Genomic DNA, 239,722 nt, shown 5'->3' with positions numbered 1-239,722 from the left:
GGGGAACTCCAGCCTTAGGGCCCACTCTCCCCAGCTTAGACTTGGAACTCCTTCTGGGAGAGGCGCGCCCGGTGGCTGGGACCCGCCTTCCAGGTTCCAGAGCGACCCCGCCTGCCCGGGCCGCGTCCCTGCGCGCTGGGCGGCGGCGACTTCAGGGCAGGAGCCGGCGGAGCAGGTGGGGGCGGCGGCCCCGCCTCCGCGTCCCGGCAGCCCCAGAGCTGGCGGCCGGGAGGGAGCGACGCTCGCCGAGCTCAGCACCCGGCGCAGCGCGGCCGCAGCAGCGCCGCCTGAAGCACCGGTGCTGCGGGACGGAGCCCGGAGCCTAGAGGCGGCGGCGGCGGCGGCGGCGGTGGGGAAGCCGGCCAGAGACGAGTCCTGTCCCGTCCTGTCCTCCGCACGGCTGGCGGCAGGTAGCGGCTCCGCGAGCGTGCCCGGGTCGGCGCCGGAGGGACAGGGGATAAGCTGTCGCGGGGGGCGCTCGGGCCAGTCCCGGGGCGGAGTGAACCCCTGGCGGGGCCAGGGGTGCTGCGCGCATGCTCGTGTCCGGGGCTCCCCGCCCGCGGCGCTGCGCTGCCCTGGAGCCCCTCGCTCGCTGCCCGCCGCGCGGTGCCTCCCGGGCCCGGCTGTCACGGGACCGCGGAGAGAAGGAGGTCACCCCGGGGTTGCCTGGTTGTCTTCCCCCGACCCGACTCTCCAGGGAGCGGCCCCAGGCGCCAAGGCCGCCCCGGCCTGGTCGCCAAGCTCTCCCTTCCCCGCTTCACCCCCGGAACAAAAGGCTGGGGTCTCGTTGGGGAAGGGGCTATCGCGGGATGAGCCGGGATGAGTAAAGAGCAACTAGGAAATTGCCCAACTGAAGGTGGCTTGGGGGATATATTGATAGACGCCCCGGATGAGGAGGCCAATCTCGGAGATGGGAATTGACTCGCGTAAGGTCACCCAGCTCGTGGTGACTCCTTTAGTCTCCGGACTCCCTTCCCAGTGCTCATCTCCAAGCCCCTGAAGCCAGTCGTGTGTGCTCCAGCGACTTAGGTTTGTCCACACATGGGTTTTTAAATCTCCTTTGGAGGAACCAGGGAGAAGGTGGCAGAGTCTGTTGCACCCTCCCTCAATACACACCGGAGGCGAGAAGGAGCGGGGATGGGGGAGCAGGGTTGGAGAAGAGGCCACTCCGGATCTCCGGGTGGGAGGTGGAGCACGGGGAGCCCAGCCCTGTCCCCGTGGGCAGCGGGCACAGGCTCTCAGGAACAGAGCCTTCTGAGCATGGCTTGCCAGCCGTGTGGGTGTGCCCGCGACGGGAGCGGGGGCCGCGTGGGGCCCCAGTACGCTCTGCTCCCTGGAAAGAAGTTTTGTAGGGAGAGGCTGGGGGAGCCGTCCTGACGCTCTGGGACGCGCGCAAAGCATCCCCATCCCTGAAGCTCGGAGTGCTTTGTAATGGGCTCTATTTGGAAGGAAAGTTTCTCTGTAGCAGGAAGATGGGCTATCACTTCCCCTCTCCGAGCTTGGGGGTCACTGGCTGCAAAATGAGGGCTTTGTTTTGCATGATCTGTCTGATTTAGAAAGTTGGTGCCTCTCTCCTCCTTTCCAGAATCTTTATCTCTTTAGAGGAAAGATTGGTCGTACATTTCTTGTGGTCAGCAATAGTCATTATCACAGGGACTCCAGCCTTCCCTGAAAAAAAAAAACTTTTTCTGTTAACTTTAGCAAAGCTATCCATGGAGATGAAGCATAGATGAGGGGCTGCCTTTGGGCCTGATAATGGCCTGGACAGAAAGGGATGGAGGCTTCAGAGATGCTGGAAATGCTCCCCACCTTGACCTAAGTAGTGATAACACAGGGGCACACATTTAGATATTTGTAAAGTTATTTCTGTGTGATTTATGCACTTATGAAAAGTGAAAGTCACTTGGTTGTGTTGGACTCTGCAATCCCGTGGACTGCAGCCCACCAGGCTCCTCTGTCCTGAAATTCTCCAGGCAAGAATACTGGAGTGGGCTGCCATGCCCTTCTTCAGGGGATCTTCCCAAGACAGGAATCGAACCTGGGTCTCCTACATTGCAGGCAGATTCTTTACCATCTGAGCTACCAGGGAAGCTCTTGACTTACACACTTGACTTATGTTTTACCTCAATAAAAAATAAATAAGAATTTAATGCTGAAAATCCACTCACTGTGGTAGCACACAGACTGGTATAGTTTTCTATATCTAAGGCATTTTAGAGATACATTTAAAAACCACAAAAACTAAATCAGAAAAATTAATGAATAATAATAATATAAAAGGGACAGGGAGCAAAGAAAGTTTAGCCATAATGAGAAATGAAATACAGACTGCAGAATGCCTTACCAAATGCCTTTACATGAACGACCTCATATGACTCACAGTTCTTTAAGGGCAATATTGTTATTGTGCCTTTTTTATGGAGGAGAAAATAAAAGGTCACAGAGGTTAAATACCTTACTCAGGGGAGTGGAGGGTCGAGAACTTGGGTACACAGATCTCAAATTCTGTACATGCAACCACAGATAGGCAATTTTCAGCCACTAGAATCAGGGCAGAACTATCAGGGTGACAGATACTTGAAGGCTGGCTTCCCGCCGTTCCCCCTTTTGGTTCCTTTCCAGGAGTTGCTGTTGTTTTCATATAATTGTGAGTGTGAGATCATGTCACCAACTGAAGCTAGCCAGCAGCAGACGGGATGAAGGAAGTGTGTGTGTATCTAAGAACGTACAGTTTTAGGAATAGGAGAAAGCCAGCTGGGCTAGCCTGGCAACACTGTTTTCAGGATTTATTGTTCAGAAATCATAAAGTACAGGTTGTGATTTTGAAAGTGAGTTAAATACACACAAAGAATAAACAATACAACCTAGAAAAGATCTGAAAACCAAAACATAATTCACTCTAGAAAAAAACATGTAGGATTTTCACTAGGGAAGAATAGCCAACTTCCCTACAGTCTAGAATTTATAGATATATGTTTATTAATGCTTAAGTTTAAAAAAAAACCTACAAAAATAACTCAGCAGAAGGACAGAAATTTGTTTTCCAGCAAACGTGTTATAAACATACTTACACTTGGTGTGGAAATATTTGAACCTTGAGGGTACAGGAACATTTTATCTAGAAAATGATTTTGAGAAACTGTCCTCAAATGTGTTCTTCTAGTGATTTTATACTTCTGCCTAAAATGCAGAACCCAAAGGAGTAGAATCGTGTTCGTCTTACCAGCCAATACCACATTGCAGAGTTGAATGTGTCTTGCTTTTGGAACTGGAAAGTTTTGGTTTGAAGAAGCTGGATTAAGTTGGGCAGCTAAAGAGGTATCTGGATGGATCTGCTTTGCCGAGTGCCATCCAGCGTGATTATGCATCACCAAGTTATCTTTAGGCAAGTTTTGCCACGTCACAGTTAGTGTTCCTGCCATCTGGCTGCGGGAATATTTAGAAAGGAATCGTAGTGTTTGACTGACTCTGCTGAGAGCATGACAAAACAGACTTTGAGAGGGAACTATTAAATATGAGTTAGGGTTGGTGAGAAAATGATTAATTGCTTCTTATTTAGCCATAGTGCAAAACCGAAGAGACAGACGATTCCCAGCTGATGCCGAGCAGGTGCAGCACATATGTTTTCTCACTGACTTCAGCCAAGAGTGCACTTGAAACGTCCCCTTTGCAATTCTAGTTGGGTCTTTCCTTCGACCTGCCCAAGCAGGAACCCGATCCATTTTGCAGCAGGGGAATCATGTGGTGAACTGCCTTGCTGAAGTGCCAAAGAGATAAGTGATGCAGAGCAAATGTGGCAAAAATGCCTGGGGAGCATTTTGTGGGCCAGACACTGTGAAAGATTTTCAAGTGCATCTTGAAGAAATATTCATCCTGTGTGGGCGATGTACTTCGGCGAGACACTGAACGTGAGATGGCCGCATGCAGAAAGGAAGCGCCAGGCCTGTCCATGGACTGTAAGCCTTCGGTGCTGCGGAGTAGCTAAGTAGAGAGCTTGTGAGAACTTGTGTCCAAATGAGGGCAGGTGTGTGTCAGAACAAGATGCCCAGGCTGCCATCCACTATGCCTTAAGAGCCAAAGGCTGCCTTGTCCTGGAGGCTTTTGTGTGTGGCTAGGCTAAGAGCTTTCTACATATGAAATCAATCCAACAGTCCTGTAAGGGAGCTGATTCTTCCTACTCCCATTATCCGGCTTTGCAGTGGTAAAGAATCCACCTGCCAATGCAGGAAATTAAGGAAACTAGGAGACACCGGTTCAATCCCTGAGTCAGGACAATCCCCTGAAGGAGGAAATGGAAACCCACTCCAGTATTCTTGCCTGGAAAATCCCATGGACAGAGGAGCCTGGTGAGCTACAATCTACGGCGTCGCAAAGAGTTGGACACAACTGAGCGACTGAGCACTCCCGTTATCAGATGGACACAGGGGCCAAGAGCTAAACTGCTCTGGGAATGATCATGCCACGCCCTGCTCTGGTTCTGTCAGCCAGCTCATAAGTCCAAGATGCCCTTTACCTGTCTGACTCTCCTTTATTGCACCTGTGCTCCTGGAGGGCAGGGACTATGTCTGCTTCACCTCTTCCCAGCACCTGCATTGTTGGTGGCAGGTGATGAATAGTGAATGAGGGAGTGAATGAATGGATATATTCATATTTAAAGACCAAAAGCCAATTTGGATTAACCGTCCTTTTGACTTTTAACGTCTTATTCCTCTCTATAAATATGGATCATCAGGCATGATTGTACAATTGACATCTCCTTTAAAGCTGAAGAATGTTAAGCTCAGCCTATAAGATCAGAATGTCTCTGCTTCTTTTAGAAATTAAATATAATTATTTCTTCTTTTGTAAAATGTTTGTAATTCAAAATACCTGGGTTTGAATCTTGCATTCATCACTTGGTTGTATGACATTGGACAAATTACTTCACCTTTCTGTGTCTCAGTTTTTTCATCTGTAGAGTGGACCTAGTAATAATACTACTTATCGCCTATTTAGGGTAAATAACCTAAGTTAAGCCTAAGACAGTGCTTGGTTCATAGCAATGTCAATAAATTAGCTATTATTATTATTGTCGTTATCATCTGATGTTTTTAAAAAAATTTTGCCTGAAATGCTCTTCGTTCCATAAAGCATTAAAGGAGTTAACAACATCAGATTAATAGATAATGAAACAGCAGTAAAGAAAACACACAGATTAAAAAGCAACATAAAATTAGAAGGGGGCTTCCCTGGTGGCTCAGTGGGAAAGAATCCACCCCAGAATTCAGGACACATGGGTTCAATCCCTGATCTGGGAAGATTCCACATGCCATAGAGCAACTAATTCCATGTGCCACAACTACTGAGCCTGTGCTCTGGAGCCCAGGAGCCACAGCTACTGAGCCCACGTGCCCTAGAGCTCATGAAGAAGCCACTGCAATGAGAAGTCCTTGCGCTGCAACAAGGAAGACCCAGCACAGCCAAAACTAAATAAATACAATTATTTTGAAAAAGGTAAAATTAGAGGTAGTTTAGTGAACAAGATTATGTTATAAGGTGCAGGTAATTTCTAGAGATGAGTTTAAGGTTTGGTGTAGTTTCTGGAGATGGGATTAAAAATTTGTCAGAGCTTCCCAGTAGCCAAAACAAAGAGGGAAACACGAATAGTTACCTGATCCACAGTGACCATGAGATAAAAAGAGATCAGTTACACAGCTTTTCCTGGTCCTGGAACCTGGGATGGCTTTCTCCTGGTGAGTCCTCAAAGTCTCTGTTGCCATAGAGACCAAAGTCTTCAACATGGTTCCTGCCATGAAGACAATGGAAATTTTGTGGTAGAAGGTAATAATAATAAGGTGTTTCCTAGAACGTTACTGACTGCAGTTCTGGAGACATGCTCCCAGAGCACAACCCTATAGAAGCTCTTCTGTGAAGGGCCAGAACACAGTGGTTGGGGGATGTACTGTTTCCTTAGCTGTGCTTACTGAGTTCCTGGGAGAGTAGAAAGATTCTTTCTCCCAAACATTATAGTTCTTGTAAGAATCAGGTGAACAGTCCTATCTTTAAGAACATTGGTTCTGATAGAACCTATATAAATGAGCCAGATCAGTTTACTTTATCCAGAAAAAGTCCAAAGGTGTCATCATGCATGTATACTCATTAATAGATGTGTTCATGAATTTTCTTAATACTGGTAATCCCATAATCTCCCTTTAGCTACTGTTTGGAAAAATAAATATCCAGTGCTCTGTACTATCTTTTAGGCCCCTTAAGGCATTTATTACCTCTTGGTAGTAAGAATAAGTGATATTTGATTTTTAAACTTTTTTTTTTAGTACTTGAAATAATGGACATGTCTTTTTAGTCTCATGTTTTATATATATACAATGTATTATTATATGTATAATGTATATATTAATGTATATATTAGCCCAAATATGATTTGTATCAGTTAGGATTACATTCAGCAGCCAAAACAAACAAAACAAAAAGCAATGCACACATGAGAATCTGGCTTAACCAGATAGAAGTGTGTCTTGTAGAAATAGACTCCCAAGAAAGAAAGTCCAGGGCTGATCAGTTCAGTTCAGTTGCTCAGTCGTATCCGACTTTTTGCAACCCCATGGACTGCAGCACGCTAAGCCTCCCTGTCCATCACTAACTCTCAGAGTTTACTCAAACTCATGTCCATTGAGCCCGTGATGCCAATCCAACCATCTCATCCTCTGTCATCCCCTTCTCCTCCCACCTTCAATCGTTCTCAGGGTCAGGGTCTTTTCAAACCAGTCAGTTCTTCACATCAGATGACCAAAGTATTGGAGTTTCAGCTTCTGCATCAGTCCTTCCAATGAATATTCAGGACTGATTTTCTTTAGGATGGACTGGTTGGATCTCCCTGCTGTCCAAGGGACTCTCAAGAGTCTTCTCCAACACCACAGTTCAAAATCATCAATTCTTCAGTGCTCAGCTTTCTTTATAGTCCAACTCTCACATCCATACATGACTACTGGGAAAACCATAGCTTTGACTAGATGGACCTTGGTTGGCAAAATAATGTCTCTGCTTTTTAATATGCTGTCTAGGTTGGTCATAACTTTTCTTCCAAGGAGCAAGTGTCTTTTAATTTCATGGCTGCAGTCTTGGCTGAAGAAGGAGCTCAAACAGTGCTATCAGAGAATCAGCCTCTTTCCATCTTCCTGCTTCACTATCCTCACCATGTAGTACATCATCTGAAATCCAGTTGCTTCGTGGTCGCAATATGGCTGCCGTATCTCTAGGCTTACATCTTTAGGCAAGAAGAAAGTGTGTGTTAGTCGCTCAGTCGTGTCCAACTCTTTGCGGTCCCATGGACTCTAGCCCACCAGATTCCTCTGTCCATAGAATTCTCCAGGCATGAATACTGTAGTGGGTGGCCATTTCCTTCTCCAGGGGGACTTCCCGACCCAGGGATTGAACCTGGGTCTCCTGTATTCCAGGCAGATTCTTAACCGTCTGAGCCACCAGGGAAGCCCCAGGTGAGAAGAAAAGAAAGGTATAAATACCTAAAGAATGAGAGCCCTTCTCTTAGGGAGGCTTTGCCTTTTTATATAGAAAGTGCTGGCCTCCCCAGCTACTTCTGGCTACATCTCATTGGCCAAAATGGTGTCACAGTGCTGCTCTAAAATGTAAAATCTGAAAAATCAAATAGTTTTAGCTAGGTAAACTGCAACTGCTACCCCAACCCCACCCCCCTCCAGCTAGGGCAGTTGCTCTAAGGAAGAAGAGGAAATGGTTATTGAGTAGGCAACTAAAATTATCAACCACTTGACATAACCTCCATTATTAGCCTGTCTAATTATGTCCTTGACTTAATTAGAAACTACAAAACCTGACTCAGTAATTTAAAGTGTTACACTTTTTTAGTTTTTCATGCAATTAACATTAGAAAATGAAACACACCCAGCTGTCTTATGTAGATTCCTAAATCTCTGTTACCAGCCTTGCTTCTTTTCTAAATTTCAGATCCAAATTTCCATTTGCCAAAAGGACCTCATATGCTTCAAATTAAACTCACTTCTCCCCACCTGTGCACCACCCCCAACACCCACACATTTGTTCCTGCCTTCCTTAATTAATACTAGATTGTCTTGGCAAGGAGCCGTGGGGTTATCCTAGGATCTTCTCTCCCCACCCATCTCCAACATCCAAATTTTTATCCTCCTTGGCTCTACCCCACTGCAGTTACTCTAATTCAAATAAATATCCATCCTTGCTTGTGTGAATCCCCAGATTGATATACCTACTTGCTACTTCTTCTCCCTATAATTCTTTTTCCCCAATGGCCCCTAGAGTGCTATATGTAAAACATGCTGCATCTAACATGTCTCCTTTTTAAAAAAATTAAAATAAAGCTCAGACTCCTGAACAACCTAGCTCTGTGAGCACCATGCTCCCTGGGACTGTTTGCCCCACACCCCATACATGCCTACATGGCAAAGCTTTGCTCATCCCCTCCCCACTCCTTTCAGTCACCGAAGACCTGACTCAGAGGTTTCTTATGCTTTTCATGGTCCATAAGCCATGGAAGCAATTAATTATCTTTTCATTTATATTTCCAGAACACTTGATATTTCTATGTATATGTTTTTCCCCTGGATTCTGCTTTGCCTGGTATTAATCATGCTGAACAACTTTAAAAAAAAAAAAAAAGCAGCCTTATTACAATATAATTCACATACCATAAAATTCACTCTTTTAAAGTATTCAATTCAGTGGTTGTTAGAATATTCACACAGTCACACAACTAACACCATCATCTTAATTCCAGAACATTTTTATCATCCCCGAAAGAAACCCATTGGACGTCCCTTCCCATACCCCTCTCCTCAGCCCTGACAACTACTAATCTACTTTTTTTTTTTATTTATCCATTCTGAAATTTCATATGAATGGAATCATACAGTATATGATTGACTTCTTAGCATGCTGTCTTTTGCATTTATCCATGCTATAGCATGTATCAGTACTTCATTCCTTTTTATTGCTAAATAATAGCACAGCCATACTACATTTTGTTTATCCACTCATAAGTTGATTGATGTTTGGGCTGTTTCTACACTTTGGCTATATTAAGCAATGCTATTATAAACTTTCATGTATAAGTTTTTGTGTAGGCAAATGTTTTCATTTCTCTTGGAGATATGTTGGAGTGCAGTTGCTGATCTTATGGTAATTCTGTTTAATGTTGTGAGGAACTTACAGACACTTCCAAAGTGGCTGCTCCATTTTACATTTTCACCAGCAAAGTATGAGGGTTCTGTACCAATTTTTAGTGTCTACTTGAGTATTGTTTTCATTGTTTTATTTTCAAAGTTTTAAACATCACTTTGTTTTAGCTGTGTTTCTTGTAAAGGAAATACAGTTAATTTTTAAATCAATTTGAATATCTTTGTCCTTTAGTAGGAGAAGCTAATAATCTGTTTATAGTTATTATGATTACTGATATATTGGAATTTATTTTGTGCCTTTTATATACCATATGCTTTATTGTTACCTCTTTTTTTCCCCTTTTTTTCTGCCTTTCTAGCGAAGTGCCTGGCACATAGTAGCTTTCAATACGTAAATATTATAGGGCTTCCCAGGTGGCTCAGTGGTAAAGAATCTGCCTGCCAATGCAGGAGACCTGATTTGATCCCTGAGTTGGGAAGATCCCCCGGAGAAGGAAATGGCAGCTCACTCCAGTATTCTTACCTGGGAAATCCCATGGACAGAGAAGCCTGGTGGGCTACAGTCCACGGGGTCATAAAAGAGTTGCACATGACTTAGCAACTAAACAGCAGCTGCAAGTGTTATGAGCTATCATTCCTGGATAGCAGCCATGTATCTATAGATTTATCTTTTTGTCAAGTATTCATTAATTACCTGATATTCATGTTTATAGTTTCACTCAGTGGCTATCATAGTGCCTAACACATGGAAGAAGCTCAGTAAATACTTTCTGCATTGACTGTGCAAAGGCCGAGATGCTTGTCAGAAGCTGGGTGAAGTAGTGGAGAGTGCACACGCTTAGGAGCAGTTCACTTGGGGTGAATGTGGCTTTGTCAAGTTCCAACTATTTGATCTCGGGCTATGACTTTACATCTTTGAGCCTTTGTTTCCTTATCTGTGAAATGGGAATTAGTATCTGTCATACAGAGTTACTTGGGGGGATGAAAGATAATTATGTAAATAACAATCAGAATTGTTAACGCAAGAAATCTGCTTCGTACATGTGAGCTATTGTTTTTTTAATGAATTGTTTAACAAAGAGCTCTCCCAGCCAGGCACATCAGTATGAAATCATCAACTATATCTGCCCGGTGAATAAACATAGTAAAAAAAAAAAGACTGGCCCCTTTGCTATGTGTCTGACATACATAATTATGACCCTAGTAGAAGAGGAGACATTTTTTTCTTCTCATATGGTAGAACCAAGAAAAAAGACCAGAGATGTAGTTGTATTTCCTTTTAATGATGTAGAGATAGATTTTAAGTCTGCTGTATTCCTTAGAGCTGTTTTTTGTTCTAATATTCTTCTAAACTTTTGAATGCAACATTTTTGTTCATCATGTTGCTCCCCAGTATTTCAGAGGAAGAATAAAGAAGCTTCACAAACAGGTGAGATAACTGCCTAAAACAGGATGAGCAAGTGAACATTTTTTCCTACATTTTAACAGCTTGTGCGTGACTTTTTTTCTGGTTTTCACACAAATGTGTATGTCCTAAGGTTTTAGAAATTCACCTGCAGACTCGTAGAAGGAAGAAGGCTAAATCAAATCTGGCTTTATGTCTGATGTGCATTCCTGGTGGTCATGGATGGTCATTGAGTTTTGAGTAATGGTTTTAAGTAATGGTGGTTGACCTGTAGTCATTTTGATGTTGTCTATGTAAATTACAAATGCCTTAAATTATGAATCCTGAAGAATGACGGGTCCAGATACCTGTCTGTAAGATCTAGCAGTGCATTATTTGGGGACTGGAGAAAGAAAGCCACCTACTGTCTTTTCAGACCTGTGCCCCCCTCCCAATTATGGTGCTCTCTTTTTTACTCCCATTTAACGAATGACTAGTTACACGAATGACTAGTTACAAATGGAACCAACTCACAAATGATTCATGCCTAATGGGCAATCATGTTTTAGAACTCTTCCTCATTGTATAATAACCATGTATTAACAGAAGAATTAAACCTTAGGGGTTATGGATTAGTTTGAGGAAAATTATTTTACTCTATTCTTGATTGTCTTCTGAGCCCACTTGGTCAGTCACTTTGATGTTAGTGACTGGTTATAGGAGTGGCTACAGCTTTTGTGGAGGTCTGCATGCAGGACCTGGCCAGCAAAGCCCACAGTCAGCTCACAGTATTGTTCTTTGTGGATCCAGCTTACTTAGACCAAATGGTCAAGACAAATGTATGTTTTTCTTTACTCATTTATTCATTTATATTTACCTTTTAGATGTAGAGGGGTCTCTTAAGATAATGCAAAACATTTTAAAAAAATTACTTCTCCACAATTGTCCTAAGTAAAGAAAGCAATCCAAAACTTTCTTTTTTAAATTAGTTTTTGCAGTGGGTAGTAATGCCCAAGATGTGGGCATATATGTGCTCAGTCATGTCTGACTCTTTTGCAACCTGATGGCCTGTAGCCTGACAGACATCTCTGTCCATGGAATTTTCCAGACAGGAATACTGGAGTGGGTTGTCGTGCCCTCCTCCAACGGATCTTTCTGACCCAGGAATCAAACCTGTGTCTCCTGTGTCTCCTGCATTGGCAGGTGGATTCTTTACCATTGCGCCACCTGGGAAGCAATGCCCAAGATACATACTTCAAAAAGTATAAAAATGTAAAAACAATATACAGTATAAATTGAGTCTTTCTCACAGCTAGTCTCATAAAATTCTTCCAGTTGATTGTTTTATGCCTCGTCACTGTTTTCATCTGTTCACAGCAGTGTGTTTTCTTGTGTTTTTCATCTGTCATCTATCCTTTGTCCTATTCCTTTCCCTACTTTTTCTTTCTAGTTTTTTTTCTGTAGTTCTTGTGCTGGTTCTCTAATGGTTCCTTGTTGAGTATTCATTGTAGAATAAATTGTATGCTTTCTGTGTTTGTGTCAGTCACTCAGTCATGTCCGACTCTTTGAGACCCTGTGGACTATAGCCTGCCAGACTCCTCTGTCCATGGAACTCTCCAGGCAGGAATACTAGAGTGGGTCGCTATTCCTTTCGCCAGGGGATCTTCTCAGCCCAGGGATTGAACCCAGGTCTCCTGTATTGCAGCAGATTCTTTACCATCTGAGTCACCAGGGAAGTCTAGACCAACTATTTGCAGGATAATTATGTGAGGAGAAGACCAGGGCAGGTTCTAGACCAGGCAGAGTTCTCTTTGGGTCAGAGAAGCACTCCTTATGACAGAGCGTGAGGGCAGGGAGAGAGGAGAAGAAAGAGAGAGAGGGGCTTTAGATAGCTCGTGATTTACTCTCTCCCTCGCCCTCCCTCATTTCTAGCAGTGCACCTGCTGGAATGGCTTGTCTTTGCCTCCTTCCATGTTCCCCAGTGTGTCTAGGGTCCAAGATCACCCCTGTGCTGTCCTATACACCCTTTTCCATTGTTCTAAACAAGTGTTGCTGCGACTTCCTCACCAGCTTCCTTGTAGGAGCCAGCGCTTCTCATTTTGGAGAATGACACTGTAAGGCCCGCAGCCACGGGCCTGCCCTCTACATTGTAGGCTACACCACCTTACGTGTACTCTGTATTTGGCTGTTCTGAGCATCAGGCAGCTCTGTCTCATTTACTGAATTTCAGGGTGACAGAAATCTAGTTTTTCCTCCCCACAATCGAGATTATATTTCTGAGATTCCCCTTCCTTCCAATTTTGAAACAGTTTCCAAGAAAAGGAAGGAACAGAGATGTTTTCACTCTACGATCTGAAAACCAGAAGACCTCCTTGAACTCAATGTTGTTTTGGAAAAGTGTTTTCTAATTTAAAAGACTAAAGTCTCATCTCTGCTGCCCTGTAGGCCAAGTGTCTCCTTTGCCAAGAAGCCACCATATCCTTAATTTAAAAATAACATTTGAAAGAGTATTGCTTTTTAGAGAGGACTATAGACTATTTTTTATTTGTTTAATGCTTATCTCAAAGTACTTATTTGGTCCTTACACTTATGCAAATCAGGGAAGAAGGAACACGCTTTACATTTTTATAGAAGGGGAAATGGATGACCATTAAAACCAGAACTAGAGACCTGTTCTCCCAACTGTTAAGCTATTCTTCTCTGATGACAGCATTTCTAACATGCCAGGTGAAGCTTTTCCAGTGAGCACTGTAAACTTTGAGAATCCCACATGCAGAAGATATTTTATTCCCGTACCATAATAAGGCCTGAACTTCTCTTGAGGCTCAGCTGGTAAAGAATCCGCCAGTAATGCAGGAGACCTGGGTTCGATTCCTGGGTTGGGAAGATCCCCTGGAGAAGGGAAAGGCTACCCACTCCAGTAACAGTTGGACAGAAATTTCTCCTGCCCTTTTCTTCCCTTCCTATTTTAGTTGGTAATATTTTTCTCAAAGTGTCAAGATAATGATTTCATCCGTAGACACAATAAATATGCTGCTGCCAAGCCATGTCTCCATCTTTTGCTTGAGCAGTTGGCATGACCCCTGATATGTATGTTTTCTATTTCCTCCCCATAGCAACACCAAAACAATGGTATTCAGCATTACCTTTGGCCTTGGAAATACCAAGATACCTAAGACGTAGTTCCTATCTTTGAAACTTCAAGGAGCCCATGGTCCAGTGAAGGGGGACACATCGACATGTGTAAGAAAATTGCCAGAGTCCCCAATGCTGTAATAAAATTGTGAACAAAGTACTATTGGAGCAGTTAGCTCTGACAAAGGGAGAAGAAAATCTGTGCAGAGAAGTTGGCACCTGAGTGTGTTTTAAAGGATTGGTGGGCATTTTCCAGGTGGCGAAAGCCATCACATGCAGCCTGCATAGCATGGGCAAACACACAGAGATATAAAGGATATGTAACAATGTCACAAATGCAGTGTGAGCAAAGGGTAGGATTCGTAGAACTGATTGGAGGATGAGATGGAGAACTGGACTCCATAGCAAAGAGCCTTTAGGAAAGGAGCCTGTGTGAATCAGGGAGTGATGCCGTGTCGTCTGAGAGGTGAGACTTCCAGTGAGTGTATCAGGCTTGGCTGTCAGTGAAGTGTGCTCGCTGCCGTGGGACAGGATGTGCCAGGTGACAGAGCTGATGATGCCTCCTGGCTGCAGGTTGTTTGAGATTCGAGCAGAACTTCAAGCTGGACAGGGAACTAGAGGCGCCAGAACTTGAACCAGGCATCCTTATCTGGCCCAAGTTGCAGCAGTTATTCCTACTGTGAAAATCCTTTAACTCATCTGAAGTCTCAGAAGCAAAACTAGATCAGAAAGGATGTGTCTTGTAGACTTGTTCCCTGTGGCCCTCTCTAGTCGGTACATTATTTCCTCAGTGATTCTCAGAACAGCATTTTAAGAGTATTCACAGTCCCAGGGGAAAAGTGACCACCTCAGCCTTAGAAAGTAAGAAACATCCTCCTTATAAAATCTCTTGTTGTTTGTTGTTGTTCAGTCGCTAGGTCATGTCTGAGTTTTTGCCACCTGGTGGACTGCAGCAAGCTGGGTTCCTCTGTCCTTCACTATCTCTTAGAATTTGCTCAAATTCATGTCCACTGAGTTGGTGATACTATCTAGACATCTCATCCTCTGCCGCCCCCTTCTCCTTTTGCCTTCAATCTTTCCCAGCATCAAGGTCTTTTCCAGTGATGATATAATAGATTCGAGAGGTGGTAGTTTATTTTATAAAATGACTCGTTATTTTATAACATTGATTATGGATTTCCACTGAATAATAACCTCCTTTTGTATCCTTAAAGCATAGCTCGATTTTTCCAAAATTAGAGATGCCATTTTTCAGAAGCATAGCTGTTATATAAAATGAGGCTTGCTTATAAATGTGTAATTAATATCATGTATTTTTAATTAGCCTCATTCTTCTTTTAGCTAATTCAAGACAGAAAAAAAAAGAAAACATGAAATCAATATTTTCTCCTTTCACTCTTGGGAACCACGCAGACAATGATTTTTGTGGCATTTAGTGATAATTTAAATGCCTGAGTCAGTGATAAATACTACCAATATCTTTATTTATATCCTTTCACCTAATACTGTTCAGTTATTATAATGAATTCAATGATTTGGGAACAAATTTGTGATTCAGTAAGAGTCTTATAGAAGGAAATCAATTTCTGAGCTCATTGTAGATATGACTTAGTAGCTTTCATATGAGGTTGTGGTTAAAGTTTATCTTGGTTTTACAACACTCATGGACCATATGCATTCACCCTTTAAGCATTTCATGTGTGTGCCTGCTAAGTCACTTCAGTCGTGTCTGACTCTTTGCGACCCTATGGTCTGTAGCCCACCAGGCTCCTCTGCCCATGGGATTCTCCAGGCAATACTGGAATGGGTTGTCGTGCCCTCCTCTGGGGGATCTTCCGAACCCAGGGATCGAACCCGAGTCTCTTACATCTCCTGCATTGGCAGGCAGGTTCTTCTGCCACTAGTGCCGCCTGGGAAGCATTTCAGCAGATAATTAACTGTCACATCCAGTCAGACCTGAACAGATTGAGCTTCAGGAGGTGTGGTTGGCACGTGTGTATCTCAGGTGTGGGAAGCCCTTCATGTCACCTGTGTGAAAGGTGAAATGGCGCTCAGCTCCATTTCTGTCTCCTTCGTGTGTCAACTCCAGTCCTAAGTAGAGTGCCATTTTCAGCCTGCTGAGATGAACTGGGTCTACAGAAGAAAGAGCCTTCTCAGTAGAGGACACAACTCCCATCTATGTGGGGCAGGGCATTTCATCATCCTGGTAAAGAACAGGGCTATTCAGACTTCAGTGAGCACAAAATCTCTTGTTGGCAAGAGACTCAAAAATTCCAATTTAGTAGGTCTGAGGTGGAGACCACGCACTCTTAAAACATTCTAGAGCTACTCAAGGTGTGGTTCCCAGATCAGCACTTCAGGCCCCACCTGGAAATTTGTTAGAAATGCAGAATTTCAGGCCCCACCCTAGACCTATTGAATCAGAATCACATTTTAACAGGACCCCTTGGGCAATTTATCCTCCATCACTGTTGGGAAACACTGCTCCAGACCACTGATCCCCAGAGGACCAAGGTTTAGGTATCACTAAGGAAGCCTGAAATGAGTTTGGATGGTATACAGGTGAACATTTTATTTTAATAATCATTAAGTTGATTTTTATTATCACTATCTATTGATGGCAAGTGGTATTGACTTCCATTTATGGTAATAATTTAAAGTTTCTTTTGCAAAGTAACAATTAACTGAAAGTTAATTCAGGTGGTGTGTGGATGTGGTTAAAAACTATAAAAGTCATAGGTTTACAAGTGATTTAAGTTAATATGATGCTTAAGAGCGTGGACTCTGGAGCCTGACACCTCAGATTTGAACGCCAGCTCTTCCAGTAATTCACTCTGTTACTTTAAGCAGGTTTCTTAACCTCTCTGGGCCTCAATTTCCTCATCTGAAAGATAGCAGTAATGGTATTATCCATCTGATTAGGATACTGTGGGGCTTAAACGGGTTTATATGTGAAAAGAGTTAAGGATAGGGCCTGGCACATAGCAAGGGTTGTGTCAGGACTAACTTATCTTACTATAATCTAGAACACCAGTGTTCAAGAATTTATTTTATCCTGTGCTTTTTATTTCCCCCTGCCCTATCCCCTGCTTCCTTTCCTACTCAGATCAACATGCCCCACTACCCCCAAAAGGCTAACTATTCTAGGAATTTTGTACTATTGAGGGTGAGAGCACCAACTTCCACTTGCCCAATAAGTGGGCAGTCTTCACTGAGCAAGGTGGAGGGTGGGGCATGAGAGCTTCCAGGTGGGAAGTCCCAGGAGAGGACTCTGCCCAGAGAATTCGCTCTGAAACAATGAGGAAGTGACAACAGAAAGTGACCACTTGTAAATCATTTTCGCCATTACCTGGAGAGAAGATTTTTTAAAGTTCTTTATTCTTTTACTTATAGCTTTGGCAGTTTTACCACATATTTTTAGAGAACCTCTTTGTGTGTGCCTTATATGCTCATGCACTCGGGTTGTGATTTCCTGGCCGCGAAGCACCTTTGATAAATAAATGACTGATTGATAGTGTCAGGACCCTGCTGAAACCTTGATGTGAGAGATGAATGGCCTCACAGGGTTCTCCCACCTGCATTAGTTCAGAGGTGACAAATCTCTCTTCTCTTTTCCCGACTTCATAACCAAAGAAACAAGGGATTCAGTTGGACAGTGTCAAAACATAAAAAGTTATGAGTGCCCAGAGAACCTTATTTTCAGATTCCTATTCTAATATATTTTTAGAACCAGCAAAAGACACTTTTGTCAAATAGTAGCAGTAATCCTTGCTTATATGTTAAAAAATAGGCACATTTTCTATTTGTGAACAGCTGTGATCTGACAAACTATTCTCGGGGAGAAAAGTGATTATGACAAGATCAACTCGTGTGTAAAATTGTCGACCATGAGTTATTCCTCTCTGAAATAACTCAAAAAGCTCAGCTGGTATACATACATATTTAACTTTTTAATATAAAAACATAGGCAAGTTCAGTCCATCTCTCTCTCTGAATGAGGACAGATTGATCAAGTAGGGAATGAAGGGGAGGGGAGGGGAGGGGTACATGAGAAAGTTCATCACCTGTACAAGCAGGCATCAGTTCTTCTGCCCCAGCCCCACCCCTCACCGGCTCCCTGTAAAGCAGTTGGCTTCTGGCATCTTGTGTGTCCTTGGATGACCTGCAGACATGTTCTGTTGACCCACTGGTTTTCAAAAATGCTTTTATTTGGTTTTACTTCAAAATTGGGTTTCACACGAAAGTCTGGATATGGAGACTTTGGGGGGAAAAAAATGGGAAGATCTGGTCAATACTGGACTTGCATAACCATTGCATATCAAGCAGCCAGAGTTGAGGGAGCGCTCCTGCTTCAGGCCCAGGTCTTCTCTCCCATTGGCCTGGCTTCTCCACACCTTACCTTCCACTGTTTCCTCACCTCTGAGTCCATGGTCACAGTGGTCAGTTCTCTGCGTGCAAGTGGTGCTAGGAACAGGAATTCATGTCTTCTGGCTGAGGGAGGCAGGACTCACAATAGAAGAAATTCCTCAGGCTTAGGAAAAGTGTTCAAAAGATGGTAAACGGCCACATGCCAGATGTCCCACCTCGACCCAAGGAAGGAGACACTTGCAGAATAGTGTCTCGAAGCCCCTCTGTGGTTCCAGCCTTTTCTTATTCTCTTCCAAACATGTGAAGTCTCCCAGCTACTTGCACTCTTTTACTTCTGTTATCTCTGCTGATGTGCTCCTTCTTCAACAGGAACCGACTCTTACAGCCACCTTTCTACCTGTTGAAAAATGCAATAGTTTCTATGAAATGTTTATTTATTGTCCCCCTTCCTTGTGTTTGAATTGATGATAACATTCCTTGGCACTCCACACCTCTCTTGGGGCATTTATTCTCCTCCACCTTTTATTATAGTTATTGTGGCAGTGAAGGAAGGGGTGTGATAAGATAAATGCAGCTTCAGTTAAGTGTCTGCTTTGTGTCAGGACCTGTATTATATTCTTTGTTTTAATTGTGATAACAAACTAAGAATTAAGCATGGTAACTATTTTACAAATAAAGTGAGACGGGTTAAGTATGGGGTTGGCCAAAAGGTCCATTCGGGTTTTTCATAACATTCAATGGGAAAAACCCGAATGAACTTTTTGACCAAGTCAGTAACTTTACTGAAGCCACACAACTGGGAAAAAGCAGTGGCAGAAGTAGAACCCAGGTCTGATTGTAAGACCAGCACTGTCCCCCATAGTCAGAGTCTCATGTGTTGACAGTGCTCTATATTCCATTTGCCACCCTCTCCTCTAACGGTGTTGGACTATCTTACCTACATCTTGATGCTGATTTTCAGGATTATTTCATGAGTTGGGAGAAAATATGAAAGCCTTTGAGAATCTGGCTTTTTTTATCCTAATCACTTTTAATACACTACAGAGCAAAATGACATTTTTTAATGTATTGGGAGAGCGCAAAGCATCAGAGAGCTCAGGGTACAGCTTGTGACTTCCTGGAGCTCTGCATTCTTAACTGTCAGATTTTAACAAATTATGCTCTAGATAATTGCTTAATTATTATATCTGTCAAGAAAAAGCCTTTACCACCATCAAGTGCTAGATGTAAAAAATATGCTTTCATGTTAGAGCTTGAAAAATCATTCCTTTGATTTCAGCGAGACAGAAGCCCAGTGACACCTGGTCACTCTCAGATTTGTAAAGGTAAACCTAGATGGAAAATAAAGGATGCTAAGGTTAGAGGGGGAGCACATGGAAGAGTTATACTTTCCTGTAGAAGGTCCTTTTCACCCGAGGGTCTCAGAAATACTTCAAGATATTTGCAAGATGGAAGCAGAGAAGTAATATGATCTGAATTATATCAAGTTAATAAAACAAATGCAGTTTTGAATCAGAAAGGACAGGGCTCTTATGAAGCTCTGATACTCTTTCTGAAACTTAGTAGATACTACATAAACTCTCTGAGACGAAATTTGGTTCTTTATGGAAATGTCAATGTCTACCACAGAATTGTTGAAAGGATTAAATAAAACAGTCCTGAGTACGTATAGGGCATTCAAAAAGTCACAACAAAAAGGGGTCAGTCCTCATTATCCATGGATTCCACAGTTTGCTAATTACCTATTCTGTACACTTATCCTTCCTGCTTCATCATATCCAGGTTCCCAACTGAAGTTGAACAAGGCAGCACTCTGCCTTCTGGTTACAACTTTCACCCAGTAAACAAGTGTCCTGTTCACATTCTACTTACCACCATGTTTTTCAAAATGTTGTGCATGTTGTTGGTGATTTCGTTTCCGTGTCCCCCCAATTGTAGTGAAGTGATGCTTAGTGCTCCTGAATGCAGGAAGGCTATGATGTGCCTTATGGAGAAAAATATAAAGAGCTTCCCAGGTGGTAGTAGTGAAAAGTAATCTGCCTGCCAATACAGGAGACACACGGGGCATGAGTTTGATCCCTGGGTTGGGAAGATCCCCTGGAGGAGGAAATCGCAACCCACTCCAGTATTCTTGCCTGGGAAATTCCACCGGCAGAGGAGCCTGACAGGCTACAGTCCATGGCCGCAAAGAGTCAGACATGACTGAGCAATTGAACACACACACACACACACACACACACACACACACAGGCAAGAATTATAAAACAGTCTATATGAAACAAGGTATCTTTAATGAGAAACACAAGTATATAAAACAAAGCTATATGTTTATCAGCTGACAAAAATCTTGTTACCAGAGGCTCTCATAAGCCTAATCCTGTATCTTTTCTAGGAGTGGTGGTTCAGGTATTTGCTAACTCAGTCTTCATGGCAACTATACCATGAATAATGAATGAAAATCAGCTCTAAACATGGTTATGGGAGGAAGGTGAAGAAGGAGAGGTAAATAGGAAGGTTGGGATTGACATAAACATACTACTATTCATATATGTAAAATAGATAACTAATAAGGATCATGATGCAAATGGTAAACGCTGTTGGTAAATCAAAAATAAAAGCTAGAATACTATAAATGAATTGGGATTTTACATTGAAGAAACAGAGGCACAGGCCTTGTTCCAGTCTTCCAGTGACTAGAAGGACAGAAAAACAAAATTACGCTTGCTTACGTCTGAGGTTTATTTCTATTTCTAGATTTTAAAACATTCACAGACATATGCATGCAAGCACATGCTACAGAGCAATGCCATATTTATCTGGAGATCAGACATCCTACAATATTAACTCTTTGAAACATAACTATATTTGCAGAATCATACCCCAAAGCCCTCCATGCAGCAAATACTGGATATAAAGCCTTTGGGGAGAAGTGTCAGGCTCCCACCCAGATGATTGTGTAGAGCCAACAACAGAAGAACAGCAGGAAAAGTAAGAGTGACAACAGAAGGAAGCAGGAAAATAACTAATGCCCATGTAAGCCTGGCTGAGGGCTGGCAACCTGAGTGACCATTGAGCCTGCAACATTCAGAAAAAGTTGAATTTCATTCCATTTGCTCTGCTTAGGAAAATGGGAGTATGTGCAGAATACTTTTAAACTGCATCCAAAATGATAGATGTTTAATGCTTAAAGAGGTAGAATCTGTTACTTGAAATAGTTGTTATGGAATGAGTGTTGCTATTTATGTATTAACATGTTCTATTATATTGAGACATAAATAGCTAAATTTTTATCAGTTTTGTTACCTAATTCTGTCTAAAATCTGGCTATTTCTTTCAGTCTCCAGCAGTAGACACAATGCCTGCCTCACAGTGGGTATTCTGTATTTATTGAAAGAAGAGTGAATGGCAAGTGAATCAAACTACCCATAAAATCCGTATGTTTGTGTGACGTGTGCATGAATAAAGACATCCAAGTTTAAAACTCTGCCTTTTCTCCTTTCCAGAGCAGAGACCGTTGTCTTGGGACCATTCGTAAGAAAGAGACACCCACGCCGTGACATATGCCAGTGCCGCCACCTCCTCCTCCTCCTCCTCTGCCTCCACCTCCCCCGCCTCTGGGGGCTCCTCCCCCTCCCCCACCGTCAGCACCCCCGGTAAGACCTGTTTGGGTTTTTTTCTGTCTGTTTTACTGGAATACGCTTGAGCAGGTTTTAAGTGTTCAAAATCAGCCATCACCCAGCTCCTCTAGGGCAGGTGGCATCTTAGGTAGCTAGCTCTATGGTGCCAGGGTCTAACTCCAAACCAGTCTGGCCACGTATTTCCCTCCCAGTTCTTTGGCAGCCCCCACCCTCTACCCTAGCGTCCTCTACAGATGTCTACGTGATTTTTAATTCATGCTGCTCAATATAAGCTTCCTGAATCTCCCTAATCAACTCTTCCATCTCACGGGAAACCTCAGTTGAGAGGCTGCAATGAGTCAAGGAGGCCTGCTCACATCAAGTTCCCGGTTGTGATCTGAATGTTGATAACAGTAGCTTGGGCTTCAGCCGCCCGGTTCTGGGACCAAGTAAGAGAAGTGGCATACGAAATGCCACAACAAAATGTGCGAAGTCATTTCAGTTGTGTCCAACTCTTTGCAACCCCATGGACTTTGCCCACCAGGCTCCCTCTGTCCATGGGATTCTCCAGGCAAGGATACTGGAGTGGGTTGCCATGCCCTTCTCCAGAGGATCTTCCCGAACCTGGAATCGAACCCTTGTCTCTTATGTCTCCTGCGCTGGTAGGCAGGTTCTTTACCACTAGTGCCACCAACATCTCTAAATGAAATCTCCCCTCCTGCACAAGACTGAATTCGGTCTGTTTCAGTGTGTGTTGCTGATACTATCTCTTGGTGTAATAGTTTGCTTTGAGTTTAGAAGGAGAGGCACAGGAAGTGGTTATTGTGTTTTAGAACAGGCCGTCTTACCCTTAGCACTGTGGACACTTGTGGCCAGGTCATTTTGTGGGGGCTCTGTCCTATGCATTGCAGGTTGTTTAGCAGCATTCCTGGCCTCTACCCACTAGTCACACCCCCAATTATGACCATCGAAAATGTCCCTAAATATCGCCAAATGCTCCCTTGAGGGCAAAATCTTCTCACTTCCCTTGCTTTTAGAAGAATGTTCATGCTTAATGCTCATCTCAAGCCCTTCCTCAGAGGAAACCCCAGGGCACTTCTCATGTCCTCATCCTCCAACTCAGAGCCAGGTCTGGCGCAAGAACCGCCGCTCCTGTTTTCAGTGGAAGATGAAAGATACAGATGCCATGGCGATAAGGCGTGCAGAGGCAGGGCTGCCCAGGGGTGATGTGAGCCAAGTCAGCAACAGCCAGGAATACAGCCTTACCTGCCATTCTCTTCCCCCACCCAGGTGCACTCCTCCCCTCAGATCCGCAGATGACATGACCATGGCAGTATAGGTTATGAAGGGAGGGCCTGAGACCCTGCTGCCACAGATACTGGCCATGGTGAGAGCAAGGGTGTGCCTGAGGTCACAGGTCACCCCATGACGTTTGCCTGGCACCTTGACCATATCTGAAGTGCAGGGGCATAGACCTGCCGGAAACTTGGCCCTTGCCCTTGAAGACAGCGGAAAGAAAGCACGAACATACTGTGAGTTGTATCTGAAAGCTCTCTGACCAATACATAGAAAGAATAAGAATGAGTACTGAAGTTCCACTGCTGAATTGGACACAAGGAAAGCATGGAATGGACAGTTTATAAGTGAAAGAAACATAACGTAAAACTATAATATGGGTCTTACACAGACCTGCTGGTCCTGAAGAAGCACAACTTAAAATAACTTCAAGTACCACGATATACCCATAGACTTAGCTAGAATAAATAAACTTACCAAAACCTATATTGTTGGGGATTTGGGAAAATAAGCCCTTTTAAACATGGCTGAAAAGTGAAAGTGTTAGTTGCTCAGTTGCGTCCAACCCTTTGCAGCCCCATGGACTGTAGCCCTCCAGGCTTCTCTGTCCATGGGATTTCCCAGGCAAGAATACTGGAGTGAGTTCCCATTTCCATCTCCAGGGGATCTACCCAATCCAGGGATCAAACCCATGTCTCCTGTGTCTCCTGCACTGCAGGCAGATTCTGTGCTGGTGACATTCAAATACGGGACTCAAATGTTAAATGAGTCCTTCTGGAGTATTCTGACAAAAAACACCAAACCTGAATGTACCCCTTTCTCCTCTGACAATCAAGTAGTTTCATTTTTGAAACTGACTCAAGAATTTAACCCTGAAGGAACCAAGAAAGAATTTATACAAAGGATGTGCACAGCAAAGCTATTTATTCTAGTGAAAAATTAAATCGTAAATGATTTGTGAGAACTAAATGAACTACATTGTCAAGCTGTTAATTAAAAATTACATTATGCCATATTGTTAATTAAAAATTACATTTGTAACTATGCTGATTATAGAAAGTAGATATGGAATGATGAATTAAAAGCAATGCATATGTTGTGCACCATGAATCAGCTATATATATAGTAAATAGAAAAGATCAAGAGAATTTTGAATGTTGATAGTAAAATTTTACTTTTCATTAGGGAATTCTTTTTCTTTTAAGATGGTTAGGTTCTTATAAACAAAAATAATTCCACATTTGGATAATTTTTTGCATTTCCTCTCTCATTTCTAAATTGTTTTTGTTATGCCTCTTATGGAGGAACTAATCAATTTAAGAGGAAACTAGCCAAGTAAACTTAAATATTTTTAAAACACATCTTTTTACAATCTGGGAAAAATATTTATAATGCATATATTAGGCAAAGAATTAACAGCGTTAGCATATAATGGATCTTATAGATCAATATGGAAAGATGAGTAGAAAAATGAGCCCAGGATGTGACCAGGTAGGATAAATACAAATGTTTCAACCTCACTACAATTGAATAAACACAAGTCAAAATAATTAGAAACCATTTCATCCACCAGTTTGGTGATGGAACTTTTTAAATGTTGCCTTGAGTGTTAGGAATCAGGCACTTCTCACTTTTTTTTTAGTGGTTTATTTATTTACTGACCCCCTTCCCACTTATTCACCCCCATCACACACAAGGCTGGATGACTTAAGAAGCCTGTGACATGATGAATGGGCTTTAGGTTCTTTTGGTTCTAATGCTTGTTTTCCAGGTAAGCCACAAAGGCACTTATATATCAGGCACTTATTACTCTTAATAGGAGCAAAAATTGGTATAATTCCCTAAAACACAATTTGTTAATATGGATCAAATCCCTTTAAAAAGTGGATGACCAAGTTTCACTTCAACTAATTTCCTTTAAGTAACTCATCATAGTATACAGAAATATTTATCTATAGCATATTAATGAAAGCAGTACTTATGATAGCAACCAAAAAAATAGAAACAATCTAAATATTTAAAACCAGAAGGTTCACTAAAAAATGATTATGTAATCCACAAAACAGTATTCTAGGTACCCATTGAAAATCATATCAAATTTATTTTGTGACTTCCAATATAATGATTGACTCAGGCAAGGATCATGCATCAAACCTAAAACCACATAGTGGAAGATTTGGGGAACAGAATAAACGGAGGATCCCAAGTATAACTCACAGACTACTTCTCATTACAAAGCGGAAAATGTACCTTTGATATGGATCAAACTTCGTATCACCTGTCATTATCACAAGCCTTTTGCTGTGATGAAGAAATTCACAGCAATACCCTGCAGTAACCTGCCAAAAATGAGTGTTCTTTGAGCAGGCAACTAGACACATCCAGAATGTAGGACCTTCTACAATAGAGGCTGCCATCTAGAGCAGAGCCCGTGGTCAAGTTTTAGTACAGCCCTTGAGCTAAGAATGGTGTTTGCATTTTCCAGTGATTGGGAAAAAATCAAAAGAAAAATAATGTTTCATGACACATGAAAAATATATGAAATTCAAATTTCAGTCAATAAATAAAATTTTATTAGACCACAGCCATGCTTATTAAGTTACATATTGTCTCCGGCTGTTTCTATGCTACAGTGACAGAGCACCAATTAAACAATTTGTTATTCCCCTTAAAAAGATTTCCCTTAAAAAAAAAAGAAGATTTCCCTTTTCCCTAGTTGACCTGTGTTTTTAAAATTATATACAGTTATTATATTTTGAATTCCATCAATAAAAATTTAGTGGAAATGTGTGGAGTTTTTTGTTTTAATACTTACAGAATAGGCTTCCCAGGTGGCACAGTGGTAAAGAATCTGCCTGCCAAGCAGGGGATGCAGGAGACACAGTTTCAATCCCTGGGTTGGGAAGATCCCCTAGAGAAGGGAATGGCAACCCACTCCAGTATTCTTGCCTGGAGAATTCCATGGACCGAGAAGCCTTGCAGGCTACAGCCAATGGGGCTGCAGAGTCAGACACAAGTTAGCGACTAAGCAGGGTTAGGAAATGAAGTTAAACTCTTTGTAGGCAGTGTTCAGGACTTTGAAACATCTATGCTCATGGACCCGCATGGCAGATTTTATTATATGTCATCTTTGCAAGGAGGAGGCATTTTGTGTAATATGTATGATCAGACTTCACCTTAGCTCTGGAAGACCCAGGGATTAGACCAAGGCTAAACATTTAATTTTTTCTCTCCCAACTTCTCATCTTTCCCCTTCACCTCCTCCCCTGGATGTGCATCTATTGGAAATGAGAAAAGGGCTGATGGGGCTTTCTGAAGTCTGGAGCAGGCTCTAACTAAAAACTAGCCCTCATCATCTGTTTTCCCATCTTTTCTTGCCCTGACTTCCCTGTCTTTCGAGCTCCATTCCTTTGTCTCATCCCATTGAAATCCAGTTGTTGTTGTTTAGTTGCTAAGTCATGTCTGACTCTTTGCAAACCCATGGACTGAAGCATGCCAGGCTTCCCTGTCCTTCACTATCTTCTGGAGTTTGCTCAAGCTCATATCCATTGAGTCGTGATGCCACCCAACCATACCATCCTCTGTTGTCCCCTTCTCCTTCTGCCCTCATTCTTTCCCAGCATCAGAATATTTTCCAATGAGTCGACTCTTTGCATCAGGTGGCCTAAGTATTGGAGCTTCAGCTTCAGTATCAGTCCTTCCAATGAATATTCAGGGTTGATTTCTTTTACGATTGACTGGTTTGATCTCCTTGCTGTCCAAAGGACTCTCAGGAGTTTTCTCCAGCACCACAATTCGAAAGCATCCATTCTTTGGTGCTCAGCCTTCTTTATGGTCCAGTTCTCACATCTGTGGGCTTCCCTTGTGGCTCAGCTGGTAAAGAATCCACCTGCAATGTGGGAGATCTGGGTTCAATCCCTGGGTTGGGAAGATCACCTGGAGAAGGGAAAGGCTACCCACTCCAGTATTCTGGCCTAGAGAATTCCATGGACTATATAGTCCATGGGGTCGCAAAGAGTTGGATAGAACTGAGTGACTTTTACTTCACTTCACTTCACTTCTCACATCCATGCATGACAACTGGAAAAACCATAGCTTTGAGTAAATGGACCTTTGTTGGCAAAGTGATGTCTCTGCTTTTTAACATGCTGTCTAGGTTTATCATAGTTTTTCTTCCAAGGAGCAGGCATCTTTTAATTTCATGGTTGCAGTCACTGTCCGCAGTGATTTTGAAGCCCACGAAAATAAGATCTGTCACTGTTTCCACTTTTTCCCCATCTATTTGCCATGAAGTGATGGGACCATATGCTAATCCAGTAACAATATAAAAATTGCCCGCTTGATACCTTGGTCCACTTACAATGGAATTATTGTTGTGTTAGTTAGAGGATGTAACTTTTTAAAAGAGCTAAAGAAAATACAACGGATTTGATTTTTGAAATGCAGCAGAATTTTTAGTGAGCTTTTGTATTCAGATCTACTTTGGCCACTTAGTAGTGTCCAAGAGGTAAGAATGAACTCCTTGAGGGCCTGTAATTTTTTTTTTTTTTTGTCACAATTGTATAACATTGTCTACAAGAGAGAAAAGGACTATACCTGTTTCTGACCAGCTGATAAATTCTTTGGCATGGGGTTGCTGAGACAAAGCCTGACAGTGGGGTCATGGCCACAGCAGTTGTGTTTATTTTAAAAGAAAATTTGCAAATTTTTGTAGCATTGTTTTTAATGTTGTTGTTCCAACTTAAACATTGCAAGGAAGAAACAGTAATCATAGGGGGGACCTGTGTCTTCTTATTTAAAATCAAAAGGGAAATTGGCTTGATAATAATTTAATTTCTATGAAAACCAAAACTCTAAGTAGAAACACATCATGGTGCCAGGTACTCCTCTGCCTGCGTTCCAGGGGGTAACATTTAATACAGTGCTGGAGGGAAATTATATACAAGGAGAAACATATTGTGGCCCCTCACTGTTCTGTCCCCTCGTTACTCTGTGCCAAAGTCTTTATTTGCATTCAGGAGACTCAGTGAGACAATTTTCCTCCTTGTAGTGCGAGGATTGCATGATTCATGGGTGCAGTAGACTTCCCAGTGTCAGAAAATACCAGCTGAGGCTAATATTGGGAGGTTTTCCCACCGTCTCTAGGATGCAGGAGCTCATGTGGTATAAAAAACATGTCAGTCTGTGAAAGGAAATGTGGAAAATGGAGCGATATCTGAAGCCCCAAGGGAGACTCTTTTGGAGTTTTGTTTGCTGTGGTTTAAGAAAAAAGCAGAGGTCGGGGGCCCTAGGTGGAAACAGGCTCAGTAGAATTGCATACCCTATATTCCGGAAAAGGTAATTTGCATGTTGACTGGTGCATTTAGAATAATGAGAGGCTTAAAAATCTTAAATACTGTCACTCAGATTCTCCTGACACTCTGGCACTTTGATTACTGTCATTAATAAGGGATTGAGAACGTTGGTTTACCCAGGGTAGACAGTCACCACTGGGATGAGGAAAAGGCTCGTGCATGAGGCCAAACTATTAGGATAAGATTCAGTTGATGTTCGGTCCCTGCTTAACAGTTTGCAAAAGTGCACGTTTGTCTCCAAGTTATTTTAAGGACATGATTTTCTCTTTCTCCTCTCTGTTTGCACCCTTAAGCAGTAGCACAGCTTCAGTGAAAAACGGAAGCCGTCTGCAGCAGATTTACATGGTCTGCAAGAGAGGTGTGGCAGGACCCGTCACTCATACTTCCAAAGGGCGATTCAGGACAGTATTTAAATATGTTTCTTTTTCACAACTGTCAGGTGGGAGGGGTAGCAAGAAAAAAAGGAGAAGCCCGCAGTGGGGTTCTAGAGGCTGCGATTGTCCATGCAGAATGCCTTGGCGAGAAAAGCCTGCGAGGGTTCGTCAGAGGCCTTTATCAAATGTCACAGGTGCCTAGGAGCCTCAGCCACTGTCACGCAGCATCTGAGCCAGGGTACATGGCAAGAAGCAGCCATGGGCTGTTAGGCCAGAAGGTGGCCCTCAAAACCCTCCACCATCTCAGTAGCAGCAATCACTAGCCTACAAACCGGAGCTTCATTTTATACCTGAAGCTGCTGGCTCTTTGCCTTTGAAATCTTCTACAATTACAGTGTAACCATTCCTAGAAAAACTGCCAGTGAATCACTCCCCCTCCCCGGGGGTGTCTTTTCATACGTGCATTGTTGTATGGAGGAGAGCCACTACGATTTGGTGTACCTGGGCCCTTGGGGGCCATGTACCTCTTTCCCCAAACTGCTCTTTCCTTTCTTGTCATAAAAGGGAAAAAACGACCAATTGCAGGCTGTTGCTGGCAGTCGGATATCCAGCCCTGACCTGGTTGAGAAAGCTGTAAGCCAGTGGCAAGGGATGTTGGGACCCTCCCAGCAAATGGCCAAGCACTCACTTAACGTGGATTGTCTACGTTGGGGGGCTTTCTAGGTGGCGCAGTGGTAAAGAATCTGCCTGCCAATGCTGGAGATGCAAGAGATTTGGGTTCGATCCCTGGGTGGGGAAGATGCTTTGGAGAAGCAATTGGCAACCCACTCCAATATTCTCCTGGAGAATTCCATGGACAGAGGAGCCTGGTGGGCTACAGTCCATGGGGTTGCAAAGTGTTTGACACGACTGAGCACACACATGTTTACAGCAATCCGATGAGATGGGATGATAGCACAGTTTTGCAGATGGGAAAACTGAGGCACAGAGAGATCTCCAAGGTGCCCAGTGTCATATAGCCAGCACGGGGCAGAGGCTGGCTTCTTCCCCAGGCTCTCTGAATGCCTTGCTGCTCCGTGCTCTGCTGCTTCCAAATGTGTATACAGGTGGAATAAGCAGCCCTGATGACTATGGCCTCCAACACTTATGTGGTCTTTACTGTATGCTTTGTGTTGTTCTAAGGTGCTTAGCACCTAATCGAGTTAAGCCTCACAGTAACACGTTGAGGCAGGTACTGGTGTCATTCTCAGAGTTAACTAAGGCGCTGAGGGGAAGTGACTGAGCCTGGATCACACAGCCAGTCACTGGCAGAGCCATTTGCACACCGGCAAAATGGCGCCAGAATCCCTGTTCTGAGCCATGAAACCAGCTGCCTGTGATGTAGACCTTCTCAGGGGTACCACCACCTCTTCAATCTAAGAGCCAGGAAGTCCATGGTCTCCCATTCTCATACCTGAGACAGAGCTCTCACGTTTCTCCCTGTATGCTGAAGCCTCCTCCTAAGATTGCTCTTTTATTTTTTTCTTGCCTTTTCTTTTCTTTATGGTTCCATCATTTCCCCTCACTTGCTTGTTGGTTTCTTTCTTTTTTTTAATAGAAAAAGCATATTGCAAGGTATCCTCTGAGTAAAGCCCATGTAAAAGCAGAGAATCAAGTTTAAAGAGGCAGGTGCAGTGCAAAGGAACTCAGTTTGATCTTGATCTTGTCATTAGTTTACAGCTAGGCTCTTGATGGGCTCGGGAAAGTGGGGTCTCTGCTAATGCTGCTAGGCACACAGTGGGCACACTTAGTTCAGTGACCCAAGACTGTCCTTCACCTTGACCAAGCTGTCATGCAAATTTACTGAGCTTTTGCTGCACAGAATTACTCAGTATCTGCTTCTGAAGAGTTTAGAACCTGAATCTGGAGATGACTCGGCTTTTAGGGCTTCCTTGGTGACTCAGTGGTAAAGAATCTGCCTGCAATGCAAGAGACATGGGTTCGATCCCTGGGTGGGGAAGATCTCCTGGAGACAGGAATGGCTACCCACTCCAGTATTCTTGCCTGGGAAATCCCATGGAGAGAGGAACCTGGTGGGCTACCGTCCAAGGTGTCTCAAAGAATCAGACACGACTTAGCAACTAAACAACAATAACATGTCACAGAAGTGCTGAAAGTACAGTGGATTATTCCCAGACCAAAACTTTGTCCCTTGCATTGATTCTTCACTGTGTATTTTCTGCATATGAGGTCCTTGACGTCTCATCTTTAAAGAGCCCTTGTGCCCTCTGCATTAGTCACCATTTTCCTAAGCTTACTTCTCTGAGCATCAGGCACTGGATGGGTTTTGCTAATGCTTTGGGATCTCTCCTGAACAGATGAGTCTAGGGATGAAAGGAGCCAGTGAGCAATTAGTGAGTGATTCTGAGACAGGGAGTCTGTGCCATGGTCAGTTCAAGGCACATAGTAAGCACTCAATATCTACCATAACTTCCTGAACTAGTGAGTTGAGTGAAGATATTGTAATTCACAAAGCAAACTCACTGTGAACTAACCACCCAACACGACATCTTCCACCTGTGTAAGCCTTCAAAGCCAGATGCATTCTATGTTGTGTCCTGTCAGAACACTGTCAACACATTCACATGTTACCAAGAATATTTTGTAAAGCAAACTCAGTTAGATCAGAAGTAACACATTCAGGGCTAGCACAAGTTAACACCTGGGTTTTATTTCTAAAATCATAAAATGTCCTTTGGCACAATCCGCCCCATTCTAATTTGTTATTGTTTTTAAAAGAATAGACTTTGGACCTTGGCTTTACATAAAGACTTTTTTTAAAAACCCAGGGAAAGCAACACAGTGTACCCAATCTTGTACATGGTAATAATAGATTCCTATTTGAATAAGGTCTGTTCCCAGTGCAGGAGTGTGAATGTGTTTTCAAGCTGGTGAAAGCAGGACTCCACCTGTACCACAGACGGCATTTAAGACACAAAGGTGAAAAGCATGTCAGTTCCTGTGTCTTCATCCATTCAGCCTCTAGTGTGCCAGGCTGTCAGTTTCAATAGGGATCATGCAATGGTGCAGTGTGGTGTGTTCCTTCAAGCACAGAAACAAAGGCCTGTGGGCTGTAGAGTCCTATAGCTTGGAAACTGAATCTGTGTTATGTCATTTATTAGCTCTGTGGTGTCTAGCAAATTATCAAGCAACTCAGAACCTCAGTTTCCTCATCTGCAAATGGAATAATAACTGCTGCTTCCTAGGGAACAGCCCCTAGAGTGGAAGCTTCAGAAAGGGAGGGATTTTTGTCTGTTTTGCTCAGTATATCGTTAACCCCTGAGCAATGCCTGCATGTAGTAGGCAGTCATCATGTATGTGTTGAATGCACAAATCTGGGGTTGTTGTGAGGTTCTAATGAGATAACAAGAGAAGCTGTTGTTTACCTGCTTAATAAACGGCATCTACTCTTATCTCAGGGACCAGGAAACAGCTGGGTAAGTAATCAAATCTGGGACAAAGTTGAGGGCAGAGGCTCCTGTGGTTAGTGCTGCAGGAGGTCAGAGACCAGCCGTCAAGATCAAGGCTGGAAGCCTGAGCTTTTCAAAGTGAGGAGTCAGGCCAGCAGTCTGAAAAAAGTCCCCAAATTGGAAGGCCAAGGTTACTGCTTCTAGGTTTAAGGGGTTCCAAGTCCACGGTGCCTGGTACATACCCTTATAGCATGATCTGAAGAGCTAGCTCAGTGCTCTGCCTCCTTTCCTCTCACGGGCTCACACTGCATTGAGTGGCCTGAGTCCATAGGGTCCCAGCGTGAGGCACCTGGACACACCCACAGATTAGAGCAGTGAGCCCTTGGCGATGGAATTGCAGCTCTGATCACAGCATTCGTTGTGATCAGGTGTGTGTGGAGACCCGAGCGGTGGAGGATGTGTCTTATAGGAGCCACTCTAGTGAAATAAATGGCAGCCTGATTCAAATATTTTAAACATTTAGAGGAGGCTCTGTTTTCTCAGCTGCTGTTTGGTTTGTCATTTTATTAGCAGCCTTCGTAGTAGCAGGCCAAGAGGCTGCCTAAGGGTAGGGCACACGTTTCCCTGGAAGGTTTAATGGTGATGCTTGTGCAGGAATTCTAGATGCCCTGGCTCTGAGCACCTCTCTAAAGCAAACAAAGATGTTCTTTGGGCTTTGGGGCGCCTCAGGGATGCTGAGATTCAAATGATATGGCTTGGCCTTTCTCTTTGTGGCCCAAACTTTCATTTAAAACTCTATTGAAATATTAATATGTCTCACTATGATTATATATTTTTTATTTTCCCTTTTATATCTTGTGATTTTCGCTTTATGTATCTTTGTTTCTTTGTTGTTAAGGTGTCTAATGGTTTATGATGTCTATCTTCTTTGTGAATTGAACCTTTTATCATTAAAAATATTCATCTTTGTTTCACTTTTTAAAAATAAGTAAATTAAAAAAAAAAAAACTCTATTCTGGTTTCTCTTCAGCTCATATAAATCTGTCATCTTTATAAAATTCTACTGTTAGACCAGGAGAATTTGGACACTGGTGGGATATTGTTTGATATGAAGAAATTATAATTAATTTTATTTAATAATATTGTTGCATTTTAAAGAGCATTTTTCTTTGATATCATACAATGTTGGATATATATTTTTAAAATTTATTTAGAATGTATGTTTTTTTAACAAGCGGGGATTTGGAGGGTAAAAGCAGGTTAGGATACAGACAGAACGAGACTGGCTGTGAGTTGATAACTGTTGAAGCTGGATGATGGTACATGGGGACTCATTCTATGACTCAGATTTTGTATATGCTAATGTTCCATAATAAAAAAAATTTTAATGAACATCAGCAACCTCAAAATATGCAAAGTAGAGGTGATTTAACAGAACCAAGCAGGGAATTATGTAGCATGCTTTCACTAATTCCATTGGATGTTTGAGACCAAATAGAACATGGTTTTTAAAAAATATTTATTCATTTATTTATTTGGCTGCATCAGGTCTTTGTTGCATCATGTGGGATCTTTTGTTGGGGCACATGACCTCTAGTTGTGGCACCCTGCTGCTCCAGGGTGTGGGATCCTGGTTCCCTAACCAGTGATCAAACATGACCTCCAGTTGTGGCACCCTGCTGCTCCAGGGTGTGTGGGATCCTGGTTCCCTAACCAGTGATCGAATCTGCATTGCAAGGCAGATTCCCAACCACTGGCAAGTCCCAGCTGTTTAATTTTAAACAGCACATGCTGTTTAATTTTTAAAAAGTAAGACTTATGAAGGCATAGAATCTGCTTAAAATTGCCTATGTTGCCTCCTTCTGCCATATAATCTGGTTCCTGGTTTTCTAGAGATTCATGTTAAGGCTTTTAGCACCACTACCAGCAGAGGTGTCACCTCTAATCATTGAGTTGATTTATGGAATTTTTTTTCCTTCTGAGATTTAGAATTGCAACAGGTGACTTTTAAAAAAAAATCTTCTTTCAAATTACTTTTATTTTTGTATTTATTTTTAATTGGAGGATAATTGCAATATTGCTTGGTTTCTGCCACACATCATCATGAATCAGCCATAGCTATACATATGCCCCCTCCCTCTTGAACCTCCCTCCCCATCCCACCCCAACATGTAACTTTGAATTGGAATGTCAGGGAAGCTGTGAGGCTGGCAGCTACTATCTCCCTTGCTACTTTTTATTGAAATAAGCCTTGAGACCTAACTCAAACACCAGATAACTAACAATGGTTTGTAAAACTATTGCATGTACTGTCCTCTGCCCGGGTGCAAGGACACCCAGTATTCAGCTGCTGTTTCCTCCTCAGACAAAGCACAGAGGATGTGGTGGGAATTACTGAAGCAAAACTTTCCCAGGTGGCAACTCTTCCTAACACGGAGGTCACCCAGATAGGGGAAAATGTTCACCTTCAGCATTCTCTTCGCTCTAACGCAGTGGTTGTCTGCAGAAGGATTGCAGAGGATGGTGAGGGAAAATGACCTTTAAAACCCACTCTGAGGCAAAACCTTTGGCTTTGGAGACAGCTTGGAAAGTGTGTTATGGTTTAAAAAAAAAAAAAAACACAAATCTTGTGGGTTCCTGAGTAGGTGACCAGCTATTCTCAAGAGATCAGATCCTAGGCACTCAGGGACTATCTTAAACCTTACATCTGTGAAATACAGATTCTCTTTTTTACCCTTTTGGCATTGCAGACTGTCAGATTTTCTGGCAGATATTATTGGTTTGACTGGAAGCAGGGAAAGTACAATAATGCTGGGACTCAGATCTGTAACAGGGAGGAAGGCTCAGTGCACAGGGCACAACCCACTCCTGTAGCTCAGGGGCCCTCCCGCAAAGACGACTGAGGGCTGGTAAATGAGTTGTGCTTTTTGACCACTAACTCACAACTACCGCTAAAAATGCTCACCAAAAGTACATTGTTGTATACAATAGTAAGGATTTAAAAAAGAAGAAGCTGGTTATTAAGGGAGAAAGACTCACTGGAAACGTGCTCTGTCTTTGCTCACTTCTTCAAAGGCCATCATGGAGATCTGGACCCACCCCTGGGAGCACATCACCCTCCTTCCCCACCTGGAGAATCACTGCAGACAGCTAGGGTGGAGTTGGGGAAAAGTGGAAAATCACCAGCAATAATAGTGATGATTCCAGGTGGGGGTTAGAACACAGGCTCTAGGGAGAATATGAGGAACCATTGAGATCACATATGAAAACTCGAAGCACACAACAGCGCATGCATCCTTGTTTAGCTCTTAGATGGAATGAATGGACATATGGCAGCTGTGTTTGGATGCATTGTTCTGGAACGAGTAACTTTAAGGCCAGGAGAACCAGGACCAGCAAGGATCACCCAAGCACCCAGTTCCCCAACCCTCTGTTTGACGTCCAGAGTACTAACCCTCGCCCCACCCACCACCTGCTGTAACTTTTTGGGTGTTGTCACTTTCTAGGTGATGGGTCCCTTACCTTCTTGATTTCAGGAATCAGTGCATTTCACCAAACCTCTGGTTCTCTTTCCTGCCAAATGTAGTTGTCCATTATCACATACTTGGGGTTTCTGCCTTAAGGTTAGGACAGGCCTGGAAAAAAAGAGTACGTTCAAACTCACTTTTTGGCATGGACGCTTTCCCAATTGCAATTAAAATCGTGCGTGCGTGCTCAGTCGCTTCTGTCGTGACTCTTTGCGACCCTATTGACTGTAGCCCACCAGACTCCTCTGTTCATGGCATTCTTCAGGCAAGAATACTGGAGTGTGCCCTCAGGGGATCTTCCCAACTCAAGGACTGAACCCACATTTCCTGTGTCTCCTGCCACTGCGCTCGATCTTCACCGCTGAGCCACCAGGGAAGCCCAATTAAAACAGTGAAGGTGAAAGTCACTCAGTCTTGTCTGACTCTTTGCGACCCCATGGACTATATACAGTCCATGGAATTCTCAAGGCCAGAATACTGGAGAGGGTAGCCTTTCCCTGCTCCAGGGGATCTTCCCAACCCAGGGATCAAACCCAGGTCTCCACAAGGGAATTAAAACTGTGCTTGTGTATTATTATCCAAAACAGTGATCTTCTAACGTACTACTGCAAACAGGTTGACAACTGAATGAAGACCTTCCCATGGAGTCACTCTTTCCACACCCTCTGTGAGAAAGAGAAGATCACAGTCTAATTTGAGGTTTCCCTAAAAGCAGACTTGGAGACAAAGGTTTGGGTCTCAAGTAGTTTATTTAGAAGGTGATTCCCGGAAGCTCTGGCAAGGGAGTAGGAAGCGAGGTAGTGGAAGGAAGAAAACTGTGGAGAGTGTGTGGGAAATCAGACTGCCTCCTGGCAAGAAAACATGCCAGCCTTGCCCTGTTTATTCTCTCATGGAATAAGCAGTGCCTGTGTGATGCCTGGGCTTGGGTGCTGCTTCAGAAATTCATGTTCAGTGAATGAGAGTGCACCCTCTCTGGTGCTTGCTGGTGACACCAAAGCTCATATTAAACAGCCAGGCCACCCCTGCTGGTGGTGACATCAACATAAGAGGAATTTTCAAGGTTGCACCAGAGATGTGCTTTTCCCAGAAATTTCTCTGTATTTATAGAACACTATTCTGAGGCCCTCAAAAGAATTCTCAGCTGTGGCTCAGTTCTTTGGTCCTCAGTGAGATGAAATTAGAAGCTAAAATATGCAGTGTGGCATTCCCATGTGCATTATTAACATTTACCAGTAATTATCAGTATGAATGTTTCATTATAGATAATACTGTGTGACAACAAGTGGGCTAATTTTAATACCTGTTTGACCTTGACGCACTGTTATCATGAGTCAGGGTCAAATTCGGTGTCCTGTTTTACAAACAAGCTCAGGCCCTCTAAGATGTGCAGAAGACCTCGAAGCAGATGAAGCAACTAAGCTGTGTTGCTCGTTCACACTTACAAAGTTCTTTTTGGTAAATGTCAGAGACACTCAGTAGTAGGAAGTGGTTGATGGTTAAACAGCCTCGACATCAAGTCATACCCAACATGTTATGGGCTGAATTGTGTCCCCCTCCAAACTCACATGTGACTGATGGGTGGGCTTCCCAGGTGGCGCTAGTGGTAAAGAACCCGCCTACCAATGCGGGAGACTCAAGTTCGATCCCTGGGTGGGGAAGATCCCCTGGAGAAGGGATTTTTCCAGTATTCTTGTCTGAAGACTCCCATGGACAGGGGAGCCTGGCGGGCTACAGTCCATACAGTCACAGAGTCGGACATGACTGAAGCAACTTAGCAGGCATGCATGCAAGGTTAAAAAGGTGATTAAGGTGGTCTTAATCCAACATGATGTCTTTATAAGAAGAGGTTAGGACACAGACACAAACATGGGGAGACCAAGTGAAGATACAGGAGGACATGCTCATCTGCAAGCAGAAGAAATCAAGCCTGCCCACACCTTGACCTTGAATTCTAGCCTCCAGGACTGTGAGAAAGTAAATTTCTATTGTTTAAGTTGCCCAGGCTGTGGTTCTTTGTTATGGCAGCCCCAGGAAACAAGTACACATGGTTTGTGTTAATAGGAAGGGACAGAAACTGCTCACTGGCTCCCTCAGTTCAGGGACGCCCAACCTCTATCCTCTCCGCTCCTCCACCATGCTAGGAGGAAAGGTCATTTAGGGCTAATCTAGTTTCTGAGTCAGCCCTCCCCAGACAGAGGGCTGCATCTTGCATCTTCACTCCGTGCTGTGTAGGCACATCCTTTCCCCCAAGGTTTTGCGCTTTTTTTGGTCAATTTTGTTCTAACTTTTTCTGTTTTGTCTTATTTTGTCTACTATTTAGAAAACGCAAAATTTCTGATTAGCAGGGGCCTTCTGCTTCTAAGACCTTGTTTAAAGACCTTTGCGCCTAATGACATTAAACTGCTGAGTGGACTGCAGGAGTGATGCATTTCAGAATCAATGAGCAGATAACTTCTATTTGTAGAAGCTTATATGGAGAGTGGTATCTAGCCCTTACCCCTTTAGATTGTTTTAGCAATCCATTATAGGACTGTATTTCAACCATCATAAAGTAAATCGCTCTGTTCGAAGGCCACACAGCAGCTGTTGACTCCCTTCTTGGGACCTTGTTGTTACTGATTCTTGCTGGAATAATGGGGCTCAGTTATGGCTGGAGTGGATGGGTAGACCCAGGGTAAGCCCTGCCAGCTCTTAATAGAAAATGGGTTTGTCCCCTTGGACAGAAGATAGATGAAGTGGGATTCATACCATGTAAGAATCTCATAGTCAGTGTTATAAGTTTGAGAAATGCTTTTTTTTTTTTTTAACTTTAGTTACATTTCATTAGTAAATCTTAAAATCTACCGGTAAAAAAAAAAAAAAACTACCAGTCAGTAGGCATAAATTACTCTAATGTCTGGGATGTGTTTTTGTTTTTTGCAGATCATTGTGCTAGGCTGTGAGATCCCCCAAATCAGTCGAGTCCTTTGGTCTCTACCGTCAGATAAAACACATGAAAAGATAAGAGCACAAAGTAATTTGTTTCACTGCAGCAAGGACAAAAGAGTGTAGGTTAACCAGAACTGAGTGATAACAGACCATAATCATTAAGAGATTGGGTTAAAATAGCTGCCTTTCTCATCAGAGTGGAAAACAGCGCAGGCGATGCCCAGGCACTCACTCCAGGTACTTCCACACCCCTCAGTTTTGCATCCTGGGAGCCTCCCTTGCTTCACCCTTGTCCTTGCTCCATGACAGAGTGCAATTAAACTTCACTTCCTCATAACCCAGCATTTCAGAAGCTAAATCAAGTTGTTTCTGTTTTAAAAAGAATTGTGACACCATTTTCCCCCATTATTTGAGAAAAACATAAATGAATTTCTTTTTCTTGATTCTTATTTCATCATGTTCTACCTCATTCCACAAAAAGTTGACACAGCCATTGTTCAAAATTCTGCTTTCACTGACGTTTTTTTAAACCCTTCCCACAGTACTTGGGTTCTAAGATTTTTTTTTTCTGATTTATGAGGTATCTAATTCATTTGTTAAACAAATCAAAAAGCTCTGTACAGGCATCCACCAATTCAATGATAAAACACACCTTTCAAGTCTCTCATTCCTATTGACCATTGGTGTCATCTGGATCATCCACTAGTCCCTGACCCCCTCCAGCCTATGACTTTGATGACTAGATTGCTTTAATATTATGATTTTCTTTAGAATGTTTCTGTATAAGCACCAGAGTGTGTCTGTGTGTATATTCATGTGACGGTTTTTTCTCTTTGTGTGTGGGTCTTTCACTTTGTGCTGTGCTGTGTCTTCACCGTTGCGTGTGCTATTCTCTAGCTGTGGTAAGAGGGGGCTACTCTCTAGTTGCGGTGTGCAGGCTTCTCATTGCCGTAGCTGCTCTTGTTGACTCCAGGCCTTGCAGGCTTCAGTAGTTGCGGCACATGGGCTCAGTAGTTGCGGCTCCCAGGCGCTAGGGCACAGGCTCAGTAGTTGTGGGACACAGGCTCTGTGTTGCTTCCCAGCATGTGGCATCTTCCTGAACCAGGGACTGAACCCATGTCTCCTGTATTAGCAGGAAGATTCTTTACCACTGAGCCACCAGGGGAGGCCGTGACTTGATTTTTTAATAGGCTGTTTTTTTTAAGTGGTTTTAGGTTCACAGAAAATACAGAGAATTCCCTTGTCCTGCCTGCCCCTACAGAAGCTCAGCCTCCTCCTCTTTCAACATAAGATTTTTCATCAAAGTTTAAACTCTGTGTTTGGTTAAAGGTTCCTTGTCTTTAAAACCATCCCTCTGATAATGTTGTTACTCAAAATGAACAGCATAAGCACTAAAGACTAGTGGAATTTTAAAACTGTAATTAAAAATGTGTGTTAGTCGCTCAGTCATATCTGACTCTTTGCAACTCCATGGACTATAGCCTGTCCATGGATTTCTCCAAGCAAGAATACTGGAGTGGGTTGCCATTTCCTACTCCAAATTAAAAATAACTTATGTATTAATTTTTTACTGTCTTACATTCATATAATGTAGTCATATTTTCTGCCAGTACAAGTATTATTGGTTCTTAAAATGGAATAAAATGTCCTAGAGATCAGAGAAGTAGCTGGCACATCTACTAAGTGCATCTAAAGGTAGTTCATGTTTGTTGATCCTATTGATACTCTATGCCTGAAAGAGTCTTGTGACTTCCAGATGCTTCATCATCTGAACAGACTTCAGCCTGGAAGAAGAACAGTTGCTATCACTGCTACCAGTAGCCTGGGGGTCTTTAAATAGCCTTTCTCTAAGCAGGACTGGAGCCTCTTCCTTAGGGCGAGGAGTTGACTTCACTGGGATGCTAAGCAGGCAGCAATCCATCAGTGCAAAGGAAGGACAGTAGACAGGGAGATATCTCAGTTCGCAAAAGCAATGGTTGCACTACTCTGATTACATAGAACCTCAATCCACAGGCCTAATTTTAGGAGATGTAAGACCAAAATGCAGTTGAACGAAGTGAACTAAAAATAGCCCCCTACTTTATTCTGTTATAATTCACTTCCTCAGATGATGGGCCTGATCCATTTAAGCAGAATTCTTTCCCTGTCATAATTGTCATAAAGATGTTTTGATGATTATTAAGAACAATGAAAGTCTACATTTCCTCTTGATTCATTGCAGCTGTCATGACCTTCTGTCTATTTCCGTTCTCCTCTAGAATTGCTGGCATTCAGTGAAACAGATGCTACAGTATTTTTAAGGGAGGGTTTGAGGTGGCCCCATTTTATTAAAAATATACAAGGAGTGTCATTAATGAGTATATTGTATGAGTCACACTTGGGTGCCCTGGCAGGCCCCTTTTGTGATTCTCATGACAAAAATAGGTGTTTTATTTTAAATTCACACTGCATTTTCAGATTAAATAACAAATTTTATTTTAGTGAATTTGGGGGAGTGTTTATCATACAAGGCATTGTGCTGAACCCCGGCAGGGTTGATTAAGACGTAATTTCTGCCGAAAGGGACTTAGATGGGTAGGACAGATGCACATCAAGATGTGAAACATGGGACTTCCGTGATGGTTCAGTGGCTAAGACTTGGAGCTCCTGATGCAGGGGGCCTGGGTTCAATCCCTGGCCAGGGAACTAGATCCCACATGCCATAACTAAGAGTTCACATGTTGCAACTAAGACCCAGCACAGCCAAATGAATAAATATTTTTTTAAATGATATGAAACATATGATCTCAGCAACTGGCATCAGAATTTTTCTTAAGGAGAGACCTGTCTTTGGAGACATATCTTTATAGTCTATAAAGAGGTGGGATGGGGTGTGGAACTTGAGGGCAGGAATGAAGCTGAATAAGAATGACTAGAGTGACTAAACAGCACCACACGAAACAAGGAGAAGAATTTGCTTTGTTCTAAGAGGCTGAGCAGAGCGAAGATACAGTTAAGAAGACAGTGAGAGAGAGGAACCAGAACACTGATTTGAGTGGGGGATTCTGAGCCAGTGAATCCTCCTGTATTGGAATGATGAGCGACCATATGAGGCCCAGGGGTGTCCAGTGCTCAATGCAGAGTTGCTGCCTGGAATCTGGAAGCAAGCGTGCCCATGAGGCATACATGGCCTTGAAACTGTAGAACTCTTTGGGAGGCTTTGAGAGTCCCAAGGGCTTCAAGAATGGCTCTGAGCCAGTCTCCTCTAGATCTCCAGGGCTCAGGGAACCTCAGCCAATATTTGCATATCTGGGTTAAACTTCTAAAATGTATGGCTATTATACAGTAGGTAAATGCAAGAATTAGTTCTGACTTGGTTTAATTTAGGCGTCTCTGGAAGCAGCTATGCCTTGAAAGATAGATGAAAGTGATTTTTTTAAAAGAAAGCCTTCCCTTTTAATTAATTTATTCATTTTATATATTTTTTGGCTGTGCTGGGTCTTTGTTGCTTTGCATGGGCTTTTTCTAGTTGTGATGAGTGGGGGTTACTCTTCGTTGTGGTGATCAGCCCTCTGATTGCAGTGGCTTCTCTTGTTACAGAGCACAGGCTCTAGGCACTCAGGCTTCAGTAGTTGTGATGCATGGGCTTAGCTACTCCGTGGCATGTGGAATCTTCCTGGACCAGGGATCAAACCATCCCCTGCATTGACAGGCAGATTCTTATCTACTGCAGCACCATCTTGGGAAGTCCCAAGATGAATGTGATTTTGACTGACAGAGTTGGAAGAAAGGGACATATCATCCAGAGGGAGTGCACAAGTCTTGAACTTGAGATACCAAGTACGTGACCAATACAGGGGACGGAGAACTGGGCCAGGTGGGTGGGATGTAGAATGTGTGGGGTAGAAGGTTGAAGCATGGACTGTACTCAGTGCTCATAATCTTTATTTCGGAGTCAATAAGGGAGGCCATGTGCTGAAAACCCTGCATTTTCCCCTGCAACCAGCAGGAAGGTACGAAAGGAGAATAGGGGGCCTACACTGGGAAAGAAAGAGGTGGACCAGCAGGGTTGGCCCACACAGGCTTCTGTGTTACCTGAAGAGGGAGTTTCAGGTACAGGCTCTTTGCAGCGGAGGGTATCAGCCTCACAGCGTAGAGTTACCCTAAGCAGTTTCCATTTTAAGTGCTCTCCGCCCTCCCCCTGCCAAGACGGCTGCTGGATCACGTTTAATGCAGTAATCAGACTGTTCTCAGGCTCCATCATTCGGCCTTGGCTGTCCTTTCTGGCCGTGGCAAAGGCCTAGCACTTAGCTCCTTGGGCCCCAGCCCCTCCCTTTTCTCTCCCTCCTCCCTTCCTTTTCTTTCTGATGCCCTTCCCTGCCCCTTGCTTTCTACTCTGGCTGTCACACTCTGTTTGACGCAACATCTGTTGTGGTCCCCAGCCAGAAGGCAGGGGGCCCACTGCCCCCACCCAGCTGCAGGCATTCCATGTGTCTCCTGGGTGTTCACCCTTCACAATTTTCCTGAGTGATGTCATTACTAAGATGCAGCATGGTGGATGAGAGACCCTGACTTGCCTGGGCTCACCTCTCAGCTCTCCTCTTACTAGTGGCAGATAGCCTGCTTCCTCTCCGGGCCTCATCTGTAAACTGGATATAATACTCATAACTAGTACCTCCATTATGGGATTGTCCAAATGCCCTGTAAATGAATTAATATACGTACAGTACTTGGAGGACTTCCCTAGTAGCTCAGCTGGTAAAGAATCTACGTGCAATGCAGGAGAGACCGGGTTCAATTTCTGGGTTGGGAAGATCCCCTGGAGAAGAGATAGGCTACCCACTCCAGTATTCTTGGGTTTCCCTGGTGGCTCAGACAGTAAAGAATCTACCTGCAATGTGGGAGACTTGAGTTTGATCCCTGGGTTGGGAAAAATCCCCTGGAGGAGGGCATGGCAGCCCACTCCAGTATTCTTGCCTGGAGTATCCCATGAACGAGGAGGCTGGCAGCCTACAGTCCATGGGGTCTCAAAGAGTCGGACACGACTGAGTGACTAAGCACAGCACAGTACCTGGAACGGTGCCCAGCACACATATGCCTTCCCATTTTCTTTGAGTTATTGCTGTTGCTGTCACCTTTTGCATGCTGCCGTTTCCTTACCCAGACTGCAAAGTCACTTCTGTGTGCATAGTAAAGGGTAGGAACTGGATCTCATTGGAAACTGATTATTTCAAATGAAAGAGAGGAAGGAGTCACAGGTTTAAAGCTTTGAGGAATGGGAGAAAACCTTTAACAGAGACTGAAGTGCTGGGAGGGATGAGCTGGAATTGCCCACAATAGTGTTATTTCTTTGGCTACCTGATATGAAGAACCGACTCATTGGAAAAGACCCTGATGCTGGGAAAGACTGAAGGCAGGAGGAGAAGGGGATGACACAGGATGAGATGGTTGGATGGCATCACCGACCCAGTGGACATGAGTTTGAGCAAATTCCAGGAGATAGGGAATGACAGGAAAGCCTGGTGTGCTGCAGTCCATGGGTTTGCAAAGAATCAAATGCAACCGAGTGACTGAACAACAACATCATTATCTCACTAGCTTGCAAATTAATCTGCTGGGATGGGAACATGTTTCTTTTTGGTAATAATTTTTGACTAAAGTAAATAGAAGATATGAAACCTCAACCAGTTTTTGAGACATTGTTCCAACTAGGTATTATGTATTTCTTAGCAATTCCTAGTGTCAGGCCCTAGACAACCAATGCTGGGCTCTTTTTTGAGTTTACAAGGTTGTTCTTCCACCATAGGTTTTAAAATCAGGCTTTCTCATAATTTAAATTTTAGTCTTAAAAGCCAGGGAATATCGGCATCATCAAATAAGAGAGAATGGTGCTGAATGAATCCCCATTTCTTGGGACAAAGTGACCAAAGGATAAAGGTATGAAACCTTTATCCTTAACCTCAAAGGCATAACTCATAACCTCAAAGGCAGTGACTTCTCTTACCATACCTGCATGTCTTGTTGGAGCAGACAAATGTCAAAAACCCAGGGGCTTACTATGGAAAACAGTGTGGAGATTTCTTAAAAAACTGGAAATAGAACTGCCATATGACCCAGCAATACCACTTCTGGGCATACACACTGAGGAAACCAGATCTGAAAGAGACACGTGCACCCCAATGTTCATCACAGCACTGTTTATAATAGCCAGGCCATGGAAGCAACCTAGATGCCCATCAGCAGACAAATGGATAAGGAAGCTGTGGTACATATATACCATGGAATATTACTCAGCCATTAAAAAGAATTCATTTGAATCAGTTCTAATGAGATGGATGAAACTGGAGCCCATTATACAGAGTGAAGTAAGCCAGAAAGATAAAGAACATTACAGCATACTAACACATATATATGGAATTTAGAAAGATGGTAACGATAACCCTATATGCAAAACAGAAAAAGAGACACAGAAATACAGAACAGACTTTTGAACTCTGTGGGAGAAGGTGAGGGTGGGATGTTTCGAAAGAACAGCATGTATATTATCTATGGTGAAACAGATCACCAGCCCAGGTGGGATGCATGAGACAAGTGCTCGGGCCTGGTGCACTGGGAAGACCCAGAGGAATCGGGTGGAGAGGGAGGTGGAGGGGGGATCGGGATGGGGAATACGTGTAACTCATGGCTGATTCATGTCAATGTATGACAAAACCCACTGAAATGTTGTGAAGTAATTAGCTTCCAACTAATAAAAAAAAAAAAACAAAAACCCAGGGGCTTGAAGTTTATACAGAGTTCATTTCAATAGAATACTGATAATTTGCTCTCAGTTTTTTTTTTTTTAATTGGATATGCTGGTACTAAAAGAGGAACACTTATTTTCTGCATGCTAAGAGTTTCCACTCAAAAATAAGAGGAAAAACAATGCATAATATAAAAGCTATAATATTTGGCAAGAATTACAAATGATGTGCTTTGGAGGGGGTGTGGATCTTATAAGGAAAAGACTAGCTGAAGAGGTTTTGAATAAAAGATCTTATAAAGGAAACAGCTTTTGATGTGGGGCCAATTGGGCTTCCCTGTGGCTCAGACAGTAAATAATCTGCCTGCAGTGCAGGAGACGAGGGTTCCATCCCTGGGTCAGGAAGATCCCCCGGAGAAGGGCATGGCTACCACTCCAATATTCTTGCCTGGAGAATGCCATGGAGAATGACAGAGGAGCATGGTGAGCTACAGTTCATGGGTCACAATGAGTCAGACAGGACTCAGTGACTAAGACTTTCACTTTTCACTTAAGGGAGAAGTAAAAGTTGGGGCAGGCACAGAGTGCTGGGACAATGGGAGCATTCCCATAAGAGGCAGAAGCTTGAACACAGGCTTGGAAGTATAGTTCGTAGATAGGGAGGGATTGCCATACAGTGGAACTGCTTTATAACACCAGTGTGGGGAGGAAAATGTTGGCATTTGCAGGTAAACTCAGCATACAAAATGCAGTCAAGCCCAGTGGGTGATATTAATGAGGACTTTGACTTTTTTTACTCCAAGGGAAATGGGAAACCCTTGCAGGTTTTGAGCAGAGTCACCTGACCTGGCAGGAGCACTGCTAAGGGTAAGCATGTTGTTCTAGGAACAAAACAGAGCTCTTTATCTGGCCTTCCAGGATCAGGAGGCTTCCTGGAAAATAGCCAAGAGACAAGTGTGAAAAGAGCAGAGAGATTAGCTCAAGCTAAGGTCCAGAGGTAAGCTCCAGCATGGAAGGAAAGGTTGGGGCTGGTCACTTGGTTGGGCCTTGTGCAATGTGAAGGGATTTGAACTTGATCCTGAGGACAGTGGGGAGCCAGCAAAAGTTTTTATGGACATGGTAAATAACATGTCCCTTATACAGACCACTCAGGTGGCTGTGTAGAGGAGGGCAAGGCAGGAGGCAGGAAGACCAGCTGAGGGAATCTGGAAGTGCCTGCATTAATACTGGTGGTCTGCATTAAGTCAGCATCGATGGAGAAAAGGAGCCAGTTTCTAGAGTCATCACCAAGGAGAAGTCACCAGGAGCTTGTGATGCAGTGGCTTTTGAGAATGAGGAAGAGAGAAGGGTCTGAGATGGCCTCCAGGTCCTTGGGCATGGAGATAGCTGCCAGCATATGGTGACCAAATTGATGCCCCTGGATGAGATGACTTTGACAAATGGAATTTCTTGGGGACGTAGAGAATAGGCCCAGACTCCCCTATCACCTATAGCCACAGTGAATGGGTCCAAACTCTGCTGCACCTCCTGATAAGGATGTGATGCTGTGGGAAGCAGCTCTGTACTCCAGGTAACAGTCCTGGGTCTGCAGACAGTTGTTTAAGAAACGAAGCTTATAAAAAAGGAGGGTAGCCAGAGGGATGGGATGGAGAGGGAGGCGGAAGCGGGGATCGGGATGGGGAACACATGTAAATCCATGGCTGATTCATGTCAATGTATGGCAAAAACCACTACAATATTGTAAAGTAATTAGCCTCCAACTAATAAAAATAAATGGAAAATAAATAAAAAAGGAGGGTAGGAAGTCCATTTTTAATTGTATACAGTATTTGAACTTCTGAAAATAAGAAAGCTGTTAGATCTCAAAATGCCTCATTATGTAACAGCCTGCCTTGTGCACATTCGGGGTGCAGGGAACATTGTGTCAGGCCTGACAGGGGAGAGTTCACGTTCTCTGAAATTATTTCCTGTGTTTCTGTTGGATCCCAGGCTCTCTCTTCTACATAAAGACGGTAGCAGCAGGAGGAAACGAATGCCAGTTCTGGCTGTTCTTGGAATTCAGATTTAGTAAAAAAATGCAAGTACGCAGGCTACTGATCCCTGTGGCAGGGGGTGGCTGAGAGCTGGGGAGAAACAAGCTGTGTACTGGAAGGCTGAGTGCTAATTTGAGTTTAACAGCCCCACTGGAGAAGTCACCTATAGGAGACTGCAAGGCTGGAATCGTACTGCATTGATTGGGTTAAGATCATCTTTGAGACAAACAACCTGCTCGATTTTGATTAGTGTTTCTGACAGAAACCGATATCAATCAAACAGATGTAGTAATGACATAGGGCAGCAGGGTCACAAGTAGCAGGTCAACATGCTTTTCATTCCATTTGGGCTGGACCGCCATCCTCCTCTCTCAAACTATACTGAACCCTGATCAACTCATTTGCTGGAATGACAAATGATATGCAAAAGCTCTTATAATTTATCAAGACAGGAGGACAGACACCTCATTGTCCTTAGCCCACTTAGTGCTGTTCTAATCTTCCTGGATTACTTCAGTTTTTCAGCCTGTATTTGGAAGGGCCATGGTCTAATTTGCATTACTCTTCTACCACTTTGCATCTTTTTAGGACCTGGGCTATTCCATGGGAAGCTTGCTTTAGAAAAACTGAGTCGACAAAAGCTTTGTGTGGAACTCACAAATTGTCACACTCAATAACAATGTTAAGAAATAACGGAGCAAACATTGAAATGAGTTCAGTTCCTTGTTTTGTATGTAGTGGGGGCAGGCAAGCCTGTTGGGTGGATATATTTGCCAAAGAAAAAGTTTTCAGGAGTGACTCTGTCACTCAATTTTTTCAGTGAAGTTGCCAATAAGCAGGATTTACATAGAGTAAAAGACCCAGTGAATATATGAAAATCTTCCCTTTCCTATTTCTGTATCCAGTAACCACTTTTATTTCTGTATCCTGTAACCACAGTAACCAGACCTCTTAGGCTTGATTTTTAAGAAAGCAAATTATAAATGAACTGTTAATAAATATTGAAGGTGGAGTAGAAACACCCGCCACGGCAAAATATGGTCTTCAATGTGCAGATGAATATGTCCTTAGATGCCCTTTTGTATAAAACCAATTGACCTGCGGTCCCCTTAGCTATGAAGTTATTCGCTCTTTCCTACCTCACAAAAGACTGAGGATAACTTTACTAATACCAGGTGAGGGAGCGCCCTCTAGTGGAAGATCATCAGGGCAGACAGTCAGTTCAGTTCCTTTCAGTCTCTCAGTCACGTCTTTGCAACCCCATGGACTGCAGCACTCCAGGCTTCCCTGTCCATCACCAACTCCCGGAGATTGCTCAAACTCATGTCCATTGAGTCAGTGATGCCATCCAACCATCTCATCCTCTGTTGTCCCCTTCTCCCGCCTTCAATCTTTCCCAGCATCAGGGTCTTTTCCAGTGAGTCAGTTCTTCGCATCAGGTTGCCAAAGTATTGGAGTTTCAGCTTCAGCATCAGTCCTTCCAATGAATATCCAGGGCTGATTTCCTTTAGGATGGACTGATTGGATCTCCTTGCAGTCCAGGGGACTCTCAAGAGTCTTCTCCAACACCACAGTTCAAAAGCATCAATTCTTTGGTGCTCAGCTTTTTTTATAGTCCAACTCTTACATCCATACATGACTACTGGAAAAACCATAGCTTTGACTAGATGGATCTTTGTTGGCAGACAGTGGCACAGGGAAAAAAGGCAGCAAAGAAGAATGTGGGGCTTCGCAGGTGGCACTAGTGGTCAAGAATTCACCTGCCAATGCAGGAGGCCCAGGAGACGTGAGTTGGATCCCCAGATCAGGAAGATCCCCTGGAGGAGGAAATGGCAACCCACTCCAGTATTCTTGCCTGGAGAATCCCATGGGCAGAGGAGCCTGTGGGCTACAGTCCATGGAGTCACAGAGTCGGACACGACTGAGCACATACACACACAGAAGGATGTTGAAACATGATGGGACCTGCCATACCCTCCAACTGATTTGGAAGATGTTTATCAACAAGTCTATCATGTGGAGTTAACAAGAATGTACTGAGGCTTGTGCTCAGTAGAAACACAATTTCACATCATTACTCCAGGGCTTCCCTGGTGGCCAGCTCAGTGGTGGGGAATCCACCTGCCAATGCAGGAAACACAGGTTCAATCCCTGATCCAGGAAGATCCCACATGCCCGTAGATCAACTGTGCCACAACTATTGAACTTGTGCTCTAGAGCCCAGGAGCCACAACTACTGAGCTCACGTGCTGCAGCTACTGAAGCCCACCAGCCCTAGAGCCCCTGCTCTTTAACAAGGGAAGCCACTGCAATGAGAAGCCTGCACACCACAACTAGAGAGTAGCCCCCACTCTCTGCAACTAGAGGAAAGCCTGAGAAGCAACTAAGACCTAGTACAATCCCCCCCAAAATCATATTCCAGGGACGTACCATGTTCTTCATGGCACTCACCTTTAAAGCTTAGGATGGGTAAGGTCAAGGAATGCGGGGTGCATTTGGGTAATCAATTTTAAAATGGCATTTAAAGATGGTAAGATGAACACCCACATCCCCACTCAGGAATTGTTAGAGATATGGTTCCAGTTGCTTCTTTTAACAGAAGAATAGAATTCATTGTGTTGTTTATCTCATAACTAGGAAGAAATTACAAAATACTTTCACCCCCTAATCCTGCAACTGTAATGCTAGATTTTTAAAAAAATGTTCATACTTCTCTTGGCTAGGGTCATGATATTTCTGTTTGCCTTTTATTCCTGTTACTAATTATTTCTAAATACAAGAGTAAACTTTACAAATCTTAAAATTTTGAAGTTTAAAATGACTTATGGGCTAATGGTTTATAGAGAAAGGGTTTAAAGATTGCCTTGTGTGGGAAATATCCTGCTGTACATGTGCATTTGTACATATATTCATAAAAAATGTATATCGTTAGGATTGGGACCTCTGGCTCATAACTCAGTTGTTGACCATCATCAGTGAGCCCTTCTCAAGAGGTCAAAAGCATGTTTTCAGGCAACAAGAAACTGACTTTGAAGCTGTGTCCTTCAAAGCCTGTGTAAGATGCATCACCTCGGCCATGGAGTCAGCTGGTGAAAATGTGGACTCAGCACCTTTTAACTAAAACCACAATTGCCTTCATTTCCAGTCTGTGACACTGGAGAGTCTCTGGTGGTTCTTTTTGGCAAATGGCCATGTGGAGAAAACGGCTATTGTAAGAGCTCGTATAAGTTCTGTCTGTCCTTCAAGGACCATCTAAGGTCTCCTGTCTTCCTCAAAGCCTGCTGAGCCTGATAAATATACCCTTTCTGAACTCTTGGAGTCTTCCTCTCTGTGCGACTCACGTGGACACTCAGTCATATGCTGTGCATGAGTGTACTGTCTCCCTGGTACCTGCTTATGCCCTTGAGAGCAAGAGCAGTGTGTTATGCATCCTGGGTTTAGTTCATTCATTCATTCATCCAGTAAACAGTTTTTGAGCCTATCTAGGGCCAAGTTTTACTCTCTGGAGAGGTATTAGTGAACAAAATGGACAAGATCTCTTTCCTAAGAGTGTCTTGTGGGGGTGGTGAATCTGCAGCTCATAACCACAATTGGAAATTTTCCACAAGGAATGGTAAGTATAAATGCATACACTGTGGCAAACTTGCAGGGGATAAAAGGAATATGGTGCCCTATGAGAGAACCCTGGGTAGCCTTATTTAGGTTAGGGGCCAGAAAAGACCTCCAAAGTGATGTTTAAGCTGAAAACCAAAGACATGGTATTCCCATACAACAGGTGCTAGAAAGTATTTCTCACCTTGAGAAATGTTTAGCCAGATCTTAGGTCATGTAATATAAACCTTCTAATTGTAGAGGGTCCTCCTGGCTACGTCTTCTAGTGTGACCCACCCTCCCTTATTTGCCACCAACCTCTGTATGTTCTTTCTGCTGCTCCCTGGTTCTGACAGCCCATGGAGACCCCACTGTATCAGCACAAGCTCTAGTGGAAGTGAAACAGAGGACCTCAGTGTTACTGGCAGAGGTTATTCTCGTGAACATGTTTACAAAGCATTTTTGTAGTCCAGAGAATACTTGCCCTAACTACAGCACCATGCCCTTGATCTCTGTAGTGCTTCAAAATAAGAAGCACGTGGCCTTTGGAATTCAGCAGATCTGGGTTAGCACCTAGCCCTGTGACCGGGAAGAGATTTCATAGTCCTTTCTCACCTGTAAGATGAGGGTAAACTCACTTGAAACTCACAGGGTTTTGTGAGAATTAAAGTAACACACTCAGACACGGAGAAGAAAGCAGTCACTGAACTTTCATTGCCGTCTCCTGCACTTCTTTCTGAATTTGGTCCAGGAGGGGACCTGGGGACACCGGGCAGGGCAGTTATTCAGAACCTGAGAGCCAGAGTCAGAAACACACAGCCAGAAGCCCAGATAAGTGGATGGGGCTCACCTATGAGGAGGAAAAGGGGCCATGAATTAGGGCTCTTTAAGATTATGGGAGTTTCAGCTCACGAAAGAATCTGTTCTGGGTCCCCAGGGAGAAGGATGTGAGCAGGGCAGGAGGTAAGCCTCCCGCAAGACCTGTGACCCCTAGATGACTGCACTGGTGAGAGTGATGCAGGGGAGAGCAAACAGGGAGGGCAGAAAAGTATGGGAGGGGAAACTCACCTCAGACAGGACATATGGCTTACCTGCAAATGTTATATGTAATTATAATCAAATCCCTCGTATTCCCTTACAGGTAAGTGCAGATGCTTCCAGCTTGAGAAAGGCAGATCCCAAAGGTCGGAGTGCACTGTTGGCTGATATCCAGCAAGGAACTCGCCTCCGAAAAGTCACGCAGATCAATGACCGCAGTGCCCCGCAGATTGAGGGTAAGTGAGCATCCGGCCTGCTAAGAGCCGAGGGCAGGCCATGTGAGGCTCAGCCAGACACTCCTGGCTTGCTCAGGACAGGGCCACAAGTGCTAATCAGGACACACATCTGGCCATCTCAGACCTGCTCAGTGTACAGTCTACATGGGTGAGAGAATCAGAGCTACCTTTCCTGGTCTGCGGATGATGTTTAGCATATCTACCATCAACTTTCAAATGCTTTAAAAAGAAACTTCATGGTAAAGTAATTATTTTAATTGTTTTAAAATACACACAATATAAAACTCACCATTTTGACCATTTTTAAAGTGTCCAATTCAGTGGCATTTATATATTTCATTGTTGTTGCAACCATCACCCTGTCTAGTTCGAGACCATTTCCATCACACCAATAGGAAACCTATACCTATTAGCTGGTGGAGGTGATTGAATTCCAGTTGAGCTATTTCAAATCCTAAAAGATGATGCTGTTAAAGTGCTGCACTCAATATGGCAGCAAATTTGGAAAACTCAGCAGTGGCCACAGGAATGGAAAAGGTCAGCTTTCATTCCAATCCCAAAGAAAGGCAATGCCAAAGAATGTTCAAACTACTGCACAATTGCACTCTCACATGCTGGCAAAGTAATGCTGAAAATTCTCCAAGCGAGGCTTCAACAATAGGTGAACCAAGAACTTGCAGGTGTTCAAGCTGGATTTAGAAAAGGCAGAGGAACCAGAGATCAAATTGCCTACATCTGTTGGATCACAGAAAAAGCAACAGAATTCCAGAAAAACATCTACTTCTGCTTTATCAACTATGCCAAAGCCTTTGACTGTGACTAGATCACAACAAACTGTGGAAAATTCTTAAAGAGATGGGAATTCCAGACCACCTTACCAGCCTCCTGAGAAATCTGTGTGCAGGTTAAGAAACAACACTTAGAACCAGACATGGAACAATGGACTGGTTCCAAATTGGGAAAGGAGTACATCAAAGCTGTATATTGTCACCCTGCTTATTTAACTTCGATGCAGAGTGTATCATGTGAAATGCTGGGATGGATGAAGCACAAATTAGAATCAAGATTGCCAGGAGGAATATCAATAACCTCAGATAGGCAGATGCTGCTGTTGTTGCTAAGTTGCTTCAGTCGTGTCCGACTCTGTGCGACCCCATAGACAGCAGCCCACCAGGCTCCCCCGTCCCTGGGATTCACCAGGCAAGAACACTGGAGTGGGTTGCCACTTCCTTCTCCAATGCATGAAAGTGAAAAGTGAAAGTGAAGTTGCTCAGTCATGTCGGACTCTTAGCAACCCCATGGACTGCAGCCTACCAGGCTCCTCCGTCCATGGAATTTTCCAGGCAAAAGTACTGGAGTGGGGTGCCATTGCCTTCTCCAATATGCAGATGACACCACCCTTATGGCAGAAAGTGAAGAGGAACTAAAGAGCCTCTTAATGAAAATGAAAGAGGAGAGTGAAAAAGCTGGCTTAAAACCTAACATTCAAAAAACGAAGATCATGGCACCCAGTCCCATCACTTCATGGCAAATAGATGGGGAAACAATGGAAACAGTGAGAGACTATTTTCTTGGGCTCCAAAATCACTGCAGATGGTGACTGCAGCCATGAAATTAAAAGATGCTTGGTCCTTGGAAAAAACACTATGACCATCCTAGACAGCATATTAAAAAGCAGAGACATTACTTTGCCAGCAAAGGTCGATATAGTCAAAGCTATGGTTTCTCCAGTAGTCATGTATGGATGTGAGAGTTGGACCATAAAGAAGTCTGAGCACTGAAGAATTGACGCTTTTGAACTGTGGTATTGGAGAAGACTCTTGAGAGTCTCTTGGACTGCACGGAGATCAAACCAGTCAATCCTAAAGGAAATGAACACTGAATATTCATTGGAAGGACTGATGCTGAAGCTGAAACTCCAATACTTCGGTCACCTGATGTGAAGAACTGACTCACTGGAAAAGACCCTGATGCTGGGAAAGATTGAAGGCAGGAGGAGAAGGGGACGACAGAGGATGAGATGGTTGGATGGCATCACTGACTCAATGGACATGAATTTGAGCAAGCTCCAGGAGTTGGTGATGGACAGGGAGGTCTGGCGTGCTATAGTCCATGGAGTCACAAAGAGTCAGACATGACTGCGCGACTGAACTGAACTGAACTGAAGATTTGATCGTATGGATGTTCCACAATGTATTTATCCATTGTGAAGTAACATTTAAAGATCACTTATGCTGTGTCAACATAATCCTCAAATTGAATGAGCAAAAAATTCAAGTCTCAACCCTAACAAATGCAAAAATTTTATTTTCCATAAGGAAAAATATTTCTGCCGAATTCTCTCCCAGGATCACATGACTGTAAGTTTCTATGTCTTCTAGAGTATGATGGAGTAAAAGGAGCCTTGTTCCTGCCATCAGATGACCCATGTTGAGTTCTGATTCTGCCACTCTGCACATCAGGGAACCTCTCTGAGACTCAGTTTGCTCATCTGCAAAATGGGGGGAGATAATAATGCCTGCTCTTTTTTGGTCAAGATTGTTGAAGGCTGAAATAATCTATACAGTGAAAGAAAGTGAACATGAAAGTCACTCAGTTATGTCCAACTCTTTGTGACCCCATGGACTATATAGTCCATGGAATTCTCTAGGCCTGAATACTGGAGTGGGTAGCCTTTCCCTTCTCAAGGGGATCTTTCCAACCCAGGGATCGAACCCAGGTCTTCCACATTGCAGGCAGATTCTTTACCAGCTGAGCCACAAGGGAAGCCCAGTATATACAAAGTATGGCACAAACCAGTACAATATTGTAAAGTAATTAGCTGCCAATTAAAATATAAAAAAAAGAAAACAAAAGTAAAAAAAAGAAATATATTTAAATATAAGGTATTATTATGGCTCCATGTATTTTGCAATGATACATGATGGTAATTCTCAAAGATAGTCCTAAAATATAATTGTATCTAATATCTATAATTATATATGTTAATGTGCATGAATAGGCAAATTATTTTAAGAAACATTTTCAGCATTGGTTACAATAAAAATTAGTTCTGGCTCGACCCACCATCTAATTAGTTAAGCCTGACTCAGTGGACATGAATTTGAGCAAACTCTGGGAGCCATTGGAGGACAGAGGAGCCAGGCATGCTGCAGTCCATGGGATCACAAAGAATTGGACATGACTTAGTGACTGAACAACAACAAACAAGTTAACAGATCAATTCATTTTATTGGGACACTCATTTCTTTATCATTCTAGTGAAGAAGTAATGTTTAATATTAATACTAGGAATAATCTGGCCACATTCCTCCACCAGTAGGCACTGTGCCCTGATTTCTCTGTGCATATTAGCTTCAGGCTGTGAACATTGTCTGCCAAAAATTCTTGTAAGCTCAATGTCTTCTCATTTTATGTAGTTGCTAATCACACACATCTGGAAGGCTGGAATTAGTGACATCTCTCACAAGCTCACGAGCTTTCTTTTCCATAGGGAAAAAAAAAAAAAAAGTGGTGCAGGGAAGAGCACTAGGCCCAGGGAGTGGGAGCTGGGGAGACAGACAATGAAAACCCCAAAGAAGAAATCACTGCAGACCTTTACTTCCTGCTTGCAAATCCTGGACCAGGCTCTGTGGACCAGAAGTTAAAATTATTGCCTAAATTAAATCTTTGGGTTTTCTTCGTCTAGTCCTCCCACAACAGTCAAGTGAAAATGGGGTCAGCTCTTTACCTACAGTGTTTGGGTTTTCTAATTTAAAAGATGACATCTACTAAATGGTCTTCCCAGGTGGCTCAGTGGTAAAGAATCTGCCTGCTAGTGCCGGAGACGCAGGTTCAGTCCCTGGGTTGGGAAGATCGCCTGGAAGAGGAAATGGCGACCCACTCCAATATTCTTGCCTGAAAAAAGTCCATGGCAGAGGAGCCTGGCGGGCTACAGTTCATGGGATTACAAAGAGTTCACAGACTGAGCGTGCACACACATGTCTAATAAATGGCAGTGTAGAGATGCCTTTATTTTGATCCTTTTTCAGAGTGGTTACTACTGATGGCTCTTTGGTAGCCTGGAGAGGGTGGCAGACAGGCCGGGGCACAAGGCAGGGGTCCTTGAGAAAGAGGTTGAGTAGGAGAAGGGTAACACTGGTGGGGGGAGGAGGGAAGGCTGCCAAGGGCAGTGTTAGACCATGGCCAGGGTGAGAGCTGGCCGCTCAGCTCTGCTCACAGGTCCACATCTACTTGCCTCTTCTCTCTACAGGTTCTAAAGGAACCAACAAAGAGGGAGGAGGTCCTGCAAATTCTCGAGGTGGGAGCACACCTCCAGCCCTGGGAGATCTGTTTGCTGGTGGCTTTCCAGTTTTACGACCGGCAGGCCAGAGGGATGCAGCAGGTAAGGAAGAGTTCAAATTGGCTACCTTTGACTCTTATCTCCTTGCCTTGCAGAACCAACAGGGCAGTCCTCACCTGCCCATAAGTGCCATGTTTAGAGTGAATAGTCATGTGGTAGGAGATCACCTCTTTGGAAGCATAAATACTGGAAGTTTTCAAAACACAGACTTGTTTCTAAGGGATCTTTGACATCCTCATCCTCTTTAAATCATCCCATTGTAATCACTGAAGAAGGAGTTGCCATAGTGTGGAGTGTTTAGCAATGGTGTGATCGTGGCCCACACTGCAAAGTATGGATGTAAATCACAGTAGAAGGTCTTCGTGACATCACTGTGGACTCACTGGCAGTGGTGAGTTGTGATGGGTCTCTAGCATCATGTCTGTTAGGTGTTGCTATGTAACAAACCCTAAACATCACTGGCTTGTACAGAATGTGTAATGAGACTTCCATGCAATACGAGGTCTCCTGGAAACATACACAAATGGAAGGAGGAAGACATATTTCATCTTTTGATAAACATCCAGGCTCAAAAGCTAATTCCTTTCATGTCAACAAAGCCCCCTTGATGCTCTCGAACTGGCCTTTCCCTACCTCTTCATGGTCTGCTCTTGTGTTTCTAGTTGGATTTCTAGGGCTTGCATTCATGTGATGAAGGAAAACCTTCCCTTGGTGCTCACTCTCGGAGCCCTCTCTGCTGCCTGGTTTCCTCGCCAGAGCTGACTCTGACTCCTGTGGGTCTCCCCTTGAAATCACGCTGCTCAGCTCTCTGCTTCATCCCAGAATGGGCACGCACATAAGCTGGACAAGGATTTGTGCTATCCTTGCTTCTGCTGCTCACATGATGATACAAACGGGTTTGCCCATCTCTCATTAGGTTGGCCATTTAGTAAGTAGAAGCTCATGTACTTTAACAGACCCACATTAAGGGTTTTGGAATCTCAGATACATGGTGCTCTCAGACACTTAAAAACTTAAGATTAGTTATTCAGGGATTGATTCTGCTACTCAAACTTGTTACCTCTTTAAAGTCATCTGGCCGGTGGGTACAGAGGGAGGCCTTGCCTTGTCTGGAGAGCTGCCTAGGTCCTCCATCTTCATCCCCGTGGACTACTGAAAACAGGCTGGAGCACTTGGAGGCAGGAATCTCTGAGGCTGACACCTACCCTGGACCTCATAGAAAATGCCTCACGCTGGAATCGCAGGATCCTGACCCCGAAAAGGCCAGGTGGGGGCCTCCTGCTCCTGGTCATGGACAGTCAGCCATTCTGGCAATGCTTGCCTTAGCACCCTGGTGGAACCAAGTCTGCCAGGGTGGATGCATATGTGCAAAGATCTTCTCTCTTCCACAGCCATCTAAAAGAAAATTTCAGCAGAGGAATACTGACAGCTCCCCCCTGCCTCCAGAAGAGCATTCCACAGTTGAGACTCATGTCATGAGTCATGTGTCCAGGTAGCTGTCGCATCATAGCCAGAGTAGGGTCATCCGTTTGGAAAGCCAGTTACTGTGATCCTGCTCACTTGGTTTCAGCCCCAGAGTCACCTCTTCCATGCCCTTCCATGACTGGCCTGACTTTTGGCACCAAATACTTTTAGCACCTGGTTCAGTAAACACACTGGTGACTCAGGAACTGAAAAGCTCACAACCACCAACAGCTGCTGGCATTATAATTTGACATGAAACCTGTGTTTCCTATTCTGTAGCACCAGGAAGCTGGAGGTGTGAGAAGCAAACATGTTTTCTAGTGGTTTCCAAATATTTTCATGGAGATTATAAAATATACAGGTGCTGGAATAGGAGAAATATATTCCCAAAAATTCCTTTTAGGGAAAGCCGTATATTTATTTGGAAGAAATGTCTTAATATGCCTCCTAGGTGGAGAGTGATACTCCAAGGACATATTTAAGTGACTGCAGAACTTTTGTGCATTAAACAAGGAGAGGGACTTTTTTCTCTTTGGAATGACATAGGCAAAAAAGGGTGAGAAGTGGCAAGTAGGGTGAAAGGGTGTGCAAAGAGTGAGAAGGCCCCAACCTGGGAGCACCCTCCACCCGAGTCTTCCATGACATCCACCAAACACAAATGCTTACTGTGAGCAAGTTGTTCTTGCTGTTGGCATTGGATTTAAGAGGCACTGGATTTCAAGTTGGGGTTGATGTGGTGAAGGATATACAGGGTAAGAAAGCCAGGAGATCAGGAGACAGCAAGCCGCTTAGAAATGGGCAAAAGCCCTTGGGAAAGGGATCTTTGAGTTTCCAGACGGCATGTAACTAGGAGGTTCAAGGTCATTGGACCTGGATCCCCAAGGCAGGGTGTATTCCCACTGACTTTCCAATCACCTAGTATATTCAGGGAATCTTGAATCTCCTTCTCTCAATACAGAAACAAAGTCCATGTTCACAAAATGCTGGAGTGAGAAAAACCTCCATCAGGAGCTTCTGGTTGGTACAGCCGCAGATGCGGGCTGACTGGCCTAGAGAATAACAGGATGAGTGTGAGGGTGGCCTTGAGAGGAGAGAGGGTGAAGGAGGTCAGGGCAGCCCTACATCCTGGTCAGAGGGTGGAGGTGGGATAGGACAGGGAGCTGGTGCCGCACAGCAGTCTGGCAGCTGGAGCCGGGCTCATCTCACCGGAGGACAGTGTGTTTCTTCAGGCAAGGCCCTTGGGCGGCCCTCTTGTGTGACAGCTGCTACACCTGCAGCCTCCAGGGGCCACTCGGGAAGAGAATGCGCACCATGCGGTTCCCTGAGGTCGTGCTGGACAGAGCCCCTCACGATGGCGCACGCCCTGCGGTTTCTCCCAGTTCTGCCCGCTGAGCTAACCCAGAATTCTTTCACTTCCAGGTGGCAAGACAGGCCAGGGCCCTGGCTCCCGAGCGCCTTCCCCACGGCTTCCCACCAAGATTCTCAGCGGCCCGTTCAACCCCCCGGCGTCTCCCAGGCTAGGCAACGCCTCTGAGGGGCACGGCGCGGCCAGGGCGGTCCCTCCTCGCCCCAGCATGCCCGCCCCACCTCCCCCCACGCCGCCCCCACCGCCCCCGCCCCCGCCCCTGCCCCCGTCCTCCCCTGTCAAAGCTCCGCTGGTGTCCCCACCCGGCCCACCGACCAAAGGTAGCCCCCCGGTGGTTCCACCGCCTCTGCTCTGCACACCGCCCCCGCCGCCCCCGCCGCCTCCGCCGCCCCCGGCCTTGGGTCCCAGTGACAAGGCAGCGAAGCCTCAGCTAGCCCCCTTGCACCTACCGCCCATCCCGCCCCCGCTCCCGCTCCTCCCTCCTTGTGGGCACCCCGGGCTCAACGCGGATGCTGCCAGCCCGGCCCAAGATGTGCGGGAGCCTCCCGCTCCGCCGCCCCCGCCTCCTCCACTCCCCCTTTACGCCTCATGCACCCCCAGATCCTCTTTGCCTGCGCCCCCTTTGCCAAGTGCTAACAGCAGCTGTGAAGTCCCACCCCCGCTGCCCCCCAAGTCCCCCAGCTTCCAGGCCCAGCCACCCAAGCCCAGCGGGCAGGCCTTGCCGGCGCCGCCCGCCCCTCCGGGATCTCAGCCGTTCCTGCAGAAGAAGAGGCCGGGCCGAGGCCCCGGTAAGCACTGCTGTTCTCCAGGGTGGTCGTGTCGGAGGATAATTTTTTTGACCGTTGGCAGCAGCTCTGGAGGTGCTAGGGAAACCCCCAGAGGCCTGCACCTGTGGCCCACTTGGGAAAACCTCAGGACGTCTTAACTCTGAATTTTGTTTTAGATCAGACCTGTTCAGTGCCCTGTGGAGCACAAGAAAAACTTGTTTTATGTGACTTTATGCTGAGGTATTAAGGTTAGAGACAGGAAACTGGGGTGAGGGAGGCCGGAAGACTTGTCCAAGATGGTGCAGACCACAAGCTAGGGATTCTGGCCTTAATCACCTTGCCGTGACTAGCTGCGTGACCCAGGGCGGTTCCTCAGCCTCTTTGTGCTTCCTTTTCATCTGTGAAATGGGCATAGCAATAATTCTCCCCTCATGCAGTTGTCAGAACAGTGAGATCTAGAAAAGTCTATTTGTTTTTACTATCACCATTCCCCAGGGTGGGACAGCTATAAGTGCAATTGTTTCCAGAACCAGCTCTTCGGTGTAATTTTTGTCTGAGTTATTATAGTCTGGCTCCCAGCCAGGATTTTCATTGATCCTGAGTAGATTAGTTTAGTATTCTGCCATATTTTTGGCAGGTTCTCCAGCTGACTCAGGAAAACTGAGGGTCCATATTTTCAGCCAAACTTTAAAAATAATCCCTTCATGTTTCTAGCAGAGATGATCTGGATTGAATATACATGCTCCATGACTATGATTTCCATGAAGTGATTAGCCTTCAGCCACCTTTGGTGTGCTTCTAAATGGAAAGCACACTACACATTCACACACACACACACACATGCACACACACACACACGCACGCATGCTGAGTCTTTGCAAGCATGTAGACTTTGTATAGACTGTAGACTATAGTCCACCAGGCTCCTCTGTCCATGGGAATTCTCTAGGCAAGAATACTGGAGTGGATTGCCATGCCCTCCTCCAGAGGATCTTCCCAACCCAGGGATTGAACTCATGTCTCTTGCAGTTCCTGCATTGCAGGCAGATTCTTTACCGCTGAGCCATAGGGGAAGCACCCTCCACCACACACATACACACACACACACACACACACACTCTCATAAATATATGCACACACTCATCAAAGCCCATATCCACACACATAGGCCAACATATATCCACAATTATACACACAGGCTCATATTCCTTGATTTTTCAGAAAAAAAATGTTTTTGAGAAGACATTCTTTTTATTAATTGAAGTATAATTGATTTACAATGTTATATTAGTTCCAGGTATACAGCATAGTGATTCTATATTTTTATAGAGAATACTTCATTTAAAGTTACTATAAGATATTGGCTATGTTCCCTGAGCTGTACATTACATCCTTGTGTCTTATTTATTTTATACCTTGCAGTGTGTACCTCTTAATCCCTTCCCCTATCTTGCCCTGCTCCCACCCCTCCCTACTAGTAACCACCAGTTTGTTCTCTGTATTTTTGAATCTGCAGAACATCTCTTGATGCAGAAAGTTTCTTAAATATATATCCTTGAATTAAAAATGATACAAGTTCATTGTAGAGCAAATAGAAAAAAATAAAATCACCCATAACATCACCCAGAAGTAAAAACTGTCATATTTGGATGTGTTTCTTTTTTTTTCTTAACATACCTACGTATTTACATGGTTAATATGATTTTGTATATACTATTTTCTATTCTGTTTTCATTTAATATTAAAAGCAATTTTGATGTAATTTGATATTTGTGAAATTGTTAAAATGTACCTGTAAGTATATTAATGTAATTGATATGTACCATATTTCTAGTGTTAGATATTTAAGTTGATTTTTTATTACAAATAATTTTTTTTAACAAATAATATTGCAGGAGATACATTTATAACAATTGTAGTCTATATTTAAAATTTTTTTTTAAAAGGATAAGTCCCTGAAAGGGAGTGCCTGGTACAAAAAGCAAGGATATTTTTAAGGCTTTTGATCACAAGAGATAAGATTTTAATCATTCTCTTCTCAACTGACTGATCATAATGTCCAGCATTAGTATTAGTGAGCCCCTTCTGAGGCTCATGATTCCTAAATGTTTAAGATGGGGTGAAAAAAAATCAGTGCTTTAGATTCAGAGAGATCTGAGTTCAGTTCAAATCCTGCCTTCCCACCCACTTCTGTTTTTAATGTCCTTGAACCTTGCTTTTTTTAATTTGACAAATGGAAATAGTGACAGTAACACCTTTTACAATGGATTGTTCCACGCCAAGTGAGGAAGTACGCCTGGAGTGCTTTGCCTGGGGGTAGCTAGGGGCTCAGCAGCCTGACTTCCTTCTCTCTGACCAAGTGGAGAGGCAGGTCCTCACACAGAAGAGGGGTCCACAGCCCCTTATCCTCTTTAGTCCCCTTTAGGGAACAAGTAAATCCTAGTGGATCCTGGTACAGAGGAAGGGAAGACCAGCAAGGAGGAGGAGGGAGACTGAGAAAGGGAAAGGCCGAGGGCGGAGCTGAGGGGTGGGGTGCGCTGACGGCCGTGGGGAGGCCAGCTTCCGCGCTGGGCCTGCACAGGCCCCAGAGCTGCAAATCTGACTCCAGGAATGGGCGCTTGTCTGGCTTCTTCCACTGTGATTTTGGACGTGAAACTTGGCTTTCCATGAACAACATGAGGGCGATTTCTGCTTCAGGCCAACCACAGGGAAGAGTAGGAGGTTGTACTTGTGAACATCTTGACACAGATACTAATGGTGCAGTTGTCATCACGTCAAGAGCAAAGTGAAGAGTCGAGTACCGAGTTGATGTGCCAAGGCAGCAGGTTATTAACTGCCAAATGAGTCATGCGAAGAAGTCTTGGCAAAGAAAATCATCAGGGAAGAATTGATGAGGTAGATGGGATTTGAGTTGGGCCCTGGGGGCCAGCTAGGTTTTAAATTCACTGGAAGAAGAAACATAGGACTAAAGTGCAGGAGAATCAGTGCGAGCAGAAACGCAGGGGAAGGAGCAAGCCCCCGACAGCCTGCTCATCCAGCCCCACCCGGAGTCTTACCTGTAGAGAGTCCTTCCCTTGCGTAGGATCGTGCAGTATTTTCACTTCTTTGGGCTGTACCATCTGATGACAAGGGTTGATACTGTCATAGCAGCTAATATTCATTGAGCCCCTACTACATGCCACTTTAATTAAATCAACTCGCTTAATACAGTCCATGGAATCCAGGCCAGAATACTGAAGTGAGTAGCCTTTCCCTTCACCAGGGGATCTTCCCAACCCAGGGATTGAACCCATGTCTCCCACATTGCAGGTGGATTCTTTATCAGCTGAGCCACCAAGGAAGTCCAAGAACACTGGAGTGGGTAGCCTATCCTTTCTCCAGCAGATCTTCCCGACCCAGGAATCGAACCTGGGTCTCCTACATTGCAGGTGGATTCTTTACCATCTGAGCTACCAGGGAAGCCCAAGAATGTGTATATATATTATTATTCCCATTTTATGGATGAGGAAACTGAGGCACAAAGAGGTGGTGTTATTACTCCAGCAGGAGGACTGGGATTCAGTCCCAAGAAGGTTGGCTCAAGAGGCTGCCTTTTCATCATTTATCATCTTACACCCAAAGATCTCAATACCTCACCTCTCCCAGAAGGTTATAGCATCTACCATCCTAGCATCTTCTATCTGAAAATCCTGTATCTGAATATACCATCATCTTCTCTGCCAGGAACCGGTGGAGGAAAACTCAACCCACCCCCAGCACCCCCTGCAAGGTCACCCACCACTGAGCTTTCCAGCAGGAGCCAGCAGGCCCCAGCCTGGACCCCGACCCAGCAGCCTGGAGGTCAGCTGCGGAATGGAAACCTGAACATCATTGGTAAGTGGGGTGAAGAACAGCCTACAGGTTGTGTTAAATAGAGTTTCTTTTGAGGCTTTATGGGTAAGGGTTCCAGAATCTACTCCCCAACCTTCTGATTGAGGCTACAGAGAGAGAAGAAAACCAACATTTAAGTTCTATGTGTGTGTGTGTGTGCATGCACACACACATGCACGTGCACACACCTGTCTCCATGGAGAAATCAGACGTAAGCCTGATAGACTGATTTGCACAAGGTGAGAGGATGGATGGAAGGTCCACCAGCAGAGGAACAATTAAGGTAAAGCTGTGGAACTAGGAAGGAAAGTCCTCTGGGGTCAGGTGTGACCAAAAATCTTTGGACCCCTTTGTGGGCTGAGCTACTGTCACACCCAAAACCTAGATCACAAAGCAGGGACTCAACTCATAAAAGAGCCACAGGACCCTTCTCCTCTTGCCCTCAGGGGCTCATGGCAGAACTCGTTTGCTTTGGGAAGCCCTGGTCCCCAACTGGACACAGGCTGGGCTCCTTCCCACCAGCCAGGCTGAGGACTCCTGCTCTGTCCAGCCCTCCCACCTCACCTAGAGTCCTCCTTAGGAGCACAGGAAGGACCGCAGGCCACAGGGACTTGGTTGCTGCCAGGTTCCCCACCTCTGACTCTGGGCCCTGGATAGGCCTGTGGCACTTCTGCTCCCTTTGGAAGCTTCCTTAAGACATTGGTTGAAGGAAGTTGGGTGGATGGTGGGGAGAGTCTGTGACTTCACTTGTCCCGATTCCCCCTTGTCCCAGATAAGTAGTAATAGTAAAAGTTAAGAGGTGAATGGATGTCTTAGAAGGGAACAGCCCTGCCACTAAAACCTTGCACTGAGCAGGGAAACCTGTTTGCTCCTGGAAATTATTAAAACTCGGATCATCATAGTAATGGGAGTGATTTTGCGATTTCCCTTGTGTGCAGATGACTTTGAATCTAAATTCACGTTCCATTCCATGGAAGATTTTCCTCCTCCGGATGAGTATAAAGCATGCCAGAAGATTTACCCCAGCAAGATCCCCAGAAGTGAGTACCCCGCGCTAAGACTCCTGGTTTTCCCTGACCCTCCAGAAGGTGCTTGCGTGCACTAATGGGCCACAGGCTATACAAAGGAACTCTGAGTATCTACCTGGGCCTGGGTGGATGATGTGGCACCAAGAAGGAGCAGGAAAGGAGCTGGTTTCAGGCAGAGACAAGGTTATCAGTCAGGGCAAGCGGACGTGCCTGTAGGGCGGCAAGGTGGAGGTGACTTGGGCCAGGTTGAGCAGGGAGTACTCAGGTCTGAGGCTGAGGGGTAAGGTCAGGAGTGGGAACTAGCTTTGCAGGTCATCAGAGCCTTATCCTAAGCAAGGGATTAGCAAATATTTTCTTTAAAGGGCCAGAGAGGACATGTCTGAGGTTCTGCTGACCATCTGGTCTCTATCACAACAATTCAACTCTGATGTTTTGACATGAAAGCAGCCATAGACAACACATAAAGAAATGGGCATTGCTGTCTGCCAGTAAAATTTTATTTGGGAAGGCAGGCACTGGCTGCATTTGGTCTGCTGGCTGTATTTTGCTAATCTCTGCCCTAAATCACTGCAAAAGAAGAGTTTTAAAAATCTTTCTGTTACATAGCTTTTCTCAGGAAGTGCTGTGTAGTTCTTCAACCTTCAGACTCTAGTATAAATTCTAATCCAAGTTGGCTACATTTGGAGCCCATGGTAACTAGTCTTATCCCGGAGAATAGAAGAAAAGCTTTACCCCACACCGCTCACCGGGGTAGACAGGTGGCAGTCTGTGCTGTGATCCTCTCCTTTCAGAGAAATGTTCAAATCAGTGCCCACACCAGAATAATCTCCTGGTGATCAAGAAGTAGTAGTAGTTAAAATATAAACCCAACCTACTCATGAATGGACATCTTACAGACCAGAAAGGGCATTTGCCATTTCAAAAAGAAGATATGCTTTGGGATTGATGTGGCATTGGTGAGCATTAAATACTCCTAGCATTAAAAAAATGCTAGGAGCCTCCTAGCACAATTAAATGAGCGTGTCCCTGCCATTCCTGGGAGCCGCGAAGAGAACCTTGTTAATTATGTGAGTGTGAGCCTGATACAGTTCATGCTTATCTGATTACATTTCTTCTTACAGTTTTCCTCTTGTATTTCTGCCATTGACCTGTAACCCCAGATTAGAGGTCTTCGTGGTCTGGGAGATGACTTTGGTTCCATCAGATGAGGCTATTTCCCTGCTCTTTTGTGACATTTCTGGAGCTCTGTCTCTGCCTGCTTGCCTGCTTTCTCCCTGTCCTTCTGACGCACAGCACACAAACACCCTCAGGCTTAGTGCTTTCAGGGCTGTCTTCCATGTCTCCACTCTGCAAGTATGAGCCGTTTCTTTCTTTAGTAGATGACTTTGTCCAGTTTTTTAAAATGCATTAGGTTCTTCAATCCACTAAATAGAATTACCATGTCACCTAGCAATTCCACTCCAAAGAATTGAAAGCAAGTGTTCAAACAAGATATCTGACAGATATTCATAACTATTCACAATAGCTAAAAGGTGAAAAGTACCTGAATGCCCATCAAACGGTAAATAGATAAACCAAATGTGGTGGAGCCATGCAGTGAAATATTATTGGACAGTAGAAGGAACGAAGCAATGATACATGCTACTACATGGATGAACCCTGATAACATTATGCTAAGTGAAAGAAGCAGACATAAAGGCCACATATTGTGGGATTCCACTGATACGAAATACCTAAAATAGACAAATCCAAAGACACAGAAAGTGGATTTAGCAGTTGCCAAGGGCAGGAGGGTATAGAGAATGGGGAGTGACTGTTAATGTTGTTAATGTGTATTTTACCACAATAAAAAGAATGTGCAAAACCCTATCACTAGGAATCTTTGGAAAAATGCATAGCTCACAAATATTCATTAACTTTAATGACGATAGTAAGGGTGAAGTCATCATCATATGGACAGATACTTATTAAGGCCCTTAGCACTGGAGAGATTTAGATAAACGATTCCCTTGACCTATCCTTGAGAGAGTCACGTGTTGGTGAAGGAAGAGAGGACAGACAGACACTGAAATATAAAATTTCACTCTGGTGTTCCCAGCCAGACTGTCCTCATCATGGTCAGTTCACTGGGAAAGTGGCTGATTGACTGCATCCCAACTCCTTTTTTCTTTACGTTTAATTGTGGTTTAAAAAATAGATAACATGAAATCTACCATCCTAACCATTTTTGTGTATACAGTCCAGTAGTGTGAAATGCATTTACACTGTTGTACAACCAATTTCCAGAGCTCTTTTCATCTTGCAAAACTGAAACTCTATACCCGTTAAACAATTCCCCATTCTCCCCTCCCCTAGGCCCTCGGCAACCACTGTTGTACTTTCTGGTTCTCTGGTTCTATGAGTTTGACTACTTTTGGTATCTCATATAGTAGAATCATGCTATATTTGACTTTTTGAGAGTGGCTTATTTCATTTAGCATAATGTCCTCAAGGTTCATCCATGCTGTAACATGTCACAATTTCCTTCCTTTTTCAGACTGAATAATATTGCATTGTATGTATATATCACATTTTGTTTATCTGTTTGTCTATCAATAGACACTTGGGTTACTTTCATCTTTTGGCTGTTGTGAACAATGCTGCTATGTACACAAGTGTACCAATAATTCTTTGAAACCTTGCTTTCAGTTCTTTGGTGTATATACTCAGAAATGGAATTGGATGACGTGGTAATTCTATTTTTAATTTTTTGAGGAACTATTATACTGTTTTCCCTTTTACGTTCCTATTAGCATACATAAAGTTTCAGTTTCTCCACATCGTCACCCACACTTGTTATTTTCTGGTCTTGGTATTTTGTTTTGTTTGTAACCATCTTTATGGGTATGAAGCTGTACCTCACTGTGGCCCAACTCATTTTCTAAAATACATTTACTTTATAGAGTAAAACTGTCTACCATTATATCCATTAGCAGAGAAACTTCTCCACCAGACACTTAGTAACTAACAGCTCGATGTGGTTCACACCATAAAATCAAAGAATTGGATGTCCCGATACTAAGAGAATCAGAAGACAATGCCTGTGCCAAGGTATTTCTTTCAGCTTTTATGGAGGGCAGTTAGGTAGTAAGGACCTCTGGCCTAGTATGTTTGTCTTAGCCATGCCTGATTATTACTGGTGACCACGATCCCTTCGTGTGGTCTTCCCTGATGATCACTGCAGATAAAATAGCAGCCCTTCCTGTCATTCTCTTTATGCTGCCTTATCATCTCTTCAAAGCATGCATCACCTCCTGACATGTTATATATTTACCTGTCTCCTGTCTGTCTCCCAAGTACAATGTAAGGCTCTGGAGGGCTAGGATAATATTGATTTTTATTCACTGCTCTATTGTCAGCTCCCAGCATGGGGGCATGCACTTATTTTTGTTTAGTCGCTAAGTCTTGTCTGACTCTTTGCAACCCCATCGACTGTAGCCCACCAGGCTTCTTTGTCCATGGGATTTTCCAGGCAATAATATTGGAGTGGGTTGCCATCTCCTTCTCCAGGGGATCTTCCTGACCCAGGGATCAGACCCACATCTCTTGCATTGGCGGGGGAGTTCTTTACCACCGAGCCACGAGGGCCAGGCACTCACACTCGAGAAATACTTGTTGAATTAATCAATTAAAAAATCCACACACATATATTTTAATATATTGCTGAACAATTTACAGAAGAAATTTGAAAACAACACCAATTTCCAGCAACGAGGTGAAATAAATTAGGGCAGAGCCACCGGGTGGAATGTTCTGCATCTATTATAGTAGTGCTATTGAATATTTAGTGACATGGGAAAATGTCAATGCAACCTTGAGAAGAAAAACAAAACAACCCAGTATACCAAAATTACATTAAGTAAAACCTAGGGGCTTCCCTGGTGATCCAGTGGTTAAGAATTCACCTTCCAATGCAGGGAGTGCAGGTTTGATCCCTGGTCAGTGAGCTAAGATCCCACAGGCCTCACACCAAAAAAAAAAAACAAAAAACAGAATATAAACAACAGAAGCAGTACTGTCACAAATTCAATGAAGGCTTTAAAACATAGTCCACATCAAAACAAAAACTTTTAAGAAAACCTAAATTAATTTAAAAAAGAAATTTCATGAACTTACGTGGAGAGGGAGAAGTGGAAGAAAGAAAGAAAAGAGAAGAAGCTAGAAGTACATCCACTACAGTGTTAGGACTGGTTATCCCTTAGTCCCGAAATGTTGGGTGATTTTTATTTTCCTCATGCTTCACTATTTTGTCCAAGTGTTCTAAAATAAATATACATTACTTTTAAAAATCATTAAAACTAATTTTAAAATTCCAAATTATGGGGTGAGTGTCGATGATTAAGCCCACCCCTGGGCTGAGTGCCCGAGGAGGGAAGTGAGGCCCTGTGGTGTGTAGGGTGACTCTGTAAGTTCTCTAGGTGGGGTGGTGGGTCCCTCAGACCAACGTCACCTGTGGCAGAGACAGCCAGGGAGGAGAGGAGAGGCCAGATGTGCAGTTTCTAAGGCTTAGCTCTGGCAGATACTAGAATTATCATGTCCAGTGAAATGCATCATGTCCTTAGTCAGAGGCTATGAGAGGCTTCCAGCCTTAGAGCAAGGGAAGCCTTGTGAAGTTTTCCGGCCCAGTTCCTTCCAGGTGAGCAGCAGGAACCAAGCAGAAGTAGGGTGACCTGCTCATGGTCACAGCTGGTGGCAAAACCAGGGCTCAAGGTGTGGTACTTTGTTCCACATCATCTAGGAGAGCCTGAGGCTGCTTCTTGACACGGGCGGGCTGCCTGACATACCAGAACAGCATAGACCCAAACCAAGGGTGGGTTCCGTGCCTTCTCAGGTGAGGGGTCTCCATGCAGAGGCCTAGGGAGAACCCCCCGCATGTGCCCTCAGCTCACTTGAGAGGAAAGGATGCACCTGACATTAGAAAGGAAGCTACAGACTCAGTGGCTCTGTATTCAAAAGGGAAAATGATGACTCCAGGTTGCTTTTTAGAGTTCAAACCAACATCTTTCTGGATAAATATATTTTTAATAGCATCTTTTTCTTGCTTTTAAAAGATAGAAAAACAACTACTCCCAGGGAAACCCACTTATTTTGGCTAACCCTCCTGTAAGTAATCATACAACATACAGGTCACAGAACATACAGGCCCCTGGGAAATACATCTGAGGGCACCCTATCTCTGGCCCAGCCCATGTATTCATCCTCACAGGCTGCACTGGAATCATCTAAAAAGAGCATCCTCTTCTGTTTTGCATCTCACTTCATATTTGTTGAGCTGCTTTGAGATAGGAAGGGAAACTACCATTCCATTTAACACCTGTGTCATACAGACAGGCTTCCCCAGTGGCTCAGCCAGTAAAGAATCTGCCTGCAGTACAGGAGACCCACATTCAGTCAGGAAGATCCCCTGGAGATCCCACTCTAGTACTCTTGCCCTGAGAATCCCATGGACAGAGGAGCCTGGCAGGCTACAGTCCATGGAGTTGCAAAGAGTTGGCTAGCATTGCCAGTGGAACATTTCCAGTCACAAAGAGTTGTGCTTTTGATTGCATGTAACCATCTGCCTCTTGTGTCATGGTCCAGTCAGTATTCCTTCTCTGTACATGAGGCTAGTACATGCAGCATCGCATTTGTTTCAGATACACAATGTGATTCTCTGCGCCATAACTGCTACTTTCCACCTGATGCCATGTGGACCCTACCTCAGAGAGATCGAGTTGGCCCAGAGCTGACAGTTAGATCTGCCTCTCCAAGGAGTCTGTTTTCTCCTCACCCAGCCTCTGGAATTGCACTCCAAGACTGGGAAACATTCTGGGAGACCCTCCAAGAGACCCAGCTTTGATGGCCAGCCAAGTTTGTAAATCCTTTCTGGATACTTTCCAAGCCCTGCAGTATTCAGCCTCGTGCTGGTTGGCTACAGAACAAAATTTTTTTTTAACACATGAAAATATCTCTGTGTCTGGGGAAAGGTATAAGGCTGGCCTGATTTACAAATGACAAAAAATAAAGTTGGAAGCCAGCGTGGCCCTCAGGCCACTGCTCCTTCCACCCAGGAGTAGACTTTCTTGTTTAAGCCCCACTGTTCAGAGAAGTCTTTCATAGTCAGCTGCTCTGTAGCCACCAGCTCCAGACACACAGCCGTGTTAATAACTGGAAAAAGAGGTGTCATCTGGTTACCAGGAGGCAGCAACAATGGTCACTCAGGCTGTTCTGTGTACAGCAGACACATGTGATTGGATAGAAATGGAAAAAGTCTCTCGTATTGCACATTGTGGTACCAAAAGTTTGAAAGCCAGTATTTTAGTGAATCTGAAATACTTTCCTGTAGGAAAACAGCCCATGTGAAGGACTATTTCAGGCAGAAGGGCTCTGTTTATTGAATTCTAAGAGATCCTAGTGGCATCTCATAAGGAAATATTTGAGATGCCACCCCCCAAGGAGATATTTGAATTAAAAGAATCTTAGGTAACCCTGGCCACTCTCAGCCACCCTTTTCTAGCAACAGTGAAATTTCTTTTACAAGATGTAGAGTTTTCTTTTCTGTTTTATGAAGAAATTGGTTATCCTTTAGCTCTACTGTTGTTTCCCATCATATTTATAAAAACTAGTGGGCACTGTTTACCTATGGAGAAGTTTGTTTCGTTGCCCAGTTGTTCTTGAAGAGGGGATTTTGCCTCCCAGGGGACATTTGGCACAGTCTGGAGACATTGTTTTGTTGACACAAATGGTCTCTGGGGCGTGGAGGATGTACTGTTGGTGTCTAGTGGGTAGCGACTAAGAAGGCTGTGAGATCACCTACAACCTACAGGCAGCACCCCCCAAAAAAGAATTATCTAGCTCCAAATGTCAGTAGAGCCAACACCCCCCAGAGAATTATCCAGCTCCAAATGTCAGTAGAGCCAAGTTAAGAAACCTTGGTCTAAAGGAAGGCTTTTCTGTAGCAGACTGGAGCAAGTCTAAGAACAGTAGTTTCAGGGCCATACTGCTGCATGGAATTCAGCGTATCAGTGTCTCTACTTTTTACAGGGGCTTCCCTGCAGGCTCAGCAGTAAAGAATCTGCCTTCAATACAGGAGACACAGGAGACACATGTTCAATCCCTGGGTCGAGAGGATACCCTGGAGGAGTATATACCTACTCCAGTATTCTCGCTAGGAAAATTCCCGTGGACAGAAGAGCCTGGTCCGTGGGTTCCCAAAGAGCTGGACACGACTGCAGCAGCTGACCATGCATATTTGGCTAAAAATCTAGTGCTTCCTATGCCATTTGCCCCTCAAAAATCTTTCCTAGAACAGATGCATTCGTTCATTTTAAAAGTCTTGTAATGAAAATTACAGGGCCCATTGGATTAATGTTTTCTTAGTTGTAGAGATCCTTCTATGTGGTAGTTCATTTAAAAAACTATATCGTACCATAACAGATTCTTAAGATGACTTAAATGTTCATTTTGTAGAAAACTTGAAAAGTGTTTTTAAGAGATTTTTAAAGAGCAATAAATCCAAAAGGAATCAATTCAGTATATTATTTACATTTTTAAATGGATTTTTAAATAGTTGAAAGAAAGTGAAAGTCGCTCAGCTGTGTCTGACTCTTTGCAACCCCATGGACTGTACAGTCCATGGAATTCTCCAGGCCAGAATACTGGAGTGGGTAGCATTTCCCTTCTTCAGGGGATCTTCCCAACCCAGGGATTGAACCAGGGTCTCCAGAATTGCAGGCATATTCTTTACCAACTGAGCTATCAGGGAAGCCCTTTAAATAGTTGAGGTGTTGCTATTTATACAATTTCTAGCCTGCTTTTTTCTCCTACATTTCAAACATCAACCCAAATTATTTGAGCCTTTATAGACACTCAGATGGCTGTTTGGTGCTCCATCATATGATAACAAACCCTAGATTTCCTAAACACTATTTTTGAATACAGGTTATTATCAGTATTTTTTACTATCATAATCTGTGATGGGTATTTCTGCTTTTCATGTTAATTTGTAAGTTGCACAGCAGCATGAATTGTTTTAAGGGCTTTGGGACATGGATATTTAATTCCTAGACTGTGATAGAAGTAGACAGGAAAGTTTTGTACCAAATGCAGCAGAGAATGAGACACAGGGACACCATTCAGATTACCTGGCTCACAGAAAAAGTTCTGGAGTTCCTGGGAATATGGATTTAAAACTTGGCTAGATCAACCAAACCACATATCTGCCTATATACATACATATCTGTGTAAGTAAATGCCAAAAAGTAAAACCAAGCTGGAGGGATAAACGCCAAACTTTTAGCAGAGGTGACTCTGGGATAAATAATTGGGATTAGAGAGAAGGGCAAATTCAAATTCAAATTCTTAATTATGAGAATATATGTTCATATATATATAACTTGTGTAATATTTAAACCTAGCATGTTTTAGAGAATGAGCTGGATCCTCACAGGCAGGGCCTGAGCTGTGTCAGCACATACTTTTTACTCCTTTTTTAAACATCGCTAGCACAGCGCCAGCTCATTTGGGGTCAGGACGTACGAGCGAGTCTGTAGCAGGTGGGGTGTTCAGAGCTGAGAGGCTCACCTGCATTTAGATGAGAGCCCTTCATAACTTCTTCTCCTTCAGCACAGTGGACCATGTATCCACGGTCTGTGACAGAGAAGCAGTGGGTGGAAACACAGTCTAGGGCCAGGAGCCTGGGGGGTTCGGGTTGACGGGCTCACGTCACCCTGGGTTCCTGCGCCTCTGCCCTGGGTGCCGGCGCAGCCAGACTGTGAAGCGCACAGCCGGCCCGCGGCCAACAGATGGTGAGATGGTTCCTGTGTCTTTCAGGCCGCACACCTGGTCCCTGGCTCCACGCCGAGGCGGGCGGGCAGAGCTCTGATGACATCAAAGGCAGAAACACTCAGGTAACAGAGCTCTCTGGTCCCTGAGTGTAAAACCGGGAAGCCCCCTCAAGAAGCACACAGTTGCTGAGGTTTGCTTTCCCCTTCACATGAATAGCTTCATGTTTTACCTGGGGGAAGAAGCCACACAGGCACCTGTGTTTCCAGCTGGGGTGAAATGCTCATAATTTCAAAACTTGAGTGAAAGAGGGCTTCTCTGGAATCATCAGTAGCTGCTTTGGCACGTGGGGCCCCTGGGAATCCCTCTGCAGCTATCACCCTGTTCACTGCCATCATTCTTCCCTCATTACCCTGGTCTGAGAAGCCTGAGAGAAAAACTCTGAAACATGCATAAAACATAATTCAGTATCCTCTGTCATCTACAGAGTACCTGGTTTCTTACCACCACCACCCCGCAGTGGGGTGGGGGCGCGGGTTTCCACCATCAACATTGTCATTTAACTTGACCAATTTAGCCTCAAAATTCAAGTGCTGGTGGCTAGGGGAAAGCTGGGGGGAGGGGGAAGCAGAGAGCTGCCCGTGTAAGACAGGCTTCACCCTCAGGCTCACACAAGGCAACTTGAACACAGTGTGTTTTCTAACCTGGGCGGAGATGACGTTTCTCAGGGCACAGGACAGGGTCTCATCTTTAAAGGCCCTTTGTTTCTTTGAAAACAAATCCCCTCCTGGCCTCCAGTTTCAAAACTATATGGCAAAAGGGCAGGACCCATAGGTTAGGTTGGACCTTGAAGGAAAAGGATGTGAGAAGGAATGAACTAGGTTCCTGGAGGCTGGGGGAGGTGAAGGTTCCTTGAAGGAGGACAAGCTCCCTCCTCCCCTTCTAACCACGGCTGATCCAATTTTGAGAACTGCAATAAACATTCTCGGATGATTGTAGGTTTAAAACTGGGTGGGTGTATGATTGTAGTTCAGAGAAGAAGGATATATACAGAGGAAAAAAAAAAGATAGGAAGAATATACACAAAGTTGTTAACAGGCATTCACTCTGCCAGCTTATGACTGAATTTGACTTATTAGTGCATTTATGCAATTTCTGAATTTTCTACAATAAATGCATTACTCCCGTGATTAGAAAAATATGGTAATAATCAAAATAATAGTCCCTACATTATACAACTTTTTATAGTTTAGAGAACTTACATATGCTATTTCATTGGATCCTTTTTAGCAACTCTGTGATATAAGCTGGAGAGATTTATCTTTAATGCCTTTTCTCCATATGAAAAAACCGAGCTCTGAGGGGTTAAGGAACTCACCTGAGGTCACACTTACAGACCTCTGACTCCTTGTCCAGTGCTCCTTCCACTGGACCTCACTGCCTCTTTCCCTGGCACGTCAGAATTGCCAGGACAGGAGTCACCCTCACCTTCAGATGTTATAAGCATGATGGAACATTCCATACTGTCGGGTCCCTAACCTCATGGCAGGCACACATCTGAATCCCCTGAAGCCCATAAAGTCTAGTCAAGGATGGACTGTAGTCTATCTTGGGCATCCCATAGTCAAGAAGATCTTTATGTCTAGGTGGACACCATGTTAATTGATTTTTCACTCCAGTGAGGCAAAAAGAAATTGACCAGAGAAATCACGGGGTTTCAGACATGGTGAACAGTGCCCCGGGGGTGCTGTTCTTTTATGGGCCAGAGCCCAAGTGATCCATGCAAGGCTGGGAGCCCTAAACTGGAAATCTGAAAGCCCAGGGTCCTTTCTCTCTTTCATTGCCTTGTCTTGAGATCGCGACCACGTTCTTAGCTTTTCTTGAGCTTGCCGTCAAGTGGTCTGCTGGTACTTGGTCCCTAAAATGTTTTTTATGACATTCGGTCCCCACCTGAAATAAGCTACACTTTCATTCCTTCTCCACCCATGACCCGCTGGGTGAAGACCAGCACCTTGCACATGATGGAACCATCAGACCCTGGCAAGTTTGCAGGCGTGAGGGATAGCCAGCCCGGGGGGGGGGATGGTTCGTTGACCTTTGACCCCACCTGGTAACACTGTTGTCTTTCCACAGTTAGCCCTTAAGACACTCCGGTGAGAAGACGGATGAAGCCAGCGTCCCGTGGGCCATCTGGAAGTCCACATGGCAGGGTGGGCATCCCCAGAAGGACCTCAGGCCTCACCACTCTCAAGTCGTAGTTCAGCTGACACACGGGCTCTGAATGGAGCGTTTATTTATTGTAAATACATGTTTTGCACAGGCTTTAAATCAGTATTATAGTTGACTATTATCTGAATAATTTAAAACACACAGACATTATTTCTCCATTTCTTAAAGTGCACCTTGGCACAGGTGACAGCCTTGTCCCGCCGCATAGTGTCCATTCCATGACTGTAAATACATCTGCAGGCTGGCCCTCCCTAGACTCGGAACAGTTTTTAGAAGATTCCTTAGTTTCCCAAAGTCATAGTATCCACAACGGCTTCTTATTGGCATGATTTTTCTAGTCTCATCACACAAACTGCAAAATCAAACCAGGTAATGCCTTATGAACGACGCGGCTCCCTGAGAGTAGCGTGTCCCTCACACAGATGCCGCCACATGGCCCCCGGTGGACGAGACGCCGCGTCCCGCTCCCGTCCTGCAGTACAAGGATTCTTTTGCTGCCTCATGTAAATATAACACAGATCAAAAGCAAGAGTGGCCTCAGTCCCTCCAAGGCTGACCACAGGGCCCCTTGTGTAACTGAACAGTCCTGCAAGTAGCCAACGCTCTTACTGTTTACACTGCCCCTCATGTGCATGTTTCTGCAGTGGTCCTTCCTGTCCCTCTGAGCCCTCATTCTGGCAGCCAGGGTGAGGTGAGCTGAAGGAGATTTCAGTATGTTCCCTGCAAATTAGAAACCTGCATAAGTCATCATTAATTCTGTCTCAGAGAGCTTTTCTTTTTCCTCCCCCCCGAGTGCAGGGTTTATCATGGAAAGCATGACATGAAAAAGTATAGACTAAAACATATTCTGAAATACCTGCCTCAAATATCAAGTGTCCCCCGCCCACCCTTAGGGAACCTGGATCCACCCATCAGGCAAACGTTAGCGCCCTTCTGAGCTGGTCTGAGGGTCCCCCAGTCCCTGTGGTGGCACCCCTCTAGAGGGGAGAAGTGTATGGTTCAGCTAGCCCTGAGTATGGATGGGTCGGGACTGGCTGTGACCTGTGGCCGCTCCTCTCGTGCCCTTTTTCTGGGGCTGGCAAGGGAATGAAAGTGTGTTTTTGCTTGCTGCCTGACCTCATCCTTGGAGGGAAAGCTGTGACTGAGGAAGGAGAAAAACAGAAAGAAGCAAACTGACCCCTCATCTGTGCTCAAAATAGCTGCAGATTAAAGGAAATCCAGGAGAGGTGGAAAGAAAACAGTGAAAAATGTTTCCTTTGAAACAGCCCACTCATGCCCTCACACCTTGAGGATGTAATGCCCAGAACATGCCATGCGCAGAAGGCAGACCGTTAGTGGGGTTTTGGCAAACATGTGACTGCATCCACCACCTCCTGTCTGGAATGGAGACTGACCCTGACGTGGTATCCACCATCATTGCATACTTTCCCATTCCAAACAGAAGCCACTGAGAAAATGTCAAGTTCCCTTCCCTGGGGAATAAATCACGTCCAACTGTAACAGCTAAATCAATGAAAAAGAAGCTTTTGCAGGTCATCAGCTGTGCGTATAGCTGATCTGTCTTACTGGTTCTGCAAGGTTTCCAAAAGGTCAGAACTTTTTTTATATAACACTGTCCACTCCACCTCTCTCCCAGTTGTACAAAATAATTACAAGGGTTTTTTAACAATCATGATTAAGAAGGCGCTAGACCAAAACCATTCCACCTTTGGAGTAGACTGCCTGCCCCGATGAGGTGTTTACACACTGATGTTCTGTACCACTGGGATAGAAATTCAAAATAAAACTATTCAAGGTCAGAGGGAAGAAATGTGCAGAAACCAAAAATTGCAATTAGGGAAAAATCTCAGGAATCTAGCATCACATCTCTACTCCAGACCCAGCACTGAATTCCTGCCCTTTGAACTCTTGCGGCAGGACAAATACTTCACCTCTGGACCACAAACTCAAACAGAGTGCCCCTCCCATCCTCGAGTAATCTCCCCAGCGCTGCGGTCTGTGACTCTCCCAGTGTTTCCCATGTATTTTATATTTATTGATCTTCCCTCTGCAGATTCATTTCTTTTATTAATAAACTTTAATAAGTGGGAATGCTTCCAGTTGTTTACTTGTTAAAGCCGACTGAAGGTCGCCAGCACCAATCTAAGCCAACCATCTTTAAGGATTAGAAGGGCTCAGACAGGATACTGACACAGGACCCAGCACTTGCTGTAACATTCTGTGTTAGAAATGGGGCCTTTCTCTTTGGAGCTAAAGTACAGCTAAACTAAACTACAGAATGTTTTCCTGACTTTTGTAGCTAATTAAATAGGTATTTGAGAAAACCAAGCAAGGGAAAAATTCAAATGTATTTTGTAACAAGTAGATAACACTATACTTATTCACTTTTATTAATATCAAACATGCTTACAAACTCTGCTAACTTGTGTTGAAATGGAGCAGCTTTCAACTTGAAGTGTACTTAGCACCACCCCCTCAGCTTAGCAGATGCCTTAAAAAGTCTCCTGTGTGGAGCAGCTTCATTGCGGTCTGCATTATAGTGTCTTCAGGTGCCCTCTTTGGAACCTGGTACAGGGGAGATAAGGTTTACCTGATAGGTATGTTGGCTTCAGGGAAAACATGGATCTGAATCTTGATTCTGCATCTTACAAGTTTAGGAAGTAACAAGTTTAACCAATCTATGCCTCAGTTTCCTCATCTGTAATATAGGGGCATAAATATGTCCTTAAGTGTGTAGCGGTGAAGATGGAGTAACATAACACCTGGGCAAGCCTTTAACCCTCAGGTCACAACAGACCCAGGTATCAGTTTGCACAGACACACACACACACAAACACACACACTGCAGGGTACAAGCAGTTTGCTTATTACACATTCAGTCTCACACTCAGCTCTCACTGGCTGTGTCTCAGGCATTCCATTCAGATGTTCACTGAGCTGCTCAGATCCCTAGCTCTGCTGCTGGATAACAAGGAGACAGCAGTAATTACAATTCATAGATGCTCCTGAAATAAATCTCATCTAGAAACTAATTTCAAAGTTAGCTGCTACACACTTTGCATCTGAATTAGTTAAGGCCCTGACTTGTTTTATCTGCTGTCTTTATTAGTAGAGGCACAGATAAGCTCTCACATGACCAAAAGGGCCCATCTGACTGGAGAAGAAAAGCAATGGCCCAAGATAACTGACAAAATGGATGATGAACTTTAACCATTGACTGTGGAGGTAGGTGAAGTGGCCATAGTTCCAGGCAACCCATGGAGTCCGGGTAGAAGAGGTGGTGCCTAGAAGGGGAAGGGGAGCAACTTAATGGGAAGGGCTGTGGACTCCAGAAGCAAGTTACAGGTTCTCAGACCATGCCCCCGGAGGCCTGACATCCTTCACGAACCTGTTACAAACTGAACTGCATCCTCCAAAACGTCCCATGTTCAACTCCTAACTCCATACCTCAGAAAGTAACCTTACTTAGGAATAGAGTTGTTGCAGATGTAAGTTCAGATGAGGTCCTACTGAAGTACGGTGGACCTTTAATTTAATATGACTGGTATCCTTATAAAAAGAAGAAATTTGGACACAGACATATACACAGTGAGGATGCTGTATGAAGTCAGAGATGAGGGTGATGCTTCTACAAGTCAAGAAATGCTGAAGATTGTCAGCAAACCACCAGAAAGTAGGGAAGAAGTGTGGACAGGTTTTCCCTCACAACCCTCAGAAGGAACCAACTCTGCCAACATCTTGATCTTGGACTTCTAGCCTCCAGGCTGTGAGATAATAAATAGCCACCCAGTTTGTGGTCCTTTATTATGGCAGCCCTAGCAAACTAATACACACTCTGTTACCCTGGAACTTTGCAGGAGTTTATGTTGATGGAAAAAGAGCTGAGAATAAAAATAGAGTCAGCAGTTCCTTGTCATATATATGGGGTCGTCATTTACTCTGACCTTGACATAGGTCATTTGTTGCCAGTGACTAAGTCCTATTTTCAAGAATAAGACATTCGGTTGCATTTCCCTGTCACATGGAGACAGAATCATTGAAGTAACCTGGCATTTCTAGGTCACAAGAGTGGGAAGAGCTGGTTTCTTTCTTAAGTGGCATCCTTTCCCCTAATGGAGTTTCTATGGCTTTAAAATAAAGACGCTTGGCATAGATGGTACCAGGCATTCTGATGATTTTTTTTTAATTTGGTAAAATACCCATTAACCTAAAATTTACCATTTTAGTAATTTTTAAGTGTCCAGTTCAGTTGTGTTAAGCAAATTCACTGCGTTGTGTGACCAGTATCCAGAACTCTTTTATCATCTTGCAAAACTTAATACCCCTTAAACAAAGACTCCCCATTTCCCTCCCCAGCCCTCCAGCACCTGGCAACCACCATTCTACTTTCGGGCTCTATGAGATTGACTACTCTTGGTAATTCATAAAATTGGAATCAAATAATATTTGACTTTTTTTGAGAGTGGTTTCATTTAACATAATGTCCTCGAGGCCCATCTATGTTGTAGCATGTGTCAAGAGTTCCCTTCCTTTATAAGGCTGAATATCCCATTGCTTGGCTATACGTATCATTTATTCATTCACTGATGGATACTTGGCTTGCTTCCACCTTCTGGTTATTATGACTAATGCTAGTATGAATATGGGAATAAAAAAAATCTCTTTGAGATATTCCACCTTCAACTCTTTTGAGTATATACTCAAAAATAAAATTGTTGGCTTATATGGCTTAATTCTTTTTAATTTTTTGAGAAACCTCCATATTGTTTTCCATATCAGCTGTACCATTTTATATCCCCATCAACAGTGCAGAGGGTTACAATTTCTCCACATCCTTACCAACAGCAATTTTCTGTTTTCTTGATAACCATCCTGATGGGTGTGAGGTGGTATGTCATGGTTTTGTGTTTATTTAAAGAGTGAATTTATCCACAACATGGATAAATGAAGAAAACGCTTAACTGATTGGGTTTTCCAAAGATTCCAGTCATAAAATATATCCCCTTTCATACATTTTCTATGTTGTGGCCAATGCTCGCATTTATTAATGAAACACAAGATAGAAGAGGCCAAGGAACATTAATCTCAGTACTTTTTTATTGTATGTTTGATGTATTTAGAGACAGTTCCAAGGGCAAGCACTGGATGGGAAAGTTATCTGGTTTGTAGATACTTGTACAAAAGGCTATTAAGACGACACAGTCAGTTCCCACTGCAGGAAAACAGAAAGGTTCTCCTTTTTTATTATTCCCTGCCCCTAGCGCTTTTCAGCTCGCACATTTAACTTCTCACAACAGGACCGCAAACATATACATATTCATCCCCACGAGAAATCCGCATGTGACATCTTGGGATGTTTGGATTCAATCAGATAAAGCACGTTTGACACAAACCACAGGAGAGGAGCTGGGACTTAAGACCATGTGGAATGAAAGGCCACGACTACAGGCAAGCAAAGGCAGTGCTGGGCTGCGTGACCCGCCGCCCGGCCCTCCCCCGGCCCCTCCCCTCCCTCCCGGGGAAAGCTCAGCTGAAGACCTTCCCCAGAAACGCCTGGACTACCCCTCAGTCAAGAATGCAGTCAGTGGTTTCTCAACAGATACACTGGCCCCATCTGGCTTTCCTGCTGGGCTGGGCAGAACTTTGTAACAACCGGACCCATAGCGGGGAGCAAAGGAGTTTGCCTCCTTGATAATTATTTTTTACACCTAATAAATCCATCCAAAAGTGAAGGAACTTCACTGCTAATATCTAATAGGCACAGACTTGCTCTGTTAGCTTATAAGAATGACTCTTTCTAATAATAACACTGTCTTATGTTACTGGGCACTAAAGAATCACCGTAATTTCAAGTATGTCCTTCTTCTACCTAAAATTCCAAACCATCTCCAAGGATGAAGGAGTACTACTTCTGCTTTGCTAATTTACTTTTACTGCAGCTTCTGCTCCTCCTCAGAGTGAGTGGTAAATCCCATCTACTGCCAAGACTAACTAGCTTATGTGTGGTTACGGGGGGTGAGAACAGGGGAGAGAGTCTGTCCTTCAAGGCCACGTCTTCCTTCTGCACAAGGCGTGCACAGTCCCCTCCCGTCCCCCAGATCGTAATGGATACACAAATGGTATTTTAGGAAGCTATTTACACACTGACCTCTAAACATTAATTTTCATAGTTCACCTTGCATATTTTCATTTTCCCCATACTGCCTTTAGAAAATCAATCCCTGGTCAAGAAATTATCCACGTAATGATAAGCATTTTTCAAAAACAGAGTCTGTTAGGAGCATTTAAAAACAAACATTCCCCCCGAGCAAGTGTCCTCAAAATCCAACAGCATATTTCAAACTGTTACTGTTGCTAGAAGTGAACATCCACATCAGCAGATTCTTTGCTCTCTTCTTGTCTTTTCCCACGCATCCCAATGCACAAAGAATCTCTCCACTGCTATTATTCAAGCTTTAACTGTACACTTCTGTACAAGTCTAATAAAAGCATCCCAGCCTCTTTAACTTCTGCCATGAAAGGGCTGCCCCGCCCTCTAGTGGTAAGACAGTGGCATCACAATTGTGATAATAGCGTTAACCCACACACCTCTTAGCTATAGTTGGCCTTTTTCTGGGTTACTGGACTAAGGTCAATGTCCTTAACAGAAGTGGTCATTGTTGTTTCCCACTGCACAGTGGCTGGGTAATGGCATGAGGCTGGCGGGGTAATCCGTGACCTTTGCTTGGCCCATAATAATGAAAGCTGGGCCTCTGGGTAATTTATTCTCACTAGACTTCTTTTGCTCAAACCCCTAATCACCTTGGGTATCTCAGACATACCACGTCTGAGGAACTGTTTCTATGACAGGGGAAGGGGAGACCAGGTGGTACAATTTTGTAGTGGCTTTTTGCATCATCTTGCTTTAAAGAACCACTCAGCAGGTGGGCTTGGGAGGGGATGAGGTGCCTGTGTCATCCTCAAGGCTTGCCCTTCCCCACTCAGCAGCTGTAGACGCTCTCAGAATGGCCATGCCACCTAAGAGGAGACCCTAAGCTCTCACTGAAAGCTCAGGCCAAACCCGGACAAAATTCAGCAACCACAAGCCGCTGGGAACAGTCACTTAATTTTTTCAGCTCAAATATTGCTCCCATGTCTCATCACTCACAGTGATTTTATATACAGAATTTTCAAAACTTCTGGGCAAAAAAACTCACAGTGCTCTTATGCCTACACTCTTAGAGGGGAGCTAGTAGAAAAAAAGATTTGTTCCAGTAACACCTGTGACCCTGTGTCTACGTCTGTCTGGGGCCCAATTCCTCTCCAGCTCTCATGGCATATGATACATTGCAGCTAGAAAAGGAGTCTAACTGGAAGTCATTTCTGACTCCTGACACTCATAGTATTTCCATTTGCAAATACCTATCACCAGTGAAGGTGACTGGGCCCAGACGGTACAGGTCAGGCTGGAGAAATGAAGCCGCAGCCCTCCCACCCATTGCTATATTAACATGCACACCTCTCCTCCTCATCGCCGCCTCTGTCCATGTCAAGAGTGGCTGAGAGTTTCAATAGCTGGAGGTAAGACCCTGCCACCACCACCTGCCCACTTCAGCTACTAGCCTGAAAGTGGCTACCTGGCCATGTGGGGCGCGAAGAACAAAGGGAAAGATCAGGGCAAGCCAGGTGCTTTCTCCACAGCTTTGTGGGCTGTGACAGGGTTGGGCAGGAAGGGCGGGGGTGGCACTGTCCCCTGGAGCGAAATGCTTCTCCATCCATCTGTCGCCTTCCTGCCCTCTGTCTTCCTATGCTGAGCCCATCTGGTCTTCTTCGCATGCTCTCCTGAGCTCTGCTGGTAAGTTAGATCCTTCATGCGCCCACAACATGGGAAACAAATCAGTTTAATTAAAGTCTCTGCTGAGATAATGGGGTGGCTGCTCAGATTCCAGCTACTTTAACTAGAATCTAAACAGCCAAAAGTTTCTCCTTTTCCTTCCCTCATTAGCTGAGAAATTTGCAGCTTTGTGGGGTGGAACTCTGCCACAGGGCCATTTAATTAATTCTAAACTAGATGGCAGTAACTAGGCCCAGAATCATTTCAAGACACAAGCGCATCTGCGCAGCGGGTGAGCAGCAGAACAGCCCCTCGCCTTGTAGGAGAGCCACACCCGGATCAGGAGTGTTACCTGTGCAGCCGCCCCGGAATCCCTACGGGGGTGGGGGCGGGGTGGGGCAGGTTCCAGCTCACAGAGCAGGTGGAAGCCGTCTGTGTGGATCCACCGCACACGACCACCGTGCACAGGCTCTTTCGGATCAAGAGAATCCGGACGGAGCTGTGCCTGAAGCCAGCGGGGGCCCCCTTCCTTCCTTCCCACTTTTGCATCTCAGAAGACACAGCTGGGGGTATTCCACGCTACTGGCCTGCAACTCAGTGGAAGCCTCCCTCCGGCACACACATAGAAGGCTCAGGGCCAGACAAACGCCTTTTGTTGACCTGAAAGAAACCGCTACTCAAAGAGTAAGACCAAGAGATTTTGCCTTTCCTGCAAACTCGGCGCCAAGGAGCCTGTCTTTCACGGCTTTGATGGACTCTAGTCCTCCCATGAAAAGGCTAATGTGTCCATTGTCACTGAAATACAATAATAGCAGCTTAAAATCCACAGTCAGTCATATGATCGGACAACAGGCAAGGGGATACACATTACACTGCAGAAGGAGGGGATCTACGCTGCAGAAGGGGGCGGCGTTGTGAGGTTCAAGGCAGAACACAAGGGGACAGTGTGACTTTGACACATCTGAACTTTCTCATTTTACTCGGGCAGGAGAGTGGTTTGTTTTGCTGGTAATTTAGTAAGGTGGGAAATTTTAAATAAGAAGGGGAAAGGGAACGCTTACTTCACTTAAAGAACTTAATCTCCGTGTCCACACAGTCATAGAAGAGATCCCCCACTTCGGCGGGGTCCAGGGGGTCACTGCTGGTCAGGATTTCCTCCATGGCTTCCAGGCCTTGCTTCTCTAGTTCCAGCATTGTCTTCCTCAGCTTCTGACCTTGCTCCTGAGAAGGACAAAAAGAGTGGGGGCCACTGCAGAGGATGCTGGAAGCCCCCTGAGGGCCCATCCCCACTCCATTCAGTGCGGGACGGCCACAGGGTGCTTCTAAAGTCCCAATGTGGTGATGTCACTGCTCCGCCTAGAATACTTACAGAGTTCCCACTGCATTCAGGATGCAATCCAGACTCCTGAGTGACAGTGGAAAAGGCCCTGTGCAGTCCATAGGCTTCTGCTTGTCACCTCCTGCCTTGCCTCCTGCATCTCCTTTCTCTGCAGCCAGACTGAATTAGCTGCCTTCCTCCAACCCATGATACTCCTCCTCACCACTGCACAGGCCACCCTGCTCCCTGCCTACACCTGGTCAGCTCGTGCCCACCTTCAGAATGCCCTTCCTCTGGGCTCCCCCATCCAATGCCTTTCCTTCTGCCATGGCTGTTCTCTTCCTGTCTTGTGATGGTCTGTCTACTCGCCTGTGTCCCAGTTAGACCACAATCACCCAGGGAGTAAGAACTAGGTGGATCTCTACGTTCCTCCGTGGGACAGAGGAGACACTGTCAACAATGACTTTTGAATGAACAAATGGATCCATGAATGGCATGTCTATCCCCAATTTACTTTTTCTTCTGAAGGGGTGACATCTCTCCTTCCAAGTGAGAGTCACTCATTCGCAGTGGATGACAGTGAGAAGCTTTCGTTTGTCCAGTTAGTCCCAGAACAGAGAAACAGATGTCACCATTCATCCACCATCTCCCAGTGCTGCCTTAACTCAAACCAATGGTCATTTTCAAATTTCAAAGTCCACCCAGCCTCATCTATCTCATCTCTTGGAAATTTTGTGTAGGATGCCTCAGAACACTCAGGCCTTCCTACCCCTGCCTTCATTTGCCAAATAACCAGAAAACTGCGCATCAGGGAGTGACATTTTCCCCCTACTCAGGTTAACTGTCATCCACCTAAAACATGCACCATCAGAAAGCAGGGCAGGCAGCCCTGGACAGAGCTCCACGCAGTGCAGGGGCAGCATTCCAGTTCCGGGGACACATCTGGCAGGTAGGACAAATATCAAGGAACTGTGTGACTTTTACATGTCAGAACAGTCATTTCTGGGGCACAGAAGAGCAAGTTCTAGAAAGAGTGAGACTACTCTTCTCGGAGATGCTTTCTGAACTCACTTGGATTTACTGTTGATGTTGTCCTTCTTTATAGCCTTTTTAGAAAGTCCACTATACCAGATGGAAGAGAATAAGCTTACCCAGTCCATGCAAAATGTGTGCACCAATTCCCTATAAGATGTCCCTCTTTTCAAGACAAAATGGAACTTTACAAGTTGTTAAATAAATGCTTGGGAAGCAGATAAGCATCTAACAACTACGTTCCTTCCTTCTTTGTCAGCGAAATAGAAGCCTGGAGGGACTTCCCTGGTGGTCCAGTGGTTTAGAATCCCCCTCCCAATGCAGGGGACGCAGGTTCAATCCCTGGTCAGGGAACTAAGATCCCACATGTCATGGGGCAAGAAGCCCGTGTGCCACAACAACTGAGCCTGCACTCTAGAGCCCACATTCCACAGCCAGAGAGAAAAGTGTGATGAAGACCCAGCACAGCCAAAATTGTTTAAAAAATATATAGGCTTCGATTTTACTTGAAAGCCTATCACTAACAGCAGCTATGGGCATATATTGAATATCTCTCTTGTTTGAATTTATGTAACTTTAGTAACCAAAGTTTTGGGTGGAGGAGGGAGGGTTGCACTTTGAAGAATAACTTTTAAAACTGACAATTAATTTTAAAACTTTTTACATGAAAAAAATATACAAAATTTAAAATTTACCATTTTAACCATTTTTAAGCATACAGTTCATGGCATAAATACATTCACACTGATGCAACCATCACCACCAACCATCTCCAGGGATTTTTTTGAAGAATCACTTTAAAAAAAAAAACAACAAAACTATGATTCCATCTTTAAAGTGCTGCCATAATACAACTTTTTATCTCCAAAAGTATACAAAGAATTTCTGACTGCAGAAAACCAGTTCTCCCAACTAGTACTGCACATTTCTGTTATTCCCAAGTGGACAGTAAGTAAAAGAGGGATATTCTTAGGCCACTGCATTTTGAGTAACATCAAAAGTGGAGGCTTGCTTTCACCGGGTTTTGAGAGGCTGGCTGGAACAATTACCACTAGCATTCTAGCGAGGGCCTCGGGAGCCTGGGTTTCTGGAAGCAGACTAGCTGGAGAGGAGGAGAATGATGAGCTTGTTATCCGCTTTCCAATCTCCTTCCTGGTGACCTCACCTGCTCCCAGGGCCCCCAGCCAGGCTCACCTCGTCACTCTCCAGGACGGCACGGGCCCACTCGTGTGCCTTGTACAGCTCATGCCGGCGGTCTGGCTTCTCCTGGAACCGAGGCTCCTTTTTGGCTGGGTCATCGTCCCCAAAACAGGGAGACTGTGCTTTGGGGACTAGTTTTACATCATCAACAAAGATGAAAGGCTTGAATATGGACCTGGAGAGAAAGGAGAGTGCTTCAGCCAAACCACGTTCAGGGCGTGAGGACAGCAAACATTCCCGGGGTCAGTTCCTGGTGGGTGGTGGGCGGGTGCCTCCTGAGAGAGAGAGTGCCAACTGCATATTTTAGTGACTGTTTTAATAAAACTAACTGCCGATTATAAGTTGCAAAGTGTTCTATTTACAGTGAGGAGACATCAACACAGACTAGCTTTGTTCTGGGAAGGCCATTTGAGAGCTCCTTTCACAGTTCCATGAACACACACATGGGGCTTTGAGCAAAGGGCATAATGGGCCACCGATCTGAGTTAGTCTTTCGCCACCATGGTCCACAGAAAGAGGCCCCCTGGAAAGGCAGGGTCTGAGATCACATCTTTATTTCTTTTAGGTTCTACCTTATTTGAAAATGTTTGGAATATCTCTGACAGACCCAAGGAGGGCACAGATGAAGACGGATGACCAAAACAGAATCCCAGGGGCCCCAGAGAGGGCACGCCATAGAGAACAGACGTCTGGTTGTGTGAGAGGGCAGCCGAGGGCATAGTAGGCGGCTGAAGCAAGACCTCTTTGATTCGGCTCTTTTGGCACAAGGGGTGTAACTCAGGGGAAACGGCTCTGCATGCGAGTGCCCATGTGTGTGTGCACATGTATGCGTGTATATACCTGCATACCTGGGCACAGAGCAACACACCCCTCCAGATGTGCACACACCCTGAAACAGCCGGGTATCTAAGAAACTGCATCTTGGGACTCTAGGCCGACGGGGTCTGTGGCGACCGCAGCTGCCTACAACAGCAGGGAGACAGCTTTCCTCTCCCGGCTCTGCACCCACCAAGAACACAGCTGGATCAAAACAGCGTTCTGGGGGAGCACAGGCACCTCTGGGCCCCGAGGGTGGCCTGTTTTCAATCACACCACGGGGGCACCTGCAATAACAGTCGGAGAGAATGAGACATACCCACACCCAGGTGTATGGCTCCATTGGGGTTATTCTCTGTCCTCCTAACTTAGTGCACCTTGACCCACTCTGTGCCTCCAAGGGGTGAGAAGTGAGCTGGGAAGTTGAATCCCCGAGCCCCGAGGTCCCCGGGCTAGAGGCAGCCAAAGCAGCTTTCCCAGTGTGCCACACATTTTCACATACACCACCACCTGCAAAGCACTGGGAACCCGTGACCCTTGCACCTGAACTGTGTCCTTGGACTTGAGCATCAGTATCACCCTCAGGCCCCGTCCTGCTGACCAGACCTGCTTGTTAAGGTCCCCAGGGGACAGATGACATCCAAGTCTGAGGAGCAGGACCAGAGACAAGAGTAACCAGCAGCGACCCCTCACATTAGTTCCCTGAGGTTATCAAGGGACAAGGACTCAGGTGAGATAAAGACCCTGATCACAGCACGAAAGATACTTAAGCTCATCTTAATTTCATTTGAATACTGAAAGCAGTTGCACCCTAAGCTTGTGAAGTGGGTGAAATGAGTTTAGTCGCTCAGTTGTATCCGACTCTTTGTGACCCCATGGATCGTATCCTGCCAGGCTCCTCTGTCCATGGGATTCTCCAGGCAAGAAGTTGCAATGCCCTTCTCCAGGGAATCTTCCTGACCCAGGGATCGAACCCGAGTCTTCTGCATGGCAGGCAGATTCTTTACCATTGAGCCACCAGGGTGGCTACCAGGTGAAGCGGGTGGGACTGGTCAAGTTCTCTTCTCTGCAGGTGATGCCAACACACACAGGAAACGGGCTCTGTCCACCAAAAAGTGTGAGGCATAGGCACATGGGCTGGACCTAATTCCACAAGGCCAAGTCCTCCCAAAATCCTTCCCTCCCTGAGATACCAGGAGCCACCTTACACAGAGGTAACACTCACTACCACTTGCTACTGCCTCCTGAAAATGCAGCACTTCTCTTTCCTCCTCCTGAATGTCAAGTGGGTGAGTGTTCAAAGTGGAAGGAAATAATGCAAAATTTTAAAATGTCTACAAAATTTTGATCCCATAGAGTTGAATTCTCCAACTGGTCATTTGGTTGAGGGCATTTTGAGGGTTTACTGGAAGAGGGTAATGAATGGGGAGGGATAGAAGAGGCGGTGATAAGGCAGAGTCCAGCAGAGAGACATTCAGAACTAACTGCCTCCGGGCCCCTCTGGTCTCAGACAACACAGCAGCCTCAGAGCAGGCAAGCATCCTACCCTTCGGGGCCTGACAGCCCTCGGGGTTTCCTGAAAACTCAGTGCGCATACACCGTCTTCTAGCAGAAGGGAAGCCTCCTGCAGCCTCCTTGGCCTGCACTGAGATCCCTTGAGAGACCCTGCAGCCCAGAGCCTGCATAGTTCACACCTCTTCCCTAGGCCTGGCATTGCACAGACAGGGGTCAGAGCCAGGGCTCCTGTGGGCTTCAGCTTGGACTTGGTGGTGAGGCTGGGGCAGGCTCAACCATGGCGAGGCAGAGGATCGGCAGTGTCCAGCAGAGCTGCCGAGCCTGGGCTGCTGAGGAGACCCCTTGGGACAGGGGCCCTTCACACTGGCCCCAGGCCACACAGACGGTGCTCATTTCTGTATCCCTGTATGGGGACTGTATATCTCCCGAACTGAACCTCTCTTTTCCACCTCTCAAAAGTCCCAGTGAAAGTAATGTTTCATAGGCAAGCCCATCATTTAATTTTTGGAACTCTGTGCTTTACTTACAATGAGCTCAGGACCATCCTGAAACTGGCCCCACGGGGAGAACCATGGCACCGGGTCCTCCTGAGCAACTGTCCAGGTCTGCCTGCCTCACCACAGCAGGGCAGGGAACTAGGCTGGACTCCGAATGCAGGTCTGCATCCCAGCTTGACCTCTGACCAGCTGTGGGGCCCATCATTTTTCCTCTCTGTCTCTCAATGGGCTAAAATGATCTCTCCCTTTCAGATGCTAAAGCTATTGTGCTATTTCTCTTTCTATGTCATGAGGTTTATGAACCTGTGTTTTCAAGAAGCTCATGGTAAGCACAGTTGTGGTTTTCTGCACCCAATACACAAGGTAAGAGCAGAGTTAAAAAAAAAAAAAAGTCAAAACCCTCTGACTGATGGAACCTCAAGCCGGTCCACATTCATTGGCATGTGGAGGTTAGTGAGAGAGTGTCTGGTGGCATTTGTTAAGACAGGAGGGACTATATGTTTATCCCTCCCTCCATCCATTTTAACTTTAAAAATAAGTAAGTTAATAATATGATGAGGTTTCTATAATATTCTAAAGCAGCCAAAGTCCTCCAAGAACTTTTTTTCCAAAGTCTGTAAGGAACTCAGCATCCTCAGCTGCTAAAAACATGAAGTATATATTCGTCAGGTGGTTATGCTCACTTGGTTGTGTCAACTCTTTGCGACCCCATGGACTGTAGCCCGCCAGGCTCCTCTGTCCACGGGATTTTCGAGGTAAGAATACTGGAGTGGGTTGCCATTTCCTCCTCCAGGGGATATTTCTGACCCAAAGACTGAACCTGTGTCCCCTGCACTGGCAGCTGGATTATTTTACCATCAAATGGTTAAAGGGAGATTCTTTTTTGAGACTGAATAAATAAAATTATTGCCATAATAAACTGCAATAATATACCAGAATGTGGGAATCATCTATAATTCCATCCTGATCACTTATGTCTATAGATCCAGAAAAGGGCAACCTGGAAAACTCAGTGGTTTCCAAATGTTTTGATTTCTTACCAAACATTACAGAAAATCACATTAAAAATCCAAGTAGGTGAGAACATACTCTGACATTTTCCCAAAAGTGAACCTCAGATGGTAGCTTCTTAAATGCCACTTGAATGAATGTATGTTCAGAGAGATGAAATGACTTGATTAAGGCCATATATCCAGCCAGCGGCAAAGCTGAACTGCCTGTGGGTCATGACCACCCCTCCCAGCACACCCAGCCAGGGTGGGGCCCAGTTCATCACTCATATCGAGCACCCCAAGAGCGGTTCATGACTGACTCTGACACAGAACTCTAGTATGACTGGCCAGCTCACATTTCTTACTTCAAACATGGCTGTGTTCTTACCGATGATGCAGAAACTCCCAGAGTGATGGGCTTAACTTCTGCCCCAGAGTCCCCAGTGGATCTGCTCACACAAAAACAGCAGCACAAAGGCCCCTGCTTGGATGAATCTGCTAAACTTTAAACCGATCCGATATGGGCCTGGAAGAACCAGTTTCCCTCAATTGCATGTGTCCCTCTGAATGGTTCATCCATGGGTCATCCCAGCTGGGCTGTGAATCACTTAAATCACATAACTAAAGCCACATCTGGCTGACAGCAGAACCTACCTGTGAAGGGCGTTTTCATTTAGAGGGAAAGAAAACTAATACTTCTGGAGCCTGGGACACCCTTTGGGCTGGATCCAGATACCCTGGGAGGTTTTCAAAAGTCAAAACCATGGGGTGGGAGGAGGAAAAAGATACTGTTGGGAGAGTTAGGAATGAAATCAAAGGGCTATTTTAAGCAAGGTCCTCAGCTGGGTATCGTCCATGCAGGCTGCAGCCCTGTATTTACATAAACCACAGTGTCTATAACATTATCTCCAATAATGAAAAGGTTCCACTTGTCTCTGACATTTTAATTAACCAGATGAGACAGTCTCAACTGATGCAATGTAGACTCTCAAGCCTAGTACCTGGGAGAAGAGGAAGCAAACACCACACACACACACACACACACACACCCTGTATCCCTTGCATCTCTCCAGTTCCCTGCCATAAAGTGGGTCAAAGACCCTCTTTTCCTAGAATTTCCTCCCTATTTTCTGTTTTCCAGGCTGAATTACATGGCCTAATGCAATTAAAGGAATGGGTTGGGAAATAGCCATCTAATATTTAAAATGGAAACACTTTTAAATCTTACCTCCACTTGGTTTATCCTCCTGTATCTTGAATATTTGTGTGTTTTCTCAGATGTGAGAGCTTCTAAGTAGTGGAAGCAATAAGCCCTAATTCATAGTGTCTGCTGATTTCCACAGTATAAACACACTCACTGGGGCCCTTTTCAAGCTACCCGTGTGACATTACTGAACACAGGGTTGGGAAGACATGACATCATCAGCTCTCACAAACTCCAGCACAGCAATGGAACTTGGAAATTACAGTGTCTCAAAATGCAAAGCTACCTCTCTGCTCTTTCCCTTCCCAATCTTTCATACCGATGAAGCTTTAACAGATACTGCCTTCCACGAAGCAAATGGTTAGAACTGGTATACTAAAGCCAATCAGTGTCACTATATGGATGATCGAGGCACCAGCTGACTCATCAGAATATATCACATGATGGAATTTGCCTACTCAATAAAATTAAAGTTCTTCTGCATCTCCCTCTATCTCTGAAATTCTGGCTTTTGTATCTGCCTCCAACTCTCAAACTTACATAATACCTGGTACAAATCAGGAGGGAGAGAGAGGGGGGAAGGAGGAAGAAAAAAGGGGACTATGAGAACAAGCTATTTTGAGAAAAGGATCTATAATTAATATAGTGAGCAAAGAGCCAAGAAGTGCTGAAGCGGACAGAACAACAGTAAGATCATGTCCTTTGGTTTCTAACATTAATTGGGAGGATAAATAACAGTCTTCTTTGATCATAATCTTCTGCAAGGCCACTGCTCTGAAACTATTTCCTGCAAACATCTCTCTAATGTTTTTAGCATTAGCAGAAGCCGGCTAAAATTTCCCTAATTTTATTACCTAAAATCCAAGAGTAGGTAATTATGCTTCCTGCTGACAAAATACAAAATGGTGAGGATATCCAATTACAAAGAAACATTGAAATGTTGAATAGAAGAAAAAAAACGAAGACAGTTCTATAGTCACAGTAGGCAATGTAGTCCATTTAACCGTAGATAATAAAAATGAATGTCTTCCAGGAAGCCCTTAATAGCCTTTAAGGTCTGCTCAATTAATTTAACCACGAATAATTTTCTTTTAAAATTACTTGAAATTTTCACTTTTAGATATTAAAAAGCTATTTTTCAGCACATTTTTAGAATTGCATTGGGCTGTGTCCTATAGCCTAGGAAACAGAATTACTTTATCTTCACGTCCTGGCACCACAAAGCTCTCTCTTCTAAGCACAGCTGGAGCAGGTGTCTGAGATGTCAGGAACCAAGGGGGCCGTTGTGGTCACTCTTCAGTTCAACCTGCTCCTTCAAAGGCTCCTGTTCCCTGAAGAACAATGTCTAAAGACCTTGACAGGATGTTCCAGACAGACTCTGAAAGACAACACGTATCCCTGTGGGCCAGCACAGAGTGCTCACAAAAGCCACCAGCAAGCAAGGTCAGCATCCACAAGGGAGAGGAAGGACACCAGGGAGAGGAAGGACAAGCCCCAGATCTGATAGACCGAAAAGGGGGTGGGAGTGGGGTCACAGAACCAGGCATTCCTAACTGGGAGATAAAATCAAGAGAAAGAAGCCAGAGTCAAACAAGAGGCGTGTCCTGAGAGGCTGCCTGGAATACCGGTGAGTGGGTGAGGCTCCTGGTTAGAGGCCAGCAGAGGGCCCACGCTGGGCTCGGGAGGTACTGGGGGAGTGGGGAGAGGGGTGGAAACTCAAACTACAAAAGGATGCACAGCCGCAAGGGGTGCCATGCTGGCTCATGCCTCTGGGCCTCTGCACCTGCTGTTCCCTCCCACCCAGAATGTCATTCCCGCTCTCAGCACCTAAGAAGCCCCTCCTCTCACGACACCAGTGCTCAGGAGTTCTTCCTCTGCGGAGTTTCGCCTTCACTGTCGCCTCTGTGCCACCTCTTATCCTGTAAACAGTTAGTCTCTAGCATGCAATAAGCATAATATTAGGTATGCAGCAGGTGCCTAACAAGTGCTTATTCAATGAATAAACAAGTGAATGAAAAGCTAAGGATAGTTTACGCAGGATTTAATAGGTCCTGCTAGAAAGATCTACCTTTATTGGGACAGTGAGGCCAAAGGGCGGGAGGAGAAGGGGACGACAGAGGATGAGATGGCTGGATGGCATCACCAACTCGATGGACGTGAGTTTGAGTAAACTCCAGGAGTTGGTGATGGACAGGGGGGCCTGGCGTGCTATGATTCATGGGGTCGCAAAGAGTCGGACACGACTGAGCGACTGAACTGAACTGAGGCCAAGGAGTCAGGAAAGGTACTTGGCTTCTCCCCTGAGTCATCTAAGACACAGCTCCTAGCTGGGCACTGCCATTGTCTGTATTCCTGAAACAATGAGGGGAGAGTAAGTATTTCCAGCTGGAAAAGGAATGAAATCAAACAGCTACAGATTCCCTTGTAGCAGAGTCAAAGGTTTGACACCCAGTACTCAAATGATGATGGTTTTCAGCCAATGGAACACGTGAAAAATATCAGAGATCGTACTGGAATGGACAGTCTTCTACAGCCCTCCAGGCTCTGAGGAATCAGACTTACTGGACAGACTCCTAAGCCCACCTTAAAATTCCTGACACAAAAGGTTTGGGTCAAGACATCTGTATTTTTCAAAAACTCCCCTCAAGTGATTCTGACCATTTAGAAGTCACGATGGTTGTGCCTAAGTTACCAATGGCATGATCTTGGTGTGCAGGACTGAAAGTTACTGAGAAGGGCTGCTGCTTGCCAGGTAGACCAGAGATAGTCTAAAATAATAGCTAAACCTGTTATGCATTTACTTGGATTATCTCATTTAATCCTCCCAACAAGCACATAAAAGTATGGTCTGGGATTGTGCCCATTGTATAGGACAGACAAGCTTAGAGAGGTTAAGGGACTTAGCGGCTATTAATACTAAGTGATAGAGGTGGAATTCAACTTCAGGTGGTTTATTCTAGAGGCCACAAGCCCTTTGCTGAAGTGTGTGGGCAGGAAGCAATGCCCTAAAACACAAGGTCTTAGAGAAGAGGCCAGTGCCCTTGAAGTGGCTGCAATGTGCCTTGTCTCTGGGCCATTTTTTCCTGTAACTCAAAGCAACTGGTGCTTCTGATCAATCCTGAGCTTTCCTGTATCTCTTCTGTCTCACTGAGTTTTATTTATCTTTGCAGCCCTCATATACAGCACAATGCCTGGCCCATGATATATATTAATAAATGTTTGTTGCATTTACAACAATTTGATTCCATGATTGTGATGAGCACGACATGATAGAAGCCAAGAACTCCCCTTTCTCACAGCCCTTGTACTGCACTGGCCATGGCGATACTGAAAAATGTGACTGTACATATAGGGAAGGGCAGGAGCTCAGGATGTGAGTACTGGGCGAGCTCTCAAGGGAAGCACACACTTGCTGGCTGTGTGACTATGTCTCAGACAAACCTGGAAGGATCTGGGGTCCCAGTGAAGTAGTGGATGCCTGGTGAGCTTCTGTTCTGAGGCAGGACAGACACGGCACTGGCTGTGGTGAGGAAAGACTCAGAATCTACGCAGACTCCACTGCCTTTGTCCCGCAGGACATCAATCATAGTCTGCACAGTGATGCTTTCTGTAAAGAAAAAAGAGAGGAAGGAAGCAAGCTGCTAACCAAAATCAATTAGTTATTTCCCTTTTGAGTTAACAGAACCCCTGAAATTACAGCTGGGAACAGAACCGCCCTACTTTAGGTGTGGTCACAGGATAGATCTTGACCAATGAGAGGTAAGCAGAAATGATGTGTGCAACTCGCCCGTCACATCCACAGAAAGGAAGGCTAGCCCTTCACTCTTTTCCCTCCTTTCCTGCTGGCTGGGAGATGCCATTGAGTGGGCCACAAAAGAAAGTCACACGTTGAGGTAAAATAACCCACTCACCCTGGACTATCTATATACATCTAGACTGTGGAAGAGAAATAAAGCTGCATTTTTAAAGCCACATTATTTTGGGGTCTTTTTGTTATAGCACTAAGCAATTACTCAACTAATAGAATATGCAACAGAATGATATTCATAAGAAAGTACACAACCTATGCAGAGCACCAAGCGAGCTCTCTGGTATAATCCTGCTGGTTAGAGTCAATATTATATCTAGGGAATGACCCTTCTACAGTGAAAAATATACACAGAGAAGTCTTTCAAATATTGAGAACCATGAGGACTATTGGCTCTGACTTCAGATAAACAGACTAACAAAACTTTCACTACATAGGATTCTGGTTCTTCACTTTCTCCCTCTGTTGGTAATTCATTAAAATGGTATCTTTTCAATCTGTACTCACAAAGATCAAATCAAAGCAACACATGAGGAAAAAGTAACTTAAACTTCACTACCACAACTCATATCCTCTTTGTAAATCTCCATGGATAACACATTGCACCTAAAAATATTAATGGCAAGTCCCTGAGTTCTTCAACTATCCAGGGTTCAAACTTCCTCCCTGTCTCAAAAATGAATCTGTTGATTTAAACCAGGATCTGACAGGTTGATAATGTCTCTTAAAACTCTTAATCACTGTCTCTCATTCCCCCACCCCTTGCATTTTATTTGCTGGGCCATTTCTCCTGAGTCTCCCACACTCTGAACTTTGTAAGATGCACTTTGCCGATGGTGTTATTAATGTTCTTCTCTATCCTCTGAATTTCTGGCAAACTAGTAGTTAGATCCAGAAGCTGCATCAGGTCTACGTTGGATATTTTTGGCAGGACTACTTTACAATTGGTATTATATATTATACTTTTACCAAGTTAGATTTTTTCCAATTAAAATCTTGTAGTTTTTTATGAGAGTCTCATTTTTAAATAGCACTTTCTTACTTTTCTACTCAGAATATATTAATTAAGTTCTACAGCAAAAGTCCTAAAGTGTTCTTCTAGATTAAGAGTCAGCGAACTTTTTCTTTAAGAACCAGACAGGAAATAGTTTAGCCTTATGGGGCCTGTAAGGCTTCCCAGATGACTCAGTGGTAAAGAATCTGTCTGCCAATGAAGGAGACTCATGAGACGCGTGTTCAATCTCTTGGTCAGAAAGATCCCCTGGAAGAGGAAATGGTAACCCACTCCAGTATTCTTGCCTAGAGAATCCCATGGACAGAGGAGCCTGGCGGGCTACAGTCCATGGGGTTGCAAAGAGTTGGACACGACTGAGCACACACACACATACACACAGAGACACAGGCCCTATAATCTCTGCTGGACTTGTTGCAACTGCTCAACTCTGCCACATAGTACGGAAGCAGTCATAAACAACAGGAAAATAAACGGGGATGGCTGTGTTCCAGTGAAATTTTATTTACAAAACAGGCATCCATCAACAGGTCATAATTTACCAACTCCTATTCTAAATCACCAAAGGCTTGACTTACAAAACACATGTCTCACCAGCAAATTTAAAATGTGGCCATTGTGGTTTACAGGGAAGGGTTTTCCACTCAGGCACAAAAGTAACAAGCTACCAGTCACCACATTTACCTAAAAATAGATTCTGGCTAAGTGAATATCCGGGTGGAAAATAGAGGGCTCATGAAAGGAATTCAACAATTTGACCCAACAAGTGTTCATGGAACAAAGGGCCATAACAGGCATCACAAGGGGATCCTAAGGTGAATAAAAGATAAGACCCCTGATGTCAAGACTCAGCAGGCTAATGAAAATAGGAAAATATACGGAGGAGATAAGTCAAATGTACAAATGCTGAGGTATAAGCAAGGCTGCACTGTTACAAAGACAAGCATAGTGACATCAGCATTTCAGGGAGAAATGGGAGCAGGAAACGTCCGTGGATAAAAAAGCATCATGTAAAAATAAATGCAAGTTGTGGTCATATGACTGCACAGCAAGGACTTTAGCACAAGTCAGTTTCCACATACAGGACAAGGTCTGTTCTCCACTTTGCCTCTTTGCTTATTCGCCTAAGTTCAAACAAGGTCTCTGAAATAGCTGCAAGACAAACGGTATGAGACGGAGAACTGTAAGGAACACCCCAACTCACCTTCTTGCTTTTCTAAGGTGTCTTTGCCTGAACAGCAGGTTAGATGGTCATCAGCTGGAGAAAAAACTTCAGAGAAATTAAACTCATCCTCTCCCGTCCACCAACCTTGACTCTGAGCATAACTCCTGAGTTCCGGATGCTCTGCATCGATTTTAGTCGTGAGCGAAAGCTGATTGCAAATGCACTTGACTCCCTCTGTAAAGAGTACAAAGTCCAGTTATTTAGAAACAGACTTATAAAGACTTTATCAAGAAATGGACATTACAGGGCAGCTCTCCCCGGCAACCTGACTCTAACTATATGGAGGAATCAATTCCATTTCTGAAGAGAGAAACGCAAGGTCCTTGGTCTTCTTTTAAGATCTCCTAGAAGGTTTGAGCAGCCCTGACATATTTTATCACGTTTTTAATGAGTGAGTCACTTGACCTGACAAACTAAACCCCAGGCATTTACTACCCATGAGAAAAGCGAAAGGTTCTTTGAAAGAGGCTCTGTGCTGCTAACAGGACTCACAAATGTTGCAGCTCCAGACATTCTTCCTCACCAGGTTAGTCTTGCTTAACTACCACCCTGTGCTCAAATCTATGTATACATTAAAAAATTTTTTTTTAATATGGTACTTCTTCATTCAGATTTTTTTCAGGCCCCAACAGTTAGAAAAAGACAGTGGCCCTGATAATGAATTATTTATTTATTTAGGCCCCACTGTGCGGCTTGTAGGATCTTAGTAACCTAACCAGGGATTGAACCCAGGTACCTGGCAATGACAGAATGGAGTCCTAACCACTGGACCACCAGGGAATTCCCGATAATGAATTGTTTTAAAATAATGGAATGTCCGTGCCAATATGTGTCTATCTGGGTGCCCAGAAATGAGGAGCACATTAGAGCCTGCAGATGTAGCACTGAGAGAATCTGTAAGTCCAGGCACTGTGGCCTTAGCTCTTCCTGTCCTTGAAACTCCTCACCAGCCACCCCCACTCACCTGTGATTTTCTCCGCAGCCCAGTACTTCCCTACAGTCTCCAGCACCCAGGCCTCCTCACGGTCCACGATCAGATACGCACTTTGGAAGCTGTGGCAGGAGTTTGCATCTTCATAGTAATTCCCACCCTGTCCATGTTCTTCCAACAAGGCGACAATGACGTCTAAGGCTTCTTTAGCTGTTGCCCCTCTCTCTAAACCAAGCCTGAAGTAAGAAGACCAGAAGCACACCTCTGTCATTTCACACCACCTCATTATTAGCACAGGCATCAAAGGTTGGGCCCGAGCTGAGTTATGAAGAATGCCGACATGCATAACTATGTGAAATACTCAGGCCCATACACAAACAGATAAAGAGCACCTGAACTCACAATACACATTACACATCCCATTCAAAATCATGGGGGCATTTCTGTCTTTGGTCATGCCCTTTCCACAGTCAGGAGCCCAGTGGCTTCCTTCTCTTGAAAGGAAGCTTAGCCACTTTCCTTTTTCTCTTTTCTAACTCTGACTCCCCTGAAGCTAGCCAGCTGAGTAGAAGACCTTAACAAGTCAACCGCTCTGTGGCTTGTTGCCCCTCCTGCCTCTGGGCAAAAGGAAACCTCTGCCCAGTCCAGCCCTGACCTCTATGATTCTACACCAGGTATTTGGGTTAGTACCAGAAGTGCTCTATAGCCAGCCACTGTCCTCTGTGAAGATAATTCACCCACCACCTCCTTAGGAATGGGTGGTTGGTTAGGACAAGATCAGTCCTTTTTCTACATAGTTCTCCTCCTACCTAACAGCCCCCCTCCACTGGTGTGACTTACAGCTTCAGTCATTCAAAAGGACAAACTTCTTCCAAAGTGAAACAGCCATCTCCTCCCAGCCCTCCCAATGAAGAGACTCCTTAAAGAGGCCGCAGAGACCGCCCTCTACGTAACTTGAGCCTGCGTGCTTGCATGCTAAGTCACTTTAGTCTGACTCTGTGTGACCCTATGGACTGTAGCCCCCCAGACTCCTCTGTCCATGGGATTCTCCAGGCAAGAATGCTGGAGTGGGGTGCCATTCCCTCCTCCAGGGGATCTTCCTGATACAGGGATAGAACCCCCATCTCTTATGTCTCCTGCATTGGCAGGCGGGTTCTTTACCACTAGCGCCACCTGGGAAGCCATGTAACTTGAGCAAGTTATATCATATATTTGAACTTCAGTTTTATGTCACCAGTAAAATAAGCACCTACCTCACCGAGTACTAGGAGGATGGGTTTTATGAGACAATGAACATGAAAATACATGGCGCTGGCACCCGGGACCAAGTAGGTGATCATTAAGTTTTCAGACATAGCAGACTGTGGCAGAAAAACAAGTGACTCAGAGATAAAGGGACCTCATTTCTAATTCTGCTTCTGTTATCCACCTGGAGTAACCTTTTCAAACCTTGACTGTCTTGTCTGTAAAGTGAAAAACAGTACTGTTTCCCTCTCAGGCTGATTTGAAAGAGAATGGCACGTAATGGGTGCTCAGTAAATTTCTATTTATTCCTCTCTTCATTCAAATTGTAACGTTGGTGACAGAAGCATGGAGTCTCAAAATAGAGGCAATGGAGCCCTCCTAAGATGGCAGCAGAGGCCAGTTCTGGGAGAGTTTTCAACTTGAGATGCAATTACCATTAAAACTCACCCAGCTTGATTCTTCCTGAAGGGACACTGCACTGTGCTGCCAGGGAGACGAAGAGATAACGCGACTCCATGATCCAGATTTATCTTTGCAACAGGCTTATTTTCAGAGATAATTATATACCAATTCATTTGGCATTTCTCAATTTAAGCTTATTTAGGAAGCCTTGATGACAAGGCAATGCTTTGAGAAGTTGAAGCCTTAGGGGAGTCATATAAGAAAAAATTCACTAGAAGATGAAGTAGTGGACTCTTCTTCTGTTGGTCTGTGCCATCTTCTCCAAAAAGGAGCAGAGGAGATAAACACCTCATCTCAAAGGTCCAGAGCAAACAAGTGTGCTGCCAAGTACCTCTCACAGCCAAGAGCTGGCCACACAGGAGGGCCCTTCCTGCTTTTCACAGGTCCCTGGTAAATCCTGGTCATTCTAGGCAGAATGCACCCAAAGCCTCTGCAGGGCCCCACTTACCCGGGCAAACAAGCTCTGGGAGGAGCCTGTGAACACCCAGCCAGGGACAACAAGGTCACCTTCGGCAGCTGTGACTTCTCTTTCACAATTTTCTTTTAAAAATTTAAAAAACAAAAATTTTTTTTGAAGTGGACTATTTTTAAAGTCTTTGTTGAATTTGTTACAGTATTCCTTTTGCTTTTTGTTTTTTTTTTGGCCCCCAAAGCATGTGGGATCATAGCTCCCTAACCGGGGATGGAACCATGGCCCCTGCACTGGAAGGCAAAGTCCTAACCACTGGACCACCAGGAAGTCCCTCTTTTGCAGTTTCTAACTTACTCTCCTCCTGCTCTGCCCATTTGCATCCCACACTGACTTTGGTGCCTTCTGCAGTGTCTGCAGGAGGGCCTCTGCACTCATCCACAGACATGATTCTGATTGAACCCCTCGTACCAGGACCATGGGAAAAAGATCACTGTTTGTCCCACCCGACCATTCCCAGGTGGCCTCCGTGCCATGGGCCGAGAATAGGACCACTGCCAAGGCTGTGGATGACAGAGGGTCACATCCTCTCCACCTGAGATCCAGAGGTATACCAGGCTGCGGGGATCCAGGCCACAAGTCACCCACCATCAAGAGGTCTATTTTAAAGCCTTTCCCAACATTTCCCCTCCGAGATGAGGCGCATTCATGTGATGCCAAATGAGAAGAGGGACTTTTTGGTCTCCACGCCTACTTTCACTTTGGCTGCTACACCTTATTCATGGGCTTGACTGGAGCAGGAAAAGGAATGAAATTAACTGTGCCAGCAGTTAATTATCAATCAACTGTTAGAGTTTCGCTCTGACATCTACCTTCAGCATAACTCAAATCCTTCAGAAATCTGTGCCTGGTCAGGTTATTCTGGGTCTTGGAGTTAGATGCTCCCAAATTCAGATCCTTATTTTTTATGGAAAATTCTGGAAGAAATGCCTATTTGGGGTCAATGACTTTCTCACCGATATGTCGAGCTCACTGTGCCCTTTCTGGAAAGGTGAACACAGCTCACCAAGGAAGATGAACACCCTCCACACTCCCTGCTGCAAGCTCCATGTTTGGGAACACTGCTCGCTTATCTTCCACTGATTAGGAAAACCCCTGTGCCACTGTATCCCAATTAAGGTGAAACACGGGGCTTCCCAGGGGGCACAGTGGTGAAGAAGCCACCTGGCAACGAGGGAGACTCAAGAGTTGAGGGTTCCATTCCTGGGTCAGGAAGATCCCCTGGCGTAGGAGATGGCGATCCGCTCCAGTATCCTTACCTGGGAAATTCCATGGACAGAGGAGCCTGGCGGGCGACAGTCCATGGGGTTGCAAAGAGTCCGACACGACTGAGCACACACATGCAAGTTATAATTAGATTTCCTGTAAACATGTAATTCACTGCCCTAGAGAAAGTCATAAAAATAAGTCAACCCCCCCCCCTTTTAGGAATGAACCTATACGGATGCAGATGCAAATAACCTTTCTTATTCCCCACAAATCAAGGGGCCTGCAAGGCCTCTCTTGGTTCACTGTTTTTTTGTTATCAAAAGATTCCCAGCTTCCAGCCAGAGGGATGAAAGCAGGAGGGGGAAAAGTCGATGTTAACGGCTGCACTGATTTAGAAGAAAGGTGTGTGAAACCTTTTGACTGGCCTCCATCTGGAGATAAGTAACCTGCACTCTAGTACAGAGGCAGCCTCCCTGAGGGGCCAGGCACCCTACGCCAGGCTCTGTGGAAGCTTCAGGCAAGTCCCTTAATCTCCCTAAGCCTCAGTTTCCCGTCTACCAAACAGAAGTAGCCATACCCACTTCACTAGATTGTGGTGAGAGTTAAATGAAATATTCTCTGCAAAACACATTACACAACAGTGTTTGGGAAATAGTAACTCTTATTTCCACAGGTTCTTTCCACCTACAGACATTGGTTAGTGTGTGGGCTCAGTTGCTCAGTAGTATCCAACTCTCTGCCACTCCAAGGACTGTAGCCTGCCAGGCTCCTCTATCCAGGGGATTCTCCAGGCAATAATGGGGTGGGTTGTCATTTCCTACTCCAGAGGATCCTCCCGACCCAGAAATCAAACCTGTGTCTCCTGCATTGGCAGGCGGATTCTTTACACTGCTCCACCTAAGAAGAGCAGAACCGACACTGGCTGAATCCCCTTTCAAATAATAAACTTTGTACCTGTTTTACAGTTTTTGTCAGGAAGATCCCCTAGAGGAGGAAATGGCAACCCGCTCCATTATTCTTGTCTGGAAAATCTGGGCAGGGGAGGCTGGTGGGGTCCATGGGGTTGTAAAGAGTCGGACATGACTGAGCATGCACGCATTCCCGGCCCTAAGTCCCTCTGAAAACACATGGAGCTACAGCACCCATCATCTGGGAGGCTCTTAGAAGTTGATCTAGGAGGCCTTCTGGCTCAGGGGTCACTTTTCAGATTCAATTGGTATGGAATGGCTCCTCAGTATCTGACTGTGTGTGACTGAACTGATCATAGCTGGTGTAAAGCTGAGACCCTGAACTCACAAAGAGCCACTCAAGGTGCAGACACCACGGCAGGGTCCTCTTCACACACCTGTCTTTGTATTGTAATAGCTGGTCATGGGTGGCCAGGAAAGGAGTTGAAGCTAAATGACTACAATTAAACTTACCCTGTCATCTACTCCCAACATGTGTTACTGTCCCAGACCTTGGTAACTATCACAACCTCAATTATGTGCTAAATATATCTTCTCTGTCTACATCCCTGGGCCTTGTAGACCCAGGTGAAATGCATCTCCTTGAAGCATTCCTAAACGGATGCAGCCCATTATCATCTCTGAACATCAAGCGGTGTTTGCTGAGAGCCTAGGATTCTGCACCATTTATGTGGCTAAAAATCTCCAACCACCTTGAGACACATTTCTCCTCCTGTCATCTTAAATTGGTCTAAAATCTTGCATTACTCAATTTTCTGTCTTCTCCCTGCAAACAGACCAGATCTCTTTGAAGTGTCTGAGCTTCTTTATGTGCCCACAGAGTCTAACACAAAGCACATATTCAATAACTTTGGTTGTCTTATAGGTTGATGAACTCGAAAAGATACATCAGAAGCATTGAAGAAAGAAAAAAACCATTCTCTTCTATCATCCCTTAGAAATCAACTGTTTAAACGGTGATATTTGCCAGTTCTATAAATCCCCTCCATGAAGACAATGATAACTCAAAATGCAAGGTTGTAAATGAGGCATAAAAGGGGCATTATTTTCCATTGCTAACTCTTCATTTTCAGGATTTCTCTTAAATATAGAGGTAAAACTACTGGGACAGCTGTCAAAACATAAGCTGAAAATTTATTATTCTCTCCATTTCACTCCGTTGATCAAGAGAGAGCTCATTATAAATATGAGGCTTTTTCTTCCTTTTCTCCAACTCAGGGGACCTGCTCCTTCTGAGTTTATAACAACCAGAAATAGTAGGGAAGGGTGAGGAAGGCATAAAGGCAACACGGCATCAAAAAGATGTCGCAAACTGACCTGCCCACCAGGTGAAAGAAGCTATGGGCCACAGACATCTCTGTGTAGATGTGCAATTTCTCCCTGCAAAACCTATAAAATGTAAAAACCTCTATTCCTTTTTGTAGGAGGTCCCCTTTGGGAAGCTCTGGAGGTCATCCAATTTAGAACTCACATTGAACAAATGATGGGCACCGACACTAATGGTGTTTCCACACTGAAAACCAAGACCTCCAGCTCCCAGCCCAATCCCCCTTCAACCATGCCACGAGTCCATTGCATTTCACTACATCGGGAAAAAAGAAACTATTTCAGAATGTCGTTTCATTCCTGCCGCCTTCGAGTGTAGTCATTCTTTCCAAACTTGGCTGCTGATCAGCTGCTGCACACCAGGGACACAGCCCTAGTGCTTGTGACACATTAGTGAACACGCCAACAGAGACCTCCATCTTGCCAAGCTTACAGGTCCGCCTCTGCACTTCACTAGTGCAATAAACGTGAATGCATTACACTGTGGCTGGGAGAGGAGAGAAAGGAAGAAAAGAGGACAGAGACATAGAGGGGAAAGGAGGGAAGCAGTTTCTGTTCTTTCTTCCTTTATATTTTATGTGTTTCATATATTTTTTTCTTTTTACTTTTATATATTATTAGATATATTTCAAAGACCATCAAATTGACTCATTTAGAAGTGTCATTGAATGATCTTTAGTATCTTCATAAAGCTGTGCAACTATCACCATAATCAAAGTTTAAAACATTTCAAACACCCCAAAAAGAAGCCCCGTACCCATTAGGAATCCCTCTCTATCCCCCACTCCAACCCCAGGAGACCACTTTCTGTGAATTTGCCTATTCTGGGTATTTCATGTAACTAGAATTATGTAATATGTGACTTTTTGTGTCTGGCTTCTTTCACTTAATATAACGTTTTCAAGCATAGCAGGTATCAGCACTTGATTCTTTTTTATTTCTGAATAATATTCCATTGTAGTTTACTCTTTTTTCCACCACCTCCAAATTTACATCAAAAGGTGTAAGTCTTCTTTGGAAGGACTGCATAACAAAGTATGAGGTTTGAGAGAGATAAAGCCCATCCCCACCACAACCTGTTGAAAGCAGTTGTCTCTAAGAGTCACCATGCAGTACCTGACCAGATCCATCCCCAGTAAGGCTTCCGTCTCAGCAGCTGGTTCTCTGGCATTGATGGCTTCGTTGGCTATGCATACTCCATGTTCATTAGCTCCCATTTCTGCCCCCCAAAGCCAGGCAGGTCTGCTTATCACAATGGCATGGGTCCTGGGAACTTGGTTGATTGAAATGTAAGTGCACTAAAAAATGAAGACAGAAGAAAGAAAGGGCCATTATCTGTCAGGTACCACTTAGTTTTCACCTTGGTACTTACACTAAATCACCACATCCATTACAAACAGAGCCGAGAAATAAAAGGCCTTGGGAACACCCAGACTTAAAAGACACCGCACATCTCAAAGCAGCTCAAAGGTTTCCACAGTGAGTTTCAGTCTTGCCACTCACTCAGTTTTCAGTCTCTTTAGTTCAAGCCAATCTGTGCATAAAGAAGACATCTATAGTGGCGGTCTATTTTCATGTACCAGGTATTGAGCTGGTCTCTGCCCTGAATATTCTGTATCTGGTCATTTCAAAAGGCATAGATGGCCACCAGCATTTCAAACAAGCATACCTATTTATTTGCAAAACTCCTTCTAGATTAGTTTTCAAACTCTGTCAAAGTTATAGAGCTCTATCTGTAAAGGAAATTCTACTTGGATGCCTAACAGATAAAAAGAAGATGATTTGTCTGCAGAACAGGGGTCCCTTAAGCTTCCTATAATGATCCCCAGCTCCTTAGAACACAGTTTGACAACCTACATGATTGTTCTAGTGGTACAAAAGAGAAAAACATAGTGATACTTTACATTTCACCAATGCATTAAGCGTACACTCTCTTATCCACTATGCTTCCCAGTCTGCCCCATTTGATCCCCACACTAAGCCCATGAGGACACAGGCCCAGAAAGGCATTTTTTGAACTCCTTTTACAACTGTGGTACGTGCCACTTAGAGCTGTGTCTTACCTCCTCCAGTCCCATGCCTGTTCTTCCATTCACCTCAAAATACTTTGACCAGGTCTATTGTCTTTATGCTTCTGGGTAAAAGTTTGCATGGAGGAAGGATTCTGAGGCTAAAAATACTTGGAAAGAAATAGCTTGATCTAGATTAGCTCATTCCTTTCCAAGTAAAGACACAGCAGCCTGGAAAGCACTCAGAGCCTTCCCCTCCCCACACTGAGCCCCTAGGAGACTCCGCTGGAGCAGTAGGAAAAGCACTAAACTAGGTTGGCCGCGGGGGCCTCCTGACACTGATATTCTAGTATCTATGACACCCTCTTCCTGGGGAGGCTGTGGAACTCAGGGCTTTAAATTATACAGGGCTTTTTAGCTGTCAGAGGAGAACTATATCAGCCGCAGCATCCATTTACATTTTAAATTGGGCATCTGAAAGCACTGGATCAACTGCAGCCTTATATCTCTTTTTTTTAATTCAACACCCAGTTATATTTCTGAATGCAGCCCAGAAAGCTATTCTGCATTGATTTTCCATAATCTCTAAACCCCAGGTAAGAGCTGAAATGCACACTCACTGGTCACGTGACATCTGTACCTTCACAATCCACATTAGGTATTGCTCTGCCCTGGGATAATGTTCTTTCACTTGATAACTATTTGTAAACTAAAAGCTAATTAAACTCAGAGGTTGTCAAGAGACCCTTGAGTTTTTCTTAGCAAACTGACAAAAAAAAATATACTCTTGAAATGTTTTCCCCTATTCAGTTCCCTATGGTTATTTATTTTTTAAAAAAATGATCCTTTGACAACAAAAACCTGGCCAAAGCACTACACAAACTGTGGTCCTCTGTGTTCTTCTACATGGAACTGAGATGTGTATGTTAGAATTGTGTTATTTCATGCAAAAAGCAGCCCATACATTGATCAACACTTTCCAAAACCCCTGTACCCACTGAGGTCAAGTGACAAATTCTGTCTTGAAAAGACTGACTTAATAGGGATGGAATCTCAACTTCTTAAGCACAGATTTATCATAATTTTTTTTAAGGACAGGAAAAAAGCAAAAACAGGAGATGAGCTTATTTATTTGTCCTCAAATTCGTGTTTACACCTTCATTCCCATTTCATCACTTATCTACAGAGCACCAACCACACACAAGGCAGCTTGTGCTAAGTGCTGCTGGCAGATAAGTCAGTGAGGGGCCCAGACTCTGTCCCTTCCGTTGGCAAAGGAGAAGGCACACACAGTGGGTGTGACCATGACCATCAGCCAACTTAAGGCGTGTCTGCTTAATAGGCACTCAATCTCCCCCTCCTCCCACCTTGTGAAAAGTTAAAGTCCCCAATAGTGTCCAATTCTTTGTGACCCCATGGACTATACTATCCATGGAATTCTCCAGGCTAGAATACTTGAGTGGGTGGAATTCTCCATGCTAGAATACCGGAGTGGGTAGCCTTTCCCTTGTCCAGGGGGTCTTCTTAACCCAGGGATTGAACCCAGGTCTCCCACATTGCAGGTAGATTCTTTACCAGCTGAGCCACAAGGGAAACCCAAGAATACTGAAATGGGAAGCCTATACCTTCTCCAGGGGATCTTCCTGATCCAGGAATTGAACCGGGGTCTCCTGCATTGTAGGCGGATTCTTGACCAATTGGGCTATGAGAAGCCTTTGCACTTCTGATCAACCCAATCCTACTATTATTTTTCCTTTTCCCATTCCATTCCATTTTAACCCTTCCAAAATACTATATAATTGACTTATGTACTGCATGTGCTATTTATGTATGCTATTTCCCCAGGCTAGAATGTAAGCTCCATGAAAGAGACAGAAGTGAGAGAGGGCTTGATCCCAAATCTGGTACATAGCAGGTATCAATAAATGAATGAATGAATTGGTAACAAAGGTCAGAGGGAGCATAATTGAGGTTCAGAGGCAAGGAAACACATCCAAGTGGGCAGAGGTTTTATCAAGTGGGTGACATTTGAGCTGACCTTGCAAACTGAGCCAGACATCAAAGTATTCCAGACAGAGGAAAGAGAATGAGAAGAAAAAGGTGGGGATGTCAAAATGTGTCCCCGGTTCAGGGAGGTCCTCCACTCTGCCGCTTCGGGGAGCTGTGATGGCGCTGAGTCACAGGACTGCAAAAGCACACCAAGTACTGATTGATAAAGTGCTGAACACTGAGTCCAAAAGACCATACGGGCGTCGTGGGCGTTCAAATACATGCAGCCAACTTGACACTTTTCACGCCAAAATGGGAATCATGAGGAAGCAAGGAGATCCCCAACTAGACATATCAGCTAAATCAGCCCCTTTCAAGCACCAGGCTGAAAGCTGACCCCCAGATCCCTGCACAGGACACAGGGCAGGTGAGGGGGAGCTGGTGTGTGAGCATCCCAGTCTTACGTGTGTGTGCTCAATCGCTCAGTCACGTCCAACTCTTTGTGACCCCATAGACTGCAGCCCGCCACGCTCCTCTGTCCATGGGATTCTCCAGGCAAGAATACTGGAGTGGGTTGCCATTTCCTTCTCCAGGGGATCTTTCCGACTCAGGGATGGAACCCTGTGCCACCAGGGAAGCCCAAGCGAGCCTGTAACACACACCCTCAGGGCATCTTGGCCATGGACCACCGAAGTCTGGCTTAACAAGGGCCCCTCTGTGGCTGCAATTCACACACAGTCCACTGGGTTTGAAACCTGACTAATCACACCCAGGTCTGGGAGGAAGAAACATTTGTTTCACAGAGATTAGTTACTTAAAAGTCCGAGTTTAGGAGCAAATCTCACAAATAAGGAACATTTACACAGGATGTAATGAGTTAAACTTCAGTCAGCCATCTAGAACCGGAACTCTGCAAGCAGTCATTTTCTTAAATAAGATTCACCAACACAACTGCCACGTCATTAACGAGGCAGAGAAGAAGTGGGATTTGAAGCAGCAGAGAAAGTTTCTCTGAGGGGAAAAATGCAAAAGCACCTGAAATCTTTCAGCATGAAAACAAAAACAAAAACAAAAAACTTAGTTCTTTTTTTTTTTTTTTTTAACTTAGTTCTAAAGTGAAAATTTCCAGCCAGATTTCTGTTAGGAAAAAAGGAAAAAGAAAATGTTTACCACTCAAGAGATCAGTCTTTAGGGGGATAGTTCTGGCCTCAGCTCTGGTGATTAAGCTGTTCAAGGGGCCTGCACAAAAAGAGGAGCAATTTGTCTTGCTGCCCCATGGCCACGCCCATCCAGTCTTTAGTAAAACAGATTTGTCAGCTAGTGTGACTTCCGGGTGCCAAGACCACACAACAAGCCCGAGGAGGGGTGGGGGGTGAGGGGTGAGGCATACTCCTAAATGTCAGCTCTGAGACTTCCTGGCAGGCCAGTGGTTATGACTCAGCAATTTCAACTCAGGGGGCGCAGGTTCAATCCCTGGTCAGGGAACTAAGATCCCACAGGCTGCAGGGCACGGCCAGAAAAATGAAACGCAAGCTTAAAAAAGAATGGTCAGCACTGCCTAATGCTAATCATCGAGGTTTGAAAGACGTTAACTGTACTGAGCTTGTCGTTCTCAAGTGGCTCCTGGGAACACATACCTGGTTGGAGGATGGAAAGATAAACCTTGACAAGGCCCCAGAGACAAACACAAAAGACAATTCTTCTGCAGGGCGAGCCCTTTATTATTTTGCGTGACGGTGCCCAAAATGAAAAAGCAAAATCAGCGTCATGCTGTCGCCTAGCCCCTGCACATTCCTGCACACACTATTTCTGGATATCACCCAGTGAAAGGGGAATAGAGACACTCACACAATGGACATTTCACTTAATGCAATGCAACCATTGTGCCTTTCCTACTGTACTCAGATGATGAACACAACCCTGGCACTGCCAGCGAAAACCACTGTGAAATGAGTTGATGAGTCAGCCAGACTTCTTAGGAGGAGAAAGAAAGGTAGGAAAAAAAGGGATGCTTTAGGAAAATAGGTTTAGTTTTAGAAAACCTGTGACTCTAAAGCAGTATTGAGATTATCACTGAGGTTGTTTGTTTTTGAATTTTTTTATCCCAGTGTTTTCTTGCCTGCAACTTGACTGGTTTTGGGAAATGTGCCATTAAGGCTTATATGAGTCTAAACAAAGACAAAAGACGATGCTAACTATACTTTAGAAGAGGTGTTTTTTTATCTCCCTGAAGCTGCAAGAGCTTTAAGGATGGACAATGCAAGGAATTCAGAAACAGGCTTGGGAAACGGGATGCAATGGAAGGAAGCCCCCAGGCCAAGCCACTCTCCCATGGGGCAAGGGAGATGAAACCCCTGCCTCTGGGGCTGAAGAGATGAAAACAGGAAAACAGGCAGGAAGAAAAGCATACAATCTACTTAGTGACCATGGTGCTCTGCTCAGATTTCTGATTCCAGAATGACTTGTACTCCCCTGTGGTAAGGGATAATCTTCAGAAATAACATTCAGAACCCACTCCCTGCCCCACCAAGGACATGGGCATGGACAATGTTACTAATAACACCACCAGCTACCATTAATTGGTAATTTTCTATTCTTCTTGAAAATATTTTCTTTGGGAAGAAAGGAGGAAAACTATCTACCAAAAATCTATCCCAAAATGTGAAAACTGTATAACCTGACTGAGGATACTAATCCCATACAGAATTTCATGTAGTGGAAAATTAAAAAAATAAAAATAAAAATAACTTTCTAAAAAAGGAAACAATGACGTCTAAAGGAGACAAAAATGGAGGAGAGGTTTATTATACAATAATAAGAGAATCTTTCAAAAAGCAATTATGTATCAAACCTGACTTGGCTATCAAGAATTCTATCTCCATAAGTTATGGTATAATGACTCTCTTGGGCACCAACTATAGATAATGGAAACTTTAGTTGAAACCACTGTTTTCTCCAGGAAAATATTCTAGCGTTGTATCCTTTCTTTCTTAAATAGAAGGCTTAACCATTTACAAGTAGACCTAAACCCATTCCACATCCACACACAAATGCACATATGCACAGACAGAACATCATAATCCAGGAAATCATTTGTCTGCTTCCTCAACACCCTTACCCACAGGGCCCAACGTAAAGGGAGAGAGTTCTGCAATGCACAGTGCATAGCATCCTCAGGACTCAGAGGCCTTCACAAATAGATACATACTTACCCATCAGGTCCCATGCTGTAAAGGGCAATACCGCATAGTAACCTGAAATGTTAGGTCCATGAATCAAGGCAAATTGGGAGTGATCAAACAGGAGATGGCAAGAGGGAACGTCAACATTCTAGGAATCAGCGAACTAAGATGGACTGGAATGGGTGAATTTAACTCAGATGACCATTATATCTACTACTGTGGGCAGGAATCCCTTAGAAGAAATGGAGTAACCATCATAGTCAACAAAAGAGTCCGAAATGGATGCAATCTCAAAAATGACAGAATGATCTCTGTTCGTTTCCAAGGCAAACCATTCAATATCACAGTAATCCAAGTCTATGCCCTGAACAGTAACGCTGAAAAAGCTGAAGCTGAACGGTTCTGTGAAGACCTATAAGACCTTTTAGAGCTAATACCCAAAAAAGATGTCCTTTTCATTATAGGGGACTGGAATGCTAAAGTAGGAAGTCAAGAAACACCTAGAGTAACAGGCAAATTTGGCCTTGGAGTACGGAATGAAGCAGAGCAAAGCTAACAGAGTTCTGCCAAAAGAACACACTGGTCACAGCAAACACCCTCTTCCAACAACTCAAGAGAAGACACTACACATGGACACAAGATGGTCAACACTGAAATCAGACTGATTATATTCTTTGCAGTCAAAGATGGAGGAGCTCCATACAGTCAGCAAAAACAAGATCAGCAGTTGACTGTGGCTCAGATCATGAAATCCTTATTGCCAAATTCAGACTTAAATTGAAGAAAGTGGGGAAAACCACTAGACCATTCTGGTATGACCTAAATCAAATTCCTTATGACTATACAGTGGAAGTGAGAAATAGATTTAAGAGACTAGATCTGATAGAGTGCCTGATGAATTATGGATGGAGGTTCGTGACATTGTACAGAAGAGAGGGATCAAGACCATTCCCAAGAAAAAGAAATGCAAAAAGGCAAAATGGTTGTCCGAGGAGGCCTTACAAACAGCTGCGAAAAGAAGAGAAGTGAAAAGCAAAGGAGAAAAGGAAAGATATTCCCATTTGAATGCAGAGTTCCAAAGAATAGCAAGGAGAGATAAGAAAGCCTTCCTCAGTGATCAGTGCAAAGAAATAGAGGAAAAGGATAGAATGGGAAAGATGAGAGATCTCTTCAAGAAAATTAGAGATACCAAGGGAACATTTCATGCAAAGATGGGTGCAATAAAGGACAGAAATGGTAAGGACCTAACAGAGCAGAAGATATTAAGAAGAGGTGGCAAGAATAAACAGAACAGTATAAAAACATCTTCATGACCCAGATAATCATGATGGTGTGATCACTCACCTAGAGCCAGACATCCTGGAATGTGACGTCAAGTGGGCCTTAGGAAGCATCACTACGAACAAAGATAGTGGACGTGATGGAATTCCAGTTGAGCTATTTCAAATCCTAAAAGATGATGCTGTGCTGCACTCAATATGCCAGCAAATATGGAAAACTCAGCAGTGGCCATAGGACTGGAAAAGGTCAGTTTTCATCCAAATCTCAAAGAAAGGCAATGCCAAAGTATGCTCAAACTACCACACAATTGCACTCATCTCACACGCTAGTAAAGTAATGCTCAAACCTCTCCAAGCCAGGCTTCAGCAATACATGAACTGTGAACTTCCAGATGTTCAAGCTAGTTTTAGAAAAGACAGAGGGACTTCCCTAGTGGTCCAGTGGGTAAGATACCCAGCTCCCAATGCAGGGGACCTGGATTGTATCCCTGGTTAGGGAACTAAATCCCACGTGCCACAACAAGAGACCCAGAGACAGCCAAATAAATAAATGTTTTAAAAAAAAAGAAAAGGCAGAGGAACCAGGGATCAAATTGCCAACATCTGCTGGATCATCGAAAAAGCAAGAGCGTTCCAGAAAAACATCTATTTCTGCTTTATTGACTATGCCAAAGCCTTTGACTGTGTGGACCACAATAAACTGTGGGAAATTCTGAAAGAGATGGGAATACCAGATCACCTGACCTGCCTCTTGAGAAACATGTATGCATGTCAGGAAGCAACAGTTAGAACTGGACATGGAACAACAGACTGGTTCCAAATAGGAAAAGGAGTACGTCAAGGCTGTATATTGTCACCATGCTTATTTAACTTATATGCAGAGTACATCATGAGAAACACTGGACTGGATGAAGCACAAACTGGAATCAAGATTTCTGGGAGAAATATAAATAATCTCAGATATGCAGATGACACCACCCTTATGGCAGAAAGTGAAGAAGAGCTAAAGAGCCTCTTGATGAAACTGAAAGAGGAGAATGAAAAAGTTGGCTTACAGCTCAACATTCAGAAAACTAAGATCATGGCATCTGGTCCCATCACTTTATGGCAAATAGATGGGGAAATGGTGGAAACAGTGGCTGACTTTATTTTGGGGGGCTCAAAAATCACTGCAGATGGTGATTGCAGCCATGAAATTAAAAGACACTTACTCCTTGGAAGGAAAGTTAAGACCAATTTAGACAGCATATTAAAAAGGAGAGATATTACTTTGCCAACAAAAGTACATCTAGTCAAGGTTATGGTTTTTCCAGTAGTCATGTATGGATGTGAGAGTTGGACTGTAAAGAAAGCTGAGTGCCGAAGAATTGATGCTTTTTAACTCGGTGTTTGAGGAGACTCTTCAGAGTCCCTTGGACTGCAAAGAGATCCAACCAGTCCATCTTAAAGGAGATCAGTCCTGGGTGTTCATTGGAAGGACTGATGTTGAAGCTGAAACTCTAATACTCTGGCCACCTGATGCGAGGAGCTGACTCATTGGAAAAGACCCTGATGCTGGGAAAGATTGAGGGCAGGAGGACAAGGGGATGACAGAGGATGAGATGGCTGGATGGCATCACCGACTCAATGGACATGAGTTTGGGTAAACTCTGAGAGCTGGTGATGGACGGGTAGGCCTGGCGTGCTGTAGTCAATGAGGTCACAAAGAGTCAGACACAACTGAGTGACTGAACTGACCTGAACTTACCCATCCTATTCTGCAACCAAAGTGGGAGTTGTTAAAAACCCAGAATCTGCAGAAGAAAGACTAAAGAGCACAAAATAAAATGCTCTGATCTGCCAAGTGTGCAGCTGAACAAAATGCCCAGTGTAATTTTAGAAACTGAGGAACTCAGTGCTGAAGGACCCCATTTTTTTATTCCTCCATCTCAAGTAGAGTGAACTGGACAAAGAGTAGTGGGAGATGGATAGGCAGACAGATGGAGAGACTGAGGGCAGGATGAAGGGAAGGGTGGGTAAGGGCATGAACTGAAAGGCAAGACCACCTGAGAGGATGGCCCAGCTGGAAGCGTGGGCGGGTGGGTGGAAATGAGTAATCAGAGTGACCTTCTGCACAGGATTATTCTCAGAAAACGGGCTTCAGACTGCAACATTCACATGAGATTTCCAGGGAAACTGCAGACAATGTTTAAAATGTCATGAAAAGGCTGAGTAACAGAAGAGTTTTTATGAGAAGTTCTCAGTCTTCATAATTAAAATTTTCTGTATGCTAATGAAGACTATTATGAAAGTTACATTATAGTTATTGTAGCTCAAAAGCCTGGTAGAAAAGAACCCATCATTCTGTACTTGGGACAAGAACAGGGGATAGAGACAGGTGTAACTGTATGGGAATTAAAGACACAGAGTAAGTTTGAAAAGCAGATTTAGCATATGCTACAAGTTAGGAGTTTAGGAACTGAGGCCTGGAGTTACAGAATCTCTCAACACTACCTGATTCTTTTTTTAAAAAAAGAAAAAGAAAAATCTCTCTCTGCACAGTGTTCTCCTTGGAGTTTGCAAAGTGCTTTCTCATGCTAGCTCACATGTGTTTTACAAGAACCACACCACCATATGACCCAGCCACCCCACGACTAGACATATACCCCGAGGAAACCAAAACGGAAAAAGACACATGTGCCCCAGTGTTCACTGCGGCACTATTTACAACAGTTGGAAAATGGAAGCAAACTAGATGTCCATCAACAGATGGATAAAGAAGCTGTGGGACATATATGCAATGGAATATTATTCAGCCATAAGAAGGAATGCATTTGAGTCAGTTTTAATGAGGAGGATAAACCTAGAGCCTATTATATAGAGTGAAATAAGTCAGAAAGAGAAAGATAAATATCATAATATACATGGAATCTAGAAAGATAGTACTGATGAAATTATTTGCAGGGCAGCAATGGGGACACAGACATAGAGAACAGACTTACAGACATGGGGGGGGCAGGAAGGAGAGGGTGAGATGTATGAAAAGAGTAATATAGAAACTTATATTACCATATGTAAAGCAGATAGTCGATGGAAATTTTGGAGAAGGAAATGGCAACCCACTCCAATATTCTTGTCTGGAGAATCCCACCCATGAACAGAGAAGCCTGATGGGCTACAGTGTGTGGGGTCACAAAAGAGTTGGACGTGAAGGAAGCGACTAAACAACAACAAAGGGGAATTTGATGTGTGACTCAGGGGACTCAAACAGGGACTCTGTGACAACCTAGCGGGTGGGAGGGGGAGAAAGATGGGAGGGATCTTCTAGATGGAGGGGACACAGCTGACTCATGTGGATATTTGGCAGAAACCAACAAAATTCTGTAAAGCAATTATCCTTCAATTAAAAATAAATTAATTTTTAAAAAACCAACAACAAAAAAACCTGGAAAAAAAAAAGAAAAGAAAAATCTCTCCCTGCAGAGTTCTGCTTGGAGTTTACAAAGTGCTTTCTTTCACATGTTAGCTCACACGTGCTTTACAGGAAGGCAGACATGGCAGGGTGGGGGGTTCTATGATCTCTGTCTGGCAAATGAGGAAACTGAGTCTCAAAGGCTCAAAGGTCCAAGACGCAGTCAATGAAGAAGGCAGGACTAGAACACAGGACCCTGCCTCCTGAGCCAGAACTCATCCCCCTCGTTTCAGCTGATTATGAATTTCAATTAATTTATAAAAGAAAAAGACACTTAAGATGCTACACATTCACAGAAGGGTGGCAGGCTAAAGGGAGGAGGGGGACATTGGTGCTGGCGCCTTGAAGGTGCACAGGAGTCTACCAAGTAGATGAGGAGATGGGAGAGGAAGGAGAGACTCAGCAAAGGATAGAGCAAAAGAACAGAGAAATGAAAGTGTGCTGTTTGTTCAAGAAGCAGCTCAGCGCAGCTGACGCCTACTGTGTAAGTTAGGAAAGGCAAACTAAGCATGAAGATGAAAAAGTAAGCAGTGAACTGTACAACCCTTACAGAGGTCAGTTATTACCAAAAAATGTACCCTATGACCTAGTGACCCTGCATGTCGAAGTGTGTTCAATGACTACATGTACAGAAAGCCTTGGGTACAATGTTCTTCATGGCTATACTTTCCAGACCAGCCAAAAGTCCAAGCATTCACCAACAGAGAACTGATTAAATTATGGAGTTTCTCCACAATAGACTACTATCAGCTGTAAAAGAATAGTAATAATCTCTATTTCAATGTTCAGCTATAGAAAACTCTTTAGAAAGCTTTTAGCTATAGAAAACTCTTTAGAAAATGTTACTAGACAAAAGAAAGCCAATTGTAGGCTAGAAATTGTGTTAAAAAAAATCAAGTCTCAGACTAATGTATATAATGTGCTACTTTCATGAAAAAAGAAAAGGTGGCATATACATATTTATTTGCATTTGCATAAAAGATGACAAGATGGGCAAGAAAAAAAAAGGATTACATAAGATGGAAATTTTAATAGACAGGAGTAAGGGAAGATTAAGACTGCTTACATAAACCTTTTTAATATTATTAAATCTTTGAACCACATCATTTTATCACTTATTCAAAATATAAAATTACATTAAAAAGTACCTTTACCCAAATGAGTTTAAAAATTTATGTGCACAAAAAACCTGCACACAAATTTTACAGCAACTTTATTCAAAATTGCCCAAACTTGGATGCAACCAAGATGTCCTTCAATAGGTGAATGGAAAAATAAATTGTGGTATATCCAGGCAGTGGATTATTATTCAGAGCAAAAAAGAAAACATTCTATCAAGCTTGGAAGAGACATCAGTGAACCTTAAATGTCTATCACTAAGTGAAAGAAGCCAATCCGAAAAGGCTACATACTATATGATTTCAACTATATAACCTTCTAGAAAAGGGAAAACTATGAAGAGAGTAAAAAGATAAGGAGTTTCCAGGGGTTAGGGGAAGGGACAGATGACTAGCTAGAACATAGAGGATTTTTAGGGCACTGAAAACACTCTGAATGATAGATGGATACATGGTATTAGACATTGTCAAACCCCAGAGAATACACAACACAAAGAGTGAACTTTAATAAACTATTGACTGGGTCAATAATCATGTATCAATACAGGCTCATCCATTGTAAAAGATATTAAGGCAAAATGTTAATAATAGGGGAACCTGGGAGGCAGGCAGCAGGGGTGGTGAGGGGTTATATGAGAACACTCTGTACTTACACTCATTTTTCCACAAACCTAAAACTGCTTTAAAAATGTCTATTAATTTAAAAGAAAAGAAAGAAAAGTGAATAGGATGCCAGGCAGGAAGAGTTCTGAATGGCATGCAAATCAGCCTGGATTCTCATCTTATAAACAACAACCCAACATTTTTAAACAAGGCAATGACCACGCTGTGATCTGGAAAGAAAAGTCCCTGCAGGGAATAGAACTCAGGGGAAAGAGACCTGGGCACCACTAAGCAGATCAAAGCAGAAAGGAGATGGGCGTGGGTGTGAATGAACTGGGAGCGGTGAGGAGATGGGGACACAGGCAAGGAAGCAACAAGACTCAGTGACCGCTGTCCCTCTGCATCCACAGATGAGTCGGAAAACATGGCTCAACACTTGCTTCTGGTTTCTAGAATAAACTCTGTGGCAGACAACAGAGCTGACAGAGGAAGAGAAGCAAATGAAATGGGAATAGTGAATTTGGTTTTTGACCTGTGAAGTTATTTTACCTGCAGCATACGGATGTGAAACATGCCAAGGCAACTCAGAACACAGATATGCAACTCAGAAAAAAGGTCAAGGCTGCCTAGCAACTAACTCTGGTATGTATCAAACTGTGCTTAGTTATTAGGCAAGGGACATAATTTATGGTGTATTTGAGGTGTACACCATAAATACATGGTGTATTTGAGCATTAATGTATCATAACTAGTGAAAGGAATCTAGTCTATTTCCTAAAATGATTGTAACCATGAGAATAAAACATATAAAGTCATTTAAACTATGCCCCAAGAAAGAAAATAAATTTTTCTAAAATATTTATTTCAGTTATAAAAGGTTTTGTGCAATACTGTACTTACTATGGCTACTAAAAAATGACCCCCAAATTTAGTGATATAAAACAACCATTTATCATGTTCATGAATTCGATGCATCAGGAACTTGGACAGGGCACAGAAGGGATGGTGTGAGTCTATTCCATGGAGTCTGAGGTCTGGAATCACTGAAGGGGCATTCACTCACACATCTGGCATTGGCACTGGCTGCAGGCTCTTCATGGGGGCCCCACCGCATGGTATCTGCTGGGTTCCTCCCAGCATTGTGCCTAGGAACTTAGGGCTAGAGTCCCAAAGGAGGGAGACAAGCAGAAGTCAGATCCTTTTGTGACCCAGCCCTGGAGGTCAGGCAGCATCACCTCCATCAGGTTTCACTGCCTGGTGCCACCAGAAGCCCTCATGAAGATTCACGGCAGGAGTTGGGGGGCATAACCCCCCCACTCCATGGAGGTGTGTCCAGCACACTGTGAGAAGGACATGTGGGGTGGGATTTGTTAGAGCCATCTTCGGGAAAGCTGCCCACATGAAAATCAAAGTGCTTCAGTGTGCGTGACTCTCTGGGAAAAAGAAACACATAGGGAAGGCAGCCAGGGAAGGTCAGTAACAACTCAAACCAAGTCAACTTGATCCATATCCAGTCCCCTCTGTCCCAGAAACAGAAACATTCAGATCTAAACAACATGGACATTCAAACATTAATGAAGACCCATTTAAAACCTACCATGAGCATCAGAGAACCTAGCACTCTTCCCCGCCCATATGAAAGGAAAGTCCCACTGAAGTTTAGGAGCCTGACCCAAGTTAGTGGTGCAACATCAGAAGCAAGTGGTTCTGGCGAAAGTCCTGTGGGAAACAGTCTGCCACTGTCCCAACCACAGACTAGAGCCATGACCTGCTCAACTCTGCCCACTCATCTCAGTGCTGCTGCTGAATTCACCTAGCATAACCAGCTCCTTGTAGAGGGCTATTGCTCTCTGGTGAAGCTTAATGCTTTTAGAAGGCTGAAACAGAGATTCAGATAAGAAAATGAAATACACATGGATGAATACCCATTTAAAATGCACAATCACCAGAAAAATTGGTTTATTTTATAAAGTATAAAACACCAAAGGGTAGAGATTATGTCAGCTGCAAGAGCTTGTTAATTTATCAGCCCCCAATTTTTTTTCTCTAAATTCTTCATCCTTTAACAATTACCATTTAAACACATACAACTGTACCATAACCAAGAAGTTTATTCCATGCAAAGATGGTTCAATTTATTATGAAATAGAAAGTAAAAAAAAAATCAGGGGATTAACTTCTGATTATCTCCTGATCTTTAACAAAATGTACTACCTTTTTCTCAGGGTTTTTTAAAAGCATTCAAAGCATGAACTGATGTACACTTTTTAACATGACAAAACGATATGAATCTCCATTCCAAAGCCAGCATCTTACATAATATGGAAGCACTAGAGGCTGCCCCACTCAGGTCAGGAACAAGGCAAAGATACCCACTTTCTCCATCATTATTAACACTGAATCCAAGCCATAAGCCAAACAGATGAGAAAAGAATTAGAGACGTAAGAACAATCAAACTATCGATATTTGCAGGTGTTATAATAACACAGCTGGAAAATCAAAGAGAATCAATAATACAAGCTGACACAATAAATAAAAGAATTTACTTTAAAAAGTAGAATGTAAAATTAACATAAAATAGCCATCATGATGATTTGAGAGAATACCATTGAAACATGTATATTACCATACGTGAAATAGATCACCAGTCCAAGTTCGATGCAAGGCACTCAAAGCCGGTGCACTGGGACAACCCAGATGGATGAGATGGGGAGGGAGGTGGTAGGGGGGTTCGGGATGGGGGACACATGTACACCCGTGGCTGATTCAGGTCAATGTATGGCAAAAGCCACCACAATATTGTAAAGTAACTAGCTGCCAATTAAAATGTATTAATTTAAAAAATAGCCATCATGAAAGTTTGACACCACACTCTGGGAATATGGACAAACAGGCATTGTCTTACATTGCTGGTGGGAATGTAAAATGGCACACCACCTATAGAAAGAAATTTGACAATATATAACAAAATCACATGGGCTTTCCAGGTGACTCAGTGGTAAAGAATCCTCCTGCCAATGCAGGAGACTCAGGAGATGTGAGTTCAATCCCTAGGTTGGAAAGATCCTCTGGAGGAGGAAATGGCAACCCACTCCAGCATTCTTGCTGGGATAATCCCATGGACAGAGAAGCCTCATGGGCTACAGACCATGGGGTCACAAAGTGTCGGACACAACTGAGCGACTGAGAAAATAGGCATAACAAAGCCACATGCTTATAAACCCTGTAACTCAGAAATCCCATTTCTAGGCACCTATCCCCTAAAATATTGACTGAACAGGTTTTTAAGCACTCAAAATAAGAATTGGTGGATAATTTTTTAACATGATAAAAATATATCAACCAAGACCAGACACTGTGACAGGTGTACAAGGCTACTATGCACACCAGCACTATTTGTAATAGCAAAAGACTGGAAAACACTCCAAGTGTCTATCAACATGAGACTGATTAAAGTATGATCACATTCATAGAATGAAACACTACACAGTTCTAAATGAGTAATGAAGATGGTCACTCCAGATGGAATGACTTGCAAAACAGAGTTTTCGTTGAAAAATTCAAAGTGGAAAAACGTATATATAGCATGCTACCATTCATCTGATGAAGGAAGAAAGGAACTTGGACAAATATGCACATACATATGTGAGTGTGTTTGCTACATATACATGTAAATTTTTAAATGGAAGGATAAACCCCAAACTTCCAAAACATTATTACCTATAGAAGAAAAGGGAAATAGAGAAATGATACAAAGGTAGAAGCTAGACTTCTCTGAATATATTTTACTTCATAGATTTGACTTTGGAATGGGTAAATAGTTTACTTAATTATAAAACATGTGCCATAGCAATGAATTCTCTTTGGACCCAGGGTTTTTAAGGCTACAAACAAACCAGAATGGAAAGAGGAATCAACAGAACCCACAAGAGAGTTCTGTGGGTAAACGGGTTTCCACATTAACAAGTCAAGGTGCTGAGCAAAGCCTGAGAAAGAGAATACGTGTTAACGGAGAGAGAGTAACACGCGACTTACCTCAACCTTGCTCTCAGGTTCATGATCAGCGGCTGAGAAATACACAACCTCTTGCACTTCATCCCTGGGCCGAGCTGAATTTTTCCCAAATACCACCAGACCGTCCTTTGCACGTGGCGGGAAGGCCACAAAGCAGTAACTTGGAGGAGCTACAGCCATCCTAAAAAGAGAGAGATGCCAGAGAGAGAATGGATGCAGGCCTAACGTGGAAAATTCCACCAGTGAGCTCTTCAGACATATTTCACCAGCTAACCAAGTTTCACTGTTGAACTGTGTGCAATGAGCTCATTTGGAGATCCCAGCTGGCAAATGAAGCAGGAGTGTCTGGAGGAGAATTACGGAGCCACTGAGACCAGATCCTGTTAGTACTCTGTGGGATTAAACGAGCTCAGATTTGCAACAGAACGCAGTGACAGCCAAAAGCGCAATGACGTAGGAGAAACGAAAGGAGGTTATTGTTCCAGGCAGAAAATACACACACACACTGCAATCTGTCACAGCAATAGAAAAATAGATAACTGTACCTTAAAACTGCACTACAGAAGTGCCTCTTGATCTAGAGGGCCATGGCCACCCTGTGATAGATTTTGGAGTGCTGATGGGGAAATGGGTCTGGAAATAAACTGAAAGATACCTCTCTCTTTTTATCTATTTTTACTCTACCTCAATGACATCACACACAATCATCTAGGCTTTCTTCTCACCTCTCCAGCTGCTCCTGGGTTGGCTAGCTCTCTTCCACCTGGCTATTAAGTATCTTCACAGCTTGGTCCTTCCTTCCTCATCTAATGCTCTTTCTGTGAAAACTCATCCATGCCCAGAGCTCCCCATGTCATTTACAAGCCAATGACCTACACATATAATTCCAGCTCAGTTCTCTCCTTGAGCTCTTGACCCACACACCCAGCCTAATTGATATCCAAAGCTGATTTCATCATCTTCCCCAAACTGGGTCCCTTCCTAAGGTTCCCTGTCTCAGTGGACAGCTCCATCAACCATCTCATCGGAGCATCAGAATCTATCCTTACCATGTGTTTCTCCATTACCTAACATATCACCACGTTCTGTAAATTCAATCTCCTAAATCTCTACAGAAACTATCCACTTCTTCCCACTTGTACTACTCCTACCCTGCACCAAGCCACCATCATCTCTAAGCCTGGATCATTGTAACTGCTCCTAAGGGGTGACGCTATATCAGCTATTAGTCTCTCTCCAAAACATTCCTCACATTGCACCCAAAGTGACCTTTTTAAAAGAAAGACTTGGGGACTCCCCTGGTGGCCCAGCGGTTGGGACTCCACACTTCCACCACAGGGGGCACAGGTTCAGTCCTTGATCTGGAAACTAAGATACCAACATGCCATGTGTCCAAAAAAATTTTTTTAATAAAATAAAAGGAAGGTTTGATCATGTCATTCCTGCTTAAAATCTTCCATATTGTTCCCACGGCTCTTAGAATAAAGACCAAAAGCTGATCAAGCCCATGTCGTTTCCCCGCCTCATCTCATACCATTCACCCCTCCAGTCTCTTAACTCCAAGACAGAGGCCTTTTTCTAGTTTCTCAATACTCCAGAGCCTTTGCTCAAGCTGTACCCTCTTTCCTCAGCATTCCTTTCCCTGATCCCTACATCAGTCAATTGTACTTTACAATCACAATCTAAAACAGCCCTGTAATTATTTCATTACCAACAATCAGTAATTAGTCTTTCTTCCCCCCACCAAAGTTTAAAAATATGAAGGCATGGACCATGTCTCTTTTGCACATCTCTGTAAACCCAGCACTACACAGCGCCTTCTGCAGGGTTACTTTTGTTGTCTAGTTGCTAAGTTGTGTATGACACTTTTGTGACCCTAGGGACTGTAGCCCACCAGGTTCCTCTATCCATGGGATTTCCCAGGTAAGAATACCAGAATGGGTAGCCATTCCCTTCTGCAGGGGATCTTCCAGACCCAGGGACTGAATCCTCATCTCCTGCATTGGCAGGTGTCTTCTTTACCACTAAGTCACCAGGGAAGCCCCCACCCCCACCCCCGCCACTTGCTCAGTCCTTCCTTAATGCTCCACCAAACTGCGGCTGACTCTCAACAGCTCTTTCTCACCACCATGCTTCTGCACCCACTGAAGTGCCCCTCTGTTAAGTCTCTGCACATGTCCCTCAGGATCTGATTTAAAAACTCCCTCTCTTTCAAAAAGCCTTCTATGAAGAACTCTGTCATTTTCTCAGCACCCATAAACACTGATGCATCTAGTCTGTCTGAGGATAACGTGCCTCCGTTCTTTATAAATGTACCGCTTCAGATGTTTCAAATAAAGCTCCCTGAGGGCAGAACCTATGCCACCCAATTACAGTAGCTCATTCCCCAACTCTCTGAATTATAGACACTCAACAAACATTATTATTGAGCCAACTATCATATTTGTGCCACGAATTACCCAACTTAGACGTGTTTTATTTTATGACCCTAAGATAAAATGTGAAATAAAGCAATATTTTCAGAAAAGCAACCAGGATTCAAACCTTAGCCCTGCCAACGCCACCTATTAGCTGTGTGACCTTGAACAAGTTACTTTACCTCTCTGAGCCTGAGTTTTCTTTCCATAAATGTTTTGCTCCAGCCCACAGATTTATCATGAATATCAAATGAAATGATGCTCAAGAAAATATTTTGAAAACTATGGAGGCTACCTGGGTTCTGACTGTTCAAATACAGCAGCATTTCAAAAATTTCCATTGCACAAGTCAATTAAAATCAACTCTCCTCACTCACTAGAGCAGCTATCAAGTCACAGAGTCAGCAACATTCTATATTTAGAAACATCTTTGTGAGGGACGATGTTGCTACATCTATAACCAAACTACTTCACATTAGTCTGCACATCCACACCCCAGACTGTCAAGAGTTCTTCCCAGCGGTGCTTATGTCGGATCCCTCTCCAGGACACAGAGAAGTATGGGAGTCCATAAGTCTGAAAATCATTTCCTGCTGCATGCGTGCACGGTTGTATCCAACTCTTTGCAATCTGGACTGTAGCCCGCCCAGCTCCTCTGTCCATAGAATTTTCCAGGCAAGAATACAGGAGTGGGCTGCCATTTCCTACTACAGGGGATCATCCTGACGCAGTGATCAAACCAACATCTCCTGCATCTCCTTCTTTGGCAGGCAGATTCTTTACCACAGAGCCACCAGGGAAGCCCCGAAATTCCTTCTCGTTCAGGAAAATATCCACCAGTCCTTTAAAGGGAAAAAAAAGGTGAGAAGATAAAAAGTCTTCAGTTCTTTCTCCTCTTAACCTTTCCCATTTTCACAAAACTACATTATCTTCAAATTTGAAGGGGAGAGACAGATAAACCAAGACTCCGTGTGTGTGAGAAAGACCTACAATAATTGTAATAAGATGCCTTTATAGAGGGCGCCTAAAATTAGGAGGTAAGAAGAACTGCAGGCTAAGCCAAATAAAGTGAAACAGACACAGAGAAGATAACATGCAGAAAGGACACATTTCCTTGTGTTTCTATGGTTCACATAGGCAATGGGAATTCCCCTCCTTCCCGACTGTTGGGCCATGTCAAAAGTACTGGCATCGCAACTATGAACAGAACCTTATTTTACTTGATTCTTAAAAATGGTAAAAATCCACTGGCCTTGAATTTACAAGATGTATCTGCAGAAAACAAGCAACACACATGGCTTTTCTGACGAACACTTATTCTTCAGCCTGGACATCTGCTTGGTCAACAAGTCATCTGAAACACCCGACCATGACCAATATACAGGCAACAGAAGCACAGGGAAGTTGGCTTTTCTGCTGAATTTTGGGAATGATTGGGAATGCCAGAGGGGAGCAGAATTTTTATGTCTACTTTTTTTTTAATGCTAGATGAATCAGCAAACTGTGTATTACAGCCTACAGCAAACTAGCCAAGGAAAATTGTCCATTTGCTTTTCCTAGATCACCATTCCACACAACGACTAGCCTCGGAGATAACTTAGCTAGATCCTTGTCTATTCTCTAGATCAGTGTTGTCCAAAAGAATTTTCTGCAGTGACAAAAATGTTTTATCTCTACTGTCTAATATGGTGGCCACCAGCTTCAAGTGGCTATTGGAATGTAGTTACTATAATTAAGGAATTAAACTTAAAATTTTATGACAAACTTTAGTTAAATTTAAATAGCCATACATGGGAGGTAGAAATTCTATTGGACAGAGCAGCATTACAACTGCCTAATAAACCCAGAAATGAAGATTTTCACATTGAGGTTTCCAGAAGTGCTTATTTGTGAAATGGTTCACTTGTTCTAGGGCTTCCCAGGTGGTCCTGGTGGTTAAGAAACCTCCTGCCAGTGCAGGAGACAGAAGGGACGTAGTTTCAACATCTTTGTGGGAAGATCCCCTGGAGGAGGAAAGGGCTACGCACTCCAGTATTCTTGCCTGGAGAGTTCCATGGACAGAGGAGCCTGGTGGAATACAACTGAAGCGACTTAGCACAACGACACTTATTTTAATGATGAAACGGGCTATCACCCAGTTATACTGAATTAGCAAAGAAGAGGCATGATACTTTCAAAAAACAGAGGAAAATAAACATTAGGAAGAGGCTACTGAACTCACCATGTGAACTGAGTTTAAGCAAGCTCCTTCCTCCAGAGGCTAAAGGTGATCACAGCCCTGGAGGACAATTCCGTTTTCCTTGATGTGAATCTCACATTCCTAACTCTGAATATACCAGGAAAGTGGCCCTCACTGCTACCTGGAACCCTCTGTGTACTTGGCTGGTCAGCTCCTCTCTTTACCTCCTAAATGAACTTTTGATACCTTCACTTCTCTTTAAACTTCCAATTACTTCCTCTAAACAGATTTCACTTCCTTGTCCACAAAAGACAGATGGCTGGGGGAGGGAGACTGTTCCAGAAGGAGGATATGCAGGTTTCAAGGCCCTGAGGCTAGAGAAGGGGAAGGAGTCAATACATTGAAAAGCCAGTGTGGCTGAGGCCAGAGAGAATGGGAAAGAGGCTGAGAGGCAGGTAGACAGGCTGGTTCCTATTGGGTCTTGAAGGAGGTGGCAGGGATTTTAGGGTCTATCCCATAATAAACACTAAAGCCACTGAAGGGTTCTAAGCCAGGTTTTAGGAAGGAAATGGAACCAGTGCACACACAACTTTTCAAAGTTGCTACATTAGGGAGGAGACAGTGCAGTAGATGAAAGGTAATTCCATTCCTAAATGTCTACTCTAAGGAAGGGCTTCCCAGGTGGCTCAGACTGTAAAGAATCTGCCTGCAGTGTGGGAGACCCAGGTTCGGTCCCTGGATTGGGAAAATCCCTGGAGAAGGAACTGGCAACCCACTCCAATATTCTTGCTTGGAGAATTCCATGGATAGAGGAGCCTGGAAGGCTACAACCCATGGGGTCACAAGGAGTTGGGCATGACTGAGCAACTAACACACATACACACACTCCAAGGAAATGATCAGGAATATGGATAAGATTTATGCACAAAAGAGTGCATTACAATAGTATTTATACAGGTGAAAAACTTGCCCAAACTTAACTGTCCAGCATCAGAGAAGTGGCTAAAATTTTATGCTACGTCTATATGGTGGAGTGGAACACCATAAAACCATTAAAATGTTTGTGAAGCGTTTTTAATTGAATGGAGAAATGGTGTGGGGAAGTGGAGGGAGGATCCAAAATAGATTATCTCAACTATGTGAAAATGTGCATAGAAAAAGACTACAGGTAGTAGCCTGACCACTAAATTCTTTGTTTTTCTATATTTTTCTTTTGTTTCTTTACAGTCTGAGCCACCTGGGAAGCCCTTCCTTAGAGTAGACATTTAAGAATGGAATTACCTTTCATCTACTGCACTGTCTCCTCCCTAATGTAGCAACTTTGAAAAGTTGTGTGTGCACTGGTTCCATTTCCTTCCTAAAACCTGGCTTAGAACCCTTCAGTGGCTTTAGTGTTTATTATGGGATAGACCCTAAAATCCCTGCCACCTCCTTCAAGACCCAATAGGAACCAGCCTGTCTACCTGCCTCTCAGCCTCTTTCCCATTCTCTCTGGCCTCAGCCACACTGGCTTTTCAATGTATTGACTTGTATTCCTACAAGTACTTATATTTATTTAATCACACAAAAAAGATTTTAAAAAATTAAACCTGTGAGTATTGCCAATTTAGGAATTTAATTTCAAATAAAAAATCTGGCTCTATTTCTGCATCCCAACATTTAAAATTTTAAAACTGGGAACTTCCCCAGCAGTTTAGTGGTTAAGACACTGTGCTTCCAATGCAGGGGGCCCAGGTACCAACCCTGGTAGGGGAACTAAGATCCCTTAAACTGTGTAGCAAGGCCAAAAACAAGAAATTTCAAAACTGGCAAATTCTTATTTGAGTTATAGTTAGGACAAATGATTTATTCAGTATTATAGTTATCCTCTGGTATTTTGTTTTCTTTTTCTTTTTTTTTTTCCTTTACAGTCTGCTCAATTCAGAATTACTCAAGGAGTACACAAATTTGCATTACTATTTTTTATACAAATAGCAGGCAGGCCTCCTACAGTCGCCTCCTTAAACAGGAAAAGAAAAACTGGCCAATCAGAAAGTCAACTTTCTGCTGACCCTGAGATGGAATTCTTTCGAAACTGATTCAAGGGATCTCAATTTTGCTCCCGTTATCTGTCATAATAATGGCTAACATACCAGATATTCCACTGAAAAAAAAATTGAGATGTTAACTCATCTATATACTGTATAAAACATGCATTTTGAAGTCTCTGTTTACAGTATTTTTATAAACTGCTAAATCATTCATGTATAACACAAAAGACTGACTTTACAATTTTTCTCCTTTTCCCTCTATAATCTTATCCAGCATTATGAGATATCATAATCTCCTCTGAAGAAAAATAAAATTTAATTAACTCCCAATCACATATGCTAATACAGAAATCTATTGCATAGTTTTTTTTCATCATTCATAATCAGCTTTAGAAAACAGGAAAACTATTCAAGAATGGGTTTTCTATTATAATTACACTCTACTTAAACCAGCAGCAGAATCAATGAACAAAGCTTACTCAAGAAATAAAGCCATGACTGATGACTTTTTTTCTTAACTTGCTTGCTTTGAGGCACAATTCTGAAGCAATCTCGGAGTCATGAGGATCCAGAAGTAGGGATGGGGGTACAGGATTATACTACAGCCCTAAAACTGAACCCAGGAATGTCTGAAGCACTGTTTCCTGAACTGTATGTTGTAGTCCTTTCGTGGGTTATGGAATCAACCTACTGGACAAGATCAACATTTTTTAGAAAAGAATATATGCATCTCATATAGGAAGGGTAAGCATTGGCACATGAAACTTTAAGTTCAAATATACACACAGAATTGTGTGTATGCACTGGGCTACGATACATTTCTTTTGCTACAGGTTTCAAGCAAAAATCTTCAAAAGCAACAGGCTTAGAGGGCAGGTCTATTGAATAGGCTTCTTTGTGGTAAATACCAATTGGGATTCCTGCCAGGAAAACTAACAGCTCCAATTAATGAAACACTCTAATTTAACTCTTGTAGACAATTAAACTGACAGGCATTTCCTAGGAAGTATTTGTTAAGAATATTTCAAAGTGCATTTATCTGTACTTTATTCCAAGTAGAATAAGCCAGTCACAAAAATGCAAATACTGTATTTCACTTATATGAGTTACCTAGAGCAGTGAAATTCACAGAGGCAGAATTAGAATGGTGGTTATCAGGGGCTGGACCAGGGAGGGACAGGAGAGGGAGGAGGATGGACAGTTGTTTAATGGGTACAGAGTGTCAGTTTTGCAGGGTGAAAAATTTCTGGGGATTGGTTGCACAACAACATGAATATTCTTAACACAACTTAACTGTACACTTAAAATGGTTAAGATAGTAAATCTTATGTGTATTTTAAACATAAAAATCAAATATCCACAGGTGGCTCAAGGCTACCGCAGTGGCCTGGGCAGCTTTAGATAGGGTGCTATCAGTTGTGGTAAAGTATTTCTAAGAGCAATTTTTAACCATCAAAATCTTTTCAGGAGTCATGACTTCCTCTTGGGAATTATAATTGCAGAGTCCCTGAGCTCACAGCATCAGAGCTGCGTCGCCCAACATCCCCCCTCTGGCTGGTGACAGGAGGCTGGGTACAGGCTTAGGGGGATGGAGTGCTGCACCCCTGTAACTAGGAGACCGCTGACAGAATGTCTAGACAAGGAAGGAGGTAGCTGCATGGGAAAGAAGGTCTTTGTCCTCAAGTTCAGTGAGTAGTTATTGAAGAGGATGAATGCTCCAAGCCAAGAAGGGGTTTTCTTCGTCTGAATGCCAAACTGCCCTGCCCTTTCATCTCAGAAAGGCTACAGTGGCCCTCATCGGTCACCATACCCAGTGATAAGAAAGCCTTGAATTGCCTGAGAGGAAGAGAATGACTGTCTGTATAAGCTATAGGTTTATTAGCTGTCTTGCAAATAACCGTGACAAAGGATCTTTTCTTGCATAAGGAAATGAAACCCAAATGTCCTTACTTTCCAAGCTCCCAGCTTTACTGAGCAGATTGGGTAAGTTTAAAGCCCATGTACATTAATTACCTTCTTTCAGAAAAGCAAAGAAGAATGTATTCTATATTTATTGATAAATTCATTTCTTAAATCATTGACATTCCTGCTGAATTGAAAACAGGACAAATGACACTCACTTATAAATTTCCTTTCCTATCCTTTCTCTGCTATTGAGACAGTAAAGGATAAATAGGGTGTTTGGAAAAGGAATTATCTAACTGAATTGAGATGAAAACGCCAGTTGATGGAAGATACGTACATCAGACTCATCAAGTTCTGCCTGATAAATAAGAAAGATGCTAGTAAGTGTCTTACTGAAAGCTCAAGACAGCACAGGACAAAGCTTTAGGACTCCACAGCCAGTGATTTCCAGCTTCTAATATTCAATGTCTTTAATGAGGAATTACCTAATGGAAGAAAGACCACATAGGGTATTGAGTGAGTAGGCAGGTTTTGGAAGCAATCTGAGTTCAAATCTCAACCCCGTGTCACTGTTCTGTAACAGGGATAACAACAGGGTCATGGTGAGGTTCAAATGAGCTGAAACATAAAGTGCTCAGAACGCCATCTGGGACACAGTAAGGACACATCACCGTGAGGGTGAGAAAAGGTACATGATGAAGGCTGTTCCTTTGTCAAGGTCTGATCTGAACAAACCAGACTTTAGAAACCTGGCTTTTTCCTTACGGTGTCTAAGTGCTCTTTCACCGTTTAAAGATGTGCTCCACTGTCACTTAAAGCCTTTTAAGAGCTGGTCACTATGCCCTTTCCCTAAGCCCAAGGGCAACACCTACCTCTGACAGCTGATTCCTGTAGAGTTCAGTGCCACTCACTCACTGTCATATTTCTGAGCAGCATGGGATGGTTTAAGGGTGGCAGGTTGTGCATTCATTTGGTTTGGTCCAGAGCACTGGCCTAAACTGCTGGCTTCCTTGGTGGCTCAGACAGTAAAGAATCTGCTTGCAATGCAGGAGATCCAGGTTTGATCCCTGGGTTGGGAAGATCCCCTGGAGAAGGAAATGGCAACACACTCCAGTATTCTTACCTGGAGAATTTCATGGACAGAGGAGCCTGGTAGGCTACAGTCCATGGGGTCGCAAAGAGTTGGACACGACTGAGCTACTAACACTTTCACTTGAGCTTTCTTTTTTCCTTTTCCTCCCTGCTACTAGTCACTGGTCATGAGTTTACCACTTTTGCAACAATCCCTACTATGTTCCTTCATCTTCTCACTGAAAGTTTGCACCTGTCTCATCAGATACACTCACATTCCAATGTGTAACTAAAATGTGCTTAGAGGATCAGACTAGAGTGATGGAGTCTCTAGATTGAAGCATCAGTTTACAGAGAATACAAATGACAACCATGGGCATGAAATCAGCAAAATCCAGACTATGAGAAACTCTATAGGACAAATCTGATTTCTTCAACAAAAACTGCAAGAAAAAAAAAGATGAAGAGACAAAGTTATTTAAGATATGTACCAACCAACTGCAATGAGCGGGACTTATTTAGATCCTGACTTAAACAATCTGTACAAAAATTTTATGACAGTTAGGGGACATTCCCCAGTGGTACTGTGGTTGAGACTGTATTTTAATGCCAAGGGCCCCGGGTTCAAACCCCAGTCAGGGAACTAGGATCCTACAAGAGGTGCAGCAAGGCAAAAAAAAACCAAAAAACAAAAAACCTATACTGTTCTCTTTACTTAAAAAGTAATGCACATGATAAGATGTTTAAAATTCTTTTAAGGTTAGAAATAGCACTGTATGTGTGTGCTCAGTTGTGTCCAATTCTTTGAAACCGCATGGACTATAGCCCACCAGTCTCCTCTGTCCATGCACTGGACTGATCAACTTGTAAGTTATTCAGGGGCTCAGATATCTCTTTGAGTAAGGATAACTGGGGGCAGGGAGGATGGGGAGGGATTTTGGTTTGCCTCGGTATATTAGTGCACTGGGGAAAGAGGAGAGTCCCTGTTTCCCTCTATCTTGCTCTATCTATCTCTTTAGACTATGAGCCCTATGAGGGCAAGGACACTTAGATAATTCCTTATTTCCCCAGGAACCTAGCACACAGACTGGCACATGATAAGACCTTGACAAATGTTTGTTGAACAAAATGAAGGTTGAAAGGGTATCTATCTAAATTTCATCTCCAATGAGAGAAAAAGAGCAAGAAAATCTGATTCTGACATGGTACTCCCAAGCTGTGGTTCAATCAGTGGGATTCATATTGGACCACACGTGGAAATGGTCTGAGGAGCAGGTTCCTGACACCTTCTCCTTGGAGATCCTGATTCAGTGGGTCTGAGCTGAATTCAGAGAGTATATTTTTAACAAATGCCCAGATGATTCTGATGCATCAGTTCAGACTGGTGTGGAATATCTATTCTTATAGGTTATTAAACTTCTTTGCTTCTCAAAAGTATGATTCATTTTTTCTGTCTGGCTTTGTTTTCTCGTTTTTTTTTGGGGGGAGGGGGGAGTGTAGAAACATTCAATATATACAAACAAGAAAAGAGTACTATAAGCCCCTAAGGTGTTAACCAGCTTCAAGGGCCAACAACTATCTGCCATTTTGCTTCTCAGTTTCATTTTTAAGGAAACCATTTAGTTTTAATTGAATATTACTGAAATCAGCAACTGCATCAGCAGCAATACTCTTTGCCTTAAAGACCAAGGTGAGTGAAACACATCCCTGGTTAACTTGAGAGAAGTATGACAAAGATGTAGGAGGTTGTGTTTTCTCAGTCCTTGACTTAAAAACTGGAAAATCAGGCTAATCACTCTACATGATAATCAGGAAGATTTGTTAGTTGTTATTTAAATGTTTTGGATTTTGCACTACTTTAAAGAAATAAAATCATTGAAATTTTTAAAAATGTCTTTTAAAAAAAACGCATTCTTCATTTCAACATAGATGCAAAGTAAATTCTTTAGTAAGGATCATGACTTCTCTGCACTGGATAGAAAGAATTTAAGCCAGAAAAAAAAGCTAGATATTATTTCAGGTGGCTGAATATTTCTAAATCAGTAGGACCTGCTAAGAAATATTCTTTGGATGCTTTTTCCTTCGTGAGTGAAATGATCACAGACTGATTTGCTATTCCATTCCAAAATTACTTCAATCTAGGTGATTAGCAAGAGGAAATGAAAAGAGTGTGTATTTCAAATTTGCAAAATCAAAATTCCAGGTAATTAACAATGACTCAACTTCACCATAACCTCTGATAATTTAATGGATTACTGCTGGTGCATCACCTCCCAAATACAGCCACTTAGATGATCATAAGAATAAAAAAACAAAACAAACACAATAAATAACTTACTATCTTGACATATCATAAAATACTGGCAAATATATAAATACACAAGAACAAGCTGGTGAAACAAAAAGAAGTCACACAAATTACATGCGGTATCACTCAAATTATGTATACTATATAGGTAGTTGATGTGAAAAGACTGTAATGAAATGCAACAAAACTTTTAAGTGTAATAATATTCCTGGGCTGTAAAATCAGACAATTTCTTAACCTATATTCAGGCACTTTCAAATTTCCAACATGAAAATCTGAATTGTAATGAAAATACTTTAAAAAAAGAAAAGGAACAGCTAAAGTAGAAATAACTTATTTTCCCAATACACTGCAGTTAATAAATATGGCCTTTCATAAGGCAGAGACCCAGGGATTAAGGACAACACCACAGCTCAGTTATGGCAAATGGATTCATTTTATCTTTTGGCCACATCTGATTTTGCCCCATTTTCAAGATATGCTGACAATGAGAAATATGAATAAAGCAAAATGTGCAACTTAATGAATGATTCAGGTGACAGCTGTTAAGGAAACAGAGTTTTCTACAGTCAAATCACTATTCTTCAAATCACTCCAGAATGTCTCTATAATGCAAAATATTCTGTTTCCCAACTTTTAAACATCAAAAAAATTTCATAGACACCCCACATAACAGTGATTGTAGTTGGTCGGGAAATATATGCTATGAATTTAATAACATTTTAAATGCATCTGTATGACTTCCCAGATAGCTCACTCAGTAAGGAATCTGCCTGCAGTTCAAGAGACCAGGGTTCAAGCCCTGGGTTGGGAAGATCCCCTGGAGAGGGAAATGTCAAACCACTCCAGTATTGCTGCCTGGAAAATCCCATGGACAGAGGAGCCTAGCAGGCTACAATCCACGGGATCACAAGAGTCAGACACAACTTAGCGACTAAACCACTTCTATGTACTCACACTGGTAATAAAATCCTTATACATCTAAAAATAAATGCTAAAGATACAATATGTATGACTCATTACTTATTCTGTGTCCATTCAGTGTTGGGACACACTTGAATTCAAGGCCTACCTTCAAAAACTCTACCATACCCAGTGATCTGTTCATCATTCAGGTGCATTTAAAATAAGGAACCACTTTATAGAAAACTCAGGCTGCATGAGCATCACTTTTGAAAGAGCTCTTAGGAATTTTAGAGGGGAAGAGAAAGAATTAGTTGAATGGCATCCATTTCTCATAAATAAAACAACTGATTTTTTAAATGCGGAAAAGAGTAGATAAGTAGCACAAGCAGTATTTGTTTTTCATTCAAGTTAGAAAAATACAGTCTGATCAAGTTTGGACTTGATAAGGAAGATATTTTCCAATATATGGCAGGTTGAAAGACAGTTTTCTATCTTTTATAATGATACAAAGAAAATAAATGACTTGCATCACATGAATAGTATACATTAGACCTGTACAGTCGGAATAATCTCTCTAAGAGAATATATTATGTTTTTTTATTAATAAGACGGAATCAGATAGACCCAGATTCCAAGTGCAGCTCGTCCAATCACTAAGTTCTTCATCTATAAAACATGGCCATGATGTCTACCACATACTGTTATGGGGATTAAATGAGATGTTAAATGCAGAGTATCTGGAATAGAGGAACATTCAAGGAAGGTTTGGTCTTAAAGATGAGGGTTCTGGGAATGTAATGATTATGGAGATAAATGAAAAACACTGTTTTTGAAATATACAGGTATATGTTTAGCTTCCAAAAGCATTCCCTGTGGGAAAAACTGGGAGCTACTGAACAAGTCACATCTAAGTTTCTTCTATTTCCTTCTATTCTCATTTCTGACATTGCTGCCATTGTGACCACTAATTTGGCAAGGTTGCTACAAATGATGATCTTCCTATTCCCACCATCTGTTTTCCTCACCCATATAAACAGCCTATTGTCTATTCTGATCTTTTCCCATTAGTATGATTTGATATGTACCTGTTAGCACTGTAAACTGGGATTTAAATAATCTTCCCATTCACTCTTAAAACAGTGGTATACACTCTGTCCCTGTAAAACATATCAGGTATACATTCATCTCCTACAGAAGAAATTTAAATCTTGCTAGTATGAAACCACAGGGTTACTTTATGTCTAGCAAAATGGATTTGAAAACTACTTTGTAGCGACTTCTCTGTCAATCCAGTGGGTAAGATTCCAAGCTCCCAATGCAGAGGCCATGGGTTTGATCCTGGTCTGGGAACTAAGACCCAATTAAGATCCCTCATGCCACTTGGCAGGGCCAAAAAAAAAAAAATGGGCACTTTGTATAAGTGCCCATTAATACTAGAGCCACTTGCTATGTTAAAAACCATCAGGAAATTTATCCCATTTTATTACCAAAAAGGAACCTACATACATATATATGAACATATTAGTGTGTGTATGTAAATACATATACATGTGAATGTAAATACCCATTTATGCAAAAATAAATATATACTATAGATAGAACGAAGGGAGAGAGGAAAGGAGGGAAGTAGGAAGAAAAAAGAACGACCTGGAAGGATTAATATTAATCCTGAGCGTTGCAAGTGGGACTAAGCATGGGCTATAGAGACAGAAACTTCCAATTTTATCCACTTATGTCATTCTAAATATCTTTATAGCAAGCTCATATTGCTTTATTGGGCTTCCCAGGTGGTGCTAGTGATAAAGAACCTGACTACCAATGAAGGAGACATAAGAGACTCAGGTTTGATCCCTGGGTCAGGAAGATCCCCTGGAGTAGGGCATGGCAACCCACTCCAGTATTTCTGCCTGGAGAATCCACTGGACAGAGGAGCCTGGCAGGCTACAGTCCAGTGAGTTGCAAAGAGTCGGACACGACTAAAGTGACTAGGCATGCATACATGCATTGCTTTATTGGATTGTTAATTATTTTTAAAAATCTGATTACTTCAGGGCTCAAGAAAGGACATTTTAAGACATCTCATTTAATTATTTTAGGTCACTAAGCACGTATGCTAAGTGCAATTTTAAAATACACTAAGGTTTTACTTTGAGAGGAGAAAAGGATATTCAGGTGAGCCTTTGATCACTGTATGCTTTTTTTTTTCAAAGTTTAAACTTTTAATTTTCTATTAGGGTATAGCCAATTAACAACACTCTGATAGTTTCAGATAAACGGCAAAGGGAGTCAGTCATACATATACATGTATTCATTCTCCCCCAAACTCCCTCCCATCCAGGCTGACACATAACATTGAGTAGAGAGTTCCATGTGCTATACAATAGGTCCTTGTTGGTTATCTATTCTAAATATAGCAGTGATCACTGTATGATTTTAACTAGGATTTTTAAGAAGTGATATGAATTACTAATATGTACTTTGACCCCCTAAGCACGTACAAGCACTGTGTGCAACCTAAGAGGAAAATGGCGCTAAAAAGATTTTCTCAAGGTCTGTACCATCTAGAAGAAGAGGCGCTCATGTAAACCACCAAGAGGAGGAGGGCGGTAGCCCAACTTAAGACAGTGATCAGCAATGCTCATGGAACCCTTCAGGAACACTTAGCTCACTTTAGGGAGTAGATTAAGCACTGGGAAATTCAGGTTAAATACATAACCATTAAGAACAGAAGGAGAAGGGAACGTTAACATCTCAAGCTCTTTCACTCTGCTGCTGATAAGGCTCAAGCTGGGAGACCTCCCACTTCCTCCCCTTCCAGTCACCCACCTGTTTCAGTTCATCACCATTCCAGACTGGCCGGAGGCCCTAGGGATACTGGAAGTTTCTGGAGGGATAGGACAGGTGGGTGTGACTGACATGTACATCACGTGAGCCCTTCCCACTCATCCCATCTTCTCCCCTCCAGGGTCTGTTCAAACCTCTCTCACTATCCACATCCAACTCTATGAACAGCATCATACACTTCAACCAACCTTCACTTTCTGTTAATGACCTAGACCAATGCAGCCCCAAAGAAATACAGGGCAAGACATGGGAATCACATATGTAATTTTATGTTTTCCAAGAGCCTCATTTAAAAAGTAAAGAGAAATTGATGAAATTACTTTTAACAATGTATTTTGTTTAACTCCAATATATCCAAAATATTAATTCAAAATACAGGCATACCTCGTTTAATTGTACTTTGTTTTACTGCACTTCACAGACAATTGTGTTTTTTACAAACTGTAGATTTGTGGCAATCCTGTGTGCACCAAGATTATAGATGCTGTTTTCCCAACAGCATCTGCTCACTTTCTGTGTCACATTTTGGTAATTCTCACAATATTTCAAGGTTTTTTTTCATTATTGTTATATTTGTTATGGTTATCTGTGATCAGTGCTCTTTGATCTACTATAAAGATAACTCGCAGAAGGCTCAGATGATGTCAGCATTTTTTAGCAATCAAGTATTTTTAAACTATGCATATACATTTTTTATACATAATGCTATTGTACACTTACTAGACTACATGATAAACATAAGTTTTATATGCCCTAGGAAACCAAAAAATTCATATGACTTGCTTTATTTTGATACTTGCTTTATTACAGTGGTCTGGAACCCAACTTGCACTATCACCAAGGTATGCATGTATAATCAACATAAAATCATTAATAAGCTGTATTTGTTCCTGCCATTTGCAGCAATATGGATGAGCCTAGAGAGTATTATGCTTTGTGAAATAAGTTAGAGAAAGGCAGATATTGTATGTTTACACTTATATGAGAATTTAAATAATAAAACAAACAAATCTGGATAACAAAACAGAGATTCACAGATATAGAGAACAAGCTAAAGGTTAGCAGTGGGGAGAGGGAAGGAAGGAGGGACCAGATAGGGATACGGGGGTCAAGAGGTACAAACTACTATATATTAAAAATAAATATCAAGGATATATTGTATAACACAAGGAACATAACCAATATTTCATAATAACTTAAAATGGAGTCTAATCTACAAAAATATTGAATCACTATGTTGTATACCTAAAACTAATATAATACTATAAATCAACAATACTTTAATAAAAATAACTAATAGAATATTTTAAAATCTTCTTTTCCTATAAATGTTTGAAATCTGGTGTAAATTTTACATTTACAATACATCACAATTCAGACGAACACACAATTGTAATACATCACAATTCAAGTAATCAGTAGTCACATGTGGCCTGTGGCTAGTGGGTATTGAATTGAGCAGCACAAACCTAGACTCTCACTCCAGTGAAAATGGTCCCAAACCTTTACAATGACTGACTATTGCTGGATAAAGGGATCATGGGTGGTGTTTTAAAAATAACTTTGGCTTACCTGTATCTTTTATTGTCCTCCAACAAACACAGATTGCATGTGTTTATGTATTTTTGAAACTTGTGATTGTGTCTTTGACATATAGAGAGAATTTCAATGAATGAATCTTCACATTGATGCTCTAATGCAAGTTGTTGTTTTAATGGTACATGTGGCATCGGGCTTCCCAGGTGGTGCAGTGGTAAAGAATTTGCCTGCCAATGCAGGAGACTAGGGTTTGATCCCTAGGGGTCAGGAAGATCCCCTGGAGAAGGAAATGGCAACTCACTCCAGTATTCTTGCCTGGGAAACCCCATAGACAGAGTAGCCTGGTGGGCAACTATCCGTGAACTCACAAAGAAACACGACAGAGTGGCTGAGCAGGCACACATATGTGGCATTAACACTTGTCTTCACTTCAACCTGCCACTTCATACTTAGTTCCTATCTGTTTCGCCACTGTAAATTATTCTCCCAGTTGCATGCAGCCCACCCACCTTCTCCTTCTGCAGATCACTGGGTTGAAGGTACAGAAAGCCCAGAGGAAATATTTCCCATACTCTCAACACCTCTGCAAAAATACCATGCACAATTTCTAGTTCTGCTTTAGTAGAACTAGGGTCACTGGTATATGATTCCAAGAACTTAAATTCAAATTTGACAGCAAATTTGAAGCTGCTGTCTTCAGCGCTGCTTCAAACTTATTTTAAAATAGGTTTGTTATTTACTAATTATTTAAAGTTAGATATATTCAAAAGCTATTATATGCCCCACCGTGGCTTCTAAAAAAAAAAAAAAAAAACAAGCAACATAAGCAACTAATTTTTTAGTTGCACTTCTCACCTCAAAGATTCTGACATAAAATATAAAAACCATAAAATTATGGTTTGGTGCTTAAATACAGATACAGTCTAGTCTCTGGAAAATGGGAACATGAGGTGGACACAGCTTAAGAAGTTAAATGGACTTAAGTTAGGAAACTAAGGTGTGAGCGCTTACTTTAAATACCTATAGATTTTAAAATTTATGTTAAAGTTTGGTTTCTTGAAGTGTTTGCCATTGTAACAATGATACGTTTGCCCTTTTCTCCTAGGCTTTGGAAGGTGACATGTGGAATCCTAAAATGGGGAGTTCTGACACCTGGATTTCAGTTCTCACTGCCAGCTGCCAACCAGCTACATGACCTTGGGAGCAGTCCATTCACCCTGCTGGATTCAGCCTCACCGGCTGTGAAGAGAAGGTTGACAGCAAAGCCCTTTCTCAGGCTGCTTCCAGCTTGCCATTCCTGACCTTTGCACTAATCTCTCTCTATCCCATTATCCCTGAAACACTTGCCTCCTCATGCATCTCCTCCTTGCTAAAGGAGAAGATGGCTGGCAGCACAGCAGTGAAACGGGAAAGAAAGGCTGTTTTATTTTAAAATCTCAAATGAGTCACTTTTCAAGAATGCATCATTCTCTGGTGCCTGAGTGCTTGGTCATGATGTCAAATCAACACTTCCAATAAGACTTGCTCTAAGAACCTGTTATTTGTTCCATGTACTGTTCTTAGATGATGTTTATACCAGACATTCATCTCTTTTAAGAGCCACTTGTAGGTACAAAACAACACATAAGTTATCAAACAGCTATCAGCAGCCAGATAAAAATCACAGTTTTAATCAGGTCTTTGCACCAGCTTTTGATGAATTAGGATAATCACAGCTTCCCACACTTCCCACATAACCTCCCCAGAACCTTGCAGCACTCTAAAATCTAGCCTGCTCCAAGAATCACGTCCTACCCTTTAGGGCTGGCTGTATCCATACCCAGGAGAGCTCCCCTTCCGGTAGACCCTCTCCCCACCCCCACCAAAGCTTAAATCAGGGGGCAGCTGATGTTAACTCTGGTCTGTGCCGATTCCGCCAGGCCTGATTTTTCATGCTGCCATTTTGAATTAATAGAAGTCTCCTCTGCAACGGATGCATCTTCTAATCAGATGACTTGGAACAGAGGAGGCACCGGGACACACACTCACACACATACACCACGGGGGAGCTGGACATAAGCATAATTCAAGACACTTGCAAGCCAGAATTAAACAGCAAATCCGGAAAGACAGTATTAGTTAACAGACCCCTACCAAGACAGTGTGGAGCCACAGCAAATGACTGTTTCCTTACATGCGTCTAGGTTTAATCGACAAATTTAACCCCTAAATCTGAGTTCTCATCAATTTCTCTAAAGTTCAAGCGTCCCTCCCGCTTTGCGTCCCTCCCACTCGTTTCAGACCTCAGGAGTAATGTCGCCCAATAATCCGCGATCCAACAGACCAGCGAACGGAGGGCGCAAAGGCAAGCTGAAGTGCATAATCATCTCAGAAATACGAGTGCCTTTGACCACTAAGTGCCCCAGAGAGAGCCACCCCGTTAACTTGCCCAGACACCCCCCCATCCCCAAGAACCTCGCTGGGTGTGGCTTGAGGGTGGGGTGGGGTGTTGTGACAAGTCCTTCGGCCCGGGTAGACTCCGGCAATAGCTGACACGTTTGCCCTTAGCGGGAGGGTAGTCCTCTGGTCACGATTCGGCGACCACAGACCGGTTTAAGCGGGCAGAGCCGGGCCCAGGGCAGCGGGCCCGCCCGGCAGCCATGTTCGCGCGAGCCGGCCGGCGCGGCAGGTGCGTTACCTACCGAGAAGGTGCCAGGCCCGCTCCGCCACCGGGGATGCGCCAGTGCGAGCCGGGATCCCCCGGAGCGGGGGGGTGGCGAGGGCGCGGGTGGCACGGGGTACACACCCCAGCGGGCCAGCGACTGAGACATCAGGCAACGGAAACACAGGAAAAGCGGCCTGGGCGAGCGAGAAGAGTTAAAAAGAAGTGGCTGGGGTTGGGGGGAGGAGGATGAGGGGGTAGGGTGAGGTTGGGGTGTGGAGGGCAGGGGCAGGTTCCATCCAGGCTGCAGTGCTCGCGCCCTGGGGTGGGGCATCCCTCTCCTGCGCCCCCGCAGTCTACAGCCCAAATCACCTTCCCCCACCCCCAACCCCGGACTGAGGCCCCCCTGTCTCGTGATCCCCTAGAGACCCCCTAGCCAGCATCCGCGTAGCGGATCCCAGGTAGCGCCACCCGCGGGTCTGGAGAGGCAGCCGGAGCCGACCAGGCACACGGGGGACAAGGATGGCGGATCAGGGTGAAACCCGCCGGGGGAAGCGGCTGCAGACGCCCTGCGCTCCCGGGGTGCCCTGCACGGCTCACCTGGGGGGCGGCGGGCTCCGGGCTCTGGGCTCTGCTCTGCGGTGCCGATGCCGCGGCCGGCGAGCGTGCGCGTGCTGCGGCTGCGGCGATTACTGTGGCGACGTCGGGGGCTGCAGCTGCAGCGGCGGAGGCGGCCGTCGGGCGCTTCCCCCACCCCAGACTCCCAAAGCTCCGGGCCGCCGCCCCCAGCTAACAGCTGGCCGGGCTCACGTGACCGCGGGGCCCACCCTCCCTGCCGCCGCCGCCGCCTCCTTCCCCACACCCTGGCCCCGGACCGCGCCGCGCCGCACCCGCCCTGGGCCTGATCCCGGAGGGGGCCTGGGAGCAGAAGGGGCTGCTCAGCGGGCGAATCTCACCGAGGAAAGTGGCTCCCCCCTTGCTCGATCTTTATTTCTTGATCACCGCCGGGCTTGCGTCTCTCTCTCTCTCAAGCGAGACCTCGGGCTTTAAGGAGTCAGACAGACCCCACTTTCTCTGGCGCCTCTCCGGGATTCCTCCGTTTCGGTTGCTACGTGCGGGCCTCTGTGCCTAAGCGAGATTTCTCCGCGGAGAAACGTGTCCAACACTTTGTTGACTCATATGTCCAAGCCGACTCCCTCCCTGGGTTTAAAGGTACGGTTCTGCGCCATGTTGATAAGCCAGACCCTGTGTCCCATACTTAAGACACTGAAGCCCAAAGAGGTTAAGTAACTCGCCCAAGGTCACATAGCAAGTAGCGAAGCCAAGATCCCAAACCTAGGTTAATAAATCTGTAGACAGGTACCGAGTGTGTTGATGCTGGCGTCAAGGTCATTGGTCAGGACATGACCATCCATCCGTCTGTTACTAGAACAGACTCTACCTTTTATAAACTAATAAGAAAAGACCATGTATACCTATGGCTGATTCATGTTGATATATGGCACAAACCAACACAATATTGTAAAGCAATTACCCTTCAATTAAAAATAAATAAATTTTTAAAAATTCATAGATCACCTCAAAAGATAAGAAGAGATGGTTCACAGGAAAACAAACTGCAATACCCCTCAGGCACATGAAAAAAATATTCCAGCTCCCTTAACTGTAACAAATACAGATATAAAGTAGCGTTTTCCACGTGTCAGAGTAGCAAAAATCAAAGTTTTATAACTTCCATAGAGGATAACTTGGCAATACCTCCCCAAATTACAAATACAAACATAGCCTTTGACCTAAAGATTCCATTTCTGGAATTTATCCTACAGGTATACCAACACAAGTGTGAAATGATATGAGTACAAGGTTATCCATTGCTACATCCTTTTTTCTAGCAAAGATTACCAAGCCTATGCCCATCAATAGAGAACTGTTCAAATACATAACTGCACGTTGTACAATAGAATGCTATCCAGCTATTTAAAAAAATGAGTACTGATCTATGTATTGATACGAAAGATTTCCAATCTATAGTAAGGGTGGGAGAGCCCTGTGAAGAACACTGTGTGAATGTGTTACCAGTTGTGGGGGGAAATATGCCTGTACTCATTTGAAAACACACAGACTATCTTTGGAAGGATACCTAAGAAACTGTCATAGTAGATGTCACCAGGGAGAACTGGGTTACTGAATGTAGGAGAGAGAAGGAGATCTTTTTTTTTTAACATCTTTAAGTGTTAAGCCTGTGGTTCTGGTTTGCCAGGAGTGAAAGAATAGTGGGAGAGGGCTGGGGGAATCAAGGCAGATACTGCAGAATAGAGCAGTGGTCATAGAATCCTGGAGCACAAAGGGACCTGATTATGCATTTAATCCAACCATGGAAACTGTCCTTTTAACTTTTATCTTTATAATATAGTAGATTTTGTTTTTGTTTAGATAGAGTATAATTGAATCTTCATTCAGTCAGACACTCCTTGCCTTTTAATTGGAGCTCTTAGATCAGTGGCTCTTAAACCCAGGGACATTTGGCAATGTCTGGAGACATTTTTGTTGTCAGGATGGCAGAGGTGAAGGAGGTCTCTACTGGCACCTACCACATAGAAGCCAAGGATGCTATTAAATATTCCAAAGTACAAAATACAGGTCCCCACAACTAAGAACTGTGTTGTGCTGTGCTAAGGCTTTTCAGTCGTGTTGGACTCTTTGCGACCCCATGGACTGTAGCCCACCTGGCTCCCCTGTCCCTGGGATTCTCCAGGCAAGAATACTGGAGTGGGTTGCCATTGCCTCCTTCAGGGGATCTTCCCCACCCAGGGATCAAACTTGAATCTCTTATGTCTCCTGCATTGGCAGGTGGGTTCTTTACCACTAGCACCACCTGGGAAGCCCCAACTAAGAATTTTCCCAGCCCTAAATGTTGGTAGCATCAGGGTTGAGAAACTCAGGTGTAGACCATTTCTATTTAATGTAATTATCAATATGATAGGTTTTCAATGCAACATCTTGCTATTTCTATTTATTGTGTTCTTTTTTGTTTGCTTTTATCTCTTTCCTTTTTTTTGAAGAATTGAGTATTTTTCATATTCCATTTTACAACCATTATGGTAAATAATGAGAAAAACAAAGTTCAGTTCAGTTGCTCAGTCATGTCCGACTCTTTGTGACCCCACGGACTGACAGGGGAGCCTGGCATGCTGAAGTCCATGGGGTCGAAAAAAAAAATTATTAGCCATACTGGTTGTTTCATTTTATTTTTTATTATTTTCCTAGAATTTACTATATGCATCTTAAACTTATCACTGTCTACCTTCAAATAGTACAATTTCAGATATAATGCAGAACACTTTCAACCGTATACCTATGTTCCACCCCATTTTTACTGCTATTGTCATTTGTATAGGTGCAGGTTATAGGATAATGAGCTCTTTCAAGCTTTGTCTGAAAATGTCATCACTTTACTTTCATTTTTGAAACTTTTTTTTGGCAACATAATTTTTGGTTGAGAGCTTCATTTTTTTCAGCACTTTAAAGGTACCATTCTATTGTCATAAATATTCTATTGTCAAACAAGACTTGCAAAGTTGCTGAAGGAAAGTCTGTGTTTGATTGTATTTCTCCCTCTGTATGTAATATGTCCTTTTTTTCTCCTATGGTAGATTTTAAGAGTTTTTTCTTTAACACAGGTTTTGAGCAATATGGTTATAATGTACCTTGGTGTGTTTTTTTGTTTGTTTTTGTTTTTCCTATGTTTATCCCATTGGGGCTTACTGAGCTTCTTGGAGCTGTATGTTTATAGTTTTCATCAAATTAGGAAACATTTTGGCTGCTATATCTCTAAATATTTTACCCATTGTACCCTGCCCCTCCCAAATTCAGAGACCCCAATTATAATTTATTAGACCACTTGATATTGTCCCACAGATCACTGAGAATCTGTTCTTTCCCTCTCCCTACTACTGTTTATACTCTCTTCATTTTGAATAATTTCTGTTGACACTTCTTCAAGTTTTCCTATCTTTTCTTCTGCAGTCTCTAATCTACTAATGGTTAATACTGTCAATGAAAGTTTATTTCTCTCTCTCTTTTTTTTTTTTTCAAAGGGACATTTACACTTCTCCTGGCCTGAGGAATCCCTTAATCCCTCTTCATCCCCACAGTAGACATCTCAGGTCTACAGACCTCACTTGGCCTGGTTGAGATCCAGACCTGACATCTCTTACAGCTTCAGAAACTAGGCGGAGTGAAGCAAAGTTGCACAGTAAAAGGAATTAAATGCCACCTGTCAATGAAAGTTTTATGTAAGATACTTTATTCTTTATCTCTCTTAAGTTCTATTCTTCTTTTTATACTATCCATTTCTCATACACATTTTCCTTTAAATATCAGATCATATATATTGTAATAGCTGTTTTAAAGTCCTCATATGCTAATTCCACCATTTCTATTTTTAGTCTTTTATTGGTTGTTTTATCTCCTGCTTCTTTTTGTCTCTTTTGTAATTTTTCATTGGATGTCAGTCTTTGTGAATTTTATGTAGTCGAGTGATGGATTTTTTCTTTTATTTCTTTAAAGGCTGTTGGACTTAGTGCTTAAGAATCATTTTCACACGAGACATGTTTATAAACTGTTTAGAACCTTTCTAGGGTAGCTTTGGTCTTCCCGGGTGGCTCGGTGGTAAAGAATCCACCTGCCAGTGGCAACCCACTCCAGTATTCTTGCCTGGAAAATTCCAAGGACAGAAGAGCCTGGTGGGCTGCAATCCTTGGGGTTGCAAAGAGTCGGACACAGCTGAGCATGCCCACAGGGTAGCTTTACCTCTGTGACTGCTTTGGTTTTTACGAAGGTATGATTCATCTATTGGCGCTAATGAATGTTCCATGTAATCAGTCAGGTGATTCTGGCTGGTAGGAATTTGGACAGTTCTGTTTTGTGTGAGCTTTGAGAATTTTTTGTTGCATAGCTATGCAACAGTTGTTCTTTCCTCAGGAGTTATTCTTTGCCCTCCTTTGTGGTGACTTACCATATGCATGCACAGATTGGTCTTCTCTCAGTGACTCAAGGAAAACTTTATGCAAATTTCTGGGCTTTTTTCTGTTTAGTTTTCTCTTCTCCAGAGCTCTGCCGACAAATTCTAGCTGCTTTGACCTCCTTCAACTCTGATGTCTGTTTCTTCAACCATACAAGACAACTGGGCTCTGTTTTGTTTTCCTTCTTTTTTTTTTATCATGTATGGTTCAGGAATTGCCTCCAAACAGAAGAAAATTGGGGTAACTGCAGCTCTTATTTGTTCCCTTTCTCTTGAGAATCCCAGTCCTGTTCTTCTAGTTGCTCATGGGTTGTCCAATGTCTGACAAAATTTGTTTCATATATTTTGCCCAGTTTTCTAGTTGTTCACAATAGGATAACAAGTCCCATAGAAATTCTTCCTTCATGGACAGATGTGGAAGGCAAAGACCACTAATCTTAATGCCCCTAAGGAACCAAATGTCTGGATATGACTAGACTCATCCTAACTGCAGGAAGATTCTTCACCAGCTGAGCCACCAGGGAAGCCCTAAGAACTATAAATGCATAGTTTATACTTACAGAACTTCTTCAACATACTGATATAACAAGGAACATTTATTGGACACTTGTACCAGGAATGCACTATTGCTGCAAAGATGAAAAAGGTATATCAGCCCCACCTTTCAAGAAGTTAGAGGCAAGCAGGGAAATAATAATAAAGTATAGAAGTCATATATGCATATATTGTATGTTGCTGTCAGGGTAACATAAGAGTTATGCATAGATAAATACATTAATCTAGCATGTTGGGAAATATAAACAAGTTTAAAAGATAATCATAAATGAGGATTAACCAAATCCAGACCACCTAAAAAAATACACTGATGATAGGACTTGCCTGGTGGTCCAGTGGCTAAGACTCTGAGCTCCAAATGCAGGGGGCTCAGGTTCAATCCCTGGTTAGGGAACTACATCCCACATGCCACAACTAAAACCCAGCACAGCTGAATAAATAAATATAAGACTATTTTTTTTAATATATTGATGATGATTTTGCCTTTTCTTCAACCAGTGTTACTGGTTGTCTCAAGAACCCGATGCAATGATTTTGGGGAGCTGAAGTGCATGTGTAATTGAGAAATCCATTTAACACATTGCATGTAGAAGCATTTTCCATTTAGTACTGCTTTTAGTGTAATTATAGGAGAAGGAAAAAGATCTATCATTGGGCAACTCCATGAGGATGAACGACAGACAATATTATGTGAGTGAGACACTTACATATGGGTAAGAAAGCCTGTGTAACTGCTTTGTATGCAATCGTATGAGAGCCACAGAAAGGAGCTGACAGGATGCCATGGGAAAAAGAGAATGAAAAGCACTAGTTAAGATTAGTCAGCCACCTGCTTTAATCCTATGACAACCATGTTTAGAAGGTTAGTTTTCTGAATTTGGTTACCATGGTAACAGACCTTTAGAATGCCCTTAAAACAATTTACAGAATGACTACCCGTATTGAGTATAGGCAACACTGAGAGATTATAAGTATGCATATCTATTTTTAAATTATTTTTAGAATTTAAATGATCAATCTGGCCTTTTAGATATGTAGTTTAGACAACCATAAATTGTATTTTAGCAAAAAGGTGTAAAATCCTACTCATATAATTAGATGATGGGCTTGTAAGTTCAATTATTTCAAATGTGTCATTTCAATGAGTGGCTCCTATTTAATTTTGAATAAGATAGCAGTTCATGAATGTTCAGGACCTGGTTTTAGAAACAAATTATATATGTTTGACATTCATTGCTTCAACTTTAGGACTCATTCGTGGGTTTAGCCAACTGAGCAGATCATTTAAAGGACAGCCGCTGAAACTTCATCTTATGATCATCAAAGAGCAGACTAGAAGATTCTATAATCAGACTTAGGAGTTTCAACCTAATCCTTTCTTGCTGATATGTTTTCCTAGTTTACAATGTGTAGAAAAGGTTGACCTCATGCTGTATATGGTTTTAAAATAGGGCTTGCTTTTAATTCTCTAGTGACACCTGTGGCCACCTTGTAATAGATGAAAGCTCCTTTTGAATTGTAAATGTTGAGCCTTTTATGTTGACAATTTTAACATCACTGCTCACTTGAGATAATACATGACTCTATCAGAAGTTACTATTAGTTATTTTCCAGTTCTTCAGAAAAAACAAAGTCTGTCTAAATTGCTGTAGAAATTTTGGTTTCAATTAAAAGATCTCCTTCATGCTCTTAGTGATTAAACAGTGATTTCACCTATTGAGAGAATTTAGGAAATTTCCTCTTCTAGAGAAAGAGTATTTTGTTTGGGGTGCTCTTTTGTTGTTCTACGGAAGACCAAAAAATTGGTATTATTTTGTTTTTTGTCAGTTTAACTTCAGAGAACTGACAATAATCCAGATATATAGAGATAGTTTAGTTCTTAAATCCATGATCATTCTTTCTTTTCCATTTCTACCTTAATCATAAACCAAGTTCTACATTTTTACTATTCTTCTTATATATCCCTTATACCATTATACTGTTCCTCTTATTATATCCCTTATACCATTGGCTCTAGCTCTTACATGTGCAAAGGATTTGACCTTTTGCATATGTAGAGTGATTTATTCCTGAGAACTGGAATCTTTGTTTGGTTCTATTTGAATTTCAAAAAGCACTGCTCATATTTTTTGAAACAAAAATTAAAAGCAGAGATTATTTTACCGTCATATGAATTTCTCAGCTTACTGGTTTTTCTTTACCATGAATACAAAGAAAGGATTGGGCTTTAAAAATTATTAGAAAATTTCAAGAATAGCCAAACACATAGAGGAAGTATGCTGTTAGCTATGGGCTGGGGGGAAAGTACTACCAGTGGGTATAGGGTTTCTTTTTGAGGTAATGAAAATGTCCTAAAATGAATATAATGAATGAATATAAATGAATATAATGAATGTCCTATAATGAATATAACTCTGCAAGTGTACTAGGATTTCTTGAAATGTAAAAAAAAAAAAATTAGTGTACTACAAATTAATTTTTATAAAAAATGAAATAAAATAACTCACCTGAAAAAAAAAAAACACAAGAAGAAATATTAGAAAACCAAAGAACATTGCCCAGTTTGAGGGAAATAGGTGAATAATAAAGAGTTAATAATTTCAAGGAATTATTGCCATAGTAGTAAAATGTTGGGAAAAAAAAATCTTAGGAGAATTGATTTACTGTTCATTCTTTTTTTTTTTTTGATTTACTGTTCAGTCTTAATGTGAGAAAGAATCAATTAACTTTAGTAGGCTGTTTAATTTTCTTTAAAGCCTGTGATTTAAAACAAAAACTTGAATTACTACTGGATGTGGTATGACATTTTGTAAAAAGATCTTATATTATAAAATGTGGCCAAAATAGTACAAGGAAAAACTTGTGACTAGTCTTCAGGAACCACTGGTATAGAGGTAACAGGAGAGAACAATTATGCTGGGAGGAAATCTGGCCATTCAAATGAGGATTTCACAGCAAAATCCTTTTTAAGTTCTTCCCTATTTTCCCACAAGTAAAATGCTGTTTCTCATTTTAGGGCAAATCTTCTGTACTTGTACAGCTTCTCCTCCTGGTTATTCCACAAAAGTATAATTACCCATTTAATTAAATTTGGCTATTAACTTAAGAACCAACTTTTTAAAACCTAGGATGTCTGAAAGAGAATGTATACCACACAGAAAAGCTGCACAGCACTCCCCGTAAATGGGATCATAAGCGTAAAGAACCAACAATGTGTGATTGAATGTCATAATAGCCTCCTCTGCTTGTTATTGTTCATTCACTAAGTCATGTCCCACTCTTTGCGACCCCATGACTATAGCCTGCCAGTCTCCTCTGTCCATGGGATTTCCCAGGCAAGAATACTGGAGTGGGTTGTCATTTCCTTCTCCAGGGCATCTTCCCTACCCAGGGATTGAACCTGTGTCTCCTGCATTGGCAGGCAAATTCTTTACCACTGAGCCAACCAGGGAAGCCCCTACTCTCTCATATCCAGAGGTAAAAATTAAATTCAGAGTTATATTAACACAAAATGCACTCTAGCAGAGTAAATCCAACAAATGAATAAGAAAACGCTATAGGAAATTGGAACTAAGCCCCAAAGATCTCCCTGCCCTTCATTCTTTGCCATAATGAAAACTATCCCTCAATACCACAATTTACATTGTGTATGGAATTGTTTTTACTGTAACTATTTACTAAAGAAATTATCTTTATCCTACTGTAGTGTGGAATTTTAAATTAATGAAATGACTTATACATTCCCAGAAATCCCCAAGTGGGATATCATTTACTAGAGACCAAGGTGACAGCATTCAACTTCACTCTGGATTTTTAGAATACAACCTCAGCAAACATCTCATGTCATCTGCTTTTAGATCATAAAATGAAATTGATGGTAGGCTAGCTCACAGGCACTTAGATTGGTTTTGTAAATTACTGGCTGACTCATACTCACTGAAGGCATCCATTTTATGCCAGAGGCTTTATTAACAGCACAGGAACACAAAGAACTGATAAAAAAAGGAATCCACAGGCACTGCTAGGTGTTGCAGATCTCCTGAAGTCTTCCTGCAGTTTTTATCCTTTCCCTAAAAATAATCTATGCATATCAAAAGGAGCCACTTCATCCTTTGGCAACCCTCAAGCAGAAGGGGTCAAGAAAGATTATTGTTGGTTTTACATAAAGGATGACTGGGAAATTTTACCTAAATAAGTGAAACACAGAAAAGTGAGCTAAGTAGAGAATGACAGACTCCAAATTGACAAAAATGAAGTCTGACTGCATGGTAAAGAAGTTTCTGGAGAGAGGAAGTCATGTACTAGACAGAGCATTTCAATGACTGGTACAAAACTATAGCCACATACACAATATATATACACACACAGACACACTGCATACATACACATACTATATATACATCCAGTTTATAGGTTATACACAGTATATAGTTTGCACTATATAAATATATATATGCACATATATACATCTATATATGTTTAAGAGAATAGTTTTATTTTTTTCCTAAATCTCAACTGTATGTTCTAAAGGGATGGGTTGTAGATAATTCTGAAAAAAATTATATATAGAAGAATAAATTTGGGGAAAGTCTGAGCTCTTTTCTCCTTTTATTGGACAAAATGTACACAAAATAGCTTTACTGACTAACATTCTGCTGTAAGAATTTAGTCATAAAAAATTTCTAACCCTAGGTAAAATGATATCCCCACACAACTTAGCCTTTAACAGTATATTCCTCTTTAGGCACAATTAGTTGCCTCAGTGCCTAATGTTTTCCAAAATGCAAAAAAAGTAGTATTTATAGAAGAAAAAAATATAGGAGACTGCATATTCAAGGGCAGAGAATGAGTGAAATTAACTGTCTTTCAAATTAAGGTTCTTACACCACCTGCATCAGTATCATCTAGCAAGTGGGCTAAAATGCAGATTCGTGGCCCATTAATCAGAATCTCTAGGGAAAGAGTTAGGAATCTGCACTCTTAACACAAATCCCACATGATTGTAGTGTACATGAAATTTGGATCATTGCTATATTTCTATAGCCTTTAGAAACTGAAGCATGCCTCTCATTATGTTTGAAGACTGAGCTATGAAACCAGTGGTTGCCAAGGTCTCTCTGTTACTAGTCTGGAGCAAGGAGCAGGAAGGTGCAGAGGTAAAGTTAAAAGCAGAGGCAAAATAGTGTTTTAAAGAGAGAAAAGAATTTACCTTCAAATCCCTGGTAGTTCAGTTGGTAAAGAATCTGCCTGCAATGCAGGAGACACTGGTTTGATTCCTGGGTTGGGAAGATCCGCTGGAGAAGGGATAGGCTACACACTCCAGTATTCTTGGGTTTCCCTGGTGGCTCAGCTGGGAAAGAATCCTCCTGCAATTTGGGAGACCTGGGTTTGATCCCTGGATTGGGAAGATCCCCTGGAGAAGGGAAAGGCTACCTACTCTGGTATTATGGCCTGGAGAATTCCATGGACTATATAGTCATGGGGGTCACAAAGGGTTAGACATGACTGAGCAACTTTCACAAAGGCTCCAAACCCATATGTAAGAATGTATGGATTTCATTATACTAAAAGGGAATGTGCAAATCCTTCTAATTAGAATGCTACAGATATTAAGAGATAGAAGTACTATAATTATAATATTTTCAAATGGGCATATTAATTTATATTCATGTTTGACATTTCAGATTTCAATTCAAACTAAAGTGGGTAAGAAAAAGAATTAAAATGAAACTCTATGTCCGGGTGCTCTGCATCTCTGGAAAATAAGTCCTTTGTTATTCTTTTCCCAGAGTTATTATTGTAATGACAATTTGCCTTTTTAAATTGAAGTGTAGATTTATAATATTGTGTCACTTTAGGTGTACAGCAAAATGATTTATACATATTTTTTCTGATTCTTTATTATAGGTTATTACAATATAATGAATATAATTCCCTTTGCTATACAGTAAATCTTTATCTATTTTATATACAGTGGTGTGTATCTGTTAATCCTTGGTCTAATTTATCCCTCGCTGCCTTTCTCCTTTGGTAACCACAAGTTTTCTATGTCTGTGAGTCTGTTTCTGTTTTGTATGTAGATTTATGTTTATTATTTTTGAGATTCCACATATAAACAATATCACATACTATTTGTCTTTCTCTGTCTGGCTTATTTCACTCAGTACAATAATCTCTAGGTCTATCCAGACAACTTGCTTTTTTTATGAGAGGTCAAAGGCATTACTTTTTCCCATAACATTTCACCAAGTTTCTTTTTCTCCTCTTGTAGTTTCTAAACAACACTGAGAAATCACCCGTGTTCTCAATTCAGGGGACAGATAGCATGCTGATATCTAAACAGCATTATAGATATAAGCAATATCTTGTATCACAAATAAGAGGAAAAGTACAAATTCATTTCTACAAGGAAACATTCAAATGGCTAATGACCCATCTGAATCAGAATCATCTTTTCTTGTTATCTTTATAGCAACTCAGAATTTCATTTAATTACATAAGAAATTTTATAGCACTAATTTACTCACTAGGCATTATTGTTTTATTGATTGATTTGGCTGTGCCAGGTCTTAGCTGCAGCATGTGGGATCTTCAGTCTTTGTTGCAGCATGTGGGATCATTCAGCTGCAGCATGTGAACTCTTGGGAGTTGCATTATGTGGAATCTAGTTTCCTGTCCAGGGATCGAACCCAGGCCCTCTGCATTGGGAGTGCTGAGTCTTAGCTTCAGGACCTCCAGGCAAGTCCCTGAGAAGGCATTAATCATAATGCCTACTGGTGATACACAATAAACTTCTAAACCAAAACATTAATGACAACTACCAGCAAAACAAAGCACCACATACCAGTGCCCAAAATTCAGCATTAACTATTGCCCTCAATAGTTTGATGCTAATTTCTAAACAATTGAAACCACACCACAGCTTTCTTTACAGATATATCTAAACAGAGTGGATAACCAAGGACACATTCAAAATGTCAACACACCCCTTTCCTCACCTTACCTGTCCATTTTCCTCACTTAGTTTCAATGTAAGACCAAGAATAACAGTTAGAAAATCAATAAAGCTGCTGAGTCAACTGGGGCTTGAAGAATTTTTCACAAAACCAATTATTTCCCAAATAAACTTTATTTTGAAAAGAATACCACAACAGAGTTGTAGAAATTTAAATATAACACATCTTAGCAGTATTACTGAGGCAAATTATATACAAGTGGAGTCACAGTTCATGTCTGATTATTCTTACGAATGAAAACGTGCAAAGATGCTGCTACACTAAACAGGCAGGTAATGAAAAAACAACCATAACCTATTTATATGCTGTCATTTCATACTTGTACCTAAATATTTAGGTGGAAACTGATCCAAATTCATACAAGATAAATGATATGCTCCCTGAATAACCAAAATTCTTTTCCCTTTCCTCCTCCACCATAGATAGCATCACCTGTAATGTTTATACAATATAGCACGGATGACAAGCTACTTTCTTTCCCTCAATAATACAGTGCAAAGCTTTCTGTATTGTGGTTTGTAAGTCCTTCAAGTTGAGGAAAACAGCAGTGACAACAGTTTTCTAAATATAGGTGACTTCATCAGAGAAAGGTGTTATTTATGTTCTTCCCAAGAACTTCCTGTTTTAGTGATGAAAATGTCAATATATAATCGGTGAAAGTAGTCCACATATGATGTAGTAATTGTTCATAAGTATTAAAATAACATACAAACCACCCAGAGGTAAACAGGAATGAAAGGATTAAGACACACACCTGGACCCTCTCACCCCTAGGGTTTTTGAGGCAATTCAGTGCTCACCCTAAGATTATTCAATGAGACCAGAGACATTTCTGGATCATGGGAATTCAAAAGCGCCACATACGGCCAGTTAACTATCTTGAAAGGATAAGGATCCAAGGACAAAAAAGAGTTGACTACTAGGAGAGCAAACTGAAGAGACTCCTTTTCAAGACTAGAGGGCAGTAGGAAGATACTTAACTTGGGGACTGAAGTCTGGGTCTACAAGTCAGTTATTGATTGACCGTGGGCACAACAATCAATCTCTCTGAATGACAACGTCCTCATTTATAAAATAGGTACAGTAAGATCTCTTTTTTTCATAGGCTTAGTGAGAATCAGACAATGATGCCCTTGAGATCACTTTGTAAACTTTTAGCAAATGAGGTTTGGGTATTTTTAAAAAGTATTAAGGAAGAATTCCAATTTAAGATAAAATTATAAAATCATCAACTTTTGACTCTGGACAGACCTCTATTCAAAGGTAGCTGCTGTGAACTAACACAACATTGTAAAGCAACTATTCTTCAATAAAAATTTAAAAAAAAAATAGCTGCTCTGGGTCTGCCTCATTTTTTTTGATGAGGCAGAAATGGGAAATTTTTTATTGTATCATTGATTTCTCTTATAAGATAATGTTACTGTAGTATAACACATCAGTTATAGACATTTATCAATTAAAGAATGAGGAAGGGTGATCTGCTAGCCTTAAAAAGTAAACAGTGACTCAATCCAACTCTTCACCTCGTTTGCAATATTTTGACACATTTTATTATGAAGAAATAAACACATAAATAATTTGTTCTGTTATTCGTGGTAGGTCATTCATTGCTAGTTATGTAGCTTAAATCCCAAGCAGAATATTTCAATGTAAACATTTATAAATTATGAATTTTGTTACTCACTTCAGCATTGCACATCTCCACAGTAAAGCAGTAACTTAAAAGTAGAGCTCAACAACCATTTTCCTGTTTTCCTCAAGCAGAGACTCAAAAGCAGTAACAGGCACACTGTTTCATTACAACATGAAAATAATAAGCCTTGGGTTATTGCTAAAGGCTTTTCAAATATCAGCATCTAACTTGGAGATGAGGGAAAAAGAAATAGAGGGTGCTGATCTGTGCTATAACCTGTTCTTATGTTGGGCACACTCCTGGTTGCAATATTTTAAAATTACATGTATGCAAGTAAAACATATGGCTTCACATGTGAAAGTGAAAAATGGCCCAGAAGTCTTCTCTTCAAAAACAGATCAACTTTTTATTCCCAATAACTTACCAGAAATAAATGTACTTAGAAGCCCTAAGGGATTCCTCAAATAATATTCAGAAAAATATATAAAAATAAAAAAAACAAAGCATGAACGGAACATAGTTAACAAATAAGACTTTCTTTCAGGATGATTGCCCTCGCTTTTAAGGATGGATGCCATGTAAAATGGGAGACGTGTGTCTATAATTCATCGTGTTTATATGTAAATTCTCTGGCAGATATAAATCCATCTTTGTCTTCATCTTCTTTATCAAAAATATCCTCTACCAAAACATCATGATGACTTTCATTCACCACTGCACCATGCTTTTCAAACTCCTTCTTTAAATACACTTTAACCTACAAAATAATGGGTCACATGAATAATTCAGATTCATAAGACACCCACGTTGAGCCAATCAACATTATAGACTAAATGGGTAGTGCATTTAATTATATATAACAACTACTAAACAACTACATATGATAGCAAAAGAGCTATAAAGAACTTTTCCCCTTAAAAGCTGTTTCTATAGTGCTATGGGCTTCCCAGGTGGCTCTGTGGTAAAGAATCCGCCTGCAATGCAGGAGACTCATGTTCTATCCCTGGGTCGGGAAGATCACTGGGAGAAGGAAATGGCAACCCACTCCAGTATTCTTGTCTGGGAAATCCCATGGACAAGGAGCCTGGTGGACTACAGTCCATGGGATCACAAAAGAGTTGGACGCAAGTAAACAACAACAAATAGTGCTATAGCAGAGAGACTGAATTTTGCACAGAGGCAAACATAAGGATTATAGCATGAGAAAAACACACAATAAAGCACGTTAATCCCAGTCCACATAAAGTCAAGGATTTGAAGGACCACTATCTTTCAATCCACTGAATTATCCAGATCTAGTTTTCTAACAAGGATCAGAATTCCAGGTATTTCTCTTAAAATCAGACTAAGTGATGGCCTTTTTACAATTTAAGTAGGTGACTAGAAACAGTAGCTGCTCTGGACCTCGGTGTGATCATGCCACTTGACCTTTTGATCTCAGAGATTAAAGCAAAATCCAGACTGATGAGTATTTAGACTAAAAATTTCCATTTTTATACAGATATTTGAATATATAAACAAAATATTGCCCCCAATTACCTACTAGAGTCACCATAATGCAGTTCAACCTGTATTTTCATTTTTAATCATATCCCTATTATTCCTCTGTTAGATGAGCAATTTCAAACCTTCTCTCCTCCCCCTGCCACCAAGATGCCAACATAATGTACACATTTATTTTTAAGATTAAGGGGATTTAATGCAGTTGAAAAAGGGGGAGAGGTGGTGATAATAGATGGGCTAATGTAGAACACGTCTCCAGGGTATACTGTGTGAATAAAGTGAGATGCCAAACAGTATGCATAGGATGCTGCTTTTTGTGTAAGCAAGTGGGAAATAAAACTATATATTCATGTTTGCTAGTATTTGGATAGAGAAATACCTAGAAGAATACATTAGAAACTAATAAAACTGGATAGGAAGGGGAAGGCCACATGGTAAAAGAGGATATAGGTGGGAGAATGACTTCTTAATAAATCTTTTTATATTGAATTGATTTCTTTGAACCATGTGAATGTGTTGTTTATTCAGGATTTTTTAAATGAAAGGGAATTCAAATTTATCTTGGAGAGAAAAGAGTTCATGACTGATAAACACTCTGAGGTGTTATAAATTTAGTAGCTGTGGATCATGACCCTGTGGTTTATAACAACATATCTTATTCAAGACTCAATCATTTCTTGGTTATTAAAATGAAATGGATGAAAGCATAAAAAGGGACTTGATTTCTTTTTTGTTGTTGTTGTTGTTTAAGGGACTTGATTTCTGACTAGCCAAGCCATAATGAAGAATAGGGGGCATGATTCAGTCGTGTCCGACCCTTTGAGACCCCATGGACTATATACATACAGTCCATGGGATTCTCTAGACCAGAATATTGGAGTGGGTAGTCTTTTACTTCTCCAGGGGATCTTCCCAACCCAAGGATCGAACCCAGGTCTCCCGCATTGAAGGCGGATTCTTTACCAGCTGAGCCACAAGGGAAGCCCAAGAATACTGGTGTGGGTAGCCTATCCCTTCTCCAGCGGATCTTCCTGACACAGGAAGTGAACCAGGGTCTCCTGCATTGCAAGTGGATTCTTTACCAAAGAGCTGTTAGGGAAGCCCATAATGGAGAATATGAGTAGACAAAAAATGTAAGGATACAGATCTTTCTCCATTTCTTTCCCCACAGAAGCCAGACTAAGACACGTATGTGTAGCAATGGCTGCAAAAGCCTACATAAATTATAGAGAGAAGTCTTCTTCCTTTCCCCTGAGACTTAGAGACTAACACCAGGACCTTGAGGGAGCTGGGAAAGGTCTGTCTGCTTCTGTGAAAAATCCAGACTGGGGTCTCCTACCCTGAGCAAAACTGAGCATGTGATCTGCTTGCTGCTGCTAACTGTAAGACAATCACTATACAACTTCATTTAACAACCAGTGACATTATGCAGGACATCTATGTTTCTTACAGGAATTTGTCTTGGTAAAACAAAGCTTCAAAAACTCTGGGCAAGGGGGAAGGAAGAGGGGAAGGGATAGTTAGGGAGTTTGCAAGGATATGCTACACACTGCTATATTTACAATGGATAACCAACAAGGACCTACTATATAGCACATGGAACTCTGCTCAATGTTATGTGGCAGCCTGGATGGGAGGGGAGCTTGGGGGAGAATGGATACATGTATATGTATGGCTGAGTCCCTTTGCTATTTACCTGATTGCTAATCTCAGCTGTACCACAATAAAAAAAAAAAAAAAAACACCACAAAAGACAGGGCAAAAGCAAGATACAGTGAATCCTATTGCATTAGGAGAAAAAAAGCAAAAGAATGGAAAGTTTCAATATACTTCTCTCCAATACAATGATTTCCTATGGAAAAAAAGGCAGTTTTCAAAGCATCAGTGTTTAAGAAAACTTATAAATAACATTTTACACAATAAAAATAAATTTTATTTAAAAATACATTTCTTAAAAAATGAGTTATAGGAATGAAGGAAAAAGGAAGGGAAGAAGGAAGGAAAAAGGGAAGAGAGAGAGACAGAGAAAGGGAAGGTCACCTCATTTTTAGAGAGTTTCCAGTCATCATTAAGATCCATTTCTTGGAATGACTCATGGGATCTTGGTCCATTTCGAATCTCCAGGAGATCAATGTTGAATATCAGTGTACTCTCTGGGGGAATTTTACCTGACACATAGAGAGGGTGGGGGTTAAGTTTTATTAGAAAGATCACAAAGTTTAGATGATAGAAAACTTGCAGTAATTAACAAAATACTATTTTAACTGAATTAAATGAAGAACATTTCTCAGACTGTCACATATAGAGAAATTACTTATAGTTTATTCAAACAAATAGAATAAAGAAAGAACAATCCAAATTATTAGATCCAAAAGAGAGTTTTGGCTTTGCAATTTAAAATTGTTTTATACACACACATACACACACATACAGATGCCTCGTGGTCTGAGCATTAAATTTCAAATATAATTAAGAGATTACATATTATATGTCAAGAATGACTTACTAGGCTTTCATTCAGAGTTAATCATAGTAGAAGTGATTTACTAACTTTTGGGTCAGAAGCTGCTGGCCTAGAGACACATCTAGCATGGCCATGTCTACCACTGGGAGGCAGTATATAACAAGGTGAGCTCTGGGGTCACCCTGGGATCAAAACACATCTGCCTTTCTCTAAGTCTCAGTTTTCTCATCTGGAAGCAAATTCAACACATCTTGAGGAAATTACATGGGAGGGGGAGATATTAAAACAAATTGCTGAGAAGGGAGATAAAAATCTTTTAAAGTGAAAAGAGCTTTGTTAGAGTCCTAGGGACCTTAAAAAAAAACTAAACAAAACCAAAAACTTCTGGGAAACTGACATTATTTTCTTCCAATTTGTTTTCTTATAAGTATAATTAACATACAGGTCTGGGTAAAGATTACAAATATTTCTTAGTGCCCCAGTCCCTCATCCCACATATTCCCACATATTCCCATGAAAGAGCATTTGTAAGCATCCAAAGAACAAAACTTACACTGTGTGCTGAAGCTTACCATTCCAGATCTAGGCAGAGAAGGGCATGCACTAGAGGTCATGGAGAAAACTGGTATCTTTCCAAAAGGAGGCATGCAAACATGGTACTAAAAAACTACAAAATTCATGTTTAAGTACATGTTAGCAGGATTAGTTTCATGGGACTCTGTTTGAAGGAAATGACTCAAATTCAGATCTCTACTTGTTACAAAGTAAAATCAAGTTAAATGGAGTATGGAGAAAGAGACATGGACTAATACCATTTAGTATTTATATTAATATACTAATATCACTTATGTAGACAGAAATGGAGTAATACCATTTAATATTTATATAAATATTAAAGGTGAAACAATAAAAATACAGAAAAGTGAAAGAATATGTTAAACGTCAGATACTTGACTTTATCCTCTAAAAGGATCATTATTAAAACAAGAATTGAATTTTGTAATAAATCCTGTTCAATGCAGAAGATTTGAATAGCAAGGTCCATTTTAGAATATGTAATACTTCATATATGGCACCTATGTTCTTCTTAGGAAACTGGGCTAGGAAACCATAGTCCCCACCTTGTAAATGGTTAAGCTTAGAGGCTATGAAGTCTGTATTTTTACTACATCAGAGTGGTGTTATATCTAGTTCTAATGACTTCTTACGCTTTTTTTCTTCATCATGTAGAGAATGTGGAAGAGATAGAACCAAAAATAAAAATAACTCCCAGAACCACTGTCCATTATCAACATTCTATTTCCTTGTGATTCACCTTGTATGTGTATATATTTTTTCCTAGTACTTACTATCAGACTATATATATCTTTGTTTTCTAATTTTATATGTAACATTATAGCATATATATTTTAGATATAATTTTTTTAAATGTTTAAAAGACTATTTTATTTTAAATATTTATTTAGTTAGTTTTATTTGGCTGCACCAAGTCTTAGTTGCAGCACACGGGATGTTTGATCTTTTTTGTGGCATACAGGATTTTTAGTTGCAGCGTGTGGGATCTAGTTCCCTGACCAGGGATCAAACCTGGGCCCCCTACATTAAGAGTGTTGGAATCTTAGCCACTGGACTATCAGGGAAGCCCTGAAATGCCATTTTAAAATAATTGGGTCAATGTTCATCGCAGCACGGTTTATAATAGCCAGGACATGGAAGCAACCTAGATGCCCATCAGCAGACGAATGGATAAGAAAGCTATGGTACATATACACAATGGAATATTACTCAGCCATTAAAAAGAATACATTTGAATCAGTTCTAATGAGATGGATGAAACTGGAGCCCATTATACAGAGTGAAATAAGCCAGAAAGATAAACACCAATACAGTATACTAACGCATGTATATGGAATTTAAAAAGATGGAAATGATAACCCTATATGCAGGACAGAAAAAGAGACACAGATGTATAGAACAGACTTTTGTACTCTGTGGGAGAAGGCGAGGGTGGGATGATCTGAGAGAATAGCATTGAAACATGTATATTATCAAGGGTTAAACAGATCACCAGCCCAGGTTGGATGCATGAGACAAGTGCTCAGGGCTGGTGCACTGGGAAGACCCAGAGGGATGGGATGGGGAGGGAGGTGGGAGGGGGGATCAGGATGGGGAGCACATGTAAATCCATGGCTGATTCATGTCAATGTATGACAAAAACCACTACACTACTGTAAAGTAATTAGCCTCCAACTAATAAAAATAAATGAGAAAAAAAATAAAATAAAATAACTGGGTCATATTTTATTTAGCTACACCTCTGTTATTATACACTTAAGTTGGTTTCAGTCTTTTAGCTATTAGAAACAACATAGTGATGGACATTCTGTTTATAAATCTTTCCCCAATACCAGATTATTCCCTTAGGTTAGATTTTAATGAAGGAATTATAGGATGCATGCATATAAACATCTTTAGGCTTCTCATAAGTAGCCCTTTGGAAAACTGCATGGTCTCCCACCTAAACAACAGGTTTTATTGACTGCCCTAGAATACTAGCACAAAGGCTCCCTGAACCAACTAGCCCAGTCGCTTCTGCTTTATTAAACTCATTTCATGTCATTCCATTATTTATTTAAATAAATTATCAAACACTTTATAAAACAATTTTAAAACAAAGATGAAAAGAACCTCCAATAAAAGCTCTGTTGTGGGAGATGTCAGTTGTGACTCATACACAGCTCACATCTAAAACTACATTTAATGACTTAATAATCTATATTTCAAATGTTCAACTCACCAAAACAGTTATATTGAGTAGTCTTTCTTTTTGCATTATTAAAACAAATCAGTAAGTTTCAATTGGGGAGGATAAAAAAGTCCAGGAGACAATGGTGACACTGGCACAACAATGTGAATGTACTTAATTCCATTAGACTATATACTTCAAAATGGTAAACGTTATGTTATATATTTAATACTACCATTAAAAAAACCCCACCAAAAAAAAAAAAAACAACCCACCATATTGGTGAGCAATAGTAACAAAGTTGAGATTACAGAACATTTTTTCATTGATAGTTCAGTTGACCATTTATATATTATGATTAATTGGCCACTTCAAATGATAATCAAGACATAATTATACTTTCCTAAGATATACAAGTCCTGTATTTACTTCTTGAAAAAAAAAATACACAGTAGTTACTACCTTCTATGCCTAATCCAGAGAAGCTGTAGTACAAATGTAGAATTGCTATTACCTTTTCCTTCTTTTCCATAGCCCAAGGCAGGAGGAATGGTGAGCTTTCTCTTCTCTCCTACACACATTCCCTTCAAGCCCTGGTCCCAACCTTTGAGAGCCTCCAGGATGCCCAGGGTGAACCAAACAGGCTGCCCATTGTTATGTTTGTGACTACAACAGAAAGAAAACACATTTGGGCTCTTTAGTAACTTTATCATGGCTCCTGCTCATGCTCAGTTGCTAAGCTGTGTCTGACTTTTTGTGATCTCATGGACTGCAGCCTGCCAGGCTCCTCTGTCCACAGGACTCTCTAGGCAAGAATACTGGAGTGGGTTGCCACTTTCTTTTCCAGGGGATCTTCCCAATCCAGGGATGGAACCTGTATCTCCTGTGTCTCCTGCACTGGCAGGCAAATTCTTTTACCACTATGCCACCTGGGAAGCCTTACTGTATACCAAGTATTATCTAAATGTTTGCTTCTTTTAAGTCTAACAGTGATCATAAGAGATAAGTACCATTATTACACCATTGTACAGTGGAGGAAACTGAGCTCAAGCGTGCCAGTATCTGACCTAACTCCAAAGTTCAAAGTTCAAACTTTGAATTCCAAAGTTCAAAGTCTTAATCACACAGTGATGCTTTCCCTGGGAGACCACTAGGGTGCAGAAGAGGGATAAAATAATGGAATATGGATGAGTTTGGGAAGGAGGACGAGAGGCTAGGAATACTCACAAGGACAATGGAGAGTCGAGAGCACAGCATGTTACGTCCTCTCTACAACCCCTCCTGATGTTCAGCCTGCTGATGGTTCGGACAGGGGCAAGAGGCTGCTCTTCAGCCCTGAATCCCCACTCAAACCCTGGCCTAATTCTCTCCCCAGGTGTTTATCATGGGGCTATGCAAGGAAGTCTGGAAGAGGGGCCCCTCAGGGACTGGAGAAGAAGTGAATGGCCAAGATATCCTGGCTCATGAGAGGCCAGCCTAAAAAAGCCAACCTGATGGGCTACTGGAGGGGCTTGTGGGCTGAGTAGTATCTAACCCAATTAACTCACTCTTAGTGCAATAAGGGGGCTTCCCTGGTGGCTCAGATGGTAAAGAATCTGCCTGCAATGTGGAAGACCCAGGTTCGATCCCTGGGTCAGGAAGATCCCCTGGAGAAGGAAAAGGCAACCCACTCCAGTATTCTTGCCTAGAGAATTCGATGGACAGAGAAGCCTGGCAGGCTACAGTCCATGGGAGCCCAAAGAGTTGGGCATGACTGAGAGACTAACATCACTTCAGTGCAATAAGGGAACTGTCTCATTCTCTTGTAGGTGAGAACCAGAAGTCACTCTACTAAGCTTCCCAAGTACCATGGTTACTAAATGTAGGTAAAAGCCATCACTTCTTTTCCTGAATTTTGCCCATGATCAAAGTAGCAAAATGGCAACTGTAGAACATAGAGGAAAGCTAGGACAGAATAAAGAAAGAAGAAAGAATCTAGTACCTAGTACTGTTGCAGTTTTGGCACGTTTACTGTCATGCTAAAGGATTTAGGCCATTTACCACAAAGGTTATGGTTCTTGAAATGATGAACGTGCTTTATAAACTGATCATTTGGTGGTAGTTTCATTATAATACTCCGAGTTAGCAGGTTTTGGATATTTACATGGAGGCTGCATGACAATATTCCGCTCATCAGGAACTAGAACTTCAGTAGCAAAGTGTTAAATAATGTCAAGTGGTTTACACTGAAGTCCACACAGGCTTTTGGTTCTGAGACTTGAAAGGCTGGATCTAAAATAGATCAGACTAAAATAAAAATGTAATTGAAAGTTTCAAATGCAAATCATAATATTATTTAATGTCCAACATGGCACTGGCCTGATTGATAAAAAAAGATAGGGCTATTGAGAATTCAGTGGCAAGCCACCATCTTGGAACTTTTTTCAAGGGCTAACAGAGTTCAGAGAAGAGTGCCACTGACTCTTCTGACAGTCATGACAGTCCAGATCGGAATGCCCAGTAAAGGCAGTTTATCAGAAAACAAGGTCTAGGAAGGGCCATGAAACTTTGCTGCTTTAGTTCACATCATTCACTCTACCTGGGATGTCCTCCCTTCCTCATTCTCCACCAAAAAACCTCCATCCATCTTTCAAGACCCAACTCAATTATGATCTCTGGGAAGTCGCTCTCTTTCCCCACCTTCAGAACACGATTAATTTTAGAGTGCATTATGCTTTGTGAGCACTTCGAACAGTCTGTCCTTTACATCATGAGTTATTTGTCTTCCTTCCCCCCTGTAGACAGTGTCCTGCTAGAGAAAAACCCACTCTTAGTCATCTTTGTATCCCTAGGGCCTGACTTGTGGTCACTCAGTAAGGACTTGACTGATGGATAGATGAATGAATGGATGAGGCTGGAAAGAAGTCAGATAGTTAAAATTTCTCTAGTATCAAACAAAAGGGCTAACATAAATGTTCAGTAAATAAGTCTGGAATGGAATCAGAGATTCAATGCCTAATTGGAAATCACTATACTTGTAAAAGATTTCCATGTTGCAATTTCTTTCTTTATGAAACAGAAATAATGATAGTGTAACCACCTGAAAATCCTTCACTGTAGGTATTGGATTAATCTTCCATAACCACACCCACACCCATCAATGAAGTCTTTGATTTCTAGAAAGAAACAAATAATGAAATGAATCATGGTCCTGTGCCTTGACCAAAGTGTCATCTATCAGAACAGAATTTAAATAAGTCAATGAACTAACGTTAACATATCCGATAACAAGCAAAAAAATGATAGTATATTCTGCTCATGAAGTTGCTATGAAAAGTTAAAGTAAATTTCACCTACACTAAAGTTATTTTCCCTCAGGATCAAAGTTTGAGAAATGAGAGTTCCTGTAAGTCTTTTCTACTTATTGCCTAATTATACACCTAGATATTTCTACAGTATTTCAGAAACTCTAGTTCTAATTTTTATAATTAAAAAAATTACTACTTTATCCTGAGCACGTTTCCAATAAGATCTTCAAAGGCCTTGTTATATAAGACTGGCTTTCAACAACTACCTTTCCCCATAGAAAAAAATTAGATATTTCAAATTTTTTAGAGAGATAAAGCTGGTACGTGCCACTATCCCTGCCCAAGAGCTGGCATATGTGGGTTGGGTTCTTTTACTATTTTACCCGAAGGGTATGATAACTTACGTGGAGTGAAATAAGGAGCCGTCCTTTTCTAAGTAGCCTTCATAGTGGACCAACATCAAATCCCCTCCTTTAGTCTTGCGATGGCAGATGAACGGCTTCTGGAGAACTTCAATCTTCACTTCTGGTTCTGGGATGAGAGCCCCACTCAAACAAGTTACTAACAGTGTCAGGACTGCATTCCACAAGAAAAGCCTCATGTTGCCAGGGCAGGAAAGAAGTTGCTACAAAAACACAGAAAGGGCCCCCGACCTCATAGAGTTAAGAAAGTAGTTGAAGACTTAAAGACAACAGCCTCTGGCAAGTCATGACTCCCCCTTTCCTAGCAGACGTGGCACATTCACCACGGACAACTTTCCCACGCTTAGCGAACTCACCTCTAAAGAGTTAAGCCCAAACGCTGCCCTGACTGGCTCTTACAACGCAGGCTCCCGGAAAGACGGCCTCCCATTGGCTTGTGATTCTGTCCCTCAGGAGCGTCTTAAGCCAATGGTGTCACAGTATTGCAATTTGCAGTTCCGCTGAGGGGAGGTAGCGCAGTAGCAAACCACCCGGAGTGGTCCTGAAGGCCGGGGATTACAGAATTCCACAGTTCAGGAATTGGAGAGAGGGGTGGGGAGCAAAGCTAACCGGAAACCTCAGACAGATTCAGAGGTGTAAAGAATCCGCAGGGGTGTGAAGTCCTGGGTCCAGGGGAAATGGCACAGGTCTCTGGAAAGACTCCTTTCGTCTCACGGTTGGTGAGAGAACCCGCCCCCTTCCCCCCAAACCCCCGCACACCCAAAAGTATGGTAAGTGGGCTTCCGAGGTGGAGCAGTGGTAAAGAATCTGCCTGCCAGTGGAGGAGACGCTGGAGACTCGGGTTCAATTCCTGGTTGGGAAAAAATCCCCTGGAGTAGGAAATGGCAACCCACTCCAGTATTCTTGCCTGGAAAATTCCATGAGCAGAGGAGCCTGGTGGGCTACAGTTCATGGAATCGCAGAGACTCAGGTGACTGGGCACGCAGGCATGTTAACAGTGATTTAGGTTTTAAAGTGCTTTCCGGTTCTTCGTGAACCTCACTACTCTGTGGGTAAGGCAAGTTCTTTTATCCCTCTAAACTTTCTAAAAGATAAGTTAATATTTTGGCTAGGAGAGGTTAAGTGTCCTGCTTAAGGTTATTGAGCCCCAAAAGCTGTTGAGCTCCATCATCGAACCATCTTCTGATTCATTCTACAACACCGCACAATATTATGATCACAAATAATTTTAGATGACCTTAGTGTAGAGGGTCAATAACGAGAGAAGACCCTGCTGCTGGGAAAGATTGAAGGCAGAAGAGGGCGACAAAGGATGAGATGGTTGGATGGCATCATCGATTCAATGGACATGAACTTGGGCAAACTCTGGAATATGGTGAGGGATAGGGAAGCCTGGTGTGCTACAGTCCATGGAGTCCCGAAGAGTCGGACACAACTTGGCCACTGGACAACGAAAGTGTAGAGGGTCAATAATAGCCTCTATCAAGGATAAGGATGTACAGACCTCTGTTTTAAAGTAGAAATAGTAATCACGGTTATGAATTACACAGGCTAAGTTTAAAGATTTTTGTTTTACATTTTTTGCATAATTTCAAAAGCAATACTTGTTCATTGAAGCTGACTTGGAAGAAACTGGAAAACATTCGAGTTTCCAGTTAAAATACAGGAGTCACAGCATAGTGCTCTGTGACAACCCATCTGTGGGATGGGGTGGGAGGTGGGAGAGAGAGGTTCAAGAGGGAGGGGATATGTGTATCAGCTCAGTTCAGTCGCTCAGTCGTGTCCGACTCTTTTCGACCCCATGAATTGCAGCTCGCCAGGCCTCCCTTTCCATCACCAACTCCCAGAGTTTACTCAAACTCATGTCCATCGAGTCTGTGATGCCATCCAGACATCTCATCCTCTGTGGTCCCCTTCTCCTCCTGCCCCCAATCCCTCCCAGCATCAGGGTCTTTTCCAATGAGTCAACTCTTCACATGAGGTGACCAAAGTATTGGAGTTTCAGCTTCAGCATCAGTCCTTCCAATGAACACCCAGGACTGATCTCCTTTATACCTATGGCTTATTAATTTTGATGTATAGCAGAAACCAAAACAGCATTATAAAGCAAGTATCCTCCCATTAAAAACAAATAATTAAAAAAAAAATACAGGAGCCTAATTAAATTTGAATTTCAGATAAATAGCAAATTAATTTTTCTGTTTTTATTTGTGGACTCTGGCAACAGATTTTGCAAATAAAAGATTTTATTTAATTCTTTAGATTACACTAAAGAAAAAGAAAAAATCTGTAATGCCACCATGCAGAAATAGTCATCAACATTTTGGCACATGGTTTTGTGACATATGCCTAAAATAATTAGGATCCTACTGTACACTGTTTTGTAACCTGCTTTTACCACAGAATCTATAGTTAACATTTTCCTTAGTCAAATATCCTTAGCACAGAACTTTCTCACACTTTTTTTTTTTCTCACACTTTAATATGCATGGGAATCCCCCCTAGAGATCTCCTTCAGGAGTTTGCCGCCTTGCATTAAGATCCTACATTCAGTCAAGTTCCTAGGGGCCTTCAGTGCGGCTGTGCACGGCCCACACTTCGTGCAGCGGGCGTTTTAGAGTTTAAACATCTGTTTGTGCTCCCTGGTCACTCACAGTATTCTATAGTGAAATTCCCATCATCTCCTTATGCCCTATGGTTGGGTACCCCCTCAATAGCCTTGAAGTGTGTAGGATCAATTAGCCTTGAAATAAGAGGCTCTGAAGACTAGAATCCAGCGGGCACCCTAAGGGGCCACGGTGGCTCCCAAATTTCGGGAGGTGGAACCCATCTATGGTACCTGGTACCGTAGAGTCAAGACTGTGTTCCCCTTTGTCCCAGAGGCCTCCCTACTCCCTTCTCACCCTCCCTCTAGTCCCAGGACTCATTTTCCCTGCGGGCCTCTTTCACTAGGTCAGCCACGCCGGTATCTCAGCTAAACTCCGGAGTGGATTTTAGGAACCGGCGCGCAGGCGGTGCACTGGGCATGCGCGAGCGGGCCCTGAGCCCGGTGGGTCGAGCACTCAGGTAGCGCGCCGTGGCGCGGCCAGCGACCGGCTACTTCACTCGCGACACTTTGGTGACTTCAGTCGCCCCTCGGACCCACCCAGGACCTTGGCCTCCTTGAGGACAGCGCGCCGCCTGCGGCGCCTGGGACCACCGGCCGGCCGCGTTCTCACGTGCGGAGGCCGCCGCAGTGACCCCGCCCCCGGGCCCAGGATGTGAGGCCCGTGGGGCGTCCCCGCACTGGGCCTGGGCGCCGGGAGTGGCCGGCTCGGCAGCGCCGGGCGATGGCCCTGCTGCCGGTGCTTCTCGCCTCCTGGAGCCTGCAGCAGTGACGGGGCCGGCGGGCGAGGGCGAGGTGGTCGCGGGCGCCATGGAGGGGGTGCTGTATAAGTGGACCAACTATCTGAGCGGTGAGTGGGGGGCGTGCCAGGGTTCCGGTCCTTTGTCTGAGCCGAGGGAGGGCGGCGTCCGGACTCGCCTCTTGGGTGTCGGGGTCACGGTCTCTCCTGAGACCAGAGAGGCCTGCGTGGACCGGGAATGTTTCTCTACAGCAGTTCTCTGTCTCCCGTGCGGTACAGACACAGCCCCCTGTTGGGGCTGGGTGTGAGCCGCAGCTCTCCTCACTTCCGAATCCTGAGATTTGGGGTGACTTGAAAGACACGATGTCCTCGGTGTCAGCGGGAGGGAAATGCTGATTCCGGCTGTGGGGTCCTCTGGGAGTCTCGAATTCTGGCGAAGGAGCTGGTCTCGGGAAGGTTTCATATGAATGCGAGCAGAGGTCAAAGGTTCTTTTTCAAAGTCCCCAGGTACGGCACTTTTCTTTCATCACTTGCAGAGTTATTTGAGTGCAGACCAGGATATCTGAGTCTCAGCTCCAAAGTATGCACGTTTTTGGTTTTCTCACCGAACATTTCTTTTTGTTTTACAGACTCGGAAATGACCGTAAAATAGGATGCAAATATTAGCAGCTCTTTTTTTGCCCTGCTGAACAGAATGGCTTAAAAATAGTACCCCACCCCCTTTCCAATTTATGGAAGTACTTCATATCTTGAGAAGGTCATAACTATTTTTCAGCTGTGAATATGATTCAGAAGGAGCATTTTCATAAATGAGTATATAAATAAAAGCCTTCTGTGCGCTGGAAACTGTGCTAGGCACTTTTTTGAAATTAAACTTTTTATTAAGGAAAATGAGGTAGGCAGGCTCTTAGAGTTTTAACAGCAATGTATTTGAAATGAGAAATATTCCCAGGGATTCTTAAGTGGTGGAGGTGTATTTTCCCATCCTGTGGAGCCTAGGATTTTTTTTTTTTAGGGTTGTAGTATGATTCTCTGGGGTGTTTTAAGGACGTTTGTGTCTGGGAGGATCAGTTGGCAGTAGTGACTTTGATGAGGTTATAAAGCACAGCTGAAAGGGTGCCTGTTGGGGGTACCCAGAATCTCTTCCCTATGCATAGTGTGATTACAAGTAAATTCTGTTTATTTTTCTTTTGATCATTAGTAGAAACTGAGTGAGGAGAAGTGTTTTAGAAGACTTGCTCTTTGCTTCAAGGATCTTCATTTGATATATTAGATGTAGATACCTCATGACTGGGTTTGGCTGCCTGTTAAGGAGGATGTTTGATCAAGTGATTTGCCTCAGAGGTATCTCTAAGCTCTGAGATGTAGGATCTTATGCCCCTGAGTGAAATTTAGTCACTGGTCTTGGTTCTTTAACCCCTTTCCATCACACATGCCTTTTAACTTATTTCTTTGATCCTCAGTGCTCTTCTTTTTTTTTCCATCTCTCTTTGCCGTCTTTTCCCCCCTCTCCTTTCTTGCTTTTCTCCAAGTTTACCTCTTTTACCAAGTTTAGTCTGTTGTTACTGTACCTACTCCCTGCTCATGAAATGCCTTTTTCTCCCTGACTGTCTTTATGTATTCTTCAAAAAAGCTAAATGTCTCTGGAAGGATCTTTGGAATCTTTATCATATGGTTCCTGTACCATCTGTTCTGTTGGAAAACGTCTACTTTTTTCTGCCCCGAGTGAGAGAAGTTAATTTTGTGAGTGATGCCCTCATGGTGGAAGCCCTAAAGAAACAAAACATTGGAGCCATTGCCAGTGGCTGGCTTTACTTTATTCTGCTTGTTCCCCTGGCCTACAAGCCACCTCATTGTGGACACAGTGTGCATAAAAGCCCATCACACCATGGGGGACTTTTTCTGGGTATGTATGTGCGTGCGTGCGTGTGTGCACACACTCAGTTGTGTCTTTGCAGCCCCATAGACTGTAGCCTCCCAGGCTCCTCTGTCCATGTAATTTTCCAGGGAAGCATACTGAAGTGGGTTGCCGTTTCCTACTCCAGAGGATCTTCCTGGTCCCAGGATCAAAACCGCGTCTCTCACTCACGTCTCCTGAGTTGGCAGGCGAATTCTTTACCACTGGGCTACCTGGGAAGCCTTCCCTAGGTATATTTAAAATTACTGTCCAGTGCATTCTGTTTCCTCAGGAGATGTATTTACTCTGGAAAGGAATGGTAACAACCTAGGCGAAGCACATGCATCCTAGTTTCTTTCCCTAGCCTGTGCCAGTTAGTCTCTCCAAAAGCGGATAGTGTTGAGTGTTAATGACAAGCGCTAATGGAGACACCATTAATTTTCTTTTCCTGAAGCTTTTTTTTTAAAGTAACATTTTTTTCTTATGGTTTTGCACATAGTAATTTAAAAATACATGTAATATCTGTCTAAGTTTTTGTTCATTTTGAGTTTTTCTTCAAAGAGAGTATTTAACCCATTTGTGTATTTCTGTCATATCTACAGCTTGATACGGGGTGCCTTGTCTCCAAATCTGAGTGGAGAATTAGCAAATCAGTTTATCACCCGGTCCTTTGAATCCTTGGAGGATGTTGTTAATTTCGTTCACCAGCTGCTGTGTGCTGGGCCCTGTTCTGGGCACAGGGCAAGCAGTGTTGAGACAGACACTGTTCCTGCCTTAAACTTAGAGTCTGGTGGGGGGAGACAGGCGTTCATTGGATAAGTGGTTAGAAGCAGGTGCTCAAGTGTGTGTGATTTGAGAGGGGAGGAAGGGAGAGGCATGTCTGGGTCATTGGGGAAGACTTCTTTTAGGAAATTATCTAAGCAGAGCCTGACGGATAAATAAAAGCTGAGTAGGTGGTGAGGCCAAGGCAGAGGTGCAGTTGGAGGCTGTAAGTGGAAACTTTTTAGGCACAGAGAATATCAGTATGAAGGCCGTAAAGCTGGATAAAGACTGGTGAGTTTAAGGAAAGAAGACCCAAAAGTCTGGAGAGTTGAGAAGAGGCTCCAACAAGACTGTGGAGATGGGGGGCAGGCCTGAAATTGCACGTCCTCATAGGCTGGTTTAAGCACTGCAGAGTGATTGTTCATGCACGTGTGTGTGTGTGTGCGCGCGTGCACATGTGCAAGTGTGCTTGTGTAAGAAAGAAATGATGAGATTGTTTAAAAGCTTACTTTGGCTACATTTGTTGTATTTTGCCAAATACTGTAGTTATTTTGTGAGCTTCTCTCGCCTCTTGAATTAAACTGTTTAGGTTTCAGTTACTGAAAGTTGTAAACGTCCATGAAGACCTGAGAATAGCTGTATCTTAATTGCTTGCATGAGTGTACTGCTAAAATACAGAAAGAGAAAAGTCTCTTTTCCCTAATATATTAGGCACACTCAAGTACCCTGTGCTCCATCAGAGAAAAGGAGAAAAGGAAAAGAAAAGGCGTGTCTGTGTATTTTCTCTAACATTCTTGAGCTACCCAATTTTGAGCAGGAGAACATTGGATATTCTGGGATTTAGTGTCCAGCCCTATCTTCACATATTAGAGGATTAAACCTGAAATGGAAAGGGAATGGATTAAACATTTCACAAACATCTCTATTGTGTGAGACATAACGCTAGGCCACTGTGAGTTTGTTATTTGTGTCTTTCAAGCCCTAAACGTTAGTCGAGGGATATTATACCTGCTTGGTTATTCGTTAATGCTCCATAGTAGAACACCAGTTGAGGAGTCAGAGAAACCTCAAGTCTGGTGCCAGCTCTGTCACTGCCCGGTGCAAAGTCACTTTATCATTCTGAGCTTTAATATCTTCCTCCGTAAGAGTGATGAGATTCACCCATTAATAATTGTAACAATAGTAAAAAGACTTAAACATTTCTGATGTTCCAGACACTATTCTAAACATTTTGCACAGATTAAGTTACTTAATCTTTGCAGCAATTTTAGGAAGCAGTTGACTTTATTGTTTCCAGATGAAGACATTGAGGCAGAGAAAGATGGGGGAAGGAACTGGCCCAAGGTTACAGAGTTAGTAAGTGACTCCAGCGTCTGTGCTCCATTCATTACATAATACTTGTAAAGGTCCTTCCTGCTTGGTCATTATATAATTCTAGCTGATTCATAATGTACCTATATTTAAAGTATGTTGACCTAGAATAGCAGACTTTATTTGGGAATGGGTGGTGGGGAGGAGTTTGGGAGCAAGGAGGACTGTGCCTGGTGTTGTGCATGTGTTTTGTCACTAAGAAATTTTCAGAACTGTGCTCTGTGCTTGCTGCTTTCAGTTTTAGTTCGCTTTCCTGCCCACTCAGCACACAGGAGGGCTGCTGTCATGAGCTCTAGCCAGCTGCAGGCTTCTTGGGCCCCTTCGGTGCATTACAGCACAAGCATATTGCAGTACTGCATTCCAAAAATAACAGAAGCTTGCATCATGCTCACCAGATGATTGTCTGAGGAGGTGCTATAGTTCTGCTTATCCCCCCAGCTAGAGGGTGACTCTTGTCCATATATGTTTGTGCTGGGTAGACAGTACTAAGAAGTCATCTGGAATGTGAGTGATCCAGAGCATGGGCTCACAACCACTAGTCAAGCTTTTTCATTGTAATTATTTTTAAATATCTTTACCAAGGTAGTAATTAATTAATCTATCATCAATTTCACCCATTTAAAGTATACTCATCAGTGTTTTTTAATATATTCACAGAGTACAACCATCACCACAATCAATTTTAAAACATTTGCCTTACCCTGAAGAGAAATACCTATTAGCGACCGTTCCCACCCCACCCCCTCTTGTCCTTGGCAGCCACGAAGGTTGTATACATTTGCCTGTCTGTATAAATTTGTCAATTCCAGACATTTCATATAAATGCAGTAAGTGGAATCATACATTATGTGGTCTTCCTTTACCTAGCATAATTTTTTTTGCTAGGTTTCATCAATGTTGTGGCATGCATCAGTACTTTATTCCTTTTTATTAAGAAATAATACTCTACTATATGGAAATATCATTTTGATTATCCACTCATCCATTGATGAACATTTGGATTGCTCGTTTTTTTGGTTAATATGAGTAATGGTGCTGTGAACATTTGTGTCAGATTTTTGTGTGGATGTGTTTTCATTTCTCTTGAACATTAATCAAAGGAGTAGAATTGTTGGATCATGTGGTAACACTTTAACAGTTTGGGGAACTGCTAAACTTTTCCAAAGTGGCTTCTCCATTTTATACTCTTGTTAGTAATGAAAGAAGGTTCTTAAAAAATAAATAAATAAAAAAATAAAAAAAAGAAAGAAGGTTCTTATTTCTTCACATCCTCACCAATACTTGTTATTGTCTGTCTCATTTCCATCCTAATGAGTGTGAAGTGATTTATCAGTGTGGTTTGATTTATATTTCCCCAGTGACTAATAATGTGGCTCATCATTTCATGTGCTTATTTAGCCATTTGTATATCTTCTTTGGAGAAATGTCTGTTCATATCCTTTGCCCATTTCTTAATTGGGTTATTTATTTTTTCATTATGGAATTGTTAGGGTTCTTTATTCTAGATACAAGTTCCTTATCACATATATTATTTGCAAATATATTTTCCTGTTCTGTAGATTGTCTTTCACTTCCTTATGGTATCATTTGCAGCACAACATTTTTTAATTTTGATATTTATCAATTTTTTTGTTTATTGTCTGTGCTTTTAGTGTCAAATCTTAGCACTTTGCCTAACCCTAGGTCCTATTTTTTTTTCTAGAAGTTTTCTTTTTTTTTTTTTTAATAGTTTTAGCTCTTCTTAATCTCCATGAGCTTCAGCTTTGTGACAGCAAGAGTAATAGCCATACTAGGTTTGTTATAAGGATGAAATGGATAGCATATATGAACCTGCTTAGTACCTAGTTCACTTAAGGGTAGGTTAATTGGATAGTAGTTTTGATTAATGATGCCAGGAAAAAATCAGTTTATATTGCCTGTGTGAAAATTGTGGTTTCTCATGGTTTCTGAGAGTGTATGTATCCTGAATTCCTTAAATCGTTCTTTTGGAAGTTGGAGAGGTATAAATTATAAAGGAAAAGATTCAAATAAACCATCGGAATTTTGGATGACTCTGCAGTCCTATGATAGTCATCCTTGTGGATGAATGATTATTGCAGATCACACGATTCTGTGTAACACTTGTCTCTGTACTTTTGCTCCCAGCGAAAATTAATTAAAAATTTGTTAAGGAACATAAGAGATGTGAAACTGTTGCCTCATTAGTACTCTACCAGAAGCAATATCTCTCTTCCCCTTGATTTGGATGTGTGATGTGATTGGATATACTAAGAGTGATCCATGGAGTATTATGTGATTGAAGTGGTTTATGGATGGAAGAAGCCTGGGGGCCATTGTTCTCAGAGTGTACTCAGTGTTTAATCCTTACCACTTCCTGTTACCCTTTCATCTTATTTAGAATTGAGCCAAAAAGCTCAATTTTGCTTATCCCCCCAGGTAAACGGTGACACTTGTTCATATATGTTTTGCCCTCCTCCAGTGGATCTTCCCAACCCAGAAATCAAACCCAGCAGGTCTTAGGCATTGTAGGTGGATTCTTTACCATCTGAACTACCAGGGAAGCCCCAAGATCATGGTCTAGTGAAAATCTTTCTCGACTGTGAAAATGCCCTTCCAGCTAAATTTGTGATTTTGCCCTTTAAGCTTTTATATGGTTATTCTGAGGCTGTGGCTTGACAGGCCTTAGAGGGAGGGACCACATTGCATGTGGCTGGTCCCTTGGAATAGTTATATGTTACCGATCACTTTCAGGGAAAATTTCACAGAAAAGAAGGGACCGACGGGTGGTGAAAATACCCTTCCTGCTAAATTTGTGATTTTGACCTTTAAGCTTTTATGTGGTTATTCTGAGGCTGTGGCTTTACAAGGCTTAGAGCGACCACATTGCATATAGCTGGTCCCTTGGATGCTACCGATCACCCTCAGGGAAAGCTTCACAGAAAAAGAGGGACCAAAGAGTTGGTGGGATCGGCTTGGACAGGAGTACATGTGAGAGAACAGAAGAGACCCTCAGTGAAGAAACCAGCAGGACTAAAAAGGAGGGTTCTTTTCTGGGAGCAGGAGGATATACTGGGGTGCTGTTAGTGTTAGATTATCAAACCAAACCAAGCCTGCGAGTTTCCAATTGGTGTTGTAGGGAGTCTCTAGGGTATAGTAGAAACCTTGCCCAGTTTAAAATAATGTTATGTGTCTTTACCGAAAGTAAACAAGAAATAACAAAAAGATGTAGGAACTCCCCAAACATTAGGAAATTAAACAGTAATACATCAAAATAACCTATGGGTCAAAGAAGTCTCCAAGAAAATTAGAGAATATTTTCAATTTAAATTGAAAACATAACAGTGGTTGGCCAGGGGTAAAGGATTGGGGGAAGGGCTTGACGAAAAGCGAGTAGTACAAAAGGAGGATAATGGAATTTTTCTGTATCTTGAGTTGTTAGAGGACTATGTGTTTATTGAAACACAGAACCATTAACCAAAGAAGAAATTTCACTATGCATAAATTTTAAAATACTAAAAAATTTAAGTCTTTTTTTTTTAATTTAAGTCTTTAATGGAGTGCAGTTTTTAATTTTTTAATTTTTTTTGAGTGATATGTTTGGATGAACTATTCGTCACAAGACTGCTGAGTAAAAAATAAGGGAAACTACAGTGTGTTTTTGTCAGATGTGTGTTTGACTCACAAGTAATCATTTGTTTGATTTGGATTTTAAAGAAATAAGGAGATCGCTAAAAATTTTGATTTAAAAATGTTGGCTATTATGAAATAAAAAAGGAATATATAGTTATAGTGCAGAATTAACTTGAGCTATGCCCTTTTATATCCAAATATAAGTGCATATTTTTAAAGAAAAATTGTTCTCGTTGAAAAAATATATATACCATTCAGTGTTACTTGAACTGAAAAATGAATTGTGCAAATAATTACTGTCAATTAAACATAAAAAGACATTTGCACTATGTGAGAGAAAAAAAAGCCGATAACAGTTTTGCAATAATGATCTTCAAATTTTTAGTTTCTTTGGATAATGTTTTGTAGTTTTCAGAGTATTAGTTTTATACTTCTTTTGTCAAGTTTATTCCTGTTTTGTTCTTTTTGATACTATTGTAAGTGAAATTATTTTCCTACTTTTATCTTCAGATTGTTCATTGTAATCGTATAGAAATACACTTGATATATGTATATTGGTCTTAAATCTTGCAACTTTGCCAAACTCATTGTGATAGTTTTTAAAGTGATTCCTTTTTAAAAAAAAAAAATATATATATACATTAGCATGTCTGAGAACAGAGATAGATTTGTTTCTTCCTCTCCAGTCTAAATGCTTTTTGTATAATTCTGTACTCTAATTGCCCTGGCTAGAACCTCCAATACAGTGTTGCTTAGAAGTGGTGAGAGTAAGCATCTTTGTCTTATTCCTGATTTCATGGAAAAAGCATCTGGTCTTTGATGGCTCAGACAGTAAAGAATCTGCCTGCAATGCGGGAGACCTGGGTTCAATCCCTGGGTCAAGAAGATCCCCTAGAGAAGGGAATGGCAACCTTCTCCAGTATTCTTGTCTGAAGAATCCCATGAACAGAGGAGCCTGGTGGGCTACAGTCCATGGGATCACAGAATCGGACAAGACTGAGAGACTAACATAATGTTAGCCTTGGGTCTTTGTAGATATCTTTATCAGGTTGAAGGAGTTCCCATTATACCTAGTTTTTTAAAAGAATTTTTATGAAAGAATGTTAGATTCTGTCAAGTATGTTTTCTACATTTAGTGAGATAATCATGTGATACCTTTTTAGAAATATTTTATTTACAAAAAAATCCAGCTCAGGTTTGAAGTAAGAAGTGAACTTCTATTAGTCCATGTAACTGGAAAGTCCAGAAGGTATCTTATCTGTAGGTATGACGCAGTCTGACTGAGGTGTTCAAAAACTGTCATCGAGATTTGCTCCCTTTTTCTGACTCCCTCCCATCCTCTCACCCCCTTCTCCTTGGACCTGTAAACCGTGTTTAGGTCCATGTGATGGCACAATGATTGCCCGTGGTGGCAAACACCTTAGAGGCCAAAGAGAAAACAGAGAGTCTCCATTTCTTTCGACCTTTCCCCAGTCCCAGCAAAAGTCCCAGAATTACTTCTGGTTGGGCCACTTGCCTGTCTTGGAACACAGCTCTGAGGAAAGAGGATGTGAAGTTCCAGTTAAGCCTGAATCATATGCCCCCCTTGGGGCTTGTCAGCCCCATTGAAACTACATGGATAAAGTGTGCAGAAGGGGGTTTTCAGTAGCAGAAATGTAGGAGGTGGATGCCTGGTTGCCAAAAGTAAATGTCCACTTTACCTTCTACAGTGAAATAATCCAAGGTAATACAAAATGTGTGAAGTTGGCATTTAAATACCCCATCCCTGGCAGCAGTAGCTTGTAGGTTCTAAAACTTTTCCTACTCATTGAAGTTTCTCAGCTAATCTTCCTAGCAGGGAGTTGAGCTGACACCGCATTCCATCTCCAGAAGGGGATGGCAAAAACAGGGAGTGGGGTTGCATGGGAAGATAGTCTAATGGTAATTGAATGAATCAGGGGCTGGTACAGACCCATAGTTTTTAACTGCTCTTTTGTTACCTTGAATATTTTCTTATTTTCAAGTGTATTAATCAGGGTTTTCCAGAGAAACAGAACCATGTATTTCCATAGGAGGAGTTTTATGATAGGAATTGGCTCGTGCAGTTATGGAGACTGTAAAGTCCTAAGTCTGCTCTCTGCAAGCTGAAGAACTAGGAAGGCTGGTAACTCAATTCAGTCAGAGTTCACAGGCCTGAGAATCGAGGGTGGTGGTCACATCTCAGGTAGAGAGTATATTCACCCTTCCTCTGCCTTTCTGTGCTATTCAAGCCCTCATTAGATTGGATGATGTCCAGCTGCATTGGTGAGGGCAATCGTTACTCAGTCTACTGATCCAAATGCTAATATCTCCCAGAGACCTCTTCACAAACACAACCACAAAGAATGTTTTACCAGCAACCTGGACATCGGTGGGCCAGTCAAGCTGATATATAAAATTAATCATCACTGTAAACCAAGGTAACAGCAGATTAATTTAAAGCAGGAAGTGGATTAATGGCCTCTTCATCATCCACACCTCTTTCCTCATGCAGTTCATCCATCATTCCTAAGCTATATATGGGCTTCCCAAGACAGGACATCTTGAAAGAGTGTGTTCTCTACACTACTCTGGGCTCTCTATTTGTTATTTAGTTCCAGAGTCCTATCTGACTCTTGCAGCCGCATGGACTGTCACCTTCGAGGCTCCTCTGTCCTTAGGATTTGCCAGGCAAGAGTATTGGAGTGGGTTGCCATTTCCTTCTCCAGGGGATCTTCCTGACCCAGGGATTGAACCCAAGGCTGTGCGTTGGCATGCAGATTCTTTACTGCTGAGCCACCAGGAAAGCACGGTTTCTCCATTACTCTGCCGTTACGTCTTAGATAATGGGAATGAGACTTCTGTGGTCTCTTAACATGCCTTCTGAAATTCTAGAAGCTTTATGCTTTAAAGAAAAGCTTTTCTTGGTCATAGTTTTTCTAGTTACAAACTGCAGAATAAAATAATTGAATCCCTTCTATTGTTGTTACAACTTCTCCTAGATAAATATGGAACCTGTTACAGAGAAGATATTGTTACAGTTACTGTTATCATTTACAAGCTACTTTTAAAATGTACTGTAGCTGTGCTTTGTGTGTGTGTGTGTATTTGGGCTATTTAACAGTTTTCAATTTCCTGTAAGATAAACCTAGTTTATACCACATTTTTTCAATTTTTAGGCATTTTCCACATTCCAACAGTTCTGAAGCCAGGAAGCATCTGGGAATGAGATCATGTCATTGCTTAATGCGCAGGTTATTTTTTAAGTTTTTTTTTATTGAAGGATAATTGCTTTGCAGAATTTTGTTTTCTGTCAAATCTCAACGTGAATCAGCCATCGGTATACATATATCCTCTCTCTTTTGATCCTCCCTCCCATCTCCCACCACAACTCACGCCTCTCGATTGATACAGAGCCCCTGTTTAAGTTTCCTGAGCCATATAGCAAATTCCCATTCGCTATCTATTTTACATATGGTAATATAAGTTTCCATGTTACCTTTTCCATACATCTCACCCTCTCCTTCCCTCTCCCCATGTCCATAAGCCTGTTCTCTATGTCTGTTTCTCCATTGCTACCCTGTAAATAAATTCTTAAGTACCATTTTCCTAGATTCTGTATATATGAGTTAGAATACGATATTTTTCTCTTTTTGACTCACTTCCCTCTATATTAGTAGGTTCTAGGTTCATCCACCTCATCAGAACTAACTCAAATGCATTCCCTTTTATGGCTGAGTAATATTCCATTGTGTATATATACCACAACTTCTTTATCCATTCATCTGTCAGTAGACATCTAGGTTGCTTCTGTGTGCTAGCTATTGTAAATAGTGCTGTAACGAACAATGGGATACATGTGTCTCTTTCAATTTTGGTTTCCTCAGGGTGTATGCTTGGGAGATTGCTGGGTCATATGGTGGTTTTATTCCTAGTTTTTAAGGAATCTCCATACCATCTTCCATAGTGGAGTGGCTGTATCAATTTACATTTCAACCAACAGTACAAGAGCATTCCCTTTTCTCCACACCCTCTCCAGCATTTATTGTTTGTAGACTTTTTGATGATGGCCATTCTGACTGGTGTGAGGTGATATCTCATTGTAGTTTAGGTTTGTATTTCTCTAATAATGAGCAGTGTTGAGCATCTTTTCATGTGTTTGTTAGCCATCTGTATGTCTTCTTTGGAGAAATGTCTATTTAAGTCTTTTCCCCACTTTTTGATTGGGTTGTTTGTTTTTCTGGCATTGAGTTGTATGAGCTGCTTCTATATTTTGGAAATTAATCCTTTGTCAGCTGTTTTATTTGCTATTGTTTTCTCCCATTCTGGGGATTGTCTTTTCACCTTGCTTATAGTTTCCTTTCCTGTGAAAAAGCTTTTAAGTGTAATCAGGTCCCACTTGTTTACTATTGTTTTTATTTCCATTACTCTGGGAGGTGGATCATAGAGGATCTTGCTTTGATTTATGTCATCGAGTGTTCTGCCTATGTTTTCCTCTAAGAGTTTTATAGTTTCTGGTCTTACATTTAGGTCTTTACTCCATTTTGAGTTTATCTTTGTGTATGGTATTAGGAGGTGTTCTAATTTCATTCTTTTACATGTAGCTGTCCAGTTTTCCCAGCATGATTTATTGAAGAGGCTGTCTTTGCCCCATTGTATATTCTTGCCTCCTTTGTAAAATAAGGTACCCATAGGTACATGGGTTTATTTTGGGGCTTTATCTCCTGTTCCATTGGTCTGTGTTTCTGTTTTGTGCCAGGACCATACTGTCTTGATGACTGTAGCTTTGTAGTATAGTCTGAAGTCAGGAAGGTTGACTCCTCCAGCTCCATTCTTCTTTCTCAAGACTGCTTTGGCTATTTGGGGTCTTTTGTGTTTCCATATGAATTGGGAAATTTTTTGTTTTAGTTCTGTGAAAAATATCATTTGATAGGCATCAAATTTGATAGGGATCACATTGAATCTATAGATTGCATTTGGTGCTATAGTCATTTTCACAATATTGATTCTTCCTACCCAGGAACATGGGATATCTCTTCATCTGTTTATGTCATCTTTGATTTCTTTCATTAGTGTCTTATAACTTTCTGTGTACAGTTCTTTGGTCTCCTTAAGTAAGTTTATTCCTAGATATTTCTTTTTGTTGCAGTGGTGAATGGGAACGATTCCTTAATTTCTCTTTCTGATTTTTCGTTGTTGGTACGTAGGAATGCAAGTGATTTCTGTGTATTGATTTCGTATCCTGCAGCTTTGCTAAATTCACTGAGTAGCTCTAGTAATTTTCTGATATTATCTTTAGAGTTTTCTATGTACAGTATCATGTCATCTGCAAACAGTGAAAGCTTTACTTCTTCTTTTCCAATCTGGATTCCTTTTATTTCTTTTTCTTCTCTGATTGCTGTAGCTAGGACTTCCAGAACTATGTTGAATAACAGTGGTAAAAGTGGACACCCTTTGTTCCTGATCTTTTGTTTCTGATCTTTTGTTTCTGGGGGAATGCTTTCAGTTTTTCACCATTGAGAATAATGTTTGCTGTAGCCTTATCATATATGTCCTTTACTATGTTGAGGTAGGTTCCTTCTATGCCCATTTTTTGAAGAGTTTTAATCATAAATGGGTTTTGAATTTTGTAAAAGGTTTTTTCTGCACCTATTGAGATTATTATATGGTTTTTATCTTTCAATTTGTTAATATGGTATATCACATTGATTTTGCGTATATTGAAGAATCCTTGCATTCCTGGAATACACTCAACTTGATCATGATGTATGTGTTTTTTGTGTGTCGTTGAATTCTGTTTGCTAAAATTTTGTTGAGGATTTTTGCATCTATATTCATCAGTGATACTGGCCTGTAGTTTTCATTTTTTGTGTTGTCTTTGTCCAGTTTTGATATCAGGGTGGTGGTGGACTCATAGAATGAGTTTGGAAGTGTTCCTTCCTCTGCAGTTTTTTGAAAGAGTTTTGGAAGGATAGGCGTTAGCTCTTCTCTAAATGTTTGATAAAATTCTCCTGTGAAGCCATCTGGTCCTGAGCTTTTGTTTTGGGGGAGATGTTTGATCACAGCTTCAATTTCAGTGCTTGTAATTGGATTGTTCATGACTTCTATTTCTTCCTGGTTCATTCTTGGAAGATTGAACTTTTCTAAGAATCTGTCCATTTCTTCCAGATTATCCATTTTATTGCCATATAGTTGTTCATAATAGTGTCTTAAAATTATTTGAATTTCTGCATTGTGTGTTGTAACCTCTCCTTTTTCATTTCTAATTTTGTTGATTTGATTCTTCTCTCTTTTTTTCTTGATGAGTCTGGCTAAAGGCCTGTCAGTTTTGTTTATCTTCTCAAAGAACTAGCTTTTAGTTTTTTTAATCTTTACTATTGTTTCTTTCATTTCTTTTTCATTTATTTCTGCTCAGATCTTTGTGACTTATTTCCTTCTACTGATTTTGGGGTTTTTTTGTTCTTCTTTTTCCAGTTGTTTTAGGTGTAAAGTTAGGTTGTCTATTCAGTGTTTTTCTTGTTTCTTGAGGTAGGATTGTATTGCTATAAACTTCGGTCTTAGAACTGCTTTTGCTGCATCCCATAGGTTTTGAGTTGTCGTGTTTTCATTGTCATTTGTTTCTAGAAATTTTTTTATTTCCCGTTTGATTTCTTCAGTGTTGTTCAATATCCATGTGTTTGTGTTTCTTACAGTTTTTTTCTTGTAATTGGTATCTAGTCTCATAGTGTTGTGGTCAGAGAAGATGCTTAATACAATTTCAATTTTCTTAAATTTCCTGAGGTTTGATTTGTGACCCAAAATGTGGTCTATCCTGGAGAATGTTCCATGTGTACTTGAGAAGAAGGTGTACTCTTTTGCATTTGGATGGAATATCCTGAAGATATCAATGAGATCCATCTCATCTTATGTATCTTTTAAGACTTGTGTTTCCTTATTAATTTTCTGATTTGATGATCTGTCCATTGGTGTGAGTGGGGTATTAAAGTCTCCTACTATTATTGTGTTACTGTCAATTTCTCCTTTTATGTCTGTTAGTGTTTGTCTTACGTGTTGAGGTTCATTCTATATTGGGTGCTCCTATATTGGGTGCGTAGATATTTACAATTGTTATGTCTTCCTCTTGGATTGATCCCTTGATCATTATATAGTGTCCTTCCTTATCTCTTGTAATCTTCTTTATTTTAAGGTCTATTTTGTTTGATATGAGGATTGCTACTCCAGCTTTCTTTTGCTTCCCATTTGCATGAAGTATGTTTTTCCATCCTCTCACTTTCAGTCTATATGTGTCTTGAGGTCTGACGTGGGTTTCTTGTCGACAGCATATATATGGGTCTTATTTTTGTGTCCATTCAGCCAGTCTGTGTCTTTTGGTTGGAACATTTAATCCATTTACATTTAAAGTAACTCAATGGACATGGATTTGGGTGGACTCTGGGAGTTGGTGATGGACAGGGAGGCCTGGCGTGCTGCGGTTCATGGGGTCGCAAAGAGTCGGACATGAGTGAGCAACTGAACTGAACTGAACATTTAAAGTAATTATTGATATATATGTTCCTATTGCCATTTTCTTAATTGTTTGGGGTTGATTTTGTAGATCTTTTTTCTTCTCTTGTATTTCTTGGCTATATAAGTCCCTTTAACATTTGTTGTAAAACTGGTTTGGTGGTACATAATGCTGTTAACTTTTGCTTGTCTGAAAAACTTTATTTCTCCATCAATTTTGAATGAGATCCTCGCTGGGTACTGTAATCTTGGTTGTAGATTTTTTCCCTTTCAGTACTTTAAATATATCCTGCCATTCCCTTCCAGCCTGCAGAGTTTCTGCTGGAAGATCAGCTGTTAAGCATATGGTGTTTCCCTTGTATGTCACTTGTTGCTTCTTCCTTGCTCCTATTAATATTCTTTCTTTGTGTTTAGTCTTTGTTAGTTCGATTAACATGTGTCTTGGTGTGTTTCTTCTTTGGTTTATTGTGTATGGGACTCTTTGTGCCTCTTGGACTTGATTGACTATTTCCTTTTCCATGTTGGGAAAATTTTCAGCTATTATCTCTTCAAAAATTTTCTCATACCCTTTCTTTTTCTCTCCTTCTTCTGGGACCCCTATAATTCTAATGTTGGTGCGTTTGATATTGTCCCAGAGGTCTCTGAGACCATCCTCAGTTCTTTTCATTCTTTTTACTTTATTCTGCTCTTCTGAAGTTATTTCCACCATTTTATCTTCCAGCTCACTGATTTGTTCTTCTGCTTCAGATATTCTGCTATTGATTCCTTCTAGAATATTTTTAATTTCAGTAATAGTGTTGTTTGTCTCTGTATGTTTATTCTTTAATTCTTCTAGGTCTTTGTTAACTGATTCTTGTGTTTTCTCCATTTTGTTTCCAGAGTTTTTGGTGATCTTTACTATCATCATTCTGAATTCCTTTTCAGGTGGTTCGCCTGTTTCCTCTTCAGTTATTTGGACTTCTGTGTTTCTAGTTTGTTCCTTCATTGGTGTAGCATTTCTCTGCCTTTTCATTATTTTTTTTTTAATTAATTGTGTTTGAGGTCTCCTTTTCCCAGGCTTCAAGGTTGGATTCTTTCTTCCTCTTGGTTTCTGCCCTCCTAAGGTTGGTTCAGTGGTTTGTGTAAGCTTCGTACAGGGTGAGATTTGTGCTGAGTTTTTGTTTGTTTTTCCTCTGATGGGCAAGGCTGAGTGAGGTGGTTATCCTGTCTGCTGATGATTGGGTTTGTATTTTGGTTTTGTTTGTTGTTTAGATGAGGCATCCTGCACCAGGGTGTAACTGGTGGTTGGGTGATGCTGGGTCTTGTATTCAAGGGGTTTTCTTTGTGTGAGTTCTCACTATTTGATGCTCCCTAGGGTTACTTCTCTGGTAGTCTTGGTCTTGGAGTCAGTGCTCCCACTCCAAAGGCTCAGGGCTTGATCTCTGGTAAGGAATGAAGATTCCACAAGTGGTTTGTTATGGCATTAAGGGAGATTAAAACAAATATCCCCAAATGCAAAACCAAAGATGAACCCCAGACAAATGGCAGTTACAAAATCAGGTAAATAATAAATAAAATAATGGAATGTACACATATACATATACACCCATGAACAAAGTGAAAACAGTCCAACAAAAAGAAAGTACAGTAGATTGACCTGGCAAACAAAGTAAATAAAAAATTATACATACTATTTAAGAACAAAACTAACTAAAGCACAGACTGGAAAACAAAACTAAAGCAAGGTGCCAAGTGGGGAATGAAGCAATGAAAATAAAACTAACAAATATGTTGAGAGGAAAGGAAAGAAAGAAAGAATAGATATGTGAAGTTAAATAGAGGTAGACGAAGAAGGTTTATATACATTAAAGATTAACTGCGAGAGGAAGAGAACAGTAGGGAAGGCAAACAAAGGAGTAAATGTAGAAAAAGTATAATAGGTTTTTCCAGAAAAATTAAAAATTAAAATTGTAAAAAGGAGAAAAAAAAATGGAAGAAGAAAGAAAAAAGGGGGAAAAAAGGAAAACTCCACAGAACTGCAAAAGCCCAATCAATGTAGAGGCAGAGGCATATAGCAACAATAAAAAGTGTGACTGAATATACACATATACATATACACCTGTAAGCAAAATCAAAACAGTCCAACAAAAGTAAAGTAGAATAGATTGACCTGGAGAACAAAGGAAATAAAAAATTATATCTACCAGAACAAAACTAGCTAAAGCACAAACTAGAAAACAAAACTAGACCAAGGTGCCAATTGGGGAATAAAGCAATGAAAATAAAATTAACAAATATGTTGAAAGGAAAGGAAAGAAACAAACAATAGATATGCAAGTTAAGTATGGGTAGATAAAGAAGATTTATATACATTAAAGATTAACTGTGAGGGGAAAAGAACAGTAGGAAAAGCAAGCAAAGGAATAAATGTCTAAAAAATAATAATAGGTGTAAAAAATTAGAATTAAAGCGAAAAAGGAAAACTCTACAGAACTGCAAAAGCCCAATGTAGAGGCAGAGGTTTATACCAGCAGTAAAAAATGTGACTGAGAAAAAAACTCAAAAGCTTAATTAGATTTCATAGTGGCAATAAAATCAACAACTACAACAGAGGCGGGGGGGAAGGAAAACAAAAAGAAAAAAAAATCCAAAGGAATCTGCAGATCAAGTCAAAACATAAGAATAATAAATGTTTTTCTTAAGTCACTGCTGTCAGAGTCCTTTCCCTCGCTGGGAGTCACAGTCCACCTCCCCTCCCTAGGATGCCCTCCAACACTGTGCTGATCTCTGGACCTGCAGCGGGGGCAGCTCAGATTCTAATCTGGTCCTCCTCCTCTGTCTTCTTGCCTCCGATGTCCACAGCTATCAGAACTAGCGGGTTTGCTTTTGTGGGAGCTTGCAATGATCTTTTATATATTCCATAGACACAGAGTCTGTCTGCCTAGTTGATCATGTGAATTTAATCTGCAGCTTATACAGCTTGTGGGAAAGTTTTGGGTCTTCTTCCTTAGCCACACTGCCCCTGGGTTTCAATTGTGATTTTATTTCCACCTCTGCATGTGGGTCATCCACTGGGGTTTGCTCCTGAGGCTGCCCTGGAGGACTTGGGTTTGGCCCTGTGAGGGCCAGGTGTGGAGGTGGTGCAGCTACTTGGGTCACAGGGGTTCTGGCAGCACCAGGTTCTCAGGGGAGTTGCAGCTAGGGCAGCAGGAAATATAGTGCTCTAGAAGGGTATGGCAACCAGTTTTGGCCAATATGCTCCAGTAGTCTTGCTTGGAGAATCCCCTGCCCTGACAGAGAAGCCTGGCAGGCCACAGTCTACAGGGTCGCAAAGAGCTGGACACAACCGTAGCAACTCAAGACTTTTTGCCTGTGGCAGCTCTGCCCAGTGAGAGTCAAGCGCGAAGGTGGCACAGCTGCTTGGCCTGCGGGGACCCTGGCGGCCAAGTGTGCAGGGACGCAGCCTGCCTCCGCCGCAGGAGTTTTGGCCCCATCAGAGTCTTTCTTCGAGCCTCTTGTAGCTGGCCATAAAAAGGCGTCTCTGGCCAGTCCTTCTCCATAGCTCCTCCCATTCAGGCTCTGAGCAGACTCCCTCGCCTGGGCTCCTCTGTTGTCAGTGCGTCAGGCTCATACAGGGGCCCCCTGGCTGGGGTCCTACTCTGGAGATTGACGCATCAGGCACTTAAAGGGGCGCCCGGGGTGGTGGTGTGCATGTAGAGGGGCCCCCTGGCTGGGGTCTTACCCTGGAGATTGGCGCGTCAGGCACTTCAAGGGGTGCCCAGGGTGGTGGTCTGCACATAGAGGGCCCCCCTGGCTGGGGTCCTCCTCTGGAGATCGGCGCGTCAGGCACTTAAAGGGGCACCCAGGATGGTGTTCTGCTCTGTAGTTCAGTGCGTCGGGCGTTTGATGGTCCAGCCTCTCTATTGTTCAGCTGCCGATGCTGGCCTGTGGGGAGAGAGAGGCTGTGGAGATGGCACCACCCGCTATGCATGACTCAGCAATATTGCCTTGCTTCCATGGCTGCCAGGCTTTCCTCCACTGGCATTTCCCACCACGATCTCCTCCCTCACATCCCCTCGATCGGTCTCTCCGCAGTCAACAGCAGCCCTTGCCCTGGGGTCGCTTCACAGTCCCCAAACTCCAGCTCCCAGCTGCTGCGCCTTCCAGAGGGCCCTCCTCCCTGTCCACAGTATGTATGGCTGTGGCAAGACTGTCTGATTCTCATTCCATTTAGGCCGCCACAGATCAACTGTTTCACTCTCAGCGTTAAATGTTTCTCCTCTGACTCAAGACAGTTGCCCCCATGTGGGGATCGGACCCCTGTTTCAGTTCGCCCACCCCCCAAGGACAGGTTCAATCCTACCAACAGTCCTGTTTTTCCCCCTAGTCCCTTCATCCTACCTAGTTTTGCGTGGTTCTGTATATTCTTTTCTGCTGGTCAGGTACTCCTATCTGCTCTCAACTGGTGTTCTGCATGCACTTCTGTGTCTGAAGGTGTATTCCTGATGTATCTGTGGAGAGAGATATACTTCATGTCCACCTACTCCTCCGCCATATTGTTCTTCCTAAGTTTTTTTTTTTTAATTTAAGTATAGTTGATTTACAAGGTGTTACTTTATCCATTCATCTGTTGATGGACATTTAGGTTGCTTCCATGTCTTGGCTATTGTAAGTAGTGCTACTGTGAACACAGGGCTGCATGTATCGTTTTGAATTAGAGTTTTTTCCAGATATATGCCCAGGAGTGGTTTTACTGGATCATGTGGTAACTCTTATTTTTAATTTTTTAAGGAACCTCCATACTGTTTTCCATAGTGACTGTACCAATTTACATGCCCACCAACCCAGTGTAACAAGAGTTCCTTTTTCTCCACACCCTCTCCTGTCTACAGTTTATTATTTGTAGACTTTTTATTGATGGCCATTAAAGACGGGAGTGAAAAAGCTGGCTTAAAACTCAACATTCAGAAGACTAAGATCATGGCATCTGGTCCCATCACTTCATGGCAAGTAGATAGGGAAACAATGGAAACAGTGACAGACTATTTTCTTGGGCTCCAAAATTACTGCAGATGGTGACTGTAGCCATGAAATTAAAAGATGCTTGCTCCTTGGAAGAAAAGCTGTGACCAACCTAGACAGCATATTAAAAAGTAGAGACATTACTTTGCCGACAAAGGTCCATCTAGTCAAAGCTATGGTTTTTCCAGTAGTCATGTATGAATGCGAGAGTTGGACTATAAAGAAAGCTGAGTGCCGAAGAATTGATGCTTTTGAACTGTGCTGTTGGAGAAGGCTCTTGAGAGTCCCTTGGACTGCATGGAGATCAAACCAGTCCATCCTAAAGGAAATCAGTCCTGAATATTCATTGGAAAGACTGATGCTGAAGCTGAAACTCCAGTACTTTGACCACCTGATGCGAAGAACTGACTCACTGGAAAAGATCCTGATGTTGGAAAAGATTGAAGGCAGGAGGAGAAGGGGACGACAGAGGATGAGATGGTTGGATGGCATCACCGACTTGATAGACATGAGTTTGAGCAAGCTCCAGGAGTTGATGATGGCAGGGAAGCCTGGCATGCTGCAGTCCATGGGGTCGCAAAGAGTCAGACACTACTAAGTGACTGAACTGATTCTGACCAGTGTGAGGTGATACCTCATTATTGTTTTGATTTGCATTTCTCTGATAATTAGTGATGTTGAGCATCTTTTCATGTGCCTGTTGGCCATCTATATGTCTTCTGTGCAGAAATGCCTATTTAGGTCTTATGCCCATTTTTTGATTGGGTTGTTTGGTTTTTGTTGTTGAGTTGTATGAGCTATTTGTATATATTGGAAATTAAACCTTGTTAATCATATCATATGCCAGTACTTCAGTTTATCTTAAAATTGATGGTATCTGATGGTTAATTTTTTGTGTCAACTCACCTGGGCCATGGAGTGCCCAGACATTTGACTAATCATTCTGGTTGTGTCTGAGGGTATTTCTGGATGGGATTAACATTTGAATTGGTAAACATAGTAAAGTAGATTGCTTTTCTTAATATGAATGGGTCCCATCCAAAGACCTAAATAGAACAAAAAGGAATAAGGGGTAATAACTCTTCCTGCTTGACTGTTGAGCTGGAACTTTGGTCTTTTCCTGTTTTTTCACTCTCACTGAAACATTGACTCTTCCTGGGTCTCAAGCCTCCTGACTTTGGACTGGAATTACAAGTTGTCTCTCCTGATTCTCTAGCTTGCTGACTGCAGATGTTGGAATTTCTTAGGCTCTGTAATGCGTGAGCAAATTCCTTATAATAAATTATGTGTAGATATGCCTACGTATTATTGGTTCTCTTTCTCTGGAGAATGAAGACTAATGCAGGTGAGGTCTGAAATTTGATAAAATATGATAATTGAGGGTACGTTGATTTCCCTCTAATTGAGAGTCTTGGTGGTTTTGGAGAGTGTTTCACACCGAACATAATCATGGAAGTTGAGTTGTAAGTGAGAAGATGCTACTGTTCTATACCAGGATAGCTTTCTGGCAATGGGGAGTCAGGGTTTGGGAGTTATTACGCCAGGAGAGACAGTGTTAGAAAGACAGTTTTCTTCCCAGCTCTGTTGTATACTTCGTTTGTGACTTTAGGTAGGTCACCTAACCTGTCTGGGATTGGTTTCCTTTTCTGTGAAAGAGCTGATTGAACTAGGTGATTTCAAAATCCTTTTTCATTTCTCAGGGTCTTAGCAGTTGATTCTTCTGTTTCAGTGAGGGGAGATGCGTAAGGTGTAAACAATGACTTGCAGAGGGCTACAGTATCACTAGTAGTATCCAACTCCTGGAGTGCTGATTGTATACTCAACAAGTCATAATCTCATGACCAGGTTGATTTCTTGAATTGTAATGTTTGTGTCAAGTACAGTAGCTTTCAGGTTTGTTTGCATAGAATTTGAAACCAGGCCCAGGAAGCATCACCTTCTGAAACAAAATTTACAAGTTCATCCCAAGAGGTTTTCCATCCAGTAATTGACTTGTGTGGGTGTTGAGTTAAGGCCTTGGGACTCCTGACATCCAGTAAAGGGTCTAGGTGCTTCCCTGTCAGTGGTTCCCTGACATTACTATTTTGACATCAATAGGTGACTTACGTATTTACTTGGTGTGAATCTGTTCCCAAGAGCCCATCAGGTATGTACCTGAGCAGCCCTTGGGGCCCTGCCCAAAGTTCCTACCAACCTTCTCTCTGACTGTCTCAGTCATAGAAGAGTCCAGTGAGAGAAATGTATCCTTAAAGGGCTGTGGCATTTCAGAGAGAGAGAAAAAAAAAATCTGACAGAGGAGACTGACAAGGCTTATGCAAGAGATAGTCAGGGATGACATTTTTAGGAAAAAGATCCAATTTGAGCGAAAACTCTGAAGCAGGAATACAGCAAGTTTGGTGTGACTAGAAAATAGGTTGTGTAAGAGGACTAGATAAGATGTGAGTTTCCACTGAATATGATTTGTCCTGTGAAATTCTCTGAAGTAAAAATAGTTAAGCCCGTGAATGTTTTAAGATTATTCCATTTCAGTGCATCAATACCAAACAGTAAATTAAAGTTATCTATTCCTAGAAATCATATGACCTTAGGCAGGCCTGTTAGGCAGCACTTTGTGTAATGTTGAAAGGTCAGTATAATCCTTTGTCTCATTTTGAGGTTCAGAATAATTTTTCTTAACCAGAGGGGAAGAAAGCAAGTGTGTTAACAATAATGTTTGGAAAACAATAATCTTTAATCTTAGAAAAATTAAAAACCAAAGATTACTAGTACTGTATTGGAGAGAAAAAGGAATAAAAATCATCAGTAATCCCCTTACTTAGAGAATCATCACTATATTTATTGCTGCTCCTTCCAGACTCCTTTGCAAAAATGAAATCAAATATACATCTTTTCTAGCTTTTTTCCCTTAGAATTTTCCCCCAGAAGGTAAGTTCCTTGGGGCTGGAATCCAGCATCCTTTGTTAGGTCCTATACTGTGTCCTGGGAAGCAGTAATTGAGACCATGCTCTTGCTTCTGTTTGCAGGTTGGCAGCCTCGGTGGTTCCTTCTCTGTGGGGGGATATTATCTTACTATGATTCTCCTGAAGATGCCTGGAAAGGTTGCAAAGGGAGCATCCAGATGGCAGTCTGTGAAATCCAAGGTGAGAAGCCAAGAAATTTGCAGGGTTTATTTTTCTTTCTGTTTCTCCCCCAAGATTAAAAAAAAACCAAAACACTGGTTTCTTAGGCCTTTCTGTGCTGCTTCCAAAGTATAGACAAAGATATATTATGTTACGTACCCCACCCCCCCCAAAAAAAAACCTTGCAAGTAAGACCTAAAACTGCAGGCAGTTTTTACAAGAAGGTTGGTTAAGAGGTAATGAAAATAAATGAGAGCAGTGTGTTTATTAATCACACATCTAGTACCGTTTCACAGTCTCTTGCTCACCTGGCACTTGAGGCAATTTTCTAACCTTGTGTTTTTATTGCAACATCAGACACTTCTGTGTTTAGATCAGGACACGTACCTACCTTCTCACCACCACCATACTCAAAACTAAACAAGCAAACACCTAACCGACCTACAAACAGCCTTTACTTCCTGGTTTTAGGAATCTTAGGATATGCTGGGAGGGTGTGGCTCAGAAACCGATTAGAACGGAATTAGGGGCCCAGGGTTTGGAGGGTGAAGGAGAGTGTGGCTTGCTTGTTTCTTCTCCTAAAGGCTTTAAGGGAATTGTCACATTTTTTACATAATGAGTGAAGGAAGGTAGAAAAGGGAAAGTGCTGTGTTCTTGATTGCTTTCCAGTTGTCACTTTTTTAATATGACATGTAAAGGAAGGTAGAAGAGTAAAATTACTCTGTTTAATTGCTTTCCAGCACCCCAAGGAGATGAAGAGCACATCCTTACTTGTTTGCATCAAGCCATTTTGGCTGCAGAGCAGCATGCTTTACACACACACACACACACACGCCAAAAGAGAGATTTTTCCTCTCTCCTCTTCTAAAAGATCCTGAGGAGATTTAAGTGCTTCTTTTTTAGGCCAAAGTCTTGGTGAGACCTTGGAGCCAATTGCAGAGTTTTCCTTCTTCATCAGCAGAGACCTCTAGGAAGAGATAAATAAACCAGAAGTTGTGAGGGCTGGCATCCTCTTTTGGAAGAAGTCCTCAGTGACTGGCCCCAGTAAAGCTGAGGAGTTTGGGTAGAGTGGAGGCTACCCAGACAGGGCTCTTCTGGGTTTCTGACCTCCCTCTGCCTTGCTCCCAGTTCATTCTGTAGATAACACACGCATGGATCTGATCATCCCTGGGGAACAATATTTCTACCTGAAGGCCAGAAGTGTGGCTGAGAGACAGCGGTGGCTGGTAGCCTTGGGGTCAGCCAAGGCTTGCCTGACAGACAGTAGGACCCAGAAGGAGAAAGGCAAGTATTGATTGTGCTCTGGCCTGGGAACCCTGGGAATTACCTGGTGGCATCTCTGGGTTCCCATATTTGTTATCTTGCTTCTGACCACCTAGCCACAGCCAGCTTTTTATGTCGTGTAGGTGCTGTACATCTCAGTGGAACTTAAACAATCTATACCTGACTCTTCTCTCCTAGCATGTCATAGTAGAAAGAGGGTAGGTTTTGGAGCCAGACACAACTGGGTTCAAATCATGGCTTTGTAGGGTACTGGCTTTGTGACCTCGGCATAGGACCTCTCTCATTTTCAGTTTCCTTATGTTTTAGGAAGAGGTAATTACCTACCTTACAAGAATTACCATGAGGATCAGTGATGATATAAAACTGCCTAGTACCTTGTCTGGCACAAAGGTCACTTTTGGTAAAGGGTAGCTGAGCCAGAGGAAGCCTTGGATCTGAGTGTTTGTTACAGTAGCACCCCACTTACCCCTCCTTTTTCCTGGGGTGGATGGCTGCTTAATTGTCAGGTTCCTGCTGCTTAATGCTCATTAACTCAACATCATTAGGTCTCCTGAGAACCGTGACATAACTTTCTATCTGTCCTGGGTCACAAGTGCCTGAGCTTACTGCCTGAGCTCTGCCTTCCGACCTTGCATCCCCAAATGTACACCTGGAAAGATTGGTAGGAGAGAGAGGGGCCTCTGGGAAAAGTGTTTCAGGGACCTTTCTTGTGGCACATAATGGCAGATGTGCTTCACTTTTGAGGTAGACACAGTAAGATGGCCTCTTGGTTGGTTTTTAATGCTAAAATACTGGATTACGTAGCCTGTCCCTTCTCTAGCAGATCTTCCAGACCCAGGAATCAAACTGGGGTCTCCTGCATTGTAGGCCGATTCTTTACCAGCTGAGCTACAAGGGAAGCCCTTTTAATGCTAAGTCAAAAACAAATTCTTGACTCTGTGAGCTCTGACTCATGTCAGGTAGAATGTGCCGGCTTTTTCACAGAGAACAAAACAGAGGCAGTAATGACTGTAGCCGAGCCCTTGGTGCCAGGGTGGATGGAGTGCTGACCTAATGAAAACACAGTAGGTGTGCAGAGGGTGCCATTTGCCTCTCCAGGCAGCATGCTGGACCAGTCCTCTGATTCATGAGCTATCTTATTAGTGGTCATTGCATGTTACAGACCACTGCTTCCCAGTTTTGAGCACCATGTTAGCAGGTAGATAGGTGTGACCCCATTTTACAGATAGAAAAACTGTGGCAGAACTGAGATCAAAACTCTGAACCTTTGACTCTGTTCCCAGTTCTGACACAAGTGAATCAGAGGTATATGTCTCCTTCCTGAACTGGTGATTAGTAAATATGTTGGGTCAAGAAATAGTGTAGATTACTTCAGAAGGCTAGGAATCTCCTTTTTCTGTTTTTCTTGTTCCCATAACTTCAGTTATATAGTATCTGTAGCCCATAATATAAACATCTGACTTTAAAACATAGATTATATTTTATCTGTATAGTATACCAACTAGTATATCAGTTATTTATTCTGATAATTGCATTTTCATCATTTTGTTATTTAGAATTTGCTGAAAACACTGAAAACTTGAAAACCAAAATGTCAGAGCTAAGACTCTACTGTGATCTTCTTGTTCAGCAAGTAGATAAAACGAAAGAAGTGACCACAACTGGCGTGTCCAGTTCTGAGGTAAAATACCATTCGTCTTTGAAAAGTAGCACCAGATGTTGCTTACCTGTGATGCATATTCTTACATAATCCATACCATGGAATATACTGTTTTTCACAGAAAATAAGTGATAGACTTAAACAAAGAGAAGAAATGTATGCATTTCAGCATATGGAAGCATATAGTTTTCCTTCCTGGGAAGAATTCAGGATTAATTGATAACATTTGGAACTTTTAACTTTAGTACTAGTGTACTAGAATACGTGTCTTCTCAGTTTGCATAACTTGTAAAAATACAGCCTTAACTGTCTAACAGCGCTGTTTCTGTACCATTGATGTGGCTCCTAAGATGACAGCATCTTGCGTGTCAGTTATGCGTATCTGTCACCTCTGTTGAGGCTGTAACAGGATTTATTTCACCACGGTAGATGTTCTGCTTTAGTATAGACTAGCGTTTTCAGAGATAGAGACACAGCTTTATTTCTCTCCATCGTCAGCAAGGATTGAAATCTTTATCACTTATTAATGAAATTGTTATTTTCTCATTCTAAAACATATATTAAAAGATGTATCTGGTGTTAATCTATGTATTGAATGGTTCACATTAGCCAGAGAGAGGTCTCTGCTCTGCTCTCAAAGAAGTTATCTGAGAAACGGTGCCTACAAAAATGAAGAATCTGTAGATTATCATTACTTAGGTAATATAGCACTATGCTACTAATAGTATATGTGCTCTAAGTTTTTCTAATAAAAGTGTTTTAGCTCACTTTCGTTCACTCTTTGGGGTGGGGGGATCTCTCTTACTAATTTAGCATGTTGTGTACAAGACACTATGCTGAGGGAGGGCAGAGGGAGGGCCTTCAGTGCTGCTTTTGGGATGTTAGAACCTAGAGCAGTGATTCTCCAGCCAGAGCAGTTTGCGCCTCAGGAGACATTGGGCCATGGCCGAGACAGTTTCGGTTGTCACTACTGAGGGAGTGCTGTTGGCATCTAAGGGAGAGAGGTCAGATGGCCAGATGCTGCTTAATATCTGGAAGGGACAGGAGAGCCACTCCCCCTCCATCTCCTCCTCCAATAATTAGCCAGCCCCAAATGCCAGTGGAGCCAAGGAAGAGAAGCCCTGGTCTAGAGGGAAAGAAGAGAGTGAATGCAGCAACTTTTAATTCAGAAGTGTTTATAGTAAGTATTTAATTCAAAAGTGTTTGTATTAGTAGGAAGTGTTTATAGTAAGTGCCTCGGAAACTTGCTAATGAAACTGTGGCTATGGTGTTGTGATTTTTTGTTGTTGTTCAGCTGCTAAGTCATATCTGACTCTTTGTGATCCCATGGACTGCAGCATGCCAGGCTCCTCAGTCCTTCAGTATCTCCTGGAGTTTGCTCAAATTCATGTCCATTGAGTTGGTGATGCTATCTTACCATCTCATTCTCTGCCACTTCCTTTTCCTTTTACCTTTAATCTTTCCCATCATCAGGGTCTTTTCTGGTGAGTCAGCTCTTTTACATCAGGTGGCCAAAGTATTGGAGCTTCAGCTTCAGCATCAGCCCTTCCAATGAACATTTAGAGTTGATTTCCTTTGAGATTAACTGGTTTGATATCCTCCCTGCAGTCCAAGGGGCTCTCAAGAGTCTTCTCCCGCACCACAATTTGAAGGCATCAATTCTGATGCCTTCAGCTTTCTTTAAGGTCCAACTTTCACATCTATACATGACTACTGAAAAAACCATAGCTTTGACTATATGGACCTTTGTTGGCAAAGTGATATCTCTGCTTTGTAATACACTGTCTAGGTTTGTCATAGCTTTCCTTCCAAAGAGCAAGTATCTTTGAATTTCATGGCTGCAGGCACCATTCACAGTGCTTTTGGAGCCCAAAAAAGACAATTTGTCACCACTTCCACTTTTACCCTTCTATTTGTCATGAGGTGATAGGACTGGATGCCACAATGTTCATTTTTGAATGCTGAGTTTTAAGCCAGCTTTTTCACTCTTCTCTTTCACCCTCATCAGGAGGCTCTTTAGTTCCTCTTCACTTTCTGCTGTTAGAGTGGTATTATCTGCATATCTGAGGTTGTTGATATTTGCCCTGGGAGTCTTGATTCCAGCTTGGATTCATCCAGCTTGGCATTTCACATGATGTACTCTGTGTAGAAGTTAAATAAGCAGGGTGACAATATACAGTCTTGTCATAATCCTTTCCCAATTTGGAACCAGTTCTAACTGTTGCTTCTTGACCTGCATACAGGTTTCTCAGGAGACAGGTAAGGTGGTTTGGTATTCCCATCTCTTTAAAAATTTTCCAGTTTGTTGTACACAGTCAAAGGCTTTAGTGTAGTGAAGCAGAAGTAGATGTTTTTCTGGAATTCCCTTGCTTTTCTCTATGATCCATTGATTGTTAGCAATTTGATCTCTGGTTCCTCTGCCTTTTCTGAACCCAGCTTGTACATCTGGAAGTGCTCGGTTTTTGTACTGCTGAAGCCTAGCTTGAAGGGTTTTGAATATAACCTTACTAGTGTGTGAAATGGGTACAATTGTATGGTAGTTTGAACATTCTTTGGCATTGCTTTTCTTTGGGATTGGAATGAAAACTGACTTGTGGCTCAGTTGATGAATCCACCTGCAATGCTGGTGGGACCTGGGTTCAGTCCCTGGGTTGGGAAGATCCCCTGGAGGAGGGCATGGCAACCCACTCCAGTTTTCTTGCCTGGAGAGTCCCCATGAACAGCAGAGCCTGGCAAGCTACAGTCCATGGGGTCGCAACGAGTTAGACACGACTGAGCAGCTCAGCACAGCACAGCAGATAGCCACTGCTGAGTTTCCAGATCTGCTGGCATATGGAGTGCAGCACTTTCACAGCATCATCTTCTAGGATTTGAAATAGCTCAGCTGGAATTCCATCACCTCCACTAGCTTTGTTCATAGTAATGCTTCTCAAGGCCCACTTGGCCCCACACTTTAGGATGCCTGGCTCTAGGTGAGTGACCGCACCTTCGTGGTTATCCAGGTTATTAAGATCTCTTTTTTGTACAGTTCATCTGTGTATTCTTGCCACCTCTTCTTAATCTCTTCTGCTGCTGTTAGGTCCTTACTGTTTCTGTCCTTTATTGTGTCCATCCTTGCATGAAATGTTCCCTTGATATCTCCAGTTTTCTTGAAGATGTATTTGTCTTTCCTGGGTCTCCTGCATTGGCAGGTGGATTCTTTGCCACTGAGTCAACAGGGAAGCCTTGTTGTGGTTTATGATAAGAAACATATGTTTGGTCTTTGGTTTTTGGCAGAGAGTTCCTAAGGTAACCATTGGAATTTCCTGTCCTGCAAGTGATCAAGATGTCTTTTGTTATGTTAATAAGGCAACTATTGAGAAGTGCCTAAAGATGGAGGTTCTGGTTGACAGTAGACCCTACTAAGTAGGGTTGGTTACTTTCTTTCCTATCCCCTCACCTCCTGAGAGGGTAGAGGGACTGAAGATTGACCCTCTGTCACCCTTGGCCAATGATTTAATCAATCATGCCCATTTAATGAAACTTCAAAGCATGGGGTTTATAAAGCTCTTGAGTTGGTAAATAGTGTTGACTGGGGAGAGGGGCACACTCAAGGGAGCATGGAAGCTCCAAGCCTGTTCCCACATGCCTTGTCTTGTGCATCTCTTCCATCTTGCTGCTCCTGAGTTATACCCTTGTATAATAAACCAGTGATTTAGCAAGTAAAATGTTTTTCTTAGTTCTGTGAGCTGCTCTGGTAAAGTAGTTAAACACAAGGAGGGGGTTGTTGGAATCTGCAGTCTATAGTAGGTCAGTCAGTAGTACAAGTGACACCCTGAACTTGCCATTGGTGTCTGAAGTGGGGGTGGGAAGCAATCTTGTAGGACTGAGCATGTAATCTGTGAGACCTGACACTATTTCCAGGTATATTGTGTAGACCTGTAGGACACCTGGCTGGTGTCCAGGAATTTCTTGGTGGTGTGGAAAAAAATCACACATTCTGATTGGTATCTGAATCATAGTGGTTCATAACCATTAACATCTCACTTGTTAGAAATAATAAATTAAAGCAAACATAGGGGCCATGGTTAAAGAACAAAATTCAACTGAGTAAAATTTAAAGATCTTACTGGCTTTATTCAGCAGTTCATGAATTGAGCAGCATCCAGTCCATCCAGCAGATTGAAAGGAGCTGTGAAGAGCTGTACCAGGCTAGAGATTTCTGTGGACCAAAGTGAGCAGGAACAAGGAAGTTATTAGTGGATATTTCCTGAATGGTTAAAACAAGGTTACTTTTCTTATATGGAGCAAAGGGAAGTCTTGGAGCCAGGTCAGTAACTTGCGCTGAGCAGGCAAGCACTGATTGGTTGACCTAGGCCTGCCTTTTCTGGGAGGCCCAGCATAGAAACGTAGCTACATTTCTGGTTTGCTGATGTGAGGCTTAGCATGAGTGACTCCATCTTGGGCCAAATCTGGTAGCTTTAACACCACTAAGATGTGGTTACCATACTCTCTAATCTGAGGGTGGCCTGTTTTCTGAACAACTTATTAGTATCAATATCCAGTATCACACTGAGAAAGTGAAATGACTTGGAGAAAAAAATGATCTGATGCTCAAAAGAATTCCAGTTGCAAAAACCTTTTAGACTCGTCTGTACTGAAAGCCAAAAAGCCCATTCTGAAAGCAAATAATGTCGTATTTGGTTTCTAATACTTCTGTTCTGGAAGCTCATTTTTCACTCAGAAAATGTTTCTCCATTGGTCCCACTGGTCATCAATCCATGTGACTCTGTTTGGTGTCTGCCACCCCTTATAGACTAGAAACTCCATGAGGGCTCAGTGCCTGACATATTGCTGTCATATAGAAGTTGTTGCCTTCAGCTGGAGTGACGAGTAAGCATGAAGGGCAGGCTGAGGGTAAGGCTTGTGTATGGATAATAGATAAATAGACTTGTTTAGTCATTTTCTTTTATAACTGGTACACATATTTGTCCAGCAAAATAGATGGGATTATTATTATTGTTGTTTTGTGGTGGATAAAACCTCTAAGACTATTCCACAATTGGGCTCTTTCCTTTTTGGCAAAGTAAAGGCATCTTCCACTCTGGTTGTTTCATAGGAGGGAATTGATGTGGGAACTCTGCTGAAATCAACCTGTAACACTTTTCTCAAGACTTTGGAAGAATGCATGCAGATTGCAAACGCAGCCTTCACTTCTGAGCTGCTCTACCGCACACCTCCAGGGTCACCTCAGCTGGCTATGCTCAAGTCCAACAAGGTAACAGACCAGCTCAACTTGGCTGCAGCAGGGCATAATGGAAAGTTAAGAACGTGTTAGACTGAGCTGCTATATAAGGAAGGCAACCGATGAGTTCCCTTTGGCAACTGTAGTGGACTTTCCTTTATGTGTACTTTTATATCTGCCCTCAGTCCCTCATATCCACTCAGGTACTGTTGGCAGTTTTACCACCTAGACGTGTCTCTCTCTCTCTGATGTAACTGGCCTCTTTTCTCCAGCCTCCTTGTCCAGTGAGTCTTGTTGAGATTGGTGGTAACCTTGTAACTAACTGCCTTTTGGCTACTCTTTCAGGCAGCCTACAATATTTCTATTCATGCAATGTAAATTGGACCACCTGAAACTTTTGGTGATTCCCTTGTTACCTACAGGTTAAAATCAAAATGTCTTAGCTGCTTCCCACATCACCAGCCTTTCTTTTTTTTTGTCATAACCAGGTTTAAAGCTGTTAACTGCTTATAGCTCCCCCACTTCTTTGGGCCGTTTCTCAGTACCAAGAATGCACTTCTCACATGTCTTTCCCTGGTTAGCTTTTACTCATCCCTCAAAATTTAATCTCTTTCCTTGAATCCCTTAGTTGGGCTAAGAGTTCCTCCTCTACACATACCCCTGTTTTAGCCTCAGTCTGTATTGAAATTACCTTGAGGGCAAGAACTCTATACTGTGAACCTTTATACTTCCAGTGTTTGGTGAAATGCTGCATCATAGTTTGGCATTTAATAATATTTTAATGAGTGTGATTGTAATTACAAGAAAGCCAAGCATTTGAATATAGTATTCAGGTCCTTCGAAAGACCATTTTCCTTTTTCTTGGAAATTTGGGTACCCTTATTTGAATAACTATGAAAGACTGGTTGGGTTCAGTGACTCCTTTCTTTTGGCGGGACCTAAGGAGATTCCTCTTGAGTAGGGTAGTGTGTATTATGATCATATTTACCACTCTCATATGGGATAAAACTCTAAATATATTCTATTGGGTGTTTTAACATGTGAACTTTCTTTTCTTTGCTTCTTTTAAAGATGAAACATCCTATTGTACCGATTCATAATTCATTGGAAAGGTACAGTAACAGTTTTTGTTTTTTCTTCTTTCTAAAAATATTAAAAAAAGGATATTGGTATTTCTTGTTTTTGTTTTTGTTTTTAATAATATTTTTATCATGTGGTGGTTTTTCTCATGGTTTGAGATGATACCAAGGGAAACAGTGTCTGATTTTGGGTGTCTCTTTTGGGTGAGCCTAAAGCAATGCAGACTTTCATTCAACACTGACTACTAGTGAAGAAGTTTGCATTTCCCCAGGATATGGATCTCATGCATCTTGTCTAGTAACTTTTCATCTCTCTGGTGCCTGAGTGTTGGAACCTCCTCTCTTGTGGAGGAGCTGAGCATTGATTTAAGTGTGCTTCCTTGGTAGCTCAGACACTAAAGTGTCTGCCTACAACGTGGGAGACCTGGGTTTGATCCCTGGGTCAGGAAGATCCCCTGGATAAGGAAATGGCAACCCACTCCAGTATTCATGCCTGGAAAATCCCATGGACTGAGGAGCCTGGTGGGCTACAGTCCATGGGGGTCGCAAAGAGCTGGACACAACTGAGCGACTTCACTTCATGTATCAGAAAAGACAGTGCTATTTTGTTTAAAAATAAAAAGATAGCTTTACGGGTTGGGAAAAGGATGTAATATCAAAATCTGAATTATTAGAAAAAAGTACATGTTTACACAGTTGTGTTCCAGTTATTAAATAAGGTCTTTGAAAGTGAAAGTGAAGGTCTTTACTTGGTTATTATTTCATATAAGCATTTCCATATTTTGACATAATCCATGTATCTGTCTTTTCAAGTTATAATTTAATATTTCATCTCTTTATATACTGTTTGCTTCTTTAGTACAAAGATTGTTCCTGTTTGGTTAACAATTTTCTCTTGATCTAAATATTTCTACAAGGAACATTTTGTAGATTTTTTTTTTCTTTTGAAGTATTTCATCAATATATACTCATTTTTAATTACTGAGTTGAAATATAGTGTCTTTTTACAAAACAAATGGTTTTTCTGGAATCACCACATAGCTTGGACCTTTTTCCTTTATTCTTTTTTTTTTTCCCCCCTTTAATTTTATTAGTATAATACTGGCAAGAATACTGGAGTGGATAGCCATTCCCTTCTTCAGGGAATCTTCCTAACCCAGGGGTCAAACCCAGGTTTCCTGCATTACAGGCAAATTCTTTACCATCTGAGCCACCAGGGAAGCCCCTTAGAGGAATGCGTCTTTGTTCTAATTTGGCTGAGTTGAGTTGTTTATAAGGTGTCCTGCTGCTGCTGCTGTTGCTAATTCGCTTCAGTCGTGTCCGACTCTGTGCGACCTCATAGACGGTAGCCCACCAGGCTCCCCCGTCCCTGGGATTCTCCAGGCAAGAACACTGGAGTGGGTTGCCATTTACTTCCCCAATGCATGAAAAGTGAAAAAAGAAAGTGAAGTAGCTCAGTTGTGTCCAACTCTCAGCGACCCCATGGACTGCAGCCCACCAGGCTCCTCCATCCATGGGATTTTCCAGGCAAGAGTACTGGAGTGGGGTGTAAGGTGTTATGATTGTCCCTTAAACAGAATCAGCTATTTCATTTGCATATTGAATAGCCTTTTCTGTTACCCTGAAGAGCAACAGATTCTCAGGATGTATTGTGTCTTCCCAAGTTGTTTCTGTCTTCCTGGACCACAACTTGTGGCTTCTAGTCAGTTAATTGCTAGGCAAACAAATGGAAGTAGTCAGTGATTTGAGACCTGAGAATAGAAAAAAACCTCCCAGGGAGAAGCTGAGGAAAGTGAGAAAAGTGTTAAATATGGTACGTGTAGAAAAGTTGTTTGAAAACCAAAGAGCTGTCAGTGAATATTTCCTGTTGCTGGTGGGGAGCAGGAAGTTTGAGTAAGCTTAGGGTACATAAAGAGCCATTCATGGTTTCTGAACTTCAGCCTGGAGTCAGGCCTGCTCCCAACACAGGAAGATACCTGTCTTGGAAGCAGGAGGGTGGGATGAGAGATTTGGCTTGATTTAGCAATTCTGTTTTTTAATCAGTGTTAAAAGAAGTTGGTAATTGTGAACCCTTCCCCACCAACCCTCAGAATAAGATCATCTGTGCAGTCTATTTATGACCAAGAATTGGACTTTTTTCCTTTTAAAAAATTTTAGGCAAATGGAGTTAAACAGTTGTGAAAATGGATCTTTAAATATGGAAATAAATGATGATGAAGAAATCCTAGTGAGAAACAAGAGCTCCTTATGTTTGAAACCTGCGGAGACAGATTGCAGCATATCAAGTGAAGAAAATACAGATGATAATGTAACAGGTAAAAACAAAAAAGATGTGAAGCAAACCATTGACTGAAAGGATTGTGGGGGTTTGATTCGTTATCCATGATGTGATCCTTGATAGGGATTGGCCTCAAGACCGTGTGCCAGGTAGCTCCTAAGGCAGATGTTGGTTAGATAACATAGGTCACATGACACATTCTGCCATCCCATCTGATCCATGTGTTGAGAAAGCAGAATGAAGAGGGATTTTCCCACTCACTGTTCTTAGCTGTGATATTCATGGGCTTCAGTGAGCAGTAGCTGTCTGTGCTGACTTTTTAAGAGTATGAGTATTAGAGCCTTCTCAGAATTTCAGTCCTTTGAACGTAGACTGATGTGAAACTTAAGGGTCTGCAACGTTATGGCAATGCAGTTTTCCATGCTCCTGATTTCTGATGAGGCCTGAGGATGACAGAATTCACCAGCCACCATCAGATTTTCACCTGGCCTTCACGGTGTTCATCAAACCAAATTTCAAATTTAAGTAATAACCTGTAGTTGAAAATGCTGCCCTTTTGGATTTACTAATTTCATTGTCTCTAGGCACTAAAACCAACTTCAGATCAGTCCATGACAACCATCTTAGAGCTTTTAATTGTTTAAATATTAAATAGTTTGAAAATAAAATTTTTTAGAAAGTTTTCTCCTCATCTCCTCTGGTGAGTGGGGGGAAGAAAAGATGCATTTTTATAGCTGTTAATCTGCACCTAGCAATCCATACATCACCGAAATCTTATCCCTTGAGTAAATAATAAAGACAGGAGAATTTCAGTTAAGACAGTACTCTTGTTTATCTGACCCAGTAATTTTCTTCTAGGAATCTGTCCTCAGGGAATAGTGGATCTAAGGACAGTTATCTGTGGACAGGGATGACCTTTATGACGTTATGGTCACTTCTCATCATTCGTGGTATTTGTGCTCTATACAGTTACTGCAGACCCTAAACTAGCAAATATTGAACTGTTGCTCCTAGGGGAAACACATGGTTAGGTTCTTAAAAGCTTTCCAGGTGCCACTAGTGGGAAAGAACCCATCTGCCAGTGCAGGAGACGTAAGAGGCATGGGCTTGATTCCTGAGTCAGGAAGATCTCCTGCAGGAGGACATGGCAGCCCTCTCCAGTATTCTTGCCTGGAGAATCCCACGGACAGAGGAGCCTGGGGGGCCACAGCCTGTAGCATCGCAAAGAGTCGGACATGACTGAAACGACTCAGCACAGACGCACATGTATACAATAGATAACTAATAAAGCCCTACTGTCTAGCACAAGGAATCTACTCAGTACTCTCTAATGGCCTATATGGGAAAAGAATCTAAAAAAGAATGGATATATGTATATATAACTGATTCACTTTGCTTGTATACCTGAAACTAACACAACATTGTAAATCAACTATACTCCAATAAAAATTTAAAAAAGAAAGAAAAGAAAAAAATATCCCTCCTCCCAAAGGGAAAAAAAAGACACTGTGTTTATATTGTTGACTCATTAACATTGAACCCACAGCATAGTGCTATAACTCATGCCTGAACAAAGCTTATCTTATATAAGCTTATATATTAAATAACATGTGTTTTTCCATAAGGCACATTACAGCCTTCTTATGCTTAGAACACTAGAAAGCACTACCCTTGGAGGGCCTTTTAAACAGCAAAATCAACAATGAAATGCACACAAGTGCAAAAAACATGGCACCAAATAAACACATTTGTGTACAGTATGAAAGGTGAAACAAGAAGGCAGTATCACCTTGTTTAGCTTCCGTTGGGAACACGTGTGTGAGGTAACTCAGTTTTTTTTTACCACTCTGCACATATCTAGAATGACTGCAAGAATGCCATACGCATTGATTTTAGTATTACAAATAAACAGGCAAGCAAATCTGCAAAGATAGACTACACTAATAATGAGGCTCAACTCTATTTATTATACTCAAATTTTAGAAACCACCTAAATGCCCTCCACATAAGCATGATGCAGTATTACATGATCATTAAAATCATGTTTTGAAATGTATTGAGTGATAATGAAAACATTTATGATATCAATGAAAAGAAGCTGGATGAAAATCTACATATATTTAAACCCAATTTTGTGTGTGATGTGTAATATTTCACTCATTGATTTTTCTTTCTTTATACTTTGCTGTGTTAGAAATGTTCAACAATAAATATGTATATAAATTAATCTTTGTAAAAAATAAAAGTTACTAATAGGTATCTTCTGCTATACAGTCCAAGGTGAAATGATGAAGGAAGTTGGAGAGGAAAGCCTGGGAAATCATGACAGCGACTTGGCACAGCCTGAATTGCACTCCACAAACAGCTCTCCAGAATCCCATTGGGAAGAAGACCAAGAAGTCATCCCAACTTTCTTTAGTACCATGAACACCAGGTATTCATGGTATTCTCTACTCTTTCACATCACTGACATTTGGATACCAGTCTTCCTCCAGAATAGAGATTGTGGCGTACCATGTGTCTGCTTTATTGTTCACCTTGTCTGAAGCAGTGGATAAGAAGAAGCTGGATTGCAAGAATATATGCTGTCAACAAGTTTTAGCTTGCTTTGGTGAATTGCCTTTGGAAAGTGGTTTTATTAGACCGTGTTATAATAGGAAAACAGTCACTGGGTTGGTCGTGTTTGTGAATAAGCCTAATTGATGTGTTCTCAGAGGCTTAGCTGTTTTCATGACTACCTCTGAAGTGCAGAGCATGCTAATATTGTATTTTCAATCTTTCCTCCTTTGTTTCACTAAATTGTTTAGCTTTAGTGACATTGAACTTCTGGAAGACAGTGGCATTCCCACAGAAGCATTCTTAGCATCATGTTATGCTGTGGTTCCAGTATTAGGTAAGATTGCTAGATTTGCCTTAAATTCATTTGTTTCTGGAATCTGTTTCAATGAAGTTATTTTGTAGTAAAAATACACTGAACTATGTGTACAGTTAGATGACCCTTCTTATCTACCTCTTCATATCACCAGACACATACAGTTAAAACTGTGTGACCTTAAACATTATCACATAATTCCACTTCATTTCTAATTATGATTAATAATGATCCCAGAGCTGTGTAATGAAAAAAGGGAATTCTGTTTTCTAGAAATCATATTTAAGAGCAAAAGTGAAAGTATTAGTAGTTGAGGAACAGATCTTCAAATCCACTAGTAGTATGAAAATGGACATGAACACACTCTGGGAGATAGTGGAGGACAGAGGAGCCTCGCATGCTATAGTCTATGGGGTCCTAAAGAGTCAGACACAGCTTAGCAAGTGAACAGCAGCAACAACACTATGAAAATGCATTTTACCACCTAAAACATTTTTTCAGATTAAAAAACATTACATATATAACTTTAAGTTTAAATTCCATTGACTTTTTGTAGAGCCAGTAATACCAGGAATTGCTAATGTGTTAAAGTTTGCTGTAGAATCTGTTTAACTATGTATCTCTTTTTTTAAGTCAAGGTTGATTTTGCATAGAACTTAACTGTTATAATTTAATGAGTTTTGACAAACGCATCTACTGGTGTAATCCACTCCTCTATCAAGACAGAATATGCTTTCATTATCCCAGAATGTCCCCTATTGCAGTCAGTCCCCAAACTGTCTCCCAGCCCAAGGCAACCGTACTGCTTTCTGTTACTGTAGGTTAGTTTTGCATGTTCTAAGATTTCAAATAAGTGGAATCACTTACATACTCTTGCGTTACACTCTCGGTGTAAAGTTTTCATCTTTATTGTTAGGTTTATTAGTAACTCATTCCTTTTTATTGCTGAATAGTATTCTGTTACGGGAGTATACCCCAATTTATTTCTTCAGTCTTCTACTGATAGACATTTGGATAATTTCTTATTTGGGGCTTTGTTGTTGTTGTTCAGTCTCTTAAGTCATATCCGACTCTTTTATGACCCCAGGGACTGTAGCCTGCCAGGCTCCTCTGACCATGGAATTTCCCAGGCAGTAAAACTGGAGTGAGTTGCCATTTCCTTCTCCAGGGGATCTTTCTGATCCAGGGATCAAACCTATGTTTTCTGCGTTGAGGTGGATTCTTAACCACTGAGCCACCAGAGAAGCCCCTGTTTGGGGCTATTATAAGTGAAATTGCTCTTAATATTTTTGCGTCTGTGGGCACATGTTTTCATTTTTCTTAATAACGTAGAGCGGAATTGCTGATTCATAGGGTTTGTACCTCTAACTTCGTGGAGTGGTTGTACCGTTGTGCACGCCTAACAGTAATGTATGAGGATTCTGGTTGCTTCACGTCCTCACTAGCACTTGATGGTGTCAGTATTTTTGGTTTTAGCCATTCCTGTGAGTGTTCAGTGGTGCCTTGTGGCTTTAATTTTTATTTCCCCGATGACTAATGATGTTGAGCAGTTTTTCATATATAAACCATTACTGTCTCTTCCTTCATGCCGTCTGTTCATATCTTTAATTTATTTTTAAAAGTTGGTTAGTTTTCTTTTTATTATTGAGTTGAAAGAGTTCTTTGTGTGTTCTGAATAATGTTTCATTGTAGACATTTTCATTATGAATATTTCCCCCCAGACTATGGCTTGTTTGCTTCTTTTTTTAATGATGCCTTCTGAAATATGTGGAATTTTTAATTTTCATTAAATCGATTTATTTTATTTCTTTTATAATTAGTACTTGCAGTATCCTAAGTAATCTTTGCTTATCCTCAGGGTCATGAAAATATTCTTCTGTGTTGTCTTCTACACTCTTTATTTTTTATGTTTACATCTATGATCCATCTTGAAATTAGTTTTCTATGTGGTGTGAGGTAAAGGTTGAGATTCCTTTTTTTCTTTTCCTTTACCTTGTTGTTCAAAAACCATTTTTTTGTTGTTGTTGTAAAAGTATCTTTTCCCTTTTTTGTTACTTGGCAGTTTTTTGAAAATCAGTTGACCCCATAAGTGTGGATCTGTTTCTGGAGTCTCTTCTGTTTCAATAATCTGTTTTTCGTTACCCTAGAATTATAGTATCTTAATTACTGTGCCTCATTTGTAAGGCTTGAAATCATATAATGTAAATTGTCCTCGTCAAGATGTTTGGCAATTCTAGGTCCTTTGAATGTCCATATGAATTTTAGCTTTTCAATTTTGTTAACAAGTCTGCTGGGATTCAGTTGAATCTGTAACCAGTTACTAGGAAATTGATATCTCAAACAACATTGAGTCTTTTATGAATGTGCCATATCTCTCCATTTAATTAGGTGTTTATTTTCACAGCAATGTTTTGTATAGTGTAAAGGTCTTACACATCTTTTGAAGCTGCCCAGCTAGCTCAGTCGGTAGGGCATGAGACTCTTACACATCTTTTGTCATGAATAGATTTTAAAATTTTATGTTTCTTTATGCTATCAGGAGAAGTATATCATTTTCTAATTGTTCATTAATAGCATACAGATACAGTTGACTTGTATATTGAATAGTTTTTTATAATCATGGATGAGTTAGTTTTACAAAATGTATTTTCTGTGTTTTTTGAAATTATCATTTTTTCCTGTACTTAATGTAATAAATTACGTTGTTTGGATGAATTTAAGCCTTCTATCTTGCTGTTTCTACCATTTTGGCTACTTATTTTGTATTTGTCTTATATATTTTTCCTTATGTACTCCTTTCTTGATTTCTAGACAATTAGTCAATTACTTTTTCATATTCTATTTTACTTCCTCTTTTAGCTTTTTACCTACCTTTGTTCCTGCCTTTCTTTTGGATGAGTCAAGTATTTTAGAATTTTATTACATTTTGTCTTTTTAGCTATACTCTTTGTGTTATTTTTTTCTTTTAATTTGCTCTTCCAACAAAAATATTTAAGCTACTATATATAATTTAAAATTTTCTAGGAGGCATATTAAATTTGTAAAGCAAAACAGATAAAGCTAATTTTAATAATGTATTTTATCTAACTTGGTATATATATCATCTGAACTTGGACTCAGTATAAAAAAATCATTAATGAGCTTTTTTTTTTTTTCTTTGATACTAAGTCTTTGAAGTCTGGTATATTTATACTTCACATTTCAGTTTGGAATAGGTACATTGATTGCCAGGTGCTCAATAGCCACATATCTACCAGCTACCATATTGGACAGTGCAGCCCTATTCTCAACTTAGAAGATTATCCTCACATGCCCTTAAGGCCTCATTGTAGTTACTCGGGAGCAGTACAGTAGAAAAAAGTAATGACAGTGTCCCAGAAATCTTTGAAGCTTATGTTTAGAAAATGATTTAAAAGCAAAAAATGAAAGTTGGGAGTGTTATCCATTAAGTTTATTTTCCACTTGAAAAAATTTCTTTTTCAATGATGTTCTCAATTTTTTCTTCTAGACAAACTTGGCCCTACGGTGTTTGCTCCTGTTAAGATGGATCTAGTTGGAAATATTAAAGTGAGTATACTAGCTTGTCTCTGAAGACTTAATTTGGAGGGAGTAGTTGCATGAAATCTTATCAAAAACAAATGGTTGTTGAGTTTATACTCAGGATGAAAAGCATAGGCCAGCTGTAAGAACCTTTCTCACAGGAGAAAAAAATACTTTAAAAACAGTGCCTTAAAACCCTCAAACTATTTAAATCTGACTTAAACCCAATAAGAATTCTCAAACAAATAAAACAGATTACTTGGAAAACATAAAGACGAAGGTAATAGAGGCTTAATTTATTTTAATATATATTTTAAATTATAATATTATATAATATTATAAAATTATAATATTATAAAATATTAATATATTTTAATTTCTTAGAGGCCTGCTTAACAAACTTATGTAAACTGACTTGCTTGGTAGCTTTAGCACTTTAAACTTATTTCTCTGCTTTTCCTGCAGAAAGTGAACCAGAAGTATATTACCAACAAAGAAGAGTTTACCACACTCCAGAAGATAGTGCTACACGAAGTGGAGGCCGATGTAGCCCAGGTCAGGAACTCGGCTACGGAAGCCCTCCTGTGGCTGAAGAGGTGAGGTGGCCGGGGTAGGGCAGCAGGTGAAATCTAGTCAAGTTGAAATGTTACCTGCAATAAGATTGTTAGGCGAAGGCGGCTACCTCTAATTGCAGGCTGGAACGCAGTTGTACAGAAGGCCTGATGAATAGAACGCCAACTTTTTTTTTTTTGCCTCTGTCTTGATAATGATAAAACATTGTTCATATTAATAGAATATAAAAGATAGGAATCATAAAGGACGGTAAAGCTGATTAGTTTGTCTTTAAGTCAGTGGATCACAAACTGTAACAGCATCAGAATCATTTCAAGGGCTTATTGAAAAAAACAGAGATTGCCCCACCCAAAACCCACAGTTTCTGATTCAGCAAGTCTGGAGTGGGGCCCCGGAATTTGCATTACTGGCTAGTTTCCAGATGATGCTGAAGCAGCTGGTCTTGGGACCACATTTTGAAAACCACTGTTTAGGTATTTCAGATAAGAATGATCTAGAGCAAGCTAAAGGGAAATCACAGGGAAGAAACAAAAAGGACAGCCATGTGACTTAATCTGTTTATTGCTGTGCCCAAGATACTGTTGAAAAAGAAGCTTACGTCTGCCATTTTTTCATACCTATTCAATATAAGTGAACTTTGGAAATAATATTTCCTCCTTTTTTTTTTTTTGTTTTAGAGGTCTCAAATTTTTGAAAGGATTTTTGACTGAAGTGAAAAATGGAGAAAAGGACATCCAGACAGCCCTGAGTAAGTGTTCTCTACATTTTGATTGATTAATTGAAGAGGATGTAGAATGGAGACCCCTGGAGGAGGAGACAGGGTGTGCTTTTCAAGATTTGATTTTGTTTCTTTTCCATTTCATTATTATTAATTGTTTCTCACTACCCATGAGATAGTGACCTGGTAATTTACATCTAATTTATTAAAAATCAGTTTGTCTTAAAGAAGAGCTAAATTAATAGAGAACCATCTTTCAATAGGAAAACCTAATATTTTAAAGAAGTCAGTTCTTAAATAAATCCTTATGTGTCATGAGCCCTACATAATTTTCCCAGGCTTCCCTGTCTGGAAACTTGCTGATGTGCCATGAAACAATATAAAGCTGATATTTCTGTAACACTGTATAAAAAATTTAGATAATCCTAACATCGATCTGTTTTTACAGGTCAGGTTATAGAAATTCTGAAAGACTAAAAGACTTGCTAAGACTACAAAGGATCTGGAGCAGGGTCACTTTGGGGTTGCTGTCTCCAGGGTCTTCATTCTTCCCACAAAAGGTCTTCTCCACCATCCCTGAGCTACCTGCATTTGGGGGCTTCTCATTCATCCTTGAATTTCGAAGACAGTATCAATTATATTGTCCACTGTACGTCCTGATTTCAGTACTAAAAGTATATTCACCATGACAGTTAGGACCCCCTAACCAGTATCTATCAAATTTTATGACTTTGTGGAGTGATTAACATCATGGACTTTCTGGAAAGTATTGTGCCCTTAGGCAATTTACTTTTCTGTGCCTCAGCTTCCTCATCTATAAAATGGAAATGATGATTTGATTTCCTTAATAAGATTGTTGTAAAGATTAAGTAGATTTATGCATGTGAAAAGATTAGAAATTTGGCATATAGTAAGCACTTGAAACTGAAGTCACTCAGTTCTGTCCAACTCTTTGCAACCCCATGGACTGTAACCTACCAGGCTCCTCGGTCCATGGGATTTTCTAAGCAAGAGTACTGGAGTGGGCTGCCATTTTCTTCTCCAGGGAATCTTCCCAACCCAGGGATCGAACCTGGGTCTCCAGCATTGCAGACAGGCACTTTACCATCTGAGCCACCAGGGAAGCCCGGTAAGCACTTACAGAGGTTAACTCTATTGCTGTTTATATTCTCATCATCATGACATATGCACAGTTAATAACCTACCAGAAAATGGGCTTATTTGTCCCAAATCAGAAATGGAAAGTTTACAAAGCTCAGTTGCTAAGCTAGAGATTTCCCTCCAGATTGACTTCTCAGTATGGAAATTTCACAGTAGAAGGAAGATTCCACCACCTCCACCTGCAAGAAAATGCAGATGGTATGGGATTCAGCACTGGGTGCCTGGGGGTGCACTCTGCTTGTCACAGGATGCTGCTGCTTTGTGATTGTTGGCTGTGTGAGGGACAGTGCGGGATGCTGATCCCACACCCCTCTGCTGGAGCTAGGGGAGAGGGGAACCCAGCTGCTTACCTTGGAGGTCGAGAGGAAGTTGAGGATATGCCATTTCTGCCCTGCCCCATCCCTATTTTCTCCCTACCTTTTATTTGGAGACTGGGCCCAGAGATGTTGACTTTGTGAAGAGAGAGGAGACTTAAAGGGTAAATGCTGCTTCAAAGCTGAAATAATCACAGCCAGTCTCAACTTTTCCTTCTTTCTCTTCCCTGCTGGACTACTTTTAGTGAAAAGGAAAGGGGGACTGTAAATTTGAGATTTTCATCCTGATGCTTAGGATTATTTCAGAGGTTTTCATGATTTAAAATATCTTTGCTTACAGGGATTCCTAGTTTCCTGCTGTGGTTCAACGTGGAGAGAGAAAGCTCCCCTAACCACCCCCTCCCCTCTGAACACAGACACAACAAGCTTTGTGCAAACAAATAGAGCTTTATAAGAAATGTTACACATTAACCACTTAGAACCCATAGGCTCCTTGATGCATATTTCTTCTAGACTAATGGCTTCTTTTTTCTCATTTTGAAATAATAGCTTTTATAAGTAGAACTTTTATCTAAAATGAAGTAGTTTGGGTATATAGGTTAAAGAGTGGGTATGTGTAATTTATATGACATATATAGGCAAATTAGCTTACATTTTTTCATTCTAAAATTGAATTTGAGTTATTGTAATAACAGCTACCATTTATAGAGCACTCAGTGTTGGCATGACACAAGGTTCTCCATAAACATCTTCTTTAGTCTGAGTACTCCCCTTTTATAGTGATAAACTAAACTTTAGAGAAGATAAGTACTTTCCCTAGGGTCCCAGATCCAGACCAGTGGTTCTCAGAGTGGTCCAAGGACAGCAGCATCTGAAAACTTACTAGAATTGCAGGCTAGTGGGTCCCACCTGACACCTGCTGACTCAGAAACTCCTGAAATGGGACCCAACAGTGTGTGTGATCGGTGATTCTAATCCATGTTACAATTTGAAACTCATTCGTCCAGAGCTGGGATGTTGAAGCTCACGTGTTGCTAGGCTACATTTGGTTATTTGGGAATTTTGACTGCCTCTAAATGATTATTAAATAAGCAGGAGTAAAAGTACTGAAATTAGTTACCCATAGTATTAGTTAATTTTGCCTCCTTTTCATGATAATGGACTGGTTATCCAATGCCTGAAAATTTTTCCTAACCTAGGAGTAGTAGGAGAATTAGTGGGGATAAATTAAAGATAAACCTTGATGATACTCCCAAATTTGAAATCTACTGCCTAAGACAGGTTTTGAGGTAAATGCTCATAAAACTTGCATAGTCTTAATGGCTTTAAAAATGGGAGATATGTAAAAGTTGAAAATGACAAAATGAAAGCAGTAACATCTATTAACTTTCTGGAAAATGCATGTATAGTCATTGTATTGCTGCAGTTCTGTGACCTAGAATGAGTTTTCAGCATCTGTAGGGAGATCATCAGCTTTACACTGCCCCCTTTTGCATTTGAGCCATCTCTTGAATCCCCCATAGTGATGATTGGAGTGGAATGTTTTGGGTGGTCTCATGCCAAGAGCTGCTCTGAACTCTAGTGTCCTCTGATATTCTCTAGAGATCATTCTAAGGAAAGAGTTGGGTACACAAAGCAAATGTGTTTAATGATCCACCTTGTAGCTGAGCCCCTCCATTCACAGATGCGACATCAAAAAGAGGCTTCAGAAAGCATCCTTGTAAGTGAAAGGAAGAAAAGTTGCTCTGCCATTTCATGCACCATTGTACTAAATGTTATATGCTCTGCACTGCTCCCTCAGCAGGGTAGCGTATTGCCACATCCCTCACCTCCAAATGACTTCATAAATGTCATGTAAACATTAACCTAACCAAAATCTCTAGCACAGAATAGGAAAAAAAAATTAAAGGATACTCAGTTATACAGTTACTATAAAAGGCTTTCACAAATAAGGAGAGCTATATGAGAGAGAAAATCAGAACTTGCTATTAGATATTTGACATCAAATCATAACTTGATCTAACTGTTCTGGAAGTCCTGGGACGTGTGAATGAAGTCATGCCATCTTCAGAACTATTCACAGCGTGTGCTCTAATGGCAGAGCTGGCTTACAGTACAAGTTTTCATCTCCATGGTGCCTGAAGGTAACATAGGATATCTTTGGGTACTGGTTTCATCTCTGTCAACTGGTTATTAAGTTAGCTTTTCTCCACACTATTCATTTTGCCTGAAACTTAGTCACTTTATAGAATTTGGGGGTTTTCCTAGTAGTAGGTCTTTTGGTGTGTGTGCTCAATTGCGTTCAACTCTTTGCAAGCCTGTGGCCTGTAGCCCGCCAGGCTCCTCTGTCCTTGGCATTTTCCAGGTGAGAATACTGGAGCAGATTGCCATTTTCTACTCCAGGATATCTTCCCTACCCAGGATTGAGCCATGACTCCTGCGTCTTCTGCTTGGCAAGCGGATTCTTTACTGCTGTGCCACCTGGAAAGCCTGCTGTGCCACCTGGAAAGCCCATTTAAATTATATCAAATGTTTATCATTTGGACAAATATATAAACACAATCCACCTACTACCTCATGACCCCATTACTTCCAGAGAAGATCTTCATTCAGAACTTGTTAGTTTATTATTATATAATAAATGCTTTTATACTTTAACTATATATTTATGTGTCCATAAACAGTATCTATATTATATTGCATGTTTTAAACTCATATACATGGTGTCACATTATACACATTATTCCTTTTCCACTCTATTTTCTGCTTATTCACTTTCAAATCTTTCTTCGTTCATGATTCTTGTCTGAGAACTTCCTAATTTAACTCATTTACAGAACTGAGATAATTCGTGTTTCCTGAGCTCAGTGAATGATTGATGCCACGCTTCCTGCCTTTACTTGTCTGCTTCTCAAGCTCTCTTAAAACTTGGATTTGTATTTCTCTATTGTCCTGTGTACAACCCAAAGTAACTTTGTAAGTCCTTACTAGTTATAGATTTGCAAGAAACATTCTCATGCATTCTGCTTCTGGACAGAATAGCTGTCTATCAGCAGTAATGGAAAGGTTGTTGGTACTCAGATGCTGTAATGGATTGAGGCATCATTTCTAAATACTTCGTACAAAGGTTTTGACTAACCATTAAAAAAAATGAGATCAGCGTTGTTTCCATAAATAGAATAAGGTTCCGATTTTTTTCAAGATACGGCTGGGAAAAGGCACATTTTTCATTTTCATTATTTTGTTGTATCACAAAGAATAAACATCAGTTTTGTCAGGATGCTTTAATGTGACAGGAATGGCCTAAGTCCTCATTGCTTTTAGTTTTGTGACCTTGGGCAGGTAACTATCTCTCTGGGTCTTCTGTTTTTTTAATCTATAAAAAGAAAAGAGTTGGGCAAGGTGATTGTCAGTGCTTCCTACTCAGAAATTTTGATTTAGTTTCTAAGGAACTGACACATTTAAAAAAACTGGAAGAAGGGAATCATTTATGTCTTTCAGAGGCCAAAAATACTTCCAGATTATAGAACATGCATTATGATAATGAATGGGTAGTTCAGTGAAGATTAATGTCTTTCATTTTCTAATCTTCTCTAGGTAACCAAAACAGGTCAGGCTTATAGACTTCATCCTAGCTTAATGCATCCTCACGTGGCAGGGATGTGTGCGGCCCTAGAAGTCACCTAAGGACTTTGGTCAAGTCTTTTTCTTTATGAGTTTTATTTGTTGGTTTTCAATTGCAGAAGTGGTCTTCCTAGGCCTGTTTCAGGACCCAGCCGAAATTCTCTGCTTCCCTCTTCTCCTGTTAGACTGCCTGGCTGGTGTTTTGCCCAGTGGAACTCTTCTCTTGGCAAGATGCAGGCACAGCAAAGAACAGCTGCCTCCTCTAGAAGGACCAGGTGGGATACAGAGATAGTGTTCCTGTAGAAGCTCTCTCTTCCTTAGACCAGGCTGCCCCTCTTACCTGGGCTCACCACATCCTTGTTTTCTTGCTATCCCATAGAAGGGGGCGTGAAGAAAGGTTTCTGGGCCTTTTTGAGTAGTTTACTTCACTGGCAAAGGGTAGGAAAGGTATAAAGTCCCTGAGGTTGGAGAAGTACTGGATCCAGAGCCCTTATAAACAGGCAGTTTGTCTGCCAGGTAAGCTCTGGAGCTGAAGGCTCAAAGACCAGGACAGGAGGCACCTGTGTTTGCTACATACTGTAAAGAAATGTGGGTTTCTTTTTACTTCCCCACCACAATTTCCAAATTAGAATGATCGTGACTATTAGTAGAAGAAAATAATACTATCTGTATAGTAAAGAAGACTTAAAAGAGTATACCTCTAGAATGCCCTATGTGGTTATCTCTGGGAGGCATGATTATATATCTCTTTAGTTCTTCCCTTTTTACATTGTCCGTGTTTTTAACAATGAAAACATTATTTTTGAAGGAAAAAAAAAAAGCAGTTTTATACCTTTTTAAACTACTACTGTGCTTCAGATGGGAAGTTCAGAACCCTTTACATGGCATTAAAAGGTCCTCCCAATTTGGCCCCATCTCCAGTATCTGCAGCCCTAGTGAATGGTTCTCCCTTCCTGCCACCATCTCCATGTAGCTTCCTCCGTCTGCAGCTCCAGCCACCGCCCTCCTCTCTGCCCTAGCCAGCCTTTGCGAGTCCTCTGGAGAATTCTCTTTGTCCACATGCTCCCAGGCTGGATTCACCTCTCTCGTTTCCTGTAGTACTAGATACAGATGTCTGTTACAGCAGTTGGCAGTTTACATAATAATGATTTGTTAAACACTGGTTCTCTTAAAAGCCCATGAACTTCCTGAGGATAGGGGACTGAGTTTAAATCACCCAGAGATCCCTGCTGCCTTGCACAGTAAAGGGTGTGTGGTAGGCTCATATGAAATTCTTATTGATGGAGCAGCTGTTCCATTGTGACTGTCCATGAGCAGATTGTAATGGCACTGAATTTCATCTGCTAATTTTTAATGGTATTTAATACCTTACATGGATGAGGATCACAAGAAATACAGTTTTCCCACTGTACTCTGTGACTCACCTCTGGATGTTTTCCATGGGCCTGTACACTATATTACCAGCCCAGACGGCTCCGCAGATGCTTGGAAAGTTGACAGTCTTGCTGATTTACCCCAGAGGCTGTGCCTAGTATTTCCTGCCCATCTGCACCGGTACACTTTGTGTGCTGACAACCCTTTCTTCACTAAGGTCTTGTATACCTTCTAAAATGTCTCTGATAACATCTGTCCCCTTAGAGAATCAGATAGGGTTTAAGTATGATTTTCATTGAAGACTTATATCTTTGACAATGCTCTAGCCTACTCAGACTCTTCTCTTAAGAAAAAGATTGAATTTCCTCTTAATTTCTCCTTTAGGCTCTCTAAGAGCTCCTTCTACACTTGAATTTATTCGTTTTTATCATTTCTACTTTAGCTTTGCTGTACTGGATGCTGGCATTTCAACCCATTCCTAAAACTTTAGATAGCCAGGGAAATCTGCTGTTAGAATTCAAATGTGCAGTCTTATTTTATACAAAATATAATGTATTTTATGCAAATTTGAATTGTGTAAAATTGTAGTAAGGTATGCTAAAAGTTCCCTTTTGAATGAATGAAAAGGGAACAAAAAGATGGGCACAATAAATGACAGAAATGGTATGGACATAACAGAAGCAGAAGATGCTGTGAAAAGGTGACAAGAATACACAGAAGAACTGTACAAAGAAGACCTTAATGACCCAGATAACCACGATGGTGTGGTCATTCACCTAGAGCCAGATATCCTGGAGTGAGAAGTCAAGTGGGCCTTAGGAAGCATCACTACAAACAAAGCTAATGGAGGTGATGGAATTCCAGGTGAGCTATTTCAAGTCCTAAAAGATGATACTGTTAAAATGCTGCACTCAATATGCTAGCAAATTTGGAAAGCTCAGCAGTGGCCACAGGACTGGAAAAGGTCAGTTTTCATTCCAAACCCAAAGAAAGGCAATGCCAAAGAATGTTCGGACTACTGCACAATTGCACTCATCTCACACGCGAGTAAAGCTCAAAATTCTCCAAGCCAGGCTTCAACAGTACGTGAACTGTGAACTTCCAGATGTTCAAGCTGGATTTAGAAAAGGCAGAGGAACCAGATATCAAATTGCCAGCATCTGTAGGATCATTGAAAAAGCAAGAGAGTTCCAGAAATACATCTGCTTCTGCTTTATTGACTACACTAAAGCCTTTGACTGTGTGGATCACAACAAACTGGATAATTCTTCAAGAGATGGGAATACTGGACCACCTGACCTGTCTCCTGAGAAATCTGTATGCAGGTCAAGAAGCAACAGTTAGAACCAGACATGGAACAACAGACTGGTTCCAAATTGAGAAAGGAGTACGTCAAGACTGTATATTGTCACCCTGTTTATTTAACTTATGTGCAGAGTACATCATGTGAAATGCTAGGCTGGATGAAGCACAAGCTGGAATCAAAATTGCCGGGAGAAATATCAGTAACCTCAGATATGTGGATGACACCACCCTTATGGCAGAAAGGGAAGACGGACTGAAGGGCCTCTTGATGAAAGTGAAAGAGGAGAGTGAAAAAGCTGGCTTAAAACCCAACATTCAAAAATGAAGATCATGGCATCTGGTCTCATCACTTCATAGCAAATAGATGGGGAACCAGTGGAAATAGTTCAGCTCAGTCTCTCAGTCGTGTCCAACTCTTTTGACTCCATGGACTGCAGCACGCCAGGCCTCCCTGCCCATTACCAACTCCCGGAGTCCAACCAAACTCATGTCCGTTGAGTTGGTGTTGCCATCCTACCATCTCATCCTCTGTCGTCCCCTTTGCCTCCTGCCCTCAATCTTTCCCAGCATCAGGGTCTTTTCAAATGAGTAAGCAGTTTGCATCAGGTGGCCACAGTATTAGAGTTTCAGTTTCAACATCAATCCTTCCAGTGAACACCCAGGACTGATCTCCTTTAGGATGGACTGACTGGATCTCTTTGCAGTCCAAGGGACTCTGAAGAGTCTCCTCAAACACCAAGTTAAAAAGCATCAATTCTTCGGCACTCAGCTTTCTTTGCAGTCCAACTCTCACATCCATACATGACCACTGGAAAAACCATAGCCTTGACTAGATGGACCTCTGTTGGCAAAGTAATGTCTCTGCTTTTTAATATGCTGTCTAAATTGGTCATAACTTTCCTTCCAAGGAGTAAGCGTCTTTTAATTTCATGGCTGCAATCACCATCTGCAGTGATTTTGGAGCCCCAAAACATAAGGTCAGCTACTGTTTCCACTGTTTCCCCATCTGTTTGCCATGAAGTGATGGGGCTGGATGCCTTGATCTTAGTTTTCTGAATGTTAAGCTTTAAGCCAGCCTTTTCACTCTCCTCTTTCACTTTCGTCAAGAGGCTCTTTAGCTCTTCTTCACTTTCTGCCATAAGGATGGTGTCATCTGCATATCTGAGGTTATTTATATTTCTCCCAGCAATCTTGATTCCAGCTTGTGCTTCTTCCAGCCCAGCGTTTCTCATTATGTACTCTGCATATAAGGTAAATAAGCAGGGTGACAATATACAGCCTTGACATACTCCTTTTCCTATTTGGAACCAGTCTGTTGTTCCATGTCCAATTCTAACTATTGCTTCCTGACCTCCATACAAATTTCTAAAGAGACAGGTCAGGTGGTCTGATATGCCCATTTCTTTTAGAATTTTCCACAGTTTATTGTGATCCATACAGTCAAAGGCTTTGGCATAGTCAATAAAGCAGAAATAGATGGAAATAGTTGTAGACTTTATTTTCTTGGGGTCCAAAATCACTGCAGATGGTGACTATAGCCATGAAATTGAAAGACCCTTGCTCCTTGGAATAAAAGCTATGACCAACCTAGACAGCGTAGTGAAAAGCAGAGACATTACTTGGCCAACAAAGGTTCGTCTAGTCAAAGCTATGAGTTTTCCAGTAGTCATGTATGGATGTGAGAGTTGGACTGTAAAGAAAGCTGAGCACTGAAGAATTGATGCTTTTGAACTGTGGTGTTGGAGGAGACTCTTGGGAGTCCCTTGGACTGCAAGGAGATCCAACCAGTCCATCCTGAAGGAAATCAGTCCTGAATATTTGTCGGAAGGACTGATGCTGAAGCTGAAACTCTAATACTTTGGCCACCTGATGTGAAGAACTGACTCATTGGAAAAGACCCTGATGCTGGGAAAGATTGAAGGCAGGAGGAGAAAGGGACAACAGAGAATCAGATGGTTGGATGGCATCACCAGCTCGATGGGCATGAGTTTGAGCAAGCTCCAGGAGTTGGTGATGGACAGGGAAGCCTGGCGTGCTATAGTCCATGGGATTACAAAGAGTCGGACACGACTGAGAGACTGAACTGAACTGATCCTAAAAGTATTAATGAAGCCTCACCCTAATTTTAGCAATAGACATTGACAAGAATTACATCATTTTAAAGCTAGAGGACTCAAATAAATTGTAAACTGTGTTTAAACTTGCAGCCACGCGACCTGGCTGTTGTGCTCAGTAAAAGGCAGATATCTGATGTCCTTCGGCAGTTCTGTGAGCCACACTGTGTTTTGCTGCATAGGAACTTGTGGTTGTAGTTTTGATGTCTAGGGTTTTTTTTGTTGTTGTCATTATTTTTACCTCTGCTCTTGTTACAATTTAAAATGTCTTTGTAACCTATTATAGTGTTACCCAAGCACTGATTAGATGGCAGTGGTGGTTGTACTAGTGCTAAAACTAGCCCATGAAAATAAACAAGTTTGGAATAAAATTTTGATGTGGTAAAACATGATAAAGAAGGTCAAACAACCCCCGTGGTACTCTGTGCTATAATTTAGGAGTGTGAGGACTCTGTAGACCACTAAAGATGATGCTGAAAAAATAAAATGGAGCATTGAAATAAAAATGCACTGTGGTGATATAGAGCTGTGCCTCCTGAGAGAATGTTTATTCCTGTAGAAAAATCAGTTTTCAATTTGGCATTTCAATTCAGCATTCAATTTGGATATTGAATTATTCAAAGCCTTCAGGAACACATCCCTTGCATAAAATGCAGTAATCTTGTTCTTGAGATTATTTTTTGTAATTAAAATTATTATATAGAAGTTTTTAAATCTCCTTCTAAAACTCAGTGGGAAAAAAATAATAGGTTTTTATCTTTAAAGTCTAGAATATGAATTGACTTATTAATAAGCCTCACCAGTTACTTTATATCTAGCTTAATAACATCAAGCTGTTCTTTCCATGATAGTTTTCAGAGTTCTAGCTTTAATACTGTATATCCAGGGTCATGGGACATCTAGGACTAACATTTGACATCCCAGAATAGAATGTTAGAATTGAAGAGAAAATACTTAGAGAAAACTTTACAAAGAGGACAACAGATGGTTAGAGAGGTCGGCTAGGGGACTGGTGCAGGGTCACACAACATTTCAAAGAACTGCATTTTTCTGTTTTTATAGTGTATTTTAAATTATATTCTCCACATGACAATATCCTTTCCTCCCTTTTTACTTCCTTATATGTGTTGAATTTTCCAACCATAATAATAAGCTGCCATTCAGCTATATTGACACAGGGTAAGAGTGGAAATACCAATTTTTCTTTAAAAAAAAAATCTCTGGAGGTTTTGTTTTTCCTACTCAAGGACTTTTGGGGTATGTAATCTTGTAATTAAGCTTTTTTCCTCAGTTTTTAATACCTAAGGAATGTGCTGCTATGTATATTAGAAAGGACATGATGCAAATAACACATCAAATTCTGATGAAATTGTCCCTCATGGAGTATTTCTTCTTTTCAAGATAATGCATATGGTAAAACTTTACGGCAACACCATGGCTGGGTGGTTCGAGGAGTTTTTGCGGTAAGTAAGCCTTCTGCCTCCTAATGTTCTGATGGTCTCAGCAAGGTGTTTTGTTTTGCTTTGTGTGTGTGTGGTATTTCTGTTTTCTTTGTTTTTGAGAATAAGAACAAAACGTTGCTTATTTCATTGAAATCTGTAGGTCTGTTGTGTGGAAATGTTGGCAATAAACAGTAAGAAAAGACTTAGAGTGTGCTTCACCTAGTTCCAGGGACCCTGAGATTTGTCTCAGAAGTGGCTGCCTTTCTGATGAGGTAGTAAAGAGTGTCGGTGTATACTAGAGATAGGCAGGAGGCGGCCAGGTGCTCACCCTCTGAGGGGAAACCGGTGGTGGTTTCAAGCCCATAGCTCCCTCTGCTGCCTGTCAGGGTCAGGCCTGGTAATTCTCAGATTTTAATACATCATTTTTCCTAAACTGAATTGTATCTTTGAATATTAACTGACCTGGGTTGCCAGTGGCCAGAACTGGAAATCTCTTCTTCGCCAATTATTCTCCTTGTGGAAGTGTTTGTATTTGTGTGTGTTGGCTCCTGTTACCTATTATTCCTTCCTTCCTAGCATGACCTGGGAAGAACACACACCTGAGAATCATAGTACTCAGGTGGACAGATCAGGTCATCTGCTTTGTAAAATAGCTGGAGCAGATGGCCCCTTTCTGTCAGCAATAATATTCTGTGATTCTCCCATCGGGCGAGAGGTCAGCCATAGTCAGGTGCAGCCATGAAAAGGCTGAATCTCATGTCATGGTACAATAGGAAATGTCAGATTAAAAATAGCTTGCAGATGAAGTCTTTTTCTAGTTTACCCAAGGTAAGAACTGTTCAGGTCATGATTTCTTAGGAGAAAGGTAAAGAAAGTGGGAGGAATTTATCATGGAAGAAATCAAATTTTAGTGAAAATGAAACATTTTACTGTTCACTGGAATAGGGGCCAGACCAGTTGCAGCTACACACTGCTCACACATCCACCTTCAGTGGATGTTTAATAACGTAATAATAGATTCTGTGTGGCTATTGGACACTTAACATCGTGTATCAGACACTGTGCCAGGTACTTCTGTGTTCATTATCTTTGGGAATCCTTAGTATTAGCTCCTGCTGTTTTACAAGTTCAGAACTGTTCATTTCAGTCCCAGAGTGAGGCAGGGGCAGAGCCCAGGTCTAAACCCAAATCTGTCTCCAAGGCTGATGCTCATCCCACACATCACAGCTCTCCACAGTGAAGATAGAATCATTGAGAAGCTGCTAGTGAGAAATTAGGCAAAAGATGCTGCTCCATTCATCAATCTCCTTGAGTAAATACTGTGATTGCCTGCAGGTGCCTGACACCCAAGTTCCCTTGGTGAGATGAAAAGCAGGGAAACATTGAGTTGCCTCATTTATAAGAAACATAAATGTGGTTTTGTTTTTTTTTTTCAGTAGAGAGGGCAGAGTTTAATCCTGAAATATTGATGATCCAAGAGACATTGCCAATAAGAATGAAGCTATAGCAGAAAATTTATCATGAGCATGTCTTTGAGAGGACATTTTAACTTACAGCATTTTTCTAAGTAATTTAGATTATTTAGTAATTAATTTAGTAATTTAGATTCATTGTAAACATAAAATGTATAGAAAAATAGAAAGGGTAAAACTTAAACTGTCCACAGTCTCACCATTCTATAATAACCATCTTCAACATTTTTGTGTTTTATCTTCTTAGCTCTTATTTTCATATATTTAACATATTCTTTTCAATGTTCTATTTATTGTGTATATTTATATAAATATCTATTAATAGATATTTCTATTTTATGTTTATGTGTATAATTATCTTAATTTTGTATACTTACTCTGTATATGCATATAAATTTTTTGACACTTAGCTGGTTTTGTATTGTTTTTCTCCACTCTTTCAGTTTTTATATTCTCTAGTTGTATTGAGGAATAATTGACATACGTTACTGTATGTTTAAGGCACACAGCAAGATGGTTTGATTTAAATGTATTATAAAATGATTACCACAATAGGTTCCGCTAAATCCATCTTCTCATATAAATACAATAAAAAGAAAAGAAAGGAAAAAGGAAAAATTTTTCTCCTTGTGATGTGAATTCTTAGAATTTACTCTTTTAACACGTTTGCTCTATATCCAACAGCAGTATTAGCTGTAGCCATCCCCACTTATTTTTAGGGATTGCATAATATTTCCCCCAGAATAGAGGTAACGTAATTTATTTGTCCAAACCTTTGTGTTGGAAATTTCAGTTGCTTCTAAGTTTGTTTTTACAGATGAAACGGCATCTGTTTTTATGCATTTTTGACTAAAACAGTTATTTCCTCGAAATAGGTTCCTAGAAATATTCCATAGTATTCCTAGAAGTATTCCTAGAAGATATTCCATAGAATATCTGTGTCTAACGCAAAGAACTAAAACCCCAACTTAGAGCACTTACAGTGCACTGGATGTTGTTTTAAGTGCTTTACTTACATAAAGTTATTAATCTCATAACTCTGAAGTAGGTTCTCCTATTTTCCCTGCTTATAAACGAAACCTGAAACACATGGATGTCAGGTAATAACACCCAAAGTTATAGGAAAAGAGCATCTTGAAGACTCTTGATGCTACTGCCAATAGTTTTTAAATTTTCTGATTTTTAAGAAAATAGATTCTGTTGAGCATTTGGTAACAGCATTATTAATAGAGGAACTTCCTCTCAGTCTGTCTCCTATTATTCTCCAAGTCATCCCTACTTTGGGAAGTTTATTGAGTTTTCTGATGTCCTGATTAAAATCATCAGGGGAAGATCTAACTAATCTTGGTTGCTCAGGGAAATATCTTTTACACTCACGGAATCTGACTGACTTAACAGCCAAATATTGGACGTTCATCTTTGAACAGTTATGGTCTGTAGAACTGACGTCTGGTCTAGGCTCTGTCCCTTTCTGTGGCTCTCTTTTTTGGCTTCCTCTTCAGCTGAGTTCTGTCATTGTTTCCCAAATAACCTCAGCTGCATCATTGTTCCCTAGGAGCCTTTGAGAAATGCATTGTTGTGGACTCCACTCTGCTCTGGCGAAACTTTAAACATTTTTTATTTTATGTAAATACACGAATGTAGTTTTATTTTGCTTTTTATTACAGAGTCCAAAAAGGTTATAACAAAAAACGACAGTTTGTTCCATACTTCCCAGACTCACTAAAAGAGGCTGCAACTTTCAAATGCTTTGGCTATTTCTTCCAATACCTCTGTGATTCTAAAACTATTTACTCTTCTTTGTGGCCCTATCAATTTTAATTAATGTTGATTTCTGTTATGGATTAGAGTTTAGCTATCTCAGACCTTACTGTCACTACCTCCCCTTTCCCTGTATAATTAATTATATCACAAGTCAACATGATGGTGATGAGCCAGAATTCTATGACTTTTTTTGTTCTTTCTTAAATGAGTTTTATGTTTTTCCCTGTACCATGAACTCTCTCATATCACCATCATTTTGAACTCACAAAATGATTGATTATTATTGGATTATTATGGATTATTATTGGATTATCTATATTTTTTCCAGAACTTTCTAAACTCTTATTCCAGTCTGATTTGTTGTACTGCTGTTGTCCTAGAACTTTTGTTCTCAAATCTCCCTATACTGAGTCCCCACCTCACCTTAATTTTATTTCCCAAATCCTGTGACTTCCTATTTATTGGTCTAATCCCCCCTTTTTTTTTATGATATCCAAACTCTATTAGCTTCCTAAAAAAAAGAGTGCAAGGGAACTAAATTTTTGAGTTCTTACATGCCTGAAATTGTCTTTATTCTGCCCCCATTTCCTAGAGTGTTGCTTTGGCTGGTGTAGAATTCTGAAGTGAAAGTTGCTCAGTCGTGTCCAACTCTTTGCGACCTCATGGACTGTAGCCCACCAGGCTCCTCTGTCCATGGGATTCTCCAGGCAGGAATACTGGAGTGGGTAGCCATTCCCTTCTCCAGGGGATCTTCCCAACCCAGGGATTGAACCCGTGTCTCCCGCATTGCAGGCAGATTCTTTACCATGAACCACCAGAATTCTAGGTTAATAGTGATTTTCTCTCAGAACTTTGAAGGCAGTCCTCTGATGTTCTCCAGCTTCCAGTGTTACTACTCTAAAACCTGTAAAATCTAATGTATATAAACCGCTCCTCACCTCCTCCTAGATGCTTTTAGGATCTATTCTTTATCCCCACATTCTAAAATTCCACCATGTTTGCCTTTTGGTCTTTATCATTCATTTTGCTAAGCATTTGACTAGGTCTTTAAATCTGGAGACTCATATCCTTCTGTTCTGGGCGATTTTCTCTCATGATATTTTTGGACAGTTGCTTTTCCTCCGTCCTCTGCTCTCCCGTATACCCCTACCATTATTTGAGTGTTTATGATGTGCGAGGTAGTGGAGTAAACACATCCTGCATGTCCCATTAATCCCTCAAATAAGGAAAGTGCTACCAGTCATCTTCTGCAGACGAGGAGACTGAGGTTCTAATTTAGTCCCCTTGCTTAAATTCCTCAAGCTAACCTGTAAAAGATTTGGGATTCAAGTCCAGGTCTCCTCACCTAGTGGCTGTGCTGTAACCACTGCATAATGCCAGTCACTCTCCAGTTGCAGAAAGGAAGAGGGTTGATTCTCAAAGGCTTTCAATATAAGGAAGCTCAAGAAAGCAACTGCAAGATTTTTTACAATCTATTGAAGATTTAAAAAGCCTCCGGAGTAGAGCCAAACCGGTAGATGCCAGAGAACAGATTTCAGTACGCTTAGGGAACAGTTGGCCTGTGGAGGGAGGGGAGCTGTAAGGAGCTTAGGAAATCTTTCCTCAGGGAAGCAGTGTGGTTGGTGGTGTGGTTGAAAAAGCAGAGAGATGATCTTAAGTTCAGATCCTGGCCCTGGCACTTATTAGCTGTGTGATTTCCATATGTAAAATAGGGATATAGATTGTACAGGGTTCTTACAAAGATTAGCTGGGATAAAATACGTTAAAGCACCAGCATGCAAGCAAACCATAAATGTTAGCCCCCTTCATTTTTAGAAAATATTCATGAATACAAAGGAAATCTCTACATAAGGGTGAATGGGACATAGGTAAAGAAAGTATGTGGAGATGAGATATAAATAGGATGGTGAGCTGCCGCCAGGCTGGCCATGTGCCAACAGAGACTCTGCAAGCAGCATGCGTGCAAGTCATCCTGAGCACTCCACGGGAAGAGTCTGGATCACTGTGAATGAGAAAGTTTGAGCTTTTCTCAAACTGTTCTCCTCTCACCATTCCCTGACTCGATGGGATCATTCATCCTCAGGATAGCCCAAGACTTGATGGGATCATTCATCCTCAGGATAGCCCAAGCCCACGTGCTTCTTCAAGCATTAAAGTGATTTGGTTCTTAAAACATATTGAAGAGTCCATGAGCTGAAGGAATGTGTGCCTGTTTTTTCACTCTTGCTCGCCTTAGCTCTGTGTCTCTGTGTGACTGTGTGTGCACGCGTATGCTTGTGCATGAGTATAATGCGCAAGAGAGCATGTCATGGTGCAACTTTTCACGAACAATTCTTTTGCAGTTAGCTCTGAGGGCAGCTCCATCCTATGAAGATTTTGTGGCTGCATTAACCATTAAGGAAGGCGACCACCAGAAGGCAGCTTTCAGTGTTGGGATGCAGAGGGACCTCAGCCTTTACCTCCCTGCCATGGAGAAGCAGCTGGCGATACTGGACACTTTATATGAGGTCCACGGACTGGAGTCTGATGAGGTGGTATGACATCTGCAGGCTAGCGCTGCCTCCTCACTTCAGGGAATAAAGTTTGCTAAAGTGTTTTGTTGCCCGACTTAAATTTCCAGCAGCAGCTCCAACTCTCTCCAATCTCTTACTTGGGGAATGGAGAGGGGAAGGCAAAGCCTAGTGCTTTTATATATAATTTTTTTCAATGCTGTATGTTTCATGTGTTTAAAAATCAAGGTGCTATATATTTAGTTCAAAAGGCCTCATGGAAAACCAAATCGTAGCTGTTATGTAGATGTGAACAGCAAGTTATAAGAGCAAATTTGACAAATGAATTTGTTAGTATTATGTTTTGTTTTTAGCTTTTAGTTTTAATGGGTCACCCAAACCCAAGCTGAAAATGAGCAATTTTCTGTATAGTCCTCTGTATGAGGACTATAACTCATAGCCAGTATTTCAGTCAACTTAGATTAGTCTAAAATTTTCAAGGGAGTTAGGCCCCTCTGTTGAAGCTATTGAAAATGTAGAGTTTGCTATTCCTAGATGTTCTGCAGAGAATTCTCTTCTCTGTGGCTCTGTGGGCCAGAAGAACCTGTGTATACAACACATCCGGTACACTGGTTGTAACCAAGCAGTACCATCCCATTTACAGGTGGGGAGACTGGCCCTGAAGAGACGAGTGGTGTGTCCTTGCCCCGAGCCGGGGGATAGTACGGGAGAGGTGGGTGGGTCATCTGAGGTGACCCCTGTGCAGTACACACCCTTTGCCACCTGCTTTCCCCTGCATCGTCTCAGTTGGACATCACAGCAAAACCATGGTATTCAGGGATTATTATTAAACTTCATAAGTAAGGTTTAGAGGTCAAGGGATAGGCTCAGTCACATAGCCGCTAAATAGAGGAACCACATGATTTCCATGTGTGACCTGGACCACCTCTGCATCAAAATCACATGGAGAGCTTGTTTGAAAATTAAATTCCCAGGCCTTACCTTGACCTGAAGATTCATAATTGTGGGAGTAGGACTCAGGATAATAAACCTTGAATTTGAATAAATTTTACAAGGTATTCTTGTGCAACAGGGTTGAAGAACTATGAGATTAAATTCTAGTTTATGGAATTCCCAGTCTTCTGCATGAACTAAATGTATCCTTTCTTGCAAAGAGGAGGAGGCCATCATTGAAGTGAAGTAGTTAAAAGGAGAGTGAGAAGTGGAGCGAGTTTACTCAGCAGCTTTCTTAACTGAACCAGCAGGCCTTGGTGTTGTCCCCAGGGGCCACAGTTCCGAATGTGCTCTCTGACCAGTCTTGGCTTAATCGCTAATACTGCAGAGTGGGCTAAATGCAGCTGCTTATCTGTCTCAAGAGCTTTGGGACCATGTCACAGTTTAAAAGTGGGATTTTTAAGTCTTTCATGAAACAACCCAAAGAGTGTGACGTGATGCCAGGACTGTGGCCTCAGTCCTGCAGTAAGCCAGGCTGCCAGGAGTGGGCGTGGGGGAGAGGCCACGGGTACCTTCTGTGCCAGAGACCACTAGCTTAAAGTCGCTGGAAGGAAAGGTCCAGCACGAGGTGGCTCCCCAGCTGGAAGTGGTGTTCCTTTGAGGGGTCCAGGGGATGCTGCCCTGAGAGCAAAGAGAACCCTCTCCTTGGGTGGGAGGTTGCTATGGGGAAGGGTACTGATTTGGTCTTTTTGTCTGTCTTTAAACAGATGAGTGGGCAGCTAACGTAGCTCAAATTACTGAATTGGGTACTCTGTACAATAAGGACTTGTGTAAAATGCTTAAACTTTAGAAAAACAGTATCGGCTATTTTAAAGCTGGAGAGACAAAAAGTGCTGAAGTGACATTGATTCTTTCATATTTTAGCACTTGCTGTTGGCAGCTGCCAAGGTGTGTGTGTTGTCTCCTCCACTCCCACAAGTAATTAGTGCGCATCTCCTTCTCTGGCTAATGTGGGCATGATGGCAGGACTCGGGGATAATTTAGACTTCCTGCCCTTCAGAGAGCCTCCTAAAGGGAAGAAAAAAGCCACCAGCCTTTGCTTTACGTTGAGTGAATGTGCACATTAGCCCTTGTGCCATCAGGTGGGGAGGCTACCTGGAGATCGTAAGTGTTGTGAAGCATGACCATTTTGAGCAAATGCTGGTGCTTCCTGTCACATCAGGTGAACTGCTGTGGTCCCTGGCAGAGGTGGGCTCACGGAAAATACCTCAGATTTTCCACCGAGGCTCTGAATACACACAAAAAGAAAGCTGCTCAACATAACCATTTCACATTATATAGGTACTGCCTTGGCATATATGACCCAGTTTTCTGGAGAAGATTTCATATTATCTGGGATCTTTGGTCAGAGAAGCTTGAGTAACTTGAATAAGTCACATTATCTACTCAACACTTTTCCAGCCCTACAGAAAGGGGGTAATGTTTTTTAATAAATATTTTCCTTACTGGAGCATGTTAAGTTTACCTGAGATGCATAAAGCTCTAGAAATTGAATTATCATCATACTAGATGATAAATTCAATTTGACCTGAAGCTTGACACAGTCAGAGCTTTATCCTGGACCTTTACTATTTGCTTCTCCATTTTACTTAAAGTCACAATTTGTGCTAATTTGCATTTACTATCTAAGAAGAGGACAAAGAGAAAAGAGAGTTAAGGCTTTCTCTCCAGAATCCTCCCAAGATTCCTGGGGCTTCCAAGCTTGCTTTCATTCTGACAGTAAGAGGAGATGGGAAAATGGTATTATGTTTGTTGGTGGAGTAATCACCTTGCTCAATCATTTTTAGGATTCCCTTTCTAGATTAACCTTTAGAGAGATCTTGAAGGAAAATAGAAGGTAATGTGTCTTCTAGGTGTCATTAGAAGCTAATAAGTAGCATTTGAACAATCTCTCACAAGGTACTTTCATACCTTTCATACTTTCGTACTTTCATAATTTCATTCATGTCTATACTTCTTCCCACAGCAGAAGCCAGGCCTTACACTTAGGAGGGATTAACGTGTGTTTGTCTAACTGAACAAAACAAAATCCTGTTAATGATGGCAATTTTTTGTCCTTTGAAAGCAAATTTGATTCCTTGTATCTAATCTTGACAAAAATGCTAAGTTAGAAGGGGGTACCTTTTGGGGAAGAAACCAACTTGTGTCTTTGAAGAGGAGATGATTTTCTCATCACCTCCTGATCCAGCTCTACAGGAAGTGTAGAAGTGGGGCTCTTGGAATGTTGAGCACATCTATCCCCAGGAAATTGACTTTGAAAGGCAGCATTTGTTAGGATGTCTAAGTATTGACTTCAGGGGCCTTGTCATCATTATTTGTGTCATTCTGAATATAAATCCTCCCCAAATGTCATATTCCATGATGAGGGATATCTGAACTCCATAGTTCAGTCCTACTGCCTCTCTCTCCTCTTCTGTTACTAATGGTTGTGAATAGTACCCTCATCAGAGTACCAAACCCATCCCCTTTTTTAACTGTTTTGCTCTATTCCTCAGCAGCAGCTTTCTGGCACATAGGTGGAGCATCTGGCACCAGCCTAGCCAGGGTCAGGTGCCCAGCCAATGAGGATTCTCTCTCAGTCTGCGAGCGCTTCTTAAAGAACCCCTGTCCCAAGGTATAGCTGTGAAGCAGGTGACCACATGGTATGTACTGTCTAGGAAAAGTGATATGTTATTAGATAAATGCTGCTGGAAAGATTTGCAGCCTTCTCTTTTTGATTATTAATTACACACACGCACATATATCCATCCCTAAAGTTAATGTTTTCAGTTTCCTATTTTTGGAAAAGTGTTTTTAATTAGGAAAAGCTTGTGGTAGGGACCAAGAAATAAATTACACTTTTCTTTATTAAATTTGAAGTAAACTAAAAGAGCTGAAGCAAGAGGTATCTTATTAAAGAAACCAAATCTAATGGTGAAAAATCAGAAGAAATATTTAAGTCAGTAAGGAAAGTCAGAGGGTTATGAGCAATACAAGATGTGATTTTGGGAGCTTTCTGGAAGAAAACTGTTCTTGTGTTTTTTTCCTACTAAATGACCATGTACTATAAGAAGCTGGTTACATGATGGTGCATTTCTGAATCACTTGCTTCTGATTTTAGGTTTTTTTTTTTAATAATTCTTCAGCTTTCCTGCCCTCATGTTTGATTTCTTTTTCAAGTGAAGTGTCAGCCTTTAAAATTTTTTTTCAATTTAGAATTTATGAGTACAGTACATCCTAAGCCATTGTTCTGTTAGCTGAGCTAATGTGTTTTGTCTTGGAATGCCTGACTTCCATGCTGTTTGTGATCTGGTGGAATCTGTACATGAGCTTCAGTGTCAACAGCAACCCATGTCCCAATGACATGCATGTAGAGTGCTTTACTTGGAAACACACTCTGCTTCCAGGCGGCCCTTCATTGTCTGCAGTTGCTTACTCAGGGGTTCATAATAATGTCATAAAAATCCCCACTAGCTGTCTAATAGTATTGTAAGACTGCTTATCTATTAACAGGGTGTAGTGGTCCTTTCAGCAATTCCATGAGCGTACTGTTCACTTGACCTCCTCTGGAAATGCCCCCCTCTACGGCCATACCACCCTGAACGCGCCCGATCACGTCTGGAAATGCCCCCAGACCAGTCCTGGCACAGGCAGTAGCCTGTGTGCAGAGGCCGTCTGCACGATTTCTCACCGCACTGCTGCCTCAGGGCACTTGGAAGTGCCCCTCAGCAGTACAGTTGACGCAGGCGTTGATCTTTCTTCTGCACCATTTCTGTATAACCTTTCATTTCAAAAGGAGAAAACATAGCACTCCTGCGGAACACAAGTGTTCCAAATTCTTTGGTTACCCTTTTTAATCACCTCTCTTTCAGAGTGAACACATGTTCTCAGCTACACTATGTGAGAACACAGGCAAGAGACCTTGCTTGTTCTAAGCACTGGGCTTTCTATTTTATGTATTTTAAAGTCTGATCAGTATTTCCTCCCAGACTTTGTAAACAGAAACCACTCTGGGATGCTTGGTACCCCTAGCAAAGCTGATCTCATCCACAGATTCCCACATATCTGTGTCTATTTATAGGTGTATTATGGAGTCAGTTGTGACGAGAAGGGTGATCTGGAAGTAATTCTGTTGCTTCCCAGAAGGCTAATGAGCCAGTCTCGTGGCATGTTTGATGTGTGAGTCCCCGGTGTCATGACAATTTCCCTAGAATGTCAGTAAGCAGCCCAACTACCTCATGTGAAATTGGCTGTGGACAATCTGTGTCAGATGAGACATGTGTTAAGGTTGATTTAATCTGGTTAATAGATTGGACAACATAATGTCTCTGTAAAGAAGAAACACATTAGACCAGATGCCAAAGGCTACTATGTACATAGATTTCCTTGGATTGCTTTTTAAAGTCAGTGTTTAATTCTGCCCCCAGTATTTTCATCTCAGTTGGTTGTGATTTCATAGATCCATGCACTTTGAATATCTGTCACATGCAGTCCTATGTTACCTGTTCTTGTCCTTCAGCATTTTGAATGAGCATCATAATGACGGTGGAAAGCAAGTGTCCAGTGGTTTGTTGATTCCTTAATTTTAATGGACATTTACTTAGATATAATGTGTTGGAGCCTTTAAGGATCAACTGGATAAATGAGAATTTCATGTTTAGGTTTCATGTTAAACTTTGTCCAAGTTCATACTCTGTATTTTGTGGGGAGGGGGAACAAGGGAGGGATTTACTTTTTTTGCAAAAGTATTTGAAAACATTTGTCAGATTTTATATTCATTAGTTATAATAAACTTATTTTTCAAGTATTTTATCAAGTGCTTCTCTGGAAGATTTTTGTGTGGGGTTTTGTTTAATGAATGTACCAGTAATAAGATTCATTTACTGGAACACATCCTACTTGCTGGGCATCCCAGGCTCTTTACAGATATTAATACACTTAATCCTCCTAATCAGCCTTTAGGGCCAGTACTGTTATTAGCCTCAAGTTACAGATGAGAAAACTGAGGCACAGACTGGGGAAGCCCCTGGTCTTAGATCCCTCAGCTGATGAGTAGAGCCAGGCTACACACTCAGGCAGCCTAGCTCCAAAATCTTTATAACAAACTACATAGACCTAAACAAAAAATAATTTTGAAGCATCAAATGGCCACTACAGTGGCACTGCCCAGGGTATTCTAAGCAGACTAGAAAGACCAGCTGCTGTCACAGGTGGCCGTGTTCTTCGGCCTGGTTTAATTCTGTTTTCAGAGAAACCACAAATGCAGAACAAAGAGATGAATTTGCTATGCAAAATGTTTGAGTTGCTGTTTGATTAATAAGTTTACATTCAAAGCAGATACTTCTTTTTGTCTAAATCAGTTGGTGCTAAGGTAGGGTTGAACTTGTCAGGTTTCCACTCTCATAAACTTGTTGGTGGATGTTAGGATGCCTGCAGATAGATAGGTACGTGTGGCTGGCATTAGAGTGCAACCCTGTCCACACCACCTCCTCAGGGAAGCTTCCCGCCTGTGCCCACTTGAGGCTTCCTCTCCAGCCACCTCTTTACATGACCTGGGCTGCTTAGAATTGGGACAGGGAGGTTTGAAGGCAGAGAGAGAAACTGGTGAAGTGTGGTAGTGTTAGAGCAAAAGCGTCCTGTGGAGTCTGAGCTGGGGTGGCCGTATTGGGTCACGTGGAAGAGAAAGGAGAAGAGAAAGCCAGTGGGGAAGGAACAGATGATGCAGGCACACTAGAAGCAGGGACAAGGAATTAGGTAGTCGCCAGGCACCAGCAAAACTTTCTTGAAGGCCAGCTTTCCCTTTCTCACTTCTAGCTCCCTCCCCTTGAGAACTGTGTGGCTTTACAGTAAGACCCCAGCCCTTTTGCTTACACTGCTTTTAGCAGGTGTATCTAAAAGCACATGTGTGTCTTTGTTCCACACTGAATATGGGCAAATCCACAAAAACCCAAGTAACATACATTGAAGAACCACCACCACTATCATTATTTTCACTGTGTAAAATGGAAATGCCCATCCAGACCTGAACTCAGTTTATGTGGGTTCTGCTTATTCCAAGTTATGTGCATTTCCCCTACAAAACTCCAGGAGACTTTTTGTAATAGCTTTGTTCTTATCATAAGCATCAGTTCTGCTAGAGATGGTAGTATAACCAGGTGACCACCTCCTGCCTTCTCTCATACCTGCTGGGAGTAGAATGCTCAGAGAGAGTGAAGAATCAACTGCTGACCCTCAGCTCCACCCTGGGGTACTTGGAAACCATGAAAACACAAGCTTCCTGGAGACTGAACCAAGGTGGGTTCAAGAGACCATGTTTGTATATCTGTCCTGATTTCTAGCAGGCAGGGGAGTAAAGCTGCCTTGTGCTAATTTTAGGAACCAGCTGAGGAAAAGCAACAGCTGCTGCTTCCTATTCTTCCAGAACCTGCGAATATAGGTATGTTTTCTACCTGTTTTATTACCTTCTGCAGGAACGTGAATATACTTGCAAGATCTATGCTTAGTGGCTGCGATGGGGAAACTCAAAGAGCAAGAAGGAAGGGAGCCATCCTACAGTTAATATTTTTATTCTCACATTCTCATGGGTAGCTTAGAGATGTCCAAGACCCTTTTTATGAGCATACGTACACATGCGTCTGTATGCATTCACACAGACACATCTTTTTTTTTTTTTTCTTTTTTTTTTTTTTTATTTTTTTTTTTTTCCAGTGGGTTTGTCATACATTGATATGAATCAGCCATGGATTTACTTGTATTCCCAATCCCGATCCCCCCTCCCACCTCCCTCTCCACCCGATTCCTCTGGGTCTTCCCAGTGCACCAGGCCCGAGCACTTGTCTCATGCATCCCACCTGGGCTGGTGATCTGTTTCACCATAGATAGTATACATGCCGTTCTTTTGAAATATCCCACCCTCACCTTCTCCCACAGAGTTCAAAAGTCTGTTCTGTATTTCTGTGTCTCTTTTTCTGTTTTGCATATAGGGTTATCGTTATCACCTTTCTAAATTCCATATATATGTGTTAGTATACTGTATTTGTCTTTATCTTTCTGGCTTACTTCACTCTGTATAATGGGCTCCAGTTTCATCCATCTCATTAGAACTGATTCAAATGAATTCTTTTTAATGGCTGAGTAATATTCCATTGTGTATATGTACCACAGTTTCCTTATCCATTCGTCTGCTGATGGGCATCTAGGTTGCTTCCATGTCCTGGCTATTATAAACAGTGCTGCGATGAACATTGGGGTGCACGTGTCTCTTTCAGATCTGGTTTCCTCAGTGTGTATGCCCAGGAAGTGGGATTGCTGGGTCATATGGCAGTTCTATTTCCAGTTTTTTAAGAAATCTCCACACTGTTCTCCATAGTGGCTGTACTAGTTTGCATTCCCACCAACAGTGTAAGAGGGTTCCCTTTTCTCCACACCCTCTCCAGCATTTATTGCTTGTAGACTTTTGGATAGCAGCCATCCTGACTGGCGTGTAATGGTACCTCATTGTGGTTTTGATTTGCATTTCTCTAATAATGAGTGATGTTGAGCATCTTTTCATGTGTTTGTTAGCCATCTGTATGTCTTCTTTGGAGAAATGTCTGTTTAGTTCCTTGGCCCATTTTTTGATTGGGTCATTTATTTTTCTGGAATTGAGCTGCAGGAGTTGCTTGTATATTTTTGAGATTAATCCTTTGTCTGTTTCTTCATTTGCTATTATTTTCTCCCAATCTGAGGGCTGTCTTTTCACCTTACTTATAGTTTCCTTTGTAGTGCAAAAGCTTTTAAGTTTCATTAGGTCCCATTTGTTTAGTTTTGCTTTTATTTCCAATATTCTGGGAGGTGGGTCATAGAGGATCTTGCTGTGATTTATGTCGGAGAGTGTTTTGCCTATGTTCTCCTCTAGGAGTTTTATAGTTTCTGGTCTTACATTTAGATCTTTAATCCATTTTGAGTTTATTTTTGTGTATGGTGTTAGAAAGTGTTCTAGTTTCATTCTTTTACAAGTGGTTGACCAGTTTTCCCAGCACCACTTGTTAAAGAGGTTGTCTTTTTTCCATTGTATATCCTTGCCTCCTTTGTCAAAGATAAGGTGTCCATAGGTTCGTGGATTTATCTCTGGGCTTTCTATTCTGTTCCATTGATCTATATTTCTGTCTTTGTGCCAGTACCATACTGTCTTGATGACTGTGGCTTTGTAGTAGAGTCCTGAAGTCAGGCAGGTTGATTCCTCCAGTTTCCATTCTCTTTCTCAAGATTACTTTGCTATTCGAGGTTTTTTGTATTCCATACAAATTTGTGAAATCTTTGGTCTAGTTCTCTGTGAAAAATACCGTTGGTAGGCTTGATAGGGATGCATTGAATCTATAGACTGCTTTGGGTAGAATAGCCATTTTGACAATATTGATTTTTCCAATCCATGAACACGGTATGTTTCTCCATCTGTTTGTGTCCTCTTTGATTTCTTTCATCAGTGTTTTATAGTTTTCTATGTATAGGTCTTTTTTTTCTTTAGGTAGATATATACTACCAGCAGCTCTATGCC

General features: G+C 42.1%; 4 protein-coding genes and 1 non-coding gene across 13 annotated transcripts; 2 read left to right on the top strand and 3 right to left on the bottom strand.

Annotated features, from left to right (window-relative positions):
- Positions 1-275: 275 nt before the first annotated feature.
- On the top strand, positions 276-78,195 carry WIPF3 (WAS/WASL interacting protein family member 3). Its single transcript, XM_043463299.1, has 9 exons — positions 276-410; positions 21,576-21,725; positions 52,104-52,236; positions 56,489-56,620; positions 59,462-60,196; positions 63,899-64,048; positions 64,984-65,085; positions 73,924-74,000; positions 76,009-78,195. Exons 2-9 carry the CDS (start codon positions 21,633-21,635, stop codon positions 76,030-76,032), a joined length of 1,446 nt encoding a protein of 481 aa, XP_043319234.1. The 5' UTR covers positions 276-410; positions 21,576-21,632; the 3' UTR covers positions 76,033-78,195.
- Positions 78,196-81,178: 2,983 nt separating this feature from the next.
- Positions 81,179-143,783, bottom strand: SCRN1 (secernin 1). Of its 5 annotated transcripts, none has more exons than XM_043463305.1 (8): positions 143,590-143,783; positions 122,815-122,974; positions 106,263-106,444; positions 99,501-99,703; positions 98,516-98,710; positions 95,933-96,098; positions 87,462-87,642; positions 81,179-85,138 (listed from the first exon to the last, which is right to left on the bottom strand). In XM_043463305.1, the coding sequence occupies exons 2-8, from the start codon at positions 122,971-122,973 to the stop codon at positions 84,980-84,982; spliced, it is 1,245 nt and encodes a 414-aa protein (XP_043319240.1). In that variant the 5' UTR covers position 122,974; positions 143,590-143,783; the 3' UTR covers positions 81,179-84,979. The 5 variants fall into 5 exon arrangements, with proteins under 5 accessions (XP_043319240.1, XP_043319239.1, XP_043319241.1 ...); XM_043463304.1 differs by lacking the exon at positions 143,590-143,783 and adding an exon at positions 143,234-143,395; XM_043463306.1 differs by lacking the exon at positions 143,590-143,783 and adding an exon at positions 142,674-142,804.
- Positions 143,784-155,321: 11,538 nt separating this feature from the next.
- FKBP14 (FKBP prolyl isomerase 14) lies at positions 155,322-167,644 on the bottom strand. Its single transcript, XM_043463298.1, has 4 exons — positions 167,265-167,644; positions 164,088-164,239; positions 160,404-160,531; positions 155,322-157,617 (listed from the first exon to the last, which is right to left on the bottom strand). The coding sequence occupies exons 1-4, from the start codon at positions 167,459-167,461 to the stop codon at positions 157,459-157,461; spliced, it is 636 nt and encodes a 211-aa protein (XP_043319233.1). The 5' UTR covers positions 167,462-167,644; the 3' UTR covers positions 155,322-157,458.
- On the bottom strand, positions 162,394-162,467 carry TRNAK-CUU. Its single transcript has one exon. It is a non-coding gene; the product is annotated as a tRNA-Lys (tRNA).
- Positions 167,645-167,840: 196 nt separating the features above from the next.
- Positions 167,841-235,998, top strand: PLEKHA8 (pleckstrin homology domain containing A8). 5 transcript variants are annotated; one of them, XM_043463293.1, is made up of 16 exons: positions 167,841-168,001; positions 170,235-170,737; positions 193,811-193,927; positions 195,035-195,190; positions 196,747-196,871; positions 201,949-202,107; positions 203,146-203,186; positions 205,311-205,468; positions 207,706-207,865; positions 208,239-208,324; positions 211,812-211,870; positions 212,309-212,439; positions 213,094-213,164; positions 218,353-218,508; positions 224,428-224,489; positions 230,047-235,998. In XM_043463293.1, the coding sequence occupies exons 2-16, from the start codon at positions 170,698-170,700 to the stop codon at positions 230,242-230,244; spliced, it is 1,719 nt and encodes a 572-aa protein (XP_043319228.1). In that variant the 5' UTR covers positions 167,841-168,001; positions 170,235-170,697; the 3' UTR covers positions 230,245-235,998. The 5 variants fall into 5 exon arrangements, with proteins under 5 accessions (XP_043319228.1, XP_043319229.1, XP_043319230.1 ...); XM_043463294.1 differs by lacking the exon at positions 170,235-170,737 and having other exon boundaries at positions 167,841-167,997; XM_043463295.1 differs by lacking the exon at positions 170,235-170,737.
- The last annotated feature ends 3,724 nt before the right edge of the window (positions 235,999-239,722 follow it).

This window comes from Cervus canadensis, chromosome 3 (genome assembly GCF_019320065.1).
Source record: "Cervus canadensis isolate Bull #8, Minnesota chromosome 3, ASM1932006v1, whole genome shotgun sequence".
NCBI lineage: Eukaryota > Metazoa > Chordata > Mammalia > Artiodactyla > Cervidae > Cervus > Cervus canadensis.
Note: the sequence above shows the minus strand (reverse complement) of the source record. Positions and strands in the feature narration are given on the sequence as shown.

What these genes read in the sequence shown, in the direction of transcription:
- PLEKHA8 (XM_043463293.1), top strand. Translation starts at nt 170,698, where the DNA reads ATGGAGGGGGTGCTGTATAAGTGGACCAACTATCTGAGCG. An exon ending in CTGGCGTGTCCAGTTCTGAG is followed by an intron (nt 196,872 to 201,948) that starts GTAAAATACCAT and finishes GTTGTTTCATAG; the next exon opens with GAGGGAATTGATGTGGGAAC. An exon ending in GCCCTCCTGTGGCTGAAGAG is followed by an intron (nt 212,440 to 213,093) that starts GTGAGGTGGCCG and finishes TTTTTGTTTTAG; the next exon opens with AGGTCTCAAATTTTTGAAAG.
- FKBP14 (XM_043463298.1), bottom strand. Translation starts at nt 167,461, where the DNA reads ATGAGGCTTTTCTTGTGGAATGCAGTCCTGACACTGTTAGTAACTTGT. An exon ending in GGCTCCTTATTTCACTCCAC is followed by an intron (nt 164,240 to 167,264) that starts GTAAGTTATCAT and finishes TTTCTGTTGTAG; the next exon opens with TCACAAACATAACAATGGGC. An exon ending in CTATGGAAAAGAAGGAAAAG is followed by an intron (nt 160,532 to 164,087) that starts GTAATAGCAATT and finishes TCTATGTGTCAG; the next exon opens with GTAAAATTCCCCCAGAGAGT.
- SCRN1 (XM_043463305.1), bottom strand. Translation starts at nt 122,973, where the DNA reads ATGGCTGTAGCTCCTCCAAGTTACTGCTTTGTGGCCTTCCCGCCACGT. An exon ending in CTGGGGATGGATCTGGTCAG is followed by an intron (nt 99,704 to 106,262) that starts GTACTGCATGGT and finishes TTCTTACTTCAG; the next exon opens with GCTTGGTTTAGAGAGAGGGG. An exon ending in GGCTGCGGAGAAAATCACAG is followed by an intron (nt 98,711 to 99,500) that starts GTGAGTGGGGGT and finishes TACTCTTTACAG; the next exon opens with AGGGAGTCAAGTGCATTTGC.
- WIPF3 (XM_043463299.1), top strand. Translation starts at nt 21,633, where the DNA reads ATGCCAGTGCCGCCACCTCCTCCTCCTCCTCCTCTGCCTCCACCTCCC. An exon ending in AGGCCAGAGGGATGCAGCAG is followed by an intron (nt 56,621 to 59,461) that starts GTAAGGAAGAGT and finishes TTTCACTTCCAG; the next exon opens with GTGGCAAGACAGGCCAGGGC. An exon ending in TGGAAACCTGAACATCATTG is followed by an intron (nt 64,049 to 64,983) that starts GTAAGTGGGGTG and finishes CCTTGTGTGCAG; the next exon opens with ATGACTTTGAATCTAAATTC.